Source organism: Macaca fascicularis, chromosome 5, assembly GCF_037993035.2.
Source record: "Macaca fascicularis isolate 582-1 chromosome 5, T2T-MFA8v1.1".
Classification (NCBI taxonomy): Eukaryota; Metazoa; Chordata; class Mammalia; order Primates; family Cercopithecidae; genus Macaca; species Macaca fascicularis.
The window spans coordinates 13040857-13329214 of record NC_088379.1 but is presented as its reverse complement, the minus strand read 5'-3'; the positions used below and the strand labels follow the sequence as shown (position 1 = coordinate 13329214).

Sequence of the window (288358 nt, the reverse complement as noted above, 5' to 3'; positions counted from 1 at the left end):
TTTACAGATCCTTTTAAAGTAAGAGACGTTATGTGGAACAACAACTTCCACTGATGACCTCTCCAGTGTCCTCGGTTTCCCAATGTATCCTATAGCAGTGGTTCTCAAACAGGGATTATTTGCCCCTCAACGGACATTTGACAAAGTCAGCTAATTTTTTTTTTTTTTTTAATTTTACAACTAGGGAGGATGTGCTACTAGCTTCTAGTAGTTAGCCGTGATGGATACTGCTAAACATCATACAACGTACAGAACAGCCCCACAAAAAAATGACTTCTCCGGCATAAAATACCAATGTGCTGAGGTTGAGAAACCCTGACTTAGAATGACTCTCTCATTGCAGTTTCCCATAGCAGTTCACTGGCTAATGGGAATAAGAGTTGGGTGGTAGCTAAAGGGTACTTAAAGAAACACTTGTTCTTGAGAAACATAAGCAAAATTGCATTTTGTCAATTTCTTCAGTCACACTTGTTTAACTGTTATGCCCAGTCCGTTTATTCCCCGGAGAAGACCACCAGAGTCCAGAGTCGAAGCTAAGCAGCAAGGATCTTTATTACAGGTTCGAACCCGGAACTCTCACTCGCTCTCGGCACGAGAGGGTCAAAAGAGAGAGAGTTCCCCCACAGAGTATTAAACAGTGTTATATAGTCTAAGAAAAGTGGTCATTGAATCATTATACAGATCAAATGTATGATTGGCTGGTGTTTAAACAAGGCGATTTGGCTAACTATGATTGGTTCCCGCCACTTCTGGTATCTCAGTTCAACATTCGAGACGGAAGAGCAGTTTCTACACAAAGGCAGTTAATTATATTGCGTCAGGTTGCACAACCGGTTTATGGCAGCATGAGTTTATCTTACTTAAACATGTCTTGTGACCTAGCCCCCAGGAAGAAAAACAGGTACTTACAGAACTTTCGAAACCTCTGGTACGTGCAGAGATAAGAAAGCAGAGGCAGAACAAAGGGTGTAACCATAGGGAGCAAGGGGGGTGGGTATGTCTTTGTGTTTTTGTGTCCTTTCATAACCAATCAATACCTCGAAGGCATAAGGTTTGTTGTACTCATCTAATTATCTCAACCTTGGGACAGGGGGGTACCCCATTAGATTTCCAAAAAGTCTTGTTTCTGACCCTCAGTCCTCAGTGAGTTCACAGCAGATGAGCAACTCAATCCGTGGATGTGTTTATAATATGCCATAAATAAGCCATAGTATTAGGACTATGTGTATACACACAGAGGCAGGAATCTGCATCCTTAACAAGTATGTCAAATACGTCACAAGCTTACTTACATTTGGCAATTACTAATTTAGAGGAAATGTAAGTCAGTGGCTAGAATCAAAAAACTCAAAGATTGAACAACAGTTATGCTCCTAACTGCTTGAGTGACTAAGTCTTTGTTGAATCTCATTCAGTTTTCCAGTCTGCAAAATGAGAATACTAATAAAACACTCCTCTTGGGGTTCTGAAAACTAAATGAGGTAAGGCAAGCAAAGTGCTTAGCAAAAATGCCTAGCAGCCAGTAAGCACTTAGCAAATATTCAATGTTGTTAGTAAACCAACCTTTGGGTTTTTTTTTTCCTTTTTTTTGGTTGGAAAAAAACAGACGGAAGCTAGAAGATTATTTTAATATTAGGGGATTATGGATTATCATCAAATAACCTACTTTCTATAAGTACTCCATCAATGTTTGTTGTACTGAATTGAAATGAACTGATTTTAGTAGAGTATACATTTATCTCATCATTTGTTACCGAGCAACAATTCAAATACAACAATGTAGTTTCTGAAAGGAATAATTCATAGGGCTTTAAAGCAATGAGAGAAGAAAAAGGGAGAATACAGTACATAGAATACAAGATGTATTGTTCTGAGGCAAGTCTTGGATATCATCTATTTCTACATTAGCTGTCTCTCAAGAGTCCAAAGCTTCTTGCTAATCTGATGACTCCCCACAACATCCTGGTATTATCATTCCAATTTTTTGAAACCTGAGCAAACTGAACCACAGAAAAACTGAGTGAATTGCTCACGGTCACATGGAAACCAAGCCCAGAATAGAACTGATGTCTGCTGGTTTCCCATCCAGCCATGACGCTTCCCAGTATACCTTATTTGAAGCAGTCTGGCCAGCAGTGCCTAATGGCTTTAATATTCTTGAATCATTAATTTTTTTTTCTGAGTAGCATTCTTGGCAAGCTTGCTTATTTTGCAGGGTGAGAGATATGTCTGAAAATAAAGTTACTGGACAATGTGGATTGTCACCCTAAAAAAAAAAAAAAGAAAAAATTACCTGAAAGCAGTGAATGGATTTTAACCTAAAAATGTGGATTTTTAGATTGCATTTAAATTTATACCAATGTCATACCAATATCTTGCATCTTGAAAAATCGAAAGGTTGAATGAAAAATACTGAATATCAAGGTAAGAGTTTTGAAAAGGTTAGAAAACCTGGATTCAGAATAACAGCAGGCCTTTGGCAATGAGCTTGAATTCCTGCCAGGAAACATAGTCCATCTTGGCATCCTGCCCTGACCTCACAATCCTGGGCATTGGCTTATATCTCGTGCTGCAGCCAACTCATTTCCTCCAGCCCAATCGATGACTTTCTAATAGCTGAGCATCCTGCTCTGAATCACTTGCAAACCACTAAGATACACTTCCACTGTTTATTTTCTGACTTGAGACAGAGAAGAGCAAGGTCAGTTGATTCTTTCAATGATTGCTCTTAAAATAAAAACTTGCACTGCAGTCGTTTGAACTTTTGAAAACCAATGTCCAATAATACAGCCATTTCAGCAAATTCAGTTGCTCATGATTTCATAGTTTTTCTATAGCTTTATCATCTCCATCTCTATGCATATCAATACATATATTAATGCATCAGTAATTAGTTAACGGGTATGTGCTTTTATATCTGTCAACCATAGTGCCTTATGCCACATAAATACTCAATGAACACTAAAAAAAATGCATATAAAGGTAATAAACGGTTCTTTTACAATTAGAGAGTTACTTTTCATGCCAGCTGGAATGTTCATATTATAATCAGAATAATCATATATTTATCATGTGATGGGAAGAAGAAAAGTTTCACTAATGGGAAAGGAGCTTGTCTAAAAACTGTGGAAGACAATACTGAATGGACTTGTTAGGCATGGAACATAATCCTGATGTTATAGGAGAATATGAGCAAAAGAATGCAGAGAAATCGAGTCACAATATGAAAGTTTTAGTGTAAAATTGCTGTAGGAAATAAATTCACTGCTCACAATCTTCTTAATAGCCAAAATTTTCATAAGCTTTTCCACCACCATCATCAAAGTCATCACCATCTTATGACTATAAGTCAAAGAAAACTAGCCAAACTGGCCGTCAACAAAGCAGGAAATTGGAGCATCAATATTATTATCAATTAGCATTAGTAGGATTTCATAGTTGATGTGTGTTTAAGACCACTTCTACATCAACTGAGACAAGATTGCTTACCTTCTCAGGATTTTAAATATCATAAGGTATGTGGCAAATAATCTGCCTTTGGGTATTTTGTTTTCAGATTTACTTAGTCATCATGTACTTTGTGTGAATGTGATGAATTAGAAGACAGGAACCAAAGGCTAGATTAAACTGCTGACTAACCATGAAGAAAATGGTCAAAGTATGTAGTAAAACCAGTTTATCTCTCTATTTTAAAGCCATGTTATCTTTAACTTAATTGCTGTTTTAAAAAGAAGATGCTTTTTTTTTTTTTTTTTTTTTTTTTTTTTTTTTTTTTTTTTTTTCAGATGCCAGTCCCTTTAAAACAGTAACTGGAATAATCTGAGATTTTTTTTTCAAACTCTAAATTCTGTTTCAGATGTTAGTTGCTAGTTGTTAAGGAAATCATTGAAGGCCAATTATCATTAAAACAGTCTCTGAAATTAGATATCTGATGAAGGGAGAATTGTTCTCTCTTCTCTTAAAGGCCAATGCTTGGACAGGCATTTTCTCTGGTTAGAAAATCCCATTTGTGTTCAGTTACTTTTCAATTTCTCCCCGTTTCTTAGGAAAACAGTGAAAGACAATTTTTAAAAAAATACATGGAGAAGAGAAGGCAATAAGATTGATAAAATTGATAAGCTCTTAACATCAGGTTGAATCTATAGACTCTTGATGGTTATTATAAAAGGAAATTCCATTTAAATTTGGGAAATGGTATGAAGCATTTTTCTTTTACCATTTTTTTAAATAGGGACACAATATAATAAAAAGCAGATTTTCTGTACATTTTGATGAGCTTTAACAAATGCATAGCAAATTTATGCATCTAGACCCTCAAGTAACAGAATATTTTTGACATCCTATAGGGGTCCCTTCTAGTACCTCATTCTAGTCAATTCTCATGCCTTAGAGACAATTACTGCTCTAATATCTGTCATAATTGTTCAATAAATAATAATAATCTGTCATCATAATTGTTTTACCTATTCTAGAACATCATATAAATGGAATCATACAATATATAATTCTTTGTTCTGGTTTCTTATAACTAAATATAACATTTTTGAGATTTGTCCATTTGGTTATGTTTGAATAGTATGTTACTTTTCATTGCTAAACAGTATTCCACTGAATCAGGATGCCACCCTTTTGTGCCCATAACTGTTGGTGAGCATTTAGTTTAGTTTTAGCTACTGAAAATAAGACATTTTGTCTTATTTTAGCTATTTTTAGCTAAATGTTCTTATACATATTTGTGAACATCTGTCTTCACTTCAAGTTTAGAATTGTTAGTCACAGATTTGCTTTGATGATCCTCTTTAGAAGAGACTTCAGTGGGGAGAAGATTATTCTGAGCAGAAGAGCCTTTTCTTCATCGTTGGTCCATTGATTGTCTCAGTCTAGGACTTCAAACCATCCCACTATTACCCATCTCCAACCTTGACTATGCATTGTAGCCATACGCCGAATTCTATGTTTCTTGGGATATGACAGCCAAGCAGTATAATAAAGTCAAGATCTCTTCCTCATTTCCACTCTCATTTCAAAAATTAGGACTTCTTTTAATATCTCAACATTTTGCAGCTAGTAAGGAAGGCCGCTGGAGGCAGCGTTACTGAATAGATTAAAAAGTTGCCTGGCATTTTCAGAGTAGTTACTTCAAAAACTTACCTGGGAGTGAGCACTTTGGGAGGCCTATGCGGGCAGATAACTTGAGGTCAGGAGTTCAAGACCAGCCTGGCCAACATGGTGAAACTCCATCTCTACTAAAAATACCAAAATTTAGCTGGGCGTGGTGGCGGGCTCCTGTAATCTCAGCTACTAGGGAGGCTGAGGCAGGAGAATAGCTTGAACTGGGGAGGTGGAGGTTGCGGTGAGCCAAGATCGTGCCATTGCACTCCAGCCTGGGCAAAAAGAGCAAAACTCTGTCTCAAGAAAAAGAAAACGAAAAAAAAAAAAGAAAAAAACGAACCTGGGAGTGATATCACCAAAATGGCAAAGTAGAAGAGATCTGATTCAAACAGGTGAGCCCAAGTAGTGGCTTACATTTTGCAGTCATGGTAAAAAGGAATCTAGATTTCAACATTTCATATTTTAGGAAGATTCTGAGTGCCTCTCTAACTTTTCTGAGTTGTAGTAAGGGATCTATTCAGAAGGCCATCCCAATGCTGCTTTGAGATCCTTGCTGAGAAAGACGTGCTGAGATGTTTGCTGTAATCCATAAGGCCATTCTAAAACTTCAAGAACTTGTCCCAGTGGAGAACATTTTCCTGGGGAATGGTGGTCTGGCATAGAATCACCAGGGCACTTCTGCTGTCTGATGAAGTAGTAAGAACCGTGTCAGCTCTTCAACTCTGTTATGCACAGGTTATGCCTGAAGCTCTCACATGCTTCTGGGAGTGCCATGTCTTTAGCCACATCTTTGATCCCCATGAGTTTATTCTTTCTGTTCCTCTTTCTTAGATGAGCTGAGGGTGCCATTTAAACACACTTAACTGTTTCATCTCCTCCTGGTTATTTTTTTGTTGTTATTATTGGTCCCAATTTTAGCCACCTTCTGGACTTAGGCAAATGGCCATGGAGCTCTTTGCCCATTTTACAGATTGTGAAACATGTTGCATGGTAAATTATGTAGCTTTGAACATTACCTTTCTCTGAGTGGGGACAACACATTGTCTCTGCTTGGAGAAAAAAAAATCACTAGAACAGATTCAAATTTCAGTGGAAGACACGGGGATGCATGTATAATGAACAAGAAAGTGAACTCCCAATTCCCATTGATATGCGTAGTTGGTTGATAAGGCAAGGCTGAGTAAATTTGCATAGGAGCCAAGAAACCTCCTGAGATAAAAAGAACCTAGATTCTGACTCCTTTTGCTTTTGGGAGTCAATATTTGAATGTCTCTGATGAATTAGGATGGTCAAAACTGAAGGGTGTTAGCATTAAAGAACAAGTTCACCAGAGGGGAAATTATCATGTGGAAAGATGTAGTCTACACAAGTAATCTGAAAACATCAAAGACTAAAATAGCAATGTCCAATAAAAATGTTATGCAATCTTGAATTTAGTAGTAATTGCATTTTAAAAAGTCAAAATCAAAAAAATGAAATTAATTTTAACACTACATTTTATTTAACCTAGTATATCCAAAATATCATCTCAAAAAATAACTAATATAAAAAAACTATTGATAAATCATTTTATATTATTGTGTATTAAATCTCTCATATTCAGTGTATGTTATATTCACAGTATATCTCAATTTGGTTTAGCCATATTGCAAGTATTCTAGTCCTTAAGTGGTCACCATATTGGACAATGCAGGCCTAGATATTCATGGGGAAACGACTGGAAATGTTATTTTACCAGTGACTCTCACAAGGCGTCTGTGTCAGAACTGTGGCATGCATTTGTGTGTAATACAGAGAACTGTAACTATGAAATGGTGAAATGTTACAGGCTATATGTCAAGGACACAAAGATTAGTGAAAATGATACCAGAGACCAGTAGAAGACGCACTATAGCCACATGCTGGTGACCTGAAGGGGCCTTATAATTTTTCTTTTCTCTCTTCCTGTTTTATGGAAATAGAGTTGATCCCAGAATTCTTGGCAAGTTAGTGGAGAGAAAAGAAGGACTCAAGAGAGTATTTGATCTTACAGCAAATTGAAGCAAATGAGACTTTGGCCAAGAATCTGAAAAACAAGAGAAATATAATGTCCTCGGTTCTGAATACTTTTCCTATAAAGTTGTTCAAATCAGTCACAACTATCTGGTTGTACATTAGCCTTTCTTTCCCAAAGTGCTATGAGCACCTTGAGTCAAAAAATTAGGACTAAGTTTTTTTTTTTTTTTAATAGCCCCAAAACCTTATGTAGCACCTCAGTTGTGGTAAGTAAGGGCACAGTCTCCTGCAATCTCTTCCTAGCACCAAGAAAAGGACCTGGCACAGAGTCACATGCATTAAAAAATTGCTGAAAGATTGACCAGAGAGACTTGATTTCCCTTGTTTTCCAACTGCAGTTGTTCCCTTGAAAAATGGACATATCTAGATGGTTCGCTCTGTTCATATCTCAAGTAAGTTGCTGTGCAGATATAAGTGTTATTATCTTTCATGGGAAAAAAGTGATAAGTATAAAAAGTTACATTTTCATATTGCTTTTGATCTTATAGAAAGGTTTTATATACAAATCCCATTTACATGTCCACATTTTACAGATACAGAGAGGGTAAGACACTTAGTTAAAATCATGTAGTGAACAAGCCATTCTACTGAAAATTAAACCAAGAATGTCCAACTCATTTTTAGTTTCCCTTTCCCCACATCACAGCCACTGCCAAATCCAGGCCCACATTTTGCTGACAATAAAATATTCTTGACAAATGCATAGTATTTTTATCATGTTGTTATCAGGAGCATCTCAGTAATCCCTGACTAAGAAAATGTCATCATTATTTGCAACTGCCTTTGATCTATCTTTACATATATTAAATATAACTATTTACCAGTCAGAAAACCCAGAGCGGTTCTACATAAAGATTTTTCATTTCCCAAGCTGCACCATGATAGTTTGTCTTCCAGCATAAAATAACTTTGTTGGAAGTAGGGGAAAATCGATTTTTAAATCTGACCCAGACATGGGATGGTGTGGTTTATTGTAAGAGTCTAACTGAATGCTTTCTTAGTAAGATCTCCTGTTACTACAGCAAGTAGATTTTGCACAATTTATTCATCAAAGCAGGGGGGAAAATAAGCCCAGTCACGAAACTGGCTTAGAAAACAATATAAATGTATTTTTGTTCAGTAAACAATTGAAGAGGGAAAATAATTTCTTCCCAAGTTAATACAAAGTGGGAAAGGACAAACATTTGCTCTTGCCAAATTCAGTCTGAATTATTTATTACCTGCTACAGATCAGGGTATGTTAATAATATTGTAAGAAGCAGTGAAGTTCTGACACCCTCTCAAGACATAGTTTGTAAACATCAGTAAATTATTGCACATCAGCCATTGCAAGGGTTGAGTTATGAACAGTAGTAACCATCATTATACTCTTGTAGGATCTGCATTTTTGGAATAATGAAATCTTAACACTTCTCAGCAAGCTGTTGAGAAAGATTAGTGGACTTGAAATCCAGAGACCCAGCTTCCCTTTGTAGCTGTGTCACCTTGCACAAATTACTGAATCGTTATTAGGCAGGTTAATAATATCAACTTCATAGGGTTATGATAAGAATCAGTGAGTAAATAGTTAAATGCCCTTGTATAATGCCTAACCCATAGTAGAACACCCACAAATAGCTGACCCTTAGGAGAACATATACTCAAAAACACCATTTTTCATATTTAAATATGGTTGATATATAGGTGTTTAATGACTAGTAACCTGTTATAGCTGTTCCATACGGGGCTTGAAATTTGACAGTTATACACCATTCATTCATTTATTCTTTCAATTTCATAGTCATTAAACAATGATTTAATTTACGGTCCACTGTGTTCAAAGCACTTTACTACATCCTGAAGATATACTAGTTATCAAGGCAGACAATATTTCTCTCTTCCATAGCTTATAATCAATAGGCTACTGTTTGGTAAATGTTCTGTAGGAAGAGACTTGGCTTCCTAGTATGGGAATCTCAATCTCTACTATGAACAGTAAAGGACTTCATGAAAAAGGGTATTTAAGTCATCAATCCCCATCACCCCAACTTGTAGTTACAGAATAGTAAGGTGAAAGAGTTGCAATATCCTACAGCAGTTCCTGTTGACAAGTCCAATAGGTAAGCTGTTATTTTATGTGGCATGTTAAGAAGCATGAGTTCATTGGTGATAAAGTTGAAAAAGCTCTGTACTTAAACAGTATTTTTTAAGCAAAAATAAAAGAGGGAAGTTTAACATCTCACTTTTATTAATAATAAATATCCTGAAATAGAGAGCAGAAATTCCAGAATCTGCTTGATCATAGATGACACAGCAATCAAGACAAACCCCAGGCAAAGATGGACTTTAAAATACATGATGCTAGTATAGTTGGGTAACCATTTGGAAAAAATAAAATAAAATTCATATCTTACACCCTACACAAGGATAAACTCCAAATGGATTAGGAATCTAAATATAAAAAAATGGAACCGTACAAGTATTACACAGTGAATTCCTCTTTAAATTCAAGATAGGGAAAGAATATCTAACCATGACACAAAATCCAAAGGCAACAAGAAATGAAAAGATTGATAAAAATTTGACTGTGGAAAAATATTATTTAAATGCATGGCAAGAGTCACCATACACAAAATTAATACACAACTGAAAAAAAATGAGACAATATTTGTAATAGATACCATATACAAGGTTAAAGTTTCTCAAGACATAAAGAATTCTTAAAAATTGAGGGACAAATAATCAAAATTAACTCACAAAAATATAAAAATGAACTTCAAATAGATTTAAAAGCTCAAGCTGACTCATAATTAAAGAAATCCAAGTTATAACAACACTGAGGTACACTCTCTCACCTTTTAGACTTACAAAGACTGAAATGTAGGACAGCAAATGGTAGTAGAACAGCTGTACATTCACAGGGGAAAAAAACGTGAATCTAGATGCAGACATTGTACCTGTCACAAAAATTTACTCAAAATAGATCATAGATCTAAATGTAAAATGCACAACTGTGAAACACCTAGGAGATAGGAGAAAATTTACACAAACTTGAGTGTGTTGATGCTTTTTTAGATAAAACACCACAGCCATAATCCATGAAAGAAAAATTGATAACCTGGACTTCATTATCATTAAAAGCTTCTAATGTCCAAAAGACACTGACAAGTGAATGAGAAGAGAAACCACACACTCGATGAAACATTCGCAAAAGATATATGGAATAAAGGACTGTTTATCAAAATATACAAAGAACTTTTAAAACTCAACGATTAGAAAGTAAACATGCTGATTTTAAAATTGGACCAAAGACCTTAACAGACATCTCATCAAAAAAAAAAAAAAAAAAAAAAAAAAGATAGATTAGATTATAAATAACCATATGAAAAGACGCTCCACATCATATGTCATTAGGGGATTGAAAATTAAAACCAAGTGAGATACCACTATACCCCTATTAAAATGGCTGAAATCTGAAACACTGACACCACCAAATCCTAGTGAGAATGTAGAGTAAAAGAAACTCATTCATTGCTGATGAGAATGCAACGTGGTACAGCCACTTTGGAAGACAATTTGGCAGTTTCTTACAAAACTAAGTATCTGCTTACTTATGCTCCTTGATATCTAGTCAAAGGAGATGAAAACTTACGTCCACACGAAAAGCTGCACAAAGATATTTATAGCAGCATTATTCATAAGTGCCAGAAGTTGAAAGTAACCAAGATGTCCTTCAGTAGGTGAATGTGTAAATGCACCACCAGTAGATTCTGGTGCATCCAGACAATAGAATATGATACATCGCTAAGTAGAAATGAGCTATCAAGACATGAAAAGTCATAGAGGGAACCTAAGTACTGTCTGATGAAAGACTAAGTAAACTCTGATGGAATGACAAGGAGGTAGAGAACCTGGGGCATAGTCCCCACCTAATTTGCAATGACAACCTGTGTGATCTTGGTTGAATAGCAAGTATCTTGAACTTCAAGTCCTCATCCATAACTACCTAAGTCATAGAGGAAAACTAAATGCATATTATGAAGTGAAATAAGCTATTCAGCAAAGGACATATACTGTATGATTCCAGCTATCTGACATTTTAGAAAAGGCAAAACTATGCAGATTGTAAAAAGACCAGTGATTGCCAGGAATTAGTGGGGAGAGAGAGAGATGAAAAGGCAGAACACAGAGGATTTTAGGGCAGTAAACTGTTCTGCATGATACAATAATGGTAGAGGTAGATACATGTCATTATACATTTGTCAAAACACAGGCAAGGTACAACACTAAGGTGGAAACTGTGGGTTGGAGTAGTAATAATGTGCCAGTGTAGGCTCATTGATTGTAACGAATGTACCGCTCTGGGTTGTGATGTTGGTAGTGAGGAAGGCTGTGCTTGTTGGGGGCAGAGGAAATATGGGAACTCTGTATTCTTCGTTTCATTTTGCTGTGAACTTAAAATTGCTCTAAAAATGAAGTGTGTATATTTTTTAAAATGCAGGACAACACATCTGGTTATCAAAGTTGCAAGGAAACAGGCTTCTTCAAACATTTCTTCAAGCAGAACATTTTCTGAGTGCATGGCCAGCAAAAAACTACTGATGCACTTATTTTTTAACTGCACAGTTTTACTTCTAGGAACGTACAGTATGAAAATGCATATATGCACAAGGGTATGCACTGAGGATTTTTTGTTATTAGAAGATATCAGGAACTACCTCAATACCCATACCTAGAAGAGTTAGTGAAAAAAAGATGGTACATCTAAACAGTACAGTCATTTGTAGCTATAACAAGACATAAAGGAAGATCTTTATTACCTAATATGCAGTGATGTTCATGGTAATTGTTAAGTGGAAAAAGAAAATTACAAAGGTCTATCTATCCCTTTATGTTAGAAAGGAAGAAATATAAGAAAATACACAGACACATACTTTGTACAAAAGACATACAGGAAAGATAAACCAAAAACTAAGATGAGTTACATGCAGGATATGGGTAAGAAGAGGCTGGAAAGCAGCAGGGAATTAGAACAGGTTGTAGGGATAAAGAGAGATGCTTCTCTAAGTGGAACTTTTGTGTATCTCTAACTCTTAGAATCACAGGATAATATGGCAAACCTCCAAGTTAAATAACTAAAATCATCTGTAATTCAAGGGAATCTGAAATGCCATAGACATAATGCTAAATGAATGTAGTTGCATGGAGAGGAATAACAAAATCACACTGAAGTGGGTGGCGATGAAAAGAACTAACCCAAGAAACTTTGAAAATTTTATTTTTTTCTGGACAAAATAGTTTGTAAAGAGAAAAACAATAAGAACTGTACACAAATGCTGTAATGGAGGTAGTTCATTTGTTTCTCATTTGGATGTGGGTTAACAATTCAGAAACAACTATGAGTTTAGTAGGATTGTAAGATAATCCTTAAAATAATTAAATGTTTGTGATAAGAATCAGATTTCTTGCAGCTAGAGAACTGGGTGATGGATCATGGTATCTCTCTGCATTATCTTTGCAACTTTCTGGAAATCTATACATTTTTTAAAGTTAAAGAACAATAGAATGGCAAAGGTAGCAAGTAGTTTTAAGGACTGGATTAAGATGTTTATTGTGATTAGTCTAAGGGATCCTAAGGCATTTCCAAGAAAGCACACTTGCTTTTATGGGGAGAGATGTGTGTGTGTGGACGTACACTTACACATGTGCGCATATATTTATAGAAAGGTGATGATTTCAGAAGAGATTTTAATTTGTCTTAATTTGTGCAACTTTTAATTTTTCTACTATGAACATATATTATTTTTAGTTAGGAAAAATAAGGGCATGTTTTAAGTGTGTTAGAGAAAAATTTAGGAATTACTTGTCCAGCTTAAACAGTTTACACATGAGGAAACCAAGGCTCAGAGGGCTCAAATATCTTGGCTCAAGTTGTCCGGCAACTCCATGGCAGGGCCAGGACTACTGCCATCTGTACAGGGGCTTCATCCACTGGGACTGTGACACCCTTAACTCTGATGGAATCCTAGCATTTTTCTCCTCACCGAGTCCATGTTACTACACAAATCTGAATGGCAGGGCCAAAGAAATATGCACAAAGTAAATAAAAAGATATAGTTAATATTTCAGAAATGTATTTTCAAAAACTAAGTTGGTAACCAAAAGCATTCCAAATGAACTGTCTCTACTTATCAAATTCTAGCATAATTGTTCAATATGTCATTTTTTCTATTGATGGAAATTCTTTCCAAATAACATAAATCATAGTTGTAAGTAACACAGTAATGCAGTAATCTTCAAAGACTTTTAAAAGTCCCCAATGCACTCTCATTTACATAGGGTTGTTTTATTTCCCCAAACTCAAGTTACAAAATAATCTTAAGAAACTATTTCTAAAGTTAAATACAAAATTAAAAGGCTATTATTTTATTGAGATTCTTCAAGTTAGAGATCTTAATTATTCTTTGAATGTAATAACAAAGAATGTTAAAAATAAAAATAAAAATTCTAGCAGCTTGAATATCCTGGATTTCTTTAGAAATTTCTGAGACTATTTCCATCACATGCTAAAAATCTGATATGAAAATTTCACTTTGAAAGTAGCTATTGCTCAGGTGTGAAGAACAGTCTATTTTATAAGAAGTAAAATGAGCATAATTGTTTTGAAAAATAGTTATTTAGTTTTTAGGTTCCATTTTCAATATGTGTGTTTGACAAAGACCTATTAAGCGTTTCTTTTGGACAAGCTCCATTTCCGTTCTAGGTTCTGGGCATACATAAATGAATTAGATCAACAGTGCTTAAACTATAAAAAATTTCTCCAGATCCAGTCCTAGGAATTTGGAGAAAAGACACATTTTTTCCCATATTGAAGGAGTTGTCGTGGCAAGTATGAGAAGAGCCCTCACTCTACTTTATTCTACACCCAAAGGGAAGGAGTATTGATGTTGACTGAAGAGCCTGGCATTTTGCTAAGCACTTTACAGAGAGTCCTTTGTCATCATCACAACCACCCTCTCAGGCAGGTGATTTCCTATTTTTTTACAGACCTGGAAACTATGGTTCAGAAAGCTGAAATAAGTAAATAGGAGCAGATGTAGTTAGCAAAAGATGTGATGGCAAGAGGCTTCCGACCTCAGCAAATATCCAGTAGGTCCTTCATTCTCATTGTCCTGTTGAAAATTTTTAAAAATTAATGAATGAGTAAATGAATAACTAGATGAATAAATGGAGAGATATAGAGATTCTCATTCTACAGCTGTTCCTTGTTCATGTATGGGCGAGTTTCATGTTGTGCTTTAGAGAATAAATAGCTGTCCCTTCAGTTTCAGGAAGAAGCCTTCCATGGAGCAATAAAGCATCAGAAATTAGAGAAGATAAGCATGTTGCACAGCTCTGATGAAGTGACAAGGAGGTAGAGAACCTGGGGCACAGCGCCCCATCTCATTTTCAGTGACTACCTGTGTGATCTTGGTTGAATAGCAAGTGTCTTGAACTTCAAGTCCTCATCCATAAGATCAGAATAATAAAACATGCCTCATGGTACAGTTGTGAGGAAAAACAATGTAAGAAGCATATTGCATGCAAATCGACTGGGGAGTTAGTGGACCCTGAATTAACATCATCTCTCTTCATGTGTCCCCTCCTGAGGTCAGAGAAGGATCATCAGAAACACTGACTTTGGGTTACCTCAACTTCGAACGCAGAACAGGAACAAGTCCAGAGTTGAGGGAGGCAATGGGAGGAAGCAGCTAAAGGAATGAGGATTCAGATGGGCAGAATCCACACAATGTGTTCGAACAATGCCACAGATGTCATGACTGAATTGTGGTGTCAGCCTCTGAAGGTCTTTAAAAGTCAAATTGACCCTAATCAAATGAGGTTTCACCTAGAAGGAGCAGATGGTCTTGATGATTTTCCAAGACCCTTTCTAGCCCTAATGTTCAATGCTAGAATCATCTTAAAACTAGTCGGCCTTTAATTTTGTTCCAGTACTTTTTTTTTTTGTAAAGTTGGAGAGTGCAACTGATTGCTTAACTTCCATTGCCTCTCAGTGGGGTTTATTTATAGAATACCCACATGACAGCCAGAAATACCTTCAGACCAGGAGGGACACCGACCATCTGTTCCTCCGATAACATGCTTCCAGTGATTTCTCTGGGACTGTGGTACTTAACAAAATGTTGCCACAGCATCCTCCAATCTGTGTATTTATAGGAGGGAAAATGTGTGTATGTTACATATTTGGACTTGTTTCTTTCAGCAGGAGAAATATAGCCTCTGCCATATGTTTGCCACACACATAATTACCTCCCCAATCCACACATCCCATTTTAAATATCTCACCATTCAGATAGCAGCAGGTTAGAATCTTCCCCTTGAGTCCAGATACACTTAAACCCACCATCCTGGAACAGAAGCCCTTTGTGGGATGGCCATTAATCAGATAATTACTAACTTTCAGGCTGATTCTCTAAATAAACATTCTCTGATCTGTGATATTTCCTGCAGCCAGGGAGAAGGCCATGTTTCCCATGTTGGCTCCTAGGATGAGCCCTCACACCCACTTTTTCCACCTCCTCCCAATGCCCTCTGCCCCTCATGTGTAAATAAAGGAGTGGATAATGATAATGAAAATCACAGGTCTATTTACTGAGCCTGCTCCTTACAGCATGCTGTACTAAACATGTTATGTGCATTATCTGATGTTATTTCTCAGAAACAGATCCAGATGGTGGAATTTATTATTCCCATCTTACAAATGAGAAAACTGAGGCTTAGGGAATGTAAATAGCTAGTAAGTGACAGAAATGGCTCTCTATCCCAGATCTGTTTCTTTAAAGGGAGGATCATTTTGTTGAATACTTGCAGCATTTGTCTATCCAACCAATATTTACAAAAAGCCTTCCAAGCATCATACCTGGCTTTAGGCTCTGGGAACATAGCATTCCACAGAGGAGGCAGTGTTCTCTCTCTCTCTCTCTCTCTCTCTCTCTCTCTCTCTCTTTCTCTGTCTCTCTGGACTAGTAATTATGGTGGAAGAGGACATATGACAAAGAAGAAAATGGTAGGTAATAATGAAGCTGGCGAGATGGGACAACACACGGAGAGAGCCCTGTGACTGCTTTGACTTTCAGTTTGGAGGAATGAGCTGAGATCAGAATGAGAAGAGGTCTGGCAAGTGAGGCTCTTTGGGAAGAACATTCTAGGCAGAGGAAACAGCTCACGGCTTAAGTGAGAACAAGCTCATCTGCTTCCAGGTTCAGGTGAAAGGCTGGTGGGACCAGAGCCTGGGTGAGGAAGGGCAATACAGTAGGGAAAGAAGTCCCCAAATCAGGCAGGGCCATGTCGCGTGGGCACTGTAGACCAGGATAGGGAGATTGACTTTTTTTGTTGTTGCTGTTGTTGTTTGAGATAGAGTTTCACTCTTGTTGCCCAGACTGGAGTGCAGTGGCATGATCTTGGCTCACTGCAACCTCCGTCTCCTGTGTTCAAGTGATTCTTCTTCTTCAACCTCCCAAGTAGCTGTAAATACAGGTGCCCGACACCACGCCTGGCTAATTTTTTGTATTTTTTTTTTCAGTAAAGACAGGGTTTCATCATATTATCCAGGCTGATCTCGAACTTCTGACCTCAGGCAATCCACCCACTTTGGCCTCCCAAAGTGCTGGGATTATAGGCATGAGCCACTATACCTGGCTGGGAGTTTGGCTTTTATGAAGGTATTTGAGTGGCCACTGGCAGGGTGGAGATGTTAAGTGGAGGAATTTTATAATATTATTTACATGTTTTAGGATTCAGAATTGATTACAAGGTGGGAAGGGACTGAGTACAGAAGCGGGAAGAACCATAAACGGGCTGCCACGGTAACACCAGGGCAGTAGAAGGAGTGTTATTTCTGCCTGGGTGGGCAGTCTCCAGGAAGGGAACAGGATGTACTTCTCATTTGAGATCTTTCTAGAAAATTCAATGGCATTTCATCAGGCAGAGAAAAGATGAAGGGTGCTTTAGTTAGAGGGGACAGTGATTGCAAATGTACAGACATCTCTTAAGTACAGAGTGTGTGTAGGAAACAGTAACAGTTTATCTCCAGATTGTGGTGGGATCAAAAATGTCAGGAGCAGACGGTGAGGGGCCCGGAGCAGGTGCATCCCTTTCCCATAGGCTGTCTCCCACCATGCTAATAAGCAAAAGGCACCACTTTCTCCAGGTGGATGGGGCCCCAAACTAGAGTACATGGGAAGGAAAAGCAGTAATGATAATCAGTTCTGCCTTTCTTCCTGATCTCAGTCAGAGCCCCATCGAGAATACAGTGCAGCAGTCTCTAATTTCACTTACCTATCCCCACCCCAACCTCACCCTCCCGCCTTCTCTCAGGGCCCATTCAGGGCATTTTCTCAGTCTGCTGGAATCCATACTGAAACTTACCTCATAGAATCACTATCTATCCCATGTATGCAATAGTAATCTAGACCTAGTCTGGGGTCCCAGGACTGATACCATCATCATTAGCTCCCTTCCAGAAGCTTGTTGAAGATCCTTGCTCCTCAAAATGTGGCTCACCGGACAGCAATATTGGCATAAGCTGGGAGTACATTAGAAATGCAGAATCTCAGGATCGACTCTGGAGCAATTAAACCAGCATCTACATGTTAACAAGCTTTCCCAGGTGAGTTGCATGCATGTCTGAGTGTGAAAAACACCGGTCTAGATAAGCCTGTCCTTGCCAACGCTAAATTCTGCCTGAGAAAGCCAGAATGGATTGGAAATGTGCAGAAACCCACAGTGTGCTGTAGGGGGATGAGCTGTGGTGTGTCAGGGGCAAAGATGGACGATGGATTTTTTTTTCCCCATTACCAGCTGTGCTTCTGACACAGAGATGTGGGCCAACAAGTGTTCTCAGGGTCCTGCCTGTGTCCACCTGAGAACATACTTGGTTAAAGAGATGCAAACTCAAGTTTAAAAGGCTATACTAATAAATAAATGAATTTCCTTGAAGAAAAATATAAGTTTTTCTCTCGTCTCAGAAGATTGTACACTGAAAGGAATAGATATATGAAGAAAGTGAGAAATGTCTAAATCACTTAATGTCTGCAAGAAATACCCAGTGAGTTATCTATTCATATGGAGTTTTAGTCACTGTTGTGCACTTGGAGAATCCACTCTTTCATTAGGCTGTGTTATTGATGTACAGGTAGAAACCCCATCTAAACAATTTTTTTTCATTAAACTTACCGTCTTTTAACACACTTTATAATTTCCTAATTTTAATGTTTGGATCTGAATATTTTCAATGTGAAATCAGAGTGAGGTGGGCTCCAGTCTGAAGCGTTAGGTCAGAGGGAAGACTTTTTTAAATTATACTTTAAATTCTAGGGTACACGTGCACAAGGTGCAGGTTTGTTACATATGTATACATGTGCCAGTTTATTGCGGCACTATTCACAATAGCAAAGACTTGGAACCAACCCAAGTGTCCATCAATGATAGACTGGATTAAGAAAATGTGGCACATACACACCATGGAATACTATATAGGAATGACATTTTTTAAAATCCTAAAATATTAAATTGCCACTCATTATATGTGAAATGTGCCTTGAAGCTCACGCAACTTTTTTATTTTAGTGTTAGATGGGATGCTGCTGTGTCTTAAATCTTTGCAAGAAAAAAATCAATTAGCATTGTAGAGCTGGTAATTCTACACTATATTCTGCAACAAGGGGAATGACAGAGAAAGAGCAATTTAGGCTGATAGCTACATCAACCACAGTACAGTTGATTAAAAATTTAACAGTTTTTCTGATGAATGTCCTAGCTCAGATTTGGAAAACACTGACGAGTTTAATTTTCCACTGACTAAATAATCATTTTATAAGCCATGTATAATTCATGTAATGGCAATGTTATGGGCTTGTTAAAAACGACTGCTACCAAACAGTTAACACTCTGTAGCAAGCAGAGGCTTGTAAAGGATCATTATTGGAATTAGTTGGCACCCGTTAACAGAGAATGGGTTTCCACCTTCTGAATTTTTAAAATGAAATGACTTCAACCTTTTAATATAAATAACATCCGACCCCTAAATCATCACCAAAAATCCCCACAAAATTGTGCACTGGGGAGAGCAGGATTTGTTTTGTTCTAACCTGGTTTTTCAGTGGAATCACATGGAGCAAAAGTTTCAGCTTTTCCAAACTCGGTTTTCTTACACGAATAATGGAAATGGGAGTGTCTACCAAATAGCATTATTGGGGGAAGTTAATGAAGTGATGCTTCTGAATTCACAGTGAGACCTGGTGTTATACCTTTACACCAGCTATTCCTTCTACCCTGAAGGCCATCTCCTGGGTATCTACAGGAACAGTCCTTCACTTTTTGCAGAATTTGCTCAAATGACCCAATAAAACACATGCAGGCAACCCAATTTAAAATTTCAAACCGAATTTTGCACCACCGCCCCCTTTATCTTCTTTCCCTGTGTTATTTTCCTTGTCTCATTTACTGTTAACAAACTGTAGAACTTATTTTACTTATTATTAATTTATTACATAGTTTATTCTTTATTAGTTATTTGATGTTGTTCCTGTCTTTCACAAGAAAAAAGTAAGCTACAAAAAAAAAAAAAAACTTTTTTATTGTTTTATTCCTTGATGTCCTCCAGGACAGGACTTGGCACATAATAAATGTTCAAAAAATATTTGTTTGATGAATGAGTGAACACTAATAAATGTTCAAAAAATATTTGATGAATGAGTGAACACTTCAGACATTTTTAGTAATATTCTCTTTTCCTCACTGTAACAGAGGTTATAGACTCACTAGGTGGAGCTGTAGAAAATGCAGTTTCTTAGGAAGCATTCCCAGATATTCTACAGTCAGGGTAGTACCTACGAATCAGCATTTTTGATGCACATGGGCAAAGGCCACAGTTTGAGAATCACTACAATCTTGGCTGTGAGGCCTTAGCTCTATACCCACACCACCCAACCCAAGACCTGGCACATATGAACTTACCAGTCCACAACCAGTCTTTAATATTAGTTTTTCAGACATGCCTGGAGCGTAAACTATGTGCTAATTTGGATTCCGTACCCATGTGTTGGCAAATCACCCAAACCCACACACAGAGGCAAACCTTGCTGCTACCTTCTTCTACCAATGGACAGGAAGGCAGCCTAAAAATGAAACAGAATTCTTTCTAGACTCTTTTATTCAATGGAACTTCCACTTCTTGGATCCCTTACAATCCACTCTTTCAACTCTATTAAGAACTTGGAGTTTGAACCTAGCTCCATGTGATTTTGATCAAATTGCTCAATCTCCCAAAGGCTTTATTTTTCTACAAAGATTGCCTGATGAGTGCAGACCTTCCTCTCTTCTTCTCAAGAATGTCACAAAGATCAAACTATTTAAAATCGTGTGACCTATACGATAGCAGTATGACTTGTAAAATGAAAAACAATAACATGAATAGCGGGGCTCCTACATGGAGACCCGTTCATCATTTTATCCATGAATTCAGTTCACACGTCAGGGAGAACTTTGTAACAGAGATGTAAAGATTTAGAGATATTCCTGTTTAGTGGCTCCTAGACAGCACTGCACAGAGATCTGCCTGGAGCTTATTAGAGGTGGATAGTACAGGGCCCCAGTGCTGGAGATTCTCAGTCCATTGGTCTGAAATGATGCTGTGGATCTCCATTTTTACCTAACACCTGCCACAGCCAATTCTAAACCTGAGCTTTTAGATTCTAAATTCTGAAACATAGCTTGGTGAACTCCGGGCTAATCAAATTTTCTTTTCTTTAAGAGGAGGAACCTAAGACAAAGGAAGGGAGTCACATGTAGTGAGGTGACAGTGCATGGGGAACACAAGAGTAGGGATCCATGGGGCATTTCATGTCAGATTCTAATTCACTTTGGTGCCACTGAAGGTTAAAGTCAGGTAAATCCACTGAGAGAAGTGATGGCACGAAATGGGAAATGAAATCACAAAACAGGACCCAGGACTACAGAGAACAATTTTTCTTGTTTCCACCATGTAAAAACCCAGATGCCTGAAGAATCTTTGGGCTGCATATATGTCATCAGCTAGGATTAAAGGGAGCATCCCAGGGCAAACTAACTTACCTAGATGAGCTGAAGGAAAAGAAATTGCAAAAAAAGAAGGTCTGTGAAGAGTTGGGTTTGGAAATCACACTGGGGAAACAGTAAGATTAATATGTTGTGTTGTTTATCTTGTTAACTATAGCAATCAGTATGCCTGTAAGCCTTTAAGGAAACCGCATGTTTACCTTAAAGTATAAGACTTCTCTTTTGTACTTGGAAAAAGATGTGGATTCTTATCTAGCTGGACTCATGAAACTACTATGGCCAGCAAATTCTAGTTTGTGCTAACAATCAACCAGCTCAGAGGACCCCTACTTCTCTTTCAACTGATAGAGTATAAAGAAAAAGGTACTTAGCAACTCATGACATGTCAGCTAATAAAACTGAATTGCTCAATTGAAATTTTCATCTATCACGTCATTATCTTGGGATCATGCAACTGTGTGATTTGTTTCTTTGCCTTTGCCTTTTCTTGCTTGCTTGCTTCATTCTGCTTTTTTTTGTGCTGGGTACCATGCCAGAGCTTGGGATACAAAGATGAATAAAACATGAGCTTCAAGGATCTCTCAGTCAAGTGGGGGAAACAGACATTTTCAAATACTCACAGTGCAATGGGGTAAGTGCAGAGAGACCACACAGGAGGAAGTGATTCCTTCTTTCTTTTACATTCAAAGAAAACTTCTCAGAAAAAGGACCTTTTAGTTGTCTGTTAAAAGAGGAGTAAGAGTTCCACATTTATAAAAAAAAAAAAAAAAACAAAAAAAAAAACAGGAGAACTGTAGCTTCTGTAGATAGAGAAGTGTACCAAGGCAAGAAGAAGCTTCATCTGGCTGGAGCCGATTGTGAATGCTTATTGAAACTTTTCTCGTTATGGTACATTTAAGGAATCTTACAAGAAGCAGGCACTATTCCAGAGAAACACAAAGATAAATGCAGACCTACTCTTTGGCCTAGAGTTCATACTTGGGACAGATAGCAATCACATGTGCACATATAGTATAGAATAAACAGTGTATCTCTAAAAGGGTGCATGTGTTGTCATGAAAACACGGAGATGTGGAGTGACAAACTTGGCCTAATGAAGGAAGAGTAAGTTTTACAGAGAGTTACCCATGAGCTGTGAGGAGTTGATCAGGAAGGGAAAATGTAGGTGGTGACTTTCCAAGCAGGTGGAGCATAGTGTGGCAACAAGCTTGGGGCTGGGGCAGCCCATGGCTTCATAAGGGATCATGAAAACATCATTGAGAATTTCAAAATAGGGACAGCAGGGCATTAAACTAAGCAAGAACCCTTGTAAGTGTGAGAGCCTGTGGGACAAAGTCACTCTGCCTGTGGATGGATGTGCACGAAGTTTGCCTCTGCTGTTTTTCTCTCTCAGAGTCTTTTGTTCAAATCTGTCTGAAGGTCATCAGAAGCATGACTGCAGGGATGTTATTTTTCTGCAACATAAAACTCTTATGTTGGAACTTTCAACTAAATAAGACTTTATTGCTGCCAAAGCCAGTCTAAGTAAACTTTATTAAAACTCAGTGCAATAAACAATAGTGAAACAAAAGGAAATAAGAGCAACCAGAGAGACTTTTAAAGAGACCAGGAGACTAAAATCCCAACTAGACTAACTCCTGTTGAGAAAAGCAATTGTCTAAGACCAGAGGCAGAAAAGGACTCGCTTAGTTCCAGAATTCCCACAATATAATTGAAAAACACTTTAGACTTTCCAGAAATCATTGATTTTTTTTTTCCCAAACAGAGTTTGAAAATAGAATGCAAGATAAACAGAAATACCATGAAAAATTGTCTAGGAATTAGAAACATGAAACCTTTTATGTTTCAGAAATAAAGGCCATAAAAACAAAATATCTATATTTAACTGCTCCTGTGGATGGTAATGAGATATTTGTAGAAGAGAAAAAGCTTATAAGGCATCTGTGCACTGCCTTGTTTAGATCAGGTTAGATTACAATGTAATGACTAACCAACTGCAGGTTTTACGGTTAAACAAAATTTCATCTTATTTATGTATGTGGTCTCTTTATTGCTCTGCAAAATTTCTGCTTCTTAGCATTGAATATGGACTGAACTCTCATCTACTTAACATTCAGAAAAGCAGGGTCATTTTTTCTTAAGGAATCAAGTGTACCAATTGAATTAAATTACCAAAGTAAAGTAGTCATGGGGGAATCTCAGAAGAGGTTCTGGTCTTCCCATTCAACAGCCTAGGAGATGTGCTCATTAGCTAAGCCTTGGGACCTCTGCCCAGACCTCAGTTTCTCTTGGTTTCTTCTCAGTCTATGGCCTCTCCTTCCTCTAAGCTTATGTCCTGGTGGGATCCACCTCCACATCCAGACCTACCCCAATTCTTGTGCAAGTCCTTGAGAATGAAACAGCATCCTGAGCCTTCCATTCAACAGCATTTAGAATGCCAAGTAGGAATTGAGAAGATGTTAGTTATGTTATTAGAGCAATGATTAATAATAATTGCCATTTACTGAAAAGTCTCAGTTGATTGCCGGAGGGTTTAGCATTTTGCATGGATTATGTATTTCATTTACTCATCACAACAACTCTATGGGGTAGATACTATTATAGCCCCATTTTAAACTGAGGAAACTGAGGCCCAGAGGAGTCAAATCCTTTCCTACAGCCATTCAATTGGTTTATGTCAAAACCAGGATTAAAACCCATCCTGGTAAACTACAGAGGTTGTGTGATTAGTCACTGGGTCAATGTTTCCCAAACTTTGGTCAGTTTCATACCACTGTAAATGTCTTTATTTATTTCCTTAAAATTCCATTTTTATTAAATCATTTGAAATAAATAAGATGTTTAAAAAGATGTAGCTACCATAATGTTACCTGAGGTTTTTACGTAATAGTTAAAAATTTTAAATGTTTAATAATAAAAGATGTATTAGATTTCACTATGCTAGAGAAGAAAACTTTGTGATCATTACAGATGAACATATATATATTAATACTTTCAGTTTATATGTTTAGTGTCTTTAAAAAGACATTAATCTATTGATTCCAGTTATATATCTTTCCTACAACATTAAAGTTAATATTGATATATGGAAATATAAGTTGTTTACCACGTACTTTCTAAGATCATCTTGAACACCACCCAAATTCATTTGACAAATATTTATTAGGTCTTTGCTAATGTGCCAGGCATGGCATATAGCAAGAAAATAAGAAAGGCAAAAACCGTTGGAGAAAGACATGACTATTAAAGAATAGAACATTCTGCTGATGTCCCATAAGGAGCCCAAGGAGACAGTTATTCTAGAAGAGCACAGCTGAGTTGGAGTGGACAGATTTGATGGGGACAGAGGAGGCAGTGTCCCATTTTATGTTATGACTAGTGGGGGCTCTCAGGACAGGACACCAGAAACAAAGAGTAGGACTCAGCCCTACTCTAAGTGTACTCCAACTAAGAGAAGGTTGGACTCAGCTCACTGGTGGAGTGTACTGGTCCTCCTCAGGTATCCATCCCCGCTGGTTTCTAGATGTGCGGTCAGAACCAGAATGGAACTCAGTTTTTCAAAAAAGAAAAATGTCGAAAGGAACAAGTGTGTGGAAAGGCCTAAGATCTTTCCACCTAGGCAGAGAGCAAATGAAACCAATTAGCCATTTTCCTGTCATCTCTGCAGGGTTCTTACCTAGCCTGGATTTCTACCTCCTAATCATCGGTGAAAGAAGCACAACAACCAGGAAGCACAGAGATAAACATTAACAACTACTGAAGCGAGTCTTACTGGAATGGACACTCCCTGTGGGCAGGAACTTACAGTATCTTGATGCCTGGAACATCCCATGGCATAGGGTCGATGCTCAATAGCTATTTGTTGAATTAATAGATAAATTAGAACAGGTACCTTCCTTCCTTTGGAATAGTAAGTTGAAGAGGTAAACAAGTGATGCGTATCAAAAATTCACTCATGTATTGTATAGTTTAGACTTTTCCAGTATCCCCTGAAGAAATACACTTGCCCTAAGAGATGTGATATTCAATCTAGTTTTATATTGATGCAAGTTACTATACTTTCCCAGAATGCCTTTTCCCCCCCAAATCCTTCTCCCATAAAAAATTCAAAATTTATTGGAGATTTACAACTCTAAGTGAATCATATATATTATTTAAATATTTTAAAACTTACAACCCAGGAAGCAGGTACTACATTATCACAACTTTACAAAGAAAAAAGAAAAAATTGGGTTAGAAAATGTTTTCAGAACATGCAGCTTGTGAGTATTAGAAACAAGAGTCAAACCCAGGCAGTCCGTGTTCTTAACCACTGTTTTATTGCCCTCCCAGTGCTCTCAACACCAGCTCTAACCCCAGTGCAAAATTGCAAGATACCGGCACCCACCTTCAGGGCCTCATCCTCTCCTCTCTGTGACCATTCATCCATTTCAGCCTTTAATACCACCCTCACTGCTTTGTCTAGAAACAGCATGTGATGGTTAATTTTATGTGTCATTTGACTGAGCCACGAAGTGCCCAGACATTGGTTAAAGATTATTTGGGTATGTCTGTGGATGCTTCTGGATGAGATTAACATTCAAATCAGTAGACTTGAGTAGATTGCCCTTCTCAATGGGAGTTGGCCCCCTCCAATCTGTTGAAGACTTAAATAGAATAAAAGTCCTCACTATCTTTGACCTGGGCTATTGGTCATCTCTTGCCTTCAGACTCAGACTCAGACTGAAACTACATCATCAGCTTTAGTAGGTCTTAGCCTCTATAATTATGTGAGTCAATTCCTTGTAATAAATGTGTTCATGTATATAAATAAACAAACACACACACACATCCTTTTTGGTTCTGTTTCTCTGGAAAACACTACATAGCCACACCAACCTATGCTTATTTCCAAATAGGAAGATAGGTCATTTATCAAAGCATACATTTACTAGGGCATGATTCCCATGTTAACTGCCATGCATCTGCTGATTAGTAGAAAGAAAATGAATCATTTTTTAGGTTAATAATTTATATTCCCTCTTTCTCCTCCTGTCTCATTTGAATGAGAGTGAGGACAAGTCTTGACCAGTGCACCAAGATGGAAACAGTATGTGTGGAATAAACTAGGCCTCTGCAGTTAGACCCAGTCAACTGGAGCTAACTCCATGTCTACCAGATCCCATCTTGTTCACTTCCTCTTGTGCTTCTCCATGATGGTTTCTCGCATCAAACTCTATGCTCAGCTCTAACGTGGTTCATCCGGTGTCTTGGGTACCATCCTAGTGGTCTTTTCACCTCTCTTAGTTTGTCAGCCAAGAAGATGGCTCTCCTTTTTGGGTCTTATCTCTGTTCCTGGCACCTGATTAGTTTAACAATTTGGCTTAAGGAGCTCTCCAGGAGCTGATACATTAAGGCCTCACCTCCCAGTTCCCTTCATAAGTCAACTAGTTTCCAACGTTTTGACTAATTAGCTGCAATCATGTCTGATGCCTTTTCCCTGTCTCAGGTTCTACAATTCTACACACTGAGGGACAACTATTAAAAGGTTACTAATTTTTCACTTCATTATCTGTATAATCAGAAGCAGCAATGAGTCAATGAAAAGGTCATTGAGATTGAAATCAAAAGAACTAAATTTGAATCTCTACTTTAATACATTAAGTCCCTTAGATTCAGTCATCTCATCAGTGTAAATGATAATAAAGCCTCACTCACTAATGTTTTAAGGTTTCATTAAGATAATGTGCATGAAAGTGTGTGTTAATTATTGTAAGCTACAAAAAAAGTCAAATGAGTTTTTATTATTGTCAGCCTCATCCTGTACTGAGAAGATTTTCTAACACCATTGGAACTAAAAGAGAGGATCAATTCAAAGCAACACACATTTCCTGGTCGCCTGCTTCTATGCCAGACTGTGTGTCTGTTGCTGGGTATAATGGGCACACAAGGAACTCACAGCTTGGTTGGCACCAGAGATGGTAAATAACCCCAGTTAAGATTTGGAAATACCTAGCACTTAATAGATATTTTTTCAAAAAGAGAGAAGCAAGCAAGCAAGCAAGCAAGAAAGAAAGACGGACTTGTAAATATCAAATTATGTCTGAAGATTAGTGAAGACTCATTTGTCATTTTGAAAAGTAAGTCAGGCATGAGTCTCTCCAAATAAAAGTCTCTTAAATACCTGTATATCACCTTTAAAAACAAGTGCTTCCTGGAGTGATGTGTGGTATGTCTTCATTAACTAGATTTGATTTGTAGTAAGCCCTCTAGAGGCCGGTTGACATTATTGTCTGCATTTTCTCCTAGGAGCCATTAGTTCTTGCTTTAAGTAGTAACTAATTTCCAGGTGTGGACTGCTAGGTCTCAGGGAATTCAGTACTCAATATCAGTTTTTAAAAGAAAAATAATATTAAAATTGTAAAAATATTAATTTACTTGAACTTGGTTTATATTTTCAGAAAAATGAAAACCTTGGAAGCAAAATTTGAAGAAACATAATACTCTTGTATCCTCTGATATGTTTATTCCTAACTTACAGTTATCTTTATTTGTTGTTTAACTGAATTCTTATTTTCTCCTCTCACTACTTAGCAAAAACATATTCTTATGAACTTTGAAGTTGGTAAAGAATACTATCTGTTGAATGTTTGCTCAGGTTCTTGATTAACCCTTACATGTTCACTTTCTTTTATCTTTCAGAAAAATAAAAAAATTTAAAAAAAGTTTTAGGCTTTAGAAAATAATGAGCTCTTTTTAATGTCTCATAAATTCTAGTGCTCCGGCTTATCTTTATTTTGTGACAGGTATAAGTTTTGCACAAGAAAGTAGTTTTTTAAGTTCCCTCCTCTATCATTATCTGTGGGACATATAGCTAATCCGGCAGTTGATCCTGGGCCATCTTTTGATAGTTGTATCTTGGATATCTTTTTTTAAAAACATGTAAGAATCAAACTTAATATTACTCCTTTTGAGGTCAATCAGGATTTATACATGGTAAAAAGTCAGTGAATGGCTGGTGATTGAGTTGAAATAATTCTAGGTTTCCAGCTTCTATTCCCACCTTAAGCATCTGAAAGAAAGAAAAAGGTTTTAGAATTTGCTTGTGAACAAGAATAGATTCCCAGTGATAACCATAGATTTTATCTGACCTTGATGACCTTGAAGATGTTTAGTAATTATGTCTATATTGGAATAATGAATGTTTGAACTGCAAATGATAGATAGACTTGATATCCTTGTCACTTTTTGGTATAATTTTTAAATGTCACTTGTCCTAGGAAGAGGAAAAGAATATAAAGACACTGGGACAGAAACCCAAAGTCCCTGTGGGAAAGAAAGGAGTTGCTGAAATGGAATTAGGGAAGGGGCAGGGGCTTGCCATTTATGCTAGCTACCTTGATGGAATAATCAGATCATTACTTGATTTTGTCTTTTTATTTTCTGGAAGATTTTCTCTTTCTTCCCTCTCTTCCTCCATTTCTTTCTGTATACCTGTTTTGGAAGAATTTTCACTCCCATGAAAGCTTTGGTTTCCAAAAGAAGGGACTTATACTAGCCAAAGAAGGTTGACCTCTTTTAGCTCTCCCTGCTTCCCAGGTATATTCATCAGGGTTCTCTGATGAATATAGAGAAGTTAGAGAGAAGAATAACTTTCTTTAAACTTCTCCAGCGAAACAAAGTTTTCTCTTATAAATACATTGTCATAGGTAGCAACAAACTGGAGCCTGTGGCACGGGCAGTAAAGGAATTTACCAAGACAGTTGCAGATTAAAAAAAAAAAAAGACAGAATTTTTTTGGAGAAATTGTGAAAATACATTACAAGGGCCAGGCATGATGGCTCACGCCTGTTATCCCAGCACTTTGGGAGACCAAGGTGGCCAGCTCACGTGAGGTCAGGAGTTCAAGGCCAGCCTGGTCAACATGACAAAACCTTGTCTCTACTGAAAAGAAAAAAATACACACACAAAATTTGATCAGGTGTGGTGGTGGGCACCTGTAAGCCCAGTTACTTGGGAGGCTGAGGTAGGAGAATCGCTTGAACCCAGGAGGCGAAGTTTGCAATGAGACAAGATCACACCATTGCACTCCAGCCTGGGTGACAGAGAGAGACTCCATCTCAAAAATAAAAATAAAGATGAACATCGATGCAAAAATCCTCAATAAAATACTGGCAAACTGGATCCAGCAGCACATCAAAAAGCTTATCCACCATGATCAAGTGGGCTTCATCCCTGGGATGCAAGACTGGTTCAACATATGCAAATCAATAAATGTAATCCAGCATATAAACAGAACCAAAGACAAAAACCACATGATTATCTCAATAGATGCAGAAAAGGCCTTTGACAAAATTCAACAGCCCTTCGTGCTAAAAACTCTCAGTAAATTCGGTATTGATGGAACTTATCTCAAAATAATAAGAGCTATTTATGACAAACCCACAGCCAATATCATACTGAATGGGCAAAAACTGGAAGCATTCCCTTTGAAAACTTGCACAAGACAAGGATGCCCTCTCTCACCACTCTTATTTAACATAGCGTTGGAAGTTCTGGCTAGGGCAACAACGCAAGAGAAAGAAATCAAGGGTATTCAGTTAGGACAAGAAGAAGTCAAATTGTCCCTCTTTGTAGATTACATGATTGTATATTTAGAAAACCCCATCATCTCAGCCCAAAATCTCCTTAAGCTGATAAGCAACTTCAGCAAAGTCTCAGGATACAAAATCAATGTGCAAAAATCACAAGCATTCTTATACACCAGTAACAGACAAACAGAGAGCCAAATCATGAATGAACTTCCATTCACAATTGCTTCAAAGAGAATAAAATACTTAGGAATCCAACTTACCAGGGATGTAAATGACCTCTTCAAGGAGAGCTACAAACCACTGCTCAGTGAAATGAAAGAGGATACAAAGAAATGGAAGAACATACCATGCTCATGGATAGGAAGAATCAATATAGTGAAAATGGCCATACTGCCCAAGGTAATTTATAGATTCAATGCCATCCCCATCAAGCTACCAATGAGTTTCTTCACAGAATTGGAAAACACTGCTTTAAAGTTCATATGGAACCAAAAAAGAGCCCACATCTCCAAGACAATCCTAAGTCAAAAGAACAAAGCTGGAGGCATCACGCTACCTGACTTCAAACTATACTACAAGGCTACAGTAACCAAAACAGCATGGTACTGGTACCAAAACAGAGATATAGACCAATGGAACAGAACAGAGTCCTCAGAAATAATACCACACATCTACAGCCATCTGATCTTTGACAAACCTGAGAGAAACAAGAAATGGGGAAAAGATTCCCTATTTAATAAATGGTGCTGGGAAAATTGGCTAGCCATAAGTAGAAAGCTGAAACTGGATCCTTTCCTTACTCCTTATATGAAAATTAATTCAAGATGGATTACAGACTTAAACGTTAAACCTAATACCATAAAAACCCTAGAAGAAAACCTAGGTAATACCATTCAGGACATAGGCATGGGCAAGGACTTCATGTCTAAAACACCAAAAGCAATGGCAACAAAAGCCAAAATTGACAAATGGTATCTAATTAAACTAAAGAGCTTCTGCACAGCAAAAGAAACTACCATCAGAGTGAATAGGCAACCTACAGAATGGGAGAAAATTTTTGCAATCTACTCATCTGACAAAGGGCTAATATCCTGAACCTACAAAGAACTCAAACAAATTTACAAGAAAAAAACAAACAACCCCATCAAAAAGTGGGCAAAGGATATGAACAGACATTTCTCAAAAGAAGACATGCATACAGCCAACAGGCACATGAAAAAAATGCTCATCATCACTGGCCACCAGAGAAATGCAAATCAAAACCACAATGAGATACCATCTCACACCAGTTAGAATGGCAATCATTAAAAAGTCAGGAAACAACAGGTGCTGGAGAGGATGTGGAGAAACAGAAACACTTTTACACTGTTGGTAGGACTGTAAACTAGTTCAACCATTATGGAAAACAGTATGGCGATTCCTCAAGGATCTAGAACTAGATGTACCATATGACCCAGCCATCCCATTACTGGGTATATACGCAAAGGATTATAAATCATGCTGCTATAAAGACACATGCACACCTATGTTTATTGCGGCACTATTCACAGTAGCAAAGACTTGGAATCAACCCAAATGTCCATCAGTGACAGACTGGATTAAGAAAATGTGGTACATATGCACCATGGAATACTATGCAGCCATAAAAAAGGATGAGTTTGTGTCCTTTGTAGGGATATGGATGCAGCTGGAAACCATCATTCTCAGCAAACTATCGCAAGAACAGAAAACCAAACACCGCATGTTCTCACTCATAGGTGGGAACTGAACAATGAGATCACCTGGACTCAGGAAGGGGAACATCACACACTGAGGCCTATTATGGGGAGGGGGGTTGGGGGAAGGATTGCATTGGGAGTTATACCTGATGTAAATGACGAGTTGATAGGTGCTGACAAGTTGATGGGTGCAGCACACCAACATGGCACAAGTATACATATGTAAGAAACCTGCACATTATGCACATGTACCCTAGAACTTAAAGTAAAATAATAAAAAATAATAATAATAAAATAAAAATAAAAACAATAGAGAAAATACATTGCAAGGGTGCAAGGGGCAGGCTAGCAAGGGAGGAAAGAGAGGAGCTGACTGCAAGGAGACAAAGGCTTGCTGGGAATTTTATAGGATGGTGCTTGTGCTGGAGAGGGCTATATGCAGTACTGATAATGTCAAGGTTGAGGGAGCTAACTTGTATTTTTCTATCAGCCAAGGGACTGGTGATAAGTCAGGTGCAGGAGGATTGTGAGTTATTTGTGTGGGAGGGCTCTAAGTCCTGGACCATGAAAAAGATAGATTTATATCTTATCTCCTTTATCTTTTTGCTGTCCTGTGTTCCCATCAGTCTGAATCCTTTTTGTTATTAGTACTCCACATATATCTATAAGAGAATATTTTATTAAATGTAACTGTAAGAGAAGACTTATTATAGGAATTTACTTGCAAGATTAGCAAGACTAAGACTTCCATGATCTGTTATCTGTAAGTTGGGGAAACATGAAAGCCAGTGGTATAATTCAGTCTGAGTCTGAAGGCCCAAGAACCAAGAGCACTGAGGTGCGAGAGCAGAAGAAGATAGATGTCCCAGCTCAGAGAGACAGAGTGAATTTATGATATTTAGATCCTCAAGAAATTGAATGATGCCCACCCACATTGGAGAGGGTGATCTTCTTTACTCAATCTACTGATTCAAATGCTAACATTCTCCAGAAACACCTGCACAGATGTACCCAGAAATAATGTTTAATCAGCTTTCTGGACATCCCTTAGCCCAGTCAAGTTGACACATAAAATTAGCCATTACACCAGCAGAAGAGAAGTAGCTTATTTAAGAGGTGAACATGTGAGAAGTAATTAAAAAGGATCAGCTCAGCTCTTTCCAGGAGGAACCTGTGGCTGCCTCTTTATGGCAATGGCTAGGTTTATAAGTCTGTGTAATTTGGGGGTAAAATACAAGCAAGTCTATTTGATGATAAACCTAAAGTCATATTCTACCCCAGACTTTCTCCTGCATCTTACCCTCAATGGTTCTTGGGAGTATTCCTTATAGCTACCTGAAATCTGAAATTTCCTTCCCTGTCCTTTTGATTTGAGGTGGATTTCAAAATTACATATAAAACAAACAAGATAAAATACTAGTAAGTAGAAAAACAGAAGAGAAGAATAAAAAGTTAGAAAAAATAGAATAAAGCGAGTTGATTCTTTATTCATTCATTTGACGCATGCTTTTTGCGACTCCACTGTGTCAGGTTCTATTCTCTGTTGGGCTGTATAACAAAAGACAGACAAGGTTCCTTCATCATGGACTTTATAGAGCACATACACAGCACCATGAGATCCTACACTTTTTTGTAGCAGTAAGAGGCAAAGTGTGTACTGATCTTAAAATAACAGTTCAAGAAAAGAAAAATCATGATCAATAAACATGATGTGTGGAAATTTTTGCCTACTCAAAGGACAGTTGAACAACTATGTGAGGTTCATTTCCACTCTTTCACTAGGATACTGAGCTTTGAATAATTTTAACTGCAGTCACAGAGAAGTACAACTATTTATTTTCAGTACTAAAGAGTTTCACAGAACTTTTTCTACTTATCTACCTGCCTCATTCACTTTCCCCATTAAAAAAAAAAAAATCTAAAATCTGTGACGTTTTGACACAATGAACAGTAAAACCCTAAAGCAAATACTGCACTTTGGCTTGTTCTTAATATGTATTAGAATGAATCCCTTGCTTCTCTTTTCTTCCATTTCCTGCCATGTTTTTGTTGATTTTTAAAAGTGCTTTTTATTAATTTATCACTTATGCATCCTGGATCCTTTCAAAAAGGTACCCACTGATGTAAGATGGTTATTTAACTTTTCAGAACACATTGGGGGCTTAGAATTTCATCTCTTCATCTAATTTCTGACTTGTCATTAAAACTGATTCTGAACAATCACTTCTGACTCCCAACAATCTTCAGCATTTGACGTTGTAAATATTTCTTCCTTGTATAATTTAAACCTCACGAGAGGCTAGAGATGAAATGTGGTCATTGACTTTTCACAACTTAGAAAAAAAAGAAGAAAGATATTTAGATTAAATAAAATGCTATTCTCGCCCTGTTGGAGCCATAGCAGCTAAAACAACATTCCAGATAAAGGAGTAAAACAGTCTCTGAAACCCAGGTTGCTTTTCCACTCTAGGATGTCATACGTTCATGACAACACTTGGACATAGTTCACAGTAATGTCTACAATTCTGATAACGGCTTCTAAGTGGTTTCCTAATGGAAACGAAGCCAATTTTCTTTTGTCTAGTCTGTGATTAAGGAAACTAAAACTGAAGTATAATACACAAATATTCCTCATATTAAAAACGAAGAACATCAACAATAAGAAAAAACAGAATCACAGCTCAGAGGGAGTGGTGAAGCCAAAAACGCAACTGTGTTGCAACATCTGGATAATCCAGACATTCTCAATAGTTGGCAATGAGAAAGCTCAGATAGCAGTCAGCATTACTGTTTTAACAGTGATCATCAGAAGCCTTGGCAGTTCAACAAATTCATTGCACTTTACCACAAATCTGCATTGTTTATTCTCAGCGGTAGCTCTCTTGCTCTAAAATCTTCATGGAATTTTGCTCTTTAACATCAAAAGTATTCAGCTAGCTATTTAAACTATTGGATTTTGTAGTAGTAATACAAAAACAGGCTAAATAAACCTAATGAATTTTGTTCTTAGAGGCCTAATATTAGTCACTGGCCAATTTTGAACAATTCAATAAGAATACAGTTATTGAAACATGGTGTATTCTGTGAAGCACCTTCTCCATGTTAACCCCAAACTTGTATCATTGAAAGTGGTTCAAAATCTCCATTTCAGTCATTTCCAAAGGGAATACCTTCCCGCAGAGCCCAACAGACCCAATATTACAGAATCTGTTCACATGGTTACTAATTGTTGTATGTCTCTGGGATGTTTTTATCCGTTTCCCAAATTCTTATGCTGTGCCATCTCCTTGGCCACTGTCTTTTGCTTCTGGTTGAATCAGGTCTTCGGGAAACTCAGTCTCAAAGATGGAGCAGATGCTAAATGACTGAGATATACCCATAGAGTTGGAACCTAAAGGCAGACACAAAAATATAAGGTGTGATTCATGCCCATCAAACCTATGAATTGTTTCTGCAATTAGGGTTTCATTTCCACTGAATAGCTCTACAATTCTTTGACAGCTGTGATTCCATTGACTTCAGGGTAGTTTAGCAATGGGAATTGGCTACAGTCTCAAGTCACCATCTGTTCAATCCTCATGTCCAGCTTTCTCCTGAGGGCTTTACTTTCTGAAACCAATCAGCAGAATTGAAATATATGTTGTCATTTTACAGCCTCAAGTTTGGTGAATCCATATCTCTGTCATAACAGTATAAAATTTTAGTTGAGGGTTTAAAGTTGTTGGTTGTTTAGTCATCTGATTTACCAAATTCTTTAATCTGAAAAAGCAGATCAAAGAACCTCTTTCAAATTTTTTCCTGACTTAATCATCCACCTATATTAAATACACAAAATTATATTTCAAGTTTTTTTAAAGTAAGTAGTACTAAGTATGCAGAACATTTACAGTCTTTATCACCTCCTCCATTAAAATGTGCAATAAACTAGTTTTTACAAAATTCAGAGCCCTAACTCTCTTGATGCTTGGGATAATTGAAACCAAGTTCACCAATGTACTCTTGTGACTCGTATTCATTACATACCTCTTCTTTTATTCCTTCATCATAAGTCTTCATATAATAATTGAATTCTACTTTTAGTGCAGACCAAAATGCTTTAATTTCTTATGGGAAGGTAGGTTCACACATTCTATGTCAGTAGGTAGTGTTTATGTTTTGTAGCATCCTCAAGGTAAATGCATTTGACCTCATGTTGATTGTCCCTCTGAGGTGGTCAGACAAGTGAGTAGGGAAGAGCTGGTGTCATAGTGTGCTTTGGGCTGTCATAACAGATGACTGGGGACTGTGTAACTTTATAAAGAAAAGGGATTTATCTGTCACAGTTCTGGAGTCTGGAAAGTCCAAGATCAAGGCACCAGCATCTGTGGTGTCTGGTGTCTGGTGAGGGCCTTCTTGCTGCCTGCTTATGTGCCAAGTAAAAAGACAAGCAGAGACCAAAGTTATGTCCTTGTATGGCAGAAGAGTAGAAGAGAGTGAACCCACTCCCATGAACACTTTCTACTGTGGCAATATCTATTCATGAGGAAGGAAGCCTCATGACATAAAGACTCCTTATTAGGACCCAACTCCCAGTGCTGTTGCATTGGGAATAAGTTTCCAACACAGATGTTTTGGGGGACATTCAGACCATAGCAGCTGGCTATTGGAACTGAGGTTCCTGTGAGTGCCCTTGACGCATTGATATCTGATTCTAAACTCTGAGGTCTGCTACTTTACAGAGCTGCAGAGGGGACACCAGGGGAACTAAATCAAAGCCATTCACAAATGGTTTCCTCCAGAGGTCCCTCCTTGTTTCTGCAGCTCCTTATGGATTTGGATAACTGTTTTTACATATCCCTTGTGTTCATATTTGGTAACTCGTTTGCCAGTGATTCTTCACCTTACTTTTCCCACTTGTTTTTGGTCCCTGTATGTATATCATGCTTTGTTGAATTGCTTAAAATCTCCTTGTAACTGAAACTAGCCAGGATCCCATTTGGAACCTTGCTGTTCCTGCATGCTGGTGGTTACCCAAAGGGCCATTGTTTTACCCAGGAGAGGCGATGAGAGTCCTGACAGTGTCATGGGGAAGGGGTTGAGCTGAGGTAGGAGTGAGATGCAGATGGTTTCTAGCCATGTTCACTTCCCACTAAGGAAAAGCAGGCTTGTTTGTTTGTTTGCTTATTTATTAGTTTTTATTCTACTTGTGTCTGAGAAGTCAATATCTGAACAAACACTGTGAAGTTAAATTTAGACTGTTTTCTGTCTGGTGTTAAACCAAAACATATTTCTTTGGGTTTCCTAAAATAATACAACATATTAGGATAAGGAGGTTAAAAAACAAGTCTTTAGAGTCAGACAGGCCTAAGCCCGACCTGTCCCATCCCTTTCACTACTCCTCTGAAGCCATCAATGCTTAACCTAGGTCCTCAGCCCCTCTGTGTCAGTTCCTGTCTGCAAAATGGGGATAAAAGTAGCACCTACCTCAAAAAATGTTATGAACATTATGTGTAAAATCACATACAATGTATCAAGTCAAGTACATGGAATACTTATGATGATAACATACCACATTCTGTTGACCAGGTTTTATTCTTTAACACTTTACATTAGATTTGCTCATTTAATCCTCACAGGTGCTATCTTTGTCTTTACTTTATAGATGAAGAAGCCGAGGTTAAGAAAGATTAATATATGTTACACAAGATCACAAAGCCAGCAAGGAAATGGGCTGGGGTTTGACACCAGATCTCTTTTATTCTGTAGCTTCTGTTCTAAAGATAGTGCTTTAGAACAGAAAAGTAAGGCATCCTGTAGAGCTTTCTATTAAGTGGTGAAGTGAAGGCAGACCTCTAGTGAGAAATTGAATCTGGAAGCCAATTTTCAGATAAGTGTGCTATACAGTGTACCAGGAGGAGAGTGCAAAAATTATTGGTGAGATATTTGAATTATCAAAAGCAGTCCTTCATTGCTATCAGTGTCCTTGATGCTTTGTGTGATTTTCTGCATTGATGAAACAGATATTGGGTGTCTACTCAGTACCAGGTGGTGTAAAGTACCATTGATACCAATAGAGATAATTGTTACCCCAACTCTCACCTTCCTTAGCCCCATTCCCTAAACCACATCTTTTACCATGGCTTTTTAGGGGACCCCATGAGCATTAGCTAAAAAGAAGTTTTCCAGAATGGTATACTAAGAAAAATTTCATTAGGACTTGGGCCTGGGATCAAATCATGCCAATAAAACCTGATGTTTGAATATCTTAAGACTTGGTTTTGTCAGATGTAAAATATGAAAAACTAGCAGGTAGTGAAACAACAGATCTCACCCCACTGTCCGAAGTCAAATCGTGTCCTCCCAAAAACACGTGTTGAAGTCCTAACCCACAGTACCTGCAACAGGTGATCTTCTTTGGACGTAGGGTTTTTGCAGATTTGATTAAATTAATATGAGGTCATTACATTGTGCATTAATTTAATATGACTAGTGTCCTAACAAGGGAAAAATTTGAACACAGACACAGAAACACAGGAATACTATCATGTGAATATACAAAGACATATAGACACAATGAGGGAAGGCCATGTGAAGATAGAGCCAGAGATTGGAGTGATACATCTACAAACCAAGGAATACCAAAAGCCGTTCATCTACAGCCACCAGAGACTAGGAGAGAGGCCTGGAACAGATTCTCCTTCAGAATCTCCAGAAGAAATCAGCCCTCCCAACACCTTGATCTTGGACTTCTGGACTCCAGAACTGGGAAACAATAAATTTAGACTGTTTTAGGCCACAAATTTTGTGATACTTTGTTACAGGAGCAATATGAAACTAATACACCTGCCAAGTAATGAAGTCAGGAAATAATTTCTTAGGAAATTTAAAATGATAGATGCTAGAGGAGAGAACCCGCTCTTAGGGGGCCTGCTGCATCAAATAATGGAAGCCAAGTCACGGTGAGTTGAAATCCAGTTCCTATTGGGGATTAGAAGGTTATCTGTTAACAACTTTCTCCCTTAGTCCAATTCTTTCTAGAGGAATGTAATCCTTACGCCCACTAACCCACTGTTTTCAGCTTCTTCAATATGTGCAGTTGTCTTCACCCACCTGTCTTTTTTCTTTTTTCTGTTTATCTTTCTACACTACTTTTGTAGTCCACCTGTACCTCAATTCAAACTTCATCTACTTTCCACTATCCCTTATTACTTTAATTTAACTTGGGCACAGATATGCTGCTTCTGTGCCCAATAATTGACTTTGTTCTATTTGTCTTTAAACTTGGCCATGTGTAGGGGTCCCATCAACTCTCACATTTCACTCACTCCTTCTTGAAAAACCTGTTTCAATACTTCCGTAGATACAAGGAAGCTAGTAGCTTAGTTTTGTATCTAATGTGTTTTAAATAGTCCCTAAATGTTTCATTCTTTGTTGAAGAAAGAAGCTAAGGGAAGGGGAAATGAAAGTGCCTTTTCCAAATTAGGTGATTGGTGAATCTCAACAGACCCAAGACTGCTTGATAACAATAGTAACAGCCAGATTCAGACAAGCTGGCTTTGAATTCCCAAATCTCTGCTCTGGCACGGACTAGCTCAGTGCCCTTGCAGGAATTCCATAATTTCCATATGCCAAAATGGTCAGACTGTAAAATGAGGTAACAGTGCTGCCTGTCTTAAAGAATAGTTGGGCTGGGCACAGTGGCTTACGCCTGTAATCCCAGCACTTTGGGAGGCCAAGGTGGGCGGATAATCTGAGGTCAGGAGTTCGAAACTAGCCTGGCCAACATGATGAAACCCCATCTCTACTAAAAATACAAAAATTAGCTGGGTGTAGGGGCAGGGGCCTGTTATCCCAGCTACTCGGGAGGCTGAGGCAGGAGAACTGCCGGGAGGCAGAGGTTGCACTGAACTGAGACCATGCCATTACATTCCATCCTGGGCAACAAGAGCAAAACTCCATCTCAAAACAAAACAACAAAAATGTTGGGAAGGTAAGAGGATTAGTAATGCATGTGTATTTTATGTCTGGTTATTAGTAAGGTCTCAGTAAATGTTAGCTCTTTCTATTTGTCTCCTAGATTTTCGGCAAATATTTCATTTTTACAATAATGCATTCACACAGTTGTGTTCACTATTTGTTTAACTAAGACCTTTGCATACTTATTTTTATGCAGTCTCTTAATAAGAAATTAAAGCATAAAATTGAAATATAAATCTAATAAAAAACGGAATAAATTTTTTAAAATTCCATGCTAGTAAATTTTGGTGGATTTTTTTTAACTGCTTGCTGCAGTTGATTTTACACCAGCATTTTATGAAGTATATTTTATTTTTTCTAAGAATTCAATTACATCAAATAGGTATACTAGTACAGGCTGATAGCTATACCTGGAAATAACAGTAAATTTTAAAAAGCTTTTTTAAAAAAAAAAAAAAACCTTTCAGAGTTACTGTCAAAGCTTTTCCTGTTTGTCGAGATTGTGCACTTTAGGAATGAAAAGAAAAATTGAAATATACTGCAGGGAAGTTATACTCATTGGCATGAAATATCGGAGAAAAGCATGCAAGGAAAGCAGTCCAATAAACCAAGGCAATTCTAGCTCTGGTCATTATACAAACTTAACATTACATTGTGGATATAAATGTCTGAGTGAGTAGTTGATTCCTGCTGCGATGGAGAAAATGTAAAGGGAGCTGATATGCTTTCAAATAGATAATCTTTAGTCCTAATTTGAATAAATTTGGCCCAGAGGGTTTTTATTTGTTTCCTTTGGTGAGGTTTTTTTTATTTTCTTCTTTTATTTATCTGGTTTTGGAGGGGGCTACTATATGATTTAGCAATTAAACGATTTAAGCTAATTGATGATTGAATGGAAAGATGAGTGGATCAATACATTTATAAAAGTCTGTTTTCTCCAAACATTCTAAAAGACAGATACCATATGTCTAGCATGTAATAGGCACTTGATAAACTATTTTGACTGACTAATTCAATTTTATATATCCTTTCTTCTCCCAGATACCTGGTAAATTCTGCATCCAATAGGCATCAAAGTTGGTTGTTTGTGTACTGTCATTTGGCATGTATCTGTCTGATGCAAAGACAAAGTTACATGAACCAGAGGCAATGTGAGCAGATTCTGATCATCAAGATCTACTCCCAAGAAAAGGTGAGGGTACAGGAGGTGGAAGTACTAAAGGAAAGAGGAAACTTCCCTCTTCCCACCACTTACTTTAATGGAGTAAGTCAAGCATAAGACTTTAAAATTAGAAGGAATGAATTTAGTGTCCATGTCTGTCACTTCCTTGCTATAAGATACTGGGCAATTTTCTTAGCTACCCAGAGTCTCATATTTTCTCACTTGTAAAAGGGGAAATATGCTTTCTCAGTGTTTTCCCAGTGGTGAGGATTCAATCAAAGAAATCTCATGAACGTGTGCATTAAACTTTAATGTGCTTTGCAGATATGAGACAATAACCACATCATCCACATCGGATGCAATAGAGAAGGTCAACTCTGTAAACTGTAAAAGCATAAAAGGTTAGAGACCATCCACAGACTACTGAGGTTTAGAGACCTGTGAACTTCATGACCATAGGACTCTGTTGAATGAACCTTTTAACCCTTTGTTTTTAAGCAGTTTGTATAATGTGAAATTAAATAGCAAAGCTTGACAGCAAAAGGAACAACAAAGGTATTTTTCAACATACTCAACCTCTTCCACAGTCATTCCTGTAACTCCCAATCATACTTTTACTACGTAACAAAAAAGATGCTTTCTTCCTAGCAAAACCCAAACAGCCATGATCTGGACTGTTCCTGGAATCTCAGATGTTGTGTAAGATAGAAATGCATTATAAAACATGAGCTTGCCTCCCCTCAGTGCAGCTTTATTGCATATTTATGCCTGTAGTTCCTGGGTGCTTCTGAGGCAGGAGACATGCTTGTTTACCATTTGGACTGGTTCCATTTCCACTCACCTGTGTGGAGTTTAATCTGAGAACCCCCTTCTGAGCCTCTTAAAGCTTTTTTTTTTTTTTTTTTTTTTTTTTGATACAGAAGGAGCCTGGGGAGTCTACATAAATCCAAAGACTCCACATCAGGCACTGGCAGGAAGAATGTGTTGAGCTATGAGGCTTTTCTAGACCTTGCAGGATCAAAAACACAAGGGTGATATAGCAAGTGCACAGTGTCACAAGAGACAGGCGCCAAATCACACATGCTAATCAGAATGCCTGAAGGTTGGCAGAATTCAGGCAGCAATTTCTCTTCCACCGATCTCCACTTGACTTTTCTTGGGAACCAACAGGGAGATGTTGGGTTTGACTATTAATGAGTCAGTACACACTTTATTGGTCCTAAAGCACATTTGTCATGGCAATTTACATGAGTTAGCACCGTGTTTCTAAAGCTTACTATGGAATCTACCAAGCATTTGTTTTAACGAGCTAACACACCCAGAATGACTTATACTTTTTATGGTATTTATTACATATTGTCATAAACACTGTTAACTTAAATTATGGAACCATTTGCACACTAAAAGAAAAAACAAAGTGTTCATCATTAGAGCAAGAAAGAATCTTTAGAGACACCCACTCCAGCACTTTGTATTCTGTTGTATATAGAATAAAATCTGGTGGCATTCTTTGTCTCATCTTAGCTAAAAGGAAATCTGAAGATCTGCAACTTGGCTGGGGTCCTGGAAGTCTGGGATGGGCAGGCAAGGACCATGGACTACAGTGGGTTAAATATAGGGACCTTCCATTGGGTAGAACCCACGAGAAAAACCGAACCCATCTTTAGATAAACAGGGAGCCAAGTTATCAATCCTTAATAACTAGGAAGGATAGTCCAAGTCATGGGAAAATTTAAGGATAATATACAGATTAACAGAACCTGGAGAGACTCCTGGAGTAGGCAAAACATAGCACCAGGCACGTTTCATGTTAGACTGTGCTCTTGGCTGTGTGGCAAGAAGCTCTGTCAACTTGGACTTAAGCTTTTCATAATAGTTACTAATTTCCTGGCTCTTAGTGTACATGTCCACTTGCAACTGGCACAAACTGGTTTTAAAGGCCATACTTTAATGTGATGTGAGACAGGTGGGCTGGGGAACAGAGATCAGCCCTGGCCCATGGAACTTAAGATAGCCTGCTCCATGGAAGGGACCTGGTGCCCAGGTAGAAATCAAAGTGACTTTGGACACCCACGACCTCAATCTCTGGAGCCAGTGAACAGGTCACAAATTAGTCCCTTCTGCCCCTATTCTTTCAATCATATCCACTCCTCTCACCTGGAGAGGTGGAAGGCATCTGACGTCCACCCCAAGTATGCTGGGGCTACTAGTGACACAGACAAAGGTGGCCAAGCAAGATAAAGTCAGGGTAGGGGTGGGAGGGCAGGAGCAGGCATGGCCAAGGCTGTGGAGCTTCTCCAGAGAGCCGAATACGTTTGATCCTGCTGAGGTCTGGCTCTTTTCCTTGGCAGCACTGAATATGTTTACAATTATTGTCCATGATCTTTCTGCTCCACAATAGAGGAAGGGTACCTTCATGCTCCTCTGAATTCTTGTGTCCAGCACAGAGCACGACCAAGGGCATATGTCCAAGAAATGGGTGAGTGATGCGGCCAGCCCCTGTGAGTCCTTCAGGTCTTACTCAGGTACTTCGTTGAGAAGCCTTTATTCCTTGACACATTTCTTAGTTGTTTTGGTGCTCTTCACCATGGGACCGCATAGCCTTGGTGCTCTTGTATTGTGGGCTCAAAAGACATCTGCTGAATGAATAGACACTTGCAGGCTGACTCTCTCCTGAACAGTTGCTAGGTCCAGTGCTCTCTGCCTGGAATCCTCTTTCCTCTTCATTTACCTGTTCAGTTTATTTCAACATTTGAGGGATTACTAGATGCTACACTCTTTTACTGGACTCAAGGGTCATTTCCTTCAGAAGGCCTTTCTGACTCTTTCCTTTAGGGTTCATCTTCTCCATGGCTACTGTACCTAGGAGGACCTCTCTGCCCCAAGATCACGATGGTACCTTAAGCACAGAAACCAGATTTGACTCATCTCTCTGTAGCCATCATGCGGCCATGCTTGGCACCAGTGTGGGTTCAGGAAACACCTACAGAAGACATTATCTCTTAGGAGAGAGACAACCACTGAAGCAGACTGATCCTGATTGGGATTCCAGCCCTGCACTTGATAGCATAGCCAAGTTCCTTTCTCCCTATTAGTTTTCTGGGTTAAAACAGCCTACTCAGCCTGGAAATGAGGTCTAAACTATCTGGCAGAGTTGCCAGGATAGTCATTATCCCCTCAACCTCAGGAGACAGCAGGGCAGGATAGACTCCCTTAATATCTGGTACTTGGTACTCCAGATAGCTGAGAAAGGTGAGAGCAGGAGGAGAAGTTAGAGTAGAATTCATTCTTTTCTGCCCTAGTCTAAGGTTCTCCTTTCCCTCCACCATCAAAGTCACCTAGAAAACAGAGCCAAAAAACTAAATACTGATGTTTTATTTGGGGAGGTAAAAACTCAAGACATTAGGAGTGAGAAGCAAGAGAAGAAATAATGGGAAGTAATACAAGATGATGTATTACCAGGCTGGGCACTGCTTCATGACAAGCCTTGAGGAGGCACAGCAGTTGTGTCCACCTGATACTTGGGAAGTCTTCCCATAGACTGTGCTATTTTGGAGAAATGGAACTTTGCAGCAATTCATGGAAGGAAGGAAAGAAGGGGGAATTTATCTGCCTCGCAGTTAGCTGTCTCCCATTTTCCATTAGTCAAATTTTACCCCATAAGTATTAACTCTCCCACACTTCTAGGTTTGCTGGCGGCAAATTGGGATGTCAGATCTCATGCCCTGTGGTAGGGTATTTTATCCATGTCTTTAAAGTGGTGGGAAGAGACACAGACTCTATGCATATGGCCAGCGAGCACCAGGGAGGACCTGATATAGTACATATATCCTGTCCAGTACAGTCCAACATTGGTTTTCTCATTTTCTGGAAGAGAACACAAGGCATAGTGATCAAAGATCTTTCCCAAGGTCACATGGTTATTAAGTGGTAAATTTAGGATTTGAGTGCTGCCTGGCTCTGTAAACTGTGGAAGGCTAAGATAAAGAACTTGAATTTTATGTAGCAGGCAAAGAAGTCGCTAAAGGGTTTTAAGCTTGAGAGGGACATGAAATAAAGAGCTTTTCAATGAAGCTCCCAATGTCTACTCTGCCCCACCTTCCTACCTGGCTAAACTCCAGTAGAAACAGGTGGCTACAGAAGAGTTCGAGCATTGAAGACAAGTTTTGAGAAGTCTCTGGGTCCTGAGCTTCATTTGGGCTTCAAGTATTGCTCCATAATCTTCCTGTGTTCATCCAAGCCTCCACCTACCAAAGAGACAAGCTGGTCAGAGACAGATGTGATCTGGGTAGAAAAGCCAAAATGAGAAGAGACTGACCTAAAGACGAGGAGAAGGAGGACCATCCATCTCTTCATCCTCAGCCTATGCATCTGAAGATCTTGGCATCTGCTGATGAATCCTTTGGTGTTGCCTGAGGTGGTCAGATCTCATAAACTGTCAGCTGCACTGATCATATCTATGTGATCTATATCTGTTGTATATCCACATATTTCACCCAAGCGCATCAGAAGGGAAGAAAGGCCATGTATGTGTAGAGCCTCTTACTTTGGCAGCCTGGTGTGCCACCTGACACTGGCTTAGTTCCTCAGCCACCTGATCCATTTTAGCCTGGTATCAGCTGTACATGGGGACTGTGTGGGGTCCAGATCCACTTCAGGCCAGACAGGAGACTGGTCACCGCAGTGTCACAGGTGGGTGTCCGGAAACCACCACATCCAATATTGCCTTATGGATCAACTACTTCTAGTGAAGTTCTAAAAAACTTAAACAACAATTGCTTACTGATTTGTACCTTCATTACATTTCTGGAATTCAAGCATATAATAAAAATAAGCAAAAAAATACTTTGGCATTTTATAAAAACTAGACATATGTTCTAGGCCCATGCTATTATAATCAGGTCTTTTACTTACATGAGTGTCAGGTTGGCCATTCAAAATCATGTGGGGCAGGGGATAATTCTCTATTTTGTGGGAGGGACTATATAATGTATTATAGGACATCTAGCCTACCGAAGCCCTGCCCTCTAAACACCAGTAGTCCCCTTCTGTCCTTCATCATCATAATAAAAAAGCATCTCAGATTTTCAAAATGCCCCATTGGGGGAATTATTGCCCTAGAAAGTATCCAGGAATGGGAGGCAGCTAATTGGTGGAGTGAAAGCCACACAGTGGGCAAGATTGCCCAGGAAGTTCAGAAAGAGTAATAAAAGACCAGGGACAAGGTCAAGTGAAATACAAACATTTAATAAATAGGAAACGGTAAGAAACAGCATGAAAAGACTGGAAACAGAAAGAAAACAAGTTTCAAGGCCAAAGGAAAAGAGGAACAGAAAAGGGCAAATAACGTTTTCTCTAGAAGAGACGTCAATAGTGTCAAATGAAGCAGATAAATTAGGTGAAATGAGGAACTGATGTAAGTCTACTGAATTCGACAGTTAAGAAGTAATTTCTGAATTGTCCCAAGGCTGTCAGTGCTGCCTTTGTGGACTGAGAATGTATTGCAGCAAATTTGAAATTGGACATCAAAACTGGAGACACTGCATTGTCAAATCTTTCTGAAAGGGAGAGAGAGATGAGAATTACGATTGACATGACTCAGTGGATCAAGGCAATTGAATTTTAATTCACATTCCATCGCATTTCCTTCAAGAAGTACCTTATCATTCCATACCTGTAAAATGTAAAAGCAATGCCTGGCTTCAATCAAACTCTAAAGAAATGTGTTTACTTGTTCATTTATTTGCTTTTAAAGCAAAAAAACCTTTCTGATTTAAACAAGTGAGACTTTCTTGAATAAATTCTACAGTGGAAAACTGAACATGCATAGACCTCTCTCTTCCTCTTCTTGAAGTCCCTGGCAATATCTTTAAGTGTGGTCTGTGTACAGCTACAAACTACAGCTCATGTAAACAGTAGCATGTTTCTTTCTCTTTCCCCAACATTAGCGACTCTGACACTTCTTCTGTTTCTTTCCAGGAGACACAGGTCAATATTGCTGTGTCTGAAATCTCATTGCAGAGCTTCACTAGGGCTCTTCACAATAACTACACCTCTTTTCAGAAACGTCAACAATACCTGGGCTGTAAAGAATCTCTTTGCCAAAATGTGTCTTTAGTCTTAAAGTTGAATTGGTAAAGAATAGCATCCTCAGCATTTTACATTAAGAGTAGAAAACTTGAGCATGTTTATATGCCAAAGAGGGCAAGATAAAGAGGGGGAAGCTGATGGAACACGTGTTAAAATGATTCAATGATGAAATAAGGACCTCAAGACTGGAAGAAATTGAACCAAAACTCTTAGGTAGAAGGAGACCTTGACCAGGCACGGTGGCTCACGCCTGTAATCCCAGCACTTTGGGAGACCAAGGCGGGTGGATCACGATGTCAGGAGATCGAGACCATCCTGGCTAACACGGTGAAACCCCGTCTCTACTAAAAATACAAAAAATTAGCCGGGCATGATGGCAGGTGCCTGTAGTCCCAGCTATTTGGGAGGCTGAGGCAGGAGAATGGCGTGAACCCGGGAGGCGGAGGTTGCAGTGAGCGAGATCGCGCCACTGCACTCTAGCCTGGGCGACAGACCGAGACTCTGTCTCATAAAAAAAAAAAAAGAAGGAAAAAAGAAAGATATAATCACACCTCCAGGGAGTGGGGCTTGGAGGGTGAGATGGTGCTTTTTAGAAGCTCATATAAAAGGGCCATGTCACTTGGGATGCATTAGACTGCAAATAATAGATGTCCTAAGTAAACAATAAAGATTAAACAATAAAGATATTTTTATCTCATTTAAGAAGAAATGTATCCAGATTTGTTTAATAATAATGTGAAACAGTGAATCGAAATATCTGAAAATGACCATAAAAACTCACTCTCAGTTGCTAGGAAAGCAGGCCGGCTGTCATGAGGGAATGCAGAGTGGTTGCTACCTTCTCTAAGTGGGTGGAACAGTAACCAGCCTAAGCATTCTGTGGAGTGTGACCATAGCCTCCCTTCCCCTAGCATTCCCAGACAATTTTTGTAAACTCATCATTTTCAATAGATGATCCATGGTCCCTAAACCAGCAGCACCCACGTCACCTGGGAACATGTTAGACATGCAAATTCTCAGGGCCACCTCGGAACGCTGAATTAGAAGCCCTGGGGGTGGGGTTCAGTAATCTGTATTTTATCAAGCACTACAAGTTCATGCTAATGGTTAAAAACCACTGCTGTGAACATCTGATACCCAAAATCCAGATGCAGGGACTAGATCATTGAGGGCTTCAAAAGCAATGAAAAGCACTTTACGGAGTCAAGCAGGAGAACAGTTCTGTGTGATACCAATACCATGCTGCCAGTAGCCACACCCCTGGACCCATTTCAAGCTAATTCTCAAATTCAATTAGGAAAAGCAAAGGTTGCTGATTTTTAGCAAATGTTGCACAAATTTGATCGATCACAAGGGTATTCACAAGAGTATTGCGGAGACAATGCCCTAAAGGTCATGCTGATTCAGTTTTACCTGATAATTTGCCTCAATAATATAAATCTGAGAAGTATAGTAACAGAACACAAGACAGACCTAGACTGGCATCCGAGATCTATTTTTGACCATGTGTATCTTAACTTCTCTGAGATAACTTTACTCATAAAGCTCATACACACTGATCTCTTAAAGTTACTATAAGAGAAAGAGGATAACATACACTATACATAGTACAGTGTTTGATGTGTCAGAAGAGCTTAGTAAATGATGTGAAAATAGCTCATTGCTGTGTGGTTTTTGTTGTGAATCTTGTAGTTATTGGTGCCTGGGTGTGATATTGAAGATGTAAAGAGGAGGAATGATAATAGCTGAAGTGAATGTCTGAGAGCTTTCGTAAGAAGTACAGACTGGGAGAGGAGGACACATAAAAAGCTTCCAATGCTGGAGATGCTTAAAATAAATCTTGAAGAATGAGTAAGAGAGAGAAGAGGCTTGAGGAAAGGTGATTCAAAGCTGAGGACACAATGTGGATATTGGCATGAAGGCACAAACAACTCTGCCTTTTAGGGAATATCTAAGGAGTATGGTTTGGATGAAGAGTAGGACCGATGACAAAGAGAGGGATGAGATGAAATTGTAGGCTAAGCCAGGGTCCTGACATGAAGACCCTACTTGGTCTACCTAAGGAATTGGATATATATTTGAAGAAAATGTGAGGACTGGTGGGTTTTTAGCAGGAAAAAGAGATCTGCTTTCAAAACCCTATAGAAGCTAAAGGGAGGAGAATGTATAGAAATAAAGAAGAACTTGGTGTCAGAGGACTTGTTTGCAGTTTGTCATCATGAATCAGGAGAGCAAAATGAGGGCCTGAGAAAAGCCATGAGGGGAGAGTGAGCGATTACCCTAAGATATTTTAATTAAAAAAAAGTTTTCTGACAGATAACAGAATCCTAATTATCAAGACTTCCCACATTAAGAAAAAAAGAATAAATGGAATGGACTCTGAACATGTCTTATGTGACTATCAATGTGCCAGGAACAAATGTGACTTGGTTCTTGAGTTTAACACCTTATAGCATCACAGGGAGAACAAGGCACACGTGACATGCACTGTTAGGAAAAGTCAAATTAAGTATGTGCTAAATGCTAGTAGGTGTGCTTGAGACACAACTAAAGCAAGGTCTTGAAAGAACTATTCTGGCCCCAACCCCAGAGTCCCAGGATATAGTTTCAACTTTGTCATTGCCTTGGAGAGTGGTGACCTTCACTGTCCCATTTGGGTCTTATTTTTCTCCTTTATACAAATGACAAGATTGATTTGAATTGAAAAGATAAGAAAATGACCCAGGCAATGCTTCTCCAAACAGAGCTTATGCCTGCAAACTGTCATACTGAAAGTCACAGAATAGAAAATAGGTGTCATCTCCTGATAATAAATAATTCAGATACTATCCTTCTGTTGAAATAAATGTAGACATAATGACTTTTGCATATAATGGAAATATTCATACATTTTAAAGATGAAACACAAAGCTTCAAAGATGTATCTCGCTTGCAAGGTATAATAGACAGACTTCTAAGATGGCCCTCAATGATTTACACCTCCTGGCATATACATCCTTTTGCATTTCCTGTCCCTTGAGTATATGCTAACCCTAGTCACAGAAAAAGAAATAATTAGTAGAGTGAACAGACAACCTGCAGGATGGGAGAAAATATTTGAATCTATACATACAACGAGGGTCTTGATATGGTTTGGACCTGTGTCTCGCCCAAACCTCATGTCACAGTGTAATCCCCAAAGTGGGAGGTGGGGCCTGATGGAAGGTGATTTGTTCATGGAGATGGTTTCTCATGAATGGTTTAATACCATTCCCTTTGTACTGTCCTCATGACAGTGAACGAGTTATCATGAGATCTTGTCATTTTTAAAGTGTGTAACACCCCCCTCTGTCTCTTCCTTCTGATCCAGCCATGTTTGAAAGTTTCTTGAGGTCACCCCAGAAGCCAAGCAGATGCCAGCATAGTGCTTCCTTTACAGCCGCCAACCCGTGAGCTCATTAAACCTCTTTGCTTTATAAATTACCCAGTCTCAGGTATTTCTTTATAGAAATGTGAGAATGGACTAATATAGGTCTTATATCCAGAATTTACAAAAAACTCAAACAACTCAACAAAAAACCCCAAGTAATCTCATTAAAAGTGGGCTAAAGACATTAATAGACACTTTTTAAAAGAATACAAATGGCCAACGAGCATACGAAAAGATGTTCAACATCACTAATTATCTGAGAAATGCAAATCAAAATCACAATGAGATACCATTTTACACAAATCAGAATGGCTATTACTAAAAAGACAAAAAATAACAGATTTGTCAAAATTTTGGAGAAAAAGGAGCTCTTATACACTGTTGGTGGGAATGTAAATTAGTACAATCTCTATGGAAAATAGCATGGCTAGTTCTTAAACAACTAAAAATAGAACTATTATAGAATCTAGCAATTCTACTACTGAATATCCATCCAAAGGCAGGAAAAAATCATAAAAAGATACCTGCACTGGTATATTTTTCTTAGCACAATTCACAATAACAAAGATACGGAATCAACCTAAGTATACAACAATGGAAAATTAGATTAAATGAGGTATATATACCCAGTGAAATACTATTCATTCATAAAAAAGAATGTCTTTTACAGCGACATGCATGGAACTGAAAGCCATTATCTTAAGTGAAACAACTCTGACACAGAAAGAAAAATACCAAACATTCTTGCTTGTAAGTGGGAGCTAAAGAATGTGTAAACATGGAAACAAAGAGTAAAATGATGGACAATAAAAACCTAGAGGGGTGCTGGGGTGGGAGGGGGGTCATGATGGGAGATCACTTGGTGAGTTCAATGTGCATTGCTCCAGTGCAAGCTTTGACTTCACCACAACGAAATATATCAATGTACCAAATTGCACTTACACCCCATGAATGTATATATTTTTTTAAAAAGGGAATATAATAGAATACAGCAAAATTAATAGAAATAAATTTACAAGTTTGGGTTAGAAAAAAACGAGAAACTCTCACTCTCTCTCTCTTTCCTCTCATTTAATCCCACCAATGAAGCCAGTTTTCATGTTGTCAGCTGCCCTACTGAGATGACCACCTGGTCAGAAACAGCCAGCAAAGAACTAAAGCCCTCAGTCAGACCACCCACAAGGACTGAACCCTGCCAATGACTAGATGCATGAACTTACAAGCATATTCTTCCGTATTTGAGTCTTGAAATGATTGCAACCCTGGCTGACCCTTTGATTGTAAGAGATCCAGTGACCCCAGATAAGGTGTACCGGGATTTCAGCCCCATGGAAACGATGAGATAATATAGGTTTGTTATTGTGGTAATCTGTTATGCAATGCAACATACCCAAGGGATCACTTTGGGCTGTGGTCAGAAACACCCACTAAAATAGTCTCTCCCTTGTCTCTGCCATTAGCAGCAGTTGGTGGAAATGTCTATGAAACATCCTTAAGAAGAGCAACATTTAATTAGGTGAGGGTAAGTGAATGGGTGTTCCATTGAAAGTGTGACTCCTCAGATTCCAGATCTGTAGGAAAAAAACTTCTCTGGGTGGGAAGGAGTTTATTTCTGCTGCTCTTTCTCAATAATTTTTTTGAAATAAATGAAAGTAAGGGAGATTTGTAAAGACTGTCTTTGGAGATAATAAGTGAAATTATTATTGGCATCCATAACTCAAAGACAAAGTGGATGAAGATGTGTAATGTGAATGTAAACTGTGAAATTTTTTTAAATTTATTTTTTATTATTATTATACTTTAAGCTCTAGGGTACATGTGCATAACGTGCAGGTTTGTTACATATGTATACTTGTGCCATGTTGCTGTGCTGCACCCATCAACTCGTCAGCACCCATCAACTCGTCATTACGTATGTTTATTGCGGCACTATTCACAATAGCAAAGACTTGGAATCAACCCAAATGTCCATCAGTGACAGACTGGATTAAGAAAATGTGGCACATATACACCATGGAATACTATGCAGCCATAAAAAAGGATGAGTTTGTGTCCTTTGTAGGGACATGGATGCAGCTGGAAACCATCATTCTTAGCAAACTATCACAAGAACAGAAAACCAAACACCGCATGTTCTCACTCATAGGTGGGAACTGAACAATGAGATCACTTGGACTCAGGAAGGGGAACATCACACACCGGGGCCTATCATGGGGAGGGGGGAGTGGGGAGGGATTGCATTGGGAGTTATAACTGTGAAATTTTTATATGTGTTTTATTTCACTTTAACGTGAAAGTGTGGGTTGGCAGACAGACATATATGGGTGGCAGATATTTCTTACAATTAGCAGAAATTATTTACTAGTTTGTGTTTATCATAGGAAAAATGGAGGTTCTAGAGCAGGACAACCTGAGTTAAAATTCCAGCTCATCTGCTCACTAGTAGGGCAAGTAAATTGTCTCTGTTTCTTCCTCTGTAGAATGAGTAGAATAATAATAATAATAATAATAATAATAATAATAATACCTCTTTATTGGTTTGTTGTAAGGATCAAATGAGTTAATTTTTGACATGTTGCATAAATTATCTATTACTACATCTATGTAACAAACAACCCTCAAACTTAGTGGCTTAAAACAACAATGTCTTTTTGCTTATGAGTCTACAGGTAATCTGGATGGCTCTGCTGATCTGAACTAGTATTGGTAGATCTCAGCGGGACTGGCTCAGGAGTCTGAGGTCAGCTGGTGGATTGGCTGGGGGTTGGTTTCTCTAGGTGGTCTCATTTACATTTTCTGGCAGTTGGGTAACTGTTGGTTGGGGTGATAGAATTTGCATGGGCCACATGTCTCAGATCTTTCAGTAGCCTACCTTGAACTTGTCCATAAGGTAGCAGCAGTATTCCAAAAGAAAAAGAGGAAGCATGCAAGACTCTTGACACCTAGGCTTCTAACTGGCACAACACCACTTCTGCCTTGTTTTATTGGTCAAAGAAAACCACAAGGCCAGCCTAGACTCTACCACTTGATAGAACTATAAGTTCATACGACAAAGGGAAGGGAATAATTGTCACTATCTTTGCCAACAATCCTCCATAGTTGTTGGAACTGAAATGTTAGCTATTGTTACTATGATTAGATGAGGCTGTGGCGTAATAATAACTAAAATCCTAGAATATCAGAGTTTTAAGAGCCCTCAGAGAACAATTAGTTTATATATTCAATGTTTTTATTGTATAAATAGGAAATGTAAGGAAAGCCATTTGTTTTAGGTTTCTTGTTTAATGATAAGCTTGGACTAAAACCCAAATCTTCTGACACCTGGGCAATATTCTTCTCAAAGACTCTGAACCCTAATATATATGACTATCTATGAATGTACGTGACTACATTATTATTATTTATACATATACATGTAATTATAGTCATATTTTTACTTAGTCTACAAAATATTTTCTAGATATTAGCTTCTTTACTTGTTAGTTTAAGGCATCTGAATGCAAAAATTTTGTTTTGTTTTTTTGTGTGTGTGTGCTGATTGTATTCAGTGACGCCTAAAGGATGCTATCAAGGATCTTTGGACAAGGATCACAGAATGTTGAATTGAAAACATTTCCCAAAGCCCCAAGATATATTTCAACACTCACCTCCAGAAACCATTGTTGCATGGCTGCCCAAGATAAGACTGGCCCTATTTTATAATTCAGCTTTACTTCGGGGCAGAGGGAGTGAGGCAGAGCATCATAAACCCAGCCAATGGAATGTGTTATAAAAGCCCTTGTTCTTTCACCCTAAGGACAAGCTGTGGAGAAATGATATGGGAAATGTGGATATAGAGTCCCTGCTTCGAGAGAGCAGTGAATTCTTAGAAAAGTCAGTGCAATCCTCCCAGTGACTATAATTGCCATGGAAGCCCAGAGGGCTACGCATGGAGACACAATTGTGTTTGCTGCTGCTGTTGTTGTTGTGTTGCCATTTTTGGTTGTTGCTCTAATGGTCCTCGGCACATGGCATGGTGTCATTCATACATTTGGGGAATATCTCAATAATGGGGAGCCAAGTGTTTTTTCCTTATGTGTTGCTTTTGTCAGGATGATCTAGATCATGCTACAGTAACAATCAATTCCCAAACCCCAATACATTAAAACAAGAAATGTGTGTTTCTTACTGTCCTGAAATGCTCATTATGGATAAACTAGAAGCTGTACTGTTTCTCTCTTCAGTGCCCAGGTTGGAAGAACAGCCCACTCAAAATAACTGCAGATTGTTGTGGCAGAGAAGACAAGATAGCGATTGAGAACTGGTTCTAAGGTGTTTTCCCGAAAGTGGTTGGTAAAGCAACTCCTACAGCCATGCCTAACTGCAAGGGAAGAGAGAAGTACAATTTTACAAGATGCCTAGAAAAAAAACCCAGAAACTGTAATACTTTGAGGAATTTGAATGTCTACTAGGCACATACCATCAAGTTAAGGTTACATTAGAGGCTAATGAGTGGCAGGTATATGAATATGTGCATCAACATTAAACCCTCAGATTTTATTACAAAGCTTACAATGTCCCATTCTCTTTAGGCAGATGAGATTCTCCCTCGTTTCACTCCTACTTATTAGAAAGATACAGACAAGGCAGTAAGACTTCTGTTCATGGGTAATCTCTTCTTTACTCCCATCCCATGGTAACCACCTCATCTGCTATTTTTATGGGATTTTGTTTCACGAAATTCCCTCTCTCTTCTGTATCTCTAGACATATCATGTATCTGGTGTCCCCACTCCCAGCGATCACCCTTTCTCTACCCATCTTTTCACAATCAAGAATCTTAAGCATACTCAGAAGCAACTCTGTTCACTCTCTAGTCTCACATTCATCACATTTTCAGGTTCTACTCATACTCTAAGGGGAGAGAATAAGAAAAGGGTGAGAGTCAATGAGGTCATCTTAGAATTCTGCCTGCCACACCAAAGGCCAAAGAACAAGAAATGTCAAGTATAGGTGGGAGCACTATTTCACTTGCTTAAAATCTCTAATCCAATAGGATAACACCTGTTGAACAGAAAAAAAAAAAAAAAAGTGAATGAATGAGCCCATGACTGAGGCCTCTGAATCATTCTCTATAAGGCTACCTTTATCCCTAACAGGTAGTACCTGTAGTACTTGTTAGTAGTACCCTGGGGGAATGTACTACCTGTTAGGGGTAGACTACCCAGACAGCATGGATATCTTGGTCATCTGAAAATCCTGGCACCCCAACAGGAATGCTTCTCACTGTCTTACCCTCAATGTGACATAATGCCCTGGCATAAAACCTCTGCCACTGGATGGTCAGAGTTCACGTTCCACCTATCCTTTTACTATTTTGTCATGCTATCCAAAGTCACTGAACCTCACATAGACTTAGCCTTTTTTTTTTTTTTTTGTAAATATAACAATAATAACTGCCTCATAGTGTATTCACAAAGATTAATGAAAATGTTGTAAGCACACATCTAGGCACACACTGAGTGCTCAACAAATGTTAGTTACCATTGTTATTATTGCTGTTGTCACTTTCACCTATTCCTTTAAAGCATCAGCACCTTGTTGCTCACCTCTTTTCTTTTTCCTCCCGTTAGTCTTCTTCTTTCACAGAAACAATCAGAAGCCTATTACATTTGCTAAAGTGCTGATACCAACAAAACAAAATCACCTCTTAGCCAGCTCACTCTCCCAAAAAGTAGTAGGATGAATTTGTGTTCCCTCCCCACCACCCACTTCCTGGAACTAGACCACAAGGCAGAAAGTAGAACACGGGGGCTGAGAAGGCCTTTTATTTTCTTTGTTTGAATACAGTGATGTGGATAGAAAGGGCCTAAAGAGAGGCTAAAGGTCTCAAAAAGAAAATCACAGATGGTTTATTAGAAATGGCTTTTCCATTAACCATCTGTGTGACCTTGGGCATGTTGTACTTCACCACTGCAGTCCTGTGTCCACTCCTTTGCAGAAAGAGGAGCTTACCCTGTGAGATCTGGCATCTCATACTGACATTCTGACATCCATGATACGAGGGCAGCACTGCAAACAGCCCAGAGCCTCCTGTGCAGGAATGGAACACACATTGTCCTGATGGCTGAGGAAGGCTCGGCTCATTGATTTGACCAGCCTTGTATTGCCAGCAAAGAAAATGGTACCTCCGTCCGTGAGATAAAGCTGAAAGTCATGGAGCAGAAAGGCAGCAGAAATGGAAACCCATTGATACCAATACTCTCCAGGTCTATAATACTACATTGGATTCTACAGAGCCCTTCCATGTACGTCATCAATCTGGATTTCACAAACAATGGCATGGGGTAGGTAGAGTGGTTATTAGTATCTACATTTGTGAGAGGCCTACGTTCAGGCCTCTGCCCAAGATGAGAGCAAAGGTTGAGACCCAGATGTAGCATGGTAAACAAGTTAAAGAGATTTTAGGTCTATAGCCTTAGATTTTTGTCTATTGTCTCTCTGCTAGTTGACCTTGGAAGAAGACCTTTTACAAATTCTCTACTCTGAGATTTGCACTGTCCTGGCCTATAGAGGAGAAATAATAATAATAATGATAACTAAAATATCAAAGGGTGATTGCAAGGTCCACATCAGATCATGTATATGATTCTACTACACTGACTATAAAATGGTGAGCTTAGTTAGTTTTTTTGAATTGCCGTGGCACCTGGCACTGCATTGTACTCACTCTTCCAGAAATGATCATCCATAGACAGGCAAAATAATCTACATCATGTGTCTGGCAGATTTATATTCCTGAAGCTACTCCTTCATCTATCTCATTCTATGTATCACGTCTTAGCAAACCCCTTACACTTCTCTCCCCAAATCTATATCCCTATCTTAGGCTTAGCAAACCCCTTACACTTCTCTCCCCAAATCTATATCCCTATCTTAAAAACTATCATAAGCTTCAACCTCACCAATGACTTTTATGGTGATTAGACCCTCTTAATTCAGCCACTGCCCCCTCCACTGAACTCAGAGATGGATGGTGGCCTGTCAATCTGTCCAATTGGGTAATATCTACCTTGGTAGAGAGACACTACCCACCTGATTATTAGCAGGCCACAAGAAACAGAAGGAACACACACTTGGGAGGAGTAAAAATAAGTAATTCCAACTCTAAGCTGTTGGAACTTTAAATTATTTTGCGCCTTAAAGGAATAAGATCACAGGGCCTGAGTCAGGTGCTAGGCAGCTGCAACATAGGCAGCTGTAAACTTTGTTTTTCTTACTATGGATTAGCCTCCTCCCTCACCTACAGTGTTTTGTAAAATGTAAATGACTAAAGGGCACCAGGGAAGGGAAGACCCCCTACCCTCTTATTGTTGATTTTTGTTATACAGTAACTTCCCTCTTACCTCTCTCACACAAAGACCACGGCTGTCAAATTATCTAATCTAGCAGTCCCAACCTTTTTGACACTAGGGACGAGTTTCACAAAAGATAATTTTTTCATGGGAGTGGGAGGGATGGTTTCGAGATGAAACTGTTCCACAAGAAGTATGCAACATAGGTCCCTCACATGCACAGTTCACAGTAGGGCTCGTACTCCTATGAGAATCTAATGCCACCACTGATCTGATAGGAGGCAGAGCTCAGGGGGTAATGCTTGCCCAACCACTCTCACCTTCTGCTGAGTAGCCCAGGACCACTGGTCTGTAGCCCAGGTCTTGGGGACCTCTGGTCTACTGGAAGGTTAAACATACTCTTTTAAATTGGAAAGGAAATGAAAACAGGTTGTACAGAAAAGAAAAACTGTAACTAATTAAATTGTTGTAACTCATAAACCAGCCTTGTATAGAAAATGTTGTAATCCTGTTAAATTTTTTTGTTTGTTTTCTTCCTTCATAGGCAAAATCTTAACTTTTAACTTCAAAGAACTGACTTCACTTCTCTGATGTCTGTGTTTTCCAGGTGGCCATTCCCAGCTTTTTATGTGAATACCTCTTTAAACTGGATTCTGATCTTTCTGATTATTTCTCTCCCAGCTCTGCCACTGGCCTGCTGGGTGACTTTGGTGAAGTCACTGAATCCATCAGAAGCACAGTTTCCTTTTCTACAAAGTAGACAGTACAATTCCTGTCCTCCAGTCCCACAGATTTCTAGGCATCAATAATGGAGGTGTTGTAGTATCGCTTTGTGAATTCATGTGCTGCAGAGACAGTCCTTGTTCATGATTTGTTGTTTAAATATTGTAATTTTGTTTGATTGTTTACTGAAGTCATGTCTGAAAACTCCCATCTGTAACTAATCTCTGACTCAATGAACTTCCATGATAATGTTTTAAGAGAGAAAAAGAAAAATCATATTCTGGATACCTACTAAAAGCTAGGTAATATATTAAATTTACTTGTGTTGCTTATCTCATTTTAGTCCCACAACAATCCTCTGAGGAAAATAGGATTCTCTCTTCCCAGAAGGTAAGCGACTCTCTTGGGTTTCTGGCCTGAGTGACCACAGGCTTTGTGATGCCAATGACAGACAAAGGAGGACTCATGGGCTCTGAGCAGATCCTGGGGGGTTACTTGCTGATATACCCAGAGGGAGTTGTCCTGCAGGCAGGCAGAACTCAGGTCTGCACCTGGAAGGGGTCTTGGCTGAGCCTGGACACTTGTGGGCCATTCATGAGGAGGAAAATGAGACTGAGTGTGTGAATGTGGTCAGTCAGGGAAAATGTATAGACTGAAATATGGAGACTACAATGGAATACTTGGGACTAATATTTAAAAAATGGACTGAAGAAGAGAATGAGATGGAGAAGATTCAGGAACTGCTAGAGAAGCAAGGGGAGTGTGACAGTGAAGAAAGATCTCACTTAACGTTAGGCTTTTGAAAATGGCAACTCCAAACAAAACGATGTGTGACAAAACCAATTTTTCCACAGGCTAATTGATATTAACAAGACTTAAGTTTGTACTCCATATTCTGGTCAGAAAAACATCATTATACATCTAAATGGAAACTCCAAACACTTCTAATATTAAACGTTGACATAAATATGAGATATGCATGTGTTGAAGAAAAATGAATAAAAACAAGTTAGATAATCATTTACTCATTTATTCTAGTACAGGGTCTTGGGTGGCTGCAGCCTGTCCCAGCAGCTCAGGAGCCAAGTGGGACCCAACTCTGGCCAGGATGCCATCCCATCACAGAGCACATTCATGCCCACATCCACACTCCTTCAGACTGGGACCACTGAGACGCACCAACAAACCTAATGTGCACAGTTTTGACGTGTGGAAGAAACTGGAGTACTCAGAGAAAACACATGCAGACACAGACCTGGGGAGGACTTGCAAACTCCATACAGACAGTGGCCCCAGCTGGGCATCAAATTTTTTTTCATAAACATTATAATGAAACATTGTTGAATTAAACAGCATTATTTGAGAAATTGCTATATGCCGCTGCCGAATTCAGCAAGAGGAATTTCAAATAGGAGGAAGAGTTTGACAATGCTTACAATTGTTTGATTTTTATAATATAAGGATTAAAAAATGTCCAGTGAATTTGGCAGTAACTTCTTCATTAACCACAGGGAGGCCATCTTCAGTGGAGTCATGGCAGAGGAAGGCTGCATCACTGCGGTTTAAGGAATGAGTGGGAAGGGAGGAGCATGCAGAGAGAATTAGTTGACAACCCCATGAGAAAGTGCAGACTGGTGAGTGATAACCGGGAGAGGATGAAGCCTCCAGGGAGAGCGTTGTGCATGCAAAATGGCTGATAAACTTACAGAAAGTCAGCAGTTGTTTGCAGAGGAACGGTGAATCTGGAGTCCTGACATCTTGTGCACTACTCAGAGATAGCTGAAGAAATGTGGTTCCAGCAGCCCAAAGCTGAAAAGAGACATTGGTGAGCTACAGCACATCCAACAAAAGTGATGAACATAAGAAAGTAGTTCAACATTTCCGATGATGCACATACACACAATACACACAAAACACATATACAACATATGCATTACACACACATTGAGCACACAGCACACACAACACAACACGCAAACACATATACAATACATGCATATTACACACATACAACATGCATAAACCATGTATACAATGCATCATATGCACATCAGACATACATTACATACACAGCACATCCAGTACAGGTAAAACACACATACAATATACATCCACCCACTAGATAACACACATAGCATATATGGGACACACATGTGCATATATGCACCATATACTTGTATGCACAAAACATCCACATAACACACACACACACACGTACACACACACACACACACACAGAGTAGAATTGCCTAGCAAGCCAAGGATGTACATACCATAGTCCCAGCAAGAAGCATGGGAGGAAGGGAAGAGACTGATGTGTACTAGTTTTGGAAAGGCTACAAGCTCACGTGTTTAATCAAGCAGAGAGAAGAGAAGGCAACCAAGAAAAAAAGCATGAGAACAAGATGTGCTCACCTTCAATCTTTGCCAGTGCAAGCCACAGTACCATTGTGGGAGCAGAAACTGTAACCCTCTGAGCATACCCTTGGGTGTCCAGCACTGAACTGGAGTGAACTACTATTCCGTTACAAAAAAGAAAAGACACTCAAACTGTCCCCCACCCTTTTTTTTATTTGCAATAAATGAGTGGTCTCTTGGAAACTCTCACATGTCTACTTCAAATGTGCTGTTTGAAATGCTGAATATAAATCATTGTACTATAAAGACACATACACACATATATTTATTGCAGCACTATTTACAATAGCAAAGACAGGGAACCAACGCAAATGCCCATTAATGATAGACTGGATAAGGAAACTGTGGTACATATACACCATAGAATACTATGCAGCCATAAAAAGGAATGAGATCATGTCCTTTGTGGGGACATGGATGAAGCTGGAAGCCATCAGCCTCAGCAAACTAACACAGGAACAGAAAACCAAACACCACATGTTCTCACTCTTAAATGGGAGCTGAACAATGAAAATACACGGACACAGGGAGGGGAACAACACACACTGGGGCCCATTGGGGGTGGGGGTGAGGGGAGGGAACCTAGAGGGTGGATTAATAGGTGCAGCAAACCACCATGGCACATGTATATAACAAAGCTCCACGTTCTGCACGTGTAACTTGGAACTTCAAGTTAAAAAAAAAAAAAAGGAAAAAGAAATGCTGAAGTCATGGGGAGACCATTACATATAGTCTCTACAGACTCAATTCCTGTTGATAGAAAAAAGAGACTCAAACAAAGGGCACTGGGCCAAACCTGAGGTAGGAAGAAAGGACGTTTTCTGCCATTGATGGGCATCATCATTTCATACTAAGGCCACCCCTCCATGATGAGTCTTGGAAAGTGTTTTGTTTTATCTGACTGAGATTTTTTTGTTTTCTACATAGGAAGAATCCAAGACAAACGTGAAAATTCCTTCTTTTCCTTGTTGCCTCCAGTGAAAAGAGATGGGGATGAGGGAGAAATTTACCATTTACTCTTTTTTTTTTTTTTTTTTTTAAAGGTTTTTCCTATTTTCTTATTCCCCACTGAGTAAAAAACTCTGGAAATGGTCTCCAGGCTCTCAACAACAATATTCTGTTTTCATTTCTTACCGCATTTTCTTTCTTTCCCAGGTCTCTTCTGACAGTGCCAAGTTGCACACTGGGTTGTCATAGAATGTTCTGAAGTTGTGTAAAAGGAACTGGCACAAAGGAAAAGAAAATTTTTTTCTCCTACTCTGCTTAAATTAGTCATTGTCTCCAGCAGCGATATCCATTTCCTGTTACTTTCCTGGTCTGGCTTCCTTTCTTTTTCCTGCAGATATTCTGATTTGAGCTCAGTGCATACATTCACCCCAGAAGTTCCCAGGATGCCAAGAAAGATCCTTGCCAACAGACCTTATCATGTTCCTCTTGAAAAGGTTTTGTCATTCTTTGGATGACTGTGGAACATCTAGTCTCATACATGCCTATTTTTTTTTTATTGGGTTTCTGCACAGTCACAACCCAATAATGCACAATGGTAAGATGTCCCAACTGACACAAAACTAAAGAGTCAAAATACCCTCTGTTGTCAATCGCTGCCTAGCTCAGAGGCTGTTTCAAGATTGGCCTTGAGTTCAAAGAATTGGCCCAAGGTGCATTTATCTTTGAAAATGCATGTTCTGTTCAGTGGCTTCTTCTTTTCGCCTGGGAAAGTCCTGGCTTGTGTCTATCCCCCAGGAGTAATCATTTATAGCACCCATTTCATTCTCACAAGTGTCTCAGTTTGCACAACAAGTTCCATAGCCAGCAAGGATACAGTATACATTGGAGACACAAAGATAGAAAAGACAGTATCCTTGCCTTAGAGGAGCTCAGTCTTTTTAGAAAGACAGGCAAGTAGATGATTGTAATATAAGAGCTAAGATAAATATACAAATAGAGTTATATGACTTCATCCCACTGTCTCTATGTCCCTTCTGTCCAGCACACTATCTAGAACACAGAGGTGTTTGGGAATTTTATTGTTGCTGCTTTTGTTTTAACCAATCACAGTGGTCTTTCTATAGACAGAATGTTCCCAATAACAGGTCATTCTCCCTTCTTTCTGCCCCATCTTTTCTTGCTCCATTCTTTTATGGAAGAAAAGAGTGTCCTGGACATATAACCTCAAAAAAAAAAAAAAATCAAGAGCATGGATGAAAATCACAGGGGTAGCAAACTTACATACTAGCTCAGAGTCCGTCCTCAATCTTTGCAGAAAAATCACAGGAGGTGCTGTTGCTGCCCCTCCCGACATGTTCTGTAGTCCTGAGTGCCAAGTTACATCTGCCCCTCATGGCCCCGATTTGTAGCTTTTTCCAGCTGTTTCTGCTTCTGCTGCATTGGCTACTGGTAATATAGGCAGGTCTCGCTAATAGTACTTAAGATCGATTCTCATGTTTTATCCAAATACAGACAAGTTAATGCTGGGATTGACCTAACGGCTCCTGCTATGCCCAGGGAGGGCATGATCACTGCCAAAATCATGGGCTATGGCCTCACTCTTCTGTGGCCATGCATAAGGGCCCTTCTTGAGATGAGGGCAGGTGCTTCTCCACCCCAATTATAACTCTTCTTATTTTCTGAAAAGGATGACTTCACTTATCATTTACTCATAAGATTTTCTGTGCAAGCAACTCTTGTGTACAACTCCCACAAATGAATCATTCAAGCTGGGAGGTTCCATCTGAGTAAAAATGCAGCCCCCATCTACAAATGTTAAATGTTCCTGGATAATTTTTATCAACTTTTAAATTAAAATGTCATTACAAATTTAAGACAGAAGGAAAGGGTAGGAGAGAGGCCAGGATGGGAGAAGTGTTTTAGAATGTATTGAGTTGTGTAAGCTGTTTCTTTACTTCTTTACGCTAAAGTGTTCTGAATTTCTGACATTTTGATATTTTTAGTAGCTTCAAATCCTGAAGTTTGTGAGTAGAAAATTGTGAGGCACTGACTTGCCAAGTGGCAAAGAAATAAAAACAAAAATGAAAACCAGAAAAGTTAAGTGAACAACTGCAATTCTGCGAGATAAAGGCTAAAGCAGAGATGAGAGCAGAGACTTCTGAGGGCACAGAGGCAGGTGACTCAATGGGGGATGGAGGGACACAAGAACATAGGATGTTATTGTCTCTCAGTTTCTTCTTGGGTTGTTCCCTAAAACATCTTGTCTCCTAAGAGTGTTAAGTTCTTCCATGAAAAGGACAGTATTTTATTTCTCTGCCTCATTTGTCCATATTACTTTATAGTGCTAGCACAGTGGAGAAGCTTCAAACACAGGTGGTTGCTTGCTTGCTTGTTTGATTGATTGAAAAAAACAAAAAGAGAGAGGAAATGAGATACTCTGGAAAAGTCCTAGAGCAGTTGACTATTATTCTCAAATCTTCCAGTAATTCTCCATGTGACCTTGAACAACCACTTACCTCTTAGTTTTTTCAACTGTAAAATAAGTATGACCAGATAATCAGCAAGTTCCAAACCAGTTTTAAAACTTCAGGAGCCTATAATTGTGACTGTTAGATCAAGTTAAAGGAGAAACTGTAGGGCTTGATAATGCACACACAAAAGCCATTTTAAGGGCTGAACTTGGACCTTGGTTTCTCTATTATAAATCAAAGATATTAGAATAGATTATCTTTTTTATTGCCTCCTTCCAAAACACAAGAAATATCTGAATCAAAATGCTAATCTTCATCTTCAAAAACCAAATTCCAATGACATAGTATCAGTCCTCAATAAGGAAAAGGAATAGACTTTATTCACATATAATTCACTGGCCCCTGGATAAGAAGCCTATATTTTCAGTGGGTTCATTTTTATCTAAGTCATAAAATCTCAATTCTGTCCCAAACATGGTATTTTCCTTTTCAATACAAGAGGCAATTCATTTTACTGTTACTTGAAACTAAAGGAATCCAATAAGCTGGATTTGAGCCAAAGAAGACCGTAATGACAAAATGATTGATCCTTTCATAATGCTATTCTAAGATTGGAGAAATGCAATACAGACAATATTCGTTTATACCACCAACCAGTATTCATCTCTGTAACAGAATGTAATACTCCTTTGCATTTATTAAGTACCTGCCACCACTAGAAATACAAAGTAAAAGGCATTCACTGTTAATTTTCAGGCATGGTCAAATATTATTTGTTATACCCCACTGACATGAAGAATCTACATGGGAACTTGAGGCAGAAAAGTCAGCTCTTTTGCATAGTGAGAACAATAAAAGTGGTATGTCTGGAATCCATTGGTGGAAGCAGAAATTAAGTAAGCAGATAGTATTTGAAAATAAGGAGGAAAAAAAGGATATTTTAAGCAATGTGAGCTGCCCAACAGTGGAGGCTGGCAAAGGGTGTTAATCTCAGAGATGAAGCTCTAGACGAGTTGCATTACATGCCACCTTGGCAAATCTTTGCAGCACCCACCTGAGACAAATTTTAATTTCCATCACACAGATGAAAAGGCAGAGTCTCGAGGGAGTTAAGCCCTTCTCCTTGAGCTTATTGAGCTGTTACATGATTAAGCTAAAACTTGAAATGAATTTTGGCTGATCCTAAAAGTCCATGTATTTTCATTATGTTACAGTGCATTCATGAAGTAGTTTCATTTCATCCCCTAATATTCTCAAAGAAAGGCCAGCTGATAAAAACAATAGGAATAGTGAATATTTTTTGAGGTCTTTAAGTCTACCATCCTTGGTTGAGAATAGTCTTGAACTATTTGAGGTCTTCAGGAACACCTCCCTGTCACGTATTCTGTACTAACTTAATGGGGCAGATGTCATAATTGAGAATTGTCACAGGGTTGTATGAATCCTGAGGATGGAAAAGCTTAACATGGAAGGCTTTCTGAAGGAATAGAAAGGTAGAGGAAGGTCTAGTGCCCCTATCATGAGTTGACTACTCTTCCAAGCCTTCCTCAGACTCACTAAGATCCTGTGATTTTCAAGTTTCTCCCAGCCACCTACCAAGACAATGCTGGGGAAACGTCTCTGAGCTTACCACACTGGTCATGCCATTCTTGAATTCTCATACTTATGGAGGGCTTATCACCTCCCCAAAACCATGCTCACTAAAGTTTGATCTACGATATGCTGACTCGTTCCATTTTTGTACAGCTCTAACTCCTAGAAAATGTTCTATGTATTCGGTTATTTTTTATAATTTCAAACCACTTATCTTCTTTGTCATTTGAAGTCAAACAGAAAAAAAAATTAACATGAGCCTTTAAAGTACTTCAGAAAAAACATATACTTTCCCAAGAGTATGATGGTGGAGATGGTGAAGGTGTCACCCAGACACAAGTTCACTCTTAGTTTGCTTCTTGCCTGTGCTATGAGTACTTGATCATAGGTAAGTTATTTTGCCTGACAAAGCCCTCTACACCAAGCCATAGATTTCTTCTCTGAAAAATGGTGGGTTGGATGTAATGAATTTCTGAAGCTTCACCCATGATGTATTCTAGGTGAGTCTCTTTGACCCTTCAGAATAAACAGAGCTAGTTTATTCATGCCCTGCTCTTGCTGTTTTCCAGGATTTTCACTGGGAAGAGGAATTTAGTCCTTGTACACATTTTACCACATAACCTAAGGATCTTCCCATAAGGCACTTTTCATCTTGTTCTCACCACCTAATCTCAAGGATCCAGTGCAAGAAAAACTGTCTCATCCCCTTCTCCCACAAAAATATAGCATTGCATTTCAAATGTGCTTAACTTTAAACACACACCATTGCTATCACCATTAGCAGCCTGGTCCTGAAACTTTTATTAATATTTCCAAATATTCTCCTATCAGAGTCTATTTTATGTTTTAACAGCTTTTTGAGATATCATTGATATATGTGAATAAAAATCATACAGCTAATATAATACTCAGTGGTGAAAATATGAAAGCTTTTCCTCCAAGAGCAGGAACAAGTTGAAGATATCCACTTTCATCTGTTCTATTCAACATGTACTGGAAATCCTAGCCAGAGCAATAGGGCAAGAAAAAGAAATAAACATCACCAGAATTGGAAAGGAAGAAGTAAAATTTTCTGTTTGCAGATAACATGATCTTACATATAAAAAATTCCTAAAGACGTCAAAAAAGAACAATTAGAACTAACAAATCAATTCAGTAAATTTCAGAACACAAAATCAATATATAGAAATCAGTGGTATTTCTATACATTAAGAATGAACTACCTAAAAATGAATTTTTAAGTAAATCTCATTTATAAAAGCTTCAAAAAGCATAAAATTCTTAGGAATAAACTTAACCAAGAAGATAAAGGCTTGTATGCTAAAAACTACAAAACACTGGTGAAGAAATTAAAGAAGACACAAGTAAATGGAAAGACATCTTGTGTTCAATGATTAGAATACTTAGTATTCTTAAAATGTTTATACTACCCAAACTAATTTACAGATTCAATGCTATTCCTTTCAAAGTACTTTAAAAAATGAACCCTTGAAGTAATCTTTATATTTTGAAATAGTTTTTTTTAATCACAAAATGCATTATAGATAATAATTCTTAATTTCTTGATTACTGCTTGTGCTAACCAATGATCCATGTTGCCCAACTTTGAAAATTCTGATCTTTGGGAAGGTAATCCACACAAGGAAATTGTTAGAATTCCAACAAGTGGAGGCAATTATTATATGCATTGACCATTTTGACATTGATGCTGGCCAACATCTAATTTCTGTTTGATATTTTGATATGTTTAATGGTTTATAAACCCTCACTCACCTCTTTACTAATGCTCAGGGGCTGAAGACAACAGATGGGGATCTTCGGTTCAAAGCCTTCTATGCCCTACTGTGCACTCTAAACTTACAACAGCCTTGTGTTGTAAAGACTTCAGCTTAAACTACTAAGGGAAATCGCAGGTGGGTATAGGAGAGGGTAGGCAGTGGTACTGTCTGAAGTGGTCACTTACCTTTGATAGAGACACACAAGGACAGAGCACTCCATGTAGTTTGTGCTCTGTCAAGTGGATGACTCTTTGATGTCAAGTCAGGCAAAGATAGGATTTGTCCTGATCACAAATGTTGAAAGTTGGTTCCAATCCCCAAAAAATTAAGGTTGAAGAGTTTGAAATTGGGAAAGGGAACTGGTTTCCCTTAGCCCTGTACTGACCAAGTCCTAGAAGTAATTGTAAATGCTTGATTCTTATTACTCAAGGCACTTTATGACTCTATAAGGATCAGTGTGGTTTCCCCACACTCAGACTGTCAGGGGCTGTATTGCTCAGAGAATCTCACTCTTTAGAGCTAAAGAACCCTTACACTTCTCTTTGTCTTTCATGTTTATTTGGAACAAAATTCAACCTCCATTCAAATTGTGCTGACATTTTTAACTTTACTTTTCTGTTGTGCAACGAAAGAAATGTATTCTCCATCGATTTTATGACTGCTGATATGTTCCTGGGATTTGCTCTGGTAAAAACACTTCAGATGACCCAATACACCATCCAAGAATTTGACTGAGAATGGAAGATGAAGATTTTACATTGAGTTTAACCAAATCTCCAGTGGTGGGTATCTAATGTTTTAGTCTAACCACCATCTAATAACTTCTTTAGTGACGGGTCTCCCTCCTTTTCCTCCCTTCCCCCAGAAGATAAGCATCTGACCCAAGATGGAGCAACAATAGTAGCTCACTTCTCAGGTGACAAGAATTAGTTCACAGAGTGGAATAGCATTCCAACTTAGATCAGTCAGTGACCTCCCATTGTATGAAATGTGTTTTTTCCTCTCAAGTGGTGAATACCTGAGTGACCGGGCACAGAAACTTCTCGAAATTTTTATTCCAGCCTTCTGAAGAAAGGCAGTCTGCAAGAGGAAAGGTTGAAGCCATATGCAGAGAAAAGCAAAGATGAGTTGAGGAAAGAGAGCCCTTCCATATCGCCTTCTACTCTCAAATTCCTACCTTTCCCACTATAGATATCAGTTTCAACTAACTCAAGTTTGCTACTAAAAGATGTCATGAATAAAAGAGGAAAATTTGCAGACTGGGGCCAGTATGCCCTCCTGCGGTCTGGGTTCTACTCCTACATACTCTTTCCTGCTGTCTCCACCTCATCAAGCCACCTAACTTCTCAGAACAACATTTTTTCTCAACAGAAATATGTAAATAAATACCTACATACATTAACCATGCCTTTTTGTTTTCTATATTTTTGATGCTTTAACATCTTGAAGGCTTGCTGACTCTGGAGGGATTGCCTTTCCCAGGACTAGCTAATTCCTACAAATAAAGGACTTGCCTTCATTTGCAAACCAGCCAATACAGAGCCCATACCCTTGACCATCTCATTTATCGGGCTCTAACACTTCAGGTCACTACTCCTCTGCCCTAATCACCCCAGTGCCAGCACCAGGCAACTAAGGACAGCTCCTATGCCCCCAAAACTGCTGAAATAATTCAAACTAGACAACCTTAAACTATTTACTCTACTTCACCTGTTCCTTCCCAATAAAGCAACAATAAAGGCTCTTACCCCAGTTTTCCTCTTGCTCTCTCTGCCTCCTGATTAATCTTAGTGATTTCCTGTGTGGCTCCTGTGGCATGGTGGGCTTCCTCTTTCTGGCAACTGTAATACATTATCTTATCTGGCAATTTTCTCCTGATCTGTTGGACTCGCCCACCTGAATATTAATAAAACCTATTTTTTAAAAAACTACCTCCCAAGACTGAATGAGAGGAAAGCACCTTGAGTTATGCTAGGTGTGGTGGATTTTGAATATTTAGCTATTCAATAAATGTGAGCAAAATACTTACTAATAGTCATTAGTAAGTTTTGAAGGGAATTTAAGAGTGACAAAAGCTGTTGCACTTTGGATCACAGTAGTTGATACTCAAATTGTTTCCTTACAAACCTTGAGAGAAATGTATCATTTAATAAATGTACGTGGTAAGTTTTATCTCATTTACTCATGCTATGGATATATATTAGGACCTTTTCTGTGCTAGAGCAATGAACTGATCAGATATATTGTCCTGCCCTCGTGAAACTTAATCTTATGCTTTAAAGATGTTGAAAAATGCAAGGCTACAAAAGGGATATATACTGTGGGCACTAAATAAACACTGTAAATGATGACTGGGAACTCCCCTTCCTCTTGCTTAAGGGGAAATAGAAAAAAATAATATTTAAGATTATTTTCTATACTTTAAATAGCCTATCCTTCTATTTGTTCTATATTTTTCTGTTATTAATTTTAAACCTATCTTAATAATATAATCATCTAAGTAATAATAGCCTGTATATAATCTAAATAATAATGCTTCAAACACATACAGTGCTTTACAGTTTACAACCCACTCACATATACTAGAAACTATGAATGTTGAATATTAACTTACAAAGTACTTTCGTCTGGACTACCCTAAAATCTGTTTGTTTTGTTTTGAGATGCAGTCTCGCTCTGTCACCCAGGCTGGAGTGCAGTAACATGATCTCGGCTCACTGCAACCTCTGCTTCCCAGGTTCAAGTGATTCCTGCCTCAGCTTCCCAAGTAGTTGGGATTATAGGTGTGCACCACTGCACCCGGCTAATTTGTGTGTGTGTGTAAGTTTAGTAGAGATTGGTTTTCGTAAAATCTTGATACTCAGATCTGAGCAGTTAAACCTAGTACTGGCTAGAACCAAAGCTCTGACTTCCTCCAGTCTCAAATAGAGAGTAATTAGAGTTTGGCAGAATGGTGCTGTTGCCATTGTTGAATTAATACATAATAAATCACTGGGTCATAGTTTGGGTGTCTCTGAAAAACAGACAGATAGGGCCTATGATATTCTCCCTGATATTCTCTGATCTTGGAAAAGTTATATATCACACTGTACCTACCAAAAATTAAGTCTATAGAATGTATGGGGGGAGCACCAGGAAGATCAAGATCTCTCCAGCTGTGATGGGTAAGGATGAAAACTGTCTTATCTACATGCTCAAGTCATACTCTCTTTCCTCAGCTGTGCTGTAGAAGGGAGGTGGATTGTCAAATACACGTCTGCAGCTGCTGTCTCAATGTTGTAAAAATTAGCATTTCAGAAGACAAGAGATACTCACTGTCCAAGTCAGATTTCTTTGCAGGTGAAAATAAGGAATTTTCTATTAGAAGCAACAGTCTTCTGAAAAGCCAGTCAGAGCAGCAGGCTGAAGGAAAATATTACCTGATTCCAAGCAGTCAGCACCGCACTCGCTTTCTCAGCCTCAGAGACTCTGCTCAGCCTGAAAGCAGTGCAGAAATGCACCACCAATTTGCAAGCAAGGAGTCTTGTATGCTACCAACCAAATACCTGAAGCCACCTCTGACCCCTGACCTGCCATCCTTGAGGTGGAACTTGGCTGCTTCAATTTTGTGTCAACAGAGTATTGCACAGCAAAAAGGAGGCTGACCTTCTGCTGGAAGAACAGGACCCAAGGGATCCCAGTGGAGGAAACTCTTGAAGTCACTCAGAACCAGAAAACCAAGACTTTGAAAAATGTTGGTAACTGACACACTTTCACACAGGCAAAATTCATGCACGTCAAGCTCATAAGTTGTTTGGGAAAAACAAAAGTGCTGATATCAAGCCACTTAAGCAATCCTTGACGGCACCATGCTTGATTGAAGAATAAAGTATGGTGCATCCTCGTGGGCACACTGTGCTGACTTCACAAAATTGCTACAGCTGAAAACCCAGGGAGCCCTTTCAGCACAATGATGGGTGAATCTCCTGAGGTTTAGAGTTCAAGTTCAGTTCAGGTAATGACTTAGCTGCTTTTATGCTTCCTGAAGCTTAATAGAGTCTGGGGAAGGAAGAGGGAGTTGAAACAAGGGAATTGCTTTGAGAGGGGGATTGCAACTGCACAGATCAGAAAAACAGAAAGGATGGCCGGAGAGGCATGACCTTAGCCCAGAGATGGCACGTGGGGGCGTGCGAGGGCACTAGTCCTTAATTACAGCAAATGAAAATGGAGAAAGACAAGGTGCCTGCTCTCTTGCTTCTTATTCTAAGACCTTGAGTCAAGGTAAAAACATGAAGGTCATATATACCATTCCCTTTGATCTCACCTGAAATGCAGTTAGAAATGTGCCTCGTCTTTTCTGTCTGCACAGCGTTTCATCCATTTCTCTGGACTAGCACTGACCCATAGTACTGTATCGTTCATCCACTCAGTAAGTGTATTTTAGGGCCCATCACATGCTGTACAATGTTTTAATTGCTGGCTTTAGAGCCAAATTACCTAGGTTCAAACCCTGACACTACCACTTATTTCTAAGTGACCTTAAACAGGTTATTTTACCTCCCTATGTCTCAGGTCCTTTCAGTAAAATGACGATAATAATGTATCTGCCTCATAGAGTAGGTTGAGAGGATTGTTGAGAAAATTAAATGAGTGAATGTATGAAAAGTGCCAAGAATAGTGCTGGGCATATAATCAGGCCTATATTGGTGAGGAAAGCAGACACTCATCAATTAATTACCAAGAAAGTGAAAAATTATGTCAACTGTAATCATTATGGAAGAAAAGCATATGGGTCTATGAAAACACCTAAAAGGGAGACACGGATTAATCTGAGAGAGGGAGAATCGAAATGAGTTACCCAGAAGTTTGGAAGTGGTCTGGTCCATTTAATTTCAAGCTGGTCCACAACCATCTACCTTCCCCTAGATGAGTGGTAGGTAAACTTTTTCTGTAAAGGACTTGCCATAAATATTTTAGGCTTTGCAGAGTGTAAGGTCTCTGCTGCAACTTCTCAACTCTGCCACTGTAATATGGAAGTGAACACAGGCAATGTAGATTGCCTGCCCCTGCACCAAATGTACTCCCAGGTCCTAGACCCTGTCTGAGTCATCTTTGTGTCTACTGTCTCTGATACTAAGAAGGCTATCCATGAATGTTTGTTTAAGAAATAAAAGATTAAGTAAGCAATACAAGTACCTACTCAGGAGACTACCTTAATCCCAGGTTTCTATTAGGAATGTTGAGGGGTCAAGATACACTATAACTTAATTCTTGCCTGTCAGAAAATGTTTCTTTGATAAATCCACCCTCAATGCTCATCACAACAATTACTATGATATTGTTGCCTCTATTGTCAGCACTCCATCTCAATGATGTCATAACAGTATTATCTTATTTCACATTTAATTTCAACCCAGGAGTTTAAAGAAGGGGTTATTTGCTCCTTTGAAATAGGGTAAAGGAAACCTAAAAAGAGATTGATATAGTTTGGATATGAGTCACCTCTAAATCTTATGTTGAATTGTAATCCTCATTGTTGGAAGTGAGGCCTGGGAGGTAATAGTATCATGGGGGCAGATTTCTCATGAATGGTTTAGCACCAGCTGCTTGGTGCTGTCCTCATGATAGTGAGTGATTTCTCATGAGATTTGGTCATTTGGAAGTTTGTAGGACCTCACCGTCCATTCTCTCTCTTGCTCTTGCTTTCACCATGTGATGTACCTGCTCCTGCTTCACCCTTTGCTTGAGTAAAAACTCTCTGAGGAGCTGAGCAGATGCCAGTGCCATGCTTGTAGAGCCTGCAGAACCGTGAGCCAATTAAACCTATTTTCTTTACAAATCACCCAGCCTTGGATATTTCTTTACAGCAAGGCAAAAACGGCCTAACACAGAGATCTTGCTTTCTAATCCTGTACTCTCGGGCCAAATCCAGCATATGTTTCTGGCTGAGATTATCAGCTTTTGTTCAGAGATAACATGCTTTTCCCTCCACAGCTTTATGTTGTTGCCGGGAAACAGCTGCTCAGAATGATTCTATCCCTCTGCGACCCACACCCTTGCATCTGAGATGATTTGACTAAATCTCACCAATAAAATGTGAACAGGAGAGATAATTATTACTTTCAGGACAGGGAGCTAGAGATGTGTCATGTCTTGCTCACTCTTTGTCTCCATCTCCAGCTGAAGGTGGAGGTGTTCAAGGCAAAGAGGAGGATGGAGCCACAAGATTCACTTACTACATAGAAAGCTACACATTGACAAGGAACACTCATGTATTAGAGTTCTTCAGAAAAACCAAGCCAATAGGGCACACGTGCACTCACACACACACACACACACACAATGTTAGCTCACAAGATTGTGGAGGCTGAGAAGTCCATGATCTGCCTTCTACAAGCTGGAGACCCAGGAAAGCTGGTGGTATAGTTCAGAGGCCTGAGAGCCAGAGAGCTAATCCCGTGGATTTCAGTCTGAGTCTGAAGGCCTGAGAACCAGGAGTGTCAGGACAGAAGATCCATGGGACAGCTCAAGCAGTCAGGTAGAATGCAAATTCAACCCTGCTCCACCTTTTTGTTCTATTTGAGCTCTCAATGGATTGGTTGATGACCACTTACATTGGAGAGGACCATCTAATTTACTCAGTTTACCAATGTGAATGCTAATCTCTCCTGGAAGCACTCTCACCAACACACCCAGGAATCATATTTTACTAGATATCTGGGCATGTTATGGCCCAGTCAAGTTGACACATAAAATTAACCATCACGACCCACATATGACTAATATTTGAGTCAGAAATAAACTTTAAGTGTGTTCAACCACTATAATTCTGGTTTTCTTGTTGCTGTTATTATATCACCTAGTGTTACCTTAACTGATATACTTTTTTTTACTGGGATTTGAAATCCAAGTTAAAATTCAAGACAGACTGTGAGCTCCATAAGGTCAAAGTGAGTACCTTTTTTCTATGTGAGAACTTCTTATCCTATCGCCTGGAACCTAGTAGTGCTCAGGATATGACTTTGAGAATTGCCACTAAACTAAATTTTAAGGGTATTCAATGATCTGGAAACATCCCCAGAACTTCCCAGAAACCAGTAATGAAATCCTGTCAGAAAAGGCCAGGACAAATGAACAGAGAAGCTCCTGAACCACACAGTAGCCCAAGAAACCATGTGCTCCCTCCTTTCAGTGAAGATAACCCTGGCATTACCGGTAGTATGAAGTCTACTACAATAAACTATGAGCAGTTAGCAAAAGATTAGCATTTGACAGTCACTGCTTGGAGTTCTACATGCTTATTTATAGTAACTGTAACTGCCTTATGAAATTCGTGTTTGTACCTTGTTTTAGTTTGCTTGGGCTTCCATAACAAAATTCCACAAACTAGATGGCTTACACAACAGAAACTCGTTTTTTCACAGTTCTGGGGACTGCAAGACCAAAGTCAAGGTGGCAGCAGGTTTGGTTTCTTCTGAGACCTCTTTGCTTCGCTTGTCAACAACTGTCTTCTCACTGTGTCTTCACATGGTCTTCCCTCTGTACATGTCTACGTCCTAATATCCTCTTTTTATAAGGACACCATCGGATTAAGTTAGGATGCACCCTCATTGCTTCATTTGTACTGAATCACCTCTTTAAAGGCTCCATCTTCAAATACAGTCCCATTCTGAGGTGCTAGGGTGTAGGGCCTTGCTATGGTTTGTTTCTCCTTACCAAAACTCATGTTCAAATTTGATCCCCAATGGGGCAACACTGGGAGGTGGGACCTAGTGGGAGATGTTTGAGTCACAGGGGTGAATCACTCATGAATGTCTTGGTGCAATTCTTGTTCTTATGGTAGTGAGTGAGTTTTCACTCTGGTGAGACTGGATTAGTTCTCCACATGAATGGCTTACTTTCTGTGAGAGGGGGTATTTATAAAGCCAGGATGCCCCTCAGGTTTAGCTTATTTACACTTGTCCACTTTCCCTTTGACTTTCTCCATTATGATATTGTGGAGCCCGAAGGCCCTTGCCAGAAGTCAATGCTGTGCCCTGAGCTTCCCAGCCTACAGAACTAAAGAAACCTCCTGTTTCAATAAATTAGCCAGCCTCAGGTATTCTGTCACAACACTAAATGAACTGACAAAAGCTTCTACATATAAATTTTGGAAAGACACAATTCAAACAACAACATACTTGAACCTAACAAGGAAAGAATTGAGGTTTTAGTCAAACTGCATATTACAGCCTAGCTTTGCGTCCAGGATTCTGATGAAGAAACCCCTACTTGTTTATATGAAAGTACGGTAGTCCAGCCAGTGGGCATTCCCAAGACTGGGTTCCATCCTTCCATCCCTGGCCCTCTGCACCAGCACTCACAGCCCCCGATTGCTTATCCACCTGTGCTGCCTGTAAGCCTCCTGGGAAGAACCTGCTGACCCAACCTTCCAGAGGGTCCTGCAGTTGAAGGGTCTTTTTGGAAGTGGTGTTTCTGTGGTAATGCTCTTTTGAAAAAAAAAAGATTAAAGTCTCCCAGGGACTAGCCAGTTCATCTAGCTGTCTCAGCAGCATGACCCCTAGAGAACAGTCTTTTGGAAGCTTTTAAGCAACTTACACGAAAAGTCTTAGGGTTTCATTTTTCTTTTTTTTTCAATCACTTCAGGGTCATGTATCTGCTACCTCTCAGCTCCCTCTTCCTATACCTTGGAGCAGAGGTCCGGTCCTCTAATTCTTCCTTATCTCTCATCTTGAGATGAACTGATACTATTACAATAATGTATGACAACTGTTCCTTTCTTCCTCATCACTGTGACCTCTGCTCTTGTTAGGATCTTCAGCTCCCAGTGACTTCTTAACTGATCTCTCTCTTTGTGATGTCTTCCCTTCGAATCCATCCTCCTCTCAGGCCATGGGAATGATTTGTTTGAAACCAGAATCTCTCCATGTTATTCCCAAGCTTAATAGTGATCAGTTCATCATGTTACTGGAGGAGGTGAGGAGTATTATCTCCTCACCAAGACCTCAACTCCTTCATCCTCTACCTCACACTTCTGCCCTCCTATAGCATGGAGCTTCTCACAGTCATTGCTCCCACGTTGTGGTTCCTCACCTCCATATCTGTGCTTACCTTGCCCCCAGCCCTAGCCTGTGATACTTTTGCCTGTCTTCTTATTGTCCTTTATATTGTTTGACATTGTTTCTGAAAGAAGTCTTTTCTGGTTCCTGGGTTAGGTCCCCTCTCTAGCAGCCTATTTCCTGCTACTGCTTCTCTAGCCACTATTCAGGTCTCTACAATTGCAATCACTACATTGCAACATATTTCCCTACTGTGTGGTCAGTTTCCTCATGACTATGAGCTTCTGCAGAATAGAAGCTAGATAAGTCGCTGTTAAAGTCCTAGTTCTTAGCAGTGTTCCATAAAGAAAAATGGAACCTCACCCAAGCTGAAATAAGCTCATGCTCCCTAAGCCTTCACCTCCAAGTCCCCAGCCCATAAACAGAAAAGATTTTAGGTTAGAAACCATCACACCCTCCTAATAGAGCTCAAACCGAGATAATGCAAGAAACTGGGCAATAACCCCAAATTCTTGTTCGTTTTTCAAATCCATTGGCTCAGGGGCACAAATGCAAATAAAATCTTAAGAACAACTCAAGGTAGTTCATCATTCCCCAAGGCAAGTATGTAAATTAACCCCAAATAATGTCTCTGGGTTTTTCCAGCTGTGGAATTACGATGAAGGAGGATACTGAGTCTTTTTTTTTTTTTTTTTTTTTTTTTTTTGAGACGAGTCTCGCTCTGTCGCCCAGGCTGGAGTGCAGTGGCCGGATCTCAGCTCACTGCAAGCTCCGCCTCCCGGGTTTACGCCATTCTCCTGCCTCAGCCTCCCGAGTAGCTGGGACTACAGGCACCCGCCACCGCGCCCGGCTAGTTTTTTGTATTTTTTAGTAGAGACGGGGTTTCACCGGGTTAGCCAGGATGGTCTCGATCTCCTGACCTCGTGATCCGCCCGTCTCGGCCTCCCAAAGTGCTGGGATTACAGGCTTGAGCCACCGCGCCCGGCCCGATACTGAGTCTTTTTTTTAACTTCAAGTGTACATGTACAGGATGTGTGGGTTTGTTACATAGGTAAACATGTATCCAAGGGGCTTGCTACACAGACTACTTCATTACCCAGGCATTAAGCCTAGCATCCACCAGCCATTCTTCCTGATCCTCTCCCTCCTCCCACCCCTCACCCTCCAAGAAGCCCCAGTGTGTGTTTTTCTCCTCTGTGTCTATGTGCTGTCATCATTCAGCTCCCACTTATAACTAAAAACATGTGGTGTTTGGTTTTCTGTTTCTGTGTTGGTTTGCTAAGAAAAATGGCCTCCAGCTCCATCCATGTCCCTGCAAAAGACATAATCTCATTCTCTTGTTCTATTATGTGACCGCATAGTATTTCATGCTGTATACATACCACGTTTTCTTTATCCAGTCTATCATTGATAGACACTTAGGTTGATTCCATCCTTGCCCACTTTTTAATGGGGTTGTGTGTTTTTTTCTTGTAAATTTGTTTAAGTTCCTTATAGATGCTGGATATTAGACCTTTATCAGATGTCTATTAGCAAAAATCTTCTCCTTTCCTGTGGGTTGCCTCTTTACTCTGTTGACAGTTTCCTTTGCTATGCAGAAGCTCTTTAATTAGATCCCATTTGTCAATTTTTCCTTTTGTTGTAATTGCTTTTGGCATCTTTCCCATGAAATCCTTTGCCATGCCTATGTCCTAAATGGTACTGCCTAGGTTGTCTTCCAGGGTTTTTATATTTTTGTGCTTTACATTTAAGTCTTTAATCGATCTTGAGTTAATTTTTTATATGGTGTAAGCACGGGGTCCAGTTTCAATTTTCTGCAAATAGCTAGAAAGTTACCCCAGCACCGTTTATTGAATAGGGAATCCTTTCCCCATTGCTTATTTTGTCACATTTGACATATGGCTCTTTCTGCTTGCATTTTGCCTCCAATGATGCTTGCTATGAGTTCTAGAGAAGCCCCATGTCTCAGCATACTTTTTGCCTAGATGTCATTCTTATTTCCTGATCCTAAGCATAGCCTCACCTGAGAAACACAATAGAAATTGGCCAACAAAGTGCAGACAGAGTTCTGGCTCTCCAGCTTCTCGTGAAAAAGAAGGAAAGTCTCTCTTTTAGATAGAAATATACTGTTAAAATGTGCCTCTAGTTGATGCATCCAAATTATTACTGTAAAAGCATGGGGCCTACTTCTTGAAGCCAGTGCAACTCAGTTGTTCTGGGCACTGAGATTCTGGCTTTCCATGGCCTCCTTGGGAAGTCTACTTCCTTATACAGTAAATAAGGGCTTTGAGAGTAGAGAATGAATTTTGCTTCATAAACTCCATGTGCAAATGAGGGTTGCTTGTCTTAAAAAAAAAAAAAAAAAAAAAAAAAAAAAAAAAAAGCAAAGTCCTGAAATACCTGCAGCAAAGGTATCTCCATAAAATATTCTGAATAACAGAGGTCTTCTGGGCTGCCTAGAGTCTAAAAAGAGGGACTAAACACCTTAGGTGTCTGCGTGCACATAGTATGGAAAAATCTCCTCACCAGAGAGGGTACTAACTCTCTAACCTACACACAGCCTCACACTTTAATAGCAACAACTGCAGTCTTAGAACCAGGAAATCAGTCTGGCTATAGATCGCAGCTGTGACGTCAACTTGGAGTGTGCCTTTGGGAAAGTCACTTTTTGGGGTGGAGCTTCATCTTCCTCACTTCTAAATAAGATGTACTCTATTCAGTTTTTTATTGGAGGAAGTGGGGAAAGGTTCTATATCACATGCCGTTTTGAGATTCTGAAGAAAAAACCATAGACTCAGGAAAAATGCATCTAATATCATTGAGAAACAGATTTCCTGAAGCTCATCTATCAATCCCATATCTACCCCTGGAATTCAGGTACAGAATCTCTGGGATAGACTTCCCTCTGACAGTAAAATTCTCTGACTCTAAGGAGAAAAGATGCAAAATTAAGCAATAAAATCAACGGCAGAACCCTGGGAAGCCTGCAACACAATCCTGTGTTTCAAAAGGTCCTGATTTCTGAGCAGGATAGTTGACTTCAATTTGCATTTGATTTCCAACTGTGCTTTACAGTATAAATTCTAAGTAGTTTGATGAACAGAAATCTCCCTCGTGTCCACCTGTCCCTCTCCATAGCTCACCTGTAATTCCCTGCAAGCTCCCTAGGGTCCCCTCCCTACCCTGAATGCCATAGCACATGGTGACCGCGCAGGCCTGCCCCATGACTTCCCCAAAACCCTCCAGATCCTTTTCACTCACCTCCCTTCATTTTTATTGCCATTGCTATTCCACATCTGCTGTCCAGATAGAGTCTCATTTTTAATTTATTCATTTTACTTATTATTATCTCTTTTTCAAATATATTGAGGGTGACATAAAATGGAGAAAGTACTAAATATATTCTAAACATAGAAAAGTAAACTTCAGACCATGGAAAGATGGAGAAGGGAGACAATTGAATCATAAGTGTTAATAACGTAACTGCAATTCCTTGCAGTCAGGACACAAAAGAAAATCTAACATGATTTTCCTTATAGGAAAAAAAGAAATGGACACATTCCTCATGGGACAAAATTACATTTTTAATTCTGCTGCTAAATTCTGAAAGAGATTTCTCATGTGAGCTCTTATGAAAATAACAGCATGATGTAACAAGCAATATTGTTAGAATATTAACAATTATATGCACACACATTTCCTGGATGTCTGCTGAGGGCCTAGCAAGCCACTGGTTCCTAAGGTTCTGAAGCATAAATGAGACGTTCTAGACCTCTGTGAGATTTGTGCAAGATACTGACTATAAACTAGTCAATTCCAGAACATTAAGTGCAATGGAAAATGCAGAGAAGGAAAGTTGAGGACAATCCTGCAGGGAACAGTACACTTTGTTCAGTCATATGCTCATTCAGTCAGTGAGTTATTACAAAGCAAATGTTGTCTTCCCGGTGCATGGACCAAGCAATGCTGGAAGCCCATAGGATATTTCAGTGAACAAGATGTAAAATGTCCTCACCCTTGGGAGCTTAACTTAGAGTGAGGGAGATAGAAAACAAAACAATTAACGTGTGTGTGTATGCATGCGCATATCTATGAGGTTAATGATGTTTTAAAAATCAAGAAAAATGAAGCAAGAGAAAGAGAGGAAAGGAGGAGAAAAAAGAGAGCAGAGTTGCTAATTTAACAATGATAATCAGCCAATTCCCACCCAAGAGGAATATTTGAGCAGAGGTCAGAATAAAATGAAAGGCAAAGTATGTAAATATCTGAAGAATAAAAGTTCCAGGCAAAAGGATCAGAAATCACAAAGGCCCTATTTTGGGCTGAGGTTTTTTTTTTTCCCAAAAATGTTATATATTGAAGTGCAAAACCCCAGTACCTTAGAATGTGACTGTATTAGGAAATAGGGTCTTTAAAGAGCTGCTTCAGTTAAATGGGGTCAATAAGGCAGGCCCTAATCCAATATGACCAGTGTCCTTGTAAGAAGAGGAAATTAGGACTCAGTCACACACAGAGGGAAGAACATATGAAGACACATGGTGAGGAGACATAGCTGCATACCAATGAGAGGGGCCTCAGAGGAAACCAACCTTGCTGACATCTTGATCTGTCTCTTCTGGCCTCCAGAACTGGGAAAGGATAAATTTCTGTTGTTGAAGCCATGTAGTTTGTGGTATTTTGTTATGGTAGCCTACAGAATATGAATACAGATCTAAATATAGAAAGTTGTTTGGCATTTATAATAATGATCCGGTTGCCAGAGCAGAGTAGGGGATAGATGGAGTGGAGGTCTGAGTGGAGGTCCTTGGAGGCTGTGAGGACACTGTGGGTATCCAGGCTCATAAACATTTGTCCCAACTCTATGTTCACCTGCAGCTATAGGGGGACTCATCATCCATGCTGATAGAGTCACACCCTAAAAGCCTGCCTTCTCTCCCCTTGGCTGCCTGGCAGTTTTCTCCCACACCATGGAGAGGTGTTGAATCCAGAGTCAGGGCAGGCTTCATGTTGCAGAAGTTTAATATGCCCCAGGTCAACCCTCCACAATGAAGAAAGGACATGATGGATGAGTGCCCAGATTCACCATCCCTTGATGGAACAATTCTTAGCTGTTCTATGAGGTTCCTCAGAGACTGGTGAAGTCCCAGTTCCATACAATGATAACCTATTCATCAGGATACTCTTTCCCAGCTTTCTTTCTTCCCTGTATCGTTTTCATCCCAATATGCTATTTGAATTCAAGCCCTTCTTTCAGAGTCGACTTTGGGAATATCCCAAACTAAGATACCATTTTGGACTTTGTTCAAAAATTGTTGTTTTTGGAGAATTTTGAATAAGGACTTAACATGACCTGATTTTTCATGATTTAAGAAAGTTTTTGGCTACTCTTTGGAGAGATGAGCAGCTTAGGTTGGAACTTGAATAGTGCATAAGATTTTTAGGAATTTCAGTTAAAAGAATGCAGCATGTAGAAAAGTTCTTTTCAGATCAAAGTTGGGTACATCTGCAGGCAGAGGAGAGCCAGCTCCAGTGACTCTGCCTGAGAAAATCACAACTGAGTGTGGGTGACAATGCCATCTCCTCCTCTAGACAATGCCTTCCTTTGTCTCTAGCAGTGACATTCAGACCTGACATCTGGTACAAGGTTCAGTCGTCAAAAGTTAAAAGCAAGTAAACTAGCAGTTAGCCAAGAAAGCTGTTATTTATAATGTATAGATGAAGAAACTGAGTCCTCAAAAATAGAAGTAACTTACCCAAGGCCAATCACCACAAAGCCAGGCAAGTTTTGAGGAACTAAGCCATGACTTAACTTTTCTTTACATCTGGTCTAGTACCTAAGACAGATATGGTACTGGGTGGTCAGCAATATGGATTGATAAATAAATGAATGAGCAAGTTATAAGCAACAATCCTAGTTCACTCTCTATTTCTCGATGCCACACTAATGTCCAGTAAAGTCCCAAATATCTGTTCACTACATTCTCTAACTCTTCCTTCTCCCATCCTATATTGTAGCCCTCAAACTAGGGCCATGTTTTACAGGGGCTTCCTGAACACAGCTTGGAAAGAGGCCATGAAGATAAGCAATGAAGTATATAAATGAATTAACATTTCATGAGAGCCCACTTGGGGGTCTGGCACTATTCCTCATACTTTATATACCTCCTTTGGTCTTCCACATTTTAGAGATGAGAAAACAGTGACCCAGAGACGTCAAGTCACTTGCACAATGACACAAAACATTTAGAATTGTGAACCAATGAGTCTGACCCCAAAGGTCACACACAACAGATATAACAGACACTGTGAACAAAAAGTGCAGCTGAATATAGACAATGGTGTCTGTGTAAGACCGAAATAATTTCCAAGAATCAAACGAAATATAACAGGTGAGAAGGCAGGCCCATAGAGGACAGAGAACAGGACTGAGAGTGAGGCAACAAAAGTTCCCGTCCAAATGTCACCAAAGATCAGTATATAACATGGAAAAGTTATTTAAGTTCTCTATGCCTTTGTTTCTTTATATATAATATGGAAACTTTAATATCTGCTTTAGCGTAGAGTGAAGTTGTACTAATGTGCCTTGCTAATAATAAGGCACTATTCAAATAAGAAGATAAAGGCGGACAAGATCATCTATTTCAATTTTGCCCTCTTCCCCAGCACAAGCACACATGTACCACAGTGTCCCAGCCCAGATGTGTGAGCCTCCTCTACAGCAAACCTGACACACAGTTTTCAGTCATTGTGTTAAAAGATCTTTCCCTTCATGAAATTATTCATTTCACTGAGGAGTATCTGTTAGCAAGGCCGGTTCATCTGCTTTCAATGTGGTCATCTCCCTTTGTCATCTACACACTGATTTTTCCTATAGCTTAGACATAATTCGCATATCACATTTGGGAAATGGCTTAGCCTTTCTGTGCCTTTGTTTCCTCATCCACACAAAGCGTATCTGCTTAGATATTCTGTAAGTGTTCCATCAGCTATAAATTCCATAGCTCTGTGGAAGGAGAAAAAAAGGAGAGAAGTTTTCTTTGAATGACACTGCTGTCTCCAGCCTAGTTTCTGGCATTAATCAGGATGATCAGATGCAAGTGGCTTCTGTGGGCTAAAAGGCAGGTTCATTGTCAGTCCATGGGCAATGGATTCCAACACTTGTTTGAGGGTTGCTTGGGGCCTTTGATATAATTGATGGAATTTCTGTTTCGTGAAAGTCAGAAATGAGCCAGAAACCATTTATGAACATTTTGAACATGGTCTAGTCTAATCCCATCTTTCTTCCAGTAACCTAAAATTGAGAAGCAAACGAGTTCTCAATTGCCCCAACATTGCAGGAAAACAGCACCAGAATGGGAAGGAACACCCAGGGTTTTATTAACTCAATTAAATATTTGACAAATAAGGTGCTAAATTCACCTCCCAGGATTTCAATTGTTTTGTTTGTCAAATGGGATTCTGATCCTGCCTGGCCCGCCTCACATAGCTGCCAGAAGAGTGATAATAATTGGCCCAGTTTATATTGTATTTTACAACCTATGATACAAATGAAACAACCACTAACATGAATTGAATGCACATAGGCCCATTAGGAGGAAACTTTTCACTGGTTCCTTTTGGCCCACGTTCAGTGGAAAAAGACCTTAGTTAAATCAATGTGGAGGAGAGCTGGTGGGAAAGGGGAAGGATTGACATTTGAAATGTGCATCAATCATTAACACCGTAGTAAGAATACATTTCCAACCCTTCCCTAAGCAGGCTTGGAAAAGGGATATGTGAAGATGAGGCCACATGAGCCACAGAAAGCTCTAAGGAGGGGAGGAGAAAAGGAAAGTGTAGATAATATAGGGAACAGGACCCTCTTTCCCCAAGAGGCACCCTAGAATCATAGCATTTTGGAGTTAGACTAAATCTCATCTGAGATGGCAACTTCAGTGTTGTAGAGTCTGCATTTCATCCATTATGTACCCCCCTGAGTCTCAGTATCCTCATCCATAAACAGGGCTGTACTGGAGGCTGCTGGGAAAATACAACAAGTCAATGCGTGTGGAGGGCTGCCTGATACTTGGCCTGGAGAGATGCTGGTGCGCCATGACTCTTGGTCCTCTTGCAGTGCTGCTTGGGGCTAACTGCACTGCAAGAAGTGGATTTGTTTTTAGATTATTGGAAGATTAGAACCAGGAAAGAACTTCAACACTGTGTGATTCTGGCCCTGGGTTCAAAAGTGCATCCTAGGTCCAGTTTTGCCCATAACTTGCTCAATGTTCTTTGGGTAAGCCCAACCCTGCCTCTGAGGCCTCACTTTTCAATCTTTAAACACAAAAGCAGGTTAATTTCCCCACTGAGATCCCTTTTACTTATAACAATTACAGAAACCATTGTGTGCATGTGTGCTAAGAATGGGCTCGTGAGAGCAAACATTTACTGGGGTGTTTACTATGCCATGCCCCAGCACTTGACATTTTTAAGCTTTTTTAGTCACAACAGCCCTATGAGACAGGCCCTTTTATCATTCCTATTTCTCAGAAGAGGAAACAGAAGCACAGAATGATTAAACAACCACCTCGAGGTCAAAAAATAAAGTCTTCCATATTAAAAACCAGGCAGTGTGGCTCCAGAACTCAGAATCCTTTTACACAAATACTCCTTTTGAGGTAAATATTCATCTAGCCCTACTTCACAGATGGAAAATAACTGAGTTTCAGACATTCTCCAAGAGCCTCAGACAAGTGGCAGACCCAAGACTCACAGCCAAGGTTTTCTGGTCCCAACACTTGCTCTCTTGAACACTATGGGAGAAGATGTCCTTACCAGGAATTCTGGTCCATCTGGGATCCCACTGAGCTTTTCTCTGAATCTGGCACTTCATCTCCTGGCTTAGGTCTGCCCTGACCAGGGCTCATGTTGTTCCATCCAGCTTCCTCTTCCACCGACTTCTAAGCTGGCTGAGGGGGAGGGAGTCTGCAGGTGAACGAGCAGATGCTTTTATTTTAGATTTATGAGATTCTGGATCAAGTCCCCAAAGAAGCAGATTAATCACAAGAAGTTATTTTCCTTTTAATTAAAAAATATTATCAACAGAGGCTCCGGCCCTGCTGATTCTCAGAGCAGACAATAAGGGTGAGCACAGCAAGTGAGCAATATTAATTTTCTCCAACTAATTTAAAGATAATATCCCTCACATGTGCCAGCAACTCACAAGTCTGTTTGTGTACCAGCTGTCCTTTACCCCGGGGCTCTGTTGGATTTCCTCTAACTTCTTATTGACTACTGGGAGCATCCCCAAGGAAGGAGATGTTCAGAATACAAGGCGAGGGTTGCAACTAGATAACCAGCATCTGCATTGGGAACAACAGTCATCTGGGAAGCTGAATGAAAGCACTTTTAGCTCAAACCTGGGATAGCACCTATTTCACAGGGAAAAGCATGAGCTTCTGGGCTCACTGCTGACATGATGTGACCGTGGTGTTACGGGTTAAATTGTGCCCTGCTCCCCCATTGATAAGTTGAAGCCCTAATGCCCAGTACCTCAGAATGTGACTGCATTTGGAGACAGAGTATTTAAAGAGGTAATTAACTTAAAATAAGGCCATTAGTGTGGGCCTTGGTCAAATATGACTCTTAACCTTGTAAGAAAACCTTATAGGACACAGACACACATAAGCTGGGGGACCATGTGAAGACACAGGGAGAAGGTAGCCATCTGCAAGCCAAGAAGAGGGGCCTCAGAAGAAACCAACTCTGCTGACACCTTGATTTTGGACTTCTTATCTACAGAACTATGAAGAAATATGCTTCTGTTGTCTAAGCCACTCGGTCTGTGGTACTTTTGTTATGGTAGCACTAGCAAACTAATAAACTTGGGCAGACCTATCTCTGGGAAAGTCTTCACATCTGCACAATAGGAAGATGAATAGAATTGATCTCCAGGATCCCTTCCGGCCCTGGATTTCTTAGCTGGGCTATCAGAGTGACCATGAAGCTTGCCTGAGCATCCTCTGACACCCTGCCAAAAATAACATAAAGATCTTTAAATACTTAGTAGACTTCAAAGCAGGACTACTTCAGTAAAAGACAACCATTCCCTTTTGTTCTCCAGGCAAGCTCAGAAATCCAGCCATCCTCAGGATTCACACCTAAGTGAAGCTTTCTTTGACCTCTTTTCATGCTACTCCCCACTCCCCTTCCTCTCTGTCCCAGGTTCATATTCTTCCTCTGTACCCATAGCCCACCACATTTGCCACACTATAATGACATTGCTTGCTTGGTGCCTTTGATAGATGGATTGCATTAGTGGCCACAAATCATTGTCCTTCTATATCTCTACTTTGCAGCAAGACTTTGTACGTTCTCCTATCAAAGCATAGAGTCTATTTCCCAACCTCTTAAATCTAGGCTGGTCTTATACCTTGCTTTACTCAATAGAATGCAGCAGAAGTGACTTTGCCCCAATTCCAAGCCTATGCCTCAGCCGGCATGCACAACTTCTCTTATTCTCTTAGACTTCCATATCTGCTGTTAAAACAAGCTAAGGCTGTCTTCCTGGTGAATAAGAGATCACATGGAGGACAGACCAGATTTCCCTACCAAGGGACTAATCTTCAGGTAGTCAACACCAAAACAAATGAAAGAGCCTAACCAGGATCAGCAAAACCACCTACCTCACCAAAGCTGACCCTTGACTCATAGGTGAGTATAGTTGAAACCAGAAGAACATTCCAGCAAAGTCCAGACTAAACTGCTAATGCGCAGAATTATGAGCCAAAGGAACACTTGTTTTTAAGCTATCAAGTTTTGAAATACTTTGTTACACAGCACAAACTAACCAATAAATCACTTTTCTTGCCTCTTCTGCTAGAAAGTCAGCATCTTACAAGCAGATAGTGTTACTTGGTCATTTGTGTAAAGTATGCATTAGAGTAGATGTGCAAAGAAAATGTATTGAATAAGTGAATTGTTGTTTTCATATACTCCTCTGTTCCTACATGATTATGGGAGATTATAGTTTTCAAATTGGAAGCAACAGTATTTCTCATTTCAGATATTCTTCTGTAACATAACTTTGCCTCATTCCCATGAGAAATTGCAGTCCATTCTCCAACCCCTCAGATCTGAATGGTCTCTGTAATTGCTTTAACAAAATATAGCAGAAGTGACACTGTGCAAGGTCTGAGCACAGCCTTTAACTTATTTGGTACTCTTGAAAGTCAGCTGCAATAGAAGAAGAGATACTGCCATGTAGATAAACCTAAGTCACGTGGAGAAACCTTGGAGGAGAAAGGACATGTGAAGGGAGAGAGGTAGGCAACAAGGACCACCAGGCACCAGGCACCGAAGTAAAGATGCCACTGTGGAAGTGGATCTTCCAGCCTTAACTCTCCCAGATGGTGCCATGTAGACCAGAGACAAGTCACTCAGGCTAGTCCTTACCAATAACCTGACCCACAAAGTTGTGAGCTGCTTAGGGCAGAAGAACACATGCATAGAACCATTAAAGGCCTGCCAAGACGAAGAAGCAGAGAACAAGTACCTTTGTTTAAGTATGCCTTTTCATGAATGTGTGAAGAGTATTGACAAGAGCAAATATTTGCAAAGTGCATTGTGCACAGAGACACACAGAAAACAAACTAAGTTCCCCTGAACAAAGGGGCCACAGTTATGTCACCCTTCCAAATGTTCAGGTCACCCTCTGAGGATTAAATTGGGGAAAGTGCAATAGATGAGGCCATCTATAAAAGTAACTAGGTATTAACAGCTAAGTTTCCCAGGAGATTTAGGAAGTCTCAAATAGAGACTTGGAGAAACATGACTGGAATGTGATTTTCCCTTTAAAATGTGAGCTTCACAAAGTGAAAAGTTCTGCTTTTTGAATTACAAATGAGGCAACACACCAACATGGCACATGTATACATATGTAACAAACCTGCACGCTGTGCACATGTACCCTAGAACTTAAAGTATAATAAAAAATTTTTTAAAAACATTCTATGCTCATGGATGGGAAGAATCAATATTGTTAAAATGGCTATACTGTGCAAAGCAATTTATAGATTCAATGTTATTCCTATTAAAATGCCATTGACTTTCTTCACAGAACTAGAAAGAAACTATTTTAAAACTCATATGGAACCAAAAAAGAGCCCAAATAGCCAAGGCAATCCCAAGGAAAAAGAACAATGCTGGAGTCATCACGCTACCCGACTTCAAACTACAGGGCTACAGTAACCAAAATAGCATGATACTGGCACAAAACAGACACATAGACCAATAAAACAGAATAGAGAACCCTGAAATAAGACTGCACACATACAATTAACTGATCTTTGACAAACCTAACAAAAACAAGCAATGGAGAACACATTTCCTACTCAATAAACAGTGCTGGGATAACTGGCTGGCCAGCTGCAGAAGATTGAAACTGGACCCCCTCCACACACCATATACAAAAATTAACTCAAGATGGATTAAAGACTTAAATGTAAAATGCAAAACTATAAAAACCCTGAAAGACAGCCTAATACCATTCAGGATATAGGCACGGGAAAAGACTTTATGACAAAGATTCTAAAAGCAATTACAACAAAAGCAAAAATTGATAAATGGGATCTAATTAAACTAAAGAGCTTCTGCACAGCAAAAGAAACTATCAACAGAGTAAACAGGCAACCTACAGAATAGGGGAGAAAATGTTTGCAAATATGCATCTGACAAAGTTCTAATATCCAGCATCTATAACAAATTTAAACAAATTTACAAGGAAAAAAATCCCATTAAAAAGTCGGCAAAGGACATGAACAGACTCTTGTCATAAGAACACATACATGAGGCCAACAATTATATGAAAAAATGCTCAATATTACTGATGATTCAAGAAATGCAAATCAAAACTACAATGAGATACCATTTTGCACTAGTCAGAATGGCTACTATTAAAAGTCAAAAAAAAAAACAGACACTGGCAAGGTTGTGGAGAAAAGAGAACACTTACACGCTGTTGGTGAGAGTCTAAATTAGTTCAGTCATTGTGGAAGACAGTGTGGCAATTCTTCAAAGACCTAAACACAGAAATAGCATTCAATCCAGCAATCTCATTACTGACTATATACCCAAAGGAATAGGAATCATTCTATTATAAAGACACATGTACATGAATGTTTATTGCAGTACTATCCACAATAGTAAAGACATGGCATCAACCTAAATGCCAGTCAATAATAGACCAGATAAAGAAGACATGGTACACATACACCATGAAATACTATGCAGCCATAAAAAAGAATGAGATCATGTCCTTTGCAGAGATATGGAGGGAGCTGGAGGCCATTATCCTTACCAAATACTGCATGTTCTCATTTATAAGTGGGAGCTGAACGATGAGAACACATGAACACATAGAGGGGAACAACACACAATAGGACTTTTCAGAGGGTGGAGGGTGAGAGGAGGAAGACGATCAGGAAAAATAACTAATTGGTACTAGGTTTAATACCTGGGTGATAAAATAATCTGTATAACAAATCCTCGTGATACAAGTTTACCTATATAACAAACCTGCACTTGTAACACTGAACTTAAAAGTTAAATAAATAAATGAACAAACAAACAAAAACATGCCTTGAAGAAGCAAACAGTCATTCAGTGAACTGCCTCTGGAGAGGGCCATATGGCACTTAAGGCAATTAAAATATTTCTTTGATATATTTTGAAACAGCTGCTACTTGGGTAGCAAACAGAAGTGGCCTTGCAAAGCCATGCCCCCTCCCCTTTCTGGGCCTTTCCCCAATCTGAGAGAGATTGAGAGTCTGACACTTTTAAAAGTCTGAAAAGAAATGTTTACTATCTATTCTGAAGGAGGCTTCATCTACATAACAAAGCCACCTTTGCAAGGCAAGTTTCTTCTTTTCTCTCCCTCTTAACCTGTCTTGCCACTAAGCCTGGTTTACCTAGTAAATCTGTTTCTGGCCATGCTCTGACTCTGAATTCTTTACTGTGGCCTTAGGCTGATATCTATGTTTCCATAATTCACTAGGAAGTTGGGTCTTCATTCTGAAGGCTCCCATGTATATGCATTAAATAAATGTATATGACTTTTCTTCTAATAATCAATCTTGTCTCAAGCCGGTATATTTCAGGGAAACTTTAGGGGACCAAGGGCCTATAACCCGCACAACTGGGATCTGTGGGCAACTCATAGGAGCTGAAGGTGGTCTCCAGTTAACATCCAGGAAGAATCTGGGGCCTTTAGTGAAAAAGCCTCAAGGAAATTAACTCACCAACAACTCAGTGAGCTTGGAAGTAGATGCTTCCCCAGTCAAGCTTCCAAATGGAAATGCAGACTGCACTGACATCTTGATTGCAAGCTGAGAGACAATTGGGCAGGCCCAGCTCAACCGTACCTGGACTCCTGACCCACAGAAACTGAGATCATATATATGTGTTGTTTCAAGTTGCTAAGTTTGGGGTAATTTATTGTGCAGTGCTATAAAACAAATACAGTTCTACTAGTTACAACAAAGACAAGGAAGGATGTTCTGTCTGCATACTCACTATAGCAATTAACAAGTGTAGTGTGTGTTTGTGTGTGTGTGTGTGCATGCATGCACAAGTGTGTATGTTGACAAACTTTGCACACAATCACGGACTAAATGATGGCCTAGTACTTAGAGTAGCTGAGAAGATGGGGGAATGTCTGTCAAGAAAAAAGAGTAAGGTCAATGAAGGGAAGCACTAGGCATTCATAATTCTAAGATGTTTCCACACTGATATTGTATGCAATGTTAGACCTGGCTTTTGGAGTCAGAGGATCTGGTTGAATTCTTATTCCCCTGTGTAACTTTAGGATAATTGCTTAAGTTCTATGTCTCAGCTTTCTCGTCTATAAAATGAAAACAATCGTAGTACCCAACTCATAGAGTTCGCATGTGCATTAAATGAGCTAATATAAGTTAAGTGTTTAGAAGCAGGCCTGGTGCAAAGTGAACCCTAAATGAACATTGCTATTGTAAAGCCACAGCTAAAAAGTTAGAGTGTTGCTTATGCCTCCTGGAATTCTCAGATTCAACCTCTATGTCACCGTACTTATAAAAAGGCTCATGAAGATGCCAAAAATTTTCACCATCATGGATGAAAAACTGGGTCCTTTGACTTGACACAAACCACACATTTATCACCATTGAGATCTGTTTTTTAACTGTCTACTGTGTACCCACTAACAGCAAACAAAAACAAAAATAACATAAGCGTAAAACAACTCTGTCTCCTGTGCATAATGGATGGTAATAAATCATGGATAAATCGTTCATCAGAAGAAAAGCAAGTGAGTGCATTTCAGCAAATTAATCACCCACAATGTTTCTGGAAACTGAAACGAGAAACTTCTGCAGGGAATCTAGCAAGTCTACCAAGATAAAAAAAGTCAGACACAACATTATTCTGAATTAGAGTCTCCTTGATTTTAGGGTAAAGTTCATCTCCTGGCTGACGACTTCAACCTTGCAATTGACTATATAATGTGACCTTGTCTTACTAAAATCAGAGCACCAACAATCTGTTTCCCGGAAAGTAGGAGGAATTCACTGGTATGAAAAAGCAAACTTCCTGGTCATCAGCTAGGAAGTTGGTATTTCCAAATCCGTTTGGACCAGACATATGTTCCTGACACATTTCAGATATAATTTGAGGATCAATTTGATTGTGACAAACTAAACACAATTTTAATGATTAAATCTCTTTTTCTAAGGGAAAGAATTGCCTATCAAAGTCATAAAATCCTAAAGCTAAAACAAACCTTAAGAAATTATTGAGCTTAACATAGGTGCTGGAAGATTAAGTGTTTTTTTTTTTTTTTTTTTTTTTCCCAAGATCACAAAGCAAATGGGTGTCAAAGTTGAGAATAGGGTCCAAGTCTCTAACTTCCCAGCCCAGGCTGAGATGTGGGCCTATTCCTGGATACAGTAGAGGGACACTCCACAAACAGTAAATGAAGCTCAGAGAAGGCAAGTAAGTTGCCCAACATCAAACTGTAAATAAGAGGAAGATTTACAATTTGGTGTTAAGTCTTTCTAACTCTAATAATCTCACTCTTAGCCTCTTCCATGGTAATACTACCATCGTGAAAATAAGAATGATGGCTTATAGCATGCATTCAATATACTACCTAATATTAAAGTTATTATTAAATTGAGTAAGTAGAAACATTGTATTGATTTTTTTTTTAGTACCTTGGAAATCAGTCTTGATATTTAACTAATTTCCTGAAGAAAAAAAAAAGGTAGAATTATATTATGAAACCTGTGCTACATATTATGAACTATTGAAAGTGTCTTATTTATTGCAAGTTCATCACATTTTCTCAGAAAGATTATAGTTGAGGCCAACTTCAGAATGCACTGCTCACACTCACTATCCAGAGGAGGCTCACTACCTTGTCTCCTATAAAGTCTGCCTTCACTTTTGAGCCAAAATCTCACTTAACTTTTCCCAGAATTGTCCTCAGGTGGTGACTGAGAAAAGTCATGGTATTATAAGGACCTCACCATTTCAGTCAAATATGGGACTCCTTTAAGAGACCATCTATACTTTGAAACTCCCCATTGGACTGACAAAACCTTCGCCTGTCATCTGTCTTCCCTTGTCCAATCCTGTTTCCCCCCCTTTTGCTTTCATAAGTGTTATGTCCAAATAATCTTCTGTACTCCAAATCCCATTTATTTCAGTGCTTGCTTCTCAAAGAACCCATCTTGCACTAGTTAGACCAGGAGAGGCCTGAGAAAGTAGGTGATGAGATGAGTTTTTGTACCAAACTGCTTACTGCCCAGCTGATAGATGGTCTCCATCCCTGGTGGCAGGTAGTGTAAGGGTACAAGGTAGTGATCCATTACTAAATCTTTCACAGTAAGCGGGAGGAGCTTGCCAATAGAAGTGGATGCATTGGTCTGTGCAAACATTCAGGTATATGACATGTACTTGGGAAATGATGGGTATAAGAAAGACAAAATTGATGAATGTTACTAGGTTGTGTTGATACCCTAGAGACAAATAATTAAAACTAAGAGCAATTAATAAAAATGGAAAACTAAGTATGCAAGTCAGAGGCATCGCTTTCATAGCTTGTCAAGAAGTTCTCATCACATGAAACTGGTAAAAAGGAAAGCTTGAAGAGCAAGCCCAGGTCTGAATAGTCAGAGTGGCTAATTGTCAATGAGTACTGGATGGGCTACCCAGAAAGGTCTGATATGCAATGTCGGAGCCTTAGTTGGGAAGCTGGAACACTGGCACGTGTGATAAGGACATTAGGGTAGATGTCCCCAAAGACTTTAACTCTCCAGGCCTCTCTGAGCTGTCCGAATCTATCTAAGTGACCAATCGTCCCTCTTTGAAGCTAGCACCCTGCTCTGGAAGTAAGACATACAGAGGTCTCTCTCCAAGAAGATAAGAAATTCCCCTTTGAGTAGTCGCTCCACATCCTCTTCTGGGCACCAGGCCTGTAAATATGGCCAAATAAGGAAGAAAAAGAACTATATCCAAAAGTAGCTGCAAAGCCCAGCCATCATGAACCAGCAAAGCCTGGGGAAACACATATGAAACTGTATTTCAAGGATGCTTGATTAAGGCTCACTGGAAAATAGGACTGAATGGAGGTGAGTTTATGTGACTGGAACACATTCTCAACATTCTGGCAAGAACCCCAGGAGGTGACACAAAATTACTTTTGGGGTAGCTCTTAGAAGCCTGCAAAAAGCAATAACTCAAACTGAGTGAGTTTGAAATGCCTGAATTTCCTGAGGAAAGAATTCAAAATTCTTGGGAAGCAGATATGTTAAAATAGATATATTGTAAGTGAATGGAACATCTTCCAGAGGAATATATTCCGAGAGAGGTTCACTAACTGATGAATGCAGCCATCAAAAACATTCAGGAGTGTTTTCTATGGGCTAACAGTGGGAGAGTCTGTCCTAAAATTGTGTTGTTTTAACAAGGGGGTGATGGGGCCCAAAATAGAGGTCAGGTAGTATCACTTAGTAGCCAGAAGCCAGGGATCATACTTATAACAACCAATAAGGTTGGAATGTGCTAGAAGCCATAGAGAGTTATGGAGATAGTAAATAAAATATAGTGCTCCTAAGGGCAAAATCTGTTAGCAGCCTGCAAGAGCAATGCTTAATATATGTTACCACAGAAGAACAAGAGTGGATGATGAGGAGGCTGAGGAAGGTGCCTTAATAAAATGTCATGATCCCTTGCTTAATTTTCAGTCCTTAGTCAGTTTCCAGACACAGAACCAACCAGCTAAAAAAAAAAAAAAAAGTGCTGATCCCTAGGATAAATGAACCTGCAACCCTACAAGTATGTACTGTAAAAATTTCACCAGGTTCTTCCCCCAGAAAACCTACGGTCCTTCATTCAAGTGGTAATGTACCAGAGAAATAGAAACCCCCAGATGTCTCAAGGATTGTGCTGACATTGAGACCAGAGACCCAAAGTATCATCCAAGCCCAACTTTTAGAGCAGAAACATAGAATTCAGAAAATAAATGAAATATTTAACAAAGTTTAGTTTGCACTGGATTTGCTGCATTTGCGGACCTAGATGGAGATCATTTTTCCAGTCCCCAGATGAATAACTGTGACTGATATACTTAGGCCCTCGCACTGTGGAGTAAGAGCTGTCATTGTGAGGAAAGCTGAGTGGAAGCTTCAGAACCTGTCTACCCTAGCTAAGATGGTGAATGAATTACATACATCTCAGAATGGCATGGAAGAAATGAGTCCACTTCTTAAAGATCTAAGGGGTACAGGCTAGTGATCTCTTTTTTTATCTCCATTTGATTCAGCAGTCTGGCACCTGCAGAAATGAGATGAATAATTAAGAATAACTATAGACTATGGCAAACTTAACCAGGTAGTAGCTCTAATTATGACAGGAGGATATGGTAGAGCAGTTTAACATAGCTTCAGGTCTATGGTGTATTGCCAATGAGCACATTTTTTCTATTTCTTACAGGAAAGAAGATCAGAAACAATTTGAAACACGATACCTGGTGGGCTTCTTTGTGTTCAGAGGAAACACCTTCCACACCTAGGATACCACTGTAACCTATACACTGGATGCTATGAAAGAATGCCATTTAGAGCAGAGTCTAGATCAAGAAAGGACTCTTCATCAGGTTCCAGCTGCCATGCAAGCAGCCCTGCCAATTGGGTCATACATCCTGGTAGATTCTATAATGGTGGAGATCCAGTGGTGGGAGATGTGCAATGTGGTGTTTATAGCAAGCCCCAGTGAGAAAATCACAATAAAGCCCCCTGGGTTCACATGCAAGTCATAACATCCATAGAGGAGAATTGCACAATTTTTATAAATAATTTCCAGTGTACTGCTGGGTGCTGATAGAAATGGAACTCTTGACCATGAGGCCCAAATTGACCATAAATCTCGAAGTGAACATGACTTATGATTTATTGGCAATGCAAAGTCATGGAGTTTGGAGGGCCCAGCAGCAGTTCATCATAAGATAAAAATGGCACATCCAGGACAAAGCATAAGTGATAATGAGAGCATAATCCAGCTGTATGTGCAAGTAGCCCAGACCCCCCTGCAACCCATCATCTTGGCATCAGTGCCTCTCCCCTTTCACACATCCAAAGCCATATAGGAGAGAGGGAGAAAGTCTTGTAGGACCAGCTGAAGACATACGAAAATGACTGAGCTTGGTTTACAGATGGGCTGGCTCAGAATGCAGCGGGAGGCCTAAAATGAATCATGGCAACGTTACATCTTCACTCAGGGATATCTTTGAGAAACAACAGTGAAAAATGTTCTTCCCATTCCATTCAGCAGAGTTTGGAGACCAAAACTGGTTATCTACTTTGCATGCAAGAAGAATTTTCCAGAGTCAGAAAATGACTTAGCTACCACGTCAGGGACTAAATATGAAAACAATTAGAGGGTTGGGTACCATAAGTTATGAAATAGAGGTCTATGAATGCCAAATGGGAACATATCCATAACAGAAGAATCCCTGAGTGACCAAGTAGGCAAAATGATGTATTGTCATTAGCAGCCTTTGTCAGTGGCCGTCTCAGTACTGGCATGATGACATGACCACACAAACAAAGAAGCCAGAGTAGCAGAGATAGAGGCTAGTCATGAATCCAGAAGCATGAACTCCCTTCCACATTCCAAAACTGAGGTAGCTACTGCTGCCTATGACTGACTTGACAACAGCAGAGACCAAGAGTGAGTCCCTGGAACAGCACTATTCTTTGAAAAAAATATGTGGTGGTTACTCAATGACACTGTAGCCTTTCCATTTGGAAATGTAGTTCATCCTACAGGAAGAGACACCTATTCAAGGTGTAGAATTTTCCTTTTTCTGCCTGCAGAGACTCAGTCCATATCAATATTCATGGGCTCACAGAACGCCTGATCCACAGACGCAGAATCCCACACATGTGGCATCTAGCCAGAAAATTCACTTTATCTTTTTACAGAGAAAGAGACATGGGAGAGTGTCCAGGACCATGGGATATATTGGTTGTATCATCTGGAAGTTGATGGTCTGATAGAGTGCTGGAATAGTATGCTAAAGGCACAGCTGATGGATCAGCTAAGACACAACACCCTGTGCGGATAGAAGAGAATTCCCCTGTTTTTAGTACACACATTGAATCTGAGACTTTTCATGTGGCTCTGTGCCCCTATAGGAAAAATATATTGTTACAGAATAAACAAGGGGTGGAAGCAGGTGTGGTCCCATTTACAATTATCTCCAACAATCCACTGGGAGAAGCTATGCTTTCTTGACTCCTACCTTTGGGATCTGCAAGATTAGGGGTCCTCTTCCCCAAAGAGGTGTGACAATCCCAGTGAACTCCAAGCTACAACTGTCACTTGCATGCTTTGTGTTCCTTGTGCAGTAGGTCATCAGATAAAAAGGTGTCACCATCTTGTCACAGACAAGTGACTGATCAGCAGGAGGAGGTAGGGCTGCTGCTACACATTAGGGTCAGAGAAGAACAATTGTCCATCTTGGGTGATCTACTTGGGATCCCAAGTAGGAAATGGTTTTCCAGATCTGAGATCCCCACTCGGAAATCAGGGCTTGAGTCATACACAGATAAGCCACAGAACAAAAGAGGTAAATACTGAGAGTGAGAGAAATTTAGAATGATAGTGAAAGAGAGAGATAGATGATGGATACCAGTGGTGGGCTCACAAACATCTGTCGTACAAGGGTCTGCAGTTCATCCCACTAACCTCCTCAGAAGGAGAGGTTTACCCTCAGAAGGAGAGGACCACCAGAGCCCTTGAAGTGTTGACCTTCACACATGGAGCAAGAAGTGTGTCTGAATGGTACAGGAGGTGGACTCTGGCAGACACGGAAATGGGCCCACCAAGTCCCCTCTCAAGAAGGAACGTGATGCCCAGATACCCCCAGCTATTAGCTCCTCAACAGTCTCCTCTGCCGAGGTCACACTCTTGCTGGGGATTAGCTAATAAGTTAACAACTGAGCAGGACAATGGTACTAGGACCTGGCCATGTTCATCAAATTCAGGGTTCCTCTAACAAGCAATCTACTGAGTTCTCCTTTTGGCTGGTAGAGGTTTTGCCAGGTCTGTGTCAGCCTGACAGCTTCTCTTGCCCAACACTCCTTCCTTCCCTTCTTGCACAGCAACAGCCTTTTACACTCTAATTCCATCTCATGGCCTACTTCTCAGAGAATCCAACCTATGACTCCTGAGTACTTACCAAAAAAGAGCTGAGACTTGTCTTTCTATAGTATTTACAAATCTATCACCAATGTAAATTCTGCCTCTGCCCTCAATGAACTGATTTCACTCATGTCTAAATATCCATTCATCATGAGCTTAACGTAGATTCTCTCATGTGCTTTAAGCTCTTGGGAAGGTTAGAAATGACCCATATCACTCAGAGGTTATGCAGAGCGTCAACATCTCCACATTTATATCAGTCACATTTATAAATATACACATTTGAGATATAGGAAGTATGTATTTATATTCTCATATATTTGAGATACTGTAGAAATAGAACATTTAATCAATCATTTCTATCATAAAATGATCTAAATAATGTGAGTGATGGCTTCATTTCAAATACACAAATATTTCATGAAAATCTGGTATGGGTTATGTTCTAGGCTGGTTAATGGGGAGACTGTGATAAGAAGACAGAGTCCATAACCAAAATAGCTCTCAAGCCAGGATAGAGAGGCATACTAACAGGTCATTTCCATTTGCTAAACAACTCATTTTTAGTTTGGAACTATTGGGGTGTGTAGAGATTCCAATTTATTTTCACCCACACCTTTTTCTGGGCTCATACTCCAGTTATGCCTGAACAAATGTAAGAGTTAGCAAAATCTGAGTGATAAATGTGAGATAAGGCCGGGAGCGGTGGCTCATGCCTTTTATCCCAGCACTTTGGGAGGCCGAGGCAGGCAGATCACAAGGTCAGAAGATCAAGACAATGCTGGATAACACGGGGAAACACTGTCTCTACCAAAAATACAAAAATTAGCTGGGCATGGTGGCACGTGCCTGTAATCCCAGCTACTCAGGAGTCTGAGGCAGAAGAATTGCTTGAACCAGAAAATCGGAGGTTGCGGTGAGCTGAGATCCTGCAACTGCACTCCAGCTTGGTGACAGAGTTAGACTTCATCTTTTAAAAAAAAAAAAAAAAAAGTGAGATAAAACTTTGATCTCAGCCATAATTCAATTACCCATATTTTGTCATCCTCATTGTCAAATATTGAGTTATTAATAAACACTTGTTTTAGTGAGCTCCCCAAGAGAGAACCCTCCTCCCAGTTTTATTACACAGTAACTAGTATCTGAGATAATTAAAACGAATAGTGCATCAAAGAAGGTGGAGTGGAGATGACCTAGGTTCCAGGTTCTAATTTTGGATGAGGTGGGGTTGGGGGAGCTGAAACAAAAGAGCTGGAACCAGAAGGGATAAAGAGTTATCTTGTGCCATCTGAAGCAGTGCTCCAAGGGAGAATATTTTGCATCATAAACACTAGGGTTCTCCAAGGCAGCAACATCCTCTCATTGCCAGGACTGCATGGTTAGGTTATCACTGAGCACTTGGCCGGCTGACTTCCACATGGGATCTGCTTGAGTCTGGGCCCCCTTTGATTTTTCACTTGCCTCCAAGTGGTGAGTTATCTGAGCTCTGTAGCTTTCAATGTTCATATCCTTGTGATCTCATGGAGTTGATGGGGTTTAATTATTAGACTTGTTCTAAGAAATTCAAGGTAAAGTCCCTTTAGCAACAACCATTCTTTGTTTGATAGAGTCAAATAAACATTATTCTAGTTTCTTTCCTCTCTCAACTTTGTAAATGCAGCATCATTAGGAAGCATCATTGCCTGGGGAGGCATATAACATTACTCCTATCTTCCCCATTCACTGAATTTTTTTCAAAAAAAATGAAAGGAGAGGAAAGGAGAGAATGGAAGGGGAGCTGAGGTGAGGGAACAGGAGAGGCAAATATAATGCTGTCATTCTAGCTATGACCTAAGGACATACCCACCTTGTTGTGGAGGCTGTTAAAAAACAGTCCCCCAAAAAATCCTTTGTGGCTTTGAAAAGAACAAACTGCTACCAGCAGTTACTACGTTTATATCTGAACGGAAGGGGTTTTTAATTTATTAGGCATATGGGTTTTATTATTCTCATTAGGACTGCCCTACATTTTCAAAAGAACTTTTGAAAAACAATATTCAGAATAATGCAATAATAAATTTTGCAATTCTTCAACTCCCAGAGAATAAATACAAAATCTATTAGTATTCCATTCCAGTGGAATTTCCAGGAAACCTTCACAAATACAAACACTTCTTAAACTTCCAAGGAAATTTGGCATTATGCAGAGAAAAAATATCAAAAGGAAGCAATATCACCATTTTCTTTTAAAGGATAATTCACAATTTTAACATAAAAACAATTCTTTTTACAATGCTTGGGCTGAATTAGACATGAAGAAAACATTGGGGGCAACTAACATTGCAAAGAAGGGATGTTATCAGATTATAATTTATTCTGTTTTCTTATAAGCCAAATGTAAAGTTGATTATAACAGAAAGGCTTAGTTTCAGATGAGCTCTTACTGCAGGATTTATGAATATCATTTTAATCTCTCTAATAAGAGAGAAAAGCATATTATTTTCCAATAGCCATGTGGTCCATGGGCAGGCACAGCCCTCTAGACCAATCTGCAGGTAGGTTTCAGAGACTCCAAGAAGAATTGCTCCACGTCTAGATTGTGCCCACTCTTCCTGCATCTAGTAGCCCCTCAGTAAAGACTAAGAGATAAGTAAAATCTATCTGACCTTCTCAAAATTAAGGATGTGGAAAAGATGGAAAACAGACAAAGCTGAGCAACTTTTCAAGTGAAGAAGGTAAAAGAGTGGCTGTATTGGTCCATTTTGACACTGCTATAAACAACTACCTGAGACTGGGTAATTTATAAAAAAAGAGATTTAATTGACTCAGTTTCACAAGGCTGGGGAAGCCTCAGGAAACTTACAATCACGGCAGAAAGCAAAGGGAAAGTAAGCACGTCTTACCATGGTGGCAGGAGAGAGAGTGCAAAGGGTGAAGCACTATACTTTTAAGCAACCAAATCTCTTGAGAATTCCATCAGAAGACAAGAGTAGGGGGATGGTGCTAAGCCATTAGAAACTGCCCCCATGATCCAGTCAACTCCCACAAGACCCCTCCTTCAACATGTGGGAATTACAATTTGACATGAGATTTGGGTGGGGACACAGAGCCAACAGATCAGTGACCAAAAGAAATGACAAAGCCATTCTCATAATATGAGCACCTACCATGTAACAGTCACCATTATAGGTGTTTTTACATTGTGGAAATAAAGAAAGGCCATCTAAATAAGAACTGACAAAGGCTATTTATTCAGAATTTGCTGCAGCAATAGAGTCAACCACTACCTCTTGCATTTTGGCAGAGATCCAAAGGCAGACAGAGGCACTGGAAAGCTTTATAGTGGAAAGAAGGGAAGCCTTCAGGTGTGCACCGATTAGAGGCGGTTGGCCTGGGGAAGCCACAGGGGGACTAATTAGGAGCAGAATAACCTTTACAATTGGTTGGGGGATGCATATTTGACTTTCTCTGGTTGGTATAAACTTGGAAATATGGATATAAATTAGTAAAACTGTCATTTATTAATTAAGTCAAGGTCATTTGGGATTCATTGTTGGAGAAGTTGTTGTTTGATGTTCTGGATTGCCACTAAAGCTAGTAATCTGGTTTCCTAGAAGTGTGACTTACAGCAGCCCAGCTTCCTGGGCTGGTTACTGTAGATATCAATTGTATCCCTGGGCTGTTTACTGCAGATATGGGTTGCACTCCTGGGCTGGTTACTGTAGATATGGGCTCGACTCCTGGGCTGGTTCCTGTAGATATGGGCTGAATTGCTGGGCTTGTTACTGTAGGTATGGGTTGGATTCCTAGGCTGGTTACTATAGATATGTGTTGGACTCCTGGGCTGGCTACTGTAGATAAGGGATGGACTCCTAAGCTGGTTACTGTAGCTATGGGTTGGATTCCTGAGCTGGTTACTGTAGCTATGGGTTGGTTTCCTGAGCTGGTTACCGTAGCTATGGGTTGGATTCCTGAACTGGTTACTATAGATATGGATTGGATTCCTGGGCTGGTTACTGCAGATATGGGTTGGATTCCTGGGCTGGTTACTGCAGATATGGGCTGGATTCCTGGACTGGTTACTGTAGATACAGGCTGGACTCCTGGGCTAGTTACTGTAGATGTGGACTGGATTCCTAGGCCAGTTACTGTAGATATGGGTTGGATTACTGGGTTGGTTACTGTAAATATGGGTTGGATTCCTGGGCTGGTTACTGTATATATGGGCTGGATTCCTGGGCTGCTTACTGTAGATACAGGCTGGACTCCTGGGCTAGTTACTGTAGATGTGGACTGGATTCCTAGGCCGGTTACTGTAGATATGGGTTGGATTACTGGGCTGGTTACTATAGATATGGGTTGGACTCCTGGGCTCGCTACTGTAAATATGGACTGAATTCCTGGGCTGGTTGCTGCAGTTGGTGGGTCAGGCTTTTATTTCATGTGGTCTGGCCATTCATTGTCTGCTTGTATATTCAGCCTCTCCACACAGATTGGCTCATTTCATTCTCACCTCTACTCTGTGAATTAGGAATTATCTTCCCATTTCATGACAAAGTAAACTGAACCTCAGAAGCTGACAGAATCCTGTTTTAACAACTCAGCTCTCAATTTCTGAGTCACAAATTTAATTCAGGCTTATCACCATATTACTCTGTACAGACATGGAGACCTTTAGCCTGATCCACTGTTTTAAATCTTGGATGATCAAGAACACAAGCTTTCTTACTGATGACAGTGCTTAGGGGAATGTTCCCCCAGGCAACCCTCAGAGCCAGTACCTCTGTACCATATCCTAACTGCTTCCAAAAAAGCTTCTAGATACAAATATAAGTCTAACAGATGTTGAGTTACTCCTCCCATTACTGTGTGCCTGTCCACTGTTCATCCATCCTTCCTCAATTTATTAGTCTAGTATGAAAAATGCTAATGCAGGATTTAAGGGCTGGGGTACAGCCAAATGAATTAATTTGGAATTATAACCTATGGTTATTCCACATCCTATTAAATTTGAGAGTTATTTAAAGATACTGTGATAATCAGCTGAGTACCATGTGAGAAATAGGCTAGGGCATTCATTACAAGAGTCAATGCATATCATCCAAGAAGGGGATGAGGTTAGGGTTCAGGAAAGCTTAGACACCAAAGATGGGCACCCAGATGGAGGGGAGGCATGCACCTTTGTCCTCAGCTGTTTTACCTCAGGGCTACTTCCCACTGGTTGCTTAGGTAACTCACCTTTTCCCAGGGATAAGCTATTCCTTGCATGGTTTGACATCTTCCTTTGCTGTTATCTGTTTCCAGGCCTGGACTAATATTTCTGCATGGCCTCACGTGGCTAACAATAGCTGATGATAGGCAGGGTTTGGAGTAGAGCTTTGGGACCACAATCTCATCAATTGTCCCACTTCCAGGTTTTTCTGCCCCAGGAGGTATGCCCTTAAGCCTGTAGTAGCAAAGCCAATATCACTTTTCCTCGGAGCAAGGCAAGCATTTAATCATTACAATTTGCTGCATGGTTCCTCTGGTAAGTGGAAACCTAAAATCAAGGTTTGCCAGGGCTGCCATTACAAAGTAGCACAGATTGGGTGGCTTAAACAACAGAAATGTATTTATTAACAGTTCTGGAGGCTAGAAGTTTAAAATTAAGGTGCCAGCGTGGTTGGTGTCTCCCGTGGTCTCTCTCCTTTAACTGTGGAGGGCATTTTCTTTTGTCGTCACGTGATCTTTTCTGTGTTTTTGTCCCAATCTCCTCATCTTATAGGGACACCAGTCATACTGAATTAGGGCAAACCCTGACCTTCATTTTAGCTTAATTATCTCTGTAAAGGCCCTATCTCTAAATACAGTCATATTCTGAGGTACTGGGGGTCAAGACTTCAACAAATGAATTTTGGGGAATACAATTTGTCTTGCAACACAAGGCTCCAGCTTGCATACAAAGTGGGACTCCTGGAAGCACCATCTCTACATCCCAATGGTTGGGTCAGCTTGACCAACTCTGAGTTCTCTGAGACAGCCCTAGACACCTGGACCAGTAACTGGCACAGAGAATGCTGGAAGTTTCCAGATAAGTCTTATCTAAGAAGCTAACGGCTTGCCCGTTACAAATATTCCCAGGAAGTCAAAATGAGAAGCAATGTCCTGCCCAGTAGTAACGGTAAATTCAATAAATTTCCACTTCTGAGCAATGTGATGAGCAACTCTGCCCCCATGAAGGAAAAGTGGGAGGCTTAGCGTGGGCTGGGGAAAGGAGGAAAAACTGAAGTAGAGGTTCTCTCTTCTTTGGTTAGAGTCTAAATCAAGGTAGTCTCTAACCTTCTCCCAGCAGCTAGTACTGCTCTGCTCTTGGCCCCAGCCATCGTGCATAGGCCCCAAGAGCTTCCACATTCTCCCTCCATCTGCCCCTCGCCTTCCCAGCTCCAGCACCTGCCAGAACCCAGCCACTCTTGCTCACTGCCCGGCACGACATCCTCTGTCTTGAGATTTAGGAGCAAAGCATCCTTATCAACTCCTCAATATCAAAGCTCTGCCAGGAACTCGCCCTCCATGAAATGGATAGATCAAAACCCTGAGGATTTTGACATTTATGTTTTTAATAGATTTTTTTCCCTTCTTAAAACACCCACAGGCTGTGACTGAAGTGGAAATGTGTTTGCTTTTAATTGCAGTGCATGCTTCATCTGCTCTGAGGCTGCGAATCCTCCCTCTCCTCAGAAGCTTAGCGTTTGTATCAAACAGAGCTGGGAATGTGAAGAGGAACAAAAGGTCTGAAATACCACACGATAAGAAAATTCTTCTAAAACTCTTCAATAACAGGAATCTAGAGAGAGTTTAATTCATAGACGAAGAAGATTTAGAGGACAATGCCACTGCAAACCTTTTAATAATTGTTTCTTGCAACCCCGATCCCCCATTTGGAAACTGGCTGCATTTCTCTTCATTTAAAAGGTAAATATTTCTAAGTCTGTGGCAACATCATTCTATAACAAGCATTCACTGAGTGCCTCATAGGTTCTTTGGGGCACAGAAGGATGAATGAAGCGTGGCTCTTGCTTCAAGTTGCTTAGAACTCAGTAGCTTCAAAGTGGTTCTCCAGACTGCATACATATACCAGATAAAACTGGAAACCTTTTCCCATCTGAGTCCAGTTGGTCTCATGCCTAAAGTTCTCCTAAAGGTTTTGCTTAAAACATTTTCAAGCCACCTGTTCACATGTCTGAATCTAATATTCTCTTCTGTGTTCTGAATTGGGATTAGTTGCAAATATTAAGAATCCTGCTTTCTTGAATAAGAGGATTATAAGCATTCTTTAGAGGTCTCAGAGTTCAATTACTAACTTCTCTGCATAATAACAAGTATCATTCCTTCAACAGCAATATTTTCATTAGAATGAGCAAGACTGAGTTGCTTGCTCTAATACCTACTCTGGAGATACATATTTCTAGCTTCAAACACATGCATCTAAACTAACAGACTCTGAGAATCACTTTTGGTACAGCTCCCTGTAAAGGAGTGAAGTGCACACAAGAGATCTTCCCCATATCTGTTCCTCCCTTCCTCCCTCCTGGTTTCTGACCTTAGTTTCTTCCTCTTTCCTGCATAATTGTAAAGCAGAGCATCTCAATATCAGGTAAGTCTGAGAGTGTATACATTGTTTCTCAGGTTTTTACACTAGCCCCACCTCTGATTCAGGCTAGCCAAGCCCTAACCTAAAATGACACAACTATCTCAGGGGTGTATGAGTTGACATTTATTTCTAGTCAAGACACATTGATCTGGCACCTAATGTGCACTATAGCCTGTACTGGTTCTACCTTGGATACAAGTTATGGAAAACAAGGTGTCTCTCCTGTTATAGCATCCGGGTACTAGTGTCATACAGGACACCCTGTCACACAAAGACATTTGTCCTCTGCTGCAGCTGGTTCTTTTCTTCCCATAGCTCAACATTTGCACTTTCTTCTCCTCCACTTACCTACCTAATCTCTACCATCTGGACAAGCAGATGTGCTTTGCTAACACTGTAAAATAGATTATACACATAAACATATTATTTCCATTTTAGAGATGAGACAACTAAGGATTAGAGACTATAAGTGACTTATACATAATATTCACATTCACGATGAATAGTTGAAATAAGTTTAGTTATTCTAAATCCAAAGCTCATGGTCTTTCATCAATATAAAGAATTGATGGTGAAATTATATCTTGCAATTTAGAGCTTTGTAGGAAATGCACATTTTTAGGAATATTATCTCATTTTGCTGTCACCGCAGCTCTATGGGAAAGAGATGGTAACATCATGCATGGATTTCAACCTACCCCTGAATAACTCAGAAAATTAAGACAATCCTTTGTAATATCACAGTCTCACCTTCCTCATCTGAAAGGAAGGATAGAGTTAAATAACCCTCCCTTGAAATGCTCAAAAACACAATGAGTTCGAATGAAAGTTAAAATATGTTTCCTAGCACTTTCTACTGGCCATTTGAGTTCAACTCCCTTTTCATCTGTCTTAATTTCGTACCAGCCTAGGTTGATTCAGATCATCTCTAAAGTTCCTTTCCAGGCTTAAAATTTTATTTAAACAAACCTAACCATTTCTTATTCCATTCCTTCTTGTAGCCACGTGACTATGCTATTTGGTTCACAGCCAAATTATGCAAAGAATTCGTAAAAGATTGATAGGATGGTCTTTTCATCCAAGCATACATCCATGGGCTACAATTGTGCTGATTCAAGATGAGTTTAAGTGACATCAGAGGGAAGTTTCCTTTCCCCTTTCCCCTCTACCTAGCAGGCTATTATTATTAACGTCAGCCAGAGGCAAGGAAGTGATAGGTACAAGCCACAGACACAGTAAATGAATTATCTTAAGCAACTTATTCCTTGGCAGTGAGGCAAGCAAGCCAGCAACTTATCTGCAGTACAACTCCAACTTTTTCCAAATCAGTTGGCATAGTGTCATCACTGGCTTGCATATTCTACCTAGTTTTCGTTTTTCTAAAAAATACAGGAATTCTGTTCATGTTTTTTCTCCTTCTTTCTTTTCATTAAAAAGGAAGTATTTTCTAATTCCAGAGACTGATTAAAGAGTAGACAGGAAGTCTGACAGTTATCAGAGAATTTGAAGTTAAAATCAGGGTCTGTAGTAGACTTGCTTTTACATATTGATGCCAGAGTCACCTAAGGTTATTTGAGGTTAATAGCTGGAGATTGAGCTGTTCAGCTCCCCTCAATTTGGAGATTAATTCTCCTTCTTTGCAAAGAACTCCACCATTTAGTCAGGGTTCCACTCTACTGGACTTGTTTTCTCTCTTTTCATTTAATCTAATTTGATGAACCTAATCCTTTGCACCAGACCACCTCCATCACTCAGCTCCCCAAACCCACGGGCGGGAAAAAACAAAACAAACAATAGTTGAAAAATGTATCTAATCAACCAGAAGCAAATGTATTTCTAATTCAAGATTATGAATATGGGTCACCCTTTAGAACAAGCAAACACAAGTCAAGCATCGTTCTTCTTAATTTGTTCCAGGTCATTGTTCTCTGCCTGGCTGCAGAACGCTAATGGATCATCTTGATAAAAATTCATTTTTTCATCCATCTGTTATATTGTACTTTTAATGTCAATTTCTCCTAATGTATCTTGATTTTGCCCCAGCCCCAGCTGCAAACGCACTACATTTTATTAAAATAAAGCCTCATGTCTCGTGTCTCTAAATGAGGGAAATAGCTACAAGATCATTTTCTCCCCCTACATTTGCAGTTTTAAGTTTCAACATATGTTAGCATAATGCTTTCATTCAATACCATTTTTAAAGACAGAGGCCTTTCTGAATCAATTTCTTAGATTCAGAACCAGGTCAAATCAAATAAGCAGTTTATGCATGTAAGAAAAGAGGTATCTGATGGCAACAAATGTCAAAGGCAATAGAGAAGAGATCATTTCATTTGGGAAACAATTCTTAAAGCATAGAAAGTTTTCTTATATCCTAATCAAATGAGAAGATGGAAGGGGTAAAAACCTAATTTTTTCCATAGCTATCTGACAAAACAGACCGATTAAAGTTTTTAAAGTAAGAAATGTGCAGACAGACGACTTCCCAAGTTCATATATGAATTATAAAGCTATATACTCAGAGTGGGAAGATGCTTCTAAGCAAACCCACACCTCAGCAGCCCTTCTCTGGCTGTAACTCCAGACACCAGAGCAAGACCAGGGGAAACTTGGCAGAGAGACAACACTATGACTGCAAATGTGGACACAGAGCCATATAATAGGAGAGGCAAGACAGATAAAGTCAGATGCCAGTTAAAAACGAAGAAACTGAAATATGAATAATTTTAAGGATTTGCCCAATAGTAACATTTGCAACAAAAAAGACAACAAAACTCAGACTGTTGGTCTTGAGTCATAACTTGCAGACCTTGGGATACCTTGAAAGTGTCTTAAGGGAGCATATGACAGAGTCTGTATACAGCAGTGTTTTAGGAAAATGGGTGAGTATAACGCATTGGTTCTCCAATCCACTGAGTCATATCTGCTCAGGGACTTAGGAGAACAGTCTACCAGTTTCTATTCATTCTGGCATTTGGGGGACTCCAAAGATGATTATTGTCCTGTTGCTTCCTGGAATAGAGTCCTTACACCTTCCGATGGTCTACAAAGCCTATGAGATTTGAGGCCTTCCCTGACCTCTCTGCAGACCTTACCCTTCCTCCCATGCTGCTGCCCCAATACTGGCCTTGTTACCACCACAGTACTTTGATTCTAGCTAGTCCGTCAAACTGAGAGGCTTCTCTGCACCCCTCACCCCCCAAAGCTTTGCATAGCCAACTCCTTCTCATTTGTTTCTCATTTCAGATGTCTCCTCCTCAAATTGACCTACCCCAACCACCCTATGTAAAATACCTCTCCTCATCACTCTTTACCAGTAGTAATTGTTTGCATTGGGATTAACGCTATTTGATATTTCCTTGCTTGTTTGCTTACTAAGTCTTGCTCCACACAGAACACTCTTAGAATGCAACCTTCTAGAGCAGAAAATGTATCACCAATACCTGGCACGTAATGGAATCTTGACAAATGTTTGAATAAATGTAGCACAAACCCAGACAAACAGATTGGAAGGCAAAACTCCCTTCAATGTTGGTCTGCATGCTGATTTGAAAAAAAAAAAAAAAAAAAAAACGGGTTGGGGGGAGGTTATGGAAAACTATTTCTTCCTTCCTGGGATTGTTTCATTACCATTGCCCACTTCCATGAAGCACCCTCTCACCTAGTGTAGTCAGTATTCATCTTTTTATTTGTATGTCCTTGCAAGGCAGTAGCTTTATTATATATTTAAATTTGCCTAAATGATTATATATATAAATATAATATATATTTATATATATATAAAATCCTGTTTCTTTGTTCATTCAGTAACATATTCTTAGACATATTCTCGGTCATAATTTCATATGTAGCATATCATTTCTAGCAGCCACATGCTGCTCTGTAGCATGCCTTCACCAAACCTTACATTTCCCTTCTCTTGTGCTGAGTAACTCCCTGCTGCTATGAAAAGCACTGTGACAAATCTGCTCCTTTATGTCCCATTATGAATGTGAATGGGGATTTCTCTAGGATATCTATCCAAGAATGGAATTTTGGGGTCATAGGGCATTTGTATGCCCTAATTTGACTAAATTCTACATGGAAACCTGCAGTTCCTTGAATTTCTGAATGCCAAATTGCCCAACGCACCTGCCAATTCCAGTTTTCTAATTTGTATGAATCTGATCATTTTAAACTGATAAACCTTTGTTATCCTATTTTTAAAAAGAATTTGTTTAAAAATAGGTTTGAGAACCTTGTTATATGCCATACATATGCGTATATGTCTGCATATTTTTGTATTTATGTTTTTTCCATTCATTTTGTTATTTTTTTCTAGGCTGGTTACCACATTATCTACAAAGAATAACATTCACATCTCCTCCTAAAATTCTAATTCCTCTGGCATATTTTCTTATAATTGAGTGCAAGGCATCTGGTGCACATGAACAATCATTGTGATAACTTGTTTTGAATTTTAGAGGCAATACATGCAACTTCTAAGCATTTTAGTTTTAAAACTAGCTTATTTGTTGTTAATCTTTCCAATTTTCTGATAAATGTATTGAAAGGTATAATACTGTAAAACATTTACATATGCTTTAGCCATGTCCCACAACTTTTGATATGTGTGTTTTCATTGCCCGTTGTTCTTCTTATTTATTTATTTATTTTTTCTTTGAGACAGAGTCTCACTCTGTTGGCCAGGCTGGAGTGCAGCAGCATGATCCCGGCTCACTGCAACCTCTGCCTCTTGAGTACAAGTGGTTCTTCTGCCTCAACCTCCTGAGTAGCTGGGATTACACGCACCACCTCCCCTGGCTCATTTTTTTTTTTTTTTTTTTTTTTTTTTAGTAGAGATGGGGTTTCACCATATTAGCCAGACTGGTCTCAAACTCCTGGCCCCAACTGATCCGCCTGCCTCAGCCTCCCAAAGTGCTGTGGTTACAGGTGTGAGCCACCACACCCAGCCCCATTTTTCTAGATATTTCATAATTATTAAGACTTTCTTTGTAATTCAAAATTATTTAGTAATATGCTACTTATTCTGTATGCTTATAGGATTTTAAGACTATATTTATACTACTTATTTCTAATTTGACTGCACTGTGGCCGCAGAACATATTCTGTATAATACTGAGATTTAATTGGTAGTCTAGCACTTGGCCAATTTTTGTCAATGTTTCACATATGTTTGAGAAAAACGTGCATTCTCTGAGCAGTGAGAGTTCATTTAGATTTCTATAATTTTTCTTTATCTTCCAGACTCTAAGTGAACTGTGTTAAATTATGTAGTTATAAATGTTGAGTTTATTTCTTCTGTTGTTTTGTTTCTGTTTATATAATTGTCTATATTAATAGTGCATATATGTTTATGATAGTTATAATTTCTAATGCTTTTGGTTTATTTTTTAATTTTCATGAAATATCCTATGATGCCATAGAAATGTTTTCTGAAACTCAATTTTTTAGATTATGATTGCCACTTAAGCATTTTTTGATGCTGTTGTTTACAATTGCCTGATAGTCTTCAACCTTTCTTTTCCCCAAACATTCTGTGTCTTTCTGTATTAAGAATGTCTTGGCCAGGCACGATGGCTCATGCTTGTAATCGCAGCACTTTGGGAGACTGAGGCAGGCGGATCACAAGGTCAGGAGATCGAGACCATCCTGACTAACACAGTGAAACCCCGTCTCTACTGAAAATACAAAAAATTAGCCAGGTGTGGTGGCAGGCATCTGTAGTCCCAGCTACTCGGGAGGCTGAGGCAGGAGAATGGTGTGAACCCTGGAGGCAAAGCTTGCAGTGAGCCGAGATCGCACCACTGCACTCCAGCCTGGGCGACAAAGCAAGACTCCATCTCAAAAAAAAAAAAAAGAATGTCTTTTTGTTGGGAAACATGTTCCTAGATTTTGTTTTTGCCTTTCTTTTGGTAAGTTTAATTCATTTACATTCATTGTAATTTTTAAATTATGCATCGTATTTCATATTTCAATTTACTACATTTTCGTTTTATTTGTTTTTTATTTTCTATTTTCAATTGATATGTCAAATTTATAATCAGTGGTTTAAATTTATACTTTTTTTTATTATGGCGGATAACCTTAAACTGATGGCATTTACTAATATTTAATGACTTCTATTGATTTTTTAAGATTACAATTATATATTATTTTCCTAAAACAATACAAGTAGCTTAGAGTGGATCTTCAATTGTCCCTATGTTCACTTTTTTGATATTGCTAATAATTCTGGATTGATATAAATCTCCTTCTATTCTTCTTTAATTTTTGTTGATCGTTGCTCTTTTAAAACATAATGAGCTTTACTAAGTGTTTTTATCATTTTTATTTTCTTTAACTCTTGTGACATCCCTCTAGAGTTATTTCTAGTATTTGAGTACTTCTTGTAAAAGAGTTTCAATATATGTATTCAATTTACAAAATTTTAAAGACTTTGTAAGCCGGAGTATCTATTTATTGGATCCACAAATTTTAATGACAGCATGATTGGATACAAATCTCTACATGCAGAGAAATTTTTCTCCAATACTTCAAACATATTACTTCATAATTTTCTTGCATCAAATAATGTGATTCACAAATCTGTTAATTAAATTAATTTTTTTTTTCTGTAAGAGGACTATTCTTTCCAGAAGCCCTAACTTTTTTTTATCTGTTATGTTCTTAAATTTTACTGTAACATATGTATCAGTGGATGAATTATTTAAGATAGATCAGCTATGGTGTAGTAACCCCCAAACATCAGTAACTTAATACAATAAAGGTTTATTTACTTATCACACAAATTTCAATGTAGGTTTACATGGTCTCTTCTCCACCCCATGACTCAAACATCTAGGTTCCTTCCATCTTCACAGGTTCTCATCTCAACAGATGGCCTCCTTGGTTGCAATGAAAGACAAAGAGAGACATTAGAGAATTGCAAGGGATATAGTCAATGACTAATTCTAGGAGTGTCTTATATCAATTCTACCTACAAAAATACTGTAATCTTATTATAAGGAAGTCAGAAATATTATTTCCTTTGGGTCCAAATAGAATACTCCTAGACCTCATGCCATCACAGAATCCAGCTCAAACCCTAGAGTCTCCAGGTAATGCTCAATAATTTCTCTCAGGTCTAGATGTTAAACCTCCTGGTTCTATAAACCAAAACTACAGATAATCCTTTTAAAACTCACATAGAGAGTGGAAAAGGAAGAGGAGAACTGCAATAAATAATCTTATGTGTATAGTAAAAGAATAAAATAAGCAATAAGTAGCCACTGACCCATAACAATTTTGAAATCCAACTGAGTAGACATTAGGAACACACCTACACCAAGATTGGTGAAAATTTATTGGTTTCAACCTATGACCAATTACGTATATTTTAATTTATTTTAGAGCTGCAACATATTTTCAATGTTAGTCAGAACAAGACATGTTTGAAGTTGAAACAAATTAACTTGTCACAGTGACTTACCAGAACAAAAATAAATTTCTTATTTATATCAGCAGCAGCTCTCCTCTATCTGATATCTCAGAGACCCTGGCTTTTTCTATCTTGTGCTGCTGTCATATAAACAAATTATATAAATAAATAGTCCTATTGTCCACTCTAGTGCTTAAAATCTACACGTACATTGCCTCTGAATCATTCCTTACCACCAAGCAACCCATAGAACTTCTGTTAACACTAGCTCTAGAGAACACTGTTATTAATTTAAATCTAAGTCAATTCAGATCCTTAGTATGGCTACCTTATTACGGAATTATGTCTATAGTAATTTCATATATTGCACAAAACATTCCCACTCATTTCTTTGGTATGCCTTTCCCCCAATCTCTTGATTCTTTCTAACACTCTAATTTTTACAAATGTCCCATATTGCAATAGACATCTCTTGTTAGACTACACTAGCCTTGGGTTCTGATCTACTATGGACCTTCTGTTTCCTCATAAACAAGGTTTGATGGCTATATAATCTTTCTCTCCTGCTTTTGTTATTGTTGCTATTTTAGTCTTGACCTTTATCTACTTCCTATTTCTATCATAGCTAGGAGATAGAAAATTCTGTGAGAAATGTCTGTAAGTTAAGTTAATATACCTATAGTAAATATATTAACTTAGCTTACATTGCTTAAAGTTGGAGTTCTTATGCACCCTTTTTTATTTCAAGTCATTACAGACCATAAACACTGTTTATTGATCATATGGTCTTATTTCTCCCAGCCACCTCTCCACTTCTGATATGATACGGAAATGGTAACACTGTATCACTTCATTTATGAGAGGTTAGAAGAGTAATATGATTATAGAGTTAAATATCAACACAATTAAAACATGTATTTGACCAGTGTATTGTTGAGAATACACTGGTCCTGGCCTTATGCTTGGTAGTGAGAATTTAAGGAGGAAAAAGATACAGTAAAAAGGTGCTCTCAATCTAGATGGGAAAGACCCACACATAGCCAATTATTTTTTAAATGAGTCCAATGATAGATGTACGTACTGAGGGCTGTGAGATAGTAAATGAGGGCACCCAATCCATAAGGAAAAAGGTGACCAAGATGAATTTTAAAGGTAGATTTATTAGGTAAGCCCATTTTAAAGAGCAAAAAGAGCATGAGCAGAGACAGATATGAGAAACAATATGACGCTGACTCCACCCAGCATTAGATATCATGGGGAATGAGTCTGAAGGAAGAAGTGGTGGAAGATGGAGCCAGAGATATTATACAGTCCAAAATCACTAGAGTCCTTCAGTGGCAGGCTAAGGCTCTTAGACTTCAACCCAAAGGGACTGTGAAGTCCTTAAAGAAAATTAAGCAGAAGACTGACCCAGATGATGTAGAGCTTAGATAAACCCTTTGTGCTTCACTCTCCTTACTACATCTGTGCAGAATATTTCCAGAAACAGTCCTTTTTAGAAATCACTTTCTCAGCACCCCTTTGTGTTAAGCATCTGTATTAGGCCGTTCTTTCATTGCTGTGAAAGCATACCTAAGACTAGGTAATTTATAAAGTAAAGAGGTTTAGTTGGCTCACAGTTCTGCAAGTTTTATGTGAAGCATAATTCTGGCATCTTCTTTGCTTCTGCGGAGGCTTCAGGAAGCTTAAAATCATGGCAGAAGGTGAAGGAGAAGCAGCTGTCTCATATGATGAGAGCAGGAGCAAAAGAGAGAGTCAGGGCACGGGGGTGGAGGCGCTACACACTTTTAAATGAGCGTATCTCACAAGAACTTACTATCATGAAGATAGCACTAAGCCATAAGGGATCTATCTCCATAATCCAATCACCTCCCACAAGGCCCCACCTCCAGCATCGGGGATTACAATTCAACATGAGATTTGGTTGGGAAGAAATATCCAAACTTTATTAACATCATCTTCTCACCTTCATCAGCCAAATAATCTGAGTAAACAGGCACCCCCCTGCTACCTGACCACAAAAGGACTGTCTGGAGCTCCTTCTTATACCTGCAGCACATCAGTCAGGGCAAACCTCCGACACAGACCAAGAGCAGAGCTCCTCTTTATCACACTGCTCATGGTGAATCCACTCAAGATTTGGTGGAAGTGTATCACATTTACCCACAGGAAAGTCAAACTCTTGGATATTCACCATGTTTCCACATCTAAATATCTTCTGAGTTTCTCATTTATTCACTCCACAAGCATTTGATAAGTTCCTACTATGCCAGCTAAAACCAAGATGAATTTTAAAAGCCAGGTATTGTGAATTTCTCCAGGAGCAGACTCTGAGACAGGATTCCTGTGTATTTAGTTCTTAAGGAAGTGCTCCCAGGAGAATTTCATAAAGGAGGAGAAGAAACAGAGGAGGAAAGAGGTTGAAGTCAAGCAAAGGTGATTTCAGGCAAAGTCGCAAAGAAGAGAGTTACAGCATGATTCTGCATAACACTAGAGTGTAAGTTAAATTCCAGAGCTTACCACAATTCAGAGCAAGAGATCTGGACTTGCATAATCCCACACAACTCAGTCATGGATGAAGCCCTCCCTGAGGGGTGTGCCATCGCAGGAACCTCAGGATCTCTTTGCTGCTCAAAAACCAGCTCTAGTAACCCAGGGTCTCAGGTATAGGTCCTTAGAAACAAAGAAACACCAAAGCTGAAGCATATATACTAAGAAAGGGTAAGAAAGATGTGAATATATCTGAGTAGAATAGCAGTTAGATCTTCTAGGGTCATCAAGAAACTCATAATTTAATGGGGAAGACAAAAATTTGGTCAGAAAGATATACTAAGGAATTTTACACACTCTGAATAGAAAGGGGTATATTACACCATTCAATAAATAAATACTGAAGTGATAACTCTCCTGTCCATATGAACGAAGTCTTCACCAAAGTGAAGGCGCTGGCTTTCTCTCTGTGCCACAGTGTTTTATCTTAATACCTTCCAGCAGGTTGAAACTTTATAATTTTATTGACGACTTCTAGTTTACAATCAGCTGCACTACAAAGGAACTCTTGTATTTTGTGTGATCTGTGATCAATGTGACTAGCAGATGTTAATTATTTGTCTCCTTTCTTCACTTGATAAAGCTTTCCTGTCACCAACAATCTTCTTATATTGCAAGTTGCAATTGGTCATAAACATTCAAGTTTACCTATAGGGTTACTTTGAATATTGCTATGACCAATGAATATTTCTTTTATTTTTTTGATTGACAAATAATAATTATATATTTATGAGTTCCATAATAATGTTTCAATACGTATGATGTATAGTAAATGAATTAGCATAATTAGCATATCTACCATCTCAAATATTTATATCTTTGTGTTGAAAATATTCTTTACCCTCCTCCTAGCTATTTAAAACCATATACTTTCAACTGCACTCATCCTAGAGTGGTATAAAACACTAGAATTTATTCCTTCTATCTAGCTGAAATTTTGTATCTTTTAACAAATCTCTCCTTATATTCTCTTCCTTCTACCTTTCCCAGCCTCTAGAATCTTTGTTTTTTTCAATAGAGACAGGATCTCACTATGTTGCTCAGGCTGGTCTTGAACTCCTACTCTCGAGCCATCCTCCCACCTTGGATTCCCAAAAAGCTGGGATTACAGGTGTGAACCACCGTGGCTTGTCCTATTCTACTTTTTATTTCCATGAGATAAACTGAGTTTTGCTTCCATATTTGAGTGAAAACATGCAGTGTTTAGCTTTATGTTACCAGCTTATTTCACTTAACATAATGTCCTCCAGTTTCATCCATGTTGCTTCCAATGACAGGGTTTCAATTTTTATGGCGGAATAGTATTCCTCTGTGTGTGTGTGTGTGTGTGTGTGTGTGTGTGTGTGTGTGTGTGTGTGTATTTCTAAACTCTCACTTGTCACTAGAACCAGAACCTCTTTGTTTTATATGTTTATCAATGTCAAATTGCAGATCACAAATAAAATAATTTTTATTGATTTTCACAAGTTATGGGACTGCTTTCAACCTTGTCCAGAGTTTCTTACCATCAGTGTATAACTCATGCCTAAAGATGAAATGCCTGTTTACATGTTTAACATGAACATCACAGTGAGGTTGTTTTCTTTCCTAATTAATTGATTATGTTCCAAATAAAATCAGACAAGATTAAATGACTCTCCCCAAAATGCTCCTTATTTTAATTGCATATATTTTGACTTGAAAATTGTCTCATCTCTGGAGGACATAAAATTGTATTCAATTACTCATCAGAGCACAAGAAATTGGAGTCCTTCAGAATCCACAATGTGGATTCTGAATCTACCATCTCACACCAGTTAGAATGGCGATCATTAAAAAGTCAGGAAACAACAGATGCGGGAGGGGAGGTGGAGAAATAGGAACACTTTTACACTGTTGGTGGGAGTATAAATTAGTTTAACCATTGTGGAAGACTGTGGCAATTCCTGAAGGATCTAGAACTAGAAATACCATTTGACTCAGCAATCCCATTACTGGGTAAATACCCAAAGGATTATAAATCATTCTACTATAAAAACCCATGCACACATATGTTTAGTGCAGCACTATTTACAATAGCAAAGACTTGGAACCAACCCAAATGTCCATCAATGACAGACTGGATAAACAAAACGTGGCACATACACACCATGGAATGCTATGCAGCCATATAAAAGAATGAGTTCATGTCCTTTGCGGGGACATGGAGGAAGCTGGAAACCATCATTCTCAGCAAACTAACACAGGAAAATAAAATCAAATACTGCACATTCTCACTCATAAATGGGAGCTGAACAATGAGAACATACAGGCACAGGGAGGGGAACATCACACACCGGGGCCTATCAGGGGATTGGGGACTAGGGGAGGGATAGCATTAGGAGAAATATCTAATGTAGATGACGGGTTGATGGGTACAGCAAACCACCATGGCACATGTATACCTATGTAACAAACCTGCACATTCTGCACATGTATCCCAGAACTTAAGGATAATGATAAAAAGAAAATTGGCGTAAGAAATTTAGACTTCATATTTGTTACAATTAAGATGACATATTTCTGGAAAATATGATTTCCTCACAGGGTGACTTCTCATGTGCTCAAATAAACATTAGTTGTGTGATTGTGTTTATTTCCACAAATTTCCAGAGGGGTTTTGGGGTAACTTATAAGGTATCTTAAGAGCTGATAGGATTAGAAACATTAAAGGTAGGAATAAAGAATGTTGGTGAACAAGGGCATGGGCAAGGAACCAGTTAAACCATGAGGAAGCATCTTATAATGGCCTACAGAAGTACTGGGATAAAACTAGCAATTAATTGAGCAAGTTAGAATGTTCTTATGATCTGAGGGGAAACAGATTTGCTGCAAAAGCAATACAAGTAAAAACCAGTATCTATTAGACGTAAGAGAATATTAATTTCTGATTGTACAACTTTTAACAAGGTTAGGATGGCTTCCACACACTTGGAAGAAAAATTGAATTCTATTAATGTTGAGTGAGGACCAGCTGAGGAACCCAAAGCACTTCTCATTTTACAAAGATAGGAACATTTTAAAAAATTGAAATGGGCAGTTTTGTGGCACCCTGATGAGGTGCATAAATTATCCTAAAGAAAGCTAAATGAAGCCAAAAGAGAGATCTAAAAGGAGGGGTTTTAGGTTGAAACAAATGTGCATATCTTAACATGGGTGTGTGAATTGTTTGGAGTTAAAGAATTAGTTATTCATAGATGCATATATAATATCCTCTTTACAATGAGATAGCTCAGTTGCATGGAAAAATGTGGAGCCTCCTTCTACTGGATTGGATGAATTGAATCTATAAGTAAATCGTACTGTGAGTTAATCACAAATTTAGCTCTAAACTTCCTAGCAAGCAACATAAAAACAGACAACTTTTACCTTAAATGATTTAAAATACTGACGAACTAAAAATAGGATAATGGCACAGATGAATTACAACTTTCCTTGATACTAAGATCCTATAGGAATTTATCCCAATGGTTGTTATAAAAGAGAGAGAGAGAGTTTGTGATATGATGAATAAACTGACCTACACAACATCCTTTCTATAAACCTCACTAAGGTTTTTATAAGGGCATTTCTCATAACATCAAAATAGGCTAAATAGATATTACAGCAAAATGAAATTCAGTTTTAAAATATCCTTCAAGGCAAGGTCTTGAATAAAATTATCTTGTTATTTTATGTGATCCATGTGTATGTTCAAGGCTATCTGAGGAAGAGACAGACCGATGTATCTCAAGCAATCCTCCCTGAATATCATTCCCCTTACCTGATCTTTGAGCAAAGGTGGAATAGTAGTGGTGAGCTTGACATTGTCTCTTCCTGTGAGATGCCCAGAGTTTGGCACATCTGTGATTTCTGTTGCATGCAGACCTGTGTGCTGGGAAATCAGCAAGCCAAGCTCAGGGGAAATAAGCTTTTTCGGGAACTGAAGAGCCAGATTGTAACAAATGCCTGGAAGCCAGCCTGTCCATTTCCACCTAGACAGGGGATTAGGAAGAACTTTCCTGGAGTGGGATTGACTCAGAAAATTGTTTCCAATCCGCTCACATGACTCACTAATTAAGGCTTTCAAATCCCTCTCTATATGATTGTGGAAAAAAAGACAAGGCTAAATAGATATCTATGTAGGACAAAAACAAACAAATTTTTAAAACCACTTTGGTAAATCACCTGCCAAGTATCTAAATTTGGACTATTCTACTTCCTAAAGGATCCTCCAAGGTAAAACTATTTGGGAAATGTACAACCTCCTAAGGCAATTTATTAAATGAATTTATAAGATTATAAGCAATGTAAAGTGAACCCCTAGAATTCCCCACTAATTTATAACTCGCCCATCAGTGTATAAAAGTCTCTAGCTAATCCTGACCCTTGGATGTGTACACTTAAAAGGGTAATTGTGCTATATTTTCCCAGAAGGAAACTTTTCTGTTTACTCGATAATTTCATTTCTAGAAATTTACCCTACACATATACATGTAAATGTGTGAAAAACTGTACTAACTAGAATGTCTGCTCCAGCAAGAAACTGGAAGCTATTTTAATGTCTGTCCATAGAGGGCTGATTAAAGGTGGGGAATTCTGTACTGTCATCAGAGAGGATAAATCTATTATATATTGGCTGATGGAGAAATAATATAAATAGATTTATTAAATGGCAAATGAGTGAAGTGCACAAGTGTTAATGGTATAACTAGTGTGTGTGTGTGTGTGTGTGTGTACTGAAAAACTATTACAGCAAACTGTAAATAGAGGGAGGAACATTGGTAAATGGCAAACCACATTTAAACAGCCCATCTAAGCCTCTCAACAACAAAATCTGTGCTCTTTGCACCACATGAAAGAGTAGACACATTTGGCCTCATTTTCAAAGGACACACACAGCTATTAAATGGCACGTGGGCCTTCATCAGATAGCAAGGCCCACACACACTCTTTCCTTCTACATATTACTTTCTACAATCATTCAGTTTTCTTTGAGTGTCTTTTTTTAAATTGCTATAGATATGTATATCCTAAGAACCAAACCCATCTCAACCTCTTTCAAGCCATGCTTTTTCTGGCAAAGGGCCTCATTTGTAGCTTTTATTGCCTCAGTTCTTGATTTATCACCACACCCTGGGCTGTCCTGTTGGGTGAAAGGTCTGGCTTTTGATCTCAGTATAAACATCCCATGACTGCTCTTGTCCATCTTCAGCAACTCCTTTATTTTCTAAGGATTATCATTCAGAAACAGATAAACACTCACACAAACACTCAATTTGCCTGAAATACTCACATTGAGCTTACATTTAATAAAACTTCACTCATGATATCAAACTTATGCACTCTGTACAAAGCTTTAGGGAGTTTTTGACTTATCACATAAGGGCTTTATTTTTATAGGGGTTTTGTATCAAAATCACTGAATGAAGTAAAAATCAGATATGGCTCCATGCAAACTTGAACAAGCACAAGATAAAGTCGTTGGCTTACTTAAGGGACCTGTTTAACCAAAATAGTGATAATCTTAGAATCATACTGATTATAGTAGTTACTCACCCTGTAGAAAGAACAAGGGAAATAGAACTGATGGAAGGATGAGCAAATTCAGTTAGGACACTTAGGATAATTTGCAAAAGTTCTTCAAAAGCTAGAAAATTTCTTTCTTTCTTATTATATTTTAAGTTTCGGGGCACATTGCAGAACACGCAGTTTTGTTACATAGGTATACACGTGTCATGGTGGTTTGCTGCACCCGTCAACCCGTCACCTACAATAGGTATTTCTCCTAATGCTATTTCTCCCCTAGCACTCCACCTACCGACAGGCCCGGTGTGTGATGCTCCCCTCTCTGTGTCCATGTGTTCTCATTGTTCAGCTCCCACTTGTGAGAACATGCAGTGTTTGGTTTTCTGTTCTTGTGTCAGTTTGCTGAGAATGATGGTTCCCAAGCTAGAACATTTCTAAAATTCAGTTGATGATGGGGAACAAAGAGCAAAACACACACTGCGATGCTAAACTCTTTTTTGTATTCAACATCAGACTTGTTGCCAAAACAAAGCTGTAGTCTATTTATTCTCGATGTAATATTTAATGTTTTTTGTAACTTGTGCCAACCATTGCTTCTGTTTTTACTGGTAGAACATTTAAGCTTATTTGGATGCAATTATGATGATGTGTGCCTAAAGACAATGCTATATTTGTAGTTGATCCATAGATCTCTTACTTCCCCAAAACATGGCGTATGCCACAATGCTATGGATGTTCCATCAATATTTGTCTTTGGATTATAACCACAAACATAAATTTTCTTCACTGTTTAAATTTTAAATGTATTTACAGTGGTATTGGTAATAATGTCAGATGTGTGTCTTTGACTGGACAAAACTCCCCAAGCTTTCCCCTGATTGTATTTAACAAATGATAAGAACAATCAAACAATTATTGGAATCATCCTGTTTTTTAATTGTTTCTTTTCTGTTAATTTGAAAGATGAGACATTATCAGATGTTTATAAAGGTCTTTTTTTCCTAATGGAGTCAACGCAGTCACAGCTATGCTTCTATTTTTTAATTTACTCATTTTGGGGACACGCACAAGAAAAATTGAATTAAAAATGAGGAAAACAAATTTAGAATAATAGTCAATTGATCTAAATAAAAAGCCATGTTTCACACTTTCTGTAATTGGGAATGTTAATTTGTCATGTGTTGGCAGAGGCTGCAGTCAGTGATATTACTGTGGCCCTCATGGTGGATATTTAAATGTCAACAAATATTTTAGGCAAGTTCCACAGTTATCATCAGTTTTCTAGAGAAATGAAAATCTAATTCCAAATGTTTCATTAAACATGCACTTTTGGTTTTGACTAATCATTTTCAAAATAAAAGCTTATTCCAAAAAAAGAGATTGTCAAAAATAAAATAGTGTTAATGAGTTATGCCACAATATAATGGCAAGGCTACTGCAGCAAGGAAAAGGAGTCAAATTACTCTCTAGACACTCTTTGGAACTCTAGACACTCTGAAGATCAGTTACTACAGCTGCAGGTAGTTCAGGAATACCTGGCCTGTAATTCCTCCTGTTCCTCACTGACCCTACTGACTGGTGAACGCAAGTGACTGACAGGAAAAGCAACCGCAAGTACTTCTCCTATCTCTACTGGAGAGCAGAACAAATTAGCTGTCCCTACCAACCTTCGCATCCAAATATTTCATTTTGCTAGTAAGTGCCATGCATGTTGTCTTTAAAAAGGAGGTCTTATTTTGTTACTGGAAGGAGCAGGAAAAGAGAGGCAGGCTATCACTGGCTGTCATTCAAAAATCTGTTAAGGAGCTATCTCTGTTAACTGTATACTATCAGACATGATGGCAGCAAAGCAAGTTTTACATAAATCCAACATGATTATCTGGACGTTCACAGAGTATCTAGTAAACTGGAGTGTGGCCTCTCTTTGGACCACAGAACCCACTCACATGAGATGCAGCAGTGGGCACATGACAACTGGTCCATTCATAGAAGCTGCTAGCCTAATGAAATGATGGTAGGGCTTCTTTAAAGACCAACCTAATGTGCCAACCTTCCAATGACACCCTGAAAAAATTCAGCATGTGGCTTAAATAAACAGTATATGGGGTTGTTTTCTCCAGTAGGTAGACTACACAAGTCCAGGAACCTAAGTACGTAAGTAGCCTCACCATCATTCTCATTGACCCAGTTGGAGAATTTACCCCTCTTCTCCTCACAAATCTTAGCTCAAAAGTGTAGACTTTCTGGTTGTCAGGAAGGGGAACATTTTCACAGGGTAGAAAGGAAGTCTGCCACCAATTTAAGCCTCTTGTCATCTTGGGCTTTTCATGCCTTTACACGGCGGGCAAAGAAAAGAATTTCCATCTTGGCAGAGGTAATGGACTCTAAACATCCCAAGGAGGTGGGATTGCTGCTACAGAGGGGAATAAGGGAAAAAAATATTAGGAGATCTACTGGTATCTCCATGCCCAAATTTACTGTAATTGGGCAAATAGAGGCACCAGGGCTAAAGACTGAAAGCAAGGTCAGGGAAGAAATGGCTAATAGTGAACTAATAATACCATCTGTCACAGCAAGTTAAACAACAAAAAAAGAAAATCATTTTGATGTGCTCTGGATTGGAGTAAACTTCCTCCAGGTTTTACTTTGGGCTTTTAATTACTTTCCATTATCATTAATAGATGCCTTACTAGAAGCATTAATTCTCATTTATCCTCTTATAATACTAGAAAAATGCCAGATAAAGTTGCCCAGGCTCAACATAACATTGGAGAAAGAGATTAGAATGCTGCACAGATTATTATTTTTTATAGAATTGCTATCAAGACAAATTGAATTTCATTGCCTGAAATGAATTTTTATGTTTTTACAGAGAGGGGACAAATAGGTCTCAGCCATTACAAAGTACATGGCAATGACATAGTTGGAAGAAATCAAATATATTTTTTGTACATGAGATTTACTGCTATCTTTGAATGAGCGTTAGGAGGTTTGTGTCAAGGTCCAAAACATGATTCATCACTGCAGAGTACACATGACAAAATTAAGATTACTATGTTTCAATGTAAAGAGGCTAATTCTCATAATCACAGCTATTTTTCAAACTCAAATATCAAGATAGAGGAAACCAAAGGTATTGAGAGGTCTCCAGTAATGATTCCACCCTGAAATCCAGATATGATTAACAATATTGATTATTATGAATATTAAACAGGGTTTCCTTAAAAACCTGAAGGTTGCTGAAGATGTAAGCCATGGAGAGTAAGAAATGTCTTTGTCTTTTCACTATGGAGGCTGACCTAGCTGTGTTATGCTGAGTTAATCCTACCCAAGATGTATCCTTCCACTGCTGGAGGGCCACCAAGGCTAGTCAGATGCTTCTCATTAGACAAATCAGACTGTCTCAGCCTGACTGGTGTTGGACTGGGGGAGGATATTTGTGGGTGATTTAAAAAAAAAAGGATTGAGTATTTCTCCCAGGTTTTTAGCTTAGTCTACTAACTGGAAAATGATGTCATTTGCTGAAACAAAGGGAGCTGTGAAAGAAAATGTGTCATAAATCCATTGCATATATACCTGCTTACTTACTACTCTGAGCTAAAAGCTCTGCTTTTTTGTTAGGTTCTGATGATGGACTATTTCAAAGATAAATACTTACCTTTCTCTTCTGTAATTTTCACATTGAGACTGTCCTTCTGGAACATTCCAGATGGTGATTTTGCAGCTTGTTTTCTCCTTTCTCTGGATTCAGCAGAGTGTCTGCATTCATTCTTGTAATTTTTTAAAAAATTCTTCTAAGGAACTTGTGGTAGTATTATCTCTAATTACAACTAACTTCTCTCAAACTAAAGTGGATGTGTGAATTTGCAATATGATGTTTCAAAGGCCATACTTAGTGATAGGAAAGAAAAGGCAAAAACAGAAACTTCCTTTTCATGTAAGAACAAAGAGAAGTGACATATCCAGTACCAGAAGGGGGCTTTTTGATGGCCAAGAAAATATATTATAATTAGAAGATAATTACAACTTTCTGTTTTCAAATATCAATTCTATCACTTCCCTTTACTCACTTCAGTTTTGTTCCTTTATATCTCTAAAGTTGATCTTTGGTGAATGAGATTTTCTCTTCCTTGATAATCACTGCAAAGGTCTTGGTCCAGAAAGCTGAATGCACCTATCTTTGAACATATGTTAGGTGAGAAGATGAGACCTAACCTTCACTTTTTTTTTAATCCAACACTGTCCCAAGGAAGTGGGCCACTCAAATTGAAGGCCAGAAGTAAAATCAAGCAAATAATGTTATGATCTAACCATGAAGATTTCACTGATATTGGTCTTAAGACATTATATTCTTGAGGAATTGCCACACTATATTCACAATGGTTGAACTAGTTTACAGTCCCACCAACAGTATAAAACTGTTCCTATTTCTCCACATCCTCTCCAGCACCTGTTGTTTCCTGACTTTTTAATGATCACCATTCTAACTGCTGTGAGTTGGTATCTCATTGTGGTTTTGATTTGCATTTCTCTGATGGCCAGTATTGATGAGCATTTTTTCATGTGTCTGTTGGCTGCATAAATGTCTTCTTTTGAGAAGTGCCTGTTCATATCCTTTGCCCACTTTTTGATGGGGTTGTTTGTTTTTTTCTTGTAAATTTGTTTGTGTTCTTTGGAGATCCTGGATATTAGCCCTTTGTCAGATGAGTAGATTGCAAAAATTTTCTCCCATTCTGTAGGTTGCCTGTTCACTCCGATGGTAGTTTCTTTTGCTGTGCAGAAGCTCTTAAGTTTAATTAGATCCCATTTGTCTATTTTGGCTTTTGTTGCCATTGCTTTTGACGTTTGAGACATGAAGTCCTTGCCCATGCCTATGTCCTGAATGGTATTACCTATGTTTTCTTCTAGCGTTTTTACGGTTTTAGGTCTAACATTTAAGTCTTAATCCATCTTGAATTAATTTTTGTATAAGGTATAAGGAAGGGATCCAGTTTAAGCTTTCTACATATGGCTAGCCAGTTTTCCCAGCACCATTTATTAAATAGGGAATCCTTTCCCCATTTGTTGTTTTTGTCAGGTTTGTCAAAAATCAGATAGTTGTAGATGTGTGGTATTATTTCTGAAAACTCTGTTCTGTTCCACTGGTGTATATCTCTGTTTTGGTATCAGCACCATGCTGTTTTGGTTACTGTAGCCTTGTAGTATAGTTTGAAGTCAGGTAGCGTGATGCTTCCAGCTGTGTTCTTTTGGCTTAGGATTGTCTTGGCAATGCAGGTTCTTTTTTGGTTCCGTATGAACTTTAAAGTAGTTTTTTCCAATTCTGTGAAGAAAGTCATTGGTAGCTTGATGGGGATGGCATTGAATCTATAAATTACCTTGGGCAGTATGGCCATTTTCACTATATTGATTCTTCCTATCCATGAACATGGAATGTTCTTCCATTTGTTTGTGTCCTCTTTTATTTCACTGAGCAGTAGTTTGTAGTTCTCCTTGAAGAGGTCCTTCACATCCCTTGTAAGTTGGATTCCTAGGTATTTTATTCTCTTTGAAGCAATTGTGAATGGGAGTTCACTCATAATTTGGCTCTCCGTTTGTCTGTTATTGGTGTGTAAGAATGATTGTGACTTTGGCACATTGATTTTGTACCCTGAGACTTCGCTGAATTTGCTTATCAGCTTAAGGAGATTTTGGGCTGAGATGACAGGGTTTTCTAAATAGACAATCATGTCATCTGCAAACAGGGACAATTTGACTTCTTCTTTTCCTAATTGAATACCCTTTATTTCTTTCTCCTGCCTGATTGCCCTGGCCAGAACTTCCAACACTGTGTTGAATAGAAGTGGTGAGAGAGGTCATCCCTGTCTTATGCCAGTTTTCAAAGGGAATGCTTCCAGTTTTTGTCCATTCATTATGATATTGGCTGTGGGAACTAGAAACACCATTTGACCCAGCCATCCCATTACTGGGTATATACCCAAGGCATTATAAATCATGCTGCTATAAAGACACATGCACACGTATGTTTATTGCAGCCCTATTCACAATAGCAAAGACTTGGAACCAACCCATATGTCCATCAATGATAGACTGGATTAAGAAAACGTGGCACATATACACCATGGAATACTATGCAGCCATAAATTAGGATGAGTTTGTGTCCTTTGTAGGGACACGGATGAAGCTGGAAACCATCATTCTCAGCAAACCATCACAAGGACGAAAAACCAAACATCGCATGTTCTCACTCATAGGTGGGAATTGAACAATGAAAACACTTGGACACAGGAAAGGAAACATCACACACCGGGGCCTGTTGTGGGGTAAGGGGAGTGGAGAGGGGGGAAGGATAGCATTAGGAGATATACCTAATGTAAATGATGAGTTAATGGGTGCAGCACACTAACATGGCACCTGTATACATATGTAACAAACCTGCACTTCGTGCGCATGTACCCCAGAACTTAAAGTGTGTGTGTGTGTGTGTGTGTGTGTGTGTGTGTGTATAAAAGACATTACATTCTTACAAAAAATTGCCAGGCCTTTATGGTCTTCTAAGGATTGGCAGCCCTTCAAAAAGAAAAAAGGAAGAAAAGAAAGACAGTATTACAATAAGCTAACCAAACAACAGAAAGCTATTAATAACATGTTTCACAAAGTCCTTTCATATATGTTAATTCCCTTAAACTTGACAGCAGCCTTTTCTGAAGCAAATGCTGGAGAGAACCAGAGGAGATCAGAAAGGCTATAAAAGTCACACACTTAATACTGGGGAAGGCAGTATTCAGATCTAATTTCATATCTCAGGATCTTGCTCCTACTACTTTTTCAAGAAGAGAAAAGAATAAGCTATAGATTCTGGTCTTAAAGGCTTTGGAGAATATTAAATGTAATTATTTTCAAAAGAGGAGATAAAGTCTGCCCACCACAAATGTGAGAACTAAACTCTTACCTAACACCTACTGGGAGTATATTAGTCAGAGTTTTTCAGAGAACCAGGAACAATAGGATGTGTGTAGATAGATAGATAGATAGATAGATAGATAGATAGATAGATAGATAGACAGACAGACAGACAGACAGACAGACAGACAGATAGATAGATAGATAGATAGATAGATAGACTCTTATAAGGAATTGGATCACAGAATTAAGGAGACTGGCAAATCCAAATCTGCAGTGCAGCCTCAAGGCTTAGAAGAAAAATTGTGCAGTTTCTCTTAGAGAGCTAGCAGATGGAGACCCAGGAGAGCTAAGGATGCAGATGAAGTCTGAAGACTGTCTGCTGAAGAATGATTTCTTGTTCATGGAAGCTGGGTATTTTATTCTATTCAGGCCATAAACTGATTGAATGTCCACACTGTGGAATGTATCTACTTTACTCAAATTTATCCATTTACATGTTAATCTCATCTAAAGAAATAAAACTCCCAGAATAACATATGATCTATCTGGGCACCCTGCAGCCCAGCCAAATTAACACATAAAATTAATAATCACGGTGACCCACAATATAAACTAGCTAAGTGGAAAAGTCTACATTTTGGAGTCAGGTAAGATAAAAGGGCATATGAAAAGCGAATATATTAAGATATAGACCTGTATGTGCACGTGTGCATGCATGCTTAGCATGGAAAAAAAACAAATTTCATCTCTATCCTTCTCAAGAACAACCTGCTAGGGCTCAAAAAGCACATATCAAGCAACACTATCCAACTGTATGTTAACGCTTCTCTCAAGGCATTATTTACATCAAAAGGAAGATGCTCTCCCCATTGAGGCAAAAGCCTCCAGAGAATTGCAATTATAAATGAGACTTAGGGCTTATCTAGTCAAATCTGTTGCCCAACACAGAAATCCTATCTACCTGTCTCATAAGCAGTTCTTTGGCTCCTGCTAAGTGCTTGTAATGAATGTAAGATCACCTCACCAGGAGACCTCTCAGGCCTGCATTAAGTAGCGCTAGTTATTAAAAACCTTTACTTTGAATGCAAACCTCCTTCTCTGTAACTTTTACTTGCATCTGTACTCCGGAGCCAAATTCTACAAAACTACATTGTAAATGCCTACTTATTTAATGGATAAATATTGTTCTTCATGACTTCGTCTTCTTGCCTGGCTTCCTTTGGACTTATCACCATCAACTCTAATTTTCACTCAGTATATCAAGCATTACAGTCCTCAAATATGCCGTCTTCCAGATCCGTCTCTATGCTTGGTCTCTACCCATTTCAAGGAAGAAAAATGCAGAGATCATAATTACACAAGATATTGTGGAAGGAAACTCACTGAATCATCACTAGAAGAAGCACTGGACTGAATAGCCCTAGCTCAGAAATTATTTTCCAAACTAGAGAGGACTGACAAAAGGGTTGCTGAGTTAGAGAATAATGACAACAGCTTAGAAAAGAAGCTCTATTCCTTCCAGAGTCTCCATTGTAACAGGACTGTAAGTTAATTATCAATGGTTTCCAAGGGTTACTAGAGCCTACTTAACAGGCATATTGTAAGAATACAATGAGATGTCAAATATAACACACACAGAACAGTACCTAGCATAAAGAAATCACAAATAATTGTTAAGAGAACATAAGTGAGAGAGAAAATGAAAATATAGACACATTCCAGCAACAGGGAATGTAGAGTGTCTGTCTGGCTTTAGCTACATTGGTCTTCCTGTCTTCTACAGAAACTAACTTCACCAATTGATGTAAAAACTATGGATTTCTGAATATTTATATTATTTTCTGTTTATTAAATCTCTTTCTCTAGCATGACACTGTCTGATCTTCCATTTCATTTCTTCTTCTTTTCTTGAATAAATATTCATTCAGCACCAACCAAACACCAAGTATTATATAAGATCATGGTAGGGTTTGGACGGGTCTAAGTTTCGGAGAATGAATTTCTAAAAAGCTAGAGAGATAATGAGTGAGTGAATACTCAAGGGTGGTGTATGATAAACAGGAAGAAGTTTCTTCTTAACCTGATACATGGTAAATCAAACTCTACCTGGTAGTAGAAAGAGCATTCTTTATGTCTGAGTGAATGTTTTGTAGTCAGAGTCTATACACTTTAAAGCACAAAGGGAGAGTTGTGTATGTGTGTTATCTACAGTGATGAGAATTTCTGATAGTCAATTTATTGGTACATATACTTGACAAATTCCATGAAAATTGTAGTGACTTAAAATATTTATTATCTCACAGGTCTGGGGTCAGGAAACCAGCTGTGGCTTAGCTGCATCCTCTGGCTCACGGTCTCTCACAGGCTCCAATCAAGGTGATGGGCAGAGCAGCACTCACCCCAAGGCTTAACTCGGGGAGGGTCTGCTTCCATGCTCACTCACATGGCTAATCACAGGAGTCCATTTCTCATGGGCTCTGAGAAGAGGAGCCTCAAGTCCCAACTGGCTGTTGGCTAGAGGCTACCTTAGTTCCTTGCCATGCAACTCACAATGTGGCAAAAGGCATTCTCAGAGCAAGAAGGCAAGAGAGTTCTAGTAACTTGGAAGTCACAGTCTTTGCCATATACTGTTTGTTAGAAACAAGTCATTAGGTCCTTCAGCCCACACTTAAAGGGAAGGGACTATGCAAAGACGTAAGTTCTAAGAGGTGGGAACCATTCAAGGCCATCGTAGAAGGCTACCTACCAGAGTCCATTGAGCATTACATGAAAGCGAGTCATTAGCACGTCACCATGTCAGAATATTGCCTAAAGGACCACCCAACTGGAGATTCATAGTAACTTCCATGTTTTCTTTTCCCTCTCATATTCTTGCTCTCATGCATTCTGTGCTTGTTGAGTAGTGTTGGTAAAGAGGCTGGGAGATTTTTTTTTAAAAAAAGCATCTAAATATTTGGTCTCTCTAATCGGAAATGCATTTAGGTTCAGTGGCTTATACCTTAGAGAGCTGGATCACAGAAATAATGCATGGAGGTTTAACTAGAAATTCCAGATATTTTTTCTAGTTTCTGTCTTCTGAAATTGTCCTGGAATTCAGAAATGCTGTGTATTGATAAAGAACAACAGAAGCACTCCAAAATCATGACATCCCCTCACACACACATACACACACACACAATCAAGAAGATACACGAGAGATAGTTATAGATGATATACATAAAAATGATATAGATAATATATAGATATATGATGATGATGGTGGTGATGGTGATGAAGAATTGATACAAATTAGTAGCAAATGAAAAAAAATTTCATTTCATTTTAGAAGAAAATCATTTTTCTTCCTCCTTGGCTTTCTAAAAATCAGAGAGTTGATATTTTAAGAGATTTCAAGGAAGCATAATTTAAGAACTAACAAGACCTCATATCGTTGTTTGAATTTGAGGGAGTATAAAATAAAATAGAGTGAAACATGAGTACAAAAATTTAGCAACCATTGACTGCCATGTAAAGAAATTTGAAATTTATTTAGATGACAGTAAGGTATCATTACAGGGTTAAGCTTTATGAAAATAATGAAAAGGAAGAGAGGGAAATGAGTGAGACTAGAGGCAGAGACTAAGCAGGAGTTTTTGGCTTTAATTAGGACCAAAAGAAAAGAGAGCACATGTTATGTGGCACTCACTGTAAAGCTTTCTCATATATTGATTCACTTAACTTGAAATAACCCCATGAGGTAGATTCTGTTCTTATAGCCTTTCCATTTTACAGATGAGAAAACAAAGCACCAAAAAGTTAAGTAGCTTGCTCGAGTAATGGGACTAAAAATGGTAGATCTGTAATTCCAACCCAAGCAGCCTAACTCCAGAAACTATATTCTGAACCATTAGCCCATGTTATGTTCTAGTAGTGATGATGAAAATGAGACAGAACTTAGAGATTGGCTAAGATAGTGAGGGAAGGAAGGAGAATCTTGGTTAAATTCCAGGTTTCTGTGTTAGATGTCTTGGAGAATTATAGTGTCATTAGGTGAGAGGCTATCGTGACGGCAAAGATGTTGTAAGAGGCAGGGAAAGAAAATAAATTTAGTTTTGAAAATTGAATATTCTGTAAGACGTCCAAGTGGAGATGTAGAAAAACAAGATTTGCATACAAAGCTAGAGGTCTGGAAGGATGACAGCTAAAAATAATCATTTGTGATCATGCAGGAAATGGACTGCTACTCAAAAACCTTATTCTTTCTTGTTAGACACACTCTAGACTACATTTCCAAGCCTCCTTTGCATTCAGATGTGGCTGTGTGACTAAATTCTAGCCAAGGAAATATGATTCAAAGTGACAGATACCACTCCAGAACTGATGCATAAAAAATCTCCCTCGTGCAATCCTCCATACACGTTCTTGGTGACCTTGAAGGCACTATGTTGAAGATTGTGGAAACACAAAATGAAAAATGACTTTATGTGAGTGAGAAATAAACTTCTTTATAATATTTGGAGTTGGTTTGTTGCTTCAAGTAATGCTAATCTAACTAGTAAAAAAGCATCATCAGGGGATACTTGGGTGTAGAAGGAGCATAGTCTCAGTATGGAAATGCTAAGTTGGTAAACATATCTGGTCCCCCTGATGAGACAAATAATGTACAGCAAATGTTTTTTTGCTCAATATGGGACTGAGTTCCATGAAAGTCTGCAAAAAGCTGCAGAAGTATCAAGTGCAAAAGGCTAGACAGCTTCCCAGGCAAGTCCACACAAAGGGCAATACCCTACTGAATTCACCACAGTCTGAGCTTCATATCCACAATCTCAAATTCTTGATTTGTCAGCTCCCAGAACTGAGATCATATTAACCAGTCTAGTGAAGCCAATGTATCAACCTGATGCCTATTTATTATCTTTCAATGAGAAATGTAGCCTTCAAGTAGAGCAAACTCAGGTAGGCTGATCAGCACTTTCTCTCCCTGTAGACTTGCCATGGGAAGCTAAATTACACCAAAAGATTGCTGAGTAAGCATAGATTTCCATCAAACATAATTATTCATAAGATTTGAGAATAGTAAGGCACCAGACTAAAAGGGTCTATCAGGCTCTGGAGTTTGAAAGATCTCATTGGAATTTCAATTCTGACACATACTAGGCATTTCAAAGTGGGGAAGTCATCCCACTTTCCTTTGGTGGCAATACTAAATGTATCTAGTATCTATCTAGTGTCTAGTATAATAATAAATGTATCTAGTAGAACTGCTGTAAGAGCAAACTAAAATACTGTATATTAAAGCACTCAGCTAAAGTCTTATGAAAACTATTGATTAATGTATACTGCCATTATTATAACGATGATCAATATAATTATTATCCATCTGCCCAAGGGCATGTTCAGAGGTCACATTGTTCCCTGCCCCAAACCAGGCTCCCGTGAGATCTTCTAAACATGCCTATGTCTCCTTTCTGATGGATATAGTGCTCCATAGATATACTGAGAATCTCAGCCAAAATCAAATGAGTAGGGCATGAAATACCCTGTAGCAATAAAAAATGATACAAATGTATATTTAGTATTTCAAAATCATATGTTTTGTCCATTATAAAAACAGCTTCCATGCTTAATTATGATATGGTGTGTTCTCTAATCTTTCTGAATAAACCAATAGTAAGTCTGTAATCAGAAAATGTAACTCTAAGCTGTATTTATTGGAATATCAGGAGTAGGGTTTTTAAAAAGCTCTGTGCATGAATATAATGACCAGCCAAGATTGTAAACTATCACTTTAACTGAAAACTATTTAGAGGAAACAAGTATTAAATGATACTTTGCACAGTTGAATGTAAGGTTTCTTTGTGACAATCCTATGATTTCCATACTATTATTATAAACTCTCACTTTTATGAGTGATGAAACTGAAGATCAGAGAGGTTGAGTAACTTGCCCACAAATATACAGCTAATAATTGGCAACTGCTATCTCGGGTCAGTACTCACAATAGCCTCCGTACTAAGTAGCTTCTTGATAAGAAATGTATAAAACCAGAAAGTTTAAAATATTGGCACACACACTGTGAATTTAAAACTGTCTTCACCTTTCTTCCCAAATATCTTAAGCTTGTTTCATCTTTGGAATGGACACTTATAGCTTTGGAGTTAGAAAAAGAAAGAAGAAAGGAGTGATGAAGAAAAAATAAAAAAATATGAGGAAAGACCTCCTTCAGATCTGTCTGTGACATTTCAGAAGAAGAGGAGCTAAACAAAAGTTATCCTTCCTTTTCTAGCAGTCATATTACTCCCCTATAGTCAATCAAATACATCTGTTAAATTTCACAGACTTACCAGAAAGATAAATAAATCAAAGGCTAACATTTTCAGAAATGAGAACTGTCATGAATAAGTGAAATAATGTTCCCAGTTGAAACCCCCAAAACAGTTTTTAATTCAGTTGTTCGTAAAATATTTGTGAGGCTCTGGATCAGCCCAGGAGATTCAAAGAGACATACCTTTGAGGGGCTCACAGCCCCAAGGATAAAGCCCAAAATCACTATGGAATGTAGACAGTAATAGAAGTCTATACAATGTACAAATAGGAAAGGAGGGATGATTCTGATTTGGACATGAGGGGAGTCAAGAAAGTGCTTTTGGAAGAATGTGACATATGCAGAACATCTAAAATGGACCTAGGATTTTACCAAGAGGGATAGATTCTTGCTCCAAGGGGAGAGAACACCAATGCTAAGAACTGAAACAATGAAGGACAATGTTAGCTGCATACCAAGTAGATAGAAGGCTGGTGTGGCACAGACCCAAGTATTCTTACCTTGAGTGGTGACTATGTTTTCTAGGATGAATCACTTAATCTTTCAAAAAGTTATGGTCCCCATTAGTAAAACAAGAATAATAATTCCTATTTAATAAGGTTATTATGGAGATTAAATGTGTACATGGAAAAGGGCCACTAAATTATAGCTATGATGATGATTATATATTTCTCATACAATATACACCAGACAAGCCATCTGGCTGAGCCTCACAACATGTCCACAAACATCAGGACCACAGCTGGCACAAAGGATGCTGAAATGGCCTTTCAAAGAAACTGATCTTTGGCTTCCCAGGTAAGAAGCCAATGAGGGCTGAGGAAGATGAGAAACGTGTGATGTGGAACTTTCACACCCCCAATATGCTTGGAGCTATAAATCTACTCCTTCCAATCCAACCCTGATCATCTTTTTCTTTAGGAGCCTGGAGGCTATGTTTTTCATACCCAACCCGGTTTACCCTCTGCACATGGTAATAAGTTACTGATTCCATGATGTGGGGCCATCTCTGATGTCCTTTCATGCAGCAGAGGCACTAGTGTGGAGGAGAATATGCATCCATGGGAGAAATCTCAGGCATGATACAGAAAGAGAGCTTAAAATAAAATAAGACCTCCAGAGTCCCAGCTTTTACCTCCAGAAAGGAAATTCCAGCAACCTTAGCCTAGTCCAGTATGGACCTTGCAATCTTCCTTAGCCTGGTTTTGTCTGAAACTTGCAATCTCCCAGGTCTGTCGCCTACCTCCTCCTTTCACATCGTCCTTTTGAAATCACTTTCAGGTCCTTGTACATTGACTTCTAGTCTCCACCTCTAAATGTTTGTACTGGACATGTCCTTGGGATGGAACACCTCCCTCTGCTCAACCTTTCAGCTAATTAACGTCTATGAACCTTTCTAAAAAACACTCAGCTCAAACTTCACCCTTCTCCAGGAAGTTTCCTTGACCACTCCCATCCCATTTAGATTCTGATGTTCCACCTCTGAGCTTCGTATTCACTCAACAAATATTGAGCAGCCACTCATTGGCTAATAAGCCCTGCATTCTCATGGCTCTCTGTGGATGTTAACTATCAAATAATTTCACACAACTTTATAATCATTTGTTTATCTGCCTTTCTCACTTGAACGTATGCTCCTTAACGGCAGGGATCATGTTCCATTCATCTCTGATTCCTCAGTGCATAGCGTAAGCCAAAAATAATATTCCCCCCAACTGACTGATGCATCCCTCTCTCAGCCAAGGACCGTCCGAAGTAAACTTGAAAATCTAGTTCAGGCCATGATGGGAGTAAGGGTCAGATATGCCTCATTATACTTTCCTCTCTTTGGAATTCAGAAACAACTGACCAGCATTAACATTAAACCAGAGATCTAGAGACCTTAAGAATGACAAAACAGATTTTTTGTGTGTGAATAAGACACCAAATTTCAGCCTCACTCTACCTTATTATCACATGACAGATAGCAGGCCCTGAGAGAAATTGAAATATTTTACCCCTCAATATATTTCTTTGACATATTTTGAAATGGACCTGCAAAGCTGTCTTTCGTGGAGAAAATCTACATTCTGTAGGGAGTCCCCTTTCTTTTCTGGGTCTCTCCTCTGATCTGAGAGGGAATTAACCAAGGGTCTGGGACCTTTGTAGGTCTGATAAGAGCTCTGAAGCTGGCTACCTGGAGGCTTCATCTGCAGAATAAAACTTTTCAACCAATCCGATCAGATAATCTTTGAATCCACCTATGACCTGAAAGCCATCCTTCCCACACCCCCAACCCCCACTTCCAGTTGTCCTGCCTTTCCGGACTGAACCAGTGTACATCTTACATATATTGATTGATGTCTTATGTCTCCCTATAATGTATAAAACCAAGCTGAAGCCCAGCCATCTTGGGCACACGTTCTCAGGATCTCCTGGGGCTGTGTCATGAGCCCTTGGTCATTCATATTTGGCTCAGAATAAATCTTTTTAAATATTTTACAGAGTTTGACTTTTTGTCAACACTAGTACAAGGCATTCAATGTATTTTTTGCTGAATAGATGATGGAAAGAAGTAGGAATGAAGGAAGAAGGAAGGAAGGAAGGAAGGAAGGAAGGAAGGAAGGAAGGAAGGAAGGAAGGAAGGAAGGAAGGAAACGAGGTAAGGAGGACAGGAGAGAGAAACTAAGAAAGAAAAAAGGAAAGAAAAATGAAGGATGGACCTCTCTTTCAAATCTCCCCTCCCTGCCACCATACCACCATGGTGGACAGATCTAATTTTGCAGCCTGTCTCTTCTCACTGAAGTGATCTACATCGAGCCTATTGGTGCCACTCCACTGAAACTTCCTCAAGCCTATAATTTGCTCTAAACAAGCACCTCTGTAGACACCTTCTGATATATATTGCAGACATAGCATGTGTTTGGGACTTCTCCAGACATCTGTTTAATCTCTCCCTGCTACTTAAAATCTCTCTGATGTTAGTAAAGTTATTTTGCATCTTTGACTCATTTTCCTCATCTGTAAAAACTATATTTATTATATCCACTGTGAAGGTAAAAGTAAAAGGACATAAGGAATGTTTGAGTTGCGGGGAGTTTTATTAGGGCCTAAAGCAGTCAACAGGGGATCTCTCAACTCTTGGAGTTATTATTAGGTTTTTCTCATTTCATTCCCTTTTTGAAAACCCAAGGAACTCTTATAAGTAAACATTGTAAAAATGTCTCCTTCTGCTTCTTGCAGTCACACACCTAGTACACTAATAAAATTAGACCTGCACTTTTTTCAACTTATGACTCCCTCAGCTTTAATATTTCCTGCTAAATGGATCTTGTAAAAGTCCTTGGGAAAATATTTGCATTAAATATGCCAAGAAAATAAATACATACCTTCTGCGTAACAAGAGTAAATTCAAATTACTGAGAAAAACATCAAGTTCATAATAAAAAAAAAATAGGCAGTGCAGATTCAATTCATGCAAGAGGACAGACGATCATCAGTGAGGTCCAACAGACCCATGTTCCAGGCTGGGCTCCATCTCCCCTCACTCTCTGACTTTTAGAAAATTATTCAATTTCTCTCTGCATCAGTTTTCCCACTCATAAAATAGATTCAACAATAATATATTTATAATTGAGCTAAGGTAAGAATTAAAGGAGAATTCATACTAAACCCATGACCAGCTGTTTCATATCCATGAAAAATAAAAAAAAAGCAGCTACAATTTATGGAGCATTTCCTACAATCTAGACAGTTGGTCATAGTAAATGCCCAATAAATTTTAGCCTTTTGTTTTCATTGAAATGATAAACTTCCCTTGTATTCAAAGAGACTATGGTTGTTAATTTTAGATTTCATCTGGAGGGGTTACTAAATGTTCAGCTAGCTCTTAAAACATTATTTCTGGGTATGTCTACAAGAGTGTTTCCAGAAGAGTTAGCATTTGAATCCGTACACTGAGGGAAGAAGATTCGATTCTTGCCAGTGTGGCCAAATCCAATCCCTGAGAGGCCCAAACAGAACAAAAAGGTGGAAGAAAGGTGAATTAACTCTCTGTCTTTTAGAGCTGGACATTCATCTTCCTTCTTCTGCCCTTGGACATTGGAGCTCCCGGTTACTGGACCTTCAGACTAGGACAGAATTATACCACCATCTTTTTGGTTCTTCCATTTGCAGATATCTTGTGAGACTTTTCAGACTCCTTAAACTCATGAGCCAATTTTCATAGTCTTCTCTTATATATCTACATATTCTGTTGGTTCTCTTTCTCTGGAGAACCCTGGCTAATACGATAGTGAGATGCCATTCATGCCGACTTCATTAACAAAATTCATTAGAGTGGCAATACCCAGTATAGTTGATAATCTGGTCTGCTTACAGTTTGCTAAAAGCAGGGCAAAAGGATTCCATTCTTTAAAAAAAAAAAAATTACACAGATTGAGAGTCATACAGAGAATTCAAGAAATAATTTTAGGCTTTCACTCAAAATTCTACCCCATTCCCCATATTTATTTATCCTAAAGCAGGAATTTCCAGCTTTTCTCATTAACTATGGGATTACCACTCAGAGGTGAATGACTAATAAACTTAATTTTTGCCCATTATACATACATTGTAAATCTATGCAGTATTTATTAGGGAGAAGGGAACTTTTCTTCCAACCAAAAAGTTATTCTTTTAGAAACCAGTGTTCAAAGGCAAGAATCTAAAAGAAAAAAGATTTTAAATACAACAAAGTTTAACTAAGCAATAACTTATATAAGATTGAAAAAAAGTAAGTAGCCTAAATATCCAACAGAGTGTAATGATTTTTAAAAATGGATTGTTCACTTGATAAAATATTTTGCAAATTTTAAAAATAATCGCTATGAAGGCTTTATTCTAACACAATAATGGAGATATACGGAGGAGGAAAGTTAAAAGAAAGCCAACGTTTTAACATATACTGCTAATTATATGTCAAACACTGAGCTGAGCATTTACATAAAACATAGAAAGTACTGTACTATCTATTATTTGAAAGAAATAGAATTCAATACACTATCCATCATTATTATAACTTTACCCAACTCTTTATGTTCAGAGTCAAGGACTATAAGAGAATTGGGGAGAAGAAAACGGCCTTGATTTTCTGAGATGGAGAGGTGAATTGTTTTTTTTTCTTTCTTCAGTTTTGTTTGTTTGTTTGTTTCTTTGATACTGGTTTTGCAGTAAAAGGAAATTATACCCAACTCTGAAGATAAATTTGTAATAAGACATCATAATTTCCAGTCTAAAAGGGTACAACCAAAGTGCTTCCCAGTTTCCAAAAATACCTCATAAACAGATTGTTGAAAATAAGCTATTTTATACTAAACATTCTTTCTGTTGTTACATTTTAAAAATTAATAGAAACGCACCAATTTCAAGACTCCAAATAGAAACTAAAAATTGCAACAGCCTACCAGCTTCCAAACTTGCCCTTCTCTAATTGATTCTACTCAACAGCCAGAGTGATCTTTTGAAAACATAAATCAGATTGTGCCACTCTCCTGACAAAAAAAAAAATCCAAAGGCTTCTGATTGCACGTATAAAATAATCCAGGCTCCTTATGGTGGCTCATGGTGCCCTCTCTGACGTAGTTCTCATCCCTCTCACTGGACGCCTCTCTTCTCATCATCTCTTGCATTTGTTTTGTCCTCATTCTTCTGTCTCAAACGTGCTTTATGATTCCACCTCAGGGCTTTGCACTTGCTCTTTCATGGCCTTAAACATGACTCTCCCTCATATTTTCTCAGAACCGGGTCCTTCTCATCTTTCAGTGTCCAGAAAGAGAAGGTAGCTGAATTAGAAGTTCTTGCCTACAAATCTTTATTGAACTGTCCAACTCTTAGAATGTACCAGGCTTGTATTCAGTGCTAGTTGTGAGTCCTAGTATTCAAAGAGCTCAAGATTTCTTGGAGTGCTCAGGAAGAAAACAGGTAAAAACAGTTCCCTATGATGTGTGCTTTGGTGCTGGGAAAAAGGGGAGATCTGGTGTTGAGGAGTTGGAATTACAGAACCAAGACTTGCAGGATTAGGGGAAAAAATATCCAGAGGAAGCAACATTTAAAGTGAAGGATGGGCAAGCGTCAGCTGGAGGAGAGGTAAGACAAATTGCTCCAGTCACAGGAAATCAGAAAGAGTGTGTCTCCTTCAGGGGCCTGCAAGCGGTTTGTTTTAATCACTAGTCTACTGGGTTCATCTAGAACTCTGCATAAACAGATAGAAGAGCAGCAAGTCATCTGATTTAAGAGGTAGGAATTTGGAGATCTTGACCAAGGTTTTTGCACACATATGAGGGCCAATTGCAAATTGAGTTATGTGCTGCTTCCTTCATAGCTGCACAGACACCCAATGCTGACTTTATTTTCATCTCATCCAGGATTTTCAGAAAAATGATCATAAATCCTAAGGCCTCTGAATGAGATGCTGACAAAGCTCCCTTTTCCTTCTAGAATAATCAAGAGTGTCTAGGGTAGTCTACTCACCCAATCTGCCCAGAGATGAGAAGGGCCAGAAGCCCCAAGGGGCTGTTATGCTTAACAGCAAGGAAACCACAAGCAATAGGACAAAGGCAAGACTGTGGGCTTTGAAAGGCTCTCCGTCGCACACTCGTCAGGTGCAGCTTCTGAATGGCATGGGGAGAGAGGGGTTGTATATTCAAGGACTGGATGTGTTTTCTTATGTTCTACAGACATATCCTAAAATGAGGGGCAGTGAGGGTGGAGTGAAGAGCAGAAACAACTCCCCTCCCCTTCCCAACGACAAGCAGCTCCTGGGAAAACACTGAGGTGCCATGAAACCTGGTCCCTACCCTGCTGACTGTAACTGTCTTGAAAATTTCCTCTCTTCTTTGTTGTTTGTAATTGTTTCAACAACAATTACTTACAGTTATAAAGTACTGTGTGCCAGATACTAAGAGTTTGATGCATATTAACGTTTTTTCTTCATTAACTACTTTTTTCTCAAATTTATTATTTTTCATTGACAAAAATGGTTTAGGAATATGTATACATTGTAAAATTGAACTAGTTAACATATGTATGATTTCACATCTTATTCTGAGTGAGAACACAAACTCGACTCTTTTAGCAATTTTCAAGAACATAATACATTGTTATTAACTGTAGCCATTATGTTTTACCACAGATCTTTTGAATTTATTCCTTCTAACTGAAATTTTGCACCCTTTGACCAACATCTCTCCAGGACTCCCTCTCCCACGTCACCTCCACCATTCTACTCTAGCTTCTATGAGTTCATCTTTTTAAGATTCCACATATAAGTGATAATCTTGTGGCATTTTTCTTTCTGTGTCTGGCTTGCTTCACTTAACACAATATTCTCCAGATTCATCCATAAGGAAATAATATTTCTTTCTTTTATGGCTGAATAGTATTCCACTCTGTAGGCCTAACACATTTTTTTTAATCCATTCATTCACTGATGGACACTTAGGTTAGTTCCATATCTTGGCTATTGTGAATAGCTCTGCAATCAACAGGGGAGTACAAATGTCTCTTCAAAGGCACTGATTTTATTTGCTTTAGATAAATACCCAGTATGAGATTGCCGGACAATATGGTGGGTCCATTTTTAATTTTGTGAGGAACCACCGTACTGTTTTCCATAATTGCTGTACTAATTTATATTCCCACCAACAGGGTATGAGTGTTCCCTTTGCTCCACATCCTCATCAGTCCTTGTTACCTTTAATCTTGTTGATAACAGCCATTCTGAAAGGTGTGAAGTGTTATCAAATTGTCATTTTAACTTGAATTTTTCTGATTATGAGCATTTGAATTTTTCATGTTGAGAATTTTTATATACTTATTGGCCATTTGTATTTCTTCTTTTGAGAAATGTTGATTTAGGTATTTTGCTCATTTTTATTTATTTTATTTTAATTAATTTATTAACTTATTTTTTAATTATTTATTTATTTATTTATTTATTTATTTATTTATTTATTTTGAGATGGAGTCTCACCCTGTCACCCAGGCTGGAGTGCAAGGCAGAATCTCAGCTCACTGCAATCTCCACCTCCCAGAGTCAAGTGATCCTCCCACCTCAGCCTCCTGAGTAGTTGGGACCACAGGCATACACCATTATGCCCAGCTAAATTTTTGTATTTTTTAGTATAGACAGAGTTCACTATGCTGCCCAGGTTAGTCTCAAACTCCTGAGCTCAAGCTATTTGCCCGCTTTGGCTTCCCAAAGTCTTAGGATTATATGCATAAGTCCTTTTCTCATTTTTAAATCAGAAGGTTGGTTTTCCTATTATTGAGTTGTTTAAGTTGCTTACATATATTCAGCATTAACCCCTTACAAGATATATGATTTTCAAATAGTTTCTCCCATTTTGTAGGTTGCTTCTTTATTCTATCCATCGTTTCCTGGCTTGAAAATATATTACAAAGCTGTAGTAATCAAAATGAACAATACTGGCATAAAAGCATAGACCAATGGGACAAAATTGAAAGCCCAGAAATAAATCCATGCATTTATAGTTAATTGATTTTCAACAAAGATGCCAAAAACACAATAGGGAAAGGGCAATAACCTCAATAAACAGTGTTGGGACAGCTGAATATCCACATGCAGAAGACGATTGGAACCTTATCACATACCACATACAAAAATCAACTGAAAATGGATTAAAAACTTAAACACAAGACCTGAAACTCTAAAGTCACTAGAAGAAAATGTAAGGGGAAAGCTCCCTGATGATTGGCTGGGTAATAATTTTTTGGATATGATCCCAAAAGCATAGGCAACAAAAGTAAAACTAGACAAATATGATAACATCAAAGTAAAAATCTGCACAGCGAAGGAAATAATCAACAGAGTGAAGAGACAACATATTAACTCTTTTATTCCTCAAGCAACCCCAAAGAGGTAGGCACCATTATTATCCCAGTTTTAGAGATCAGATTATTGAGACACAAAGAGGCTAAGCAACTCATACAAGATCAATCAAATAATTCCCCCAGGGAAAGAATTCTAAACATGCAAGGAACACTGAGTTTGAGAGACCCAGCATAAAACAAGGAGGGCAGGGCTGGCTGGGAAAAGGTAGTGAGCATGGTTATGACAATTGGAAGCCACAAAACACACCGTCAGTGCTTGGTATTAAATGAGTGGATCATTAGTGACAAGATCCAAACTCTAAGTTAAGCTCTTTAGGAGGTCCATGTTCCATATGCCTAAAATGATTTTCTACTCATCTCATTTTTACAATACCTGAAAAGAGAAACATATTAATAAAATAGATAAGAGGAAAAGACAGGTCAACTTGGAGTTAACTTCCAAGGAAGATATATGCTTATTCATTCAACTTTTAAGAGGCTGAACCCACATTTGTGGAAAGGAAATTTGGTGGCAGTAGTCCAGGGAATTGTTGCTGTTTTCTGAAACATGGTAATTGGAAAAGGAGCATTTCATGAACGCTGCTTAGAGCAGGACTGTCAGGGGTGTAGCCCCTGCAATTAAGGCTACTGTACATAAAGGATGCATATTCAAAGATGTCATCGTGAAAAGTCAGATGAAGGGGTAGAGTTAGTGAAATAATGGAAGTTAATTTCTATTTTCCTCTGTCTGAGTGAATGAGGCATATAATTAAATCAAATCACCTTCACCCACTCACACGTATGCCAAGCACGTGTGCATGTGCACACACACATACGCGTGCACGCACTCACACATACACACCGCCTCCTGAGTTCACAGCCACTCAGATTAGAAGGGCATCGAGCAAAAAAGTAATAGATGTACATGAAAGAACTACACTTTCTTTCATTTCACACCCACCACCATTTTATGGTATTAGTTAGCTGCTTTACTAGGAACATATTTGTTGTTACTTTATGACAGGTAATTTAGATAGATGTGGATGCCAGTCCTGGGTACATCAAAAAGAGATTTGCTTACCCTGACCCTAAATTCCCTCACCGTACAGTTGATATGACAGCATGGAAAGGGGCAGCAATTTCAGTGTTGCAGCTACTCTTACCTTAAGAATGGAGACTTCCTCAATGAGGCACCTAAAAGCTGTTGTAAGGAAAGAGATCATATTTTCTCACTGTGAAACTGCCTAGACTAGAACACCTGCCCCCAGGGAAGGCTTCCTTCTGGTTTGTACATGTGTTCAGCTGGACATGCAGCCTTAGCACATTCCTGAGTCAAATCAGCTGGCAAACCTACCAAATCCTGAGCACCGAAGGGCTGATGAAGACCAAGAACTCTACCATGGCCAACTCAAGTCTCTGTATTTCTCAGGGTGGGGGTTAGGGTAAGTCTAGTGAGATGCCTTGAGTGGAACATTAAGGAGGTAGCTGCCTATCCTTGGGTTATGTAGCTACCTACCCTTCCTTACATTTTATACTCTGGGTGCCTCATTCATCTTACCCTAGTCCCAGCCTGATCTTTCCCCAGGTGGCTAATGTTCCATTCCTAGAATCATATCTCTTACTGTAGCATCCCTTACTGCTTTGGGGGGAAGTTGCTGATATACCATTTTCCTTATACAGCATCTCTTCTCCTCACCAAAATGTTCAGATAAGCTTCCAGCAGTTTAACCCACATCTTAAGCAAAGTTCCTTTTCTTCTCTTAAGCTATCAGGGCTGGTACTATTTACTGGGACAGAAGTGTCTTTCTGTCTTTTGGTTTATGACTTCAGAGCTTTCTGGGGCAAAAGGTGAAATACCCACTTGTGGTCCCAGAAGGATATATATCGGAGACAAATTTAGCATGAGGGCAGTTTCTCTCAATCTTGTTTTCATTATCACAGTCATCTTCTGGGCCAGATCCATAACACATGTATTCTCAGTGAAGTCAATATCCCATAGGAGCTTTATGGACTTTGTTTTTGTCCCACCTGACCCATGAAATTTTAATACTACAAACATACTATATATCTGCTTATGTTGTCAGGTAGAGTTGAGTTTTGGAGCACTAAAAACTATGATAATGCTTAGGATTAATTTTACTAAATTTTTACTATCCCAAGAATCACTTTTAGGGGTGACTTTGCCATCATCCAGAATGCATATATTTGGGAGCTGGCCCAAGAAGATGGTAGCCCGACTCTCCCTATGGGCTGTGGATCTCCTCCTACAAAGGAGATAGATTCACTCTTGGTTGACCATGGTCCCAGGGGTTAAGTTAATAGGTTAAGAGAACTGAAACATCAGGAAAGTGTCAGGAAGAGTACCGGCCTTCACTTTCTTCCACCGTCCCCCAGTCTCCCAGTTCCATGTGCGAGTTTCCCTGCTTTATCTCCCCACAGGTCAAAGGGGATGCTTAGCCACCGGTCCACATTTCTTTCTTGGTGTAGCTAATCCGCCAAGAATTTGCAAGCCTTGTGGATTCAATCGCCCATTTCCTTTCTTCCCAGATCTGTCATGAGGTGATAATTCCACTCACCTGTGTCTGCCAAATGGCCCTAAACTTCACTTCAACTGGAAAGGCCTTAAATGTATACTCAAGGAAGAGGATATTAACACACTTCTTTGGCTGCAGTTCTAAAGCCATTAGCCAATCATTTACCAACAGGAAAAGTGAAAATTTGATCCCTATCTTTCCCATTTTTTAATTTTCTCATGTGGTTTTAAATCCAGGAGTGGAAAAAGAGATTGTTATTTCTAGGAACCCTAACCCTCTAGTACATAGCGTTTTCACATAGGTTGTAGGCCTCTGAGAGAACACACCACTTGTCCTAGAACCTAGTATAATATATTGCAGATAGTAAATTTTGTTGAATATTTGTTGGATACTTGACACAGAGCTTAATGAATCAAATATTTATTTAACCTGCCATTCGAACCTTTTTATTCCAGTCTTGACTCTGGGATAAATTAGCTGTGTGCCCTTTAGTAGATCATTTCCTCTTCCTGGGTCCTTGGTTTCCCCATGTGAAGGATGAAAAGCAACTTTGCCTACGTGTTCTGAAGATCCTTTCAGCTCTGCCATTCTAGGATGCTGGAACACAGATGCATAGATGTAATGCTACTGAAACGTTTAAAGTGATAGGGTAGCAGGCAATGAAAGAAATCTCATGACATATCCTTGGACCTAAACCATAATTTCTCACTGGAGTAATATTGCTTCTTCTCAGTTTCTCAGGATCTGGGTGACAGCTGTTCAATCTTTTTTAATAATCCTGTAGCAACTAAGAGAAGAAAACAAGGTAGGAGGGAAAGGATGAACAAGAGAGGGAGGGGAGCAAATGAGGCAATAAACACAGAGATGGTCGGAGAGAGACAGGAACAGAGGGTCATAGGGAGTCAGAGAGAGGCATAGAATGAAACGGAGGAGAGAGTCAGAGAGTGAAACACCAACATAGTATCACAGAGAATCCGAGAGACATAAACAAAGGAGAAACACACAGAAACAGAGGCGAGGAAAAGGAGAGACAGAAAAACAGATCTAAAATAAAATAGAAGCAAAAGAGAGCCACAGAAAGAATCAGAAATAGACACAGGCAAAGAATTCAGAGATAGAGACAAACAGGAGAGAAGGTCTTCGGGGCTGATGACAAGACACAGGCGCAAAGATTTCCAGGGTGGAAAAGGACAAAAAGAGGTATTTTTATCACTTTTCAAAACAATCACCATTACTAGATTTTTCCCCTCTCAGGTAGCGTGGGTGGGGAGGGAGCCTTGGGCCCCTCCTGTCTCTCTCCTCCTCTAACACTCTGCTTATGCACAAAAGACAAAGTTATTTGAATCCTGGGTGTCGTTAAATGCTCTCTTGCCTTCATTTACAATGTGCTAGAACATAATGTTCCTTGGGAGATTTCGTGTAGGAGAGAGTCCCCGCAGCCAAGAATAGCAGGGGCTGCCAGTCGTCCTCTTGAAACCACAGCGCAGCCCAGAGTGGGAGCACGTTCACACTTCAACTTCATGCGTTTGCAACTTCAGTTTAATAGGCCCAGCAGGGCCAGCACCAAACAAATCCACCCCTGGCCCAGAAGCAACCCCACCCCCGGCTGAGCTCCTAAGAAAGCACTTGCTTAAAATGTGATACCCGAAGCCCGGTGAAGACTCCACATACTGCAGATGTTTGTTGATTCTTGGATTTCCTTCAGGGAGCCTGTGAGCTCCTTGAGAATAGAGGGATTTATTTATTCATCTCAGCTTTTCTGAACTTTAGGCTCTCACAATTTGAATGGTACCTTCAGTCAATTGCCTCAAGTTGTGGCTCAGCATCCACATCAGGCCATGCATTGCCATGCTTTTCTTTGTTTGCTTTTTTAACCCCACATTTTTCCCCAACATTTCTTTTCCCTTCAGTTACTCAGGCATCCATTCTCATTTCTGTTTCGTGCATGTCTTTTCCAAACCACCCTCCATATGTTGAATTGCAGACATGTGCCTCCAGGAACATGGGCTGTACTGCTCTGCATGTACCATCTCATTCTTACGTAACTGACATTGCGGTCTACCTTTCATGCTACCTTGTATTCACTGCATTTCTGTTTTAAAAGCATCTTACATGGTGCTTGCCACTTAGTAGGTGCTCCACAAGTATTTTGAATAAAATAATGAATTTCCACATCTATTTATCACTCTTCCTTACAACAGTATATGACCACTGCATATGGTTTACACACAGGGCTTCAGTGCTTTCTACAAGTGGGAAGGCATAAACTTCCTTTTTTTACTTTCTGAGCTTATTCACAGAAGGCTTGAATCATCCTGGGAACTCCAAGGGTAAAGTGGCATCACCATTGGAATGGGAATCTGGAGATCTGAGTTGGTATTCTCAGGTCTACACATTTGTTAATCAAGAGATCTCATTTTCATTATTTCTAAAATATGGACAGCAAAATCTACCTTGCTAACTTCTCATGGTGGTCAAATGTGCTAAAACTTGGAAAGGTTTTGGTAAATGGCAAGAACTTAACCCTCCACCCTTATGTTAGGTTATTTATACTGTCATTAACTTAGAGGTCAATAAAAATGAGTTCATTTTAAGCTCCATGGGGAATAGTGCCTGGCCGCATAGTAGAAACTTAACCTTCATTGAATGGAGAAATGATCTTGGTCCCCTTTGATAACTTTCTCTCATTTATTTTCTACATTCTAGTACCTAGCTTCTTGCTATTCAGCTTTGTCTTCTTTTTTAAGCCACACACACGTCCTTGATATAGAAGACTGAAGAGTCGCCATTTTCTCATGACCTTCATTGCTCGATTGGATATGGAGGTACTTCACCTCTGATTGCATGAATATCACCGTCTCTAGAATGCAAGTTCTTTGAAGGATTTTGACCACAATATCTTCCTTAATTCACACTCACATTTTTATATCAAATCAATGACCCAAAAACAAAGATCTCTGTGCAACAGGTCATGAGAAAGGAAGAAATTAGTATCAGAGTTGGCACCAGAGATTTAAAAGGCAATACTCTGCCCTGAAGTCTTGGAGAGGTAGCAGAAGCAGGTGTTACAGACCTGGCACCAAAAGGAAGGGATACAGTTGAAGCCATTTGACCAATCTCCGTCCCACCTAAATAGTCCCTTACAGTACTTTCAACCCCATGCCTGAGGTTCAAGGGTCAGTCCCTTACAATATCAAAGGAGATCAGCAATGCCCCATCTGTGAGGATGAAGAAGATTTCTTCATATCTACAAAATTCCTAAGGAGAAACAGCACTACTTTTGTTTTCTCTGAACACTTTCCCTGAAATACTCTGCAAATAAAAACAGCTTTGAAATTCAGGCTCCGTTTAAGTTCAAATTTCCAAATCTTCGCTGTTAATCCTTTTTTAATTGACGTGGAATGTATCCTCAATTATTAACAGAAAGTGTACTTTTTGGAGTCTAATTAAATGCCCTAATCACATTCCTACCATTAAAAATGGTTTTAGGTTTTTGTTGTTTTTTGTCTTTTAATGAGCTATTTACTCTGCTGATAACTACGGTGTGGCCAAAAGAGGAGATTCAAAAACAGCTCCACATACTCAAAATGAAGTAGCTTTGTTATTGACAAAAATAATAACCTCATGTACAGCAGGGGGTGGTAAGAAAGCCTAAATTTATGGCTGCTGTGTTGAATGCACAAATGTCACTTCTTGAAGAGGGAAAATTAGTTTTTAAGCCTGGTTTAGCAGCCAGAATCTCTGGCTGTCTGCATAATATTGGATTTTTCAAGGCTTCTATGATGCCCTGGGGTGGGCTGTTTTGCATGCAAATTGCAAATTATATAATGTTAAAGATGTTATTTAAGGAAAAAATGAAAACTGAGTTCTCATTCTTTTTTTATTCATTCTCCTTTTCAACCTTTCTTGTCCTTCAACTTTATCTGACATTTATTGAGTACCCATTGTGTCTTAGGTGCTCCTATATCATTTGAAACGCATGACAATCATTTGAAAGAGGTGGAGTTATATAATTTCAGTGGATGAAGAAACTGAGGCTCAGAGAGTCTAAATGATTTGGCTCAATGCTCAGCTACACCAGAGCTACTGAAACTTGAGCACGTATTGGAATCCCCCAGAGGGCTTGTTGAAACAGAAATTGCTGGGCCCCACTCAGAGTTTATGATTCACTAAGTCTCTGAGTGAAGCCTGAAATTGTCTTTTCAACAAGTTCCCAGGTAGTGCTGATATGGCTTATCAGGGGACCACACTTTGAAAATCACTGCTCAACGACCTTTTCCTCGGACTTTTGGGCCTTGAAGCTGGAAAAGATTCCAAGAGGTCATTTGATCTGTGTCCCTGCTCTCAGATAGATAAGATATTAATTATGCCTATTTTATAGATGACTCATTCAAGAATTGTTATGGGCAGCAAAGGGAGAAAATGTCCTGACCAGAGTCAGCCAGGTGGTGAGTACTGGGCTACTCTCATTCATCATTAGATTGACATTTAGCAGATAGGACACTTTTAAAGTATAAACTCATCTTGTAAGCTAATTTCCCACTCTACCTGCTGCCCTATAGGCCAAGCCTCAATTGAAAGCAAGTGAGCTGGTTGGAGCCAGTCCCTTCCAGACACCAGGATCAATGCCCATCGCTCACGATGGGGGTGAGAGTAGTGGAAGAGGAGAGTGTGGGAGGCAAGAAGCATCCCTCAGTCTAAACCTAGACTTCAACTTTGCCAAGGCCTTTGTCCACTCAAGAGGAGGTTATCCAGGTGACTCACAAAGTTACAGTGAGGGTCTGGGGTTGAAGGAAGACATTCATCATTTCGTTTTACCTTGTGTGTTATACTCCTAGTCATACCCTATTTTAGTAATTTAGTAAGTTATTGTCTTCCTTTGTATTTTTGCACCTGCAAAAAGTTTAATTGAAAAATAAAGCGTTAAATGTTTCAACATACATATTAAAAATAAAATATGATTTCTATAAGCCTGTTGTCATATTTCTTCACTTCTTCAAATTAAAATGACCTTCACAAGAGTGGCCTCTCCACCTCTGAGAGATACTGACCAGGGTACCCATGGCTGTACAGCAGCAAAACTGCAGGAAGCAGCATTTATCAAAGTATAAATGAGAGGAGAATTGCAGAGAAGTCCTGGATATGTGTTCAGGGCTGCACACTCTGGGAAAGCCCCATTCTGTTCTGGAGAAGTAGGAGGAGCAGAGCCTCCAGACAATGCCTGATTACGAAATCAGAGAAACCTCCATCTACAGAGAAACCTCCAAACAACCCCCATCCCAACCCCTATTCTTCTGAAACCTGTGCTCCACCCTGCACCAGGGTGTTTGCAGGAAAGCTTAGATCTGAGCATTTCATGCCCCTTGTTGGATCTTCCACAGGAACATCGCTCTAAAATAAAGCCCACATCCCTGGGTATAGATCACAAGACTAGGCACACCATGGGCCAGAGTTGAGACCAGCTAATTCTAATTGTCACTGATTAATGGCACTGGTTTTGGTTGCATGCCATCTCCAGGTTTTTATTAAAGAAAAGAAAAAGTTGTGTATAAAATCCCAATCACGGAAAGATTGCATTACCATGTAGGATTTTACAGCCATTGTTTGGATATGATTGCAAGGAAGATGGGGGAGGTTCAAATCTAATTGCTATGGAAACGTAAGTACTTTTCATCTTGTGTTTTTAATAAAGTCTCAGTACCTCTCCTTACATTTTCATTAAATTTGAACTTGCACATTTAAATACCAGCCTATCTCTAGAACTGAAAATGCTGAATCTAGAGACAAAAACAGTCCAAAATCAGAGGACTGGAGGCATTTATCAGAAAACATGCAGCGGGAAAAACGTAAGACTGAGATCTGCTCCAGACGCCTCTCGTTTCCAAGTCTGTGCTCTTCACTGCCTGGCCACACACGGCATTAGGTGGGGCAGAGGACAGGTAGAGTAGAGTATCTCCTGAGAGCTAGACCTGTGACAAACCCGCCACCATGCACAGTAAGGCTGGCATGCTGAACTTACTGTATGAACCTGGCCAATTTCTTTATTCAATTTGAGCCTTAAGTTTCTTTTCCCTTAGTGTCCTTCCCACTCTGAAATCCTGATGCAATAAAAACATTTATCTCTACTCATCTTTACAGACTTCATAGACAGGAGATAAAGAAAATGTATTGATTGTTTAAAAACTTCTTGCAGACCTAAATTAGAGGTTAATTTCTCCTACTTTCTTTCTGCTTTTCTGTCTGTTGTTCAACATCCTCCTCTTTCTCTATCTTTTCTTATTTTTATAAGAAAAATTTTTTCTCTCTATGCTTGCCCCTTGGTTTTTCATTCTTTCTCCTTTGCATTCTGTAAACAGCCAGCATCTTCCACAGCTCACTACCCCTCAGATTGCTAAGTGAGCAGAACTACTTGGGCAAAGGTCACAAGTGTGCTGGGTGATTATACTAATCAGCTTGGCCTACTAGAGCAAAATACCACAGGCTGATTGACTTAAACAATAGAAATTTATTTTCTCACAGTTCTCCAGGTTGAAAATTCAAGATCAAGGTGCCATCAGGTTTGGTTTCTGGTGAGGCCTCTCTTGCTGGCTTCCAAACAGCTGCCTTCTCTCTGTGTCTTCACATGGCCTCTTCTTTGTGTGCTGTGAGATACAAATAGAAAGACAGAGAGAGAGAGAGCACTCTGATGTCTCTTCCTCTTTTATAAGGACACCAATCTGATCGGATAAAGATCTCACCCTTAGTATTATCTCACTTAACCTTTACTATCTCTTCATAAGCCCTCTGTCAAAATGCAGTCAGTCACACTGGGGGTTAAGGCTTCAACATATGAATTTGGGGGAGGACATAATTCGGTCCATAATGAGGGTCTAGAATAAGCACGAACCTTTTTGCATCTCTCACCCTCAAGTGATCTCTTAGATCCTACATAACACGTTCGGCATATTCTTCTCTCACTAGGAGCCAGAAGAACCATTGATGGCGCCTCTTTGCTCCTGCCCACCTTCCCCAATGTCACCTTCTCTTTTGTCTTCCATTTGACTCCATGAAAGATGTGAGATTTCCCAGAAGTGCAGAGGGTCCCCATTCCATCTGGGAGGAGAGGAGATGAAGGCCTCAGACACTTCCTGGCAAGCAAGCAGCCAGCTAAATGGTGCCAACAGTGACTGATTAGCAAGTTCTGATTCAGCAACCAGGGCAGCCTAAGGGCACTCTCAGACACTGGACCCCAGAGCAATGAGCAATATGAATCTATTAATGACAAATCACATTACAAAAAAATGGATCCATCTTGGGATGAGCTTTGTAAATGAGGGCATGAAAGGAACAGAGTGGCTTTGATGTTGTGGACCTGAGGGACACTTCCAGCCACAGCCTGGTGACATCATGAGAGTGGCAGGCATAAGTTTAAAGGAGAATGCAGTGACAGATGAAAAAGTAGTTGTGCAAACAATTAAATTAACCAGAAGCTCAAAAGCACAACATATGGAAGTCTTTTTTACTGCTTTCAGATTGAATAGTTCTGGCTGACCATGTTCCCTCTCCTCAGTGTCTTGGGTTTGAGTTTGTTCATTCAGAAGATGTACACCATGCTGGGGTCAGGGTAGAATCTTTGCTCAGCAACAATTTTATTCATGGAGGAAAGTACTTTCAGTAGTGGTTCTGAATCCTTGTCGATAGGATATGAAATGTGAAGCTTCAGATCACAAAATGAACCCTTTTTTATCCGATCCTTTTTTGCTCCTCAGACCTTGTCTACTGACTCAGCCATTCCAGCTGAAATGCTTTTCACTGGTTGCTACATAGTCACAGCCTGTGTTCCTAGAGTAATCTCCACCACTTAACTGTTAATTTCCCTAAAACTTTTCAGCATTTCCCAAGACTCATTAACTAGTGATGCCTTGCCCTACCAGGCATGTCCTGTTCTTGTTGGTTGGAGTTTGTGGCAGACAGAGATAGTCGGCCCAGATCCTCCTTCAATGAAGAATTTATCATTTCATTGCCAGGAATCCAGTCATCAGACACTATCCAATATTGATTTTGGCTGTAGAGACCTGGACCATGTTCCTCTTGGAATAATCATATCAAACAAATGAGCAGGATGGAGTTTAAGGGCCTGGCCATTTCAGCTCAGTGGGGAATACCCCAAGAGGCAGGAATTTCTTGGAACTGCCTTTGATTGGCCAAAGCTTTGTTGGGTCTGGATCTTGGTGTAACATCATCCCCTGCCCAATCTTCCTACCTCTTCCTGCCACAAGTCAACACCTAATAAACCTTTGGGAGAGCTAATTCTGCCCCAGCATCTGCTTCCAGAGGACCTGGCCTGCAATAGTGCAGATTTTGTGAGTTGTTAAATGTCTTTAGTGTCAGTCCTGCTTATATAAACTGAATTGCTTTTAGTTCCCAAGACACCCCCTATTCACTCGGGTTTTCAAATCTTAACACCTGTTGTTCTTGAGTGTGCCACCACTGTTTGTCTGAATTATTCTCATTCTTTCAAAACCCATCCTAATAGTCAAAATATTTCAGTCCTGAGAAGCCCCTCATGATAGTATTAGAGTTCTATAGCTGTGCAACAAACTTAAAATAAGACAGAGGGACTATCTCAAAGTTTCATACGGGCATGGGCTAGCTGCATCCTCTGCTCAGGGATTCGCCAGGCTGAAATCAAGGTGCTAGCCAGGGCTGCAACCTCATATAAGGCTTAGGGTTCTCTTCCAAGCCCATTTATAGTTTTGGGCTGAAATTAATGATATTATCATTAATATCTTGTAATGATATAATTGTTGTCCCGTTATGTTGTTGGCTGTTTGCTTTCTTCTAGGAAAGCAGAAGAGTGTCTTTTTGACACTTCATTTTCTTTTAAAGGGCTCACCTGATTGGGTCAGGCTCACCCAGGATGACCTCTCTTTTGATTAACTCAAAGCTGACTGATTAGTAACCCAACCATAGGAGTGATAGCCCATCATATGCACAGATTCTAATCACATACCTGGGAATAGCCTCTATCCACAGCACAACCAGCCACCCTGGCAGAGGAAGTAGAGTTTCATACTGACAATTGAATTCTCTGGCCTAGAAGTGACACCACGCACTTTAGCTCACAATTCGTTGACCAAAGCTAAACACATGGTCCATCCAACCACAAGTGGCCAGGAAGTGCCTTGGAGGTAGATAACCGGAAATATTTGACAACTATTACCACAGACTACCACACAGGGTAAAGATTGTATCTTTTAATTCTGGATCCTTGGTACTTATTCGATGACTGAAAGATTGTCAACAAATGTGGACATCAAAAAAGAATATTCCCATCAACATTTTTTTAAGGAAAACATTTTCAAGGTATCTTACAGACCTTCTTTTCTTCCCTTCTACCACTTTAAAACCTAGAAAATGAAAATTTGTTCAACTGTGTTTTCATGACTGTCTTATATTTACTATTGGCTTGACAAAAATACTGTTAGTAAATTTTTTTTAAAACCCACATTTTTGAAATCAGAGAGCATAAAAACATTTCAATGCTTCATGTTTATGTGAAACCATGGATCTCTAAAATCTATCATTGTTATCTTCATTATGTATTTTAGGCCTTAGGGGTCTTCAGGGGACTGTCCCTTAACCTATGTGCTTTGGGTAGCTACTCTTCCTGCAACCCTAAAAAAGAGATATTAAAATAGGGTTAAAGTTAGACATGGTGTAAATTAAACATTCATAGCAATCATTTTTATTATTTTTGTAAGAAAATGCCCTTGAAGGAGCAAACTCAGAATATTCCCTACATTGTAGTATCTTTTAATCCTGTTGTCAGTATGACACAGATAAACTTCAGAGCAACAGTGCGCAAACAGTTCATTTAAGCAGCCAGAGCACCGGAATTACGCATTTGGGAGGAACAATGAGCAGATTGAGGCCGTATCAGCCTTTTCCCAAACCACTAATTTAAAATAGAACATTGTAGTTAGTCCAACATTTTGTCCACCTAAACTATGTCTAAAGAATCCTCACCAATGATTCTTCTTGTACAGTAGTAGATTTTAGGTTTCATTATCAAATTAATGAATTTTAACATCCCATAGAAATGAGAAAAGTGGAATAACAGATAAGTAAATATGGAAAAGGTAGTCTCTTCCAGTACTAATAGCCAAGGCTGCCACCCTGTCATCAGACAAGTCCAATTCCTGTTCTGTACAAGCAATACTGGGCATGAGGATGGCAACCAGGGTTAAGGCTGCTAAGAAAACCTGACCGGCTAGTGTCACTCCCTCAGTACTGGGGCTACAGAAGATAGTGTCATTATTTGGAATTCCAGATACCAGAGCAAAGGAGCCTTGCATATTCAGATTCTAAGACGCAGAGATCTCAGATCCAGGCTAAGAAGTCCAGGGAGAGATGAGTCAAGTCAGTAAGAAGCAAGACATGTAGGAATCCAGGTGAGAAACACAAATACAGACTTGTACACACACTCCACGTAGAAGGCCTGGGATAGGTGCTTCCTTAATAGATGGTGTGGTGAAACCAGACCACATGTGGCAGGCTAGAACATCAGACTTGGCAGACAGGGGCAGAATATAAGACAGACCATGAGGGCAAGAATAAAACAACGTGACACCAGGGCTCACAACTTGGCAAAAAAACAGGGAAAGCAGGCAATGGCTAAATGCAGAAAGAAGAGGAACTGAAATGTCATAAAGACCCAGGGTTAATACTAAAAGGAATGATGAACAGGTATGCCTTAGGAACTAGGATCCAGGTGGAAGGAACTCTAGATTAATTTCCTGAAATAACAAATTGAGTACTCAGGGATTCTTTTCGCTTTTTGTGCCCCAAAACTTAACAGCAATTTCTAAAACTTTGCATAAACAAATGAACAGGTATAAATACCACTATGTCTGGCGAATGAGCTGAAGTCCAGCATGAAAGCGCCCAGGTGATAGCAAAGCTAGTTGCTAAAAGCATCAAGCCCTAGAGAGGCAAAACAATCTCCAGTCCCATCTAAACCAGTGTTGGTACCGTAGGGGAATTTTCTGAAAGTGAAGTCTGGGGTGAAGGGAGAATAGTTTTAGCAATTGTGGTTCTCAACATGGAGAGTGAAGGATCAGTCAGTAAGACGTTACTCATCACTCAACAATGAATACTCGTCATTCAAACTCATTTTTCTAAGGGGTAATGCAGGTGAAAAAAATAGATTTCAAGAAGCATAAGAGTTAGGAAACCAACATTTCTTTGAATTCCCATGATAGTCCCATTTAATGTCCCATTAAAACCTGGGACAGTGAAAGACCTTTCCCAAATGCGGTTACAAGCAAGTAGAAAAGCAGTACTGGCAATGATCCCTTTGTAGGCTCTAATTCTTGTCTGAGGAATCCAAATCTAAGGAAGGTTGATTTGGTCCCTCATATGGTGATGACCTTAACCTACATTTATCACCTCTTCTCCAGGTATTTGAGTACCTGACTTATGCTCCAGACATAATGAACTATTGCTTGATGACTAAAGTATCTTCTCTCATTGCATTTCGTTTGCTGAAGCTGCCCTTGATTTTTCGATCTTTCTGCCTGGATTACTCCTGAGTGCCCTTCAAAACTCAGCCTGAGAGTTTTTTTTTCCTAGCTACACTTCTCTGGTCCTCCAGAACGCTGATGTGTCCCTTCCAGAGCACCTTGGACTTAGCCCTCTGCTCATATTTTCCATCCTCGATTATGGATGTTTACTTGTCTGTCCCATCAGACTCTCTGTCCCATCTGTTTACTTGAGCAGCTGTGAGTTGTTCAAGTTGCTCAAGACTGTAAGACCACTTAAAAGCACCGTGTGAAAAATAATGTCTGATGCCTTACTAAGTGCTGAATAAATATTAATGGCAAAAACCACAATTACTTTTGCACCAACCTAGTATCTGCTGGGTCTCTAAATGAAAGAATACATGAAGTGTCACTGAGGCTGAGTTTCTAAAATCTTTCATTTTACCACTGTAGGTAAAAAAAAAAGAGTCCAAACACCTTCAGGATTAGTTTGGTTATTATGTAATGTATGTACAGAGTGAATGCAGTTTCTCAATGTTGCCATCACTGACATAAGGCCTCAGTTTCTCAAAACAATCAGTTGGAAGAACCACATTGATTTAGAGGCTTGTGTTTGCTAAAACTGGTTTTATTATTTAGAGTCACACCTTCCTCTCGGCGAGTTTGTTTTGTTTCAACTACTATAAAACTAGCAAATAGAATCCTAGGTCTTTAAAATTATAGAACCAAAGGTCAGAAAAGGTGGATCCCAACAAGCAAAAGAAAGGAATTCCATGGCCAAGGACAGTGCCCTAAAGGATAAATCTATCTTATTACTATTTTTGTGTTGTTATATAGTTTGAATTTTCTAAAGTGATGTATAAGCAACATAGAGGAGAAAAGTGGTTTGAATATCATGCTGTATATAACTTCTAGAAAGCCCTTTCAACCGTTTCTTCATCAAAGAGTCCATTTCTTTTTGGGTCTGGCCAATCTTGCAGACTCCCCAGGAGACCTAAGTTTCATCATGGAAACAGTCAATAATGTGTCCCAGGTTCAGAACCTCAATCTATACCCAAGTTTCCAGGAACAATTTCTTGTGACTCCCATGACTTCTATTTACTTGTTACTTGGGAATCAGAGAACCAAGTTCAAGCTCTTTCCAAACTTACACCTTTAGAATGTTTCTCTGACAAATCCAGAACCAAAGCCCAAATGCTTTCCTTAAAATAATTTTTTCTTTTTAATGTCAAGTTTTGAAACTTGAAAAGTTATTTTCTAATTAGTTATGTTATCAGAAGAATATAGCCAAAAAAATAACATAAAATGACAGAAAACCCTCAAATAACTTTTTTTTTCCTAGCAAGTAACCTACATATTTATGTTTGGCTAACACATGAGCATGAGTTTGTGTTTAATGACTGTATAGTACTCCAGGGCAGAAGAGTGGGAAAGAGGTTATAAATTACATTCATAAAAATAATGATGATGCAGTATATTTAAGTAGGTTTCATAATTCATAGCATGCTTTCACATTTTCATTTCCTTTGACTCTCACAACAGTTCTATAAGAGTTGGCTGGGTGGAGAAGCAAGATCACTTACTAAAAAGAGCAAAGGTTTTAAAATTAGACAGCCTAGCTTCCAACTCCAACAGTGCCATTTATTTACTCTGTAATCTTTATCTAGTGTCATGACACATTCCAGTATCAATTTCTTTTTTTTAATAATAGAAATGGGGTCTCTCCATGTTGCCCAGGCTGGTCTCAAACTCCTGGGTTCAGGCAATCCTCCTGCCTAGGTCTCCCAAAGTGCTGGGATTATAGGCATGAGCCACTGTTCTCAGCTGCCACATCAATTTCTTTATAACTAAAGTAGTAATAATACCAACTTATGCTCGCATCATTCCCTCAAGAGACATTTACTGAGCATCTGTCATGTTCCATGTCCTGTATAGGTTGGGGAGACAATGAAGGAAAAGATATATTCACACAAATTAATATAAAGACTAAATGGGTTAATGTACAAGAAGTGCCTATCATGATAGATGCTCAATAAATGTGATTATTTCCTACAATTATATTTTATAGGTGAAAATATTAAGTTCAGAACAGTTATATGATTTGTCCTTGGTTGCATACCTGGTAAATAACTAAAAGCAGCATTTCAAACATATCAGTCAAGATCCTAGCAGAAAACTGAAACTTCAGTTGGGATTTTAGAAGAGATTTTGTAAAACTGTAACTATTTACAGAAGTGTCAGTCAAGTTAAAGGAACCCGAAAGAAATGTTGAGGCATCCAGAGACTAATAGCAGTCCAGAGATTGGTGCAGAAGTAATTATGGTTTTTGCTATTACTTTTACTGACAAAAACCACAATAACTTTTGCACCAACCTAATAGTAGTCCCCAGTCCTGAAAGAGAAAGGGTTGAAGGGTGGGAGTTGTAAATCAGAAGGTCCACCGAATGTAGCCAGATAACCTCTGCCAAAACCACTCTGAAGCAGTAAGGGAGAAAAAAAAGCCTCAGAGTTGCTCTCTTCCTACCCTCTAATCTCCCACTCGCACTGCCCTTTAGTTAAACTTAAAGAAAGCCAGGGGAGGCCGAGACGGGCGGATCACGAGGTCAGGAGATCGAGACCATCCTGGCTAACACGGTGAAACCCCGTCTCTACTAAACAAATACAAAAATTAGCCGGGCGCGGTGGCGGGTGCCTGTAGTCCCAGCTACACGGGAGGCTGAAGCAGGAGAATGGCTTGAACCTGGGAGGCGGAGCTTGCAGTGAGTGGAGATAGCGCCACTGCACTCCAGCCTGGGCGACAGAGCAAGACTCCATCTCAACAAAAAAAAAAAAAAAAAGAAAGAAAGCCAGAAGACTAAGGAGTCCTGCTGCTGCAATCTGTAGAGCTCAGCCTCTTGAAGCAGAGAGATGTAGAGAGAAAGGCAGAATCTACCCTTTTGCTCCAGTAATTCACACTCGTTGATGTACAAACTACACTTATCTTTTCTCCAGACCCACCAAATCTTATCAGTCATGCCATCTGGCTTGAAATCCGTGGTTCATAATCTGTATCAAGTCTGGATGTAAATGAGGTTATTTTAGTACAGTTCTTTGCATGAGGGTCTTCTTGAACCAAATAACTACAAACTAATAAGACAAGTTATCTGTTCCCCAAATACCCAGCATGCAACGGTGAGATAGGGACAAAATAATTAAAACAGACATATTTAAAAGGAGAGGAACATGAGGTGCATAGCATTCACTGGCCCATAGCAATTCTGAAATCCAGCTGAGCACATGTCAGGTTCTCTGTTTTCAAATCAGGAAATTTTCCTTGATTTGGGCTGAATTTTGCAATCCAAGAGTGATTCCCTAGTCTACTGTTCTTTTCAACTCTTGACTCTAAGGTTTTCAATGGGTGAAAATGAAAGTGGCTTATCCCACTTAACTCATAATGAACCAGTAAAAATTGTGTCTTCCTGTACCACCACTTTGAGCTCAGCTGGTTTAGACATCTCAGTTCTCAAGGGATAACGTCTCCACAAGAGATCACAACTATAACACCACTAAACAGGAAGCTGAGCCCAGCACCTGAACACTTTGAATTCCTCATACCACTGAAACTATAGGCAAAAAATGGGACTGCTGAACAGAGGAGGGTGACAGATTCTATCAAAGAACTTTAGCTAACAGCAACCCAAGGGTCAGAAGTTGTGGGCCTAGAATACAGAAACTTCTCTCTAGTACTCCCATGTCCTGTGATAAAAGTTAACAGAAAACTACAATAATCCAATATAGACAGAATAGCAAATAGCATAAGACCCTCAGGAACAAAGGTTTGAACATATAGACAAAAACCATAATCACTTGAGGTTCTTACTGAGGGCAAAAATAATATAAAATATGGTAGTGGAAGAAACTTTAAACACCAGGTAAAACTATTTGATCATTTGCATGTCTGAGGACTGTGCAGTTTCATCTTTGCTTTTATATAAAATGAATTTATTTGCATGTATAGTAAGTATTTCCCCTACCACACTACCCCATTTGATGCAAAATATTTTGAGAGTTGTTAACTTTATTTATCAATATTTAAGTTATGAGATACCAAAGGGAGACTGTGATTGAGCTAGAAAGATGGGTACCATCAACAGGATAAAGTGACATATGAGATCTTGTGCATTCTATTGAAATAACTGAATTATGTAGAGTTGAAACATGATTTTACCATTACTTAATTTCCAAGTTAAATATTAAAAACATACAATAGAGTTGTATGAATGCAAAGTTGACAAGGATAGACCATGCTACATTTTGGTCCATCAACCAAGCTGGAAGCTATGTTTCTTTAAATCACCTTCCCTATGTGGTGCTAGATTAGAATTGGCCAAAAGAGGAAACTGTATGAGGTTTGGAATAACATTAAGTGAAACTCTTTGTGGTCAGATATGTGACAGATGCAGAGATGGTAGACAGTTTTATATCATGCTCACTCTCTTCTCCATATCTCACTCTTCCTGATTTTTGACCCAACTGACAGTCAGCATCAATTGCCACATAGTTAAGGCCATCTTAAACCTTCCAGATAGCTATTTCTCTCTTGGGTGAGACCAACAAAACGATTACCTGTAAGAGTGCAGTCCCATGAGATCGAGAGCAAATGAAAATAGTCTTTGTTTTAATATACAAACCACTAAGTTTTGGAATGGCTTTTTATGAAGCAGTAGATAAACAACATACTTGGTATTAATAGTGGCAGATGCTAGTAAACAGGTATTTCAAATAGATAAAATTAATATTTAAATACATTTGAACCTTGGACAACACAGGTTTGAACTATGCAAATTCACTTACATGCAGATGTTTTTCAATAAAAATTACACCAAGTGTTTTGGAAGAAGTAGGGCTAACAATGTAGCTTTTCTAGATTGTTCAAGACTCTAGCAGACAGGCTTTAAGGAGTTTGTCCTCTGTCCTTTCCCAGTGGGGAGACTGAGGAGATTGGAGCAGAGGAATGACATGACCAGAACTTGGCTTCTGCATTCCCCATTTCCCTTTTACATCTTTCTTTTTTTTCTGATGTTTTTCCAATCAAATTTACCCAAAAGACCTATGTTATAGGTCTTATTAGAACTCTCACTTTGCAGATGAACAAACTGTGGCACAGAGGGACAGGGTAGTGAAACTAAGTCTTTTCCCTAACAACAAATGCTTTGGAAAGAATGTCCCACTATCTCTTCAGCACATGCATCTAACTCTCTGCTTTGGTTGTTTCTGTGCTTTGGTTGTTTCAAACCTCTTGGGGCAAGGAAAAGAAAAGAAGAGAAATACATTTGGCAGACCTTTTTCATGTAAAGAACGTTTCACATGTATATATATTCTTATCTGATATTCACATAATACTAATATGAATGGACTTTCCTTGGTTGTAAGGCCAAGATGCTCCCAGGTTTGTGTTGATGAGTGGAAGAAGTGTACTTGCATTTCAAGTGTACCTGCATTTTCTGCCTCCCCTTCCAACTCCTCTATTGAGATAAATTACTAGATATATCAATGGACACTATAAACCTTAAGGGATCTTTTTTCACCAGCTCAGTGATGGCTCACATTGAGCAGTGTATGTGAGTATGTGTGGGGGAGAGGTGGGGGGTGGAGGTGTGTCTGTTGGTGTGAATCTCCAACACCTATCAGAAAATCCAGCATACAGCAGGCAGTCAATAAACTTTTTGAATTGAATTGCTTGAAAACATTTTGAACCTCATGGAATAGTGGAAAGTTCATGATCTTTGGATTTAGGATATTCTATGATGCATCAATTCTATACCAACTGTTAAACTAATGCCAAATATAGTACCGTGATTAAACAAGTGTACTATAGAGTTTGATTATTTAGGTTTAGTTCCCAGCTCATATATTTACTGCTTATTTCACATTGGGCAAGTTTCTTAGCCTTTTCTATACCACTTTTTTGCCTGTGAGAATTGAGTGGTTTAAACCCAAAAAAAATGCTTAGAATAATGCCTGACATTTGGTAAGCGTTCAATAATTGTGAATGGTGTGTATGTTAAGTTATAAAACAATCTTCAGCCTTTATTTCTTCATCTATAAAATGGTAATCATTACATCAACATCCTAGGGCTGTGAAATTGCAAAGAAAATATGTGCCAAAGGTCTTAGCACAAGGTCCATCTCAAAAGAGACTTTAATCATTTTTGCCTCCCTGTTTTCCCCTCTTCACTCCTTCCCCTCATCAATGCAAGACTGGGAGCCTCTTGGCCTCACAACCACGAAAAGTCCATTCATATTAATGTTACCTGAGTATCAAATAAGAATATAGATACACATGTGAAATGTTCTTTATATGAAAAAGACCAGCCAATATTTGTTTCTCTTCTCTTTTCTTTTTTCTTTTCTTTTCTTTTCCCTGCCCTAAGAGGTTTGGAAACAACCAATGCAGAGACTTAGATGCATGTGCTAAAGAGATAGTGGCATATTCTCTCCAAAGCATTTGTTATTAGAGAAAAGCCTTAGTTTCACTACCCTGTCCCTCTGTGCCACTGTTTGTTCATTTGCAAAGGAGTTCTATTAAGACCTGTAACATAGGTCTTTTGGATGGATTTGATTGGAAAAACATCCCCCCGCCCCTCACAAAAAGGGTCGAGGGAAGTGGGAAATGCAGAAGCCAAGTCCAAGTTCTGGTCATGTTATTCGTCTGCTCCAATCTCCTCAGTCTTCCCACTGGGTAAAGGCAGGGGACAAACTCCTTAAAGTCTGTCTGCTAGAGTCTTGCACAATCTAGAAAAGCTGCATCGTTAGCCCTAGTTCTTTCAAAAGACTACCTTTATCATCAGCACCAAAATACCTGCTATTCTCTGAATATGCGCTGGACTTCCAGACTTCCAGGTCTTGATTCAAACTTTTCTTTTTTCCTTGAAGACTCTTACCTGAAATTTTTTTCCTGAGAAAATCTCCTATTTGAAGTCCTCCCAACACCACAGTTAAATTGTTGTGGCTCCCTCCTACTTAATCCCATTGCATCTGGCTTGTGCCACCATGCAAACAGTAATTTTACTTTATCTGAGATTAAAAGGCAAGGGAAGTTTCTCCCCGTCCTGTCCAAATGCAAAAGATACTTCTATTTGTCTATCAATTCTTTGAGAGCAAAGATAGTAACTTAATAATTTTTTAATTCCTCATTTTGATTAGCATATTGCCTTACACATTTTATAGGTTTAATAAATATTTCTTCCATAAATTAATAAATGAATGAGTGGGGTTGAAGAAAGATTCCACATTTTTTTAATAGTTTTATTTGGGGATGATAACTTGAAGTCATAAATTAAGCAATTTCAAAGTTGTTTTAAAAAAGCTAAGGTCTAGAACCTGCACCTAATCTACCCAAAGAAAAATGAATACAATTGAAAAATAATAAATGACGAAACAAGGACTTTAATTTTCTTTTTAGATTGTCTTGTTGCCACTTGGCCATTATAGACAAAGAAACAATTACTGTCAGCCTTGGTAAGGTGTAAACGCTAACTAAATATAGCAATTTGAATGAGATTGCACTACGTAAATAGTATTGATTTTTTTGTTTGCATTGGAGTAAATCACCATTAGAAAATAGCCTTCCAAGTCAATGGTTCTAATTTAAAACCTAATTATTTTAATTATTCCCCAAAGCAATCGCATTTTATTCTATTCATATATCCCAGGAAATTGTACTGAACTTACATATACACATATTGCATTAGAATCCCAGTTAAAGTTTGCAGCTCATCACTCTTTATTTGTATGAACCCTACTCAGGTCAAAACCTTTCTATGTGTGTGTGTGCATGTATATATATATACACATACACATATATATACATATATATGTATGTGTGCACACATATATATACACACACACACACACATATGAGTATATGTATACACATAAATATGTGTGTGTGTATACATATATATATATTTTGAGATGGGCCCTCACTCTGTCACCCAGGATGGAGTGCAGTGGTGTGATCACAGCTCTCTGCAATCTCCTCCTCCCAGGCTCAAGCGATCCTCCCACCTTAGTCTCCCAAGCAGCTGGGACCACAGGTGCGCAACACCACCTCCAGCTAACTTTTTATATCTTTGGTAGAGAAGGAGTTTTGCCATGTTGCCCAGGCTGATCTTGAACTCCTGAGTTCAAAGGATCCACCTGCTTTGGCATCCCAAAGTGCTGGGATTACAGGCGTGAGCCACTGTGCCTGTCAAAAACCATCTTCTTATGGATGCACCCCTTTCACCCCCACTTAAGTGTTCTTGCAGAGCACTTCCTGTCACTACCATAGATTGACCCAACATCTACATTTTCATCATCATTTATTTCATGGTAATTAATTCCTGGTTCAGAGTCAAGGTGGGGTAATGTGAAGGTGACAAGGTCTATAAAGCTTTCCATGTGTATTGGGGGTCCCACCTTGAGTTCAGACTGGGTCAGATATATTTCAGCAGGTGGTTGAGTGTATTAGTCTGTTCTCATGCTGCTGATAAACACATACCCAAGACAGGGTAATTTATAAAGGAAAGAGGTTTACTTGACTCACAGTTCCACATAAGGTTGGGGAGACCTCACAATCATGGCAGAAGATGAATGATGAGCAAAGTCACGTCTTACATGGTGACAGGAAAGAAAGCCTGTGCAGGGGAAATCCCATTTATAAAATCATCAGATCTCTTGAGATGTATCCACTACCATGAGAACAATTTGAGGAAAACCACCCCCATGATTCAATTATCTTCACCTGGCCCTGTTCTTGACATGTGTGGATTATTACAACTCAAGATGAGATTTGGGTCAGAAACACCCAAAACACATCATTCTGCCCCCAACCCCTCCCAAATTTCACGTCACTTTCACATTTCAAAACACAATCATGCCTTCCCATCAGTCCCCCAAAGTCTCAACTCATTCCAGCATTAACCCAAAAGTCCCAGTTCAAAGTCTCATCTTAGACAAGGAAAGTCCCTTCCACCTATGAGCCTGTAAAATCAAAAGCAAGTTAGTTACTTCCTAGATACAATGAGGGTACAATCATTGGGTAAATACACCTGTTCCAAATGGAAGAAACCGGCCAAAATGAAGGAGCTACAGGCCCCATGCAAGTTCGAAATCCAGGGGGGCAGTCAAATATTAAAGCTCCAAAATGATCTTTGACTCCATGTCTCACATCCAGGTCACACTGATGCAAGAGGTGGATTCCCATAGTCTTGGGCAGCTCCATTCTGTGGCTTTGCAGGGTACAGCCTCCCTCCTGACTGCTTTCATGGGCTGGTATTGAGTGTCTGCCACTTTTCCAGGTGCACAGTGTAAGCTGTTGATGGATCTACCACTCTGGAGTCTGGGGAATTGTGGGCCTCTTCTCATATGTCAAGGGTGGGGTCAGGCGGAGATAATGGAATCATAGGGGGTGGCTTCCCCCATACTGTTCTCATGATAGTGAGAAAGTCTCATGAAATCTGATGGTTTTATAAATGGGAGTTTCCCTGCACAAGCTCTCTTGCCTGCTGCCACGTAAGACGTGACTTTGCTCCTCATTTGTGGAGGCATCCCCAGCCATGTGTAACTGTGAGTCAATTAAACCTCTTTCCTTTATAAATTACCTAGTCTTGGGTACGTCTTTATTAGCAGTATGAGAACAGGCTAATACAGTAATTGGTACAGTAGAGTGGGATTCTGCTGTAAAGATACCCAAAAATGTGGAAGTGACTATGGAACTTGGTAACAGGCAGAAGTTGGAACAGTTTGGAGGACACAGAAGAAGACAGGAAAATGTGGAAATGTCTAGAGCTTCCTAGAGACTCGGAGAGCTCATAAGACAGGAAAATATGGGAAGGTTTGGAATTTCCTAGAGACTTGTTGAATGGTTTTGACAAAATGCTGATAGTGATATGGAAAATAAAGTCCAGGTTGAGGTGGTCTCAGATAGAGATGAAGAACATGTTCGGAACTGGAGCAAAGGTAACTCTCGTCATGCGTTAGCAAAAACACAGCTTCAGGCAGTAGTGAGCTCATACTCTAGAAGTATGTAAGCAAAGAGACTCAATCTCATCAATGATGTTGAGCTAATCCTTTGGCTGGGTGGAAGAGTAACTACTGATGAAAGTAAAAGTGGCTAACATATGATTCCAGAGAGAAGAAATAAGGTTAGATGGATGAAACCTACAAATAAATCGATTTGAGCTCATTAGAAAGAGCTTATTGTCAACAAAGCAGGCAGCCACATGAGTTGGCAAAATAGCCCTTTATCACCAGGCATGTTCAAGCAGAGCTTAACGGACTATATAACAAGGTTGTTTTGTTCTAGATAAAATTAGAAAAACACCAGTGTGTGACAGAGAGACTGTTTAAGTGGGTTCTTAACAGCAAAACCCTCTCATCAAGTGAACTGATGTATAAAATTTTAGTGATGATGATATACATGCTATTAGTCATAGCAGAAAAAAATGTATATAGCACTTGCTATATACCATTCATTGTTCTAAGCACTTTAAATGTATTCATTTAATTCTCACATCCTTGTGAGGTAAGTAGTGTGGTTATAATTGCCATTTTATAAACGAGGACCTTGGACCCAGAGAGTGTCAGTAACATGCCCTGGCTCTGACAGCTAATAACCAGGTCATAACAGTGAGTCTAACTCTACTCTCAATGCTATGAACTGCCTGCAATATCACCTAAAGTAGGACTGGGGAACTCATAGACTCACTCATTCAACCTTGACAATATTGAGGTATCCAAAAATCCAACTCACCTTGGAGCACACTGACCTAAAAGGACTGCAAATTTCCTTCTGACTCTAATATCCATATGAAAAAATTCACAAATGCAAAACTCAGATGACTTGGGCTCTGCTGAGGAAAATGAATTAGTTCTCCTCTTTACCTGGACGGCATGCCCCAGGAGGGGCTATCCCTCAGCGAAGAGCAGGCTCTGGCCTGGTTACAAAGAGAACCATGTTGCCTGTGGCCTCTCTTCTTTTCATGGCTTTCCAATAAATAGAAACTTGTCTCACAGAAAATCTCTGTTCATCTTTTGGGTCACAAATTACCCCCCAAGGAACTCATTAGCAAAAAAGGAAAGGAGAAAGGGAAGAAGGGGGAGAGAGAGGAAGAGAAGGAGGGAGAGAGAAAAGGTGGGAGAACAGACTCAAATCAAGACAGATAAACACAAAGACAAACACAAAGAAAGAAAAAAATATACAATTCAAGCTTCTAAATGCGAAATGTCAGCCCCCTCAGTGGAGAAAAGCAGCCTTCACTTATATAATACCCCTAACTAGACTAGTCCTCTCATTCTACTCTCTTTTCTGTCATTTGAGAGAACTAGGAAGATACACAAGCCAAGGATTTAAAAACAATCCAAAATTTATTCCAAAGCCACCATATGCTAGGCTTAAAACCAAACTCTCTAGCATATGTGCCCAACAGCAACTGAATTCCAACAATTACACTGAAACGTCAAGTGCAGAAGGGCTTGGTGTATTTGTCTTCAGGAATTCCCAGAGCCTTTCAAAGCTTTGCAAATCCTGCCAGCTTGCATTGGTCCTCTTTGGGGCACTTCTAGTTCGTAGATCCTGGGGCTAAAATGCTTTAAACTCTCCAGGCATTCCTTATAAATAAATACAACACACCCACTAAACCAACGTTAAACAAACATATTACAGAGAAAAGCGCAGAACGTGAGTGCTGAATGAGAGGGATTTCAGAGACCATCAAACACAACAGCCTCATTTTTCAGATGAGGATATTAAGCCCCTAGCATATACTAAATCAAGACTAGAACTCGAATTTCTGGTCTCTAATTCAGCATTTGAGTTTTTTGGAGAGAATTCCCCCCTCATTATTCCAGATAACATATATGTCTTTCCAGAACATTTCATGTCTCCTACTTATATCAATCCCTCCTACTTATTTCAATCCCTCCCATGAAGTCTCACAAAAGATTCAGTCAATGTTTCTGACTAGTCCTATGTTAAAATGTAACTAGATATTTTGAAATAAGACAAAATCTACAAGAGTTCTATTTGGTCAGAGATAAATTTTATAACAGAACTCTCGATTATTGCATTTTAAAAATGTAACCAAGTTTCCTAAATGTATAGGCACTCTTCCTCAAGATAAATAGGTAACTTCTTGTTCTACTTACTTGAGAATAGCATAACGGGTCGCTGGTGCCTACCTCTATTCAGGAAGCGTTCTAGAAAGAGCTACTTTGTTCTCTCTCCTAGGTTTCATGTGGCCCTTTAGTTTCTTTTTGTTGTTTTTCTCTCTCCCTCTCTTTCTCTATCTCATATTTTTACGCTCTATCTCCATATCCACATACAGAACCAACATGCTGATATAAATATAATTATTTCAATTCACAATGGAGGGGTAGGCTGAGGCCTTGAGCTTAGTCCACATCTCCACTCATCTTTCCCAATGCCATTTCAAACCCAGTCAAGGCCATGGTGAAGTGAATGCTACTTGTACATAACAAATAATGGTAGTGTGTTGGATTTTAACCCATAGAACTCCACAAATACGCTCTACTGATACAATAAAATAAACATGAAAATGAGGAAGTAGAGGCAGTAGAATTCCAATAAATATAGAAGGAAAGAAGGAATCTAGAATCGCGTAGGCAAATGCCACAAGAATAAATGATGTAGACATGATCCACAAATTAAAGTGTGAGAGTTAGAAAAGAAACGAGATTTGCATAATCTCAAAGTATCTCACCTAAGATATTTGTCAACATCAAAGGGAAAGATACTAACTTTACAATGGAAAAACTTGGCAGACACAAGCGTAACCAAGTGACTGAGGTAAGCATCACCAGTAATAAAAAATGTCAACACCATGAAGCCCTGGATATTTTCTGCTGAGAAGGATGCCACCATGTTATTTTTGTGGCATTCTTGGAAAAAAATACATAACCTCATTTCAAAAATAAGAAAATATTGCACAAACCCAAATCTTGGGGCATTCTTCAAAATAACTGATCATTACTCTTTAGAAGTGTGAAGGTCATGAAAGACAAGGAAAGACTAAGGAACTGTTACAGACTGAAAGCAACTAAGGAGATATAATAACTAGATGGCAACATAGGAGCTTGAATTGGACTATTTTAAAAAAATAAAAATAAAAAAGAAACATTACCAGGAGCAATGGCTCACACCTGTAATCCCAGCTACTCCAGAGGCTGAAGCAAGAAGATTGATTGAGCCCAGGAGTTTGAAACTAACATGAGTTATAATCATGCCACTACACTCCAACCTGTTCAACAGGACAAGACCTTGTCTTGAAGATGAAGAAGAAGAAGAAGAAGAAAGAGGAAGAAGAAGAAGGAGGAGGAGGAGGAGGAGGAGGCAGAGGAGGAGGAGGAGGGAGGAGGAGCAGGAAGAGAGGAGAGGAGGAGGAGGAGATGAAGGAGAAGAAGGAGAATTGGTGAATTTTGAAAAAACTGTAATTTAGTTAATAATGTCATACCAATATAAATTTCCTGGTTTTGATCATTGCACTACAGTCTGTAAAATATTAATATTGTTAACTTTAGGGCAAACGGGATAAGGTATATAAAATAACGGTTTGTACTCTTTCGATAAGTTTTCTCTAAGTCTAAAATTAGTTTAAAATAGAACATTCGTTAAAAAAAGAAGAAGGAGAAGAAAGCACGCTGCTATGATTTCCCTTCCACTCTTGTACCTTGCATGTGTTTTCCAGAAGTATGATGCACCTGGTCTGGTACTAATAAAATAACAAGCAAACTCAATGCTGAATATTTTTAGAATTCATAACAAAAATAAACAGTAAAGAATGTCAAAAGAGTCATTCAAATTGTTGACCCAAACTATAATTAATAAATGTCATGCAACATAGTGAAGCTCCATCTCTACAAAACTAAAAAATTAGCCAGGGATGGTGGCACATAAAAAATTAGCCATGGATGGACCTAAAGTCCCAGCTACTCAGGAGGCTGAGCTGGGAAGGCCACTGGACCCCAAGAGTTCAAGACCAGTGTGGACAGCATGGCAAGTCTCAAAAAAAACAAAAACACACACAGTATAGATAGGTAAAAAGACATTTTAAATAGTACATAGGGACAATATATATGTGAACAGCAAAGAAAATTCTAATCACAATTTGTACATCTATACAATATGCAATCTAGCCAAGGAGGCTTACGCATACAAACCTGGTGAGTTTTAAAATAAATAGCAGGCTGGGCGCGGTGGCTCATGCCTGTAATTCCAGCACTTTGAGAGGCCAAGGTGGGCAAATCACGTGAGGTCAGGAGTTCGAGACCAGACTGGTCAACATGGTGAAAACCCATCCCTAGCAAAAATACAAAAATTAGCTGAGTGTGATGGTGGGCACCTGTAATCGCAGCCAGTCAGGAGGCTGAGGCATGAGAATCACTTGAACTTGGGGGGCAGAGGTTGCAGTGAGCCAAGATCGCACCACTGCACTCCACCCTGGGCGACAGAGTGAGATTTCGTTTAAAAAAAAAAAAAAAATGAATAGCAGAACTCATCTCTTGATACACTGTAAAATGTCTTTCAAACATCTCACCTCCTCCTGTACCATTACCCATTCTCTTCCACTTCTACAGCACTAGGCAAGTCATTTTGAAAAAGAAAAAAAAAAAAACCTTTCCCTACTTCCCAATATTTTTTAGGTTGAAAACACAAAGTTAGATTTTATATTTTTTAGTGAAGGTAGCACATAAAACTCTTATTTCTGCCAATTGAGTCTCTTAAGATAGAAGCCTGATTCTGATGAGCAGATTTGTCAATTTTACTCTGAAGAAAAAGTACTAAGGCACCGTACCCATGACTTATGCCACCTTACAACCAAACAGTGGGAAATACGATTGCTATTTATCATCAACTACTATGTCTTAGGTACTGAACATAATAATGGTGAACATTAACTGAAGGTTCTCTCTGAGTCAGACACAGAGCTAACTGCTTCACAGAGATCTTCTTGTTTAATCTTTACAACCATTCCATTTCCAAGAAGAAGGTTCTAGAATTATCCTCAAATTGGAAGAAGAAACTGAGGCATAGAATGGTTAAATAATCTGGCCGAGAACCCTGATGAGTAAGAAGCAGAACCAATTATTTATCCCAACTGTGCCCAATGCCGTAGAGCCTCACACAATCTATTGGAAAGCCCAACAATATAGTCAGTGATTTTCCTGGGGCAGAAATGTGACCCTTGACTTCCCAGACCTCGTCAATTATAGGTAAAATTAGGAATTACTATTATAAATGTGCTCTACCCTAGTCCCCGTCCGATTTTGTTCTAAGTAGTAAATGTGATCAGTTAGAAACAGCCATGGGTAACTTGAGCTAAAAAAAAAAAAAAAAAAAAAAAGACAAAACTCTGTGTTCTGGTGGCACATCTTTCCTATGTGAAGAGACCAGGAGAACATTTCTGGTGGCTTAAGCCCTCTGGGACTCAGACATCTCCACTTGCTGGGAAAGAAAGCTAGATCGCAGGCCTCCCAGGGATATCTTGGAGGCACGCTGTAGGGAAGCAAACTGAATGTAGGGCAAAGGAAACATTTCAGGTAAAAAGCCTTAATTCTATTTATCTTTCACTGAGTGTCCAGCCTGCACACTCCTGCACTCCATTCCTGCACTCCCATGGTGTTGTCTAGGATGTGAAGAGTTTGAGTAACTTGTTCAGGATACACGGTTGGGTAAGTAGCAGAGCAAGTACCCCAAAAGCTTTCTATTCCCTGGTCTGTTGTTCTAATGACTGTGTTGTGCTGTCCCTTAGCTGAGGCTGACAACCTCATGGGAAAGAAGAATGGGTTGCTTAGGAGCCACCCTGCCATAAACGAGTCCCATTATGCCTCGTACTTCAGTTTATACTCCCTCTCCTTGCTCCATAACAAGAACATAATAATCTCTCCATCCAAAGGCTTACAGAGATTAAATAAAGTTATTGTGCATTAGTGTGGTAAATAACATAGAACACGTTTATAGCAAAAGAGCCTCAAATTGATGCTCAGACTCCAGGAGATCTAAATATCTCTCATTTTTCTTCTACTTGGAGAAAGTTAAAAAGAATGGGCATTGGCCGGGCGCGGTGGCTCACACCTGTAATTCCAGCACTTTGGGAGGCCGAGATGGGCAGATCATGTGGTCAGGAGATCAAGACCATCCTGGCTAACACGGTGAAACCCTGTCTCTACTAAAAACACAAAAAATTAGCCAGGCGTGGTGGCGGGCACATGTAGTCCCAGCTACTGGGGAGGCTGAGGCAGGAGAATGGCATGAACCCGGGAGGTGGAGCTTGCAGTGAGCCGCGATCAGGCCACTGCACTCCAGCCTAGGGGACAGAGCCAGACTCCGTCTCAAAAAAAAGAAAAAAAGAATGGGAATAAAAAGATAAGGAGGAGAAAGAGAATAGATGGTGGGGAAAATAGCAAGAGAAAAGGAAGGAGAAAAATCAGCACACTGGCTAAGGAAATCCTGACCAACTGAAGTTCTTTAACACTGTCATTCTCCTTCTCCATATTCATTAGCCTTTTCTCTCCTTCCTGGAGTGAACCTAAAACCAGTCCCTTAGGAGTTCTAAGAATCATGTTCAATGAAACATGTTGGAGATGATGGGTTAGCAAAAGTATGAAACATATGGTTCATACTTTGACAATCTATGGTTTTAAGAAAGAGAAATGGGCAGGAACCAGGGTTACTTGAAGACAGAGTACATAGCACCACTGCTGCTTTGCACACAGTGCTGGTGAAATGCTGTGTCAGTCAGAGAGCTCAGCTACAAAGAACAAAACCTGATTCTGGGGGATTTAGGTAGAAAACGAATTTATGAAAAGGATTTTGAGATCATAGTATGGCTAGGAGGCTGGACAACCAGAGTTTGAAAATGGACAGGAACAAAAGATAGCAGACCTCATCATTGCCATCAGAAGTCTGGTAAGACCCCTCTGCTGCCCAAGAATCCACATGAGCTTAGCAAAGTAGATTTAGAGATCAGCGAAGGTAGAATATTGAGTTCAGACCTGTTTCCAGCTTCATCTCCTTTGGCTCAGGTTGGAACCAAAAATGACAGCGACCACCGACGTAAGGTCTTCTGTTCTCTAAAACACAGGGTACAATGCTCTGGTGGTGGAGTCAGAAGTTCTGAGTTCTAGGAGTGTCTTGATCACTAAGTAGTTGGCTTGGGAATCACTTAACCTCCCTCCAAGTTCTGCATTTGCCAGTGGGAGGTAGTCATCCCCAACCTGTTCCTGCCCAGGGCTGCTGTGAGAAGCAAGTAGAAAAGGATGTAAGTGGTCTCAAAACGCTTATATCCCCGAGAAATGCTAAGAAGCCTTTTCATGACCATTAATTTTTAATTATTACTGGAAAGTGATATAGCACATGTAGAAAGCAGTGATATACGTCCAAAGATATATCACTCTAGAGTCAAATACTGGCTCCACCTCTTATCACCTTTGTGGCCTTTGAAAAGCCTTGTTGACTGTCTTGGCCACAGTTTTCATATGGGAATAATGTTGTCTATCCCAAAAATTGGTGTAAAAATCAGAGGAGATATCACATGCAATGCAGAATTCCTGGAACTCAAAGAAATGGTAGCTAGGAATAATCACAATAAGCACTAGTAATAATAAGAGTCGTGGATCACACCTCCTCTTCCCCTAACTAACCTTCTCATCATCTATAACAATCATGTATGATTTGATAATCCCCCTTAAATTATTATTTGGAACTGATAATTAAAATTTTATTTACATTTTGTCACTGTTGTTGTTCATTTGCCATCTCTAGAGGTCTATTTAATTGAACTCATTTTAACCCCAGCCAAGAAAGCTAAAAGTCCTTTAAAAATCCCTGCCTTTCTGTGTGTCATTTTCAGCAAGGAAGGGGTTACTGGGGATTCGGAGCATTTGCTGAAGCACAAGGCATCCGACCTTGTCAGGAGCCCTCGGGCTTTTGCCAGCACTCTGCTTTTTTTCTGCACACAGCCCTCAGTGGAAAAATACTGCCCAGACTCTGTGAATTATTAATCTCATCATGACATCAAATACCCACTAGATAAAAAGAACAAGTGGCCCCCACAATGAGGATCTTAGGGAAAACCAGAAGCCAAAGGTAGCTGACCACAATCAGAATTTTTCCTGCTCCCCTCTGAGGTGGGAGACAATCTCATTCATTCTCAGCACCCCATACACAGAACTCTCAAGAGGCATCAATTTAAAATGCTTCTGTTTGGAGGGGCTCAGGGAGCTGATAGAGAAGAAAAGCCTTTAAATTACTCTCAGCTTTCAGTTGATGATGCCATACTAACTTTAAATGAGTTTGTGTTTTGAGTTCATGAGAACTGGAGTACAAGAAGGAGTTCAAGGTCTTGGAGTTTTCTGTTTTCCCTTCATGGACCAGGCAAGGAATCTGGCTAGATCAAAATCTACTGGAGGGTAGGAAATTATTGACACATGGAAAATTCCAGTAATAAATGATCCATAGGAAATACATCTGTCATATTCCACATTACTTGGCAAGGCTTTGAACCAAATTTTTAGTAAGGCTAACCTCTGAAAGAATAGATTTATTTTTAAGTCAGAGAGAGAAAATGACAGGATAGGAAGATCATTGCTCAAGAGATTTAAGCTCTAGAGCTTGGAGATTTCATTCAAAAAGCACTTACTAAACACAGGTGCGCTGGAGTATACACACATATCCACCAGTGAAAAACCATCTACCATTTCTGCAATACCCAGTATCTGTCAGGCGCCCTGCCAGGTGGTTTACTCATCATATCTAATTTACCCTCACTACAACCAAAGGATATATAGTTTTATGCCTGTTTTGCTTTTTTTTTTTTTTTTTTTTTTTTTGACATTGATAGACACTGATAAGGTATGCATTGACTAAGGCCACAAGAGTTGAAATTCAAACCCAGATTTGTCTGGATTTAAATCCCTTAAGAAACATGTTATTGAGCAGCAGAGCACAATGAGCAAACAGCTAATGCCAATGGAACACACATGTGGCAAGACAAAATCTGTAATAGCCGGAGAAGTATCTGTAGCCAAAACATGTAGAAAAGTAACAGGGTGAAAACCGGCTTGTCAGGACAGAAGGGTTTCTCAGGGTGCAAAAATGTTAATGCTAATACCAGGGCATGCCAGGACAAACTGGGACAGTTAGCACCCCACAGGTAAATGAGGGGTAGGTCCTGAAAGAGAATTTGTGTGAAGGTGAGAAGTTTGACCTTCATCCTAGGAAGAAAAAGATAACTGATCTGCACAGATGATTGTTCTAGAAAGGAGAAGATATTAGGAAGAGAACACTGACTGCTGGGTGAATAGTGGATTAGTGAGAAGAGTGGTTAGGAGGCTTGGAATGAAGAAGACTGAAAAAGTAGACTAAAGAAGAATGAAGTAAAATAAATTATACATTTCCCAAGTGAAATCTAATCAAGACAGAAGTTTATGTTTTACACTGACTAAATAGACTAAAATATTTTAGCATATAGTGTAGTATCTACCTCGTATAAGTTGAATTGTGTCAACAATAAAAATATGTTGAGGTTCTAGTCTCCAGTACCTCAGATGTGACCATTTTTGGAAATTGGGCTGTTGCAGATGTAATTAGTTAAGATGAGATGCCTAGTGCCCTTATAAGAAGACGGCCATGTGAAGACAGAGACACACGGGGAGATCTCTGTGTGACAACGAGAGTAGAGACTGGAGTTAAGCAGCTGCAAACCCAGGAATGCCAATGATTGCCAGCAAACCACCGGAAGCTAGAAAGAGGTAAGGAAAAACTCTCCTACAAGTTTCAGAGGGACTGTAGCCCTGCCAATGCCTTGATTTAGTACCTCTGGCCTTAAGCACTGTGAGAGATTTCATTTTTGTTGTCTTAAGATGCTCACTTTACGGTACTTTGTTACAGCTGCCCTAGGAAACTAACGCACTAGCCAAACTCTATCCGAACTTGGTTTTATCACAAAGAGACAGGATGGAGCTAGGGCATAATAGGAACACTCTGCTGAGAAACCTCTAGGAAGTAGGCATCAAGCCGAGTGCTTTCTTAGGAGTTTATGGGTGAGCTGTCTCAATCGTCCTCTAACAACCCAGGTCATCAGTAAGAAACGGAGACTCGGAAAGAGGCTGCAGCTCACCCACTGCTACCCAGCTAGGAAGTGGCGACCCAGGGCTTAGACTCATGTCTCTCTGACTTCAGAAACAGATTATTCGTTTCTCACCCCTTGAATTTCCTAAAAGGAGAGGCAAGGCAGCCAAGGCAGAAGGCCAGATAAAACTGAAAAGCCTGGCAGAGCTCTGAGCAATTCACAAACATGAGAAAACACAACCTTGAGGGCTCTGGGTTGGGGTGGTGAGAGGACAGGTGGAAGAAAGGCTTCTTACCCCACAGCTCTGAGTCACCCAAATGTGATCTGCATCCATATCAGCAGGACTTTCTTCTCATCTTCCCTTTGGGCTCTGCAGCTCAGGGGGAGGCAAAGATCAAGCAATGCTCAGGGAGAGCAGAGAGTAAGGAAATCTTTTCAGAAGCCTCTAGGGCCTTTACTTTCCTAAAGTTAATTACTTTCTGGATGAACATCTGATTAGAAATATCATTTGCAAGCCCCACCTGCCACGGATGTCTCCTGTTTTGAAAGTGAATATTCAAAGACTGTTAAAATCCTAATACATATCTTCATCTCCCATGGAAAACAGAACAGTGATTATTTTGAGCCTCGGGAAGTTGGGATCCAGTCAAGGAATTCATCATTACCCTTATGCAATCTAGGAGATGGGGAACAGATCGGGTGAGAAATCTCAAAGGAAAACATGTCGCCTGCAAAATTAGCCTGAGTCATTGCTCCAAGTGAAAGGCTGTGTTTAAATCAGGAATAATTCTTTAAATTTCAACCCATGACCCTGACAATGAGGTTGCTGTCTTTGGAAATGAACCAGTATGTTTTTGTCTGTGTGTGGCAGATACACTTGCTGAAATATTCACGATACAGTGGAAAGGCATAGGGTCAGCGGCCAGAAAACGAGGTTCTGGTCTCTCCTGTGTGACTTATGTAAGTCACATTCCTTTCTCAGTCTCAGTTTCCTCATCAGTGAAATGAACTTTTTTATTCTGATGTGATTACCTCTTCCTGGCTACTCCTTCTCTGTTCCTCCCTCCCTCATCCCATTTTTCTTCCTTCTAAACTTCCCACTTCCTATTGCCATGATAATGAAAGAGTATAAGTCAAGTTGATGCATGGGCTTGGACAAGACACTGGAAGGGTCTTAGCAATGCTACACAAAGCTCTAGGTGAGTATATGAAGGAAAAGACAGGAGGGTAAAATTTTGTTATTGCAAAATGTATTCATTCATTTATCCAGTCATTCATTTCACTAGAAACCCATTATGTATCTCATTCAAGCCCTAGACCTTGAGGCTAAGACAGTAAGAGTAAAATATCATTCCTGTTCACTAGGAACACACAGTCCTAGTAAGAAGAGAGGGAAATAAGTGATTAATAATAATTGGATGCTATATACAAGAAAACACTCAAGGTACAATGGAAGCAGGTATTAGAGGAACTTATCCAGTCATTTTATGTGGTAGAAAGCTCCCAGAGGAAGTAAATCTGGGGAAGAGAGTAGGACAGAGAATATTCTAGAAAGAAGGAACCCAGGACACAGGCAGAAGTTCAGGTAGTTAAGTACATCTGCAGTTCAAAGCTCTAAGACATGCGGCCGAGGCAGCAAATGGCGTCAAATGACAGAGAGACTCATGGGGATTGTTTTGTGTGTGTGTGTGTGTGTGTTTGTTTTCAGTTTTTTGTGACAGGGTCTCACTCTGTCACTCAGGCTGGAGTGCAGTTGCACAAACATCGCTCACTGCAGCCTCAGCCTCCTGGGCTCAAGGGATTCCTCCTGACCTCATCCTCCAAAGTAGCTGGGACCACAGGTGAACGCCACCACACCTGACTAAATTTTTTCTTTTTTTAGAGATGGAGTCTCACTATGCTGCCCAGGCTGGTCTAAAACTTCTGGGCTCAGTGAATCCTCCCATCTCAGCCTCCCAAAGAGCTCATAGACCTTGTTAAGGAAAACAATTGACTTATCAGTCACGGTCTGCGTGAAGATGGCCGTAACCTCTTTCCTGGTGCTGGCATATCTAACAGTGAGCCCATGGCTCTCATATTCCCATGCCTGAAAGGCATCACTTGTAACAGTAACGAGAGTCATTGTGTGAAGCTCCAGAGAACTTGAAGCAAAGGTTAAAAAGTACAGAAAAGCAGAAACTTTTAATAGCCAGTGCTATTCAATTGGAAGCAACAATAAATTCTCCATGAATTATTGTTCTGCCACTCTCTAGAAAGATAGAATAGTTAGGCAACCTAAGATTAATTTGTATTCATGGTAAACCTTAATCTACGTTCACTTTTCCTCCCAGTGGACGTCAGTTGAGTCATCTATAAAAGAGCAAACAAGACCAAATTGGTGTTATTTCTGAGTGTTTTCACCAAAAACTTTTTTTTCTTCTCCACTTACCCCACCATGGGTCAAATCTTGTGAAGCTTTCTCTCTGCTAGACAAATTATACTCATCAAATAATAATTGTTTAACTTATATTTGAGTGCACAAACCAAATAGTGCCGTGATTTAGCTAGATATTTCTGAATATTGAAAACAGCTGTAAGTCGACTATTTGGGGACTCAAGATTGGAAACATCCAGAGAAAATAATCTCCAAGGTCTCCTGCAGCAATGACAGTCTGTGACATCAGATATTAGAAAGACCAAAAAAAAAGAGTAATTTTATCCTTGAAAGATTTCGAACATATGCTCTGAGTAGAGAAAGCAAAGGTGAATGGAAATCTCAGGGAGAAGAAAAAGCCTTTGGAAGGGAGGTAGTTGAGAACAGTCTGGAACTAAAGGGATGCACAGAATAAAGTGGGTGAAGCTTGGGATGCACGAATGTGCAGGTCTGGCTTGAAAATAGACTTTGATTACAGACATGTGCTTTAGCACTCTCAGACTCCTTTCGTTTTCTGTATATTTGATGAATGACCCTCAGCTTTAAAACACTGTTGCAACAATTAAGAGAAATATTTTATGTAAAGCAACTAACTATGCCTTGCACACAGTAGGTTTGCAAAAAATAGTAGTAACCATGAGAATGACAATGATGCTTTAATCAAGATGTTCAGATACCAGGAGCACTTTAATTTGTTTACTGTGCAAAAATATGCCAGCCTTTATTGCTCTAGTGACAGTTAGATGACTTTAGAAGCAGCCTAGGGATAGTGTGTCATTGTCATTGTAGATAATAAAAGCAGAATTGAGAGGAGAATTAACGAGGAAAGCAGACAAATCCAAAATGCTAGGCCATCATCCGTCTGGACTGCATCAATGCAGGGAATAAAGGGATGACGTAAGTGTTTATTTCTAACTCTCTCTCTCTCTCTCTGAGAATGCTGAGTGTTTTCAGTCTGGCTTTTGCTTTCAGAGCTCCCAACACACCTGGACTCCAAAAAGGATTTTTTAAAAACCTGTGGTTGGCCTGGATTCCTAAAGCAACTGTGTGTATGATAATGTTTTTGGTACATGGGTAGCAAGGTAATAGTGATATTTACCCCAAGAACTAAGAAATTGTACCTCAAAGAGTTAAACTAGAAAATTAGCACAGTTAGAACGAGATATGCAAAGTCACCTCCCAGAAACAGAGTGGGCCCCAGGCCAGCAGGATGAAGGCTAACCTCAATGAAGACATTAACGTATCTAGAGAAAAAATACTTTGGCCACAAGGAAGCTGACCAGCATGGAAACATAAAAAAGGGAACCATACAACCACTGGGTACAGTGTGATCTAAGCCCTCTCCAAGGTCGTGCCAATGATCAAATACTCTGGAATCTGTAGCAGCTTCCTATCACCTTGAGGACAAACCCCCACACTCCTCACATGACCCATGAAACCCTATGTGATTGAGCCCCAACACATTTCATCCCCCATCTCTCTCCAACTTGCGCAGTTCCACTCTGGTCCTGGCCTTCTTTCTGTTTTTACAATGACTAGTCTCTTGGCCTGGGATTCTCTTTTCCCAGATTTTCCCTCATTTCATTGCTTAAATTTAATTCAGTCTTCCCTAGCCACCTTATCTAAAATCCATCCAACAGAGAGTCAGAGCCAGGCAATGTGTTTGTAACTTGTGAAACAGCTGGACATTTTTTTGAGATCTATGAAAAAGTTACACACACACACACACACACACACACACACACACACACACAGAGGCAAAAGCCAACAAATACCGTGCCAGAAAAAGCTGGTTTAAAAGCTGAAAGAGAGGTACACTCTGCACAACATAAAGCTGGTGAAATATTTGGTCTCAGCAGATTGCAATGCTGCAGTAATATTTCCTGAACAAGGAAGAAAGCAATCCAGGAGAAACTTATTTATTGGAGCAAGGTTTCACAGCCATGAATCTGGCTTATAAAGCAAGTGAATACTTTTAGAATACCAATCCATTCTGTCTTTTAGGTGTATTTAGTAAAGTATTTAAATTGTTTTCCCCTAACCCCTTCTATTCTGAGACCTTGATCTTAGCAACTGAGGTTTATGAAATCATAGATCTTTAAGGAAAGAAAGCAATAACACTGCTTCATTCTCATTTGGTAAAAGCATCCCAAATGGAAGATGGATATATCAGACTGTCCCATGATGTCACTATACTCCCAAATCCATTAAACAGTCTTTGCTCTGATTTTATTCCCACCAGGCAAAGTTCTGATTATAATTTGGCTTTTTATGTAGGTCTGCTAGGAAACGAAAGAACTAGAAATGTGAACATAAGCTTTCTGTCTCCCTGTGTCAATTGTATGTCTGGCTGTTCATCAATATATAGCACAAATGACTATTAACTTGTGCTTTCATGTATGTGTGTGTCTTTAGACTGCAGCAACAGGCTTCCTTGAGGGACTTGATGGGACTGGGAGGAAAGGGTCTCTAGGTATTTTTTTCAAACTTTTGTTTTACATTCAGGAGTGTAAGTGCAGGTTTGTTACGTAACTAAACTTGCGTCATGGGGCTTTGTTGTATAGATTATTTCATCACCCAGATATTAAGCCTAGCACCCATTAGGTATTCTTCCTGATCCTCTCTTTCCTCCCACCCCACCTCCCATCATTCAATAGACCCCAGTGTGTGTTTTTCCCCTCTATGTGTCCATGTGTTCTCATCATTTAGCTCCCACTGATAAGTGAGAACATGCGGTATTTGGTGCTCTGTTCCTGTGTTAGTTTGCTAAGGATCATGGTCTCTAGCACCATCCATGTCCCTGCAAAAGACATGATCTCGTTTTTTTTATGGCTGCATAGTATTCCATGGTGTATATGTACCACCTTTTCTTTATTCAGTCTATAATTGACAGGCATTTAGGTTGATTTCATCCATATCTCTGTTATTGTGGACAGTTCTGTATCTGTAAAGAACTTAAATTTACAAGAAACAAAAACAACCCCACAAAAAAAAATGGGCAAAAGTCTCTAGGTCTTTACATCAGAGAAGAATGGAAGGAGAAAATAGGATAAGAGTTTTTGGTTACCAACTTCTAGGCCCTTCCTAATAAACATGTGATGCTAATGTGGGGGAAACGTGAAGCATGTAGTGTGTGTGTGTTTGTTCACGCATGCGCGCGTGTGTTGCTGTTCTAGAATTTTCTTTGTTAAGCCAGAAGTGAGGGAATAAATGTGGCAGGGTTTCTAGAGGATCTCTTGAGACCTGGTGAAAGAAAAGGGCAACCCATGTGCCAGCATGGTGTCTTTAAAGGAGTGAGGTTTTGGAGAAGAATGGCCCTCTGAGAGCCAGAGGCTTAGGAGCCAAAGTCCAGGACACATGTGGTCAAACTTGGCACAGGGGAACAAAGCTATCCTCCTTTAAAGGACTGTGAGAGTCTGAACAGGGAACTGGATAAGTAAAAGTATTCAGAGAGAGAAGCATGAGTCAATTCTAATAATTTAAAGATCAAAAATGGGCGGTGACATAAGCCTCATGAGAATGTAGAGACCTTTACACCTGCTATAAAAGAACTGAAATCTCAGGTACCCTTCTCTGACCTCAGTCAGCATGTGGACAAACCAGGATCTGATTCTGCCTGGCGCAAGACCAACACCGAGAGGTCATTTTGCTAACTGCTGCCCAGCCTCTGGGAATAACACTCAACCACTCTGAAGTCTTTTCTTTGAAACTTCAAACGAACTGAAGACCAGAGCCAGTCCTAGAACTTACACAAATAAATACAGTTTCTAGGAGTATCTTCCAAAATGTGCTCCCTATTTCCTTTGAAAATGTTTTTCCTACGGAAAAAAAGAGTCTAATGCAAAAAAGCATAAAACAAACAAAACAACTGTGTGGCAGGTGTTATTGATCTCACTTTATAAGTGAGCAAACTAAGGCTCTTAAAATTTGGGGAAAGCATCCACCACCACTCAGCCAGTGGATGACAGATCTGAAACACAAACCTGAGTCCCTAAGTCTAAAGCTGTTTCAACAAGACCCAGTCACTTTGCAATCACAAAAGAACTTGAAAATTATACAAAAGCATACTTCACTGACCACTTCACAAGTAGACACCTACCGTGTGCAAGAAATCATGTTAGGTCCTGGTGATTAAAGTTCCACTTCTAAAGAGTATAGTTGTTCCTAGGTGGGGGTGAGCACCTGCTCAGGACTTTCTCACAGAAGGTGCTTATAGGTTCTTCTAGGAGAATGGGAAAAGCAGGAGGGGGCAGAAGGCTTCATCAAGAGAAGAATGTTTCTGTATTTCAGGCACAGGCTTGAAAGCAGGGAGAGAGAGAGAAAAAAAGGATGTAGAAGTTTGAACAGGCTGTGAGCAAGGTCAAAGAAAAGCAAACTGCTTATTCTACTTCAAGAATAAAGTACAAGTTGTGGGAGGAACAGGTAAAAGAAAATTATGTACAACTTTAGAAATAAAAACAGAATGTTGAGTTCTTGAGACTTCCAGGAACATCCAGAAAGAAGACAGAATCTAACGACCAAAAACTAAACTCTAAGAACTCTAAAATTCTAGAACTCTGGTTGTTTGCTCACTGTTGCTACTTTCACTATTTTCGTGCTTTAAAATTGTGAAGTCAAAAAAGACCTTGCAGGCTCCTCCTCAGCGGCACAAACACAGGGATCGGAACAGACTTCTAACTGGTGCGCAAAGAAAGCCAACTGGTGGTGGCAGCCATCTTGAAGATCGGGACGAAACAGAATCTCTGTGGCTGGTGATAAGAAACCACAACGAGCACAGGAAGCAGATTTGGCTTGAGAGGGAGCCCTGAGGAGGAACAGGTGATAGGCCCAGGGGCTCCTGGTTAATAAAAATGGCTCCTGCCAAGTCCACCTCCTACGGTTCAAAGGAGACGCACGAGTGGAATCGCTACCCGGTGTGTTCTGATGATGATCTTTCCTAGGCTCTAGACGAGGGACTTGGGAATCCTGCCATTAAACTCTTACCTCTGAATGCTCCTGCTTTGTTTTTTAATCCAACATTCCTAAAGCCTTTCATCTGCATTTCTGGACTCAGCCTATTGCTGCAGCAGATCCTCGCTGGTTGTTTAATGATAGTCTAATGAGGTCTCAGAGTGTCCTGAAGGAACGCTTCTGGCCAGCAGCTTTCCCTTTAAGGAGGGGGCCTTTGAATCTAGGTCTGCATTAAGTATGAATCAAGCTTTCCGTCTGTGTCTGGTGCACACATGAGTGAAATCCACCTCCGTATTACTCGTTCCTGGAGGGGATTTTCTCTCTGTATTACACCTGCAGAACACCATCCTCTTTTCTCTGGCAAGCCTGGATACATGATTAATATTTTAAGCCTCCCAGGTTCCACTTTCCCTAGTTTCAAAAGTGCCTGCATGTTGGACTTTTAAAAAATGTATTTATCTCCCTATCCAGGCTGCTGAGGAGAAATTGCAAGTAGAAGGCACAGCCAGGGGGGCCTAAACAAATCCGGGCAAATCTTTAAATTGCTTCTGCAGTCACTGGGGTTTTCTTTCATTAGCATCTGGGATGCTACTTCTCTCTTGCTGACCTTCATTTTGGAGGGGAAGGCAGAACAGTTTTAAGAGGGCATTATATCTTTTCCTTTGGAAACAGAGACTTGAACTGTATGGCCAGTGTTAGCTCAGTTCAGCGAGAAATATGTCTGGCTTCCCTTCCTCTCCTGGGCACCACTATCCTCCCAGCTTCAGTCCAGGAAGACTCTTCTGATTTTTCTCTCCTGAGCTCCCTCCTTCTGTTCAGGAGGCACTGCAGAAACATCCCCCACAAGGCTTCTGGCATTCCCCTCACGGAGGGCTGCAGGCACCTTGTTATCTCCCCATCCGCAGTATCCTTACAGCAAGGCTCCTTTGCCCAAGAAGCAGAAAAAGCCTTAGATACGAAGGCAGCAAGGGCTGGCTACACAACCCTGAATCTACAAGCTGACTGCTTATGTTCAAATTCAGTTCTGACACTAATTCTTAACTAATTCCAGTCCTAGGAGACTTGGGCAAGTCCCCTAATTACTTTAAGCTTCAATTTCTTTACCTGTAAAACCAAGGATGGTAATAATAGTCAATGAATAATAAAGAGTCAATAAATAATAAATGAGAGTAAAAATAGGACTCACATGTCACAAACATGTATAATATATTAGAAAGATCTACTGTATGCATTTATTACACAGATGACTGGAGTTTGGGAACCCTGGTCCGCAAAGATACTAAGTTCCCATCTACTTGTAAATCCCTAAGCATCAATCCCTATAATAGATAAATATTGAACAATCATGTCTCTGTTGGGTAGTAAAGACACAAGAAAAAATGAGGAGCAGCATTTGCTTTTGTGGTATTTATGACTAGTGAGTCACCTAGACCCACAAACAACCACAAGAGAAGCCCTGATCACTGACTTTCACTTAGCCCAGTAGGCAGGACAATGAAAAGGCATTTTTCATTGGGTAAAGCATACTGACGCCTCAGAAATGTTAAACGTTTGCAGCTGGTAGATGCCTCTCTATTGTACCATGTGTTTCTGCCCCCGCAAGACTTTGGTTGACCACCGCTTGTCCTGATTGGATTGAATCAGAGATCTCTATGTACTGACAATGCATTATGACATGTTAGAGTGGCGAACGCAGGTATAAAGTATGAGGGGTGCCTGCCTTCAAAGAACAGTGCCGCAGAGCAGAACAATTACAGGGCTTGAGAGTGGAGGGCCCAGTGCAAGGGGTGGTCCTTGGTTCTATGGATTTGGGCAATGCACTTGACTTATTTGAGTGCATGTCTCCACTTGTAAAGATAGAGATAATTCTATCTGCCTGTTGATAGTAATTTGGGAAATAAATTAGATGATGTACATGAAAATATTTTTTGGATTCTAAATCTTTTTTTCTGGCTGTTTCATTTTTTTAATCTTGAAATGAGAAGAGGAGATGATGCCAATATCCTTTTTGGAGGGTGGGTGTTGGCTCATGCCTGTAATCCCATCACTTTTTTTATTATTATTATTATACTTTAAGTTCTAGGGTACATGTGCACAACGTGCAGGTTTGTTACATATGTATACATGTGTCATGTTGGTGTGCTGCACCCATTAAGTCGTCATTTACATTAGGTATATCTCCTAATGCTATCCTTCCCCCCTCCCCCCACCCCATGACAGGCCCGTGTGTGATGTTCCCCACCCTGTGTCCATGTGTTGTCATTGTTCAATTCCCACCTATGAGTGAGAACATGCGGTGTTTGGTTTTCTGTCCTTGTGATAGTTTGCTCAGAATGATGGTTTCCAGCCTCATCCATGTCCCTACAAAGGACATGAACTCATCATTTTTTATGGCTGCATAGTATTCCATGGTGTATATGTGTCACATTTTCTTAATCCAGTCTATCATTGATGGACATTTGGGTTGGTTCCAATTCTCTGTTATTGTGAATAGTGCCGCAATAAACATACATGTGCACGTGTCTTTATTGCAGCATGATTTCTAAGCGTTTGGGTATATACCCAGTAATGGGATGGCTGGGTTAAATGGTATTTCTAGTTCTAGATCCTTGAGGAATCGCCACATTGTCTTCCACAATGGTTGAACTAGTTTACAGTCCACCAACAGTGTAAAAGTGTTCCTATTTCTCCACATCCTCTCTAGCACCTGTTGTTTCCTGACTTTTTAATGATTGCCATTCTAACTGGTGTGATGGTATAAATCTTCTTATAATGTTAGTTTCACAGTCTAGCATAAAAAAGAGGCTACATACTATTCATAATTGGAAAGTTATGGAATCATCCTAAATGCCCATCAATGGTAGACTAAATAAAGAAAATGTGGTATATGTACACCATTGAATACTATGCAGCCATAAAAAATAATGAGATCATGTTCTTTGCAGCAACATGTATGCAACTATAGACCATTATCCTTAGCAAACTAATGCAAGATCAGAAAACCAGATACTGAATGTTCTGACTTAAAAGTGAGAGATAAATAATAAGACTATTTGGACACAAAAATGAGAACAATAGACTCTTGGGCCTACTTGAGGGTGGACGGGGCAGGAGGGAGAGAATCAGAAAAAATTCCTATAGGGTACTATGCTTAGTACCTGGATGATGAAATAATCTGCACAGCAAACTTCCATGACATGAGTTTACCCATATAACAAACCTGCACATGTACCCTTAAACCTCAAATAAAAGTTAAAAGAAAAAAATAGAAGAGGCTACAGAAAATTCATGGAAGGCATAAGGAAAAGATATGAGAGAGGAAAGGAAGAAAGAAAGAGACAAGACACACAGGTGGCATTTTTTAAACTATAAAGTAGGAAAGTATCTGTCAAGGGCCAGGAGGCTATAGAAATTCAGAGTAAGAAGAAATTACATAAAGTAATACAACTAGGTTTGCATTTTATATATATATATACACACACACACGTACATATACACATATATTGCTTTTTTGTTTTTAATGAAAAGCAACAGGTAATTTTGTGAAAGTCAGGAAACACCAGTATCCTTGTGATCTCATCCTAGATTTTTCTGTCAACTGGATCCACTCTAATTAATAAGGAATGCATTTCTGACCCCATTCCAAATATGTAAAATTAGAAGACATGATTGCATATATAATAATAAAAGCACAATCTAAAGGGTATTATCACACTAGGAATACAGAGTTGTTTCTTCCTGACCTGGAGCAAATATTAAGAGAAAGTCAATGTATTTACAAACAAGATTTAATAATGTTCACAAAAATAGAGTTTGCCTCCAAATGAGAAATTATGCATTGCTTTGTTTCAAAAAGTTACCAATTTAGTGCTTGAAAAATCCAGCAGGTAAGCAGCAGGCCAATAGAGTCTCTTTCTGGAACTGTCTGCTAGCAACTGAGCATTCTCAGTCCAGGAAGCCATTTTTCATGGGAGGAATGGAGAGAGGGAGAGGAAGGCAATATTTACATCCCATTCTGCACGGCTCAGTACTGCCTGTTTGTCTTCTTGACCTTTTCATAACGATAGTCATCAGTGGCCTTCTGCTTATCAGGATGCTTGCGGTTAGGAGGGGACCTCTCAGCCTCTGCCTTCTCTGTGTCGCCTAGCTTCTCTGTGTTGCCTACCCTCAAGAGTCTGGTTTTGGGTTCTTCTGTGTTTCTCTGTATGGGAATGTTGGGCTCCTCATGATAAAATCTGTTGTGCTGCACGTAATTCACAGCCATGTTAGTAGGCATAAAGGATAGCTTACTGTCTTTTTTCTAATTCTGCTACTCTGCCAGCAGATGGACCTTGGCATCCTCTGCAGAAATGACAGTTTTTATTCTAGCATTGATGCCAAGGTCCAACTCAGGAATGCCATTCAGCATCTGGTTGGAAAATACCTTCTTGGTCTTCTTTGCTGAGGAAATGTGGAGGTTTTCTGGAAGTTCATAAAGACAATCCTCTGCATTCCTTGGCTTGACTTTCTGTTCCTCATGTTCCACGATCCCTTTCTACTTTAGCTCTGTCTCAGTGTACTTCATCATGTCTGCATCCTCATCCCTTCAGTTGGTTTCTGCAGAAAATGATGTCCCCAAGTGAAAGTCTTCCTCTTTACTGATTTTATCTTTGCCCTTTTCCTTCCATTTCTTCATATCCACCACATCACCTGTCTTCATCTGAAAGGGATCTGAGTGATCTCTTCTTGTACCTTCTTTCCCAACAGCAGGGCCACAGCACCCATTGAATCTCTTCCTTATATTATGTACTTATCTAGTCTATTCCAGTTTTAATTGAACCTCCTCTGAGTCCTCCTCATCTTCCTCTGACTCTGAGTCATCCCAGTGCCAACAGAAAGTCTTCCTGGTGACCAGCATGGTGGCACCAGCCCTGTGGTCCAGCCACAGTGCCACTGTGCCTTGAGGTTTGCATTTTAGTATTAATTTTTGATAAAACAACTTCTAGTAGCTGTGAGACAGACTTGTGAGGCTGATAATAGAGATAAGAAAAACAGTTTAAAAACAGCTGCAATGATAAAAAAAATAATAATAAATAGGCAATGTCAACCAGAATGGACAAAATATATTGGAGCAAGACTAAGGAAGAACACATTCCAAGATATGGGGAGGGAGGGAGGTGATACGGTCTGCATATTTATCCCCACCCAAATCTCATGTTGAATTGTAATCCCCAATACTGGAGATGGGGCTGGTGGGATGTGTTTGGATCATGGGGACAGATCTCTCATGGCTTGGTGCTATCTTTGTGATAGTGAGTTCTTTCAAGACCTGGTCATTTAAAAGTGTGTGGCAACCCCTCCCACAACCTTTGCTTGCTTTTTACTTTTGCCATGAGACATACCTGCTCCTCTTTTGCCTTCTGCCATGATTGTAAGCCTCCTGAGGCCTCCCCAGAAGCCAATCAAATGCCAGCATCATGCTTCCTGTATGGCCTACAGAATTGTGAGCCAATTAAATCTCTTTTCTTTATAAATTATCCAGTCTCAGATATTTCTTCATAGCAATGCGGGAACAGTCTAACACAGCAGATTTTAGGAATAATTTTCAGGTTCCCCCTGAGAATGGAAAAACTGAAAGTTGATGAGAGGGAATAACAGATCAACCCCACAGTAAGTATGTAAGGTGAGAATAATAAAAGTGGGCTCAATGTAGATCCATGAGGAGCACCAATATTTTTACATGTCTCGATGAAGTTGTCAGAAAAGGTAGACAATTCACGTTCAATTGCCAATGACAGTTTAAAGCACCAAATTCTGAGTCAGGCTCACTAGCCTCCCTTCCCAGATCCACCACTTACCAATCTGGGCAAGTTCATTCAATTCCCTGAGGCTCAGTTTTTCCATGTGTAAAATGGGAATACAATAGGACACATCTGCTGTGAAAATTCAATGGAATAATATAGGTAGACTGTTGAGCCCAATGCCTAATACATGCACACATAAATATTTAATAAGTATTAGATACTTTAGGTGCTTTTGGGAAAAGGGCTTCATGTGCTTACATTTTAAGATTTCTTCAATTCTCCAAATGCAAGTTGTTCCCCAGGCCACCAGTGTAAGGAAAGACCTTTAACAGGTTCTTCTGCATTTTCTCCTAGATGGATTGCTGAGCACCCTCCAGCAATCCTTCACCTTTTCCCCTCTCTTGACAGCTTCCTGCTCCACCTCAGCGATCATTCCATGTTCTCCTCACTACGCAAAACTATAGTCATCAACCAAACAAACAAATAAAACAGTAAGATAATTTCAAATAGTTCCATAGACTGACTGTTGATGCACCTCCAAAATTCATATGTTAAAATATAATCCCAAATGCAGGGTGGGGGTAACATAACACAGATGTGATAGTATTTGAAGGTGGATTTTAGAGGTAGATTAGCATCCACCCTTATGAATGGGATTAGTGCCCTTATAAAATAAGCCCCAAAGGACTCCTTTCCCCTTTTGCCATGGGAAGTCACAGTGAGGAGATAGCCCTCTGTGAATCAGAAGGATTTCCTGATGGAAATGGACCCTCCCAGGCAGCGAATCTGCATGCACCTTGATCTTGGACTTCTCAGCCTTCCAAACTGTAAGCGATAAATTTATGTTTGTTATAAGCCACCCATTCTATGGTAGTTTGCAATAGCAGCCCAAATGAAGTAAAACAAATAGTGATAAAATAATGAAAAGTAAACAGAGAGCAGTGATAGAATAAGTCCAAGGTGGATCTTTCCATCAGTGACACTGAACAGAAACTTAGACCCTAAATATGTGAGTGAATGTATGGAGAGGTATGGATGGATACTACAGTTTCTTATTTGAGCAATTGTTAAAGCCAGGCATGAGGCTGGATGTCTTCCTAGATTTGCATTCTCATTTGCAAACTTTCCTTTTCCCTCTTGAATTACGAAAACCCAACAAAAGAAGTGCTCTCCACTCCCTTTCCAGTCAGCCACAAAGAAAACGATGCTTTGAATTAGATGATAGATTTTTCTGTTTCTGCCACTCTAGGCACCTCCACACTTTAAGGTGTTTGATGAGTGAGAATATAAGGTTCAAAGATTCTACCACGTAGAGCATGAACTAGTAGAATTTCTTTCCACTAAACTAAAATCCACAGTAGCACTGCCTACTTAGAAATAACATAACAACCTCTCAAATCTGCACAGGGCTTGACAGTTTGAAAACTGCTTTTGTAGACTCAATTATATTTAAGACCCACAGCCACCATATGAAACAGTATTTTTTCCAATTTATAGATGAGGAAACTGAGGCTCAGAGGTTACGTGACTTTCCAAATATGCTACTTAGTGTTGAAACTAATATTTGAAGCCATTGCGCATCTGTCTCTGGGTTCACTTTCTACCACTGTTATCCCAGGGCCCCTGAAATAGCCTTGGATCAATTTATAATGTTGAGCCTGTCTGAAATTGCTAGCATTGACTCTCAGTCAGCCATAACATGCTGCCTACGTTTACTGTGGTTTCCCCGGCCTAGGGGTAAAAAAAGACATCACTGTTTTTCTGGCTTACTCATAATGCTGAAAGACAAGACTTGACTGAACGCGTGTCCCCTACCCTCTGGACAGTCTCAAGAAGGTTTATAATGTGGACTTGCTCAGGCTGCCCCTATGCAATGCCTCTGCTGTCCTTGAAGATACCTTGGACACTTGATTCTCGCCTCCCATGCCCACAACTGGCTCCATCTGCCCCTTCCCCTGTTGGCTCAGAGAATGAAACTGCTGCTAAAGGCCCTGGAATTGGTATTTGTAGTATTTCTGTTAAGCATTTTATTCCATGCCCACCTCAGACCCCATGGTGTCAATGCAAGTTACCCTGGAGTGGAGTGCTCCTTACATCCTTTCATTTAGGCCTCCCATAAGCGTCCTGACATGGTCTTAACTCTGAACATCTCTGCGTTACGTATGAAGAAGCAGATGTAATCACCCAACAGGTTCTTCTTGACCACTGCACAGACCAAATCAGTTCACTGCGACCGTTGTCTTGCAGTAAAGAGTTTAATTAATATGAGTCCAGCCACATGAAACAGCTAGAGTTATAACTCAGATCAGTCTCCCTGATGGCTCAGAGGTTAGGGTTTTTCAAGGATAGTTTGGTGGGCAGGGGTGTGGGGGATGGTTGCTGCTGATTGGCTTGGGGTGCAATCATAGAGGTGTGGAAAACAGTCCTCCTGAACTGAGTCTGCTCTTGGGTTGGGGAGCCACAAGATAAGTTGAATCATGAGTCACAAATCTAGGTGGGGTCAACAGTTGACGTAATGCAAAAGTCTGAAAAATAGCTCAAAGATCAATCATAGGTTCCCCAATAGTGATGCTATTTATTGTAACAATTGGAGAAGTCACAAATCTTGTGACCTCTGGCCACATGACTCCTGGTCAGTAAGGGATTATGGAAACTAGCACTACATTTTAGCAGGATTCAGGCTCCTCCCATAATCCTAATCTAGTAGCCTTTTATTAGTCTTACAGAGGTGGTTTTAGCCCCCCAAAGAAAGAGGGGATCAGCTTTAGGGAGAGACTGCTGTTATCCTTGCTTCAAAGTTAAACTATACACTAAATTTCTCCTGTGGTTAGCTTGGCCTATGTCCAGCAATGACAAAGACAGCCAGGCTGTGAGGCTAGAGGCAAAATGGAGTCACCCGTGCTAGATTTCCCTCACTGTCATGATCTTTGCAAAGACAGTTTCACAGAGCCTCAATGAAGTTAAGCCATTTGTTCAAATCCAAATAGGTAGTAAATGGGAGATTTAAACCCAGGCCTGTCTGATCAGTGAGTGCACGTGCTTAACCTCAATACTCCATAGGATATTGTGATTTATAAAAAGGAGTATGTATTTGGTCTTCATCCAGTTCCTGGTGCAGAGCTCCTAAAACACTTGGAATTTCCTAAGTGAGCTGAGCAGTAAAGATGAGAGTAGAGTCTACTGTTACTCATTACAAACTCCTTTCACACACACCTGAGCTTATGTGAATGAGGTGATTATTGGAAAGCCCAGAGACAACTACAGGATGGGGTCTGGTTGCCAGGGGAACCAACCACATAATTACAGGGTTGGAACTTCCAGCCCCACCTTCTGACCTCTGGAGAGGGAAGATGGGTTGAAGGTTGAATTGATCACTAATAGCCAATGATTTAATCAATCATGCCTGTGTAATGCATCCTCCAAAACACCCACAAGAAAGAGACAAAAGAAAGAGGTTCACAGAACTTCTGTTTAGTGAGCATGTGGAGGTGCAGGAGGGTGGCCTTGCTCTGAAGGGGCACAGAAACTCCACACTCCTTCCCTATCCCTTGCCCTACACATCTCCTCCATTTGGCTGTTCCTGAGTTGTATTTTTTGGTAATAAACTGGTAATACAATATGTTGTGTTTTCATGAGTTCTGTGAGCTGTTCTAGCAAATGATTGAACACGACGAGGGTGTCATGGGAACCTCTGATTGAGAGCTCTAGGGGTCAAGAGAAACCTTCCCCTTTGCTCTTTGAAGATTCACTAAAAGTCAACTGATTGTAAATTAAAAATAGAATCCTAAGCCCTCCACCCACTGAACAGACACCCTTTTGGCCAAGGGCACTCCAAAGAAACATTAAAAAATTGAGTTCCTGGCCATAAAGGGAAAGGAGGTTGGGCATGTCTCACTGTACCTCTTCCTTTTTGGAGTTTAGACATAACAACTGACCAGCATTGATGTTAAAATAGAGATCATAAGGCTGACAACAAGACTATTTGTGGCAACAAGATACCAAATTATAAACAAGACCTAAGGCTACACAAGGTAAGGGTTAAGTCACACCCAGAGGCTGTCAACCTTGCTACATAAATCCTTCTCTTAAGACATTTCTTTCTGCTGAATCCAAGTTTTAGACAGAGTCTTACTTCTTTAACCAGTTGCAAATCAAAGAATCTCTGAACCCATAAGGCCTAAGCCCCCACTTCAAGATATCCCATCTTCTTGGGTGAACCAATATATATCCTCCACATATTGATTTATATATTTTCCTATAACTCTCACCTCCCTGAAAGGTATAAAACCAAACTGTAATCCAACAGCCTTGGACACACTTTCTCCGTACTCCCTGAGCCTGAGCACCCTGCTTCCCAGGCCTTTGGTCATTCTTATTGTCTAGAAATTAACATTTAAAAAATATGTTTACAGAGTTTGTGTTTTCCATTAACAAGACAAAGGCAGATTAAGAGGAGAAATGGCATACACATTTATTAACATGCAGGTGGAAGAATCACAGAACGATTACCCCAACCCCGCAATTGGTTACAGAGGCTTATCTCCCATCTTGAGGTTACAGAAAGAATGGAGGTTTGGAGCATGGCCAAAAACAGGTTATGGTGGTAAATTCAGTAATAATAACAATATCGGTTATAGGAGGGAGAAAAAACAGGCCTAGCTAGCAAAGATGGTTTTGTTATGTAGGTGAAACCTCACAGGTAGCAGCCCTCAAGGAGAATAGATGGTAAATGTTTCCTCAAGACCTTTAAAGGTGTCAGGCTCTTGGTTAATATTTTCTGGACCTGGAAAAGGGAGGAGCTCAAAGAAAGCCTGGCAGCATCAATGCAGATATTTTCTCCAGATGCTAATCTCACCTATGAAAGACACCTTTTTCAGAGATCCTTCTGTTTAAGTACTGTCTGAAAAGCCATCTGAAAATATGTCAAAGCAGTCTATTTTGGGGTGCAATATTTTAGTTTCATAGCCAAGTTAAACAGGAGCTGTGGATAGCTTGGGGCTCTACTACTTGAGATTGGTGTCTGAAGTGGGGTGCAGTCTTGTGAAGCTTACCCCTTTTGGTGGAATCTGATGCTATCTAGAGACAGCATCAGAACTGAGTAAAATTAGGACACAGTCAGTGCCCATTGAGAAGAAGAGAATTCCTTAATGTGGGTGAGAAAAAACTTACACATTTTGGTGACCAGAAGTAAAGTGTAGTGAGTAAAGAAAAGAAACAGTGCTTGTTTTCTTTTTCACTGCCCTATTCCCCTAAGAGAAAGCATTCAGTTTCAGGGAAGGGACACAGGCCCACAAGCTTTGTCCAGCCACAGCACCTCTGCTGCCTAATATGGTGCAGCGCTCAGAATTGTCCCTTGATCATCCTCACAGACATGTCAAAATGCCTGAGATCAAGAAGTTTCAGGTAAACAGCTGAAGAAAAGAAGCAAAAATTGCTCAGCCATCAAAACACTAGGGAGCTGTCTTACACACACACACACATAGACACACACACACTTACACACAAACACACAGTGTCTATGGGATATTTGGAGTGTAAGACAACGGCATTTTAGTTACCTGCCCCACCCTGCTTAACTGATCAGAGAGTGTGTCTAGAGGACCAGTGTATCTTCAGCCCATAGCACAGCAAGTGATACAGAGTAGGCACTCAAAATACTATTTTCAGTGAATAAACAGAAGGCCGGAGTGTCTAGATATTACTGTCTTGTTATTGAAGCTTTTGAACTAATTTTTTAATCACTCATTTTCTAAGAAGGAGCAGTGAGTTTTAAAGATGAGAGCCCAGTTGAAAATATGCCTGAGTTCAAATGGGACCTTTCGCAGGCTATTTGGTTTTCTGAATTTCAGTTTTCCGAACTGCAGTGAAGAGCTGGTCCCAGAACAGTGCTCACCCAGAACAGCGAGCACAGGATGCTACTCATTCTTTCTCCTTCTATATTGGTAACTTTGATCCTCAGTGATCTCTTTTTATCTGACCCTTCAAGGTGCAAACAACAGGAAATAATCTTAGGAGTGAGGACACCTGATCTTAGCACTAAATCTCTGGGCAGTCAGTTAAATCATTCAGGACAGCCACCCCTCACATGCCTAGTCAATAAAATAAGACAGGAATAGGCATCTTAGCAGGTATTTGTAAAAAGGAAATTAGACTCTACCTTCAGCAGAAAACATAACAAATCCCACTTTTCAGTCTTGCTGTGGGGGTATCCTGTGCATTGTGGAATGTTTAGAACTATCCTGGATCCCTCCTTTCTTTGTGTTAAACAAAAGATATTTTACATCCCTCTATCCCTACCCTTCACTTACAAGCAAATGTATACCCTATATAGAATAAGAATTAAAAACAAAACACATTCCTGGGTACAAATTTTAGTCCTCACCACATTTTCATCCCTTGCCATCTGAAGAGAGGCAAGACTCCTTCTCCCTCTTTCTCTCACACTAGCCAAGGCCACAGGCTCTTTTCATAGCCTCTGGAGGCTACTCCATAGTAAGGACTATACTGCCTCCCTAACCCTTCCTTACTGCTATTTAAAACCTTGTCACAGCCAGCTTGGTGGCTCATGCCTGTAATTCCAGCACTTTGGGAGGCTGAGGTGGGTGGATCCTTTGAGCTCAGGAGTTTGAGACCAGTCTGGCCAAAATGGCAAAACCCCATCTCTACTAAAAACACAAATATTAGCTGAGCATGGTGGCATACACCTCTATTCCCAGCTACTTGGGAGGCTGAGGCATGAGAATCACTTGAATCCAGGAGGCAGAGGTTGCAGTGAGCTGAGATCATGTCACTGCACTCCAGCCTGGGTGACAGAGTGAGACCTTGTCTCAAAAACAACAAAAACAACAACAAAAAACACCTGGTCGCTCATCCCCTGGAAAAGCAGCACATCCAGCCTTACTCTGCAAACCCGTAGATTTCTGATCTCCAACTTCTACTTAATCTTTTGAGAACATCAAGCCTTTTTTGTCAAAATTGAGGAGCCTTGATCCAACAATTCAATTTCTGGGTACATATCCAAGATAACTGGAAGCAGGATCTGAAGAGATATTTGTAGACCTATGTTCCCATGTTTCTAACAGTGTTACTCACAATGGCCAAAAGATAGAAGCAACCCACACGTCCACTGATGGATGAATGGATTAACAAAATGTGGCATGTTCGTGCAATGTGGTTTTATTCCGCCTCAAATAAGAAGAAAGCACGGGCTACAAAATGTATGAACCTTGAGGACCTTATGCTAAATGAAATAAGACAGTACCCCCCCCCGAAAAAAAACTGTGATTACACCTAGAAGAGGTACATAGAGTGGTCAAATTCATAGACACCTGATGGTTACCAGGGCTAAGGAAAATGAGGAATAGGGAGTTACTGTTTAATAAATACAGAGTTTCACTTTCACAAGATGAAAAAGTTCTGGAGATTGGTTGCACAACAATGGAAATATACTTAATCCTAGTGAACTGTACACTAAAAACGAGTCCAGATGGTACATTTTCTATTATACGTATTTTACCACAGGCAAGAATAAAATTAAAATAAAAAACAAAAATGGAGGATCCTATATCCTCTCTCCATCTCTGCAGCATAGATTCTACAACCTACTCAATAGTTTTGTGTCTGCATGTTGCTTGAACTCACTCTTGTTTCTTAAAGTTATAGGAGAACCTGTCCTCCTCTCTGCATGATCCTTCCTTGGCCATTACAATAGGAAGGTTCATCCTCTCCTTGTCCTTCTTTCCACTTCTCACGAGGAGGTAAGGCTTGTCTCACTAGGACAGGACAACACATCTCTCCCTTTCTTCTTTCCCTCTCCCTTTCTGGAGCCCAAACTCTGTGTTTTCTCTAACTCCCACCTTTGTCTTCATCAGGGTCACATGTGAGCTATCTTCTGCATCCTGCCTCCCTGGGATATGCTTTTTCCAGGTCCTGCATTGGGTAATGTGGTTCATTTCAGCCATGGTGCCAAGCTCAACTGTCCAACTCCAGCTTTGCCGGCAATGAAACTGACTTCCTTAGAATTATTATCTGGTTCCTGGGGCTATTTTTCACTCGGTTCGGAACTCATACAGGAGCAGTCATGATTAGCTTATTGCCCTCTCTACCCAAAGGTCCAGAAACAAAGCACTTTTTTTGGTTTTGTATCAACCTTGAAAAACATGAGAAACAATGGCCTAAATTAATACCCAAATAATATAGTGTGTTCCACTCATTATTCAACAATTATACCGGTAGCTGGTCACTATCTTAATATGTTTTTTATCTTTTATCTTTTTTTTTTTTTTTGAGACGGAATCTCACTCTGTCACTCAGGCTAGAATGCAGTGGTGCGATCTTGGCTCACTGCATCCTCCATCTCTCAGGATCAAGCAATTTTCCTGCCTCAGCCTTCTGAACAGCTGTGATTACAGGTGCCTGCCACCATGCCTGGCTAATTTTTATATTTTTAGTAGAGGCAGGGTTTCACCTTGTTGGCCAGGCTGGTCTCGAACTCCTGGCCTCAAGTGATCCACCTGCCTTGGCCTCCCAAAGTGCTGGGGATTACAGGCGTGAGCCACCATGCCCAGTTTATCTAAGCATGATTTGAAGTTGTCACCTCACTGAGAGCATCTTAGATTCCCCTTTACAGCTCCAAGCTCTGTGTCAGGTACAGAGTAAAACTCATATCTGTTCATTGATTGATTGATGGTAATTAGAACACAGAAGAGAAAATAATTCTCTAAGGACTGCCCTTTTTGGTCACTTTGACATGGGCATGGGCAGACGTCACACTTAGTAGTTGGCAGCATGATAGAGCAAAAAGAATTGGAAACTGGAATAAGAAATGTCTCATCTAACTGATTTAGTTGAATCATTCATCTAAATTTGGTAAATTTAGGCATCAATTTGTGTGGCAAATTGCTCGCCCTTCTGAGTCTCCATTTCCTTGTCTATAAAATTAGGGTCTTTGCACTGGTGTCTAAACTCCCTTCTATTTTAAGCACACTCTTAATTGTATGACTCAATTGTACTTTCAGCTCTGTATTTAAGAGATTAAAGCAGAAAAAACCCTCCCTTGCCCTCCCACTGCCTCTGGCCTGCAGAAGTGTCCAGCAAGCATTTTCCTTTTTGCAGGTGTATGGAGGATCCAGCAGGCTGTTGAACCATGATATCAAATGCCAGTCAGATGATCCCCCACTAGGTTTTTAAATCAACATGGAATGGTTCTGACCCAGTGTGAGAGCAGCTGAAATTGACAATCCAAGAATGTCTGTGGGAGGTAGCCCAAGGAGCACTCTTGATAATCAAAAGGAACAAAGACGTTCCTTTCATCAAACTATCAAAAACAAATCTAAGCCATGGGTTGTTTTAGGAGGAACACCATCCCACCCTCCTTATTCATCCCTGCATTCCACAGTGCTTCCCTCCCTGGCTCAGCGGCTTGCCACAGGGGGAGTAAGCCACCGTGGGTTATGAGCTGTCAGGCTCTGCATTTAAATATTACTCACCCAGCTCAGTTCAAGGTACAGGTCAGCCCATAGTATTAAGTTAACTACATTGGGAAATACATTATCTTTTGGGTCACAGGGGTACAATGCAGTGAACAGCAACAGGATTTCCTGGTTGATAAATGGTTCCACAAGAGGTTATAGCTTGCCTGCCCTAGAAATAATAGCAATAATCCCCTACATTCATATTCCACTCTGGAGTCTGTAGAGGATTTTCACATTCATTATCTCTTAGGAATTTCTTGAGGGAGTCAGCCCAGCTCAGGAGAGAGGGCAGAGCACAGACGTCAGCGCTCATGCCTCCTTCCCAGTACACCACGCTACGACTGGGAAGTTCTGTTGCCTCCTGGCACCTCAGTTCACGAACTATAATCAGGAAACGCCAATAATATCTGCCTTGTAGAGGAACCAAGAGATCAAATGAAGTGATGTTTGTGCATATTAAAAAATGATGTCATGGAAAAGAATCTATTAGGAGTGCTCTATAGAAGCAAAATTTAAAAGCATAAAAATAAGCTTTAATTTACCTGCTAAAACCTTATAAAACTACAAAACCAATAGAGCTAAAAATCATTTTAAGATATCTCTTTTTAATTTTTATTTTGCTTGGCATTCATTTTTTGGGTACGCTTGCACAATACCTGTTAAAGCTAATCTCTGCCATCTAGGAACTTGGGAAATTAAGACATATATAGATATAACTACAACTATGACTTAAGATAGAGACTAGAAATCAGGAAGTAAGGTCAGTCTAGTAAAAGTTGCAATGACTGCAACTTATATGATGCCCTTAAAAGAATCCTGAGGAATGAGGTTATGCTGGACTGTGGCACTGATACAAAAGAGCTATCAATTATCAATGTCCCATAAATAGCTATCAATTATCAAGGTCCCATGATATGGCAGCTGCTAGACGCACCTTTCTAATCCTGGCCATCACCCTGAAAGGTATTACTATTATTATCACCATCATCCCCATATTACAGATGGGATAATTGAGACTAAGGAACGTTAAGTATCATGTCAGCATATAAAACATCTGAGCCTGGGCTCACAATGTTTTCTGTCTGAAGCCAGCACCTTTGTCTCCTGCCCTGCACTGTGCAATTTGTCTTCTTAGAAATCAGAGAAGAGGAAACCCCTGATACAAGTTTTTTTTATTTTTTGTTGGGCTCTGAAAGACCCAGAGAGAGAAAGATTATGACGTAAGCCATTTAGGAGGAGGTCACAGCATGAATAAATTATGAAAAAATATCTTTCTAAATATCAGTCTCCCTAAAGAGGTGTTTGGTAACAAGCTATCCATTACCAGAAATTCTAACCACCTTTTGAGTTCAGATCTCCTAAAGACCAAGTGAACAGATGATTTCCAATGATTCCTTCCTCAAAAAATGCCCAGGCTCCTGCCTCTGTAACCCTCCTTGTAATCATTACAATCACTCTGTTACTTCCATTTGTCCCCATCTGCTCCAGACCAATCCCCAGTGCAAGTTCCATATTTACAATAAGTACTTGATTGTTCACTAAATGGTGAATGACACTGTCCTGTGCTACACTAGTCTGCTGGTTTGGTTTGATTTGATTTCCATCTCCACTTCTAGAGTAGAAATAGGAAGCTTAAATGCCAATATTGGTAGACCCCCCACCATGACGCCCCACTGAAAATGTCAGAGTATTGTGCTTCCAGGCTAACATACTGGGGACAAGCTGATTTTTCCTTTTTTTTTTTTTTTTTTTTGACATTGACATTTCTTTATTTTTTTATGTTGACATTGATTCCCAAAAGATAACTTAGTATGTAACATCCATGTTTGATAGGGTGCAATTATGGAACATTCAACAGAGAAGGACAAATGAGATAATGCATGACAGGGACAAGTGGGACAGAGGCTCCAACAAATAGTAAACACAGTTGGTCCGTGAACAACATGGAGGTTAGGGGCACTGACTCCAAAATCCTGCACAGTCCAACATCCCCATGCGACTTTTGTCTCCTCAAAGACTTAAACACTAATAGCTTTCTATTAACCAGAAGCCTTGTCAATAACATAAACAGTTCATTAACACATATTTTGTATGTTATATGTATTAATATACTGTATCCTTATAATAAAGTAAACTAGAGAAAGTAAAATGTTATTAAGAAAATTGTAAAGAAAAAATGTTTACTATTTACTAAGTGGAAGTGGATCATCATAAAGGTCTTCATCCTCACCGCCTCCATGTTCAGTAGGCTGAAGAGGAGGAAGAGGAGGGGTTGGTTTTTTGCTGTCTCACAGTGGCAGAGGCAGAAGAAAATCTGCCTATACCTGGACCCACACAGCTCAAATCTGTGTTGCTCAAGGGTCAATTGTATAGACAATACCTATACCTCCTTTTCTACGACAAAAAAATAAAAAATAAATAAACAAATAAATAAATAAATAAAGCCCTATCAATAAGAGGAGTCAATGGCATCCATTTGTATCAGTTTAGAGTATCCTGGCTATAAAACAGGTGAAATAGACTCTGCCTAACTTAATGGAAACATTCCTGGAGTTCAGCAAATTAAAGAAAGATTTGGATAACCAGGCTTTGGACAATACATGAACCGGGGATACTCTGAGCATTGTTTCATTCATTTGCTCGTCCATTACACAAGAATTTTTGAGTGCCAGGAATTGCTCTAGGCACTAAAAATGTACCACATCCAGTGGAGATGGATGTGGTTGCAAAAACTAATGAGCACATTTTTAGGACATAACTGCTGTATGCTCAAATTCCAGTGCCTGCCATCATTGTAAGGCTCCGCGCAAGTTTCCATTCTCATGAAAGAGTCTGAACAAATTAACCTGGATCAGTGTCTACTTCCTTGGCTAGTGTTGGCAGGGTCAGGTGGAGTTCTTGCAGAGGACCTGGATGAACACTCACACCGTGAACACATCCAAAAACAATGAGGAAAGATACTTAACCAGAGGAAAATTGTGATGCTTTACCAAAAAAAAAAAAAAGAAAAAAAAAAAAAGGAAAGGGATGCTGAGAAGATAAAAACAATTCTTGTCTACTCTTCTATCTGAGAACATAGCATAAGATCAGGCATGTGAAGATGTTGGCATAGTCCCTAGCACAAAGCAAGCACTTGATGAACAAATAACAAAAATGATTAAAAATTCATCTAGACCATCCTGGCTAACATGGTGAAACCCCGTCTCTACTAAAAAATACAAAAAACTAGCAGGGCGAGGTGGCGGGTGCCTGTAGTCCCAGCTACTCAGGAGGCTGAGGCAGGAGAATGGCTTAAACCCGGGAGGCAGAGCTTGCAGTGAGCTGAGATCCGGCCACTGCACTCCAGCCTGGGCGACAGAGCGAGACTTCGTCTCAAAAAAAAAAAAAAAAAAAAAAAAAAAAATTCATCTACTATGTGATGAGACATCAGAGCATGTGAAGTAATCAATTAGGCTATTGACTATTGCTTTACCTACAAATATATAGTCAACATGTCAGCACTAAGATGTTAACTTTAAATTATTTATGAAATTTGAACAGCATTAATAAAAGTATCTGAAGTGAGGAATGTGTTTTTCCTGGTGCTGCTTTTCCTGGCGCTGGTCAGACTTCAATTTAATTGAACATATAATTAGGCCGGGCGCGGTGGCTCAAGCCTGTAATCCCAGCACTTTGGGAGGCCGAGACGGGCGGATCACGAGGTCAGGAGATCGAGACCATCCTGGCTAACACGGTGAAACCCCGTCTCTACTAAAAAATACAAAAAACTAGCCGGGCGAGGTGGCGGGTGCCTGTAGTCCCAGCTACTCGGGAGGCTGAGGCAGGAGAATGGTGGGAACCCGGGAGGCGGAGCTTGCAGTGAGCTGAGATCCGGCCACAGCACTCCAGCCTGGGCGACAGAGCGAGACTCCGTCTAAAAAAAAAAAAAAAAAAACATATAATTAAGCACATATTATATGCCACATCCTTAGAGCAGTGTACACAGATTTTAAGAGGACTCAGCAAACATAATCCTAAAGTAAAAAACAATCTGAAAACTATGACACATGTGAAATGGTTGAAAAGATGAGAGCATTTGGCCTTAAGTCACAGTACTTACTATGCATGTCTAATTATATGCAATTCTAGTTGAAAGGAGAGAAAGGTTCAGGCCAATATCTTGTGACTAGTGAAAGCAGAGATTTGAAACCAGGGCAGGAGAGTAACTTAGGTATGGCAAGGACAAAGGTGTATGCGTGCACACTCTGGTGCCTGGTGTATATGTGTGAGAAAAACAAAATCTCTAGAATGCTTGCCTTTGGTTTATCCCAAAAGTACTGTAAATGAAACTCAAATGAGTTCTAGTTTTAAATGGCTATTCAAAGAAGGAAACTTTTGAGAAGTGGGAAAAAAATCTGAAACAAATATCATAAAATGGAGGTTCAAACCCTCCTTCTGTCACTTGGCCAGTTGTGTAACCTTGACAGCCAACGGATGTTATCCCTGGCATGCCACATCTTCCACTATTTCTGAGCTTCCAAATATGTTTCTTCTTTTTATGGCTGTGAAACAAACCACCTCAATCTCCTGGGCATAGAATGATAATCATTAATTATCATCTCCTTGTCAGAGGGTTTACTGGGCTCAGCTATGTGGTTCTCAGTGTTTCTCCGGCAGTTGAAGCCCAATAGTGTCTGTGCCTGGAGTCATTAGGAAGGCTGGTTCACATGTCTCTTGGTTCATGCAGGCCATTGGCTAAGACCATGCCAGGAACTGTAGCCAAAACACATACGGGATCCTTTCCATGCATCTTGGGCTTCCTCACAGCATGGCGGTTGGTTTCTAAGAGTAAGCATCACAAGAGAGTCAGGCAGAGACTACATAGCCTTTTATGACCTAATGTTGAAAATCTTGATGGGTCACTGCCACAACATTCTATTATTGTGGAGTCACTAAGGTCAGCCCATATTCAAGGGAAGGAGAATTGGACTCAATCCCTTGATGAGAGAAATGCCAAAGAATTTGCAGACCTGTTTTAAAACCACTACAGTCCATCCTCTAGCTGCACACATTTACATTCCTTCCACATAAAAATTACCTTTCTATGCTTCTAAGACACCTCCCACCACCAAGCAGTTTCATTTATTATTACTGCAGCCTCCAGCTGTAAGTTCAAGATCTAATCACCAAATTTTTATAAAATGGAAATGACGCTTTCCCTAACTACATCACATGACTACATCAAGGATCATGTTAAGTATAGGTGAGTGTATACACACACACACACACAAATACACAAAAAATTTATACACAAACACAAAATCATGAAGCTTTTTTAAAAATAGGAACTGTTAATTATACATAAAGCATCTCCATTCGTGCAATTTTTATGTCTTCTTCCAGGTAATTAATTTTATGGAAATATGCAATCTTCCTCCTGCCTGCACCTCTCCCACACACACACTGCCTTCCTGGTACTCTGGGGAATATTGGGCAAACATTCTCACTACAAAATTATATTAAGAAGCTAAATTAACATTAAATGTTGTATGATATATGCATCACACAAGGAACGTTGTTTATGGATGCTGAGATTTTCTAGGCAACCTCAGAATGCTAATATGTTTAACATCAACTATTCCATCCTTGTTCTGAGATGGCATCTAAGATATGGAGATGTGTCTTTTTCTGAATTTACTCTCAAGTACATCTGGAATTTCACTGTTTTTCTGAGTTTGGGCAGTAGCTAGCAAAACATCTATGAGACAAAGATGGCTGGTTATTTCCTCAATATCTCTTTTCCCAGATGATAAATATTTTTGCTGAGCATAGGACCGTTCAGCCAAAGAGTTGCTTTCCTAATTTCTCTTGAAGCTAGGTGTAGACACGTGCCTATATTCTGGTCAATTGTACGGAGTAGAAATGCTGAGTTGTATCTTCTAAGTCAGGCCCTTGGCATACAATAAGCCTAGCTTCCCTTTCTCTTCTTGACTTCCTATTGGCTGGAATGTGGACTTGATAGTGGGAGCCACAGCTCCCACTATCTATGTTAGACCATTATCTATATTAAACCACTATATCAGACCAAGAGGTGAAAAATGCATGTTGACGTTGGCAGAGCAATAAGAACTTCCATATCAGCCTGACATGATATACTTGGCTGCTTACATACTCAGTTACCTAAGAGAGAAAAAGCTTTTATCTGGCGTGACTGTGTTGTAGTAGGCAAAGGGAATGTTAACCAGTGAACCCACTCAGATTCTGGTCCACGATCATCTCTCAGAGATGCCCAGCATTGGCCCAACCTCCATTCCTTCTGCCCTCCAGGAAGTCACGGGCTACTCAGGGACTGTTTCCTGTGTGCCTTGCATTCCACGTGACCCACGTCTGTCACCAAATGGCTCAGATTCATCAGAGGGAAGGAGACTAAACACTAGCTTTGTTGATTAACATGTTGCTTCTTGTGTCCTCATGTCTCAAACAGTACTTCCAAGAACCTATTGACAGGAACAACACTGAAAATATTTACAGTTGAAAATTTCCAGGCAATGAGCAATTGGAATGGGCCCTACCAAAAGCAACCACCTCTTCCACTGCCCTCAGTAGGAGCCCAGCCATCAGTGCACACCTGCTGATTGCTGCAGACAGTCGCTCCTGCCTCCTGCCCAGCTTAGCTCTCCAGCACCCGTTCCTCTTCACAGAACAACACTGTAGTAGAAATTTTCTATCAACAGGAAAAAAAAGAGACATTACAATTAGATAATGGATTTTGTCCTTAATTTAAAATCATAGTACCTTAGGGAAGACTGCAAGACAGAATCTCTCTTCTGGGTTTTTGTATACACTTACGGAGTTCCTGGACTCATTTTAGCTTTTGTATATACTCAGACTTGTTGCAGACCACAGAGTATAGGCCTTACAATCCTGGTTTTAAATTCTGGCTTGGTATACTATAAAACAACACACTGTGGCCACAGGCCATCATGCAATTAACAAAATACTTCAACACTCAAGTGGGGATACAGCATTTGCACAAATGAGGCACATTGGTTTGCCAAGCAGTAACTGTAACAGCAAAGCAGAGAGACCAGCCTTGTAAGAAATAGCTATTTCAGCCTCAATGACATGATAGCTATTTTGAGCACCTCTATTTAATCAAACTAAACATTCACTGAGTGCTTATCCCACACCAGACACTGACTCTACCAGGTGAAAGGGAGACAAAGATTACTATGATGAAGTCCCAACTCTCAAGTGAACAGATTGATAAACAAAAGACTCTGTAATGCTGTAGAATTTTCTTTTTACTTTTATTTTATTTTTTTATTATACTTTAAGTTCTAGGGTACATGTGCATAACGTGCAGGTTTGTTACATATGTATACTTGGGCCATGTTGGTGTGCTGCACCCATCAACTCGTCAGCACCCATCAACTCGTCATTTACATCAAATGTATGGAAAGTGTTATAGGAACACAGATGAGGCAGCAATCACCTCTGCCTGGCATCAGACAGCCTAGAAAGATTTAAAAAGGCAACACTTGAGTCAGGTCATAAAAAGTGAACCAGTACTCACTAGGTAGACAAAGAAGGAAGAGTGCACCAGGTAGACAGGGATGAAGGCTATGTAGACAGGAAAAGGCACGGTGTCTGCGGGAGGGCAGCAACCAGGGATGAAGCTGCAAGTGTGGTTCTCAAACACCAGCACATAAAGAACCCCTGAGGGGCTTATAGGAACTACTGTGCCAGCACCCACCAATATTAAATCAAAATCTCTGGAGATGGAGATGAGCATCGGGACTTTGTAAAAACCTCTACAGGAACACTAACATGCAGCCAAAGTTAAAACCAAGATCAGTCTCTCTCTCTCTGTGTGTGTGTGTGTGTGTGTGTGTGTGTGTGTGTGTGTGTCTGTGTGTGTGCAGTGAAGACCTAGGTCTGCTCTCTTAACAAATGTCAACTACATGATACAGTATTATTAACTCTAACTACCATGCTGCCCATTAGATCTCCAGAACTTTCTCATCCGATAACTGAAACTTTGTACCCTTTGATCATCTCTCTATTCCCCCTTCTCACACACCCTGGCAAATACCATTCTACTCTTTGCTTTTAGGAGTTTAATGTTTTTAGATTCCCCATAGAAGAGAGTTTATATTTCTTCTGTTTCCGGTTTATTTCACTTAACATAATGTCATGTAGCTTCCTGCCTGTTGTCCCAGGTGGAAACAATGTGAGGTGATAGATATGTTAATTAGCTTGACTGTGGTATACATTTCACAATGTATACCTATCTTTGTACATTACACTGCACATCTTAAATATCTATACTTTTATTTGTCAATTTTATCTTCGTAGAGCTGAGGAAATAATAAAAAATAAAAACCAAGTTCAAGAAGGGCTCCAAATGTTGCCCTGAAGAATGATGCAGTCTTCTGGGACACGGGAATCCTAGGCAGTCCTGGCCCCCTCATCTGCAGGTTTTAGGTGATAAATACCTGTGTAAGGTTATGTAATGTCATGCTGTCTGGGGGCAGCAGATGGGTGACCAAGAAATTCATTTCTTGGAGAAAATCCAGGTATCAGAGTTATTGACAGAACCAAGTTCCCCTCATCCCAGTCCCGTGAAAGTGTCCTAATTCTAAAACAGTAAAGTTCATACACTTTAGACTGGCCTCAAATATAAAAGAAAGAAAAAGGAGGAGCAGGGAGGGAGCAGAAGAGAGGGACACACTGTGATGACTGGTAACTTGACAGGAAACCCACTTCACTTTTACAGCATGTGACACAGCAGAGAGGATCCCAGTATTTACATGCTGGGATTGATTCTCAGGCAATGATGGTGGACAGGTCTCTTGGCCTATACCCTGCTACTGATAGAGCAAAGAAAGGAAGCTAGACATGCTGTCCACTGGGCTCAAGTTTCTTTTTATTTGGAAAGTCATTTTCGCCCCACACCGACGCCTCGGTCACAACCTGCAGCCACTTGGTCTGGCCTCATCTCAAGCCATTTGTGTTGTTATTTATATAAGGGAAAACCTGAGGTTGGATAATTTATATGGAAAGGAGGTTTATTGGCTCACAGTTTTGCAAGATGTACAAAAAGTATGGTGCCAGCATCTGCTTCCAGCTAGGGCCTCAGGCTGCTTCCACTCGTGGTGGCAGGTGAAGGGGAGCTGGTGTGTGCAGAGAGCGCATGGCCAGAGAGAAAGCCAGAGAGAGAGAAACGGGAGGGAGGTGCCAGGCTCTTCCAAGTAACTAGTTCTCACCGGAACTAACAGAATAAGAAACCACTCATTACCATGAGATGGCCCCAAGATGTTGATGAGGAATCTGTCCCTCATGACCCAAACACTTCCTATTAGGCTCCACCTTTAGCTCTGGGGATTCAATTTCAACTGAGATTTGGAGGGGTCAGATATCCAAACCACACCCTTTGGCCTTTGGACAGTAGGCTGTCCCCCATTAGTCCTTCTCGTTGTCCCTCACATCAGAGTTGCAGAGAAACACTATGGAAAGTTGGGAGTGCAGGAGGTCATCACTGTAATTTACTGGAAGGACTCACAGAACTCAGCAAAGCTGTGTTCTTAGTTATGGTTTATTATAGAGAAAAGATTACAGATTAAATTTAGCAACAGGAAAAGGTACATACAGGAAGGTCTGGGAGAGTTCCAGGTGCGAGAATCTGGTTGTTGTCTCCCGGGAAAGTCTCATGGACAACACACCCTCCTTCCAGCAATGATACATGGCAACATGCACAGAGGATTGCAAACAAAAGGAGCTTGCTTGAACCTTGGTGTCTGGGTTGATTCCATAGACCTGACTGCTTGTCCACATGGTTGGCCTTAGCCTTCAGTCCCTCCAGAGGTCCAGCCAATACTCTGTGGCCCAAGGTCTCCATGATAAATAACATTATTGGCATAGAAATGGGCCAGGCATGGTGGCTCATGCCTGTAATCTCAGCACTTTGGGAGGCCGAGGTGGGGGGAATCGTCTGAGGTCGGGAGTTAGAGAGACCAGCCTGACCAACAGGGTAAAACCCTGTCTCTACTAAAAGTACAAAAATTAGCTGGGCATGGTGGCTTATGCCTGTAGTCCCAGCTACCTGGGAGGCTGCAGCAGGAGAATCACTTGAACCCAGGAGGCGGAGGTTGTAGTGAGCTGAAATCGCGCTGCTGCACTCCAGCCTGGGCAACGGGAGAGCGAGACTCCATCTCAAAAAAAAAAAAAAGATATTCCAGGTGCTTAGAGGTGATCTCCCAGGAGACAGTCAAGGCCCAAACCTTTTACTGCCCAAGGTTAGTCCTTTACTGCTCAGAACTGGTTGCATCTTGAAGTTCAGTAGACCAGAACTGACATCCTTCTGCTCCCACTTCCTGGCTGAGTGGCCTTGGGAAGATTGTTCAAGCTCTCTGAGCCTACTTTGCTTTACTTGCAACATGGAGATAATATCTTAGCTGACTGTTCGGAGCAAGGATGAAGCAAGGATGTGATAAACTGTAAAAGTAGCGAAATTAGTTACATCCTGACTCAATCCAAAATGAACCAGAGGTTATTCTTTGGGGAAGATCATAGATTTGCAATTCCTGAGACATGTGCATTTGCAGAGAAAAATATCATTTCTATAGGGACACATCATCATTTCACTCAGCAGGCATTTCTGGGGTGCCTACGTGAGCCATATCCTGAAGAGGCAGGAATGAGAAAGGTACATTTCTGAGCAAGTTGCAGTGATTTGGAAAGTGGTGGATGTAAGGATATTAGTTAGCCTGCAGATTAGCTCTGTCCCAGTGAGATGAGAAGCAATCTGCCTGTCCCAACTTCCCAAATGCCCAGAGTCAGCTTCTCTTACTAGGCACATCTCATGTTGGGCTCTGTGTGCTGGAGTACTCTATAACAGCGGCCCCCAACCTTTTTGGCACCAGGAACCAGTTTCATGGAAGGCGATTTTTCCATGGACTATGGAGGGGGGCAGTTCAGGACGAAACTGTTCCACTCAGAACATTAGGCATTAGATTCTCATAAGAAGCTCACAGCCAAGATCCCTCATATGCTCAGTTCACAGGGGTATTCATGCTCCTATGAGAATCTAATGCCACCGCTGATCGGACAGGAGGCAGAGCACAGGCAGAAACGCTCACTCTCTCCCAACCCCAGCCCTGCTGCCGCTCACCCTCTGCTGTGTGGCCCTGGTTCCTAACAGGCCATGGACCGGTATCAGTCTGTCAGTCTGTGGACTGGGGGTTGGGGATAACTGCTGTGTAAGATACAATTGCTGGCTGGGTGCCGTGGCTCACACCTGTAATCCCAACACTTTGGGAAGCCGAGGAGGGTGGATTGCGAGGTCAGGAGATTGAGACCATCCTGGCTAACATAGTGAAACCCCATCTCTATTAAAGCTATATATATATATATATATATATATATATATATGTGTGTGTGTGTGTGTGTGTGTGTGTGTGTGTGTGTGTGTGTGTGTATGTGTGTGTATATCTATGCAAAAAAATTAGCTGGGCATGGTGGCACATGCCTGTAGTCACAGCTACTAGGGAGGCTGAGGCAGGAGAATCGCTTGAACCTGGAAGGCGGAGGTTGCAGTGAGCCAAGATCACGCCACTGCACTCCAGCCTAGGTGACAGACACTCAGTCTCAAAACAAAACAAAACAAAAAAATACAATTGCTAGCTATAATTGCTTTTTCTCCCCTTAACTACAACTTCAAAAAAATACCCTTAATAGTGTAACAGCACACACACACACATATATACACACTTCTCATATTCTTAGAATATTGCTTTCATTTTATATACAACACCTGGCATCACACAGCTTGGAGGAGGTGTTTTCAATATGCTGTGCTCCTTTGCAGATGTTTTGAAAGCTAGTGGATTACAAAACATTAAATTGGAAATTTTTCCTTCTATGTTGTATATTTTATTGGACTCAAAAATCTCTAGTCTCCAGGTCTTAAGGCCTGTGATGTAGTTTGGATGTGTGTCCCTGCCCAAATCTCATATTGAAATGGAATCCCGAATGTTGGAAGTGGGGTCCAGTGGGAAGTGATTGGGTCTTGAGGGGAGGCAGTTTTTCATGAATGCTTTAACGCCATCTCCCTTGGTACTGTCCTCATGATAGTGAGTTCTCATGAGATCCAGTCATTTAAAAGTGTGTAGCATCTCCCCACTCTCTCTCTTGCTCTTGCTTTCACTGTCACATGGCTGCTCCCTCCTTGTAAATTTCCTTTACAATTGGAAACTTCATGAGGCCTCCCAGTCACAGATGCCACTATACCTTCTGGACAGCCTGTAGAACCATGAGCCAACTCAACTTCCTTTCTTATAAATTATCTAGTCTCAGGTATTTCTTTACAGCAATGCAAGAACAGACTAGGACAGCCTGTATAGTTTGGTGTCACTCACTCATCAATTTAACAAAATTTTATTGAGTACCTACTATGTGCTATCAGTATTGTAAGCAATAGCAGGAGAAAAAACAAACAGATATTTAAAATCCCTGCCTTTGTGGCACATACATTCTGGTGGACTCTGACAGAATATTGGCTTTGGAAAGTTATGAGCTAAGCATAATCCACTTATCAACTGTGAGACCCTGAGCACCTGACCAAATCCATCTGAGCCTCTTTCAACATTTGAAACAGAGCTAAAAATACCAACCTCCTAGGGTTATTGTGAAAATAAACTAAGCAATCATAATAAAGCACCTATAACAAATTTGACTTATAGAAGCTGCTGGATGTCTATTAGGTTTTCTTTCCCTTTTACCATTTATTTCCAGGACCCCATGCTATCCCGGTTATAAAGCCAAGGGAAGAGAAGGCATTATTAGGTGCAGATTAATTAGAAGGAAGACATGCTTGTCACTGGACAAACTCAGGTAAAACCTAGATCTGGTGTCTTGACCTGCTTACCTACTACTTCATCCTTACTCACTAAAACAAAGAAGACACTGAGAGGTGGAAGGAAAAACTCCAGGGCATGGTCAGGAGACCTGATTTTAATTCTAGCTCCTCAAACAATACCTATGTATCTTTGTGGAACTCACTTTTCAGTCTCAATTCCCTGACCTGCGAGATGAATGGCGGTACTAGATCCATGTTCTCAAATAAGGCTACCCACTAGAATCCTCTGGGGAGCTCTCACAACCTACAGAGTCCCAGAAAATTACACCAGAATCCTTGGAGAGGTTCTGCCCTGCTATGAAGCCAGGACTGAGAACTTTTTGACTGCCCTTCAGCTCTAATACCCAGGACTACTGGGCTGGCAAATTCATATTAGTTTTAAGACAGTTACCAGGTTTCTAGATTCTACTCATGTATTATCTTCTTGAATCCTCAAAACAACCTCAAAATATAGGTATCATGATCCTCAGGATACAGGTTAGAAAAAGAGAGATTCCTTAACTTGCTTCAAGTCACACCCAGTGAGTTCTAGAGCTGAGATCTAAACATGAGCCTCTAGGATGGAGGCTCAAACTAAGGAAGTGTTACCCCTCCACACATCTCCATTCTGTGTTGCTCTCAGGTCAGCTTCTGTCAGTAACATCGAAGTCTGTTAGACACACAAATAAGCAGGCACAGTATGTAGCCCGGAGCCTAGAAGTGAGAGGGAGCCCAGTACAGCCAGCCAGCAGCAGCAATCCCAGCCCGAGGGCGCGGTGTTACTCTGCTTCAGGATGCGCCATCCTCTGTGCATTCCATCTGTGGAGGATACTTGCCGCCTCTCCTGTACCTCTCTTTAGTGACTCCAAACTCATCTGGCTCTTTGGTCTTAGTGCAGGATTTCTTAACATCAGCACCACTGACGTTTGGGACTGGGTTTTCTTTGTTGTGGGGCTGTGGTGTGCACTGTGAAGGGTGAGCAGCATCCCTGGCTTTTTATCTATTGGAGAGATGCAAGTTGCACACCCATACTCCTCCCTGCGTCTTAACCATCAACAATGTCTCCAGTAGTTTCCAAAAGTCCCTTAGGAGGGGTAAAATTACTCAGGGTAAGAACAACTGCCCAGGGTTCCCACGTCCCTGATGGGCGCTTCCTCTACTTCTTGACCAAGTTTGATTTCACTCTGATGGTTCAGCCCTCCCTTCTCAGCATCGGCTGCCTCATATGATTGTCCGTCTCAGCATTGTCCTCAGGAGGCTGGCCTCTTGACCTCCAAGAAATAAGCTCTGCTCAGTCAAGGGGATATATCTATCTATATACATAGATATCTATATATAGAGAGAGATCAATATATACATATATACCTATATATACCCATATATATTCATATATATATATGTGTATGCATATGTATATATATACACACACACACACACAGACACACACACAGTCACATCAATCAATAAATATCTCTACTGCTTTCTGGCTCCTAGAAAGGATTTCTGCCTCTGCTTTGGGATGGGAGTGGAGGTAGTTGTTCTATTCTCTTTGAATACCATCACCAAATACCATCAACATTGTTTTGTCTAAAAGCAAGATAAATCATTAATTGACAACCTACTACTGTCAGTGCTGTAACTGCCCAGTGGGTTCACCTTGCCCGCTGCCTAGACAGAGTTGATTGATCAAGACAGGGGAATTGCAAAGGCGAAAGAGTAATTCACGCAGAGCCGGCTGTGCGGGAGATCAGAGTTTTATTATTACTGAAATCAGTCTCACCGAGCATTCGAGAATCATAGTTTTTAATCATAACTTGGCAAGTAGGGGCTCACGAAGTGGGGAGTGCTGATTGGTCAGGTTGGAGATGGAATCACAGGGCGGGCGTCGAAGTTAGGTTTTCTTGCTGTCTTTTGTTCCTGGGTGGGACGGCAGAACTGGTTGAGCCAGATTACTAGCCTGGGTGGTGTCAGCTGATCCGTCAAGTGCAGCGTCTGCAAAACATCTCAAGAACTGATCTTCGGTTTTACAACAGTGATGTTATCCCTGAGAGCAATTTGGGAAGGTTCAGACTCTTGGAGCCAGAGGCTGCATGACCCCTAGATTGTAATTTCTGATCTTGTAGCTAATTTGTTGGTCCTGAAAAGGCAGATTGGACCGCAGGCAAGAAGGGGGATCTTTTTGGGAAAGGGCTGTTATCAATTTTGTTTCAGAGTCAAACCATGAACTGAATTCCTTCCCAAAGTTAGTTCGGCCCTACAGGTAGGAATATAAAAGGACAACTTAAGGGTAGAGGCAAGATAGAGTCAGTGAGGTCTGACTTCCTTCACTGTCGTAATTTCCTCAGTTATAATTTTGCAAAGGTGGTTTCAGTGCTGGCCACTCTACATTATTTACAGTATATTGGATAATTCACATGAAAACCATGTGTAGTAAGGATTATCATTATTCTCATTCCTTTTCCATGTTAAAGCAACTAAAGCTCAGGGCAACAAAGCAAATACTCCCAAGGGGGGTGTCAAAATGTTTATTCCAATCTCAGGCCCTAATTTAAAATCCACTATTGTTTACATGGTATCGCATTGCTTCTCAGTCTTCTTTCTCTCAAATCTCTTTCACATTTTATTAACAGGGTTAAAAGTGGAGAGCCCTGCATGGTACCACAGGATGGACTTTGTTACATGTTAGATAGAGAGCTTGATGCTAATAATTGTGACACTTGCCCCAAAATAATTAGGGCTTTTGTAAGACATTGCAGGCACAAAGTTCACAAAAGAAAAATTAGAGTAGGTTAATTCACAAGCAGGTGATTTCTATTTTCTTGCCAAATATTTCATTCCTTTGGCTGTACATCTCTCTTTTCCTCCCTTTTCAAGACTTGATTGGCTTTAAGTTACAAGTGGTATCAGATACCTGACTCAGACTGGTTGAAGTGAAAAGAGAATTTTTTGGCTCATATGACTAGGAAGCTCAGGAATGGGTAGGTCCTAGAGTATATCTTTCTCTTCATGTCTCAACCCTGCTTGGTTTCATCTACTAAAAGATTTCCCTCAGAAGCCTGCCTGCATATCTAAACCCACTTCTTCCTTGTTCTTCAATGTGAATGGAAAAAGAATCTTACTGCCAAAGTTCACGTATTAATTCCAGGAAAGACACTGACTAAGCCTGCATGGGTTGTGTATGAACACCTGTAAGCCAATCACTCTACCTAGATGGATGGCGTGCCCTGCCCAGTTAAGGTCACACACCCTTTGTTGAGCTAGGTGTAAGGGCAATTAATTTCTATCCTCTATCAAGACTGCATGGATGGAGGGAGGGATTCCCCAAAGGAATCAGAAGAAAAAGTGTTGGAAAGCATGCTGGATACACACACACACTGTGACTAACACTGTTTTCTATAATAATAAAGTAGGACAGTTTCAAGATCTTTACACCTTACCCAAGCCTCCTAAAACTCTCAAAGTTATTGCCACTGGTGAGACATAGAATTGCTTTCTATGCAGTTCAAAGTTGTCCTGATGGCTTTCTGGAGCCACTCTGCTCCTTTGCTACTTTTCCTGCCTCTACCAATCCTCCCAGCATTTGAAAACCTGGGAACACACAGTCCCATCCCTAATTCCCACAGTCCATAAGCAAGATGCCACCAGGTATTTAATCCTTTATTGTGTCTGCCCCATCCTGTGGCCCAGTGTCCGTCTATAGGATACGAATTTTATGAGATTCTGCTGCTTACTCATGAAGATACTATGGAAGGCTTTATTGACAGTGAGACATAATAAAGACTCAGTCCTTTCTCAAAATAAGTTGAGTAGATTCTGAATGATAAACTGCAAAAATTGGAAAAACATTGCTGTGTAAACCTCATTCCTTTAGAGTTGGTTCTGGTGGATATATACTAGTGAGAGTCATTTTAATACGCATCATGATGAGCAGGACACGGAAATTGAAGTGAGGTGAAGAAGAAGAACGACCAATGATTATGGAGATCACTAAGGAGAGTTGGTCACCCTGTTTCAAGAAAGAAATGATGATTGTCAAAATTGTACAAAAGAACCATACAGCTCATTTCTATGAACCCAGAAAGAGCAGTATTTAAACTCAAGCTTTCCAGGTACTTTAAATCTGCCATTATGGAATATGATACCCACGTAACATGAAAGGTGATGTGAAGGAGAGGTTTAATTACATAGTTACACTTGATTTGCTCAACTTTTTTTTTCAAAACACATATTGGAAGTGCCACTGCCAGTGCCACTGCTCCATGTACAGTCCCAGCAACTGAAGAGAGTCTCAGAACCAGTTACAGAACATTGAATCGTACACTGTCCCCTTTTGTGCTTTGGCTACCAGGAGGCCAAATTTTGTCCTCAATTCTTAAACTTTACATACTATTGTTTTTACACTTGCTATCCCAATCTTCACCACACACATAAGGTAAGTGCTATCACACAGAATTTACAGATGCAGAACTGAGACTCAGAGGGATGAAGATCAGATGGGAGCAGACCCACAGCTGGAATCTGGTCTGGTAGGCTCCAATTTCACTTCAACGTCAGTGCCCCTTGTCTGAAATTTCCATTCTGAACCCCATTTGAATGTGATCTCTTCCCTAAACTCCCCAGATCGCAGGCTTGTTGTATTAGGCTACCACAGTGATGAATATCAATGGGCTACCACATTGTGCCAAGGCTTTTAAGAGTTTTTGAGCATCACTAATGTACTGACCTTTTCAAGAACTAAGCAACTGTTCAAATGTTATAAGGTCTCCATGCTTCAAGACAATGCTGTTTCCCACACATTTATTGCACCTGGATAAGTAAAAGCTGAACGTGGGTTTTCTGGAACATGGATTTTATGTTATTATTGTTGCAGAAGCAAAAATATCTCCAAAATGAATGCTAAAGAGAGGTCAAATAAAGACTCTTCGGACACTGTGCCAGTCGGATGCTCATTATTATACTAATGTTGCCCATGCAAAGCCTTCAGTGACATCCTCCAATATATGCAAATATGCATTGGAAAAAATGGAAATGTATGTAAATGATACAAAGGTTACACTGGCCTATTAACATCACAAATCCCCATTTACAGTCTGCTTTTAATTTAAGTGATCTTTCTATTAAGAGAACCACTTATGAAGTTAATCTGGAACGAAATCACAGCATGTCAATTAAAAGGGTGTGACAGTGAGACCACCATTAATTGGTACCTTTTAGCAGATGTCTTAATTAGGTTTCTCGGTGGCAGATTGACCAACCACACTCTGTGAAAGTCATTTTCAAGTTTGCATCTGAGGGCTCTCTTTTTCAAACTTTCTCTTTTTCTTCTTTATGTTTAAATCCTGCCTATAATAAGGTTTCCCTTTGTACATTTTTTTCCCCAAAGATTTTATTCTTTTTCTCTTTTCGTCTTACTATAAGAGTATGCCAGAGAGAATATTTCACCCCTAGGGGCTGGGGCACTGAAAGCCTTTGTTTATTTGAAATATTTCTATTATCTTAAATATATATTTGAAATTTGCATTCGCCACCTTAAAACAGCCAGGCTTATTTTAATATAAAATTTTGTTTAAAGTCATATACCATCTAGTAAAATTGAAGTCATGTTATTCTGTATTTTTGTCTATCCGTGGCTCATGATCTAAGTGGTAGGGGCAGGCCTTACACACCTAAGTTTGAAAAGCATGAATTGAATGAAAAGAGCTTCAGGACCATTTAAACTGAGCTCAAAACTTGATGCTGCTATTTATTAAGGGCATGACTTGGGGCAAGTTATACAGTCCAGACTGACTTCTTCAATGCTAGAAATCCTACTTTCCTACTTTCTTTTCACTCCATCACCTAGCTCAGGACCTGACACATAATTCATGCCCAACTTTTTTTTTTTTTTTCAATAAATGCTGTCTCTATGGCTAAACAGTTTTTTCTTTCTAAAATGGTGATAACATCTTAGCATCTACATCACAGTGTTTTGGTGAGCATTTTAAAGAAATATTTCCCTTTCTTTTAGAAAGAATAATTTCCCTGTACAAGTAAATAACTATTTTGTGATAAAAAAAAATGTCTAAGCAAATTTAGATGCTACTAATTAAGACAAGTGTTTTATGGCTTTTCTTGGGAGAGAAAAAATAAAATGCCATATATAGAACGTAATTAGAAATTGAGAGTGAAGTATCTCCTGTTGTCATAGACCAGAGGTTAACAAACATTTACTGAGGAGTCAGATAGTAAATATTTTCAGCTTTGTGGGTCATACTGTGTTTGTTGCAACTACTCATCTCTGGCATGTACTGCAAAAACAGTCATAGACAATGCTAATCAATAGGGTTAGGTAGCTGTGTTCCAATAAAATTGTATTTACAAAAATACGTGGCAGGTTGGGTTTGGAAGGCAATACTGACTGTGTAGTCCCCTCTATAGACGATTCAAATGTTACATCCTGGAAATTGTATTACACATATTTGAATAGTTGGTTTTAGTTTTTAAAATAAAGACATCAGATGAAATTCATTTAAGCTTAGGAAGATAGATATAAACCATAAAGCACAATCTGAAACACAGTAAGTCATCTCTGAATGTTGAAGACAAGTAAGACAACATTGTTCAGATGTAAGACATGATATTTAGCCATGTAAGATGCGATATTTACCCTTGTCTTCTTTTTTTGTTTGTTTTTGTTTGTTTGTTTTGTTTGTTTGTTTTTGTTTGTTTTTTGAGACGTAGTTTTACTCTTGTTGCCCAGGCTGAAGTGTAATGGCCCAATCTCACTGCAACCTCTGCCTCCTGGATTCAAGCAATTCTTCTGCCTCCGCCTCCTGAGTAGCTGGGATTACAGGCACCTGCCACCACCCCTAGCTAATTTTTGCATTTTTAGTGGAGATGGGGTTTTACCATATGTGCCAGGCTGGTCTTGAACTCCTGACCTCCAGTGATTCACCCACCTCGGCCTCTCAAAGTTCTGTGGTTACATGCATGAGCCACTGCGTCCAGCCCCCTCTTTTTATTTATTTATTTATGTTTGAGACAGGGTCTCAGTGTCACTCAGGCTGGAGTGCAGTGGTGAAATCAAAATTCATGGCAGACTCAACCTCCCAGGTTCAAGTGATCCTCCCACCTCAGCCACCCAAGTAGCTGGGAACACAGACATGTGCCACCATGCCAGAGGGTTTTTGGTTTTGCTTTTTGTAAAGACAGAGTTTTGATACGGAAGTGCTGGGAAGGGAAGGGTGTGGTCCCTTTAAATGTTATGGAAAGAGGAAGCAAAGTTCTGGGAAGAGGAGGGCATGGTCCTGGCTAGGGTTCCACCTCCAGGCCTGTGCCCACAGACCTAGGTGAGGACAGGTATTTTTGTTTTCTTGCTTAAATGTTGCATTTCCACCCTGGCCTGCCACACCCCCATCCTGTGCTATAAAATCTCCAAGACCCGGCAGGGCACGGTGGCACATGCCTGTAATCTCAGCACTTCGGGAGGCTTAGGCGGGCAGAACGTGAGGTCAGGAGTTCAAGACCAGCCTGACCAACATGGTGAAATCCCTTCTCTACTAAAAATACAAAAATTAGCCAGGCATGGTGGTGTGTGCCTGTAATCTCAGCTACTCAGGAGACTGAGGCAGGAGAATCGCTTGAACCCAGGAGGCGGAGGTTGCAGTGAGCTGAGATTGCGCCACTGCACTCCAGCCTAGGCAATAGAATGAGACTCTGTCTCAACAACAACAACAACAACAACAACAACAAAAACTCCAAGACCCTAGCAGGCAGACACACAAGCAGCTGGAGTCAAGAGGAAGCACATCAACAGAAAAACACATGGGTGGCTGGACATCCAGAGGAATTCACCAACAGGCACTGGCATGCCAGCAGGACACTGACCATCAGAACAATGTGAAGTTTGGCTGGGGCAGTCAGAAGAGAGCCTGGGCTACTGGGCTGCCTGACTCCAGAGGAAAACCATCTCCCTTCTGACTCCCCCATCTGCTGGGAGCTACTTCCACTCAATAAAACTTTGCACTCTTTCTCCAAGACCACGTGTGATCCGATTCTTTCAGTACACCAAGGCAAGAATCCCAGGATAGAGAAAGCCCTCTGTCCTTGCAGTAAGGCAGGGGTCTAATTGAGCCGACGAACACAAATTGTCTGCAGATGGCTAAACTGAAAGAGCACCCTGTAACACACATCCACTGGGGCTTCAGCTGTAAACATTCACCCCTAGACACTGCCCTGGGGTTGGAGCCCCAAAGCCTGCCCATCTGTTATGTTCCCCTAGAGGTCTGAGCAGCAGGACACTGAAGAAGTGAGTCACTCCCCCTGTCACACGCCCTGTGAGAGGGACAAGGGAACTTTTCCTATTTTAACTGGGGGCTCATATGGAATTTGAACCCAGGACCTCTCACCCCGCATTAGGGACCATTTTTCCTCAATATTCTGAGGCTCAAAGTAGTCCCAGTGGTTCAGGATACACTCCAGACAAGTATAAGCTGGGGGTGATGAAGATAACTGGTTGCCCATTCTGAAAGTCAGGGAACACAGGCATCTCTCATTCCCTTCCTTCTTTCAGCAAATACTCAGGATGTGATGGAGGGAAAAGGCGAGCATCCTCCCTCCACTCTCCACCTTTTGTACCTGAACCCCGATGACCTTGGCAGATACTGGCCATGGGTACCAATGCAATATGTACCCATAAAGCAGGGAAAACCTGGAGAACAGAAATTAAGCACCCTCATCTATGCCTCCCTTTCTCTCTGCTCTTGGCAAACTTTGAATCATGACCTCCTTTGTGGGGTGGAGTTCAGTCAGGAAGAATTGGTCCTGCCCATTTACATTGTGCCTGTTGCCTGACTTTGGATCCCTCAGACCTGATTTTTCTTTCTAGGGCCTCAGCCTGAAGCTTGGAATCAAGTTTGGGACTGAAAAGGCATTTCAGTGGCTGTTTGTATCCATTTAGTGCCTCAAATAAGCCCTGCTGAATTCGCAGTAACAGCCAGCAGGGGCCGTTCCTCTGTTAACTTCCCTATCAGAAACAGAGTTGGGAAGGGGAGGCTTCTCACTTAGAAATGGAAGAAAGAGAAAAACAGTTTCAAGAGAAAAAAGGGGGAGATTCTGGGGGAAGAACTCCTTGCATAGTGCAACTGGGTTCCTCTAATTCTTACATCATTCCCTTGGTTCAGACTGGGTTGAACTCCTTGGCCAGGCGAGGAAAGGTTCCATTGGCATAGCAGGTGAGAAGCACCCATCTATTGGTCCTGTGGGGTTGCAGCTACCACCATGGCTTTCTCCCACCACATCTCATGGCTGTTGGGCTCTGCCTTTGCCTGCTGTGGGCACACTCAGGCACCCGAACTGGGAAGGGAAAGGATAAGGAGAGGTGCCCAGAGCCATGTGTGCCTACAGCTGTTGAGGTGGAGGCATACATGGCACCTCTAGGAAAAATTGATCTGACTTGCACCTTTGGCAGCTGTACCAAATGTTCAGTTTACTTAGTAAAATTGCCACAGCTTGTACCTAAACTCTTAACACTATAATGGAAGGGAAAACAGCCATTTCAAACCATGTGACAGAGAAAAAAGAGATGAAAGGAAAACAGAGCCTCTTACCTGCAGGAAAGAGGGAGAGGTGGCAGGGTTTTGGAAGTAAGGCAGACCTGACAGTTTCACAATTACTCACACTAACCTTCAGAGATCCCGGACAAGCCCCCAGTTGAAACGGAAAAAGTTCCCGTGTGCCCCTCACAGGGTGTGTGACAGGGGGAGTGGCTGGCTTCTTCAGTGCCCCACTGCTTAAAGCTCTAGGGGAGCACAGAGATAGGCAGGCTTTGGGGCTCCGACGCCACAGCAATGTCTAGGGGTGAATATTTACAGCTGAAGCCCCAGTGGGCATGTGTTACAGGGTGCTCTTTCAGTTCAGCCACCCATAGGCAGCTTGTGTTAATCAGCTCAACTAGACCCCTGTCTTATTGCAAGGACAGAGGGCTTTCTCTATCCTGAGATTCTTGCCTTGGTGTACCAAAAGAATCGGATCACACGTGGTCTTGGAGAATGAGTGCAAAGTTTTACTGAGTGGAAGTAGCTCTCAGCAGATGGGGAGCCAGAAGGGAGATGGTTTTCCCCTGGAGTCAGTTCACTCAGTGGCCCGGGCTCTCCTCCAACTGCCTCAGCCAAACTCTGTGTTGTTCTGCCAGTAAGTGACCTGCCGTCATGCCAGTGCCTGTTGGTGCATTCCTCTCGACATCCAGCCATCTGTGTGTTCCTCTGCTGATATGCTCCTCTTGACATCTGTGTCTGCCTGATTGGGTCTTGTGGATTTTATAGGCACAGGATGGGGGCGTGGCAGACCAGGGCAAAAATGCAACATATGGGCAGGAAAACAAAAATACCTGTCCTCACCTAGGTTCGTGAGCACAGGCCCAGAGGTGGAGCCCTAGCCAGAACCATGCCCTCCTCTACCCAGCACTTCCCTGCCCCCTTCCATATTATTTAAAGGGACCATGCCATTCCCTTCCCAGCTTTTCTGAATCAGTTTCCCCATGTTGTCCAGGCTGCTTGAACTCCTAGGCTCAAATGATCCTTCCACCTCGGCCTCCCAAAGTGCTGGGGTTAGAGACATGAGTCACAACACACAGCCTAGCCTTCCCTATTTAAATAAACTTTATCTCAAAACATTTTGTACTGACTTCAGTGAAGACTAATGTGATGTTGCAGGGCTGTTTCTGCAGAGATTTGAAGCTTAATATACCATAAGCTTCAGGGTGTAGGACTGTTTTCTAATGGCAAGGAGAAACAGATCAGGTAAATGCTTGGCTTTCAGATGACCTTATTTAAGTTACCAACCTATTGTCCCAAATAGAAGAAAATAGGAGTAATAGAATTAAAAATGTTTCTCTTGGGCCCTCAGAGAGCAAGGGTTGAAATGCCATGTCAGGAGAAAACACAATGATCTTAATTATGTATCCCAGGGGACAGTTTGGTGGAATAGAAAAAGCACAGACATTTGGAGACAAAAATCAAAATTCAAATCTCAGTTTTGTCACTTATTTTATGATGAAGAACGAAGTTCTTTCATCCTTCTAATCCTCAGTTTCTTCATTAACCTGTAAAGTAAAGATGACAAAATCTGTACTTAAAATATGTGGTTGGTTGAGAGATTTCAGCGAGCTGGATGCATGAGCTAATACATGTTCGTAGCACAGTCGATGATGCACAGTATGAGCTCCATAAATGTTCATTTCTTTACTTTCCCACCTTCTTTCCCCAACTACACATAAAATAAGACCTTTCTGCTGCTCTCAGCCAGATCATCTATTTCCCCTGCTAATAAATGAGAGTTTTATTGCTCCTTTTCAGATGTGGAATTATACTATTGATATCACTGCTACTGTATCTTAATCCCTTTGCTAATGTACCATTTTACCTTGAATTGTTACATAGTGTCCTGCCCCTCCTACTCCTCTCCTGCCTTGCTGCAAAGTCATGAGTCAATTCTTTTCAAATATTATTGTCCTAATAATAGCAGTCTCTTACAAGAACATCTTAATTGCCCTCACTCATTATATTTCACTTTTTTAAGTCATCTAGCTGTTTACAATTGTTTCTTTCTTTTATCCAGTTGTAGTCATGCATTTAAAAGCTTAGTGTTACGTGTATGTATTTGTGCATAAGTATATTTGATACTTATACACACACACACACACATATCCTTTTTCCTAATTTCCTGAGACATTTTTTAGTAAATAAGTTATAATTTGGTAAATACATAAATTATTAGCAAACAAGATTTGATTAATACAGTTAGAATATTTAAGAAAATGCAAACTTTTCAGGCCTGGTTAAAAGCGTGCTTTAGTAACATCCATCTGCATTCTTTTGACATTTAAAATTTCAATTGCGGCTTATCTATTCATTAGAGAAGATCAAATACGACTTGTTTTAGCAAGTTTTGACTTTTCTACTTCATTTTTAGCAAATCATAAAAGCTCAATGCTAAGGATTTCACCTTCAAGGTTGATATCATACACAAGCATAAATGTGAGCTCACTGGGCTGAAGGTCTGATGTGCAAAAGAGAATCTCTCAGGTAGAATACAAGATTAGTTGACTGAACATTGAATATTTGGAGACTAACACCAGTACTCAGAAATAAGCAGGGGTGGGGGGCAGTGTCAGGAGTCTACTGCATTCTTAGAAATAATTATTATTCCTCCAGGCAGCACTAAGAGACTGGAGATGAACTGACCTTAACAAAACAGCACTCTCTGGTCCTGCTGCCCCTAATCGCATTCTTCTCACATGCATTCTTCTCACTGTGGCTAGAATTACCTTTATAAACTGCAAATCTGATCTTGCACAACATATTTCAATGTCTCTCTATTATAGACAGCAAGACATTCAAGCTCTTTGGGATGATTTTTAAAATTTCCTTATCACTGTCTCATGAGGAGATACCTCTACCCTCATTTCCTAATATTCCCTTACATATAGGGTTACTAGACTTAGTAAAGAAGAAAGAAAGAAAACCAGTTAATAATATTTCCTATGTCCCATGCAATGTTTGGATGTACTTATACTAAAAAATTATATCTTGTTTATCTGAAATTTAAATTTAGCTACATGTTCTGTATTTTATCTGGCAAGCCTACTTACATGGGTATCATTATCCAACCAAATTGAACTGTTCTTGTAGTTTCTAAAATGTACTTTTCTACCTTGTTTAATTATTTTTGCAAGAGCAGGACCATGTAATCAATCCCAAATGCTTTGCACATTGTTGATATAGACAAGAAGTAGTTGTTGAAGGAAGAAAGGGTGGGAAGAAAGGGAGGCAGAAAGAATGGGGTAAGGGAAAAGGAAAATGCTTTAAAATATGACAGAGGCTTATATCCTCCCTAAAGTAAAAACCTTCTATTTCTAAATTTCTCTGGAAATCCTTTCCTTGCCCCTCTTGATGGAGTTAAATGTTTCTTCATCTGAGCTTCCATAGCATCATAATATATCCCCCTAAAAGAATGTGTTACAGTTCTGCTATTATTATTTACTTACTTAATCTCCTACTAGACCAAATTTATCAATATCAGAGAGCAATTTTTCTTTTTATTGTTTACTTTTTCCCATGGTGCCTGGGACATCAGAGGCATTCAATAAATGTTTGGTTAAATGCCTGGTTAAATGAAAATTGTACTAAAATAACTAATAAAATCAGTTAATTTTAAAAATAGATCCAGAAACATCTCAGGCTATCTTTTTAAAGAATGAAGGATAATTGAGATACTTTGCCTAGAAAGATCCTTCTAAGTCAAAATGAAGCATTGCTAAAGGCTTCTTTGTCCTATCCCATGAGGAAGCAGGTGCTTTTAGAGATTCATGCCAAGCAGCCTGGCAAAGCTACCACTACTTTGAGGGATCCTCTGTAAGTGAATCCATTCAAGGCCACCAGACACAGCTTTTAGTGGATATATTCGTGTCAACAACATCCAGGTGTGCTTCATGGAATGCAGCCAAGATGGCATGGAAGCTGCCATCTGGAAACATAGCTCGATTTTCCCAAGAGAGGTTTCCTCTACAGACTAATACTTCTTTTTGAGTTCCTGAGGCCTTTTCTTTCCTAGACACTTCTGGCACATGAAGTCTGGAATCTATCCGGAGTCCCAAGTCCAGTGTCCTCTGACTCGACCAGCCTGAAGCTGAGGGACGAGTGAACTTCTTATATCCACATGTCTGTGATGTTATTATATCATATATATATAGGTTTTTGTCCACAGTTCCTGACTCATAACCTCCATAACCTTTGTTGTAGACCTGTGTTACAATGTTGGGTGCATTAGGACTTAGGGGTAGGCCTCAGGAAACACAGTCTCTCTGACTTTCTCTTGCCTTTCTTTCACCTGGTCCAAATCTCTCCTACCTTTCTGATTGTGGGTCTTAAGGCCCTTCCCAGAAAGTTCCTGCCCTTTACTGTTGAAGAAAGAGTGCTGCTGTCATGAAGCTTCAGTAAAATCCAAGAGGACTTGGTTTGGGGAGCTACCAGATAGCTGACCACATGGAGGTTCCTAGAGGGTGGTGCACCCAGAGAGGGTATGGAAACTCAATACCGCTTCCCCATTACCTCGCCCTATTTATCTCTTCTTCTGTGTCCTTTGCAATATCCTTTACAATAAACCCATAAAGCAGGCATATGTTTTCCCTGAGTACTGTGAGCTACTCCAGCAAATTAATCGAACTCAAAGAGGGGGTCCTGGGAACCGCACCTTGAGGCCAATCAGTCAGGAGTTCCGTAGGCCTGGACTTGCTACTGGTATCTGGGGACATTGGAGGTCAGTCTTAGAGACTGAAGCCTCAACCTGTGGAATCTGATACTATCTCCAGGTAGAATGCCTCCAGGTAGAATGCCACCCAGCTGCTGTCTGCTGTTTAGTGTGTGGGGAGAAATTTCCACACATTTGGTCACAAAAGTCTTCTCCTGTGTTGATTTTTGTGATGGTAGTGTGAGAGCAGAGGAAAAATTTCGTCTGAGAGTTTTCCCAAAGCAATGTCTAATAAAGATAGCACCACACAAGCCTACATGAGCCCCTGCTAGAGTGACCCTGTTAACACGTGAGTCTGATCTTATCAATGTCTTCTCAAGAGTCTCCTGTGGTCTCCATCTTACCCAGAATGAAAACCAAAGTTCTCAAAATGAACCATAAAGACATACAGGACCTGACACCCTGCTACCTCTGCAATATCCTCTTCTTGCATTCTTCCTGCCACAATGGCCTCTTGCTATTGCAGAAACTGTCCTGCATGCTCCCATCTCAGGTCTCTTAAACTGGCTGTTCCCTGTGCCTGGAACATTTCTCCCCATGAAATCCACATGGCTGGCTCCCTTACCTCTACAGGGTCTTTCTTCAAATGCCATCTTGTCATTGAGGCCATCCCCTCATCCCTCCCTTTTCATTTTTCCTTATAGCAATTATTACCTTCTATCATACCATATTCCATCGTATATTTTATTTTGTCTTTCTCCTTTAGAATGTAAGCTCCATGAGGGTGCAACTTTTGTCAGCTATACTTACTGCTGAATCCCCAGAGTATAAGAGAATACCTGGCAATAAGTTCACATAACATTTGTTGAGCAAGTAAGCATCTGCACTCACTGGTCAAATAATCATCAACAGCGAAAGCAGGGAGAAGTAAAAAATAATAGCAGATATCAAAGTCCAAAGAAAAATCAGGACTGCTTGATTTTACTCTACTTGAGTTGACTCTCCAGAGCCTCTGTGAGTTGCAATTTTCCTCCTCAGTGGAATGGGAAAACTTCCTTTTCTAGTTACTTTAATTATAGCACTTCTTGTCCCAGCCCTTCAGAGCTGTATATATTAGCAATTCTGCAATCAAGATTCCACAGCTCCTCTGAATTTTAGACAGGGGTCTTCCCTGCAGGTAGAGTCTACATTTAGTTTGGCAGTCACTAGCAGAGTGACTAATTGGCTGATCTGAGTTGCTGGGAGCTATTAAGCCAAAGTCTTTCTCAGCGGCCCCTTTGTACACACTCAGTTGTAGGATTTGGCATCTGTCACAATGAATAGACCTGAGGTCCATTGGAACTCAAGTCCTGAAAACCCACTTAACTGTGTCAAGTTCCTCTCTATAGAGACTAAACCCTGCCCCTACAAATGCAGTTACTTGATGACTTCCATTCCGAAAGGGACCAAGACTCCACTCTGTACCTGGAAAAGGATGGTATAGAGTCAGATGCGCTTTAGTTCAAATCTCAACCCCTTCATTTCCCATCAGAGTTGTCCTGAACAAGTTCACTCCCTCTGGGTCTCTGCTTTCTCAGTTGTGAATGGAAGTATTGTTCAGATCGTGGGACAATTATGAGAATTTACAGAGACAATACAAGAAAATCTCTCAACACAACAGCAACATAGATAAGTCGTTCAGCAAATCTGAGGTCACTTCTAACTTTTGGAAAATTCAAGCTACTCTATTCTGCCCCCTGGCTGATCCTTGGCCATCAAGCCCAACCTGGCTCTATCCAAAGTTCAACATGCCACTGTGAACCCTGAGAAGGAGTCTGCTGGTCACCCCACTTGGGAACACACCCTGCAGCCTGCTAGGCTGCTATTTGATCCCATCAGATCCCCGGACATGGTTCCTGATACCTGTAGGCTTTTGTGAGAAATAAGGTTAGGCTGTGTCAAATTGGGTCACAACCTTTAAAGTACTGCTTCAAATATGAGGCACTAACTTTTTAATGTAAATTAAAATTCCTGCAGAAAAAGGCAAAGAGAGAAGAATTTACCGTACATCAAGGACCCCTACATAGTCACTGTGATGTGCAGTTTTCCATACTTCATTCCCAGTGACTTAGCCAGTTCAATATGAGCGTTCACAAAACAGAGAAACTGCAGCCCAGATATTTTAATATCTGGGTTCTTGAAACAAACTTACTATGAAGGAGAGTTTAAATCCAAATGGCTCTGATTGAATACATCATGCTTTTTGAACTTCATCATGCTTCTCACAAAGATATGTTTAACAAACCAAAAATTATTCCAAGCCAATTCACCAAGTTAACCAAAATTAACCAAAAAGCCCACCATATGAACCTTCTCTGTCAATAAAAAGTGATTTCTCTTTTGCTTTATTTTTATATGGACAATTAAGGAAACAGTAACTCATGAGAATGGAAACTCCTGCAATAAGGTCGCATGTCTCATTTATCTGTCTAACCACAGAGTTCCTTTCACACAATAGGTTATAAAAATTTTCGTTAAATGCACTCTTTATACCTAGAATTTTAAATTGTTTTCCATAATTGAAAATAATAAGGCTGGCTAGGCATAGTAGCTTATGCCTATAATCCCAGCAATTTGGGAGACCTAGGTGGGAAGATTACTTGAGCCCAGGAGTTCAAGACTACTCTGGGTTCGAACATTATGAGATGCTGTCTCCACAAAAAAAAAAAACAAAAAAATTAGCTGAATGAGTGGCACATGCCTATAGTCACAGCTACTCTAAAGGCTAAAGTGGGAGGATTGCTTGAGTCTGGGAGGTTGAGGGCTGCAGTGAGCCATGATCACACCACTGCACTCCAGCCTGGGTGACACAGTAAGACCCAGTCTCAAAAGGAAAACAAAAAAAAAAAAAAAAGGAAAGCTCTTTACAATATATGAAAAAAAGACCAAAAAACCCAACTTTTACTATCCAGATAACTACTGTTAATATTTTAGATAAGTTTCTTCTATCTGAATGATGTGTATATTTTTCATTGCAATATTATGGTATGTTAAAATTAAATATAGCTATTTTTAATACTGTCCACTTACTTTTCATTAAGAAGAGCAAATTTCTTTCTGTAGAAAATTTAAAAAATAAACACAAATAATATATGACACAATTTAACTTTTTAAAAACAATGATCAATGTAATCAATCATACATATTTATAATCAAATAATGAAGTATATAACTAATGATAACCAGAAATAGCTACTTTTGTTTATGTCCTCCACTTTTTCTATGCATTTTAATGTGCTTGAAATAATGACATGCATACTGCTTTTAAGTGTAAAGAACTCAGACATGTTCATAGTTCCTAGATGAAAGATAAAATGGAGTGGCTTAATGACAGATAATATCTGCCAGTGGGTGGTTTATTTCTTTCCAAAAACTGGGACTTTTTCTGATTTTAATATAAATTTTAAAGATGCAGAAAATTATTATTCAAGTTCTGTGGCATTGAAAATGGTCATATGTCACTCTCTGCAGCTCCACTTTATAGAGAAGAAATGGATTGTTTTGTTATTAATTTTCTCAGTGGTGTTTTAAACATTTCCATATTTTAGCAATCATTACCAAGTACTTGAACAAAATAGTAGGAATTATTGCTTAAAATGGGCATCAATCATGGACACAATTTCTTTTTTTTTTTAATTTTACTTTAAGTTCCAGGATACATGTGCAGAGCGTGCGGCTTTGTCCACAGGCAAACCTGTGCCATGGTGGTTTGCTGCACCTATCAACCCGCCACCTAGGCGTTAAGCCCCACATGCATCAGCCATTTGTAATCATGGACACAATTTTCACATCAAAAGTGGAATAAAGGATGCTGGAAACACATTCCCCTGAAAGTTGGAGGAAGAGCAAAACCAATGAGGGTATCACATCAAGGCCAAGCTTTGCCCTTGGATACACAACTGCACCATGACTGAAATCCTGAGAGTGGAGTCCAATTTGAGTAAAGGGAGATCCACCAGGCTCTTCAGGCCCTGCCTTTCCCATTCTTGGCCTCTTCATTTGTAATGAATTTTGGTAATGTAGAGTATGTCCTCAGATACTTCCCCCTCTCCCACTCACCCCCAATCAGTAATCAGGAAATACGTTTTCTGAGCCTCAGTTTATCAGGGAATGGCTTTTTCATACAAAAGACTAGTTGGAGGAGAACAAAATTCTTGGTGCACTACATTGCTTTTCCACCTAAAAATTCTGCAGACGCAATTCTATTCAAAGACACTTTGGCATTCAATGCTGCAGAAGGAAATCCCAAAGCCTTCCTGTTTTCTCTTCCTTTGTAAGCAACCAGTTTGAGGGTTTAGTTTTGTTTGTTTCATTTTGTGCCTGTATGTATCCTTGTAGGATTCCTTTGTCTTTATATTTCGGTTAAACTTTTCACCAGAGTAATTTTACATCAAAAAACGTATTCTCTAAACAGCCTAGCAAAAACTATTTATAAATAGTGTGCAAAGATAAGAGTATTCACAGTACCAGTTTTATAGTTGAGAAATAAAAAGGAAATGTTTACTGTGTTGGACAAATTACAGTGCATCTATACAAAAACTCTCTTCAACAATTTCAAATATTAACTAGAGTCTCATGTCCTAATAACAAGAAACATCTACAATATATTGCTAAATGAAAAAAGAAAAAGGCTAGGTACAAAGAGTTTACTGTGATAATCTTGTTGTTCAAAAAGCTAATGAATATTTGTAGGAGCTGCTATATGCAGAGTAAAGATCTGAAAGGCTTTTCAGCAAACTGCTAACACCCTTACCTCTGGAGAACAGAAAAGGAGAAGCAAAGAGAAGCTTTTATTATTTACATTATACCCATCTGAGGTGTTTGAATATTTTATAATTTTTATAATTAAAAATAATGAAAAAATATATGCAATTGCATATCTCAGTAATCGCTTTGGGGTTTTTTTGCTGCTTGTTTTACTAACATTACTTGTAACTTAAGGAACCAATTTTAACATTTATACATTGGTTTTTATAGGTAGGAATTTTTTGAAAGTATTTTTTATTTGTCTTTTCTCTCTCAAGTAGAAACACTTATAATTCTTAAGTTAAAGCTACTATCTCAGACTTTTTAAGCAAACACATGCTCTCTCATTATTTTCAACTCTGTCCTACACTTTCTAGGAGAGTTCTAAAATTTGTCCCTTATAATACAATATGATTTTCCATAATCTCAATTAAGTTTTCCACTGCTTTTTAATGCTAATGTAATTCTGCTGTTGCACTTTTGGCTCCCTATAAATTCTTCCTTATCTCATCCAGTTCTTTTTACATGACATTTTGTTCTTTCTTTGAAACATTTGTCCTATTTCCAACAGAAATCGAAGAGAGATGAGATGCAGGGCTTGTCCTTGAATCTCAAGACTCCAAATAATTTCCTTAAAACAAAAATCTATTTCCTTCAGCAGATGGGTGTCAAGGATTTGCTCTTACTGTGAGCTTTCACAATAATTTTGGATAACCATTGCTCAATGTTTCTCCACTGTGATTGCTGTCCTTGTCGAGGCTCATATTCTTCATGTTTTGTAGTTTTTTCATCCCCGAATAAAATAAAATGTATCAAAGTCTAGTGTTTGCCAGAAGACCTCAAGGATGTATGTTCCTTGACCCTACTTCTTTCTGGTCAAATCTTCTGTTTCAAGGTGTAACTGATACGGGATGGGGACAGGAAAGTGCTGGGTAGAGAAGGGTGGAGTCCCTGGCAAGTGCTCCACCCTCAGGCCTGTGCCCACGAACCTAGGTAAGGACAGGCACTCCTGTTTTCAGGTCCAAATGTTGCATTTTCCAAGACCTCTCCGGCCCGCCATGCCCCCCGTTCTGTGCCTATATAACTCCCAAGACCCTAGCAGGCACACACACAAGTGTGTGGATGTCAGGAGGAACAGACCGGCAGAAGAACACACCAACAGACGCCGGCAGGCCATTGATGGTGGGATGACATGGAATTTGGCCGAGGACAGTTGGAGGATAGCCCAGCCACAGAGCAGCCTGACCCAAGGGAAGACCACCTTCCCACTCCATCCCCCTCCTGGCTCCCCATCCATCTGCTGAGAGCTCCTTCTACCACTCAATAAAACCTTGTGCTCATTCTCCACACCAACGTGTGATCTGATTTTTCCGGTACACTATTGCAAAAACCCCGGGGTTACAGAAAGCTCTATGTCCTTGTGATAAGGCAGAGAGTCTGATTGAGCTGATTAACACAAGCCGCCTGCAGATATCTAAACTGAAAGAACACACTGTAACACACTGGAGCTTCCGGAGCTGTAAACACCGAACCCTAGACGCTGCTGTGGGATTGGAGTCCAAGATCCCCACGATCTGCCCGTCTGCATACTGCCCCCTAGAGGTTTGAACCGCAGGGCACCAAAGAAACGAGTCACTTCCAACGCCCTGCTAGGGGAAACAGGGAACTTTTCCCATTTCATAACTGCCCACCGGCTGAATGCCCACAGCTCCTAGATCAGCTCCACATTCCAGCAGGCTTTACTAACCGTGGTCTGGTAGGCTCAAATAGAATTCTGTCCAACTTCTTCTAGACAGTTAATGAGTGGAAATAACCATCACCCAGTTATGCTATGCATCACTGTCACAAAGACCCTCCTGCTCCTGCCCTCCAATCCCCGCCCTGTGGTCTTTGGAGCAAGATCTTCTCTGAGGTAGGAAAGTAAATAACGGAAGAGGAGAGGAACACAATTCTGCCTCTTATAAAATGGGGAAAACGCACAGGACAAGGATGGCTAAAAGGGACTCTGATATGGTTTGACTGTGTCCCCACCCAAATCTCATCATGAATTGTAGCTCCCATAATTCTCACATGTCATGGGAGGGACCCGGTAGGAGGTAATTGAATCATGGGGGCAGGTCTTTCCTATGCTGTTCTTGTGACAGTGAATAAGTCTCCTGAGATCTGATGGTTTTATAAAGGGAGTTCCCCTGTACACACTCTTTTTCCTGGTGCCATGTAAGATGTCCCTTTGCTCTTCCTTCATCTTCCAGCATGATTGTGAGGCTTCCCCAACCATGTGAAACTGTGAGACCATTAAACCTCTTTCCTTTATAAATTACCCAGTCACAAGTATGCCATTATCAGCAGCATGAAAACAAACTAATATAGACCCAGACAAGAGGCACCATACTGGCTACCCATGACTCTCTCAAACATGTTTGACATGGTTAGTACCATGTTTGAAATAAAATTAGGGCAATGCTAAAAAACAAATAAGAGTACACAAATAAAATCCAAATTTCTAGCTTCTTCTGAACTGTAACAATATTTGGCAAGTCCATGTCTGCATTCTTAGAAGACAACAATTAGATGTCTTCATAGACCACGTGACCTCTCAACTTTGCCTCTGTGCCTCCCTGGTCAACCCATTCATTTTCATTACCTTAGGCATTTCCATTTTCAACACCTGGCATAAACTTGAGTTTTCCATTGTATTAGTTTCCTAGGGTTGCCCATAATAAAACAAAAATATATCCTCTCACATTTTGGACTGGAGGTCCAAGTGTCAGCAGAGGCATGCTCTCTGAGGTCTCAACGACAGAGTCCTTCCTTGCCTCTTTGAGCTTCTGTTGGCTTCTGGCGTTCTTTGGCTTGTGGTCCCACCATTCCAATTTCTGCCCCTGTCTTCATGTGGCCTGAAACATATTCTCTCTGTGAGTTACTGCATGTGTGTTTCTGTCCGTTATAAAGATGCTTTCATTAGATTCAGGATCCAGCCTACCCAGTATGGTCTCATTTTGAACTTTAATCCATTGTATCTACAGATAAACTATGTGGGGGGAAAAAAAAAAAAAGGCACATGCTAAAGTTCTTGGTGGTCATCAATTTTCATCAGAGAATCCATTCAGGTATTCACAATTGAGGGGACACACCGTCCAGGGGATCCCCATCCAGGGGATGCACAACAAAAATAATAGTCCTTCCTACCTCTTGCTAACAGAGCATTTCCTCAGTAACACACCCACATCCATAGAATGTTCTCTTCTTTTCAGTTTCATTGGCATTACTGTTGGCAAAAAGTCCTCCCAGATCCAGTCTTCAGGGGATTGTCAGTCCAAGTTTATGGCTGTGTTTTGAGTTTACATCTTCTTCTAAGCCTTTATAGGTATTTTATGTCACATACAGAGAAGCTGTACCAGGAACTGTTAGCAGACACCATTTCAAACCAGCAGTCAGTGAATCAACTTTATAAGCTGCAATTAGAAAACAAGGAAAGGATAGAGCTTTTATTCCCTCCAAGTAAAGTCCTCATTTCCTCCACATTCTCCCAACTCTCAACTCCTCTACCCAAAACTATCAATCACACTGGTGACTTTAGAGTGATATGGGAAGAAGGGTGAGGTTGCTATGTGAGTATAGAGCAAGAGACTAGATAAGATTGAGTGAAGCATTGTAATGCAGCTGCTAAGATCTTTTAATTCGGAGCTCTGAAGCTTTTATTTGTTAATGTTGATTAAATAATGAAAATAACTCCAGGTTAAGAAAATGTTAGTAATCAGCACCACACAATAGCTATTGTCAGTGATTTGTATATTTAATGAAAAAACTAATGGCTACATATTCATTATTGTATTATGGTTAATACGTCACACCAAATGTGGAAGAATGAAAGTCTTTGAAAACAAGAAAAATGTTTTACTTCTAGGAGGACTGGAGAAAAAAATGAAAGAAAGAACAAATATCTTAAAATCTCCAGCGTTCAGCTGTGGAAACTGAGGTCTAGATAGGTAAAATTACTTTCCCTAAGTCATCCAACTAATTGGCAATAAAATTGGAACTATAAACAGGAACTATAGCCCTTCAAAATCACTGTTCTTGCTAGAAATAAAACAGTTAAATTATTTTAAGCAAGTTGAGAACATAACATTTTCTATATTAATTCCATCTACTCATATATTACTTTGCAGTTTCCATGTGTTTTGTCAACATTTTTACAAAAGGCATTGTGTCATTTGATCCCTACAATGATTCTCCTGTAGGGGAACAGAAGATATTACGGTTCCATCCTACAGGTAAGGAAATGAAAGATCAAATTTTCCAATCTGAAACATTTATTCTTGAACACCATTCACCTACTCTGCAATAAATTCCAAAAGGCAAAGATGGCTCAGAGCCCTAAGGGTTGTACAGTCTGAAGGAGGAGAAACAATTGGCTTGGCCATACTGTTGCAGTAGAGGACGGCCCAAGGTCCTAAGAAAGTGAAGAAGACGTGGGTAATGAAAGAGCAGAAGTTAGAGAAGGACTTTTTTAATGTATGAACTGATACTAAGGAGAAGACATTTACCAGATGAAAAGTTAAAAAAAAAAAAAAAGATATTCAGCTAAAAATAGGACATTAGAGCAGGCGGAAGACAGAGATGTACAATATGGCACTGCCTTTCAGCATGGCTTCTGGGCAGAGTGTGAGCTAGGAAGAGCCACAGAGATATGAGATCAGGTTATGAAGTCCTTTCTATGCTAGGGTCAGGAGTTTGAACTTTATCCACCAGGCAAGCAGGCTGGTGAAGGTTTTTAAACAAGAGTGTGACATGATCAAATTTGTGTTTCAGAGAAATGAGCCTGTATAAAGCATTGAAGTAACACCTTAAATTCAAATACCTCCCAGGCTCAGGCAGGTAACAAAAAATAAGGGTTTAAAACAATAGTAAGGAGGAGAGATTATGATGAACTGAACAAAAATTAGATGCCTGAGCTAAAAAAAAATACCCAAAACATCAAGATTTACCCAGTTGTTGCTCGCTGTGGACCAGTGAGGTCAGATCATTCAATTTTTTAAGATAAACAGGAAATATGGATTTTTATGTAAAATCATCTGATTTTTCAATTTTTAAATCTTATTCCAAAGAGTGTTTTGGACAATAAAAAAAAAAATAAAATGCATCTGTGGACTGCAAAACAAACCATCATTTTTTCATTGAACTTGTATACAGTACAAGAGTCTGGAGGCATAGCCACCAGTTAGGAATCTATTTCAAAAGGATGAACCTAGAGCAGTGCCAGTGAAGCCAGAAAAAAAGAGAGATGACTGACAGTCAGAATACAGAGATGAGAGGAGACCCACCAGATGGTATATGAGCAGCATGACCAGGTGTTTGGACTCTGGTCTGTGATTTAGTCCTTGGTGTCATTGTTGTGACTATGGATTAGGCTTTACATTTTTATTTTCAGCATAGAAAGGGGTAGCAAAGAGTAGGTTCTGAAAAACCAGCTTCCAACGCCTTCCAAAATTGACTTCCTCTGAGCCCTCCACGTCTAAACTGGTTCCCAGCGTCGCCAGTTGGCATCCAGAGGCAGATTGAGAAGGAAGATGAGTGTTCTCTATTTCTCTTCTTCATTCTCTGACATGATCAGACTCTCTAACGTATTCAGTTAATGTTCTCCACCATAAAAAAAGAAATGGTTGTTCTCCTTTCCCTAACTATGCTGTCGCTTTGATTTAAGTACTTTTCACCTGTAAATGTCCTTGGTTACTCCTGAACCATATTCTCTCCTATAAAAGGCACTAAATTAAAGACTGCTTTGGCTCTGCATTTTAGCGATTTTGAGAAGTGCTACAAGATTGCTCCTCCCTTCACAGAGCCAGTGAAGTTCACCTCAAATGTCACCTCCTTTCTGTGATTTGCTCTAAGACTTTATCCATTTAAGACCCAGCTCACATGCCCTCTCTTCCATGAAGCCTTTTCTCACCACACGAGCAACCCCCTGTAACCCCAGACTGGGCCAGGCTGCCTTGACTGTGCACATCACCATCTGTTACCATTTAACTCCTCTCCACTCCTGAAAACCTTATAGGCACACAGCAGTCACAGTGGTCTTCTTAAATAGAAGTCAGATCTATCACTGCTCACTTAAATTCTCCACTCTGTGGAGTCCGAATAAAACCTAAACTCTAAATGATTTACAAAACCCTGGGCTGTCTGATCCTGCCTACACCTTCTGCAATTCTTTTCCTTTTTTGATTACATTCAAATTATGCTGGACTTCTGAGGTACCCTCAGATACCACCACGAGGTCTTTGCATTTGCTGTTCCCTCTACTTACAAAGCTTCTGCAAGGTTTTTCACGTAGCTGGATCTTTCTCATCCTCTGGTCTTGGGTTAAACATTATCTCCTCAGAGAGATCATCCATCCCTGATCATGTAAATCTCACTCTCCCAGGTATCCTCTCTTGGCAACTAGATTACTTGCTCCGTACTTATGGCGGCTACAGGAAATGCTTTGCAGCCCTCCAAATGCCAAAGTGTAATTGTCCAAAGGCTTTTGCTATTGCTCTCTGTAATCCACCCATTCACATGCTCCAAAGCTATACTTCCCATGAGATGCTCCCACCCAATGGCTAAGTAAGGCAGGACAAAAAGGCAGTCTCTTGCTGGAAGATATGGGACTCCTATAACTGGCAACTTTGACTTGGGGATCCACAATCGTCTTCGCTGAAACTTCCATTGACTGCACAGCTGTCTGAGACTTCTCCCACACAACTTTCTTCCTTTCCCTCCCTGCACAATGGAGTCAGACCAGCATTGAAGTCTGATGGCTTCTCCAGGCTCCTTCAGCATCTTCCACATGTTCCCTCACCAACCTGTATCTTACTTCTGATCTCCAAGAACCCAAATTAGCACATTGGAACTTATTCAGATCTCTGTTTATTTTCATTTGTTTATTAGGTCCCCCAGTAAAATGCTACCTATTTGAAAGAAAGGCTCTTATTAGACTTGCTTGCGGCCAAGTCCACTGCACCTAGCACCGTCCTGGCATAGAGTAGGTGCTCCCCAATATTTGTCCAATTAAGAAATCTTCTTCTGGAACCTTGTTCATAGGTCTATTGCCACATGGACACATCATCCTGAAATTATCTATTCACCCTCTTTCATCTCTCACTAGACTTCAGAATTCCTTGAAAATATTCTACACCTGGGATTTGGTCCCAGTATATAGCCCAGAGCCTGAGGCACAGTAATAGCTCAATTAATGTTTGTTAAATTGACATGCCAATTGCTCCTTCTTTACTCACTTCCTCACACCCTAAACTCCCCACACACCCAGGCAACATAAGCTATGTCCTTACCTGTCTTCCATAATGCTTTACCCCAGGTAGTTCCTCCTTTTGTGTCCTATATCTCTGTAACTGTCTTCACTATTCTCCCAGTTTTCCATTTTTATTCTCCATCACTACCCTTCTATCTCCCCACAGAATTCTAGGCCATTCACTCACCAAGTCCTTTCTTCTCACCTCCTAAATAAGTGCTCATTTCATGCACTTTTACTTTTCTCCAATTCTACCGCCCCTACTCTGGTCTAAGCTCCCCTTGATTAATACAAAACATCCTCTTGATAGCGTCCTCTTCCTCTTGGTTTGCATCCTTCCTATATATTCCCCACCCAGCAGCCAGATGCCCTTTCTAAAAGGCAAATCTGATCAGATCTCACAGTGCTGAAAGCCCTTCAAGTCTCAATGGTGGGTTGAGGAGGCCTTTCCGAACTTGAACAAATCCACCCACTCCTGCTTCGTGCCCATTCTTACTGCACACATAACTCCCCTTATCTTCCAGCCAAACAGAGCAGTCTGCAATGCACCAAATCTACTCTGTCTTTCTTGAAGAATTGTCTTCCCCTTGCTCACCCCGACCTTCATCATGCTAATTCTTGTTGATGTCATTTATTCCAAGAAGGCTTCTGCAGACAGGCCCAGTCTGGATAAAGTGGTTTTCTTTGAATTCCTGTGGGAATCCAAACTACTTCCCTTATGGTATTTATTACACTGGTTTGTTTAGTGGTGTGGCCCCTAATGTGTGACCTTCATTTCTAAAACAAAGATTTGATAAGTTGCCTCATTGCATCCAATGCTTTAAAAATTTCCCCTTTTCCTGAAATTTTGGGTGTTCCCAGCCACCTTGCAAGTTTAATCCCTCCTCACCTGCAAGATCTTACCACTCCTGGCTGTAAGCAGAGCCTCACCCATGTGCTGCCTCGACTACCTTTCCTGCTCTTCCTTCTCGTCAAATCATCTCCGTCCTTAACTACCCATCTTGAGTGTTCTCTCTTCCATGAAATCTTTCAGCTCTCTTTCTCTCTTCTATTTAGAATTGATCACCTCTTCTTCCCCTATGGCCCCATGTTATCTGTTCACGTTTCTATCATTTACTTCATCACATGTTTTGGTGTATAATTTTCTGTCTGCCACTGGTCTATAAACTTTTCAAGGTTAGAGACAAGGTCTCATTCAGCTTTTTTTAAATCAGTGTCTGCTATACACAGAGAAGGTGTTCAGTACATATTCACTGAATCAACAAATGAATAAACAACTCCATCCATTCTTCAGGGCTCCGCAATTTTTACCTCTCCGATTATTCTCCCTCTTGTGAACTACAATAGATCAGATTGCCTTATTTTCCAAGCTCTATAGAGACAGCGCTATACAATCTTTCTTATTAGGTTCTAAGCATCTGAAGAGCAGGAACGAAACCTCACAGCCTCTCTCTCTCTACCGCCATGCCTTGCACAATATTCTTTCGCTGATTGATTATTACTGCTCAATCTACTATTTGCTTTTGATTTCTTTAAAAAAGAAAACCTTCTCAGAAATCAAACACCTAAAATCACAAAATGTCCTTTTCTAAAAATAACACATTCCCCAAACACTTGAGGCAGAGCTGTGCTTTTTCTCCTCTCCCGTTAATGAGAGAAAGATGCTGCATCCTCCGTTTTCATTCTGTCTGCGTCATGTCTGCGTTGCCTGGAGATTTGTGGCTGTTGCTTCATGAAAGATCAAATGACAACGGGAGATAGATGGTCTTCTTGATTAAAAGGTGGCACTCAGATACATCAGCTTCCTCCTAATTCAAGAGAGAGAAGCTTGTTTCACAGCTAGTGCCTGCTTCAGGAGCATGCCTCCCTGGGGTCAGCTGAGTCTAGCCATCCTCTTTCCAGGTCTGCCCATGCAAGACCTATGCTGTAATAACATGTAAAGTAAAATTTAAGCCTCAAGAGAGGGGTTAGAAATTGCCACTGACTGACTCAGGACCATCCTTTGAGAGACAACGCAAGAATTACCATAGCATGGTGAGACTAACCTGCATTCAAATCCTAGTCCTGAAAGTGACTGACTGTGTGACCTGGGAAAGTTTGTTAGCCTCTCTAAGCTTCAGTCTCATCATCTGGAGAATAGAGATGATGAAAACGCACCTGATGGAGTTGCTAATGTGATGGGATGAGATGATACAAAGTGTTCGGCATCACCTGTCACCTACTGTTTATTCATCATTATCATGAAGTAGCCAGAACCACACCTGTCATAATAGCTCCCAGTTGTGGAATACTTACTCTGTGCTGTGTACTAGGCTCATTTTTTCTATATCAATTTTCTTACTTATACATCTTCTAACAGTTCTTCAAGCAGGTATTATCCTAGCTGGTGACTCTGAGAATAACTGACTGCATTCCCTGTCCCTGTGCTCAGCCTGTGCGTGGGAAATATTTGGGACTTGGTAAATACATTTTGGAACAATGTTGAATGAGTTCACAATTGACATAGTTGTCTAGGACCTGCCAAACCACGGGCTGCTTCCCCTATCTAACATAGAGTGTACTTGTTTGCTTGGAATTATGTCCTCTAAAGAGTTATGTTCAACCATTAACACCCGGTACCTGTGAATATGACCTTATTTGGAAATAGGGTCTTTGTAGACATAATAAAGTTAAGAGGAGGTCATACTGGATTAGGGGCTACCCCTAATCTTATAAGAACAATAGCAGGTGTTCTTACAAGAAGGCGAACATTTAGACACAAAGGAACAGGGGCACACGGAGAGAACTCCACATGGTGATGAAGGCAGAGACTGAAGTAGCACATGCAGGAGCCAGGAGATGCCAAGGATAGCTGACAAGCACCAGAAACCAGAAGGGAGGCATGGAGGGAGCCTTCTTTAGAGTTTCTGCAGGGAGCATGGTCCTGCTGATACTTTGATATGGGGCTTCTGGCCTTAATAACTGTAACAGAGTACATTTCTGTTTTTTTAATCACTCAGTTTATGATAATTCATTAAGGAAACTCTCGAAAACAAATACAGCACTTTATTCCTTTCTCGGCACAGCAAAATGAAATTTCAGGGCACACACAGAGAGGGTTTAACACCCCTTATTCTCTTTCAAAAGAGCTGAAAAAGCACCCAGTTATTATTTATACTACTCCCAGTTCTCCGTCTGAAGATGAGACTTTTCAGTCATGCCAACAGTTCTGGGTTTCAGAATTTAAGGGCACACTATGGAGAGATTGCTGGTGAGTTTAGCTGAAGCTCAGCAGTCCCACAGGGTTTCTGTTCCAAGCAACAGATGAGAGAAAAGAGAGGCAGAAATTATGAAGACACCTCAATTCCCTCATGTAGAACACTAAGCAGCAGCTTTCTCCCTAAATGATTCTGCAAAAATATTTATTCTAAAACATCATCCGTTAATCTCACGTGCTTCCCAGGAGAAGGGAAAATCATCATGTGTAAGTGTTAGAGAGTTTCAACGCCTCTCCTCCCAATCAAAAAGGGTACTGTTCTCTGGGGCTTGACGTCTGAGGGCCCTGTCCCCCTAGACTAGGAGCCTCATGATAGAGGAACAGCCCCTTTTTGTCCTTAAAAATTCTGGGATGGGAGGGTCGGAGACAGAAAGGGTCCTCCCAGGATCTGAAAACTCAAAGGTTGTCTGCTCCTTTCTCTTTCTACCAAAGTCTTTGAAGACACAGAGAGAAGCTTTCCCTGACTTTCCCATCAGATAATATTCATTGAGCGTTAAATCCTCCAAACAGCACCATTCATACAATGACTAGGTTTTCATCAAGCTAGAGGTGCTGCTCAAAACCACAAGCTTAAAAATGCTTTCAGTTTAACGGGACAAAATAAAATGAACACAGAGTATTTTTCAAAACTGCCTAGTTCTGGGACAATTGCTGCTAATCAGCCTCACTCCTTGCAATCTCTTCAGTCCCAGCATTGACCTTGGGTCTCTGACAAACTATTTGCTGACTCTCTACGAAGCCTGCTATGTATGTTTTCTTCCCAACAGGGCTACTTGAAAGCCCCCATTTGGCCCAAGTCCCCAAATTCCCTCTGATTAGCTCTTGGCCTTCATCCTACTAAGCATGAGATCTGCTGAGTAGAATGGCTGCTGTACCCATCCTGACTCTGGCAACAGGAGCTTCTGTTTTTGCTGAAGAGGGAAAGGGTCTCAAGGGAGCAGTTTGGGTTCAACTTGGATGAAGTCTTCAAGCAGTAGTCTTCAAGGAACTGCTCAGAAACAAAGTTCTCTTTCACTGCATCATTTAGATTTTAAGGACAATACGAGCCTCTAAGAGAATTGACTGGGCGAGACTCTAGAGAAATGTTTATGTTATCTTGGCTAAACTGTTGGTGATGGTTAGAAGAAGAAGGAATCAATAAATGAAAAGAGAGAAAAAAAGGGGAAAATGACTGGATCTGTAGGAGCAGCAGCTCTTGCAAATCAGATTTGGAAAGAAGCAAGGACTTACATTTCTATCTTGGAAGAGAGACACTCAGATATCAGTAAGTGATCAGGTCGTGGCCAGTTCAAATATTCTGAAGTGTTCTGATAAGAATTTAATAAGGACCACCTCACACATGCACATGCACACACACACACACACAAACATACCTTTCCCTAACTGAAGCATGCAGTTGGGGAATCTCTGGAGTCCAGAAGATGAGTCAGCCTAAATGACTCAGCAAGGAGGAAGCAGTGCTGAGGCTGTTGGTGGAAACACAGCTGGAGCTAATGCAGATGGGACTGTGAAGACATTGTATGAGGGCGAGTGAGGATGTGGCTGTTGTTCCCCAGTAGTGACCATCATCCTGTTACCACAACAATAACCTCAAGTTCCCAGGAGGAGCCTGAGGCAGGTCATTTCTGAATCCAAGTCAGTTCACCTCCCAAATGGGTTGATAATGGCAACTTTCCTGCCTACTGACAGGACTCTTGGAATGATTGTATGAGACAATGGTTGCTAAGGAACTTAGAAAAGTACCAATTTCAAACATGTGGAAAGGATTATAAGCATTCTCATGACAAGTTCCCCACCACCTACTGAAGGCACAATGCCTGCTTATGGGAAGAAATGGGGCATCAAAAATTTGAGGTGTGGGCTGGGTGAATCAAGGTACTTGCAGAGTGAATCACTGCAAGCTCAGGTGACCTCGTTATGCAATGTCAGGTGAAAATGTATTTGGTGAAATTGGGTGGAATTTCCCTCGAATCTTGGGATTGTAAGCCAGAAGAGCACCCCGTGAAAGCTGAGTCACAGCGGGGTGAGTTAAAGAGCCCTCAAAGAAGAAATCGGGAGAATTGGATCTCATCTCCGGCATGGCAAAGCCTCTGCCTGTGCCATCAGCTCTCTCTGCGTCTGTTTGCTCACTTGTAAAACAAAAGTGTTATCTCATAATCTTTTCTGCCAGTAACACTTTGTGAGAGTGTGTGTGTGTGCACATGTATGCATGCAAGGCCCTGCTTTATGCTGATGCAATGCTTTGAAAAACATTAGCTTCTCTTCTACAACATATACTCTGACATCCATTCAGTTCCCCAATTTCCCAGCTCCAAAGTGTACTCAAATTGTCGAGAAGCATGGAGACATCATCCTGATTTGCCAAGTCTGGGTAGGGTACCCCTTCCCCCAGACTCCACCTTTATGCACTGTATAAACTTGGGCAAGTTACCCTCTCTGGGCCTCATGTACTTTATTTGTAAAACAAAGATAGTAACTGTACCTATCTACAGACTTGGAACGAGAATCCAATAAGATACTTCATACAAATCATTTAGCACAATGTCTGAGTCTTTAAAAAGACTAAAGCAACATTCTCCCAGCAATAAACATTATCACAATTGCTATTATCATTCCTGCTATTACTGTCATAGTATTGTGTATTTCCATACCAGGATATATCCCTCCAAATTGCAGCTGTGTGTTTACTTAAATGGAGAAATCCATGAAGGCAAGGATTGGGCCTGTCCCGTTCTTCACTTTATCCTCCATCCTCTGCTGAATGCCTGGCTGATGGCAGTGCTCAATACTTGTCCTGTTAGATGAATGAAGGGTGTGAAGTAGTGGTTCTCAACCCTGGCTGCACATCAGAGTCACCTGGATATATTTTAAAATTCTGATGTCTACTCCCATCTCCAGAAATTCTGATTTAATTGATAAAGATTAGGACCCTGGCATTAATCATTTTTAAAGGGTCCCCGGGGTCTCAGTGGGCAGGAGGAGGTGAGGCTCACTTGTATAGAGTCTCAAAGATTAGTCACACCATTGATTTCCAAACTTTTCATTTTATAATAAAACCATTGTTCTCCACAACAAAGTCTCAGATCGAAATCTACTTCAAAAAAGAGAATGATGCAGCTTCCTCTGGTAGAAGTGTTGGAGGTGGGCACTGGGGCTCTCCATCCGACTGTGTGGGTCCAAGGTGGTCCACAAAGCCCACAAGCCCCTAGAGACACAACTTCCTAGGATTCAAACTGTCCTCTCCTGAGCTCTAGGCAGTATCTTCTCACTGCACTGCACTGCCAGCCTTGTTGACTCCTCATGTAACATGATGCCATCTTCACCCTGAAACTTGGTCTAAGACATACTGCAACTGTTTTTCTTTTACAGCCAAATTCAGACACTCTCGGCTCCCAGTGAAAATCATTCCCAGGCCTTGCAGATTGAGGAGACAAAAAACCGCCTAAAATATATAAATAATTCAAGGCTAAGTTTATTCATGATGCTGTGTTTTCTCCAGGCAGCAGTTTGTATAATCTCTCTTACACTGCCAGTTGGGCAGCCTCCGTAGCATTTATTACTGCAGACAACCCGTTAGAAGCTGTTTTGATTTATACATCTACATTCTATTACAGAGGTAAGTTTAACAGCACACTGCAGTTTCTGCTGCTGACATTGTAGGAGGGGAAAGAAAAAGAAAAAAAAAAAAGACAGTGGAGAAAAGAATAGGAAATTATTTCTGCCGTTCCAGAGGAGAGCAAGGAAAATGGGCCTGATATTTTAATGACATATTTAGTTAGTTATCTGGAACACAGACACACACATACTACACTTACATACAACAACATATGTTTATTGCATCATTATGTCTTCACAAGACAGCAAATGTTTATTGAACATCTACTAAGTGCCAACTTACTCTGTTAGGTCAGAAGGATATATTGGTGGATAAAAGAGACAGTTGTTTGTCTCCTTTGTTATTACTGTTTGCTATCACCAAACAATGTCTCTCCAACAATGCTTAGCCCGGCATTGATACATGGTAGATACTTGATGCCTGTTGAGTGAATGAGTGAATTCAAAATGATAAACAAGATGAAGTTATATTGCAACTGTTCAGTTATCTGTCTTCGTGACAATGCTACATAAGATGAACCACACAAAACCTCATTCAACAATAAGCCTTTATTGTTCATGCATTTAGGACATTAGACTGGTTGACTCTGCTCATCTGTGCTCATCACCCAAATAGCTCAGAAATGGCTTGCAGTCCACTGATCAGTTCAGGCTTCTGCTGGGTCCAGTGGGATGACTCAGCTCTGCTCCATGTGTTTCTCATCCTTCAGCAAGCTACAGCCCAGCATGTCCTTATGGCCACGACAGAGAGACAGAGAGTAAGTATGATGGAAACACATGGGCCTCTTGAAGTCTAGACTTGGAACTGGGAAACCATTACTTCTGATACACTTGATGAAACAAGTCACAGAGCCAGCCCAGATTCAAGACATGGGTAAAAGAGTCTATCTTTAGCATGACGATCTGCAAAGTCACATAGCAGAGACAAGGCTAAAGAGATTAAGAATTGAAACCACCTTTGCAATCTGTCACAGGAACCCAGCAAATTAGAGAAAAGGCAGTGATGGAAACCCATTTCTCAAATGAAATCTATTGCCTTTTTCAGTATCCAAGTGTATCCCCACCCAGCCCCTGAACAAGGCTCTTTGGTGAGTTTAGGGAGGATGCAGATATCTCTCTGGGAATAGTTCGTTGTGTCCTGAACGTCCTTCCCTCTTTGATCCTAGGTCTTCACCCAGGCCCTACGTGGGGTTGACACTGGCTGTGATCCATTGTCCTTGCTTGCCCTTGTTCTTCCTATTCCAGTTTAATCCATCACATCAGGAGACAAAATGTGTTTATAGTACAATGATGAGACAGTATTGTAGCTACCATATATTGGCAGTTTACCATGTGTCAGGGCCTGTGCTGAAGGACTTTGCTTACACTACCTCATTTAATTCTTATGATGACTCTATGAGTTAGTTATAATTATCCCTCATTTTACCACTAAAAAAGAACATTCACAATACTGAACGAGATTAAGTAACTTGTCCAAGGTTTCACAGCTAGTTATTAATCAAGCCAGGTTTCAACCCTAATTTGTCTGAATGCAAAGTCCATGTTCTTAATCACTGTGCTATGCTCTGCCTTCCTTAAACTGGGAGTTCTACTTCACTAAACCATTATGCTCACATTGGTCAAGAATTACCACTTCCTTAAAGCAGAGATCATGATATTCTGCCTGGCTCCCTCCTATGAGACACTGGGAAAAAAGGATTGAAGTTCCCACAACATTTTGAATTATTTTGCCCTAGAGACAAGAGGTTGAAGAGGTTCACTCAACAAGGGCAGGTCATTAAGTTTTCAGCCTCGTGTAATTTCTACCAGCTTTCACCAGAATATCCTAGGCTTGTTAGAGTTAGTACTAATGAGATCATAGATTATAGATTCCATCAGGAGGAAGAGGGATTATACAAAGACTTAGTGGTGCTTATTGGTATAACATGCACTATGTTAAATCCAACTGGCCCAAAAATAAATGCAATCTATGATCTCATTTGCATATTATCTCTCTTTGCATAATCCCAGGTCAGGAAGGAGGCTGGTTCTGGACAAAAGAGAAGCATGAAAATTACATCCACGCTATTGCAAAAGCTTATTCCTACAGCAGCACCTTAATGTGGACCAATGGGAGAATGTAACCCAGTGGAATAAATGAAAGCTCATTCCAAAGCCAAGCTGTGGAAGGGCACCGAATTTCCCACAGATTGTCTGTTCAATCCCCAGTATCAACAGGGTAATGTCCAGCCTCCCTCCTCACCTCCACTTGACATTTACACCCAACGAACAATGGTCAAATGGAAATCTACTGCTTAGTTTATAGGTTTTCGGGCTTGTGACAGTTCCACTGTAGATCCCTAATCAAATCTGGATTCAAGAGCATGGCTTAGGTTTAAAGCCCTGAGAGGAGCGAGCTCAGGCATGCTGGAGAAGAAAGATATATAACCAGTCAACAGCACAACTAGGTGCACTGAGCCAGAAAACTGTACGGGTGAGAGTGACAGACCTGCTTCACCCCACTCAAGAGGGAGTTCAGTGGGCACTGACTTACACTGGGGATGGATGGAATCCTCAGTACGAAATGGAATCCTCAGTACGAAATGTTTACTAAGTCAGCAAAAAAGATGAAAGAGCACCGATTATGTTCAAGCACAAGAAAAAGTAGAGATTAGAATCCTGCCTTTAAAGTGCAGTGAAGGCTGGGCATGGTGGCTCATGCCTGTAATCCCAGGACTTTGGGGTGCCAAGGTGAGTGGATCACCTGAGGTCGGGAGTTCGAGACCAGCCTGACCAACACGGAGAAACCCTGCCTCTACTAAAATTACAAAAATTAGCCAGGCTTGGTGGCACATGCCTGTAATCCCAGCTACGCGGGAGGCTGAGGCAGGAGAATTGCTTGAACCCCAAGACGCAAGGCAAGGTTGCGGTAAGCCAAGATCATGCCATTGCACTCCATCCTGGGCAACAAGAGTGAAACACCGTCTCAAAAAAAATAATAATAATTAAAATAAAATTAAAAAATAAAGTGCAGTGAACTCACTCACTAATAAACATGTCCCAGAAAGTGTTAAGCCTGGATCAATGAGACTGTCAATCCCTCCCTCCTTGAGACAGAGTGAGTGAGGGAGTAGGAAGAGGAACATACTCTTTGTCTTCAGCATCCCTCCCATGAAGAGGATGGGCAGAAGTCACCTAAACCTTGAAAAGATTCTATACTATGAAGAAATGGACATCAGCATGGCATCGCTCAGCAAAGCCAAGAGAAGGGTTGCTAATTCTGAAGACTACAAAAAACAAACAAACAAACAAAACAAAACAACAAAAAAAAAACCAGCCAAGTGTATGAGAAATCAGACAGGAAGAAGCTAATAGGATTGAGGGGCAGCCTGTTCACTGTACCTTTGCCTCCTGGGAAGCCAACCTGTCTTTCAGGCACAGCTGTAAAGCGTGGGGGCAAAGTCGGGTCCATGAGAGAATTCAGAGGCATAGCTAGAGGAGCCGATGCCAGAGGGGTCTGCAGATGAGGCAGTAGTTGAGGTGTGAGCCAAATGGGAGGCAAAGGACCAGAAAGAGTGGGGAGGAGATCCCCAGAGAGGACAAAAGGGAGGTGGTGGGGACTCACTCGACATAGGACATCTTCCCTTGCAGGTGGATTTCTACCTCCCCTGGAGGGCTCAGGCCAGGGTAGAATGGACAGTGTCCAAATGATGCTTAATGAACTCCTCATTTTGATTTCTTTGTTCTATGAAGGCGTGTGCAACTGCATTAGTATGCTCAGCAAAAGGCCTCCTTTTGTTGTGGCAGGTGCTGCAGGAATTCAGAACAGCTGATGTTTCATAAAATCATGAGCCTGCAGAGAGCCCTGGGAGGTCAGAAAACCCAAGCCCCTGCCTCTCACATCTGTTCTATCAGTGGAATGGTGCTGCAGTTTTAAAATCATGTTTATTGTACTTCATCTTCTTATTTTAAGAGAGATACACTGGGTGCACTTTTATTGGAGAAAAGGTGAAGCAAGCAGTAAAGCACAGAGAAGGGAAAAACAGTTTCTAATCTTACAGCCCAACGACAGCCACTGTTAATATTTCAGCAAAGCCCCTGCTACACTTTCTCTCTCTCTCTCACCCATAGGGTATGGGTGTGATGTGTGTGTGTGTGTGTGTGTGTGTGTGTGTGTTGTAAGTATATAAAAAGAATGTGGGAATTTTTCTGTTATTCCAGAATTAACAAATAAAACTGTGAACAAAGAGGCATTAAGTGCTACACATTCTAAATAAAGCCAAACACCTTCCTTGAGTCTTTCATGAGGTATATGACCCAGTAATCCTACTTCTACTTATATATCTAAAGAAATTGAAATCATTATCTTGAAAAGATACCTGTACTCCCATACTCAGTGCAGCATTATTCATAATAGTTTAGATATGGAAACTCTATGTCCACTGAGGGATGAATGGATAAAGAAATTGTGGTATATACATGCACTGGAATATTTCTCAGTCTTAATAAAGAAGGAAATCCTACCATCTGTGACAACATGTATGGAACTGTAGAAGATTATGCTAAGTGATATCAGTCAGGCACAGGAAGACAAATAATGCATGATCTCACTTAAAACATGAAATTTAAAATAGCCAAACTCGTAGAAGCAGAGAGTAGGATGATGCTGCCAGGGGTTGGTGCAGGCGCAGGCAGGAATGGAGAGATGTCGGTCAAAGGGACGAAGTTTTGTTATTTAGGATAAATAAGTTCTGGATATCTAAAGTAAAGCATAGAACCTATAGCTAAAAATACAATATTATATTTTTTTAATTTGCTAAGAGTGTAGGCTTACTTTAAGTGTTCTACCACCAAAAAAATAATAATTATTAGAGTAAAAAGAACTGAAAGAAACTTTGAGAGGTGATGGATATGTCAGTCTTTGACCTTGGTGGTGGTGATGATTTCACAGTTGTATACGTATCCTCAAACTCAACAAGTAGTAAAAATTAAATATGTACAGCATTTTACATGTCAGTCATACCTCAATAAAGTGGTTTTTAAAAAGAGATGGCTGAACCTCACTGCTCCCTGCAACCATAATTCAACACCACCACCAACCACTACCTCACATTCTGTAAAAGTAGATTGGAGAACGGGGCCATCTATAATTGCTGGGTGGAAACGCTGGGCTAGAGCACATCTGAGAGCTAAACAAAGGGTCTTCCCAAAAGATAATTCATAAAGATTAGGAGCACCTTCAAGAAGGGAATGCTGATTTCTCATTCCCATTGAGCACCTGATTAGAATGTAGCCCCGTTGATTTGCTCTGTTCCCACTTAAGTAGGAAAAGAGCCGCATTGAGAGAGTGGGGCAGAGGGAGACCGTTGGTGGAGCAGCCTGTTCCTCTGCATGGCAGAGAGGCGCCCACCTTCTGGAGGTCAAGTGAACTGAAGAAGAGACTCACACAAGCATGTGGGCTGCCAAGGAGAAGGACCCAAGCAGCAGGAGGCTGACAATGAACCACAAGGAGGCATCTGAGGGAGGGTTGGGATCTGGAGTTAGATCTTCTTTCTGCAGTTGGGAGGGGGCTCAGAAAAGTGACCAAGCACTGACCATGAGGGAGCCACAGAGATGGAAACCAACCAGAGAGGGCTGTAAGGACCTTCAGCGTGAGTCAGAAAAACCACTAACAGAGTGCACTGTGCCTGCCGTGGGTTAAATAAGAAATGCCTGTCCTTGGCCTCTTTCTCCTCCACTCACCCACACACCGCAGCACCTATCTCCATATGAGGGGATGAGGAGGACCATTCCCAGAGAAAGGATACAGGAGGAAGGGTAAAGAGCAGATAAGGTCACTCCCAACTACCTCCCCCAAGTCTCAAGCCCAGATAGCACTGGAGTGACAGGAAAAGATGAGACTACTCTCTTAAGCCAGAAGAAGTTGTGCAACCAAGAGGAATGGGAAATTATGAAATCTGCTACACTATGAATGAGAGATTTAATACAGCATTATTGGGAACAGGGACTAGGGAAAAAAATCCTTTGATGTTTGTAACTCAGCCAGTTTATATACTTCAATAAACCCAAAATACATACACACACACACACACACACACACACACCCCTGTGTATACATGTACAATTTTAAAAATCCAGTCAAAGTAAAATATAGCCAAAAGCTGCTTTATTTTTTGACACTCTGCCTTTCTTCCTTGATCTTGTGATCCTCCCTTAGTGAAATTAAAGAATTTAAACTTAAACTTGGTGGAACTTTATATTATTTTGAGCCTTGAGAGGAATGTGGCTATGTGGCCTGCGTCATGTGTAGCATACAGCTGCAACTTCGGCTTCTCCAATCATAGATTAACTCCCTTATTTATTCTTGTACTATAGACGATAAGGAAAGACCAAAAAGTATGAGAGCTAGGACTCCCAGGAATCTATTACCCCTGCTTATGGAATGTTAAAGCAATCTACCTTGGAATGTAGGAACCTATAACCAGTGAAATCACTGTAACATATGTATTGGTCTTACAAGGAAAATATTGCAACTGTTAAATTTCTCCATCTCTGCCTATGTAAGTGAAAGCCTTAATTTCCCTACTTTGGAACACTGACCCATTCTTTTGGAATCCGTGTTTCCTCCTGGGTTGCTACCCTCAAGTTTTACACTTGAATAAAATCTACTTAATCATATTTTCTGAATCTCATTATTTAAGGTTGACGCTTCTCAGCACTTGCGTGAAATCTCATGCAATTTCCATCATTTCTCTACTCACTTTCACATATAACAAAGTTCATACTCTCTCTCAACCAACTTAAAACGCTTCTCCACTCCACAGTGCATACGTGCCTTACGCTGGGAACCTGAGGGAGGAAGGACATCGTGGTTTCAAGGCAGGTTTCTTCACTCTCACTTGCTTCCTCAGTCCACGTTGTCCCTCACTTTCTAACTGTTGTTTAGAACTCTCTAAAGAGATTACAGGGCACGGTGGCTTTGTAACATGTCAGCTTAGCTAAGCAGGAACTCAATTCCCAGAGTTTCATCTCCATGAGGTTCCAAGTTGAAGAGGCTATAAGAAAAATGTACACGAGATAGAAAAGACCATAGTGAAGAAGCAGCCATGCTTAACATCTTCAAGTTTGGTGTAGGCCGCCAGACACTGGCAGCTCATGCATGTGGCACCTCACTGATCTGCCAGCTTGTGTTGCTGGTATGGGACAGCACCCAGGCTTACACCTTCTACATTGTGTTGCTGTGTGGGGCAGGACCTGAGCTCACAGCTTCTAGAGTGTGTTGCTACTTTGGGGCAGCTCCTGAACTTGCAGCTCCTCTAGCATTCCCTGGATCTCTTCCTTCAGCTTATTCAAGCCCTGGGTCAGGTGCATGTGCAACTCCATGTGAAGAGTACCCGTTTCCCATTAAGTTTGGAGGTAGTGGGAGACAGATAAATGCTTCAGCTTGTTTTTGTGGAATTCAGTACCTCTCATGGGTTTCCCTTGTTCTCCTGACTCCCTGACCATCTCCCATCTCAGCTGCTGGCTTGGGTGACCTATAGTGACTTCAGGCTCAACATCAGACACAGACCACCAGTCCTGCATGACATCCCCACCAGCTCCCATAACAGTGTAAGATCTAATTCTTACTCATAGTGGTTCTTCTTCTCTGATTGGGCCCTAATTGATACTCAGTTATAAAGAACATCCAATAAAGATACTCTTTATATTTATATATACTTCTTGATAAAGAAGAACCAATTCCTGCTGCTTCAGTGCTTGCAGTAGCTGGTCATGCACAACAGTATTTCAGCCCCTGCCTTCCTTTCCACTTACACATTATCTCATTTTGTCACTTCATCTCTCCAGGTAGCATCCTCTCAGAAAACTTTTACAGTGCAGCCCATAACTAGCTCCCTTCCATAAAGTTCACTTCTGGCATACCAGGAACACATATAAATCTTAGGCCAACTAAATTCTGCAACTATCATAACTTCTCAACACAGTCCTCTATAAATATTTTCAATCTAAGATCAGGTACTGGTGCTTATGTTCCCCAAATACCAAGAGGAACATATTAAGTTCTCCAGTCAGTTTTCTTTGGCAAATTGTTGTTTAGTAAATACATCTTCTCCACATGGTACAGCTTATTTCTCCAGTCTCATTGATGTAGGGCAAGTCATCTGACTTGTTTTTGCCAATCAGTTAAGGAAAGAAGCAACATTGTGCCAATTCTGAGCCAAGATCTTAAGAGACACTACATCTTTCAGCTGATTCTTGTATTTATCCCACCATGTCCTGGCCAACAACTGGTTCCAGGAAAACAAGACACAGTGAAGAGACTGAAACCCAATCTACATCTAGGAACAAGCCTGACCAAACCACAGTCTGAACTGGAGCTGCCAAGAGGAACTCAGCTCAGATCTTCCAAACTACAGGCTGCCTGCAACTTCATGAAAATAAATGTTTATTTTAATAACAATAAGATTATGAGATTGTTTGTTACACAGCATTATTATGGCGATAGCTGACCGGTACACTTTGCTTATACTGTAGTGAGAAGGAATTATTTGCCTCCAGTAATTCTCCCCAGCTCATTTTCCCAGATATCCAGTCTCCTATCAATTCTCAGCATCCTTTGTATTGAAGTGGGTGATGAGCTGATGCTGAGAGAACCAATTCTGTGACATCTCCTTTGCAATTGCTTAATTGATGGCTTAGCACATCATTTCAGAAAACGAGAAGACTTGGGCACTTAGTGTTTAGTTTGGGCACTGGAGTCAAATCTGAGATGATAGAACAAGTTATGCTTACTATTCTCCTTCACACATACAAAATTTGGATCATACTATATATATAGATCTATGATCTGACTTCTTTCACTTAAAAATAGATTGTAACATTTTTCCATGACACTCAATTTTCTTCTACATCTTCAATTTTCTCTTTCTTTGAAAAACTATTAGAGAATAAATGAGAATATCAAGTGGAGTAAGGAGAATGGCAGAATTATGCATTTGGGCTCTTCTCACCTGTATTTGTAGGGTTTTCCCTGGCATTCTGAGTGCTTATGTAAACCGAGAGAACCTCAGTGGCTCTCGGTTTACATAAGCACTCAGAATTCCCAGGGAAATATAAGGTTGTGCCACTTGTTTCTCTTGTTTCCCCATTTGGTTAAGACTAGGTACAAACACATAGTCAATGACAATAAATTAATTAAGTTACACTGAATTAAATTGAAATAAAATATACTGAATTGAACTGAACTGTAAAGAAAACAAAAAAGAGGTGTAATATTAGTCTGCACTAACTCCAGCATGAAGAGTTTCCCGAAACAAAATGTGTCAGGTGTTTTTAAAGAAGATTTATTTTTGCTCTCAATAAATTAGGAACAGCAGTAAAGAAAAACATCCTCCAAATGTTCAGAGGTTTCTCTCTTCATCCCACACCAGGTCTTTAGATCTTTAAAGGGGAAAAAAAGTTTATGACAAATGATTTATTTTGCTAAAAGAATAAAGTTAATTTACATCTCCAAAGGGCATTATACATGAAATTGCAATATTTCCATGTTCCCAAAATTTTTACTCTTTTTTTCACTCTATCACTACTTCCAAAGAAAAAATTCTTGCCTTGAAAGTTTTTCAAAATATCTTATCTTTGTCCTTGGTCATTTCCAACCATGTAGAGTTTTTCTTATCAGGACCATCAACATGAAAATGCATGGTTATTCTCAAAAGATGTTTTTCTAAGCCTACATATTCACTGTAAAGCATCCCAGAATCCTCTAGAGTGAATGTAAATAAGCACAATAGGGTTGGAATTGATGGTCTTGAACTCTTATCTTTCTACACTGATGGTCAGGAACTGTAATATGAAAAGCACAAAGCTTCCCTCAACAGCTACTATACAATCATGGTAATGTTAACAATAACAACTATCAATCAATTATACAAGCTAGACATGATTCCATCATTTAACTCTTATGACCAACCACACTCTGTGAAAGAGAATCTTAATATCCAAACCATATAGATGAAGAAAGGGAGGGTTTAACGACTTGCCTAAGAGAATGAAGACAGTAACTGATGGAGCCAACAATGATATTCTTGCTTCTGACTCCAAAATCCTCACTCTTAAGTTTTTTGCCTGAAACCCTATCTCTCTTCGAGAGGGAATAAGAATAATATCAACTATCATTTATTAAGCCTTTCTGATTAGGCCCTACCTTACTTGTTGCTTATAGATATACTCAATTTGAACTTATTCCACATTAGCATCCAAAAAATGCCACATCATTTACTAGTCGAAATGGAGTAAAGTCCATCTGTGAGCCCACAGTGGGAAGAATGGCAGGAAGACCAGTGAATGTCATTCATGAGAGGCTCCTCTTCTCTACTCTTAAACAAGCACACCGTCATAGTTCCTGGCCCAGAACATTTGGGAATGGGTCCTGTAGACATCACCTTGTCTATGTTACTTCTAAACTGTACTGCCCAGGCTCCGACCTCTGTGGGTTTGCAACTGGCCACACCCTATCCAGGGTAGTACATGTCAACAGTGCCCAGGCCTCTGCCATTTTCAGAAACTCCAAACCCCTTCTATCTTCCAAGGCAGATAAATACCCAGCATCAGTGTATATCCTAGTGTTTAGAAACCAGTCTTCTGGGGTTAGTGCTGAAGAACCAACACCTTCTACCATAAAGGCCTGAAAGAGCTACTTTAGGAATTTGAACACACCAAGGGAATCTTCCATCCACCATGAAGAGAAAAAAGAAAAAATAGGTATGTGTAAAGGAACTACATTATGCCAGACACTTTGCCATGTCCTGCTCTACTTTGCTTATAAAACTGCAAGGTAGAGATTATTATAATTGGTTTTTAAGATGAGTAAACAAAATATTAGAGAAGTTTTTTTTTAAGTCCCTAAATCATACAGCTATTTCACTCTTTGCAGACAGCCTGAGGAAAACTTGTAGCTAATCTTAATAATAATTACCATTTCTTGAGCTCTTAGTCTGCACCAAGGCAGTATACTAAGCACTTTATATCCATTAGTTTCCATAACAATTCTATAACTTACTTCATTATCTCCATCTGAGAATGAGAACCACTGGAGCTCAGAGAAGCTAAGTCCTTTGCCCAAGGCTACACATCTGGGAATGAGGGAGTCCAGATGCGAGCCTCTATGTTAGAATTCAAAGTCAGATTCTTAACCCCAGCACAGCACAGCCTCCCCTCAAGGCTTTCAAGGGGAAGTGTGGCCCGAAAAGGACTGGGACTGCAGGGGAGATAGGTGGATAGAGAAGGCAGGGAGAAAAGTGAAAAATACCAGCTAGTATTCCTGGTGCTCTCTGAGCCTTACCACTGGAGCCCAGGGTACTCATTTTACAGGAATGACTCACAGGACAAAAGAGCAGAGGCCTGGCTTACTTTGTTTTGCAAACCATACCCTGTAGAATGAGAATAATTATTAGTCATCTGCAGGCCTTGTGATGCTGGTAGCTTAGTCACTGAATAACTATTATAGATCACACATTCCTATTCCTTTGGATAGAGCCTCAAGCCACCTACACAATCCTTAAACAACTTTTCAAAGTCCCTTGAGCCGGGGGTGGCGGCAGACACACTCTTCAGAAGCTATGCATTCTTCTTACTGAGAGATGGACACCTTGTGGCCAGTAGCATAATGAGACGTCTTTCAGCAGAATGAACAGGCATCCCTATCCTGCTTTCAATGACCCACACACTCTTCAAATTGTCCTTCCCGCAAGACAAGATACTTCAAGCAGTTTTAAGTCTTCCTTGGGGGTATAGAAGTTTCATGTAAACTAGGTTTGGTTTACATTTGTGAGAGACGTTATCTCATGTGAATGAGATAGGAAAAGAAAATACAGCAGGCATATGAGTGGGTAAAGGTACCAAATTCTAAAAAAAATGATATGAACACATATGTGCATGCCCACACACACAGACACACACACACAAACACGCCACTTAATACCTTAATGAAAAATAAGAGTCACAGCAATCTGGTGAATAACTTATTTATTTTGCTTTCCATTTTGAATTCTAAGAGTGGAGCTACTGAGATGACTAAAACAGTTGCTGTCCTCAAAGAACTCAAAGGTTAGTGAGAAGACAGAAACGACATTAATACAATAAAACCAAAGATGTTATTATGAAAGCTCAGAGGAGAAACATCCAAATCAAATGGAGCTGAAGGTTAGGCAGAGGATGAGAAATATTTCCTTGAGGTGATGAGAGCAAAGCTGAGCATTTTTTAACACACACCTGCCCAAAGTAGAAATTGTTAATGCAGTACCCTGGCAATCTAGATGAGCTGGCCCCATGATTGAGGATTTCATTCATATATATTATAGCAGTAAAGATGCCTTGAGCTTTAAATAATAGAAAGCTTAATATCAACTCATGTAAACAATGAGAAATAGTTCTGTCACGTAACAAGAAGTGCAGGGAGGCTTCAGATGTAATTTATCAACTCAAAGACATCATTTGAAACTCAGTTTTTTCCCCTATGATTCTACTACGAAATCCCCAAAAGATTTTCCTAACTATCTTCTAGATCACAAGGTTGCTGCTGCAGTTCCAGGCACCATGTACAGACACAAAAATGTACAGCAAAAGACCCAAATGTCCATCAGTGACAGACTGGATTAAGAAAATGTGGCACATATACACCATGGAATACTATGCAGCCATAAAAAAGGATGAGTTTGTGTCCTTTGTAGGGACATGGATGCAGCTGGAAACCATCATTCTTAGCAAACTATCACAAGAACAGAACACCAAACACCGCATGTTCTCACTCATAGGTGGGAACTGAACAATGAGATCACTTGGACTCGGGAAAGGGAACATCACACACCGGGGCCTATCATGGGGAGGGGGGAGGGGGGAGGGATTGCATTGGGAGTTATACCTGATGTAAATGACGGGTTGATGGGTGCTGACGAGTTGATGGGTGCAGCACAGCAACATGGCACAAGTATACATATGTAACAAACCTGCACATTATGCACATGTACCCTAGAACTTAAAGTATAATAATAATAAAAAAAATTTTTAAAAAAAGAAGATATCTTTTCCATGTGACAACTTTTTACGAACAAAAGTTTTCCCAAAAGCTTCCCAGCAGGTTTCCCCTCATATCTTATTGGTCATAATTGGGATACTATGATTGGATTACTAAGAACTGAATAGAGGGAGGCTGTGATCTCCTCAAGAAAGGCTTGGAAAGTATGAAGAGGGAGAAATATTTGTTGAGCAGGTAGATAAATTTTTGGGTACACTATGAGTGGGATATTTGGGAAAACAAACCTATCAAACATAGTGCAAACCAAACTCTTCCCATTGGAAATTCTGATGGAACACTGTCTCTTAATTGATTGACTTATTTGAGGGAGTATGCTATGCTTCTGTAAATGGGGCTGTATCAAATGCTAAGAATTCCAGCTTTAAGCAGATAGAGCCAGAGGACTGGTCTTGGTACCATAGAACTTTTATGCTAGAAATGACCCAGAGGTGATGATTTTAGAGATCTGAAAACTGCTGTGCCATTTACTCAATACATGCTTTGTACTGGCCTTTGCTGCCTGCTCTAAAATACTTTGCCCACTGCAGCTTTGGGCCAAGACCGGATTCTTTTCTGAGGGTCCTTCCAGCTCTGAAAGTCATGACTCATCATGATATGTGATGCAGAAAGTCTGATTCATCATGACATGGGACACAGGTTCGTAATATTCCTCATCACCAACATTGTATGATATTTCATATTGTTTTTAGCGATCTCACTAGAATGGAGATTCTTGAGTCAGCCTAGCACATAACCAGACAAATTGTTGGTACTCTAAAACAAAAACAAAAACAAAAGACTTAAGTTGGTTTTATGACAGAAGAGCTGAATAGTACATGTGACCTTTCATTTGGTAGCAGCACTCCCGGAAAATCATCTTATAGAAATTATTTGAATTTTTAGAAAATCTTAAAGCACATTTTCATCAAAGTGTTATTGATCAGGTGTGAAAAGTACGAAACAACTAAATATCCAACTCTAAAGTCTTGTTTATATTAAGTGTGGTATATTCAATGAGTGGATTACAATCATGAAATGTAAGTTTTAGAGACCTTATAGCATGTAAAATAAAATTATAGGTTACAATAGTAAGTGAAAAGTGGTACTAAGTTTTATTTACAATATAATGATAATTATGTAAACCAAACAACCCAAGCGTTTAGAAGGGAAGAAAAAAAAGACTAAAAAGAAAGGGACCAAATGGTGCATAGTAGCTGCACTGAGAAATTTTTTTCTTTCTATTTTTTTTTTTTTTTTGACACTCCAAAAATGTTTATAATGGGTATGCACTGGTTTTATAATGGAGAAACACAATAAAAATCACTGATGGATTATTTCACAGATTATCTTTTTTAACTTAGTCTTACCTATAATTAATCTATATTACAGTTGTTGACAGGAATAAATCCAGGTGTTTAAGAATGAATTTCAACTGGCAGAGCTTGGTATTCCAAACCTTACTTCATGTTATCAAGTTTTCCTCCCAATCCAACCTTCTCTCTCATTACGGTTCAAATGACAATGCACAAAACTCTTTGCAGAACCTGATCTGGCCCTCCCATCTCCCCATCACCACCCCCTGCTTTTGTTATACCAATAATTCTTCCCAAGGTGCCCTTTCTTCTTTATTCCACTCCTCTCTAGTGGCCAATATCAGAAAGCTCAGCTCAAACACTGAATACCTTCCTGAATGATCTTAGGCAAATTATTTCACTTCCCAGAGTTTCCACTTCTACATTTCTATAAAATGGAAATAATTTTTAAATTGCTTTTTCTCATTACTATTACACAAAAGTTACTATACCTGGCACATAGTAGGAACACACACACACAAATAGAAAGGGCAGCTGTTTGTTTTTCCTCTGAATCCCTCTATCCCTAATAGATAGCTGTCTCAGTGCCTGGCACCATCGAAATAACTTAATTCATGTTTATTGGATTAAAAAAAATGTCACTAGTGCTAGCTACCAGGCCCTGACAGATAAGGACCTGTGGTTGTGTGATTTTAGATGACTTATCTACATAAGAAAGCACAAAGTAAGAAAGTAGTCTAAAAGAGAGCTTCCTTCCTACATAGAGAAAGAGCTTTATTGACTTTGATCAGAAACGGGCTCTGGAAAACCGCCTGCAGGCATCTCTGTAAGTATTCACCCACAAAGCAAAGAATATCAGAAAATAAGATGGAAATTTTTCTCATCCTTTTCCTCCCCACCCCCACACAAGGCCCCTATCTCAAAAGGAGGATTTGGTTGTGTTTTTAAATGGATTTTTGCACTTTTTCAAAAATCAGCTAGATACCAATGCATCCCCACAGCTGAATAAGCACCATTAGGATGAAAGATGTATCCTGGGGGCAGCATAAACTGTGATCCAGCTGCCCCTCCAGCTTGTGCAACTTCTCTTGTTTGATGAGAACAGGGAGGGAGTGGAGTGTCCCGTAGGCTACGTCATGCAGGGTTAGCAGCCTCAAAGTTCATTTTGAGAGAAGAGCCACGATGCTTGGAGACATTACTGAATTTCAGCTTGTCCACTCAGAAATGCCATTGGTATAGAGTGGTGAAGTTGCTTCCGTTCTGCTCTTCTACAGAAACCAACCCTGCTCTTCTACAGAAACCAATCACAGGCAAGCAAAATAATCCTCTTTCTTCAATCTGCAAAAGTTCGAAGCAGCCCTTTAGCATAATCACTCTTAAAACAAACAAAAATAGAATACTGTACAAGCCATATCATCTTGTTGGTAGATGGTTCTAAGGGAGGAGTATTTAATGGGACAGTGAGTTTAAGAGAGAACAGTTTCTTTTGGTTCTGTGAAAAGAAGTGTGCTTGAGAAATGTTATTCCAAATCCATTAAATTATTCATTCATCCATTCATTCAACAAACACTCAAGGATGAACTACTTTTCATTTGCCTTTTTATTTATTCAATCAATAAACATTTACTGAGCACAGAATGGATATACCATGTACTTTCCTGTGTGTTATGAAGAATATAAACAGTTAATGCTTACATTGTTGAGTGATGATGCCATGCCAGGAATTGTCTAAGATCACACAGTTGGTTAGTAGTACAGCCCAGAGTGTATCCAGGAGCCTGACCCCAGACCCCATATCTTTGACCTCCTGCTATATTGCCTCTCAAAGATGCAAAACACCCAGATGTTAAGATGTAAGTCCAGGCCTCAAGGAGCTTACACTCTAGGAGGGCTGAGGCATGTAAGTGCCTTAAGAGAGGTTCAGGAAAAAGTATCAGGGACATTTGGAGAAAGAAGAAATTATTTCTTCTTTGCTGAGAAAGAGAGAAACTCCTTGGAAATGGTAGGATTTGAGATGATTCATGACAGACAGATAGAATTGAACAAACATTGTTGGGCAAGAAGGCATTCTAAGCTAAGAAAACTGTACCAGTAACCCACAAATGAAAGAAAGCAGAAGTTGTAAAAGAGAGCAACTAGTTTAGTTTGATTGGAGTATTAACGTATATAAAGAGTGATAGTGGGGAAAATGCCGGACCAGGAAGTTGAGACAAGTGTGTATGTGATGCTAATTTTTCCTGACAGGTAACATTTACTCTGCTAAAAATACATCCTCCAAGCAGGTGCTGACACTTGTTGAGGGTATTTGCTTCATCACAATGAGTGACAAAGCATTACCCTAAAAAGCCCATTTAAAATTCACCATCTTAAATATGGGCTAATAGATTCAAGCAACATGGTCTTTCTGTAGTCTACATCCTTCTATTTATCTTGAGAAACTGTTAAGATAACAACAGCTCTGTAAGTCTGGACAAGAAACTTGAGAAAGGGCTCTTCTTTCAGGTAAGATTTGCCTATAGTGTCTGACAAAGAAGCGCCCATTGGGTTCATTTCCAGAGCAGAGAAGAATAATAGTGCTGTATTCACAATGGGTGAATACAGTACACTGTATTCTTCCTTTGTGCCCATGGGACAACACTCTGAGACCTATTTGACCCTCCTGGAGCCTCTGTGTGGGGGAGGGAAGACACTGCTCAGTGGATTTGTGTTTTATGTATCACCACACATGAGAGAACTAGCCTTTGAGTTAACTCAGCATAGGTCAGTCCCCAGTAGGTGCTATGTTATTCAATCTGTGCTCCCACTTTAAGGGAGAGAAGGGACTTTCAATAAGAGGGTGCACACCCAGTTATATGGTCCAATAATTGATGCTCGGGCTGTGTAAGAGAAGAGTTAGAAGTGGGAATGGAGATGGCAAAAGTTGTGTTCAGGTGTTTCAGATATGTTCATATGCAAAGAAAGACACTGTGACTCCAAAGAAAAGAATTCAAACAAATAGGTAGACTGAAATCCATATGAATTATGTACTAGGCATTGCGATAAATAATTACATTTGTGATGTTCTCTAATTCTCACGAAATCTCCACAGTATTATGTGCATTACCACTCTCATTTTTCATCTAAAAATCTCTATTATTCAGGTTTCTCAGAAAGACTGAAAACTCACTTGAGGTTTCACAGCTAACAACAAGTGATGGGTTGGGATTCAAACCCACATCAGCCTATCTTTTAGCTCCCCAGGCCACACCTTCACTATAGTATGCCTTATGCTCTTTTCTGTTATTTACCTTAGTGAACAGATAGGGAGGAACTACATGGGAATGAATATAGCTCAATATAAGTTAACTCTGTCACACTTCACTGAATGACTTTGGGCAGAAATATGTCCACTCTCAGCCCTCAAATTCCCCTCTGAAAAAATTTAGTAGTACAGATGATCCCATTATACTGCTTCTGGTATAGTTCTCCATGATCTCTAAGACTCTATTGGATAAATAGAGCCTCTTCAGCAGCTCTTTACAATCTATGAGAGTCCACTGGAATAAACAGAAACCTTTCTACAAGGCATTCATGCACCTTCATGATCCAGCTCCTGCCCATCTCTCCTCCATCATCTTCCACCCACTCAAACTCACATTCACTCTTCAGTTCCACCAAACCATCTGCTAGTCTCCAAAGGGAGGGACACACCACTAAGCCTTCATGCATCTTATTCCCTCCACTTGGCAAAAAAATAGGTGGCTGGCCTTCCTGTAAGCTGCTATTCTTAAATATATTTCAATATCTATTTGGCATCAGTGAAGAGAAAATACTTTTCTACTCACTTAAATGTTAAGTACATATATTCTTTCTTAGGTTAGTAAATAATGTACCAATTACTATGTCACTTTATTCTTTAAGCTCCTTAGAAACAAACCACTCCTATAAGTGTATCGGTGACCAAGGAGAATCTACTCAACGTCACAGAGACGATGGAGGAGGGCATTTATGTCACATGGAACATCGTATGTCATAGAAAATAGCTCCATTCCACGAGTCTCTCCTTGAAGGCATCTTTTCTGAGCCACAGCAATGCTGGGCCTTTTCCCAACTCTTCCCCAGCTCCCGTTCCCACTACAGCAGCCCTCTTGGATCTGTCTCTGCCTCTTCAATGCAGATTAATGAACTCTGTCTGTTCTTCTACCCCAAATGTGCTTACCTCCCACTTCTTAATACTGTTTCAAGGGTCAAAAGCCATGCAGCCTATTAAGGATGAAGACTGTGTTTTGACTAGAAAACAGAACTTCTAATTGTTTATAATATACTAAATTCAGAATAAGGGTTTTGTTATATTCATCAAATAAGAGGGAAAGCAAGGTGCATTCCTCCAAGCGCAATAGGAACCACAGGTAGAATCCTAGGCCAACCGAAACCTCATTCCAGTTTGCTGTAGGGATATTCTGTGCCCCTCGCAGTGTAGAACCTCAGTTAACTCCCAGCTGACATGTATTTTTATTCAGACCTGTACCTGGCAAACTCCTGCTCTCACTGCAAGATTTAGCAGAATGAGGCACCACCTCTCTGTGAAGGCTGTCCTGACACCATCCAGTTCCTAGCTAAGCCTCTCTTCAGTGTTCTCCAGTTTTCATGTGGACTTCAATATGTCAAAAGAAAAATGTCAGCTGAATTAAATGTAAAGGATTTTAATTGAGCAATGAACGATTCACCAATCAGGCAGACTTCCGAGCAGGAGTAGGCTCAGAGACTCCAGTGCAGCCATGTGGTGGAAGATTTATGGACAGAAAAAGGAAAGTGACTGCAGAAAATGGAAGTAAGGTACAGAAACAGCTGGATTGGTTGCAGCTCACCATTTGCCTTATTTGAACACGGTTGCAACCATTGGCTACATTTGATTGGCCAAAACTCGGTGATTGGCACAAGTGTAGGCTACCATCTGTTTACACTTCCTCTTGCTATAGTTCACCATGTTCAGAGAAAACCTTGGGCCAAAATTAAAATATGTGAGAAGGAAGCATCAGGCTAAACTTGATTTAACAAGTACTATGATTATTTTACGGCATCTACCAATAATGAGGCATTTATCAATTTATCTGTCTCTCTCCTCCCACTAGACTGTGAGTTCCTTAGGACAAAGATTTTGTCTAATCCATCTCTGACTCTGCATAGTCCCAGATTGGAGGGGTGTGTTGTGTGTGTGTGTGTGTGTGTGTGTGTGTGTGTGTATCAAGAACTTGACTGTAGGCCAAGCTGACAGTAAAACTGATGCTGAAGGCAAAGCCTGCCCAGTATTCCTCACTTTTAACTCAGGAAAAGGAAGCTGGTCTTGACCCAGTCCTGAGTACAGAATTCTCTGTAGGTGGGAGAAATATGAAGGCAAGGAAACAGGAGGTGATTTGTAAGGGAAAATGAAGCACATGGCAAGTTAGATTCCCCAAGGTTCTTAAACTGGTAGTTAATTGAATCCAGTGTTCCAAGACCTTAATTTCAAACAAGGTCTTTGGGAGAAACAGTCAGTTGCTCTCCCTCAGGCAAAATGAAAGCCCTTTTGCTTAGCTCAGAGATGTAACAAAGCTCCTGACTTCTTTTTCCTTAATCCTTATGCACCCAGGCTGAGGCCTCACCCTGGGGGACTTTGGAAGGCAGTTTCTGAGCCTCATTTCTTCCCGCCTATCCTACAACCTAGATTATTTGCAAACCCCAATAGGTATTTTTAAATTCAAAGCTCTCTACATAAGAATTCCAGACTGGCCAGGAGTGAGTCCTCATCAACCTGACCCAGGCCATATGTAGCCCCCAGGGCTTGATTTGGAGCCAGGGTCCAGGATAAATCTTTCCATCTCTCATTGCAATTTGTTTTGTCCTTGTTAGCATCTCTATATTCCCTTTTGCATTACAGTGACCTCATTCATTCATTCCTTCAAAAGTAAGTATTTACTGAATGTTCACTACATTTTAAATCTGAAGGAACAGAATAGTAATAGTAGCTGGCAGGTATTGAATTTTTCATGCACTGTAGCAAAAATTAGATAAAGAGAAAAATACCTGGATGATTCTCTATTTTATTTATTTGTCACAAAAATCCTATGGACTAGGTACTATAGCATTGTTGTGTTACAGATGAGGAAATGAGGGACAGAGAGAGAATAACTTTCTGAATCAGTTAGAATTATTTTGTCTGCAAGTAACAGAAAAATCAACTCAGCATGGCTTGAACAATGAGAGAGATGCATTATCGGACACAACAGGAAGAACAGAGGGAGGCAGCTTCAGGATTTGTGAATTCAGTGACTTCACACCTGGGTTATTTTCAACCTTTCATCCTGCCAGCCCCAGAGAGTCACCATAATCTTCAAGTTTGGTCTGCAGAGCTACAATCAGGCTACGGAAGTTTCAAGAGCTTCATCCAGACATAAAAAATCCAAAGGGAGAGACCAAGGGCACATATTTTCTTTGTGCCTGTATTAGGCACCTAGGGCTGCCATAACAAAGTACCATAAACTGGACAAACTGGATGACCCAAAACAACAAAAATTTATTTTCTCATGGTTCTGGAAGCTGGGAGACTAAAATCAAGGTGTCAGCAGGGCCAGGCTCCCTCTGATGCCTCTAGAGAAGGAGATTCCTTGCCTCTTCTTAGCCTCTGGAGATCACTAGCAATCCTTGATGTTTCTTGCATTATAAATGCAACACTCCAATCACTTTCCAGTTGCTTTATCTCTGCGTATATGTCCTTCTGTCTCTTCTCTGATTATAAGGATACCAATCATAATGGATTTAGGCCACACCTTACTCTGGAATAACCTTACCTTAACTCAACTACATCTGTAAAGGCCCTATTTTCAAATAAGATCATATTTGCAGGTACCAGGGGTTAGAATTGAACATATTTTGGGGAAGGACAAAATTCCACCCATAGCAATGTCTTATTTTAAGAGCTAGAAACCCTTTCCTGAAAGTCCCCAAGCCAACTTCTGAGATCTGACTGGCCAGAACTGCATCACATGCCCAAACCTAAGCTAATCACTGCCCAGGAGAATGGAAACCACCAAGATCAGTTTAGACCAATTCAGACCCACCCTAGGGCCTGGAAAAAGTGTACAATGCCTCCTAAAGCAGCACATGGCGAGGAGAGAGCAGGTATCAGAACACAGTTGAGGAAGAAGGAAGTGGGGAGAACTAATGTCTCTAGGAAGGTAATCAACAGCGTCTGCTACACTTGCCCATAATTCCCTATGTGTCTGACTCCAGAGCCTAAGGTCTGTGAGCTCACAAATCCTCATTTCAGGATCCACTATGGCACCATGCCTCATATTCTACAAGGCACTGTGCTGTGGGCTTTGTAGGTGCCTTCTCATTTAATCTACAGGTACATATCATTATCACCACTATTACAGAGATGGTAAAATCACAGGCATCAAGCCCAGGGTTGCACAACTCTTGGAGGTAGATGCTTGTGAAATGCAGGAGTCTACAACACCAGGCTATGAGAAATAAAGTTTACTACATGTGGAACCTAGCCCTTCCCTTCCAGAAAATTCTTTGATTTTTTTATTTTCAGGAGAACATTTGAATTCTAATTGACATAAAGCATTTGTATCTCTTATCCCACAATCGGAACTAAGAAATCCTGCTTTGTCCACCTAAGTAAAATTTTCTTCTTTTGATCAGTAGAAATTAATGTACAAGGTGAGGACCTTTGCTCCTCGTGGCTTGCTTGAGCCTAAAAGAATGCCTCTCTCTCAAAGATGAGCAGCTGGTTGGTTTTTGTGGGGAAGGGATACTTATCATGTAAACAATTTCCCAATTTCTTACGATAAGAGCTTTGGTGGGAAAGCCATGTGTTCCATGATCAAGGATGAGACATGAAAGTATGGTAAGAGGCGCAGTCTGGAATGCGCAGTCAGGCATTTCTTTTGTCATGTGAGCAAGGAGAAAAAGCACTGGTCTTAGAGTCAGATTGGATCTTTTCTTAGTACAGCAATTAAATAGCCTGGCTCTTGAATTTAGGCAATTTGTTTCACTCGTCAGGGCTCAGTTTTCTCATCTATGAAACAAAGTGGTTAAATTAGGTAATGTTTAAGTTTTCTTCAGCTAAGACACTCAAAGTTGAGGAATACTGTCTTCTGGGTTCACTGTGAGCATGTCAACTCTACTTCATTTTCTGCCCTTCCCTCTCTGCCCTTCTTACTGTGTACATCTGATAATTTACGGTTCTGAGTGGTGACTGTGAAGTAGAGGAAAATGAGTTAAAATTATGCTTCCACTGGACAGTTTGGTTTAAAACTGTTTTCATGGTCACTATGTTGCTTCTTTCTTACAACAGCCCTGTGATAGTATTAATTTTCTCATTTCTAAACATCAAGAAATTGGAAAATGTTGGAGCTTGCCCAAAGTTACTCAGCTAATGACTACAAATTCAGACCTAAAGTAAGGTGTTTGGCTCGCAGTTAGTAGCCTAGCGTATGATAACTCAGCACACAGGACCCCACAGAACACCAGCCTCCCCTGCTTCACCAGTGCTAGGAAAGCCTTGACTTATCCAAAGGAGATAAAAGGATGCAGACTAAGTGGTTTACTTGGAACACATCTGTCTTTGTTGTGTTATAATGAAGCTATCTCTTATCCTCAAGAAATCAGGTATAAGAAAAAACCATCTAACAACAACGTTGTCCTAGAGACAATGCATTATCTTGAGAAAGAGTGAAGGGTTCATCATAGACAATATTTAAGCATAGGATAAATAAACTCCTGATGGGACTGAAGGAATCAGACTTTGGATAAGAATTAACCTTCAGTCTCTGGTGAGGTGTTATTTACACTAAGGCAATTTAAGCTTGTGTGGAGGGTTCTTTTTTTCTGACAGGAATAAATAAATCTGTATACCAGCAATGATCAATTGGAATTTGAAATTGTAGATGCAACAGCATTTACATTAGCACCCAAAAAACTAAAATTCTTAAGTATAAATCTAACAAAATATGCACAGGATATATATGAAGAAAACTATAAAATTCTGACAGAAGAAATCAAAGATCTAAATAACTAGAGAGATAATCCATGTTCATGGATAGGAGATGATAAGATGTCAATTATTCTCAATGATGACATGGATAAGACGTCAATTCTTCTCAACAAATTCAACACAGTCCTAATAAAAATTCTAGCAAATTATTTTGTGGATATTGAGAAAATGATTCTAAACTATATGGAAAGGCTAAAGACTCAAAATAGCCTACGAAACACTGAACAAGAACAAAGTCAAGGACTGGCACTACCCAACTTTAAGACTTATTGTAAAGCTACAGCAATCAAGACATTATTGTTTTGGTAAAAGAACTGACAAACAGGTGAATGAAACAGAATATATAGCCCAGAAACAGGCACAAACAAATATAGTCAACCCATGTTTGACAAAAGAGCAAAGGCAATTCAACAAAAAAAGGTAGTCTTTCCAGCAAATGGTGCTAAAACAACTGGATATCTACATGCAAAAATAAATATATAAACCATAGATCTTACACTTTTTAAATAAATTAACTCTAAATGAAACATAGATCTAAAGAAAGTGCAAAACTAAGAAGATAACAAAGAAAAGTTTGACAAACCTGACAAAAACAAGAAATGGGGAAAAGATTCCCTATTTAATAAATGGTGCTGGGAAAATTGGCTATCCATAAGCAGAAAGTTGAAACTGGATCCTTTCCTTACTCCTTGTATGAAAATTAATTCAAGATGGATTAGAGACTTAAATATTAGACCTAAAACCATAAAAACCTTAGAAGAAAACCTAGGTAACACCATTCAGGACATAGGCATGGGCAAGGACTTCATGTCTAAAACACCAAAAGCAACAGCAACAAAAGCCAAAATTGACAAACGGGATCTAATTAAACTAAAGAGCTTCTGCACAGTGAAAGAAACTACCATCAGAGTGAACAGGCAACCTACAGAATGGGAGAAAATTTTTGCAATCTACTCATCTGACAAAGGGCTAATATCCAGAACCTATAAAGAACTCAATCAAATTTACAAGAAAAAAAACAACCCCATCAAAAAGTGGGCAAAGGATATGAACAGACACTTCTCAAAAGAAGACATTCATACAGCCAACAGACATATGAAAAAATGCTCATCATTACTCGTCATCAGAGAAATGCAAATCAAAACCACAATGAGATACCATCTCACACCAGTTAGAATGGCAATCATCAAAAAATCAGGAAAAAACAGGTGCTGGAGAGGATGTGGAGAAATAGGAACACTTTTACACTATTGGTGGGACTGTAAACTAGTTCAACCATGGTGGAAAACAGTGTGGCAATTCCTCAAGGATCTAGAACTAGAAATATCAATTCCTCAATGATCTAGAACTAGAAATATCATTTGACCCAGCCATCCCATTACTGGGGATATACCCAAAGGATTATAAGTCATGCTGCTATAAAGACACATGCACATGTATGTTTATTGCATCACTATTCACAATGCAAAGACTTGGAATCAACCTAAATGTCCATTAGTGACAGACTGGATGAAGAAAATGTGGCACATATACACCATGGAATACTATGCAGCCATAAAAAAGGATGAGTTTGTGTCCTTTGTAGGGACATGGATACAGTTGGAAACCATCATTCTCAGCAAACTATCGCAAGAACAGAAACCCAAATACCGCATATTCTCACTCGTAGGTGGGAACTGAACAATGAGATCAATTGGACACAGGAAGGGGAACATCACACACCATGTCCTGTTGTGGGGAGGGGGGAGGGGGAAGGGATAGCTTTAGCAGATATACCTGATGTAAATGACGAGTTAATGGGTGCAGCACACCAACATGGCACATGTATACATATGTAACAAAACTGCACGTTGTGCACATGTACCCTAGAACTTAAAGTATAATAATAATAAATTAAAAAAAGAAAAGTATTGACGTGACCTTAAGTTTGGTGATGAATTTTTAGATACAACATGAGCAGCACAATCTATGAAAGAGAAAAATGAACAAACTGGACTTCATTAAAATTTAAAACTTCTGCTTTGCAAAATAAACTGTTAAGAGAATGGAAATATGAGCCACAGACTGAGAAAATATTTACAAAACACATATCTGATAAGCATCTTGTAGCCAAAAATATACAAAGAAATCTTAAATCTTAAGAATGAGAAGACAAACTACCCAATTAAAAAAAGGGGGGGGGGATAAGAGATCTGAACAGACACCTTACAAAAGAACATGTACAAATGACAAATAAGCATAGGTTTAGTAAGCATATTAGGGAATTACAAATTAAAACACTAGGAGCAACCACGTAAGTTCCTATTATACGTTTATAAGAATAGCTAAAATGTAAAATACCAAATGCAAATAAGGTGCAATATGAACTCTCATTTATTGCTATTTATTGCTGGTGGAAATGCAAAATGATATAGCCACTTTGGAAGACAATTTGGCAGTTTCTTACAAAACAAGAGATATTCTTACCATATAATCCAGGACTCATGTTTCCTGGGTATTTACCCAAATGAGCTGAAAGCTTACATCCACACAAAAACTTGTACATGAATGTTTATAGCAGCTTTATTTATCATTACCAAAAACTAGAAGCATTCAAGTTGTCTCCAACAGGCAAATGAATAAACCATGGTACATCCATAAAATGGAATATTATTCAGTGATAAAGGGAAATGAGTTATCAAGCCATGAAAAGACATGGAGGAACCTCAAAAGTATTTGTTAGATAAAAGAAGTGAGTCAGAAAAGGCTGTATGATTGCAACTCTATTACATTCTGGAAAAGACAAAACTATATAGATAGCAAATAAATAAATGGTTGCTAGGGGTTTCAGAATTTAAGAGCAAGGAAGCAGTGGAGGACAGGGGATTTTTAGGGCAATGAAATTGTTCTATATACTGTAATGGTGGATAGTTGAAAATATGTATTGGTCAAAGCCCATAGAACTGCACTACACAAAAACTGAACCTTTATGAAAACTACAGATTTCAGTTAATAATTATACCATACTGGCTGAGAAGTTTTAAGAATAATGTACCAAACTAACACAAAATGTTAATAGCTACATAAGGATGAGAGAAGGAGAAGATAGTTAATGTTCTCTGGCATTATCTAGCTGCAACTACATGTACACATGTTTTGAAATCTTGACAGTTAGAAGCGTGCCCCTGACATTTGAAAGCTGCCAACGATTCTTCTGTTTCTTCCAAGGAGGAGGCTCAGATTCCTCTATGAGGGAAGAGAGAGGCTTTGTTTAGGAAAAAAAACACTTACAGGGCATTTTAATTAGACAAATGTAAAATAAGAACCCCTTTTGAAACAGAGATACCTAAACCAATAAAAATTCAGTTGTGTCTGTAAGATCTGTTAATGGGTGGCCAGACCAGGCCCGGGGTTTAGAGGGAACCTTGGTTATTCTCTCTTAAGGTCTCTAGAAAGCCAAGGGCCCGAATCTAGATTAGGAGAAATGCACGTATTTAGCCTCCTCCCTCTACGGGTGCTGTATTAGTCTGTTCTCACACTGCTATGAAGAAATACCTGAGACTGGGTAATTTATAAAGGAAAGAGTTTTAATCGACTCACAGTTGCACATGGCTGGGGAGGCCTCGGGAAACTTACAATCATGGCAGAAGGCAAAGAAGAAGCAGGCACCTTCTTCACAGGACGGCAGGATGAAGTGAGTGCAAGCAGGAGAAAATGCCAGACGCTTATAAAACCATCAGATCTCACGAGACTCTCTCATAAAAACAGCATGGGAGAAACTGCTCCCATGACCCAGTTACCTCCACCTGGTCTTGCCCTTCACACGTGGGAATTATGGGGATTATAATTCAAGATGAGATTTTGGGTGGGGACACAGCCAAACCATACAGGCACTATGCTGGGCATCACAACTGGGAGACAGGCAAGAGCTGAGGATGCTAGGAGCAACTGTATCTGGTAATACTTGTCTGCATTGTCATTCCTTTCTCATTCCACAAGTCTTCAATAGTGTTTTATAAACTGCATTACAGAGAATTAAAGGACAGACCTGACTTGTGTTTAAGGGAAAGCAATAAGAAAATCACAGCTATGAGGAAAGTCAGGCTTGAGAAAGCCAGAAGCAACCTGAAAATAGACTGAGTGTTTATTATAAATTATATGTTGAAATATTTACCCTCTAGGTGATGATAGAATCCTCTCACCCTCTTTCTACTATGTGAAGACACAGAGAGAAGTGAGCCGTCTGCAACCTGGAAGAAGACCCTCACCATAACCTGACGATGCTGTCACCCTGATTTGAGACTTCCAGTCTCCAGAATTGTGAGAAACAAGTTTCTGTTGTATATAAGCCACCCAATTTACGGTACTTTGCTATAGCAACCTATGTTTGACTAAGTGACAAAGGCTGTGGGGGTTCTCAAGAGACAGAGAATGCTCTGTGAGCTGGAGGAAACAAGGCAGACCTGGCCACACACTAAGAACCTGTAGGATTCACATGCTAGTGGAAGGAAGCACTTTCCTGGCAGGAACAAGGGGTAAGCAAATGTGTCAATTTCACAAAAAGTAAGTTCCATCTTTAAAGGCTATGTGATACATTTTTATCAGTTTGGTAAAAAAGAAATTGTCTCCTTGTGCAAATTTTGGAAGCAATTTTCCAGCCAGAAGATGACCACATACTCTCTCTCTCTCTCTCTCTCTCTCTGTCTCTCTCATACACACACACACCACACACCACACACACACACTCACAAACTTTCACAGTTTTATGCTGTGTAGGTCCTGCTGTGTAGATGCTGAAGGAATTCCAAAATATGTCTGGCTCACTCTGAAGTTATTTTTCCTTCCCAGGCTTGAACACAAAATTGTGTTTTCATATTTCTTTCAATCCAAGTCCTGGGGATCTGCTTAATAAGATTCAGACTCATCCTTTCTGTCTCAGGAACTGAAGAAAGAGAAGTCTCGGGGGTTTGGCCCTGCTTGAATTCTCAGCAGACTTCACAATAAAAAAGTTCAAACATTATGGCCTCCAGTCATTTTCTAAAACAAACAAAACCAAAGCAAGCCTGGTAGGCTCTTTCATGACTTACATGACTAAAATCCTCTGTGTCTCATTTTTTCCCTCCCTCCTCCACATACTCTTCAAATGCATGTGAGTCATGCATATGCTTGGAACTCGATTGATGAGTCCCCGCATATCAGTGTGAAATGTCAGTAAGCAAATTAAGCAAAAGCTCTGGCTGGGGAGATAAGTCGAGGTGAAAAGCTGCAGGAGCTGCCTGCTCAGGTCTGGTTTCCTCAGAGGAGGGAGGGGTGGTAGCAGTCCAGGACCTGAGACAAGGCAGTTGTCAAGGACAAGGCTCATGGTCAAAGTCAGGACACAGTCAGAGAAGATGCAGGAAGTTGGAGCAAAGCCAAAGCCATCAACCCTCACATGAAGCGAGCGGAGACTCAGTGGAGGAGGAGAATGCATGAGACGGGGTGGGCAGCCATCCCGGGGTCTCATCTCACTAAGGTGCTCATCCATATACCTTTGCCATGTGGTTCACCAATACCATATACCCCCAACCTCCTCCTGAGTCTCCCCACCATGTCCTGGCCTTTCTGAGAACCAGCTCTTCCCTGGCAACCTGATTCCTTTGCAGTCCTGTCACGTGGAGTCAGCCTGTTCTCAATCTGTCCTTCCATGTTCTTCAGAGTTGCTCTCAGCATGCTGGCCCGCAGTGCCAGTCCCAGCTGCCTATGTCAAAGTTCCTCTCTCTCTTGAGTCTCAGGTCCTTCAACTACACTGACCTCCACCCCGTCGCTGCTTTCCCTAACCACCACCTGACTAGTACTCACTCTAGTGATAGCCTGATGATGACAGTGGCATCTGGTCCACAGTCTTCCCTTCATCCCATATCACAACCCCAGGTGACATCACGGTCATCTTTAGTGGCCAACCTACACCATTTCCAGACTTCTCAGGGGCCTAGCTCCTCATCTGCCCTCTACATGCAGCACTCACCATTCATCATTCAACAAACAGTTACCAGTACCTACTATTCACTGTGCTCTGGGCATGGTGCTGGGATACCAAGATGAACACAGTCCCTGCCCTCTAGAAGTGCATATTTTAATGGGAGAGACAGTCACATAGGAGAGGGAAACATAGGAACTCAATCTGGTGGGAAGGATGTGGCAACAGGGCCCCACTCTGCAGAAAGGTAGGATCTACAATGTTGAGATGGTAGATAATCTACCCGGGCTGTATCAGGATCCCATCAGCAGCTGGGGGTAGAACAAGAGGGGTCTAACTCAGGTAGAAGGTAGAGGGAGGCTGGCATGAACTATGTCATATCTCACAAATCCTTCTACATTAAGTTTTAAATGAGGGAAACCTGAATACCAACCAGAAATCAAGGCAGAGGCTCGATGATAAACATGGGACCTTACTCATCTTTATAGATTGGCATCTAGTGCTATGCTGGATCATGGCAGGAGCTCAGCAAATGTTTTTCCAACAGAACTCAACCATCATGAACATGATTAGCATAAGAAGGGCAGGAGGGGAAAGCTACAGAGCAATCCACAGGGCACAAAGTGGGCAGGCTGGATACCCAAGCACGACCAATTCTAGATCCTGCTTACCTTTGTGGATGGGGCTCCTAAAATACTCCATGATTGGGCTTTCAGGATCCAGGTCTGGCTTGAGTCCAAGTGGGAGGCATGAGCATGAGGAGCCAAATAGGCCTGGCACAACCAGGGCTATCATGGGATCAGCCTTGCTAAAAAGTAACATGGGGCACTAAGAGGAACCCACAGCAGAATCAACCCTATCTTCTGCCTAGAAGGCTCTTCTACAACCTTTTCTTGTGGGACAACCACCCAGCTTCCTGGAATATGGACCATCAAACTCTAGAGCAGGGATGCCCAGCCTGGGTCCCCAGCAGAGTCCCCAGACCCACAGAAGGTTTCAAAGACAACCCAGGAATCTATGGGACATTACTATTATCCTTAAAATACTGACAGACATTGAGGATACACATGTGAACCAAAGTATTCTTATTCTTTTCTGAAATTAGAACCAACTCAAGGAACTAACCCTGGACATGGAGATTGGAAACTATGATTAGAGACTATATGCGCATTTGATTAAATTTAGAGAGGGAAGTAATTCAATATTTATTGTTAAGTGTAGTTGTTTTAGACAAAAATCTTTCAAAACCTGTTTTACTTTGCAAAGAGTTAAGAAAAAAGGACTCCTTGGTATAGAAAGGTTGGAAATCATTTGACAAGAAGCAAGAGACAGCTTGTATATTTCATCAGCTCATTACACAAGGCCAGAAGCATCTCATTCCCTGCCTGAGGAGAAGCTGATAACGTAGGTTAATCCTGGGCTCTTAGGGAACCATGCAGCCTTGGACATGGGGAAGTTGGCTTACCAATCAGTCATTTATGCTGCCTTCTCTGTACAAAGCATATCTGAGGGTCATTAAAGAGTTAATCAGAGGGTTCTCTATACAGAAGTATCCAGTTGTATTCTTTGCCCACGGTTCTTTATATTATTTAGTAAAATCACAAGTTTTAGATATTAAGAAGCCTAAATTTGAAACCAACCTCTCTCACTTATTGTGAACATGACTTTGGACAAACATATCAGTGAAGACATGTGGCTGCAAGTATCAAAAATGCCAATAAATCGTGGCTCAAAAAAACTTGGGGATTTTCTTACTTAACTAGAATTTGGGTAATCTTGAGATGGAACAATTCTTGAAGGGGATCATAAAGGAACTGGGTTCCATTCAATTTCTATTCCACCATCTGAGGGAGCATCTCAGCATTCATCCCCTTTGGGGTATCATCTCTGTTACCCCTCTAGCCATTGCACTCACATGCCACGGAGGAAGAAGAAAGATAAAGGGCAGAAAGCATCAATCAACTGAATCTGTCTCTCTCTCTCTCTCTTTTTTTTTTTTTTTTAATCAGAAAAGCTTTTGCTTACTTGGAAGCCTCATTCAGAAGATTTGTTTCTGTGTATCTTCATTAGCATATTGCAGGCACAGTCTGGATAAAAACCAATTGACAAAGAATTGACATTTAAAGAAAGTGTTACTCAAGGAGTGGTATGTAAAGATTTTCTTCAAATAGAAAAAAGTGTTCTAAAATTTAAAAGTAACAAATCCTACTGAAGCCCATCAAATACATTTAAATTATTAGTTAAGTGTAATTAAATGTAATTATTAGTTAAATGCAGTTAAATGTGTTAAGATATTTTTGTTATAAATATAGTTAATAATATGTTTGAATGAGCTAATGAGAAAGAAAGAGGGGAGAGAGGAGGTCAGAGATGGAAGGAAAGAAAGAAGAAAAAAGAAGAAAGAAAAAATAAAGGGATAAAGCAAAAAGGGTAGGGAAAAAATCTCATTGTAACTTTTAAAGGTTTAAAAATTAGTAAATAAAAGTAAAATATAAGCATTAATTCTGTTTTTTCTATATCAAATATACCTGAGGGTAGTCAATGGATTATTGAGGGGGGTTGTCTTCACAGAAGTATTCCAACGTTAAAAAAACTGGCAGGCACCATGGCTCAGACTGTAATCCCAGCACTTTGGGAGGCCAAGGTGGGCGGATCAACTGAAGTCAGGAGTTCAAGACCAGCCTGACCAACATGGAGAAACCCCATCTCTACTAAAAATACAAAATTAGCCAGGCATGATGGTGCATGCCTGTAGTTCCAGCTACTCGGAAGGCTGAGGCAGGAGAATAGCTTGAACCCAGGAGGCGGAGGTTGTGGTGAGCCAAGATCATGCCATTGCACTGCAGCCTGGGCAATAAGAGAGAAACTCCGTCTAAAAAAAAAAAAAAGATAAAATTAGATATTCACATTTTGTGAACCTTAGTAAAATAATGGATCAAAGAATGGCCATGAATGGCTACTATCATCACAAAAAGAGAGTCCATTATACACAATGGAAAAATAAACCACCATCTAAAGATTGAGGTATTCTTGCTATAAACTTCAGTCTGGATCTATCAAGCTTCAAGATTTAACTACCAATTTGCAGGAAACAGAGTTGCAGAGGAACATGTTAAACAATGCCACAAGGATGCAATCAGCAAAATCCAGAGTATGGGAAAGATTGCAGCCCAAATGAGTAGTTTTTTTTTGTTTTTTTGTTTTTTTCCCAACAAATAAGTTCTAAGGGGAAATATTTAAAAAAACAAAACAAAACAACAACAACAACAAAAACAGAGGGAAAAGGAGAAGAGACTTTAAAAGACTGGAGGCACATCCAACAATTGCAATACATAAAACTTATTTGGCTACTGATAAAAACTACTAAAAATATAAAATAATTAGGAAAATTTGAACATTGACTCAATATTTCATTATTATAAGTAATTATTTTTAATTATTTAGATATAAAAATAGTATTGTCATTGTATTTCCATAAAGAGTACTTGCCTATAAAATACATGGTGAAATTCTTATAGATTAAATGATATAATGTCTAGAAGTTGCTCCTAAATAATCCAAGGGGAAGGAGGAAGTGAATGAAGATGCAGATAACATAATACTGGCCCTGAATTGGTAATTGTTGGAATTGGATTATCGGTATAAGGGAATTTACTATATTATTATATCTACTTGTTTATATGCTTGAAATTTTCCGTAATAATTTTTCAAACACTCACCAACCTCAGAATGAATCTCATTAGACAAAAGTACCACTGAACTTGGCTCAAAGTGAAGAAGAAACCACTCCGAGTCAATGGTTTTCTTCATGGAACTGGCTACAGCTTCTTCCCAGTGTCCTAATGAAGAGGGCTCAGAGTTGACATCAGAACTACAGGACCCTTGTGCTGAAAGTTAAAGTAAAACAAAATGTAGAATTTCCATTCCAGTCCCTGTATCATCTTCACAAAATTCTGAGTTTAAATTCATTATAAATTCCTAAACTCCTACTCAACCATAAAAATCAAAGTATGATTGCTGCAAATGATCAAAAACAGGTAAATAGCCCCTGGTTAGAGTATTTTGGTTTAGTAAAGCTTCTTTTTTTTCTGAGTATGCTCCCAGTTATACATTCACATATATTTCCAAATAATTATGAGGTTTTTTTAAAAAAAGAAAATATGATCATGGAGAAGTAAGGTTATTTGAAATTCATCCCAAATTAAATGTTTGTTCACTCCATCAACAAATATTTGAGTGTCTATACTCTGCTGGGCATTGTCTTGGGTTTACAGAGGCACTGCTGAGGATAAACAAAAGATACATCTACTGCCTGGTGGAGCTCACAGCATGGGGAGACCTAGGGAAACAGAATATATATTGTAAACACCAATGAATACCTGTAAATTACAACCTAGGTCCATAGCAGCATTATTCCCAATAGCCAAAACGCAGAAGCAACCTGAGTGTTCATCCGAGATGAAAGGATAAACACAATGTGGTATAACATACATGGAATGTGCATAACATACAATGGAATATTATTTTGCCTTAAAAGAGAAGGACACTCTGACATATGCTACAACATGGATGAACTTTGGGTACATTATGCCAAGTGAAATAAGTCAGTCACAAAAGGACAAACACTGTATGATTCTACTTATATCAAGTGTTTAGGGTAGTCAAGCTCATCAAGACAGAAAGCGGAATGGTCATGACCAGGGGCTGGAGAGGAATGGGAACATTATTTAGTAAATACAGAGTTTCGGTTTTACAAGATGTCCAGCCTTCCATAGGTATGAATGGTGGTGGTGATGGTGGCAGAATCATGTGAATTTACTTAATGTCACTGCATTGTACACTTAAAAATAGCTAAGATGGTAAATTTTAAGCTATATGTGTTTTACCATATAACATTTAATTTTACCACAATTAAAATGTTCTAAAAATCACAACTTCAGGCAACTGCCACCAAGAAGATGCAGAGAGCTATTTTAGTAGGCACTATTTCTTCCTTCTGAGCATTCATTTCCCACTCTCTCCTTCCTAATATTACCCAGATTTTATTTAGAAGTCCATTTCCTCTCCACATTATCCTATGATTCAGGAGACACTAATACCTTTACACCTCTACTGGTGAATTCTGATTAGCCTAAGTCAATCACACCATGAGACTTCCCTGGCAATTTATGGGTCTGAGGATAGATTGGGTACATGAACCATGTTGGTCCAATTATACTGAAGTAATGCATTTATATTCCATGGTTGAAGGAGATGGAAACAAGGATGCATAATGGCTCCGTTGCTGCTGGCAGCCATATTGTGAGCAGGAGGATTACCTGCTTTAGGCTGAAGGTAATGTAAGGAGCAAATCATGGAAAAACCCAAAGAATTTGGTTACAGAAACAATTCAGTGACATTGTTGAGCCACTGAAACAACCAACTAGGTAGTCCTTCTACCCCTGGGCTTACTGTTATGTCAGATAGTGCATATTCTTATGTAAGCCAGTTTAAGTTAGGTTTTTGATAGTTCAGCCCACACCATCCCATGTTAAGTATTAAAGCCAAAAAAGCAATGAATAGGAGTAACTGGTCTAGTTGTAGAGCTCAAGACAAACAGCATCTAGGCTGAGGCAATAGTATATGGAAGGGCTCTGTGGCAAAATCAAATGGAGTTCTGTCTAGGAGTTCAGGAAGTGAAAGAGTTCCAGCCCGGCAGAAGCCCGGAGGGAGGGGCTGCAGAGGAACTATCATACAAGATGAGGCTGAGAGACAGAGGGGAGCCAGATCCCTCCATGTAGGTCCTCTCAAGATTTTGGTCTTAATCCTAATGAGAGCCAGAAGCCCCTGGTGTGCTTTATGATGTCGTGATTAAAGGACCAGATTTGCTTTTAAGTAGATGCTATAATGTGGAGAAGTGATGGAAGAAAGGACAAGGTGGGGGCAAAGAAACAAATATTGCAGTTCAAAGATGGCAGTGTGAGGCAGAGGGAGGTATCAGGGATGACTTCTAAGTATCTGGATATAACAGGATGAATGAGGAACCTTTTAGTACAAAAGAAAGAGTTTGAACTTCAAAGATAGAACTAATCCCAGCATTTTGGGAGGCCAAGGTGGGAGGATCACTTGAGGCCAGAAGTTCAAGACCAGCCTGGGAAACATAATGAGATCTTCATCTCTACTTTTCAATGGTATGTTTTACTTTTCTATCTTCCCACTATCTCTTGGACTCCTTTCTATCTATCTCTTGGACTCCTTTCTATATAAGTTTATCTCTTACTTTTTTATCATTATTATGAAAGTAATATATGGTCATGGTTAAAAATTAAAACTAAAGTTCTAAGGTGATTTCTCAGCTGTACTCCCCAGAAGTAATCCCTGTTAAAAGCTTGTGTGTCTTTTTATTATATATGTGTGTTTTTTTTAGTATGGATATGTACTATAGTTTATTTAGTTACTTTTCTGTTGATGTCACTAGTATCTACCTTCTAAAAACAAAATTAGCTGGGCATGGTGGTGCATGTCTGTGTTCCCAGCTACTCGGGAGGCTGTAAAGGGAGGATCATTTAGCCCAGTTTGAGACTGCAGTGAGCTAGGATCACTTCACTGCACTCTAGCATGGACCAGAGTGTGACCCCACCTCCAAAAAAAAAAAATTGAAACTGGCTGTTTTTTATTTTTCTTAAGTTTTTTTGTTTTGTTTTGTTTTTCAAAGAATATGTTAGAACTGTTGCTATTTGACTTCTGAGGTTAGGTCATAGAAAGCCATATAGCTTCTGATAAGTTTTCCTGGGACACTTATTCTGGGGAAAGCCAGACTATACAAGTGGTCCAACTAAGGCAGGAGAGTAGGGTCTGGAGGCAGGAAACCTAAGGCAGATTCATGCTGACTTCCTAGAACTAAATCAGAAGGAAAACCCCAACTTTTCATGCACAAGTAACTAAAGAACCAGAGGCTACTCCTTTTGTATCTCACCGCCACCCCACCTTTTCTGCCTGGCAGATGAAAAATTGAAAGTACCTCTGATTGGTCCCCTCCTGCAGCCAATCAGACTGATTTCAGGCCAAGTCTTCATTTCCACAGGAGTATAACTTTGTAACTTTACTTCAGCCTCTGATTGGTCACTTTTGGTAGCCAATCAGACGTTTGCATCGGGAATAACTTTGTAACTTCACTTCAGCCTCGGATTGATCACTTGCCATAATCAATCAGACTGATGACAGTCCACTACTTCATTTACATAGGGTGTAGACCAAGTACCCAATGGGAACCTTCTAGAGGATATTTAAATACCAAAAAATGTCTGTAACCAGGGCTCTTGAGCCACTGGCTCAAGCCTGCTCCCACTCTCTGTAGTGTTCTTTCATTTCAGTAAATCTACGCTTTTTTTCATTGCTTTGTTTGTGCATGTTGTCCAATTCCTTGTTCAAAATGCCAAGAACCTGGACACCCTCCACCAGTAACAACTACTCTGAGACCACCAAGCTGGGGTGACCACATGGACTCCACTGAACTCCTTGCCAACAGTCAGCATCAACTCACCAGCTAGGAGATCGAGTCACCTTGGAAACGCGTCCTCCAGCTCCAATCTCATGACTATATCTGTTGCCATGAGAAGCAGAAACAAGCCATGTCCATTGAGCCCTGCCCAAAAGAAAATAATTGTGTACAAAATAACTGTTTGTTGTTGATCTTTTATGGCACTAAGTTTGAGGGCTGGCCAGTTACACTCCCCTGCCATTGTACTGGTAAAACAAAATAAATAAAAAAGACTGAAAGAAACTTGCTCAGGATCACAGAACCAGTAAGCACAGGAGCCAGAATTCTAGCTAAATCTGTCTGATCCAGAGTCTGTGCTATTTCTTCAATCTCATTGCTGCCACCTTTTTGGTCACATCTCAAAATTAAATGCTATTTCTATTCAAAACATCTTCAAACCCTAATCTCATGCACATGCATTTCGAAAGTAATCTATTCAGCTTAAAAACAGCAACCCACTAGTAGAAGTAAGACATGGACAATTGCAAGTGCTTAAAAAAGGGTTTTTGTGGGGGGTTTTTTCTGTCCCCTATTATTTTTTCCCAAGCAGTAAGGAATTGATAGAAAATTAAAACAGACAACTTCCATTTTCTTTCAAGGGAGATTTATGACCACTGTCTACAGAATTTCTAACCGTAAAGTGAATTGCAAAACAAAATGTTTTAAAATAATATATTTAAAGCAACACAGTGTTATGTACAATTAATGTAAGAATAATCAGAAGTGATAGTTACTGAGTAAAAGTAAACCCAGAGAAATATGAGCTATAGGGGTAATAGCATTTCATGAAACACTAATCTGTCAGTGAAGAGCATAAATCAAGGGAATAATCAGGCATATTAATGACTCCAGAGAAACTTTCTCTTACTCATCAGACATCTTCAAGTACAACTCTATCTCTTTGCCACCACCTTCTTCCAGGCCCTTAGGACTCCATCCCAATGTTCCTGCAGCCTCTCTGAGCTGGTCCTCTTACCCCCAGCCTCACCACCGCAACATTACACCAACATCCCATAGCCCATCTTACCTTCTCCCTTTTTCCAGGGCCACTCCCTCTGCCTGGAATGCCCACTGCCTGCCCCTGACCAGGATAAAGCTTGCTCATGCTAAACATTTTCATCCACATGCCAGCTCCTTGAAGCTGCCTCTCCTGGGGTGTTTTCCAACCAGAGGGTACTTCTCCTTTGATTTCCCACAAAACAGCAAACTTAGCTCTGCACTAGCTCTTCAGTCTACCTGCCAACGCACATTTACTTAGTGACACTGTATAAGCACACTATTCCAGGCGCGGGGGAGACAAAAGAGAACAAGACAGACAATTCCTGCTTCAAGACTCACACTTAAAATCAGTGCCTCTCAACCAGTGTAATTCTTCCCCTCAGGGAACATTTGTCAAAGTCTGGAAACATATTTTATTGTTATGCCTGGGAGGAGTGCTGCTGGCATCTAGTGGGTAGAGGCCAAAGATGCTGTGAAACGTTCTACAACTCACAGGACAGCCCCAACTACAAAGAATTGTCTGGTCCAAAATATCAACAGTGCCAAGGTGGAGAAGGCCTACTGTAAATAAGGAAATAAACACATAGGATCATTTCAGGGACTGTTACAAGCCATGAAGAAAATAAATAGGAGAATGTGTTAGAACACTGGAGTGAGAGAAGCGGAAGACTCTCTGGGAGAGGCAGTGAGTAGAGATTGGAGAGGATGACACCCTCACACAACCAGTATGATTCTACTGTCTGTAATAGGTCCACCACTTCACCTGTTGTTACTTACAATAATACCTTGTGATACCGAACACCCACCAAGTGCTAAGGACTGGCCCAGAGACTCATTCTATTTGCCACAGTATTTAATCTACCTCTTGCTGCAAATTTCTTGTTTCCCCAGATTGAAGTTAACTTGATAACATGAATTAGGTTTGTATTTCTTACAAAACGCCCAGAACAGCCATGCACATGAATGAATGAATGAATGAATGAGAATGACCTTTCCAGAGCATGCATGAGAGATTCAAGAGCTGAGCACTTCATCCTAAGGTGATTTCGTAGAGTATATTAGTTTCCTGGGGCTACTGTGACAAAATACACAAACTGGATGGCTTAAAACAACAGAAGTTATTCTCTCCTAGTTCTGGAGAGAAGAAGAAGTCCAAAATCAAGATGTCGGCGAGGTCATGCTCCTTTGGAAACTCTGGATAGAATTCTGCCTTGCCTCTTCCAGGTTCTGGCTGGGGCCGGCAAGCCTTGGTGCTCCCTGGCTTGCAGCTGCATCACCCCAGTCTCTGCCTCTGTTATAACACAGCATCCTCCCTGTGTGTCTCTGTCTCTTCTTTTTAAAAGGACACCAGCCATATTAGATTAGGGCCCACCCTAAAGATCTTTCTTAACCCAATTATGTTTGCAAAGACCCTATTTCCAAGTAAGGTCACATTCACAGATAATAAGGGTTAGGACTTCAGTGTATCATTTTTGAGGATGCAATTCAGCCTATACAAAGTAGAAAGGTCTGGATGGACCACTTTTAAGCCTCAAGCATTTCAGCTGCAAATGAAAACCACACTAGCCAAGGCCCACCCAATAAAAGTGCCTGTAAAGCACTTAATAAAATTGGAGCCAGCTGCAGTGATGAAGCAGTGGGATGAGCTTTGAGTCCTGTGGTCCTAACACTCCAGCTGACTGGGCCAGGTAGAGGCCACAATTCCCTTGCCATTCTTCTCTCTGCTCTGGTTCCTTATTTGGAAAATCTGAAAATGGCAATAAATCCTTGCATTTTCCCAGGGCCTAGAGGCAACCAAGCAACTTTTCACGTATTATCAAAATGATCCATCCATTCACCAGTGAGGAGGCAAGACCAGGATTAACACCCCATCTCACAAAGGCTCAGCTTCCTCATCTGTCAGGTGTTCATCATAACACTCATCCTTACCTGCTAGGCTAGGATGCCATGAAGTAATATATGAAAAGTATCTGACACATAGTGGGAACTCAATACACCTTTTGTAAATAGATCAGCAAACTGCCTGGCATGAATGTAACTTAAATTTCCTCCTTGTAAACTCAGTTTCCTCTAATTTTTAGATTACTCAAGTCCCCATCCTGCATGTTTCTGCAGGGAAGAAAGGCCCCTCCTGAACATGTCTGGACTGTATTGGGTGATACGGAATTTCCCGTGTGTGTGGACTCTTGGTGGTAGCCTCTCACCTCCTATTCCAAATGCCTCCTCTCTGGTTTCTATCTGGGAATCTCATTTATGCCCCTTCTGCCTAATTCCTGCCCTGTCACTGTATGTCTTTACCCCAAGCATGGACAGAGCCCTCTCCCTTTCATTCTTCAGAGCACTCAAACACAATGCTTTTATGTGAGACAGATTTTCCTGAAAGCTTAGGAACCGGAAAAAAAAAATTACAGCATAAGATAGAAAAGAAATTCAGTCTCAGACATTGCTGCTTCTGAGGTTCATGAGTCAAGCCCTCCCAAGCCATCTCTCTCCTGGACACACACCTGCTGTTATGTTGCTCGGACCTGCATTCTGTCAACAGATCCTCTCTCACACCAGTGGCCCCCAACCCCAATAACCAGGTTCCAACCATTATCCTCACCCAGCTCACTGGCATCTACTCTCCAAGTTTCTAAGATCCCCAGGAAGAACCTAAAAAATTGTATTCTTTATTACAAAGGACAATTTTACATCCCCTAAAATTGATCAATCTCTTCATTCATTCCAAAGTAGGCCCAGAGGGCTTACTTTTTATGATCAAAGGCCCACTGAATAATAAAAAGCATGATTTCTGCCACTGCCCTCTTTGACCCTCAGGATGAAGAAATGACTGCAGCCTGATTCTACATAGGAATTCTCCCTTCACACCACAAAGGGTAGGTCCTTCATACCTATCAGTTTCTCAGTGCCATTTGGGAAGTGAAGGCTAGCAACATTAGTTGACCAGCCAAAGAGCTGTTTAAGTGAATAAACATAAAGCATCAACCTACCAAGAGCAAAGCTCAGGTCAGTACCTTGCCTGACTCGTAACTCAGGTGTGAATACCCACCACCACTCCAGCGGTGTGTATGTGGAAATGCCCAAAGGACACTTTCCTCCTCAAGTCAACTAAGTACTCTCAGCTCTTCTGTGCCAAGCACGTGTCTCTTCCTGGTCTTGAGATGTCTGTTCAGAAGACAAACTCTTACCTTAGTCTCCCACCTTGAGCTTTATCCTGCTTTGGACCTTCTTTGAACAAACCTCACCACTCACCACTGCATATTGTATTCACTAGAGTTCTCAGATGCCAGGAACCAAAACAGACAGTGACCACTTTACACAGAAAAGGAATGTATTAAAGGATATTAACAGTGAATTGAATTTTAGGGAGGGCTGGAGAACCAGGGTTGGAGCGGCACAGCCAAGAGCTGTGCCCCCAACCAAAAAAGTAGACTCTTGAAAAAGTCTGAAGTTACTTGATCAAAAAGAAAAAGAATGGCGGGTGGGCCGGGCGCGGTGGCTCAAGCCTGTAATCCCAGCACTTTGGGAGGCCGAGACGGGCGGATCACGAGGTCGGGAGATCGAGACCATCCTGGCTAACATGGTGAAACCCCGTCTCTACTAAAAAAATACAAAAAACTAGCCGGGCGAGGTGGCGGGCGCCTGTAGTCCCAGCTACTGGGGAGGCTGAGGCAGGAGAATGGCGGGAACCCGGGAGGTGGAGCTTGCAGTGAGCTGAGATCCGGCCACTGCACTCCAGCCTGGGCGGCAGAGCGAGACTCCGTCTCAAAAAAAAAAAAAAAAAAGAATGGCGGGTGGAACCAATGGGAAAGGGAACAATACTGAAAGTCTGAGGACAGGAGTGATGGTCCAAGCAAGAGATGATGAAGATGATGAGGGTCTGAACTAAGGCAGATGCTACTGAGGTGGAGAGACATGGGCAGACTGAAGAAACTGTGAAGGGCAGATTGGCAGTATCTGCAGACTGATAAGACGTGGATGAGAGAGCAGAGGCATTTAAGACCACTTCTAATGGCTAGTTGGGTAATGGGATGCATGATAGTGCCACTGACTCTAACAGGGAATGCAGGTGGAGAAGCAGGGATGGGAATGAATGGCAGGGGGAGAGGATGAGAGCCGCCCGGGACATGCAGAGGTGTAAATAAATAACTGTGTGTGTCCATCAGCAAACGGACCTCAGTGAAGGGGAGATGCTGGGAAGAAAACACAGGATAGGAGTCTAAGAACTTGACTGTAGAGAATAAAAATTGTTCAAGACCAAAACTGGGATGACCAACTCTTCCAAGTTTGCTTGAGATGTTCCTGGTTTTAGAACTAAAAGTCCCACGTCATAGAAAACTCAGCAGTCCGAGGC

At 40.0% G+C, this 288358-nt stretch overlaps 3 long non-coding RNA genes and 1 pseudogene across 13 annotated transcripts; all 4 read right to left on the bottom strand.

Moving 5' to 3' along the window:
* Positions 1-112527: 112527 nt before the first annotated feature.
* Positions 112528-119706, bottom strand: LOC123573549 (uncharacterized). The gene is made up of 3 exons (XR_006698129.2): positions 119528-119706; positions 115717-115869; positions 112528-112663 (listed from the first exon to the last, which is right to left on the bottom strand). It is a non-coding gene; the product is annotated as an uncharacterized lncRNA (long non-coding RNA).
* A 32642-nt stretch (positions 119707-152348) lies between these two features.
* Positions 152349-177980, bottom strand: LOC135970882 (uncharacterized). 2 transcript variants are annotated; one of them, XR_010586754.1, is made up of 2 exons: positions 177795-177980; positions 152349-152504 (listed from the first exon to the last, which is right to left on the bottom strand). It is a non-coding gene; the product is annotated as an uncharacterized lncRNA (long non-coding RNA). The 2 variants fall into 2 exon arrangements; XR_012434680.1 differs by lacking the exon at positions 177795-177980 and adding an exon at positions 152882-153031.
* Positions 177981-188709: 10729 nt separating this feature from the next.
* On the bottom strand, positions 188710-189759 carry LOC102117858 (splicing factor C9orf78 pseudogene; annotated as a pseudogene).
* A 24977-nt stretch (positions 189760-214736) lies between these two features.
* Positions 214737-284206, bottom strand: LOC107129704 (uncharacterized). Of its 10 annotated transcripts, none has more exons than XR_010586751.2 (6): positions 284033-284206; positions 283009-283110; positions 279206-279373; positions 278015-278358; positions 234751-235461; positions 214737-217001 (listed from the first exon to the last, which is right to left on the bottom strand). It is a non-coding gene; the product is annotated as an uncharacterized lncRNA (long non-coding RNA). The 10 variants fall into 10 exon arrangements; XR_006698128.3 differs by having other exon boundaries at positions 279210-279373; XR_010586753.2 differs by lacking the exons at positions 214737-217001; positions 234751-235461 and adding exons at positions 246704-246896; positions 276158-277573.
* Positions 284207-288358: the final 4152 nt, after the last annotated feature.